General features: G+C 32.9%; 4 protein-coding genes and 1 long non-coding RNA gene across 5 annotated transcripts; 3 read left to right on the plus strand and 2 right to left on the minus strand.

The window, feature by feature from the left end:
- Positions 1 to 9,782: 9,782 nt before the first annotated feature.
- Positions 9,783 to 107,938, minus strand: LOC118204934 (uncharacterized). Its single transcript, XM_085817131.1, has 4 exons — positions 107,789 to 107,938; positions 93,487 to 93,674; positions 59,342 to 59,456; positions 9,783 to 13,962 (listed from the first exon to the last, which is right to left on the minus strand). The coding sequence occupies exon 4, from the start codon at positions 13,883 to 13,885 to the stop codon at positions 12,425 to 12,427; it is 1,461 nt and encodes a 486-aa protein (XP_085673257.1). The 5' UTR covers positions 13,886 to 13,962; positions 59,342 to 59,456; positions 93,487 to 93,674; positions 107,789 to 107,938; the 3' UTR covers positions 9,783 to 12,424.
- Positions 107,939 to 120,976: 13,038 nt separating this feature from the next.
- On the plus strand, positions 120,977 to 126,803 carry LOC146997249 (uncharacterized). Its single transcript, XR_015041254.1, has 3 exons — positions 120,977 to 121,044; positions 123,587 to 123,676; positions 126,662 to 126,803. It is a non-coding gene; the product is annotated as an uncharacterized LOC146997249 (long non-coding RNA).
- A 67,493-nt stretch (positions 126,804 to 194,296) lies between these two features.
- On the plus strand, positions 194,297 to 195,581 carry LOC146997250 (uncharacterized). Its single transcript, XM_085816356.1, has 3 exons — positions 194,297 to 194,362; positions 194,461 to 194,604; positions 194,703 to 195,581. The coding sequence occupies exons 1-3, from the start codon at positions 194,336 to 194,338 to the stop codon at positions 195,123 to 195,125; spliced, it is 594 nt and encodes a 197-aa protein (XP_085672482.1). The 5' UTR covers positions 194,297 to 194,335; the 3' UTR covers positions 195,126 to 195,581.
- Positions 195,582 to 214,069: 18,488 nt separating this feature from the next.
- LOC118180327 (uncharacterized) lies at positions 214,070 to 215,290 on the minus strand. Its single transcript, XM_035349433.2, has 3 exons — positions 215,225 to 215,290; positions 214,983 to 215,126; positions 214,070 to 214,884 (listed from the first exon to the last, which is right to left on the minus strand). Exons 1-3 carry the CDS (start codon positions 215,249 to 215,251, stop codon positions 214,462 to 214,464), a joined length of 594 nt encoding a protein of 197 aa, XP_035205324.2. The 5' UTR covers positions 215,252 to 215,290; the 3' UTR covers positions 214,070 to 214,461.
- Positions 215,291 to 216,559: 1,269 nt separating this feature from the next.
- Positions 216,560 to 217,282, plus strand: LOC146997251 (uncharacterized protein F54H12.2-like). The gene has a single exon (XM_085817839.1). It carries the CDS (start codon positions 216,560 to 216,562, stop codon positions 217,280 to 217,282), a length of 723 nt encoding a protein of 240 aa, XP_085673965.1.
- Positions 217,283 to 251,754: the final 34,472 nt, after the last annotated feature.

Raw genomic sequence — 251,754 nt, forward strand, 5'->3', positions numbered from 1 at the left:
AAACAGATAACTACGTATCATTACGCTTTCTCATGCCCTTTAACTGAGGAAAATCCCACAAAGTCCCCACAAACTCATCTCGTAGCATTCCAAAGGTTGCTAATTAATGATAAATATCAGTGTCTGAAGTTTCAAAAAATATGCAACGACTATGTTCCTACAACCTGGATCTTTTATCAAGTATAAGTTCTTCATGCTGCCTTAATTCAATAAACTTTACATTCTGTGAATGTGTTCAAAAGGATTCCACTGGTAAACTTTATAAACTGTAATAATTTGCTTCAGCATATACCATTTTAAGTGTCTCTTTTTTAATAAAACTGTGTTGGTTTTTTGTCAAAATTGTTTTTTGTTTTGCCAATTTTTGCATTCTCAAATTCCTGGACTCTCAGATTCTCACTCAGTGTTTCTTAATGCTATTCTCAAACGATTTGACTCCGTGGACACATGTTTAAGTATTATAACATTCTGCTTCTAGTACTTATTATATTTATCTCATTGTGTTGATCTTTTACTTATTATGTTTATCTGGTATTTTTGTTACATCGCAACGGGTGTTCTCAAAATAATTTGTGAATTTCAAATCGTATTGGAGCTAGACTGCAATATTTTTATGCTCTAAATCATTAATTATTAATATTAATCATTCCTTATTAGTATATATCTGCCCCCTCCTTTCCGCATGCCTTCGTGGTGAAATTGGAAGCGTACTCATGTTCAAGAGATCCAGGGTCCGAATCCCGGCCAGGGCACTGCACCTTTTTCACGTCTCCTGCTTCAAAAAGACCTAACGACTCTACATCCTTTGTCTGTAAACTTTTATGAAGCTTGTAATTTTTTAAGGTTTAGTCAGAGTCGTAGCTAGGGTTTTCAGCGCCCAGGGACAACTGAAGATTTCGCGCCCCCTACTGCTTGCCAAGGATGGAAAACATTTAATTATAAAATGTCGTAACATCAGTTTGGCGCCCCTTGGATTCTGCGCTCGGGGACAGATGCCCCCCTCTAGCTACGCCCCTGGGTTTAGTATGGGAAAGCATTACCAGTTGATCCATGGTACATCACTAATGCCCCCCACACTTTTACCTGTACCTGTGCATGTGGCTGTCTTAGAGAACATGATTATTAATAATATTCACCACCATGTTTTACTTCCTTGAAAGTGCTAGCCACTTTTGAACGTAGTTACTTTAAGGATAGGGTCGCCATGAGAAATTTCAATGCAGTTGGTAGGTAACATGGTAATTTGAGAAAACATGACTAATGAATAAAAATGCAGGAAAAGACAAAGGCGAAAATCAATGATTATGAATCATCCTTAATAAGATTTTTAAAAAATTAACATAAATTTAAAAAAAATGAAAATAAATTTTTATGCCTTAGACTTTTTTATTAAAATGAGATTTTAATAAAAGAATCAAAAGCACAAAAATTTTAACTGTTGAATTTTCATCATCAATTATACAATTTTAATAGTAATGTAAAGCGTAACACTACGTAAAGCTCTACACAAAGCTAATTAATATCCATTACTGCAAGCATTGCATAGTTTAGAAATCATACGAATAAAAATATTTTGTTTCTTTATGCGTTCCCGATAAGAATAATCCCTTCACAAAGGAAACTTTATTTTTCTTTTTATTAAGAACTTTATAAAAGAATTACTCAAATAACAACTAAATTTTCTTTAAATGGGTTAAACGAAGGCAAGTATTAGATTTTCTCCGCATTATTGGTGTATAATAATAAAACCTCTAAATCGTGAATACCTCACCTTACTTTCAAGGCGATCAGCAGTTCTGCGAATGTAATTAAATATAATGCTACTAGTAAATTTGACTATTCTGTTTAGTTATGTCATCACGAGCTGTGGCTGATATTGTTAGCACAAGATGTTCTAAATTCTGTTTAAATAAAAAAGTCGTTTAAACCTTTCCACAACTTTTTACATACTTTCAGACGTAGCGATAATTCACGCTTGTTAATGATTTTTGGACTTATCATTTTCAGAACAAGTAAAACCCCCATAAGCTAACAGAAGAAAGGCATTCCATTTTTCCGAATTATCTGATTATTCAATGAGTTGTCGTTCGTGTTAAAGCGATTCAGTTATACTGAAGAATAGCCCAACAGTTTAAGAACTTGTAGGTTCAACTTGCATAATACTTTGTCTCAGGAATATGAATAAATATTTTGTAACTCCCATCAAAATTTACATTTGCAAAGTAGTTAAAATGAAGAACCTTCTAATGAAGCCATTCTTATGTATGTTTTTCCTTCTTCCTTATAGCCCACCAGCGGCCGAGCGGTGACGTCGCTGAACACTGGTAGTTCGGTCCGAGGTTCGAATCCCGCGAACGGGCTGGCTGCATGGGTGTTTCCGTGGTTTTCCCCATGTGTAACGTGTATACGAATCAGTTTCCCTTAAAACGTCCTCCACGAAGGCATTCCTCCCTTAAGGCAGATAGCCCTCGAGTGCTTTGCCGTAATCTAATAAACCAAACCTTCTTCCTTATATTGTCAGGGAATGATTTAACAGGATACAACTAAAATCAAATTTAGCTTTTATAATTCTGGCTTTCATCATAAATTATTGCCAAGATTAGGAATTCTATGTCTGGGCCATAATTAAAATTATCGTGAAAAATATAATCACTTTCCGTTTAATATTCTTTTTTATTCTGATTATCATAACGAATACCTGCTTTGAGTCATTATATTGACTAAAATACATTACTCACTTTCTCAATAAAATTTATTTATTTCTAATTAGCTAACTTTTCTTTCCCCCCCTACAGTAGTAATATTCTTAAAATATATGAAATTAGTTTAAAAATATCACACCGTCTTCATAATATTACGTGAATTAATATTACTTCACAATATTATATGCATACATGAATTATTGTAAATCAAATTAAAAAAAAGTTAAAGCTTATTTCATAACTGCTTCTCCATTTCTGTACTGTAGTCATTTGACAGTTTATCAGTTTGCTGGAAAATGTATACCTGCCAAAAACTGGAAAATGTCAAGAGGGGCTTTTCCTGAAATATCCACTTAAAATTTTGATGAAAATTGTGCGGTCTATGTAACTTAGTTTCTATATGTTTTATTCTTCCTACTTTTGGTTTTTCACAATTATTACATATAAAAGAACGATTTTTAATCCGTTTTAATAAATATCAGATGAATACTTAAATTGTCATAAGAAGAAAATCCTTGATTTAGGCCCAATCCCAGATCCCCTATCATCTCCTTGTTCTTTCACTTATTAGTAATAGAATGCCCTTTTCTTGTCATTCACTCATCATTGACCAACTTTTTGTTTATTCATTGGTTTTTTAACCCGCGAGCACGCACTTGAGGTCTATTTGACCTCACCTCCATGAAATGGGATACTCCTCTTAAACTATTACATTTATTTTAGATCAAATTTCAAATTTCTAGGTACTTAATTTGCTAAATAATTACCACAAGTATTATTTTGGGGTCGTATTTACTCACGCGAGTTAAGTTCAAATTTCTTGAATTCGCATGCAGAATTTTTTACTGAATTTTCTTGGAGAACCAGACAAATAAATAAATAAAAATAAAACAAAGTAATAACCCCCTCTCCCTTTACAGATCTAGGAATGGAAAATGTAATAAGGAAGCAGACGTATGTACCTTAAATGCGAATTTTTCCTGACTAACTGAGATTCCTGCATGTTACTTTAAAACACTTGTTGGCTACAGATTCGCACCATGACGGTAACAATGTATTCATCGAAATTTTCATTAATGCTGGTGAGGATCACAGCTTCGGCTCTTGAGTGTTTTTTTTCTCCCCCCCCCCCGCTTTTGGTTGGTGGGGGTGAGGCAGGGCCAGCGATATGCAATTTGACGATCGGTGCAGTCTCTGAGGGTCCTAAATTCTGCTGCCAGGTACCTCCCTAAATTCTAAAAAATTTGGCGCCCTTAAATTCTGCTGATGCCTTGTGATTCTCTTAAAACTAAAAATTGTGCCATCCCTAACTTTTACCACTCAGTGTTCCTCTAAATTCTAAAATATTTTCCGCTCTTGAATTCTGACGCTCGCTGCTGCCAACAGCGGATTAAAACTTTATGGGCCCTAAGCGCTTAAAAGATTCTACTGCATTCACGTACATTTATTACTGCTTTTAATCAATTTTTCTGTCTTCGTTGAGGTGCATCATTCCTCAGTTAAACAAGTAAATGAAATTTTTTGTGGTTTCCCCTTTCCTTGAATTCATAATGACCTTTTTATGGTGTCCCCTTTCCTTGATGTCCTAAGAGATGACACCTGCTTTTCCGCCGTTCTTGTGGATGGTTGGGTGGTTAGTATTTTTTTATCTGACCTAAGCAATAAGGGATGATGTTGGCATGTCTGCATGTCGTCTTACTATTCTGAAATTTCCGAAATCGGGAATCGCTTAAGTCCCTACGATTTCGGATCTCGGACTTTGTACTTTTTTATTTGTATATTCACAGAATTTAACTTTTCAGGTTAATTTCAATAAATTGCGTGTTATTAAATTTTAGAGAAGATGCATTTTATGTGTAGAAAAAATAAAATATCTAATAATTATTAAAACATCCTGTAATTATATTTTAATACGGATTAACAATAAAATTATTATTTAATTATTTTTTATACGTTTTAATATAATAATATGTATATTTACGTTAAATATGGTAAATACAATATGAACAATTTTATATTTGTATTAATATTTGTTAGTAATTATGTGAGCATACGGATGTAAAAGAAAATGGATTTTATGTAGCTATACAAAATAAATTTCAAGCAGTAATAGTTTGAGAAAAGGCTATATTAATGGTGGAGTAAGATATACCCCCGCGTATCCTCATGTACGAGAAATAAGTGCGCGTCCTCCAGGGTTAAGATAGAAATGCACAGTTATGAGGAATTATATCCGTTATATCTTTTAACAGAAATCAATCTTTTAACGAAAATTCTTGAACGTAAAAGACATAAACGAAGTGTTAATTTTAACTATTTTTCAAGACATAAGCTTAAACTATTTTTTCAAGCTTAAAATAATGTAAGGGGGTGGAAAGAGCAAAATTTCCTCTACAGTAAGTTATAATTTTTTCCGTTTAAAAACTCAATTTTCCATCCAAAAAATTCCAAATAACATAATGTTCGTAAATCTACTGCCCTTCTTTTGATAGACTGCGTCTTCTCAGTACATCACGATCTCAGCTGTGGCTGTAAAAAAAATGCTCTTGTAAGTGCTCTTAGAAATGCCCTCTTTCCCGCAGAATTCCTGACACCCACCGGGAAAATGTTATTGCTTCAGGCGCAGTCTGCAGCAGATGACATCCGCCTTCTTGTAACTTATGTTAAGTGGCTCTTCAACCCCCCCCGGAACACCCCTGCTTCAGATTGGCCGCAACAAAAGAGGCGGCTCTTCCCTTGTTATCCGATAATGCACCCTTATTGGCTGGCTCCTTTGCTTTTTCGGACAGATGGTGGACACAGAGAAAACAACCACTCTGACGAGAACCGGTTTCCCAGTCTTTTGTTAGCTCCAAACGGTCATTACAGAGGAAGAATGGCAAACAGAAATAAAACTGTCAATTCAATCAGGGATTTTAACACTCTTTAACTTTGCAGATTTAAAATATGATTATGCATTTTTTTTCATAGCTTTAAAATGGACTGTTAGAGAACATTAGATATCTTGATTAAATTGACAATTTTACTTTTAACTTACCCATTCAACTAGGATTTTCAACGTTGTATGAAATCCCAGTGCCAATTCTATTTAAAGTGTTTTTTTGTAAAACAGCTATTGTAAATACAAAATTATACGCTGATCTTTCCCTTCGGAAGGCAGTTTCTAATAAGGTACAGAAATAATATATTTTACTAAAGACAGGGATATCTAAACAAAACTCGACGTTTATGTTTCAATTAAGTGAAAAGAACGGTGAATTCGTTGCGCAGGTTACAGTAATTTAGTTCATTTAACGTGTTTTTCCAACATACTAATATTAAAGAAATATTTTTATTTTATTAGCCCAAAGGACGTTAATCCAGCAGGGCTATTAATTTCCTTTTGGCATTTTGCGTTGCTTCACTATAAATGTCCGTTTCACGTTTCAAACTGTTGTCACCAAATGTTAGAATCCTGCATTATATTTAAAGAAACTAAATAATGAAAAATCTGAATAAATGTATGTATGTTTCTCGCATTGTGATAAAACAACGGTACACAGACCCATCAAATTTTGAATAATGTGATCTTCTACTGAATATGGGCATCTGGAAGCTTGAATTTGGAATTTGAACTTTGTTTTATTATCGATTTCATATTTTGTAACACTTTAACGAATTTTTGATTAGCAGTTTTACAGCGAGCAATGGCGTACTCTACGAAAGAAGGAGAAAAAAAAAAACAATTATCTCCAGCGCGCGAGACTCTGTATCGGAAATTTTAAAGATATGCTCATGCGATATTGCTGATGAATTGAATTTTACAGTTTAAGTGCAAACAACATGATATTTAATAAATAAAAATAGCGCACAAAACGCTAAAAAAAGCTCCTTTGGGCGTAATGTAAAATCTGAAGGCTTTTAGATTTGTTATTAGTCCAAAGGGGCTTTGTCCCTGAAGAACTATTGTTTTCGTTTTGCGATTTTGCTTTGGTTCACAATAAACGTCCGTTTCACTTTTGAAACTGTTGCCACCAAATGTTAGTCCTGCATTATATTTGAAGAAATTAAATAATAAAAAATCTGCATAAATGTATGTATATTTCTCGTAATGTGATAAAACAACGGTACATAAAGTCATCGAATTTTGAATGATGTAAACCTACTGCGAATATGGGCATCTGGAAGCCCAAATTTGAAATTTTGAAATTTTCTTATTATCGATTTCATATTTTGTAAAACTTTAAAGAATTTTTTATTAATTAACTCAAGGATTTAAAAGCGAGTAATGGCAACGTTGTAGAGAAAAAAAAAAAAAAAAAAAAAAAAAGAAAAAAGAAAAAATTATATCTCCAGTGCGTGAGACTGCGTATCGGAAATTCTAAAGATATGCTGTATTTAAAATTATTTTGCGATATTGCTCTTGAACTGAATTTTATGATTTAAGTGCGAAGAACGTGATATTTAATAAATAAAGGTAACAGACAAAATGTTTAAAAAAACGCCCCTTTGGACGTAATTTAAAATCTGAAACTTTTCAGATTTATTTATTCATTTATTTATTTGGTAGTCTTGCAATCAGACTATACGCGAATTGCATTAAATACAAAATTTTTATTCCCGTGTTTTTAGAAGATATTACCTGAAATATTCTGTAGTTTACCGTGTAACATGATAAACATATATTGAAAATTTAAACTTCTAGACTTTTGACCTGCAAAGAATTTAAAATTTTAATTAAATCAAAAGGTTTGATTTTATTTCCTGTGCAAAGACTGAATGCAGAATTAAAATATTTTTAGGAAAGGGAGAAATTATTATAATGATTTATAAAAACAGATTTGTCTGTTACATTATGCTTAAATTTAAATTTTAAAAATGTCTAAAAGATTTTTCAGCTTATTAAAAAAGTAACTGAAAATTTTGGCAAAAGTTTACGAAAATAAGTGTAAATTAAGTGCAAAAATATATCCAATAAATTTCAATACTTAAAACAATAATTTAAATAAAAAGAGAGAAAAAAAAACAAATAAAACAAGGCGTTTTGAAAAGCCTTGTTTTATTTGGCTCCTTTTACTTTTTTTTATTATTATTATTATTAAAAAAAAAAGTTATAGTGACCTTTTCTAGAATTGACTTTTAGTTTTAGATTCATTTTCTTTTGCTAACAGTTCTCTGCTTTTTTTCTCTTAGACTTCATCAGACAAATTTTTATTAGAATATTTTTTCTCTCGCTCTCTCCTTCAGTTACTTTTCCCATTACTTCTTTCTTTTAATTTATTTACATTTCTTTATTTTCATTAGAAATCAGTGTGGTGCATTTAATAGCTTGAACTGATTTTAATGTAAATAATATCAGTAATATCATCCCTTTTATAATAAAGTTTTTAACTTTGTATTTTAATAAAGTTAATGTTTCTTTTTACTGCTTAATACAGTTATTGACATAGCTCATTAAATATTTTGACAAATGTTTATAAGATATCAGTTCTTTTTTTCTTTTTTCCCTTAATCAGGGAATGTAACCTTTGAGTTCAGGTCGTTAGGGGGGGGGAAAAATAGCTTAGAAAAGCATTTTCTTTCATTAGGCATAAAGAAGCTTGCTAGGAACTTTCTCTGCACAATGTAATATATATATATATATATATATATATATATATATATATATTTTTTTTTTTTTGTATAAGTTTTTGGATTACTATGTTGCCTGTCAAAGCAAGGCACTGCAAAATGCTATATATTAAGCATTTTTAATACTAGTATGGCTGCACTTCAAAAAATCTGATGTGTACACTACATGGCTTCCTTCTACAGAATATTAAATTATATGCATTTTTCCTTGCATTTCATTTAAACTTTATTGAATTGAATTAAATCTACTTCGTTGATAGCGCATAAACTACAATAGAATAAATGCACTCTCTAAAATTCACTATATTTGTTTATCATAGCGACACTTTGGCGCTAGATTCACTTAACAGCGTTACATTTCGTTCATATAATGAATATAACTCAGAATGCATATAAATTTATATCATTTGAAGAATTATCTGATCGCTGCCACATGTTCTATTCAAATACTACAACAAATCTAGAACGATGTATAAAAGAAATTAAGCAAACAAAACAAAAAAGAAACAGTTTTTCACAGACGATTTAGTATTTCTCATTCAATAATAATTCTGTTCTCACTTCCCGACAAGGCAAAACTCCTAATATCTACATTGAAAATTACGATTTAAATCATAAACACTTATTTCCTTGAATAAATTCCAGAATGGATTAAGCATAATTTAATTCGCAATAATAAAAGACGGCGTTATCTTTGTTGTTGCGAAGCTTAGTTTCTCTATATTGGCAACAAATCCGTTATTCTGCCAAGTTTCAAATGTAAATAAACATGGCCGCCATCGCAAAAATAATTAGGTTTAGCCGCACTTAAACAACTTTTAACTTGTTGATAACTCCACAAATATTGCACGCAGATTTACTAAAGGCATAAAAACCTTGACTGGAAGGTAAGAACAACATAATTCAATCATTTTTAAAGCAAAAAATGCACAACTTACAAACATATAAGAGTTTAAGAAACTGAAATCGCCGAGCCGGGTAACAGAGTGGAATATATATATATATTTATATGTTTCGTGCGGCCGATTGCAACCAAAATACGAGGTGCACATCTACATGTTATAGCAGTCCTATATACAAAATTTCAACGTTCTGAGACTACTCGTTTTTGAGTTATGCGGGATACGTACAGACGCCACGAAAAATTCTCTTCAGAATTCATTTTAAATCAGTTTTATATTTTTTTTTTGGGGGGGGAGGAAAAGAATCTTTTATTCTGCCCTTACGTACAGATGTCATACAAAAATATCGTTAAATTGCATTTGAAAGCGGTCAAAATGGATATTTTTGTTGAAATATGCTGCCTGAAATGTTTCGCGATTACAATACTTCCTTTTTACTTCGTACAAGGAAGTAAAAAAGAATATATGACAAATGTTACGACATAAGAATATATGCGAAAATGAGATGTGAATATGTGAAAGTAATGTGCATGTATGCGAAAAAAAGTGTGACACACTAAAGAATTTATAAGATACATTTAATGAAATCTTTATATATTTTTACATATAACATAGGCTTCACTGGGTATATAATATTTACAAACTGACTCTCTTTGCTTCACTTCAAAGGACAGTCCATTATTGCTTATTTATTGTGTTGCGTCATAAGAAGCACGTATTTTGTCATTACATTAATAGTAAATATGCACTACTGGTGAGATGTTTTTGTGAGATTTTTAAATAGTGCAAATCATATATGTCAGTTAATATTTTTAGTAGTTGTCAGAAAAGTTCAACTAGTAATCCTTTCTTTCTTTCTTAGTGTACTATCTTTTACTCAGTTTACTTATACTTACCTCTAGATTATATTTTTTCAGATATCTAACTGCCCTTCTTCTTTTACAAAGTCGCGATAATAAAGTTAATTTTTATGTGAAAGATATAAATTAAATCTTAGCTTTAATAGAATAATTGTCATATTTAAACCATTCTTGTCATTTCTAAAGTAGCAACATCGTTTCGGAAATATTCAAAATTACAGCATTCTGAAACTCATGCAGAATAAGCATATGAGAATTTGATTTTTAGATCTTCTATGAAAAATTGAATTATCCGCATATTACAAATTTAACTTAATTTACCTAATAAGAATATTCATAACATTAAATAAAAGGAATCTGATTAATTTCCTTCGGTATGATAAATAGACAAAACGCTGAATATTTTACTTACATTTGAATGAATAGTTTGAACTTTAAATTTAAATACACTATTTTAATTGATATTAATTTAATATTGAATAAATAGCATGCTTTAATCCAGTGGTCTCAAACTAGTGGCCTACGAGCCATAAGCGGCCACTGAAGCAATTTTATGTGGCCCACAATACATTTCAGTCATCTATTTGTTTTAATACAGTGCTTATAGATTTCGATAAAGCATAAATTCATGAGGTAGTGAATTAAAATACAGTTTTTATTAAGTAAATGAAAAAGAGTTAGCAAACATTTCAGCAGTTGCAACACTCCAACTGCAAGATAGCAGACATTCCGACTGAATTCGAAGCTAGCGCTGGCGCACATCCGAAAGGTCGTATGTAACGCATATATAACAGCCCTGCAAAAAAAAGCTAAGGAAAAAAAAATCACATTAATCATTGATCTCAGGAAATGAAAATTTAAAATATAAACAACATTAGGAACATATGGATTGTGTTTATATGCGCAATCGTTAGTAATGAAATGGAAATAGAATGGATAGATTTACGATGCCAATTAACTGAAAAAATTGCAGACTTTGTTTGCTTGAATGCCAAATCGTGTGACTATGGGGGTCCGTTTCTTTGTCCCTAAGGTATTGGTACTTTTACTTTCCATGAATTAGTCATTAGGTAGTTGAAAATTAACAAGTGAAACGAAAAGGCTCGCTTGCCAGAGCATCTAGTACAAGCTGTCATGAAGGTAGTTAGTTTCCTGTAATTTTCCTTTAAGGATCCAAATGTTACTAAAGTCGAAACGCCATCAGGTATCGAGCTGTGGTAAAAAATAGACAAATGTATAATTGTTCACACACAGTATTAAGTATTTTTTCTGTGTGTGTTGATAAAAAATGTAATACATAAAAGAAAGAGGTAGGTGTTTATTCTCAGGTTTTATTGTTCTCGGAAAATTTTTTGTAAAAAATTTGGCCAAGTTTTTAATTTGTTTAGTTTAAGATTATGTTAACAGTAAGTTATTTAGTGGTTAAAGCAACATATTAGAACTACATGAAATAAATGCTAATCCAAAAATTTAATATTTAGCTATTATTTCATTTGAATTACGAAATGGCCCTAACAGAAATTTGTTACAGTAAGAAAATAAGCGCAATAAATTTGAATTTTCTCTTTGTGTTACTGTTATTATTATTATGTTTTGATAAATATTTCGTAAACGAAATTTGAAATTACATTAAAATTTAATTTGTTATTAGAAATTTAGTTTGAAATTTTATTAAAAAACAATCTGGCCCGCCAGCTGCTTGCAGCCCGCATGTAATTTGAGTTTGAGACCACTTCTTTACTCATCTTATAATTATTATTTGAATTATATCAAAATGGATAAGTAATAAGTTTTTGAGAGATGAACGGAAGAACACAATACATGGTTAAATACTAATACTTCTCAGTTTTGGAAATTGCTTGAAAATGAAGTGCTACATCAATCAAGAAATATTAAAATTATTTTTAGCGCTGCATATCAATTTTTTTATTTAAAAGAAAAAGACTCTTAAAGGTAAGTTACTAGAAGAATTGGTTTTAAGTATTTTTAAAGCAATAAAATAAATTAAAAATATTATAATTAAAGGGTATTTGTTGCTTTATATGTTAAATGATAGCTGAAAATATTATTTCATGAATTGAAAATTAAATGAAAAATAGTCCAAAAATTCATTTCAATATCTTATTTTAACAAAAATTAATGTCGTAGTTTTTAATAGTAATTAAGTAGTTTTTAAGTAATTTCATATTGGATTTTTTTCCTGCTAAAGTATTCTAATTTCTTAAAGTTAGGGATTTTCTGCATGACTGTGTCGTTTGAAATCTCTTCACAGATAGACATATATTTATATTACAAAATGAAAAATATTTTAAATAAAGCATATACATAATATTAATTATACTATGAACAATTATAAAATTATTCTAGCTGGAGGTTCTATATATCCACTCGTACTTGGGGATACAAAAAATGGATTAATCAAACTCACTGTAACTGCAGCCCCTGCGTTGTTTTCGTGAGAATGAGCTACACTAGAAGATGCAAGAGCATTGTCATGTAATTTTCTCATATGCTTCTTGAGATCAAAATTTCTACAAAACCCCTTGCCACACACTTTGCATGTGTAAGGCTTTTTATCATTATGCGTATGCATATGGAATGTTAAATTATACACTTGATGAAATGCTTTGTTACACACGGTACACTTATAAGCCTTTTCACCGCTGTGGGTCAGCTTGTGGTTTTTGTAGTTGCCTTTTTGATGAAAACCTTTGCCACAATATTCACAGACCCAAGGTTTATAACCGGCATGAATGCGTATGTGAGTGTTAAGTGTAGAACTTCTGTTAAAAGCTTTACCACATGTGTGACATTTATGAGGCTTCTCCTGGGTATGAATAATTTTATGACGGCATAATGTACTTGCTTGCCGAAAACCTTTGCCGCACACTTTACATACAAAGGGTCGTGCTCCAGTATGCACAGGCATGTGTCTAGTTAAATTGTAATGAGCATTGAAAACTTTCCCACATTCGGGACACGTGAATGTTTTCTGCTTGTTATGATTTCGCTTCTGTCTGACTGGACTCGTACTGTCTCCAGAAGATTCAGAAGCGACTTTTGTGTCTCCAACAAACCTAGTGTTGGAGGAATTTAAAATCTGTGAAGGAGCGAGAGTTTCTGTGTCAGCAATATCATCAACTTGCCTAGATCCTGGTCCTGGTGTAGTAGCGAAAACTGGTTGTGGTCGGATGATTTTATGAATGGCTGATGGATCCATAGGATGCAAATTAGCGGGTGCAGAAGCATCTTCCCAGAGTAATTCGCCATTATTTCGCATCAGCTGTTGAGGTGGCAAAGAAGCATACATAAAACCATAATGTCGAAGTAGGTTTTGTGACCTTTGATGTAAAAAACGGGAAGAAGGACAGCCGTTGTTAATGTGACACCTAAGGTCCTGCATTCCCGAGTTTTCAACAAGGCGCTTGAGAGCCAGTTCATAAACACCATCAACTGGTGGATACCTTTGCTGGCCTGGAGTTAAGCCCATACCTATTTGATCAATATCGTCTCTTCCTCTCACTGGCGGAAGCGTAAGAAGTGGATTTACCATGAGAGGATTTATGAGGGACATTCTCTTATTGAAGTCCTCCAACATTACGTTCAACAATGGTGTAATTCCTTTGTCCGATGCATTAGGCGGTTTCTTTGGACCCGGTTCCATAATCTTTGCAATAGAAAAGGCCAAAGATTGTTTTTCTTTTGAAGGTACCTGACTGGTTTCTCCAGGACTAGGAGAACTCTTGAGGGGATGGGTGTCCCCATTTGTCGGAGAAGCAGAGAGCATCAAGGATGCAGGAGACGCAGCCATATTTATTAAATATTGTCTTCTCTAGCTAATCATCTTCCACAGGATTTCCATGAGTACTTTGCACATCTGCATACGATCTGAAAGAATAATTATAATGGTTTCATTATTATCAACAAACTTCAAAAAATATCTGATTGAATAATAATTAGATTTCAATACATGGTATTAACAACGGGATCATACCTTGGACTCAATGATTGCGTCGAAATTCTAAATAATTTTAAAGGACCATAAAATAAACACATTTACAAACCCTTAACAAGCACCTCTCAAGTAAGCAAGAAAAATAAAGACTAAAGTTCTAAATAATATTCACATCATTTAAGCGCTTTTCCATTTGCTGTAATCGCAGATATTGTGAGTGATAATGTAAGATGCTGCAGACCAAAGTCACTAGACAAACACGTTAGACTCTTCCGAATGCTGATGTCACTTACTTACACAAGGGGGAGAAACGACGACACAAAGAAAGTTGTTGCATCTGAGGAAACCAGGAGTCCCACAAGAGTAAGCCTTGTAGCCTTCCTGCATATGATAAATTATCAGTCCAAATAAAACTACCTTTACGTTTTGTTTTATTTATTTGATTGCGATTATTACTTCTAGTAAAGTTACGTTATCTGGAATTAAATTTATTCATGGTGCATATTTTTAAAAGAATATCTCAAAAGATTATGTAATACCAAAATTGTGGAAGAAAGGTAATTTGTTCACATCACTTTTCTTTCCAAAATCTTATTTAAAATTGACTACTGATATTTGCTACAAGAACTTGCAAATTATAAAATACAGGCTTCAGGCGCATTGAAAAAAAATGACGGCTTAAAGGCAATCAAATTTTTTCTGATTTTTTTTTAATTTGAAGAGAAAGCACATTTTATTAACATCCGTAAAATTCTCTCTAACATATCTTTTTACCTTCAAGAACGTTCGAATGCATTACATTTTCCTCCAATGTATTTTTATGTTTCACACAAAGTAACTAACGAAATTTCGTTGTTAGTTAGTTATAGAGTTTTTAATGTCGCCTGTGTATTGCTTGCTAAAAATCAAGGAAGATAAAATAATTTATTGTAAATTATCATCGTACGATGCTCAAAAGACGTGCTCATAAAATAGAAGATTGAAATAAATACAGTTTAAAGGAACGTTGGTGCTGACAATGACGTGTCAGTGAAAACAAATTGTATCTCGAGGCGCATTTTGAGGCACAGAATGCTAGGTAGAAATTCCGTAACTAAAGAATTTTAAAAAAAAACTATTGCTTAGCAGAGCTGCTCAAATCACAGAAGCGAAAAAAAAAATCATAAAACTTCCTTCTCGAGTTATTCCTTAAAAATATTTTTCACAAATAAATTTTCTTTCAAAATAAAATAAATTAAGAACTGACAAGACAGCAGGAAGAGATTAAGCAGACAGAGAGAATCCAGATAGCTGCTGACAACTGAATTTGAACTATAGACGTCTAAGCCTCATCAACCACGCTACTGAAAACTACAGCAAAAGGAGTATACACCAGAATTTCTGCATCGATTTTCTTACTTATTTTTGTGTGGTGTAGAAATTTACAAACACATCCCATTTTAAGGTCTTTAATAATTATGCAAATTTGGGGAGAAGTAGAGGTCTAAGATCGTGCCCTACCCTAGTGAAAATATTTCTTTCACCAATTTGAAATTTAAGAATTTCAGTTAGCAACATAAATTGGCATATTTTCAGTAACTCTCATAGTCTAGCTATTCGCAGGAAAAAATAATAAATTTCTTCGTTGGATACAGTTAGATATACTTCGCATTTTTAATTAAATTTTATACTGACACATTTTATTACCTTCAATTTTTTCACGCTTTTCTGCTGTACTCCGTAACATTAGAGAAAACTTCTCTTCTGTTATCTACAAAAATCGGCTACTGTAAAAAAATTCTACCTTTTTCAACATTTCTCTGGGAAAAGCATTAATCTTATTTTCCACTAATGTTAACGAAAATTCAGAAAACAGTTCAAATAATAAAAAATACGATGCAATATTTCAGCCTAGTTTTCAACAATCTTTAGCATATTTTTCATTGTAATTTCAATAGCATTTTAGGGTTTCTAGAACATTTTGTATTACATTATTTTGATCTTTTAATTTTTTTTTCCAAATTCTAAATTTGCAATTGATTTGAGGGGAAAGAAAGAGCAATGAACAAATAAAAGTATTTAAACTTTATTCTTCATTTCAGAACGGACCATCAGTAGTAAGAGACAAAAGCCGTATAAGGTTCATGCTAATTTTAGTCAAAAGTTACTTTCCTATCTTCCTGAATTTCAGCTTATAACTTCCGGCCAGAGCGTATTTTCAGAATCACGTTTGAATTCAAATGAGGAGAAGTATTTAACTGTGAAGTTCTACTGATTTCGTCAGAGAGAGCCAATGGATTCTGACTAGCGCGCGTTCGCCTTTTTAAGCTACTCTCTCTCTTAAGCTAGTATTACGTTTGTTCGTACTTTAGGCCCTTGATAGCTTCGACGTTAGTTAGCATTAAGGTGCCAACTCTGTTAGAATCTTGATAGCTTCGGCTATATCTTTTTTAGCTAAGATTAGTTTAAGTTCTTAGTTACCTGAGTTCAAGCCCGAGTGGAGGCTTTATTGTAACTCCAAGAAAGGAATCATCTGTTAAACGTTATTTGGAACAATAAAGGGTAATTTAACCCTTCTTCCGTTTTGTTCTCTGTCTGACGAACTCAAGCGATTATTCGCTTATCAGTTCTTAAGGTTCCTCAATTTTAACTGTAACGAAAAAGGTACCCAGTTGGAATCTTACAGCCGTTAAGACACTGTTTCGCTTGCTTCGAATTGGTTACTACCAAGCTGAAATCAAGCGTTGAATATATCTAGCCCAAATTTCAGGGTTCCAAATTTTGGGAGCCCATGAAAATTCCTCTAATTACTCAGAATTCTGCTTTTTGCTTAGAAAAGTAAGGAAAGAGTGGGTTGGAAACTTTCTAGAGAACGTTGTGCCAGTGGTTGCAAATAATTTTAACAAAACCCCGGTTAAAAGCGGTGACTGTAAAGTGTTTTATTGCTCTTATTATTACACTACCCGACATTGAAAATGCAACACGAAATGATGAAGAAACTAGTGGCCAGAAGATGAAGGAACTCGGTAAACAGAGAGAGATAGCGACGAACAATAAGTGATCTTTATTTAGAAACGATATGCATAATACAGATAGAAAACAGCGTCAGCTCAGTAGGTTGTAGGACCACCTCGGCTACACGAAGCTACGCATCTAGGTACAGAGTTAATGATACTATGGATGGTGTCCTGAGAAATGGCTCTCCATTTCCTGTCAACCATTTGCTACAGTACGTCTTGTGAACGCAGCAATGGCAGGATCTGCAAATGGCGTCCAAATCACATCCCAAATTTGTTCGATTGGTGAGAGATCAGGATAGATAGGTGGCAAGGGAAGCATCTGTACACTTTGCAGAGCATGTTGGCTGATGCTAGCAGTGTGTGATCCGGCGTTATTCTGCTGATAAAGGGCATTGGACACTCCCTGAAAGTAGGAGTATCACCGGCCTCAGCATATCATCCATATATCCTTCGGACGTCATAGTGCCCTGAATACGAACTAGACATGTTCTGGAATCTTATGCAACTGCGCCCCATTGGCGTAGCTAGGATGGCACATCTGTACTCAGGAAAGTATCCAGTATCCAGGTGGCGCCAGATCGATGTTAAGAAATTTTAAAATGAAATGTTTTCCATTTTTGGCATACAGATGAGGGCGCAAAATCTTCAGTTGTCCTCGGGCGCTGAAAACTCTGGCTGCGCCTCTGTTGCGCCCCAAACACCATGACGCCGCGTTGTAGCGCGATGGGGCGTTCCATAGTTGCTGCCGGATTGGACCTGTCTCCACATCGACGCCACAGTCGTATGCGGTGACTATCATTGGAGAAACAGAAGTATGATTCATCTGCGAACACGACTTTATGCCATTCCGTCGTCCACATCGCTCGAACCCGGCACCATTGCAGACGTTGTCGCCTATGATGTGGGGCCAATGACAGTCTTCTTATCGAAAGCCACGAGGGCAGGCTATAATGTTTACTTTTATTTCGACTTGCGATGTGAATGTCAGAGTGTCTTCCACAAAATTTGTGAAATAAAGTGATAAAATATAATTAGTTACAGTCCACATTTTACTAATTAGCCGGACTATTCTGAATGGTCTAGTAGAACCGGAACGGCTAAGTAAACAAACAAGTTACAGAACGGGCGATTTTGCCGCCATTTTTTTGTTTCTGGACAATTTATGTTTGTAGATTATAGTCAGATGCTGATCGAAAGGGGTAAGTAACCCTTGAAATTCTGTTTGCTATCAAAACTGTTGCAGTGAGTAAATTCTGAATTAATTTTATGCGATAATTTGTTATTAGTAATAAGAGTAGCGAGAATGTCTACGAAATTGAAAGATGTTCTCTCTAAAAAGAAAACTCAGAATACTACTTATCGAAACTGCAAAAGGAACTTTCTGAGCAGATTTAAGTGTTAGTGAGTTAGAATTTTTAAAAACTGAATTTAACAATCTGCAGGATGAGTTTGATAGTATTTTTGATTACATTATTAATTTAAGTACCGAAGACGTCAAAAAGTTATTGAATGAGCAAGATGAAATCAATAGTAATCTTACTGACACGGAATTTGAATTACATAATAGATTGTCGAAAATTGTTAGAGAATAAATTGGAAAATACTGTAATTTCTGAGAATTCTGTTGGGCGTTTGCCTAAGATTTCGTTATCTCCATTTTCAGGAGAAATGTATACTTTGCTTTTCACTTAAAGATATTTTTAAACCAAGTATTGATCAGACCCCAATTTATCAGATGCTATAAAATTGCAATACTTAAAATCAGATTCATTATTCAATCTTACATTGAAAGGAGATGCTATACAATAATGCAACCTACTCTCTTTGCTTCACTAACTGATTATAATTATAATTTAGGGCCCACCAGCGGCCGAGCGGTAAAGACGCTGAACACTGGTAGTTCGGTCCGAGGTTCGAATCCCGCGAACGGGCTGGCTGCATGGGCGTTTTCGTGGTTTTCCCCATGTGTAACGTGTATACGAGCCAGTTTCCCTTAGAAAGTCCTCCACGAAAGGCATCCCTTCCCTTAGGCAGATAGCCCTAGTGTGCTTTGCCATAATTAAATACACACACCTATAATTATAATTTAGCATGGTTTCTTCTAGAGGAGAGATACTCAAACACTAGAGAACAAGTGTATGCACATTTAAAGAGATTTATGAACATTTCCATTGTTTAAAACGAGTCAGCTTCTGCGATTCTAAATTTAATTGATGTCACAAGTGAAGTCATGAGATTATGAGAATATCTAGAACAAAATTTCATTGGTTTTTTGTCCACTTTGTTTGCCTTGTTGTGTCCAGGTGGGTTAACTTCTATCTGGATACAGGAGTAACAGGAAACTACACAGAAGAAGGGTTCAAACCCTTTATTAACTCTTTAAAATTTACACCGAGTCAACTCGACGCTAACAAACTTCGCCTCTACTTGGGTGTTAACTGAAAAGCAGGTAATTGAAAATCAAAAGTTGAAATGTTTAACAAGTGCTAAACTAACCTACAGGGCTCAGCGTGATCCCGAATTTCAGCCCCCTTCTAAAACTAGTGGCAGCAGATAAATGCAATTAAGCCACTTGAACCAGCAATCAGCAAACGTACCTACGACAGAGACGGCAGCTAGAGCCCAACTCTCTAACTTCCTTTCTAAAACCTCGGTATTTAAACTTTCCTCCTCAAAGTAGTATTTGCATTCTTCCATGCGCGCTACCAAATTTAACTATTCTGGCACTGACAATTAGGGAAATGAAGGAATATAGGTCATTTAAATTTTAGCCTGAACTAAAATTTAAATGATTATTAAAATAAATATAAATGCCTACAGCCTTCACAGCCAGAAATGTGATCAGAATACTAAATTATGGTGGGAAAGAAATTTAAAGAAAGAAAAAATATCCCCCATCACAAATTTATTTGAATTTTTGAAAGACCATGCGAGAAGATTAAACGCTTCTACACCTAGAATTCTAGTAATGCCTAAACGAAATTATCCAAAAGTTTCTTCAGTGGTTTCATGAGTGACTGAGAAACATGTATCTATTTGTAAACTATGTAATGCGTAATATAAATAATTTAAATATCTTAAGTTTGAAAAATTCAGCTTTAAAGAAAGAGTCGAGTATGTCAAAAAAAATTATGTTTTTGCTGTTTGGGAAATGTAAGAGTGGAGTAAGAAACTGTCTTTCGAATTATTTTTGTCATCTGTGAAAAAAAATATCGGTACTTTGTTACGGGCGAGAAAAAATTTCGATTCTACAAAATAAAAATAGTTCAAGTTAGACGTCAGTCAGCTCGCTGAAACCCAGAAACTTAAGGTTCATGCTGAGCCATTCGGAAATAAGGATAGTGTGTGTCTTATGACAGCTGCTGAAATAAATGAAAATTGTAATAGAGAGAATAGGGTCTTATTCTCAACAGCGATTGTTTACATACAATGATTGTTTAAGGAAAATAGAGAAAATATTTCCAGCCAGAAATGTGGTTGACAATGGAAGCATGATCCATCGTTGTTCATTCGAATTAGCTAAAGCTTCATTTGCGAAGGGAACATGTAAACATATCAGTAAGATTTTTATCAGGGATTTCAACAACGGTGAATACGAAATTGAGTGCAGTTATTTTGGATTAAGAAAAAACATACAGTCTTAGACTAAATTTTTTCATAATTCCTCAAATTACTCATTTGGTGCTTTCTAGACAAACTGATGGCTATAATATTGCGATTACAGAAAGAGTTATACTAGTTGATCCAGATTTTCACAAACCGGGTAAAATTCAGTTACTTCTTGGATCGGAAATATTTTTCGATTTGGTAAGATCTGGGCAAATTTATGTACCCAATACAAATTTAGTATTGCGAACAACATTTGAGTATTTAGTGAGTGGAAACATTGAAGATTTGCCACATGAGAAACAATTAATGCATTGTGAATTGATTTACTAGTTTTTTGATTTGAAATCATTTGGTATTGGAGATTATCTCATTTCTTATGATGAAGATAAGGCACTGGAGATATTGAATGAAACTATGCTTCAACGATGGCAGTATGTTGCTAGTTTTCTCGGAGAAAACTTGAAACAGTTAAAGGACAATTTTGGTGCCGAAAAAAAAAAAAAAAAAAAAAAAAAAAAAAAGAGATTCTAGTGAGAAAAATACGACGTGATAATACATTATACTTAAAATAGAAAGAAACTTTAAATGCTTATCTAAGTCAAGGAATAGTATAAAGAGGGTTAGATACAACGAAACCAGTAAACAAGTCAGTTTTTCATGTGCCACATCAGGCAGTGTATAGAGAAGAAAGCATTACTACTAAAATTCTTTGTGTCGTATTTTAGACATAGCAGGACTGCAATCTTAGGAGATGCTGAAAAGGCATTTTGACAAATTATCTTCAGAGAAAAGACCAAGTTCCAGTTAGATTTTTATTTGTTAAGAATAGTAGTATACCACCTTCAAAGAATATTAATGATCAGTTAAAAGTGTATAGATTTAAGCACGTTCTCATTGGTGTCAATTTAAGTCCATTGTTGTTGGCGGCAACTATAAAGCTGCATATCCAAAAGTATACAGAGGCTGTTCACACATTTTTTAGACAATGTATATTGTATTCACAAAATTAAATTACATAATGTTCCTTGTGTTTTAAATGTTCTATTTGACATCTCTTATTTTGAACTACCTTTCGACACCACAATTTCCAGGATAATAATGCCTTTTGAAGTGGCAGAAGAAGTAGTCTATCCCATTCCTCCCGGACAGATTTCCAGAGTCCTGTTAGGGTTTTGGGACAACGTTTGGATAATGCAGTTTTTAAAAGTCCGAAAGCACAAAAATCCATAGGTGACACATCGAGAGATTTAGTAGGGATATCAGTGAAGGGTATGGCCTTGATACCAGTTTCTTGTTCCATTTCTTTTTATTGAATATTTTTTAGGAAATTTACAGTGGATTTTGATGTGCGGACTGCTAGCTTTGTCCTGATGGAATCTCACAGATTGATGGCACTGTGGGTAAAGCGATGGTATTTCATTCAGAAAAATTGGCAATAAAATATGTTCCTGACAGTATTTGGAGTTAATCTTGACATTTTTTTTGCACTCTCTTTATTTTCAACTTGCCATTATCAGAAAATCCAGCAGCAATAATGAATCCCTTAGAAAAACTTTCTTACGATTCTTTGAACCATATACTTAAATTTCTCCCCCCCCTTTATGATAATAAATGGCTCATTTTTTGTTACAATCATTTAAATACACTCATGCTTCATCTATTGCGACAGTTGTTTTTCATTTTGCTTTGGGTAAGTGTTTCTCATATAGAATTCTGCAGCGTGTCCTGCGTTGAGCGATATGCTTTGGAAGAAGACGATGCACATTGCGTATTTTCGCTTTCTTAAGATTTAAATCAACGTTTATCATTTTGTTTACAGTGGACACCGAGCATTTTAATGATTTTGCGACTGTCCTTTGACTACGGGGTTTTTTCTTTTAACATTAAACAACGTACCTTTGCAATAGTCGAAGATGTCCGTTTTTTCCTTGGATACTTGTTTGGAATTTTTGTCCCACTTGAGGCTCCAATTTGACGTTTTTTTTTCCTTTCTTGTTGATGATATTACCTATCGACGCTTTAGATATCACAAAACCATGACTCTCACATCGTTTTTGGATAACGGAGTATGCATCTTTCTCTTCGGAAAGAGCGTAAATGTAGCCTTCGAACCACTGCTTTGTTAAATTCGCCATTTTGAATAAAAACAAAACTTTCAAGCCACAGACGATAATTTTGACTTTTAAAAACATAGTACAATTGCAATTACTTCTTTTGCAGCAAACGAGTTTTTTTATTACCGCTTACCAAAATCGTCTAAAAAATGTGCGAACAGCCTCAGTAGACCCTGTGTATCTAAATACCTTTCAGTTTCTTGACATGTGTATGTACGTTGATGATCTTGTTAGAAGATCAAATGATGCATTAGAAGCCTTAAAAATTTCAAGTGAAGCAAAGGAAATTATGTGCAGGGCTGCGATGAATCTACGTGAATGGGTGACAAACGATAAGCGTTTAGTTAAGAAATGGGAAGCATTTTGATATTTATCTACTAAGCTTAAATGAGAATATACTCAAAGTGTTAGGAATTCAATGGTATGTTCAAGAGAAGAATTTGAGTGTAGAGACTTCTTGTTTGATTGAAATTTCGAGAAGAAAGAAAAATGCCAAAGGCTTCATTCTTCAAACAGCTGGAAAGATATATGGCCCCCTAGAACTGGTTCACCATTCAATGCTAGACTGAAATTTTTTTTGCAAAAGCTGTGGTTATGTAAACTACCGTGGGACGCTGAGCTTTCTTCTGACTTGAATGACGAATGATCTCAATGATGCAGCAAGCTTTCACAACTAAGTAACATCACAGTGTTCCAAGATTTCTTTTAGATTCATGTGATGAAAATGTAGAGATTCATGTTTTTCTGACACAAAGCAAAAATCATATGATGAAGCAATTTATAGAAACGTGAGGAATCGAGAATGAATTTCTGTAAATTTGCTAGCCTCCAAGAGCAGAGTTTCACCTCTGAAAACAGTTTCCTAGCCAACTGAATTGTATTAAAGGATCCAACAGAAGAGGGAAGCCTTTCTTTCAAAATCATGTCGATGAGATTTAAAGGTTGACTAATCTGGATTCATGGCTTTATTGTTCAACCAAAGACAATCCTGCCGATCTGCTAAAGCGTGGAGTTAGTGCCTCTTCTCTAGTGAACGGTTTCAAATGGTGGACTCGCGCAGAATTTTTGATACACATCTTTCCTACAAGTGCTTACAACCTGTAGTTCCAGAAGTTGAATACCTGATACCCAGTGAAAGATTTTCGTGCACCTATGTGCACGAAAGCAGTAGTTCTATTGATATTAAGGCTTAACAGCGGCCGAGCGGTAAAGTCGTTGAACACTGGTAGTTCGGTCCGAGGTTCGAATCCCGCGAACAGGCTGGCTGCATGGGCGTAGCCCTAGTGTGCTTTGCCATAATTAAATAAACCAACCAATCTATTGATATTAAAGACTTTTCTGAGAGAACTAGGCTTATTGTCATGAACTCTGATGTTTTAGATGAACTCTTGTATATATCATAAAATCATTAATGTTCTGTCTTATATTTTAGGTTTATTTATAACTGCAAGAACAGATCTGAGTTGGGAGGACCTCTTAAACTAGAAGAGATAAGAGCAGCTGAGGAAACGCTTACTCATAAGCAGAGGGTCATATCTCGTAAAAAGGGCATAACATATAACTTAAAAATTTATATCCCTTTGTTGATCATAAAGAAATTATTCATGCTGGTGGCCGTCTTGGGGAAACGCGTTCTTATCATTTTCTCAAGAATATCATGCGATCCTGCCAAGAAACTCTAACTTAAGTAGGATTTATTTTTGTACAGTATACAGACGATTGTTGCATATACGCCCTCAATGATTACTAAATGCAGTATGTTTAAAATTTTGGCCATTAGGCGGCAGAGATTTGGCGCGAAAAATAATACACCTTTGTGTAACATGCTTTAAATGTAAATCAATTTTATCTTCACAAATTATGGATAATTTACTGTATGAAAGAGTTAATAAATCCCTCCGATTTAGTTTTTTAGGTCTTTGCGGTCCGTTTTACGTAGCTTACGAGAATCACAGAAAGGGCATACTAAATAAAATTTACATTTGTGTGTACGTATATGCTACTTAAAAAGAGTTATCCCTCTTGAGATTTAACTTCTAATGCTTTAATTGCTACTCTTGACAATTTCGTGGACAGACACGGCAAATGTGCGAGAGTATTCACTGAAAATATTAATTTTGTGGGAGTTAATCTCTATTGAAGAAATTTTATAGTGTAATTAATTTTCCTGATAAAAATGTGGCCTCTACTTCTGAAGGAATAGACTCGAACTTTATTTCTCCCAGTTCTCTCATTTCGGAGTGCTATGGGAAGCCTGTGTAAAGTCCATAAAGCATCCCTTAAAGAGAACTGTAGGAAATTTAAGTTTTACTGTACATATGAAGAGTTTGAAACAGTTAATTGCGCAAATAGAGGGAATACTAAACTCGAGACCTCTTACACTCATTTCCAACGATTCCGACGAGTATGAAGTTCTGGCCCAAGGTAATTTTTTAATAGGAGTATGAATATTGATTAACACGATTCTGGAGCCAGAACAATATCCGAGAAAGAACAATAAAGGTTACTCAGATAATTTGGAAAAAATTGGTCGGCTGATTATTTAGGAACTCTATAGCAGAAAAGAAATTGGATGGTAGAGAAAAACAATATTTCTATTGGTACCATGGTACTTGTCAATGAGGACTACTTAGCAATTTGGAAATGAATTTGAAGGCATATTGTTGAAATCTGTTATGGATCTGATAACTGATCTAAAAGTGATCTGATTTAAAAGTAAGAACTTTTAAAATCAAAACAAAATCAGAATTAAAAAATGCGATCACAAAGATCGCAGTGCTTCCTATAGAAAACCGAACTTCCTTAATGTGTAAAAGAAAATATTGCATTTATTTTCAGTATTGTAATGCCATAGTACTTTATGTTTTGTGTTAGTGCATTGTAATCAGGTATATTAATTTTGCTTTAAGAATGAATGCTTTTGTATAGTTTCTTGAAAGTTTGTCAATCCAGAGGAGTGTTAAATATCTTTGAAGTGAGATGGCTGTGCCATTGCTACTGTTAGTGAAAGAACGTTTACTTTTGTTTTGGCTTGCGAAGCGGAGTGTGTGTGGACGACAGAGTGTCTCCCACAAAATGTGTGAAATAAAATGACAAAATATAATTAGGTAATTTAATGAGTTACAGTCCACATTTTAGTAATTAGCCGGAACAATTAGATGAATATGAATTTAGGGTGTATAAGATATCTAAACGTGGGAAATTTTATATAGCTTCTGTGTACTTAAAAAATGAAAATATGTAATGTAACTCTATAAAAATATTTAATGTTTTTAATTAGGTATACCGTGAATTAAATGCATTTTTATTTAAATCAATCAGATTAAAAATTTTAAAAATAATAATCTTAAGAACTGCATCTGTTTCTTTTAAATACCTCAGTTTGTTAATTACTAACAAACAGATTAAATATTCAAGAATAATATCTTAACGTTTTTTTTGAATGGTAACAGACACGAATGAATAGCGAAACAGCGGATTCATTTGAAATAAAGCCAAATCGTGTGTTGAGACTAATAACCTTTTGGTGCTAATAATTTTTAAGTACAGAGAAATTTAAATACAGATTATTTTAATACACAGAAAATAATTTTAAATTATTTTCTCTATATTACAATCTTTAAAAATATTTTCTCGGTATTTAATGATATAATGTGCTGTTAAGAAGGCTGGCTTATCCGATCACTGTTGATTAAGATTATAGGGTAACTCCAGAATCTTAAAGTAACTAAAATTAGCTACGAAAAATAAATAAATAAATAATTTGCCTGTGAATTAGTTGCCGAACTATATGTAAATATAATCTTTGGCAATGGGTTAATCAAATGACATGAAACGAATTTCAAATGTTAAGATGCTTATTCTTGCATAAGCTAATTTGCTTGTTCTGAAGTGCATCTGAAATTTCTGTTCGCCTTTTATGGTTATTTGGAGGAGCTCAAAATATTTTGTAGCCTAAAGCTGGTACAAGATTAAATATTTTTTATAACTCTTAAAGAACTGCTCTTTTTCCCAAAGTTTCCCTTTTCTTGCTGGCTACATATATTGAAATGTATGATTTAATTTAAATATTGCGTTTTAATTTTCTTGAATGTGAAGTGTAATTGACTATGTAATCAGTTTTAAAGAATTAGGATGATAACTTCAGGCATTATAAACAAGAGATTAAATTAGAAATATTAATATTCGTTAACAAATTTTATTCAAAGAAAAAACTGATAGAGAAACACAGAGTATAAATAATGCCTAGATAGTAGCTTATCGATGCCGATTCAAAATAACATCAAGTTTGAAGGAATTCGGCCTCGAAGAAGACCAGAAATTCAAAAATATATATGCTACAATTATAAATAAAATTTTCAACTTTTCTTCTACTGTTTCTCATTAAACAGAAATTCTTAAATCACTAATTTGAATAAAAATTATAGGTACTGCAGCCAGTTTTTCAACTGCAACCCCCCCCTCCTCAGCTGTCGAGCAGTAATATCTCTAAACAAAGGTAATTCGATAAGGATTTGAACTCTGACGAACAAGCCTAGCTGCCTGGGAATTTTCGTGGTTTGCTCCATGTATAACACAAACATGAGCCAATTTCCCTTAAAAAAGCTCCTACGAAGGCATCCTTTCTTCTAGGCTCTAGTGTACTTTACTATGTACTCAGTCTAAATCTTCATATGAACACAATTTCGTGTAGTATTAGCATTCTCATTGAATCACAGGAAAAAAAAAAAAAAAAAAAAAAAAAAGATGGAAACGAGTGAGTTTTGCTCTCTTGTAAAACTATAGTTATTTACAATTGGTTTATTTTAGAGCCTTGAATAAAATTTCATTACTCTATTCAAGAATACTTATGTGCTGAGAAGATATGCTGCTTACTTCCGATTAATTTATACCGAATTTTAACGAAAATTGTTCGCCACGGCAAATATCGTCTACGCAAACAGTTCACATTGACGTGTTTAATCATATTTTGTCAAACGATTTTCGGCATTTGAAAGAAAGATACTTGCTTTAGAACACTGCGTTGTGAAATTTGGAAAAAAATATCGTTAAGTGCAAGGTGTCTGAAATGGAACTATCACGCTACCAGATTAGAACCATCATTTACTTCCAGTTCTGTTGCAAAGAGTCAGCTACAGAATGTCACAAAATCGTGTGCATAGCTTTAGGTACTAATGTTGTATCATATGACACTGTGAAGGTTTGGTACCGAAAGTTCAAAAACAAGATCAATGACATCCAAGAAGCAGAACCCTTTGGCCAGCCTATTAATGTTGATGGGGCCCGCCTGAGAGAAATTGTGGAAGAAGATTAGTATGCAACCACCCGAAAGCTTGCTAAGGAGTTAGACATTAGTGCCGTGCCCATTAGTCGCACTACGGATCGCATAAACATGACGAGTTCAATTGCTGCGTGCCACATGAGCTGACTCAAGCAGATGAGGACACACGTGTTTGGGTCTGCACTAATCTGCTCGAATATTATCGCAAGGATAAAATTCTGGACCAGATCGTCACTTGTGATGAAAATTGGATTTACTTTAACAGTAATGATGATCTGCGCCCGGTGATCTGCGCCCGGTGGTCTGCGCCCGGTGATCCCGTCAGCAGTGTCGCAAAGCGCAATTTGACTAACAAAAGATCATGTTTTGTATCTGGTGGGATGCCCGTGGTATTATCCACAAAGGGTATCTGTGGAAAGGTAAAATCCTCGACAGTAATGTGTAAAGCAAGTCCGTGTTAACGCTGCTATCAAGGAAAAACATCGAACTGGGTTCCGGAGCAAAACGGTAATGTCCAATCAAGATAATGCATGGGATAGTTTGCCACACCCACTATATAGCCCCGACATCGCTCCTTCGGACTTCTACCTTTTTCCCCACCTGCAGCTACATCTTACTACTGCTATCTTCCATTCTGCAGAGGACGTCCGAAATGAGGTTGATCTGTTTTTGGACTCGCGGTCACCAAGTTTCTGGGCCGAAGGCTTTGAAAAACTACCAAAACTCCTTGCAGAAAATCATAGATTTGGGTGATTATTACTATCCGCACTAAAGATACTGCTTTCATGTTTTTTTCTAACTAATGTTTTTCGGCGGAAAACTTGCGTTACAACCAGATATTATGAAATCTCTTCATTTTATATCGAATTCGATTATGCTGATTTATCTAAATAAGAAGGGAATATTGATAATTTAAGATACTAGAAATATAACAATTAAAAAGTGTAAATGTATTAAAAAAAGCGAATAAATTTTTCCGCATTTTCAAAATAGCTTAGAATAACTGAATTATTTAAAATGTAAGCATACTTAATATAGGGAATACAAATAAGTCTCCGCTGTTTTTTTTATCGAAAATTGGGCATTTATTGTAAAAGAATGGTGAGTTATGTTTTATTCAAAGTATTGCCTATCGCTGGCCACTATGTTTTCCCATCTTTGTGGCAGCATACTGATATCGCTTCGGAATAACGCCTCATGTTTCGAAGGTATCCACAAACCAAACCAGGTATCTTCATATGACGTGAGGCGCTAGACAGACCATGCGTCATCAATCGAAACAACTAGGAGCAACGTCTGGTGAACACAGCGGAAGGAAAAACTTCCCATTTGGATGTTTCCGAGTAGATTTGGACTAGTACCGAAACATGTGGATGAACGTCATCATGCAAGTGAATAATTTTGCCATGTCTGGAGTAGTAGTGAGAGTAGTTTTCTTTGAGTACTTGGCTCAGTCTCATCAATTGTGTTCGACAGAGAGCCCCAGTAATGGTTTCGTTAGTTAAGCATAGTACACGACACCAACCGGATTCCTCATGTACACAAAATGATTTTTTTCCAGGAATAATCGGCTTGGCTGTTGATGTTGAAGCACGGCCAGGTGGTCACCATGATTTCGTCTCCTTTGGAATATCGTAGTGGATACATTTTTCATCACTAGTGACTATACGAAGCAAAAAATCCTTTCGTTTTGCCTGGCAAGCAGCATTTCACGTGTGAAAAGTCGGCGTTCGACGTTTCTGGCCTTCAGTTCATATGCAACCCAATTTCCTTGCTTATGAATCATTCCCAGTGATTCTAAACGATGTGAAATTGCTTGTTAAGTAACTCCTAATGCAAGTGCAAATTCTACTTGCATTTGGCACGAATCTTCATCCAATAATGCTTCCAATTCGTACACTTTTTATCCTTTCGTAACGTTCTTTGCCTTCGACGTCAAATTTAATTTCTTAAACTTTTGAATTAAATTCTTAAACTTTTGAAACCACTTACGATAACTTCCATCACTTGAGACAGCCTCGGCATATGCTTCTAGAAGCAATCGATGCGCCTCAGCTGCAGGTTTCTTCAAATTAAGTAACTAAAATGTTTCCGCATATGACGCTCATTCAGCTCAAAGCACGACATTTTCGCACGAACAAAATACATGATGCCGATACAAAAACGCTAATATTTCAAGCTTGTGTTACAGATGTCAACCTTACGATATGACGTTTTACACCAGACAATTTCAATCGTAACTTACTGATGGCATCATTTTTTTGTCAAACGGCAGACACTTATTTATACTCCCAATATTATACCAAGCATCGACATTTCATGTGCTGGATTCTGTTACAATTCAACTTTAATAATTTGTAAGCAAAGCCCAAACATTCGGCTCGTAATTCGCTCATGCGATTTTTTTAAATACCTCGAAAGAAACACCCTTGAAATTTACAGTTTTTAGTTTATGGATTTGGCATCTGATTGTTATTTGAGAAAAATATTTGTTGCAAGTCTACTGCGCAAGCGATCCAATGAAGTAGATGCATAGCTAGGTCCTGAATAAATAGACGTTTTCTTTGTTAAGAAAATGCACAAGTCTCTATGTGGCGTTAGTTTATAATAAAGTAAATCACGGTATATTTTTTTTCTATCATTTGACATTGCCATTTTCAACAACTTATTTTGATATTCTGTATTCAATATGTTTAATTCGGAAGATTAATTCTCAAGTTAGTAGGCTTATCTAACTGCTTTCCTTAGAATTGTTTCTGGTCTTCATAACAAAATCAAACTGTAATTTTGATTTTTAATCTTTAACGTTAATTTTTATACTTTTTAAACATTTTTTAACTTTTTGATATTTTAAAGATAAACATTTCGAGGTAGAGTATTATTTGATGTTTTCAGATTTCCATTTTTTAAACTGTTTCGTAAATTAAAAAAAAAAAAAAAATCTGTTAATTTCATTGCATTATGTACGTATAAAACAGGTCCTTTGTTTCTCGCATGCATTCACAAATAGTACAGGAAACGTTAGCAGATAGAAGTGTCATTTATTTAATTTTATATTTTTTGAATTAATAATATTTCACAAAGGATAAAAAAATTAATTAATTTTCCGAGCTCTTAAATAAAACGTAAGTTTACGAATAAAATCATTATACATTTTAACATTTATAGCGTATCCTAAACATTTCCCGGAAGCGTCAAACAATATGAACAACTAATTTTTTCCTCTTATAGCAGGAATCCGAAAATAAAATAGACATTAGCTGCAGCATTTTTCCGTACATTCCACATTTTCTGTATCATATTCCCAGAACCTAGAATTGTTTGATCTCTTCCCGGTATGCTGTTTATCCAACGGTGAGAGGCAGGAATAGAGACATCGAATACGCCGGGGGAATCAGCCGGATCCGATTCCTTTCGCACCCAGGGGAGCCGGAAGGAAGTGGAAGATCAACCGACTCTTCCGCGTATCAGCAGATAATCGGATCCGCAGATTGTTGGAGCAAGAACTTTAATTCCATTAGAGGGCTGAGATCCTGAGGAAAAGGTTATGAAACGTTTAAGAGCGGCGTTTACGAGGAAGTGGGTCGCTCTAAAAAGTATCATTTGCTTTAGAAGAGGGACTGAAGGTTGAGGGTTCGTCATGATGTCCCCCCGAGGATGGTTTTCCATAGAACTGAAGTGGATGTGTATTTCTATGTTAATGCGCTGTTAAATTCCTGTGCTCTTTTGCTTTATCATAAACCCTTTTTCCTTAATATGAAACGATAAAATTTGCCCCAATCATTAATTCGATTCATAATTACAATAAAAAATCAAATAATGAATAATTAAAATTAAATTAAATATGAAGAAAAAGACAATTATTGCTAAAATAAATTTAATGAATGATAAATAGGTAAATAATAAATTTAATCCGAATTAACATTGTTAAAATTAAATTTAATTATATAAATAAAATGTGAAGAAATTCATGATAACAAGAACAAAAGAAATGTAAATACTATTTGAACAGCGTTCATTTCGGTTAGCTGAAATTGCTTCATTATTTTTATATGAGTGTTTTTAACCACTTAAAGCCTTCTTGCTCTCATGGATACAGAACATAACTATTTCTCATCTTGAAAGAATCGCATTTCGACTTAGGCGAGTTTAGTCTCCTTTGTACTTTGTTTTGTTCCGGGGTAAGAGAGGTATGTATTTAATAGCTAGTATCAATATTTCGCTTACTAACTAGTAAAATGAATGTTGCATTATGAACAGTATTTTACCCTAGAACTGCCATTCAATTGCATAACAACGACCGAAACTCGTTCTCTTTGGGAATCTGGTGCTTTCTGGGTGGAATTACGACTTCGCTCAAAAACTGTGCAGGCCAAACTGAGTTGAGTTTAAACTCTACCTGTCTCATTTCTTTGAAACACTTTTACATTCTTCATCTTTAAAGGTAAGTGGGCAAAGAGATGATTTGTAATTTTTCATCAATGTTACCAAACTGTGCAGCTTAACTGCGCTCATCGTACATGATAATATTCATTGCAAATTGGCGATATGGAAACTTCATTTTATGTGGTTTTCAAAACGAGAATTTAGCTTATTTACTCGTATATCGTATATCAGAAGGTATTTTAGTTTGTCCGTCTATTGTAAAACGATGTAATACTGGAGGGGAGCTAAGAAGTGTTTTCAGTGTTTAAACCGAAATATATCTTTAAGATATTTACTTACCTTAAATATCTTTGTATTGGTATAATATTTGCAATCTATTGTTAATTGCAGGCCAACAGAATTCTTACTTTGTGCTACATTTTGGTAACATTTTTATGTACCATTTCTAGGTTCCATAAATTTTTTACAACTGGAAGGAAAACTTCTTTGCAACTGAAATCAAAATATCAGATTTCGTAGAAGAATATGTCTGTTATTTCTGTTATTACTAGTAAGTTTTTTTCCCTTGCCCTTTACTTTAACCCTTTTTGTTCCGTTATTAAGGAGCAATAACTAAATTGTAAACGAAAAGTTAAAAATTAATGATTCTCTGTTTAGGAAATAAATATTTAACTAGTCATGCATAAAATCATTTTATATTTTATTCTTAAAAACGCAGGGATTTCATAACTAAATATACATTTTTATATTAAACGCATTTTAATAAGTTTCTTTCCTCCAAATTTCAAATGTGAGCTATAGGAAAGTGTGTAGCTTTCAAATTCAAAACACCTTTTCTTCTGGTTTATTTTCTATTATTTCCTAAGCTCAATAAATGCCGATACTGTGGTTAATATTTCTAATATTATTCTATTAACAAATAAAGAAAGTTTACTTAATTATATTTCCTCCCAAATTTTTCCATCCTCAAAATTATTGGATCCGTCGAAAGAAATTTTAATTTCATCTGAATTTTGAAACTTTAAAAGAAACTATCTGTGATCTAATCATTTCTAATGTTAGCTTCAACATAGAGGCACTTATTTTTTGAAATATTTTATATCTGGGGAAAAAATAGCTTTAAAAGAAATTTATTAATTATACAGAAATTCCAAAATTTCATATAAGTGATCATATTTATCAACATAATAAATTTTGACAAATCGAATTTATGCTAGATGTGGTTCAGTTGCAGGACAAATTTCGTTATAACCGTTACTAAACTAGTTACAAAGAAAAACAAATTTGCTGAAACAAATATTCTTGTTATTAAAATACTGCGAATGATGTGATACACTAAGTTTTTGAAACATTTTCGATGAAAATATCAATATGCAATGCTTTTGCATAAAAGCGTTCGACTTTTGCAAAAGTATAAGATATCTTAACATTTAGCGGAAAGCTTAGTTTCATGTTCTTGTGTGTTTCCCATTATTATTAGAAGTTCCGTAGAACTAGAAAAGAATATATTAGAAGATCAGCTTTTGGAGGTAAAACTGTAAGGCAGTCCTTTATCGGCATGTAAACGATTGGCAAGCGAGAAACTTTATCCATTATTCTATTATTTAAAAAGAAGCATGGAGGTACTAATTTGATGATACTCAAAAATATAAACTGACACGAAAAAAAAAAAAAAATGTAACATTGCGTTTAAAAATATAATGTAATTGTTATTGTTAATAGATATTATTACAGAAATCCGCCAAAACGTTAAATAAGTTACTAATATTGCATAGCAGTCTGAAATAATTCCTGTTGTTCTAAATTAAAATTTGCATACAAATTACTCCTGTAGTAGAATTTTGCGCATGGTGCTAACTATCTTCACTTTCCTTCTTTTTATATTTTAACTTTGACATTATCATATTTATTATAACATGGTTGAAATGAAAATAAAGTTGAACTTAAAAACAACAGAAGTTTGAATTGCGCTGCCTTTTTATGTAGACTTTTAACAAATGAGTACATTTGAAAAATTTTAGAGGTTTGCGCTTAATAAATTTTCAAACAAGGCGTGCAGCATACCCCCCCCCCTTCCCCAAAACCTAAAAGCTTTTTTTTTTTTTAGATTTTTTATGGCGCCTTAACGGGCGGGTTTTTTCTTCCCCCCCCCCTTCCAATTTACACACACATGCAAGTTTCGAGAGCATTTCGGTTAACGCACCTTCGGACTAAAAATTACTTAAAAGCAGCACATCTTTAGCATTTCCGATAAATAGTCTCATGCGCTGGAAATAAAAATGTTTCATTCCGTACACTGTTACACTGTCCGCTTGCTTTGAAATCATTGAGTTTTTAATCAAGAATTCGTTCGTTAAATATGTAATAGGTAATAAAACATATACGGGCTTCCGGGTGCCCATATTCAGGTAGAGGACGTTATTCAATATTTGATGGCTCTAAGTATCGTTGTTTTACACAATGCGAGAAATTTACATACATTCATGCACATTCTTCACTACTTAATTTTTTTTAAACTATAATAAAAGGCAAAAGATTTCGTGGCAACAGTTTGGAAAGTCATTCAACGCTTTTAATGATTCGACGCAAAATGTAGTTCTTCTGTGTAGCTATATGGTAAGTAGTAGAAAATGTAGTAAATGTGTAGATATTCTAATTTATTTTTTACAGAAAGAAATATGATTCACCTTGCAAAAAGAAGGCATAAACTCAGAAGTTAATACTATAGATTATAGAACCTCGATTTTCCGGTCTAATTAAAACGACAGGTTGGATAATTCAGGTTTGCAAAATGCGACCAAAATGTATAAAATGCTGATTATAGTTAAATCGTTTTCCTTTTATTATATAAATAATTTATGAATTGTGTTAAGTATACAATCATATAAGCAAACATATTTTTTTATTTTACTAGTAAAAAAGTATGAAACTAATTTCAACAGAACGAGGTTTAAAACAGGAAACTTATACAGATTAATTTGATCGAGTTTTTGAAGTTCGGAAATTGTCAAACGTAATATTTGAAAGATTAGCAAATCTTTTTTACCACCTTCATCTTGTTATCCGTAACAGTTCGTAAGTTGAATTATATTTTAGGCTTCAAAATCTGATGGTCCAATTTCAGCTGTTTCTATTTCGCTATCATCTTAATTGTCTTTGTATTCTATAGCAGTGCTAATTATGATACTGTGAACATTCTGATCATTGGAAACTTGCAAAATATCTGTTTCGTTTTGAATAAATGAAATAGTGCCTTTACATATTGTGAGTAAAACTTTCGAAAATCAAATAATGAACTTTGTAAAATATATTCAAGCTGCGTAAGTTAGGCAAAAATTGCGCAACGTTTACTTTAACGTTGTTCACGGCAAACAGATTCCTAAATAAATAAATCCTACAGCTGGTACTTAGATTGCATGGGTCGCTTGAGATATTTTGAGCACGCATTAAAAAAAAATAACAGTTTTATATCTCCCGTTCTCCTGGGCTGATTGATGAAATTCAAATTGCATTTTACATGTCGCGAAACCCCGACATATGATTTATATTAGATTTCTATATAGCTTTATTCTAACATAGGTATTTTGACAAAAAAAGGACTTTTTCTGAAATAACGTAGCAATTTTTTTTGCAGATTTCGATTCTATGACTCAAATTATGCCTAGATATAAAATTTTGTAATTTTTGGTGAGAAATTTAAGGAGAAATTAAAATATTTATCTTGGCGAAATTTTTATCAGTTTGAGCCAAGAATAATTTACTTGGCGAACATCTTAAATTATAGCAACCCGTTTTCCTTTCATTTTTCTTCATTCTCCAAGAGCGGGAAAAAAGTCATCGTTTATACTTTCAAATAATTTTTAACAAAGTGCGTTTATTACATTTTCGTTATTATCGCTTATAATAAATACGCCAAATTTCAAAACGCACCAAAATGTAAACTCACGTATACCTTAGGAAATTTTGAATAAAAAATTGTAAAAATTAAATTTAATTACATAAATATTTTGCAAGTGTTTTAAGGCAAGTACTAATTTTTTACAAGTATGCTTAGAAATACATGTAATTTAAGATGACGGCAAAACTTTTATAGGATATAATACAAAATGTTTTTCGAAAAATTTATAAAAATTATTTAAAAATACAAATTAAAAAAATAAATCATAAAAAATAGGAGAATTTTATTTGGAATGAACCTAAATTTCGAAAGGAAGAAACAAATAAGTTCAATAAAAAAGAGATATTAATAAATATATATCAAATTCAATTAACACCGAAGAACTAAAATTTTAAAAGCTAATTTTTTAAAAACTACTTGCGTGAATTTTACAAAAATTGGCAGTTTGGCGTTATTTGTCTCGTAGAATAAAAATATGAAAAAAAAAAATTTGGCATGCCGATTCAGAAAAAGTCCAATTTTGTGTTAAAATACCTATATAAGAACAACAATGCTATATATAAATCTAATACTACATATCCTAAGTCGCGCTTTCACCCCCCCCCCGAGACATGAAAAACGCAAGTTGAATTTCGTCAATCGGCGAAGTAGAGAGAAAGATATAGAACTGCCCTCCCTTTTTTTCTGCAGTGTGCAATTGCATGTATGAGAGTATATATTATACGCAGATATCCTACTTAGCAAGATATCTGCGTCCCTAACCTGTACGATATTTAAGTGTCTGTTCGATATTTCACATTAAAAAGTGGTTTTCTATTCAATGAATTATTCAATTAATGCTTGATATTATTTTCATTCCCCTACTTCAACTATATGGCAATCTATTACTATTTTATTTTTTACAATATTAAAGTTCGGCGACAAAATTTCGTACGCTGTCACTGAATTTTTCATTTAAACAATCATTTTCTATGTCGCGAATCCACAAATCTCATTTCAACTCGCTGAGCTTGTAGAATTATCTTTACAAATTCCCTAGCATCGGGTATTAAACAGATCGTGCGTGTTTATCAGGAGATGAGTCCCCTTCCAGTTTTCCATTCCGAAGAGACAATCGCGTGCGATCAGCAAACAGGAAAGTCCATTTGGACGGTCAACAAAAGGATATCCGCTCGTCTCATTCTAGACACAGGCTTTTAATGTGGAAAGGGATCGATGGCCACCGACGCTGGGCGGCTAAAAGTGAAATCTGGTGCCGTTCGCTGCTGCAGCATCCATGTTTCTGCTGTGAGCCGAGAGCCTTGTATAAATAAAAGAAACTAATTACGGCAGAAGCGCACAACAGTCACGAATGGGATTTGCTGATTATGGGAAGTCACGGGATGTTGAGTTAACGCATTTTAAGTAGGTGACAATTTTTATGACAAGTTTATGGTTCTATTTCTTTAATTTTTTTCTCTTGAAAGATTTTCTAATTAACTGCAAGGTTATCAGTGTCCTTGATAGTACATTAGTACTTAGGTTTCTTTACTTTTATCTAACATTTAGTTCTATTATTCCTCTCTTAATTTGAAATGTCGAAACATGATTTGAAGTTATTAAAAAATGGAAAGGAAAAATCAGTGAATTTATGTGTTTAATTTAAATTAATTTTGTCTAAATGGTGTGTATTTATATATTTATATTCTTAGTTCAAATTATAAATATACAGAACTGTTCTCCATAAGTTCCGTTGAAGTTGATTTGATTGCATAAGTTGAGAATATACAGAAATTCAGAAGTGAATCTGATTTACCTAATTTAACAAACATTACAGCTTATCTTATCTTTGAATAAACCCTGAAATTGTTAAACAACGGAACCACCAGAAAGTGTATAGGGCTAAAAAATATCGGGCAAAAGACATGAGAGCATATTTTTTTTTTTTTTTTTTTTCTATCTTGACAAAAGACAAGTTTTAATGACGTTAGATAGAGAACTGGTAAGGAAGGGTCTTCAGAGGAGATGCTTGCAAGTTTCCTGTCTTTGATAAGACCTTTGGAACATAGTTGCTAACTTCGTTTTTTCAGTCTTTGAAAACAAAAAAGAAGTTTTTTCAGTCTTTGAAAACAAAGAAGAAGTAAGGCTTTTAGCACACGCAGACGACTTTTACTCATTGTAGTAGGCCGAAGTGACCTTGAAACACGAACTCAGAATTGCCTTAATTTATTTGCTGACTGGGTGAGAGAGCATAAACTTAAACTCTCGGAGCATAAAACGCAAACACCCATAATTAGTCGAGGCTCTCCATTACATAGAAACTCCTGTCTTAAACTCTTGGGGTTCTCCATTAAATGGTTTAAACAACTTGAGTCCCTAGGAGTAGTAATAGATAATAGACTTTCCTGGCAACCCCACATATCTTCTTTTTAAAGTTAAGAATCAACAGACTGACTACTTCCATGCGATCAACAACCTCGTTAAGATGGGTATCCCATGTCACTTGCTTAGAATGTGGTACAAGACAGTGAACAGAACAAGTTCAAAGAATTATTCTGTGTGCCACTGCTATTTGGGGAACTAACATCTCTTCCCAAATGAGACGTTCACTACTCTCTATACAGCGGCAGCAGCTTCTTCTCATTTGCAAGGCTTATCGTACTACATCCACGGCAGCCCTACAAATTATCGCAGGAACGCCGCCTCTGGACTTGTTAGTTGAAAGAGAAGCTGCAGTGGTTAACGTAAGCAGGCTACGACGCACCATGAGTCTCAGGGGACAAACCTATATCCATACAGATTATGAGCATCATATACAGCAAGCTCCCTGTCACCCTGCTAAAAATAACCTTGTGGACACTATCTACTTTAATAGAACACAGGACGCGGAATTTGCAAATGGTGTTTTCACTGATGGCTCTAAAACTCCAGGGGGCACGGGAAGCGGATTCTGTATAGTACTTTCTGGTGGAGCTTTAACGTATGAGTAGAAAAGAAAGCTCGCTTCTGAAAACTCTGTCTTTCAGGCTAAGCTCATAGCTATCAGAGCAGCTCTTCTCCACATGAAGAATAATCCCACAGTGCCCAATATCATCTACACAGACTCAGCCTCAAGCCTCGCTGCGATAACTAGAATGCGTTCTCGCAGCCCTATCGTCAGCAGCATTAGAGACATTCTAACCCACACGCCTGCTTCGCAAAGACCCTCACTCATCTGGGTGCCCGCTCATACGGGAATAGAAGGAAATGAGAGAGCAGATGTTGTCGCAAAGGAAGCAGCGGATTCATTCACTTTGCAAGAAGTCCCGACCCTTAGGCCAGTCTCGGACCTAAAGAGTCGGACATTCCATTAGCTCTTAGGAATATGGCAAGAACGTTGGTATCAAGCCTCCACAGGGAGGCGTGTATACAATCTCATTCCCAAGGTCAAGACAAAAATCCAAACTAATAGCAATTACATGACGTATTTCCTCACTGATCATGGAGCCTTCTCTTCATACCTCTGCCGCTTTGGCTTGAGTGAGAATGGTAACTGTGAATGTGGGGAGGAGGGTCATCCAGATCATTTTGTGTTCTCCTGCCCACACACAGCACTTAACAGCCTCAAGCAACCAGGAGCCAGATCCTGGCCAAATTGGTTCCAGAATCTACAAAGTAACAGAGTTGCCCAGCGGAAACTGAAAACAATAATTGACTGCTGTACTAGCAATTACTCTTCTGACGCTGGAAAATAGTAGCCATAAAGTACAAACTTGAGTCATGTCTAACACACATTAAGTTCTAACAATGCCATTTCTAAGCACAGTTCTCTTATAAATATGCATCGCACTTTCAGTATGGCATTAACTCTTCTTGAACTGGCACATTTATTAACCTGAAGACAGATCTTGCTCTGTAAAGTAAGCAGTATGCACGTTAGAACTATTTAAGTTATTTCAATCTGTCAGCAACAGAGTATGTGATATGTATGTTCAATATGTAATTTTGTATTTATACTGTGCCAAGTTTTCATATACAAAATTTGTACTGTAACTGAATGCTGTACTATATCTGTACATGTTTATATCTTTTATTAATGGTACCTAATTTATACTAAGGATCAAGCGTACCTCAATGGCATGCTTCATGTAAACTTTAACTATCATGATAATGTATATGTATAAATGCATATATGAATATGAGTGGGAGTATGTATACTTTTATTTGTTTCGGAATGTATATGTATTTAAGTGTGTATATATCTGTATCTGAGTTGGTATTTATATGTATATACATATGTTTTGTTTGTTCTCTTCTTCAAGTGCCTTGTATGCACATGTATCTTTCTTTTTGCATTTTATAAATGCCGTCTGCTCAGCCGGGGCTGCCCAGTGATGCGGCCTGGCAGCTAGTGGTTAACTCCCGCTGAGTTGGTAACCAATTCTGCATGGATATATCTATACCTGGGTCGGAAGCCAACTCAGCGGTTTACTCCCCTAACTAATGTACCGTCTGCGGAACGCTTAACGTGATTTATAGACCATTAATGAATAAATTGACTAACAGCGTTAATATTTTTCTATACCTGATTTTTTTCCCCTTGTTCCACGCTTTTGAGGTCGCCTTTTTCATCCTTTTTTCTCTTGCCAACTGAACTACCGAAGAGATTATTTTTTACTTAGTTTACATTATACATATCATTGCCTAATAACCAGTTATGATTTTTCACCGTAAATGTGCTCTTGTCTTTTTTTCCGTTAAAAATTAAATCATACAAACTATTTCATCAAACTTATACGATATTTCTTTTCCTTTTGTCCGTGTGGCTCTGGTGAAAGTAGCTATCACGAATCTTAGTAAACTTATTACTAACTAATAACTAACTGGTTGTAAAATTAAAGGCATACATGGAGACTAGGTTAAATAAGCTAGTCTAATCTCTTCGAGAATGTTGGTATTGTGGAAAAAGGTCTATTGCGTATACTTCTAAATCCTTCGCTCTTTTGGTTTGAACACCAGAATGAATTAAAAACAGTTTGCAATTCTTTTTCCAGTTCATCAATATCTTCTTCCACAATGATAGGTTCTACCTTATTTCCTTCACTCATCTAATATATTATGGTTTCATCACTTGCATTATCTCTTTGTCGCTCTAACTGTCATTTAATCTAATTTTATATTAAAATGTACTTTACTACAGAATTAGATTATATGTGTGTTTATGAGATTACACATGTTTATGAGGAAAATCAAATCGAATGTTATCGCTATTAATTAGAAAATAAATTATAGGGAGGTGATCATGGGTATTTTTTTTTTCTTCTTAATGTTTTCGCCTATCAAATATGAAGAGGTATTACTGCAAGGAAAAAAGGACTTAATTTCTAAATTATCCTACACTGATCGAATAAATCCATCATTAATTTGAAAAAAAAAAAAAACCTTTTGATTAAAACGTGATTTCTTAAAATTAGCGAAAGAAATTCTGTGATTATTTTACGCTCTTTAACTTCGAATTCACCGATCAATTGCAAACCTATTTCCATATTTTTGCATAATGATGTGTTGGTGATTATTTTTAGGGATGGAATTCATTTTCCTTTAATAATAAGTTTTTTTTTTTTTTTTTTTTTTTTTTTTTTTTTTTTTCTGTTTACACAATTAAGAATATTCCACTAGTGCTGTTATGAAATTCTTCTGAAGTAGACATTCGTTCATTTCAGAATGCTAATCAAGAAGGGAGGCTTATTAAACCTCACTAACGAGTGGTTTCTCCCCATATCCTTCATTAATGGTATTTTCAAGTGATACTTCAAATGATTACTCGAAAAACCAGCCCTTGTTTCTTTAATCAGTTTAATTATAAATTCCTTATTCTATTATTTATTTTCACTAGCTTATAGACGGTTTTTTAAGATCAATGTCTTTATATATTTCTTCAGACCTTTCTTCTGTATATTAAAGTAATTTGAATTGAATAATATTGCGGTTTCAATTTATCTTTGGTTTTGGTTTTACAGCATGCTTATTAACGGAGTCCAAAACAACCTAAATACAAAAGATAATTTCACAGCAGCAGAAATACTGCTATGCAAAGACTTGAGGAAAAAATAATATTCTGTAAATTGGCAACTGCTTCTTAATAAATTGAATCGTATTCGCTATAGAGATACAGGAAAGCTGAACAAAGTTCAAGTATTCAAATTTTTCATAGGACATTCTTACAAATGATAATGGTATAAACTGAAAGTTCAAAACATCTTTATGTTGAAAATGTCTTCTTTTTCTTCTTACTAATCCCTCTGATCTGAATCAGATCAGATCCATAAGTTCATTAGCCTTCATAACTTCCATCACGAAATTAGGTCTTTTCAGCAGATCTTCATGCACCAAGGCAACACAACTAAGTACATGTAGCGCAGGAGCTATTCTGAAGTCAACAGATATCAGTATTTCTACTCTTGAAAGATATTTCTTCCACTTCAAATTTAACAAAAGCTCCGCTGGCAGCGTGTCCCCGATCATTCTTACTAACGTCTGCAGAACTGCCTCAACAGGTATTCTATAAATCACTTCCAAAGTAACCTGTCTTAAATATTCAAGATGTTGAAAAGACTATTGGTCAATAACTTTGTATGATAAAACACACCAGACAATGAGTCCATAGGGGATGCGATAGGTTTTAAACAACTGAATTCAACAGAAGACTGTAATACATCCAGTTTCTTAACTTGACTGAAGGGACTATTCCTTTTTAATCTTTGATTATTTTGTCAACCGTTCAAAAAGATTACAGAACGATGTTGATCACAAAAACTTAAGAGTTTGCTTAAGTATTTAATAGAATTAAGGATACTTAATTCAGTGGAAAAAGTTGCAAATAAGCCTCATAGAGAACGATTTCAGCTGGAGTACTGTTGCGAAGTCCTGTAATAGTGCTGCTCAATTGCTGCTCAGTTGTACCTTTTCCAGTTTTTGGAGAATGCATTTAATATGTAAATGTATTTAATATATAAAACTTAGTGAGCCTCATATAACTGAAACTAGTCTGCCAGTAATTCGCTCAGAGAACTTACGTTAGCCTACAAACGAACAGAATCATTAAAATATAAAGCGTGTATCCTTATAAAGTTTTGATTATCTGATGTAATTTAAGCTTGAAAAGAAAAAAAAAGTATATCTGATGAATTTGCATCATTAACATGCACTTTTGAAAGCACACTGAGTGTAGAGAATATTCAAAGCATTGAATTCCTAGGTAGAGGGAATGTTGCGGTAACAATCTGATCAGTTCGGATTAGTCTGGAGAGTAGCGTTCTGACGACAGTGGAGAATAGCTAACAAAAATCATTTAAACTTAAGATTTAATGAGGTTTTGACAAACCTATAACTTATTCAAGATGTCATTAAATTTTGACTGTGCAAATTAATTTCTTCGGTTCCTTAAATATCTCTGTATAGGGAGCAGACTGCTATGACTTTTATCGCTCTTTCTAACATGCCTAGCTACAGAAATACAAAATTCAGTAGATTCTAAGCATGTTTCTATTCTGCATACAATAATATTTGCTCACTCGCAGAGCTGAAAAATCGGAAATTGAACTATTGCAATTCAAAAACCACCTGTACCGATTTGAAAATTTCGATAAGTTATGTGTGAAACTTATTCTACCTATCAGAATGACAAAAACAACAATATAATATCAAATATTACTAGTACTCTGTGATTGTTAAAAGACAATATTTTAAGAGGTCTTTTGTGCTTCCTTGTACGAAGTAAAGGAAGTATTGTAATTGCGAAAAATTTCGGGTATCGTATTTAGACGAAAATATCAATTTCGACCCTCTCGAATCAATTTGAACGATGTTTATGCGTAACATCTGTACGTACGGACAGAATAAAGGACTCGTTTTTCCAAAACAGTTTATAAAATGGATTTAAAATGTATTCAGAAGAGATTTTTTTTTCTTGACGTCTGTACGTGCGTACGTATGTATCTTTCCTAATTCAAAAACGAACAGCCTTACAACGTTAAAATTTTGCTAAAAATGATGGAATTAAGTTGTTTCGGTTAAGGTTTTTATGCCTTTAGTTAATCAGCATGCAATAATTGTAGAATTATCAACAATTTAAAAGTTTGGGTGGCGAGTAAAGCCTAACGAGCCCGCTATTGGTTTACATTTGAAATTCTTAGTAGAATAGTAAATTAAGTCCAGCTGATTACCAATTTCAGTGTCTTTTTGACCAATGAGATCAAAAGTTAACTTTCAGTTGTGTACGGCGAAAATTGTCTTCCTGCCCGCTGGCGGAATTGCTTGTTTTCGCGTAGTAACGCTAATTTAATTGAAAAAATTGATTTTCAGCTGATTTTAACTGTATTTGGTGTTTTAGGTTTTGCTACATTTCACAAATTTTAATGAAGCTGCTCTGAGTTTTTAGGTATTTTTGCCTTGCCGAGAAGTGTGAATTGAATAAGAAATATATCTGTAATGAAATTTGAGGAAATATATTTAAATGAAGTGCGGGAAAAAAATGTGTGTGATTTAGACCGTACAAGCCCGTACAAGGAAGTCATGTGGTGTCCACATCAAATATTTTCGAGTACTCAATAAGTTTTCACAAGCTTCTGCAATGCGAATGTGATATTTTGATGTGCCATATTTTCTCTACTCCTCTTTCAATACACATAGACAGAAAAGTTCTCTTTCTTGTAAATTTTCTTCTCCATTGCGCAATAATTCTTTTTACTGAAAAGGCGTAGTGTTGTATGTGTTCTGAAATCACCTGAGTATTTATTGCAATATCCGATACATTGTCCTTTAAAGATCTTGTAAGTAATTGCAATAGTTCCTTTTTAACCTTCATTTGTAGCGGAAGAAAAATTTTGTTTAATTATTTTAAAAAAATTACTATTTTTTACACTGTAGCACAAGAAAATTAAGAGTTTATTTGAATATTTGAGCATCTCTGCATAATACATACTTTGGACAAATTTGAGACTTTAATATGATACTAGATTTTTTTTTTTTTTAAATAGATTTCATTTCGGGAAATGAAAACAATAAATGTTAAGAAACCTTTATACTGCGTCTGCACGTCTACATATACAGATTTTTGCTTCTATTTTTGTAACAAAAGTACGAGTAAGTCAACATCATATGCCTGAGTTAGGAAAAACACTTGCAATATCTGCACGCAAAGAATTTCATCTGCGCACGTTAACAGTATTCAGACGAATAAGTAAATGGGAAGCTTACTTATGATCGTTGATTTATTAATACTTTTCATTTTTCGCATGCTTAAAAAATTTGAAAAAGTTTGCAAGGTTAAGTACATATTAAATTAATTTAGCTGAAAGGGTACACGTACATTGGTTTACAGTGTAAAATCTGCTTTTTTATACATAATCTGCTGTATTTTTTATACAGCTATTAAAGTAATTTAGCTGAATGGGTATGGTGTATGATATATAAATATTTTTTACATTGTAAAAAAGCTAAATTTTTTACAAACTGTGAAATGGAAAATTTAATGGCATTGTACTAAAAGTTTTATCATTTTATGTAAAAAAAAAAAAAAAAAAAAAATTAGTTTAATATTATTCCAAAGAATTAGATTTTGCATTTCCTTTCCCGCAAATAAAAGATAAATATTTTTGATTAATTAATGCGATAAAATTTAAAATATCTTTAATTTTGTTCCCACGTTATTAGTAATTAGTAGTTTGTGCCACATAATTAATTTCATTTTTTTTTTCGCTCACCAGTAACCAAATTTTAGACTTCTAAAAATAAAAATGCATTTAATTTTATGCTTACGTAATTGAAAATTACAGTCATTACCCCCCCTAAGCAGCAGACAAGTAAGACTGCAGAACACTGGATTTTTGACTCGGGTTCAAACGCCAGCGAACGCGTTGGCTGCGTAGGAGGTTTCGTGGTTTTTCCCCATGAATAACATAATTTAAACCAATTTCCTTTAGATGTTTTATGAAGCTCGTCCTTTTCCTTATGCAGAGAGCCCTCACTAACTTTGTACTAATGCAATTTAATCTATTTCTTTACTTTATTTGAAGTTGAAACGGATTGTGTATTTAGAAAAATAAAAACAACTATGTTCAGTTGTCTCCAAAACATAATATTATTTTACTTTTTATTTTAATTATATAACTTTTCTTAAAACAAAATAAATTAAGGAAGAAAATAAAATTATATAACTTACATTGTAGTAAGTATACATTTGTTTTACATTAAAAGAACAAACCGATTTTAATTCTAATACATGAAAGTCTACAGTCTCATTTGTTCAGACATTTTGCGCTGTGTTTTGGCTGAAACTAGCATACAGGCTGTAAGCTTATCGCAGATATAAAATAAAACCAAGAATTTCGATAAAAAAAATAACTGAAAACTGAGGAGGTTAAAAAAAAATAGCATAGTTTTCAGGTGAAGATTTGAGAAAAGCGTCAAAAACTAACAGCAGAAAGGGAGTCACTTCAGAGGTCATAAGGAAAAAAAAAAAAAAAAATTATATATATATATATATTTCAAAGTTCTTGAGGTTTCCCTTTTCTATGCTTTTAAATTATTTGATGAGAAATCAAATACTTAAATAAGGGAAATATTTTAGCGGCGAAACATAAATTAATGCTGAAAATAACTTTACAGTAAAATAAGTTAATACTAAGTTGGATAAAACAAATAAATTAAAGCAAAAAGAATATTGTTATCCTCATGAAACAATGCGAATATAATTCTTAACAGTTTCAAAAAATTAAGCGCCATTATTCAGCAAGTCTTTAGACGTTTTAGGTATCCTTTATTCGACTGTGAAAAAAGATAATTTCCTCGAATTTATTAAAATTAGATTTAGGGTCAAGAACTTTTAATTGTTTTTTATCATCCGAAATGATTATCTGCAATTTCACAGCTATAGGCAGCAGATCCTTCAAATTTAAAATAAAACTTAATAAAATTTTGTTGCTTGTGCGAAGCGTATTCCTTTCCTGGCTCTCGAACTTCCAAGGGGCGTTGAGCTTGGAAATTAAAGTGAGTTCGATAACTGGCTGTTCGGTATTCGTCATAAAATAACTTATTATTTTGTGAAGTAAAAACAATGAATTCGCTTGCTTCTCGTCGACCATGGAGCTCCTAAATTTAGCATCGAAATACTGACAGGTCAATTTGATCTTGTTCAAGATACTGAAAATGTTTTGCCTATACAGTATTAATTGAGTTGTTTTAAAGTACTACAAGGTGATTCTCCTAAACAGTGCTTAATTTATAAATTTTAATGCATTTTCTTTATTAAAGTTACTATTCAATAGTGCTTTCAGTGGTTTCAATTAAGATAATTCGTATTAATTACATAAAGTATTAATTACATAATTCAGATTAATTATGTAACCTCAATTTGAGGACGCTATTTAAAATTTCAGTATATTTTAAAATCTTCATTTAATGAGTTATTTTGCGATTACGTGAATTCTGAATTTGTAAAATAGGTAATTAGATTTGCAACTTAGTAGTTATTAATTAATTCAAATATGATTTAAATAATTTTTCATGCTAGATTCCTTTATTTTTCAGTTAAGTATTCAATATTTAGAAAAATTCTAAAGCTGGATTTCTTCGCTTCGTTTGAGATCCTAAGACTCAGTTGCCATAGATGATAATTAAGTTTCCGGGGTTGAGAACTGACGGGCCACCTCGTCATGCACCTTTGGTAATGCGAAATCAAATACAGTGGCAAAATGTATTTTAATGCCTTTTGTTCCTCTTACTGTGGTTTTAAATGTTTATTTCAAATTTTGCGTGCTTATAAGTTTTATTCTGCCTGCTTAATTCCTTTCATGCTTGTACTGCATGTTTCTACATATTGTTGAATAATCTTGCATTAATAACTCTTACTAGGGTCGGGGTTAGAATTTAGGGAGGAAAAATGGCAAAAATCTCTGCTTAAACATTGAAGTACTCAGATCGTGAGATCAAATTTTGCATTTTAAATTTAAGAAATTATATTTCGACTTCAAAATGAACTTAAGGGACAATAATGAATGTTTTGGATTGTATTGAAAGTACTTGAAATTTCAAGTTTTAAATAAATCTTATGAAGAAATGTGCAGTCTTCTTTAACTATTTTTATCTTTTAGAAATTTCTCTCTTCTAATTTAAATTTTATACAATTCATACTTACTGCTTATTTACTAACTAATGCGTGATCATTGTTATTACTTTGAAAGTTCCTAATTATTTATCTGATTTTAGCCAATACTTTCCATTCAGGAAAGAAAGCTAAATTTAAAGAGAACTCAGTAATTTTTATCCTTTCCTTTTGCATTATTTTCGCCTCCTGTGAACTACATTATTGATAAAATTTGTTAAATAGCTTCTTATATGCAAAAATATAAAAATTGTGTTAAGGAAATATATAGAAAATAAAATCTCCCTTATTAGTAAAATATTGTGGCCTTTGGTTTACTTCTTACTCTTGTTGAAAATAATATTATATAGATGTTATGAACTATAAATATAAACAACATTCCTATCGCCAGAATATTTGTGAGCAGCATAGAGCTAGAATATACTGTTAGAAATTTACTTCTACCTATAATAGTTAGTGTAACCTACCGTAAACAATGGCATGTTTTTAGAAGGTACAAATGTTACTTAGAAACCTCCGTCTTTAACAACCCGAATCCTTGAAAACTCTAAAAAGCTTCTTTTAAAGAATTTAAGAACTAAAATGGAGTTGAAATTTGGGGAAAATTCCTTTTATTCCTTAAGCATAATGTAAAAGGATAACTTTTGCAAGAATTTCAGGAAAGCTAATGATTATTAATCGTTTAGCCGTCGAATTCAAGTACAATTGTAATTTTAATAATTTTCTTATATTTTCCGTTTATTTCTTGGAGTAAAAATAGAACTATTATGAGGTAAAAAAAGATCCTTTATAGTTTTCTAGACATTTTTCCATTTGAGAATATCCACGTCTAATTTACAGTAATGGTTAGAAGTCATAAATACAACCGCTCTTTTAGGTCATATTAAAATATTATGAATAATTCTATTATTTTTCGAAAAATAAAAAAATAAGCAGCGAAGAATAAAATTAATGCTTCTAATTTAAAATATTACTGAACCTGTGTAGAGAACTACAATTATAAATAGTGTAATTCTAAAATTAAAAAGTATGGCAGCATTTAGTAGATATTTTCTGTTTTCTTGTTAGAGTTGCTCACTGTTTTTAAGAAATTAGTTTTATATTATCAGCATTGTGGGTAATTGTGAGTATTATAAGGTTATCAACATTGTCAGCATGTGCAATAAGAAATTATACTTATAACTGAGCATGTAACAAAGATAACGTATCATTCATTTTGGCTGAAAAAAAATATTAAGGAAATCAGTTCAGCCACATTAATAATTCAAGTGAGTTATTTCAAAAACTTCCAAAAATAATTCATTTAACTTTTTTTTTCTTTTTTTACAAATGCTTTAGAAAATGGGCAGACATACTAGAGATATCAAGTATTCTGAAGATGGAATTGAAGTGTTTAAAGAAACCGTATAAGTTTACACTAATTTAAAGAATTTGCATTGCAAATGTAAATACTGGAATACTTACATTTAATTTTATACTGAAATTGCTAAAACTTTATTGCGAGGATAAAGAATTGCATACTCAATCTACTTTTAAACCGATCATAACCTCAACTTAAACAAAGCATTTAAAAACATACGCCAAAAATAACATTTGAAAAGACGTGTTTCTTTAAGAACAGAAAAGCGTCATCCTGTGAAATAGACGCATTCACTATTTTGAAGATACTGAAAGCAAAACTTCTCCCACCGTTCATCTCATATAGCATGCAAAGGATTACTTTCTTCCGACGAAAATCGATTCGCCTCGATTGTTCTCGGGGAGTAAGGCCGGCATGCCTCCTCAAACACAACCCGGTCTCCGTGGGCCCGCGTAAAGCAGAGATGCTCCAGAGAAAATCCTCCCGTGCGATTAGCTACAGCGGAAGAGGAAGAAACGTCCGCCGTGATAGGTGACACTCGAGTGCGGCGATGGATTCAGAGAAGCTCCCACCTCCCTGAATAATGAGGCATTTGCATAGATAGAACAATAGCTACGTTCATTTAAAAATCCAAACTTTTTTTAGCACAGCTTTATGGAAGATGGCATCAGGCATCAAAAGGAAGCAGAGTCATGGCAGATATTATCTTCAGACCTAAGATAATTATTTTCCAAGACCATTTTTTTTGTGTGCTATTATACCATTCGTCTGAATAATTTAGAAGTTCCTAAATTATTTGCTTCATTCGCTTATAAGTTCTTCACAGATTTTTTTAATTCACTGATCGTTAGGTTGAATCGCTGGGAAGAATAAGTCTTTGTACAAAAACTGGGGATCGAAGCCGTTTCAATGACTTTCAGAGTATGAAGTGCATGGGTTAAATTAGCTACACATTGACATTTTGTCCTCTTAGGCACTGATATTAAAGTCTTTCCATAAATAATGGAAAGAATTTAATTTGTAGAAACTATTGATTATCGCACCACTGCTCAGGGACAGGACTGATTTTAGCATGCTCTTCAATACTTTCTTAAGCAGTTTCTTTTAAGCTACGTCCTACAAGCAACAACATCTTATGAACTATTTCTTAAAAGCCACATCTTCTAAACTGAGTCCTCGCTGTCTGCAGACCGTGGTGTACAAACGGGTCTAATTTACATAACTTATTCTCATTTATCCTTAGGATTTATGCTAAAATTATAACTCAAGGAGTTTTTTAGAAAAAAAAATTCCTAATAATTTTCAAATAATTTATTATGATTGAAGCGAATAAATATCTTATTTTATCATGCGTATTTCGTTTGGTGTAAATTAACAAACCAAAATCTACTAAGGCGGTGATAATTACGAAGGTTTAAAAAATCCCATGTCAATGCAAACGTTCTTGAATATTCTGCATACAAAATCAAGATGTATCTTTTCATTGAATACATATGCTATTATAAATTCGGTTGAGTTTATCACGAAGTAAAACTCGATCAAAGGATTAAAATTCGTTAGTTAGTTTATAATGAAGCTTATTAGAAATTGAGGTTTATATTCACAATGACTTTTTAACTTTTTTAACAGTAATATGTTCGAAGTAAAAATTTCAAAACTAAAATGTTTCTCAAGACTGGAAATTTGTTGCTTTTTCACTTTATTTCAACACTTTTTTTTTTTTTTTTTTTTTAATCGTATATTTAAACAGAAGTTTGGCAGCCAGAAAGATATTTTTGGAAGATTTAAAAACTAATTCAAATCATAACGCGTTTTCATATTTTTCCCCATCAAAGGAACAGTTATCATATTAATGTTTGACTATTTAAATTTGAGAAATAGGAAAAGAAACTGGTATTGATCTTTCCATTTCGGTGTAGAAAAACATGTTGCGGAGGTTGATCAGAATTTCACTTTGAAAGCAAAAGAAGAAAAAGATTTTAACAACTAAACTACTGCCCTGTATTTGGTGTTCTTAAGAAGAAAGTTACTATTTTTTTTTTTTTTTTTTTTTTTTTTTTTTATTCCATGGGATAATTCTGATACGCTTTTTTCTGTTCTAAATTGATTTTTCTTAATACACCATCCATACAGTATCTAAAAATCATTTATGGAATTCCTTAAGAAAAGCCTTAAATAACCTTTAAGAGTTCGAGCAGTGACGAAAATCTTCGTCTTCTGTATCTAACTTCCCCCTTTTTTTATTCCAAACTAAATTAAAAAATAGGTCCTTCAAAAAGTTTGAAGAAGAAAAGTAATTTTGGAAAAATGAAACTTAATTCAAAGTTTCTTTTATCCACGGAGAAAAACCTTTTTTCGATAAGTGACAAGCTACTAAGTAGCAAGAAATTTTAATAATTCCATTTGAACAGCCTGTCTCTATGTGGTATTTATGTGGTGCATATGTGGTACATATTTTTGTTTTTTATACTTTATGTGGCACATTATTATTGTTTTATTTATTTGAGTATATTTATTATGCTCATATTTTTATATCTTCACATATTTAGATTTATATATATTTCTCTATAATATTTCATGCATTATTATTTTATATATTTGCGTATATTTCACCATTTGCAACCATAAAAAAGCAAAATGACTGGATATTTATCATGATATAAAATATTTTTTAGAGATGTGAGGTTCAGATTTCGTGTTTTTATATCAGAGATCTCTTATTCAACGTATTTATACATTTTATATCAACAACAAAGTTAATTAAATTTTTAATACATTTTTTGAGTATATGTCTTGTTCAAAATTATCATTATGCACTTTCAAAACTCAGCATTCTTTATTTACCTTTAAAAAGCTTTATTTCCAGGCTTAATAATCAACTTATTATATTCTTAATACGCAAATATAATGATTTTGAAAGGAATTGAGAAAGGATTAATTTAATGAAGTATTCAATTTCATCGCTGCAGTTATTATTCCAATTACTTTATATGGATCGATATATTGGGAGGACTGATCGTAGATGCACAAATTTTCAAAATAATTGATCTCAGAATATTCTTCGCAAATCAAGAAGTTTGATGTACTTATTTTATTAAATTATGTAAATAGGTATTGATATAGCCTGGGTGAAAGTAAGATAAAATTTTTAAAAGTTAAGAGGACTAAATAAGCCTAAACAATTCTCCTCCGAGCCCCTACCCCCAATTATTAAGTTCAAAGGAAAGCTTTGAATTTATTCTTTACTTGCAAATAATGTTTAGCTGCCTGAATATCTGCTAAAATTTGATATTTCAATACGAAAACATTGGTGGAAAGAATTAAAATATACCTAGTAATTACTGTTAACATTATATATATATATATATATATTTTTAAAATTGTGTTGAACTTTTTCTTGGAGCCACAGCTCCTGGTAACTTTTTGGCGAGCTAACTACAATTTCTCTTCTCATTTCCTTAATTTTGCAGCATATTGCGCAAAAGATTTTGACCAAAATTGGTCTTTTTAGTATTGTACTTACAACCTAGCTTATTATATATATATATATAATATATATAAATAATACAACAGATCTTAATACAATAACTAAAACCTCTCGTTTTGTGGGAGGAGAGTCAAAATTATTTTATTTTTATCAAAGAAATTATGTTTCTTATTATTAATCATTTTTAAATATTTTTATCCCCCTTAAAAAATTGCACTCTCCAACTGAACATTGCTTTCTAACACACCAGGGAAGAATTTACCTATAAAATTATTTATTTTTTTAAAATACATAAAAAATTAAAAACTGAGGAAAATCATACAAACGGTGGCTTCTCTTCTTAAATAAAAATGGCATTTGTTATTGCGAATTCATAAAAATTCATCTTTATTATTCAATAAAATTAAATCTCAACTAAAAATAATTTGAATTTATAGAAATTTTACAAACTGTTCGCAAATAAAATACTGGAAACCTGTTTTATTTACGACACTCGCAGTATAAAATAACTTCTTTTTTTACATGTCGTTAAATTTTAATAATTTTATAATAATTTTAAATAACTAATAATAATAATTTTAAATAACTTTTAACATGTCGTTACAGATCAATAATATGCCACTGCAAATCAATTGATAAGTATGTATAAACAGTTGCAGACTGTGAAAACATATTGTTTGTTATTCCATGAATCATTTCTCAGTCGTATCAGATACTTTTTTTTGTAAAAACAGACTAAATATCGTGGTGACTTTTTGCTATTCCCTAGTTGCGCAACAAATTTTTATTTCATACTATTCGGTGTAACTGCCCTCAGCTACTTTTTATTAGCCTTTCGTTTTTAAGCTACGATTTTTCCCAATCCAGCTTCTGCGTCTGTGATGCTTTCGTTTTCAGGAAAATGTTAGCTTCTCTAAGATATAAAGTGTAATATTTATATTTAGTTAATAATACAGGGAAAAGGAAGGGATTTATTATTAGCATGTCACTATTGTTAACTGATTAAAAAAAGGTGAAAGTTGCGTTTTCACTTTTAATCGTACCTTTTCAGTTCTCCCATTTTAAGTATGTTCAAGATTCCATTTTAAATATGCTAAGATACTTCATTTCATATATATATATAATTGAAAATGTAAATAATGTCCGTCTGTTTTATTTCTTTTAATCGCATAATCTTTATTTAAGCAAAACAAGAAATAGAGAGAAAAATAAAATCCTTTCACCCTGGATTATCTATTATAACATGTATTTGGCCTACAGAGAGAACAAAAGGAATATGTTATTTGGGATTTACCAGTAATACGGGAGTTTGTGCTCGCAGTTCGAACAACTGAAGCTCTGCTGTATTTTTAAAGAACTGCTTGCTTTATAAAAACTAATTTAAGAAAAACACCTCCAGATTCTTCCAAAATTAAATTTTCTTACTATACATACATTTCTTTCATAGTCAGATTTTGTAAAATTATAGTTTACATTTACAAAGTAAAGTTATACTCTGAGACAACACAGATCTAAAAAAGAAATCCTATAGAAGTAGAATATATTATGAAATTTCATTAAATTAACACAGGTAAAATAAATATGAAAAGCTCTAATTAAAGAATTATTTTGCAATCCCACAGTTGCTTGCAGAAAATTCAAGAATTTTACATCTTTGTTTTTATTAACTCTTATTTAATATCAAACTGCAAAACAAAAGATTCTCAAAACACTTTAAGCAGATAAATGGGAACTTTTACTAATTAAGATGCATCTAAATCAATAATTTTTCTCCTAGTTATTAGTTACGGAATATTATTTAAATCAATAATATAGGGAAAATATTATCCAGTTTATTTTACACTTTTTGAATATTACTTAATCAAGTACACTTGTATATATATATTTTTAATTCCGAGCCTCTGTTACCAAGTATATGTTTAAATGAAGTAATATGCCTCCACCAAAAAAAAAAAAAAAAAAAAAAAAAAAAATCGCATTTCGATGCTAATGTCTCTAGGCCAATGATTAGAAGTTTTTTACTTTTGGCACTTATAAAACTATAAGCAACAAAGCTTCAAATACATTAGCTAGCAAATGGACAGTAATTAAATTCCGAACTTTTATTAATAATATTCTTTATGCTTCAGTAGACAAATATGTCAAGCGCGTGCAAAATATATAGACGAATTAAAAGTAATTAATATTAGAATTTCACTAGGAAGACGCAATATTTATTTATTACACGACGATGTGCAACATTTCCTGTTCTTGCAAAAAGATCTTCATTACAAATAAATTAATTTAAGGCTGTTATAAAGAATTTTTGAAAAATTAATTTTGAAATTTTTACATTTCACTGCATTTCATTTATGTGAAATGTAAAAAACATGTGTCACCTTGTTTTGTGTAAATTGTGTGATTTTGGTTTGATTGTATTTCGTATGAAATGCTTAAACGTATCTGCATATTTAACAAGAACAATCTTTTCATTACATATGGCTTTTGGTTTGGTTTATGAAATTACGGCAAAGCCTCGCGGACTGTCTGCCTACGGAAAGGGATGCCTTCGTAGAGGACTTTCTAAGGGAAACTTATTCATATACATACATACATACATAGGGAAACATACATAGGGAAACCACAAAAACGCCCATGCAGCCAATCCGTTCGAGGGATTCGAATCTCGGATCGAACTAACAGTGTTCTGCGACTTTTACCGCTCGGCGGCTGGTGGGCTCATTACACATGGAAAATGATATTCATACATACATACATATACATATGAATCATCTTCAAAATCGAATTCAAATGAAGAAAATTACTCCGCCAGGCAACTAATCAACAACAGATTCTTATGACCTAAATTCAATTTTTAAATGTCATCCTAAAACTTAATTTAAAGTTTTCACAGTTCGAAGATTGAAAAAGGCTTGTTCTCTGTTCACCTTTCTTAAAATGTTTAAAATTTGAGATAATTTACGGTATTCATTCAGTATTAGTTACAAGAAACCATTTAAAATAGATTCTACATTTCAAGCCTGAAGACTTTTACTTTTCATACACAAAAACTCTACATTAAAAATGGTAAAAACATTTAATAAACTAAAGTAAAGATTTAAGAATATAATGTGTACTTCCTTTATACGTTGATTCCATTAACTTAAATTTGAATTTTAAGATAGTTACAAAATTTTTTAGCACTTCGAAGAGGTCTTTATTGTTTTCAGAAAGCGGAATTCCTGCCGTTGCGAAACAAAAAACATTACTACTTCGAGGAAAATATTTATTGCGAGTTTCGTCCTTGAGCTTATCCAGTGAAATAAACGCAAGTTCTTCGTCTTGAATAATTAAATTATTTTTTATTAAGCAAGTGCAAAAGTCTCCACTCGACGTTAATTCGCAATGAAATAATATCAAGGTAATTTTTTAACCATTCTCTTCTGTACTTCTGAATAGTTCACTTTAAATTTAGTTTTTTTGCTCCTTTCATTCTTGAGTGACTAATTCTTAAAAGTGCGCCTATCGTAATGCTTAGTTTAAAGTTGTTTCTAGTCTTAAACTAAGAGCTGCACATTAAGAAAAGATTACAATTTCTTTTTAATTTTATAATTTTTGTATTTTTAATTTTTAAAAAATGTACCCTTAAACTTTAATGTAAATTTTTCGAGGCGTTACGCTTTAATCTGAAATTTATATATTGAATTATCATATATTTATTTATTGAAAAGAATACACTAAAACTCCTCTTTCCAATATTTTTTGAGCAAAATATTTTGTTTGGACAGATTTGATTTGGTTTTGTTGGATCTTTTAATATCGATGTTTTATAAATTATTGCCATTATTTAAAATTCAATAAGATTTGTTTTAATTTAAATTAAAGGGTGAGCAAGAAAAGAAAAAGTAAATATGCTTGAATTTTAATGAAGTACGACTGATGTATACATTATACTAGCAGCTCGTGTATCCAGTTCCCTAAAACAGTTATGCAAAAGAAAAATTTTACGTTGATTTTTATAAGTCCAGGTAGTTAACTTAATCCTTTTTTTAGTCTCAAATTTTTAACGAACCACGTCCTTGACAATAAATAAAATAACATCATTAGTTTAGGCTTTTTTTTTTTTTTTTTTTTTTTTTTTTTAAAGTTTCAAGTGCACTTTTTGAATTAATTACTTTAACAAAAGCTGCTTAACAAGCACTTGCATATGTTCGCACTCGCAAAACCAATTGTCCTACAGTATTAAAAGATTAATTATAAACTTTTGATACCACATATATTGTGCATTTATTCAATTGTGTTTTTGTTTTGTTTAAAGCCCTTTAATTCATCATTACAAAATATCACCCCCACCCCTCAAAAAAGGCAGAAAAGAGCGAAAATATGTTAAAACGCTTATCTTCCAAACTCCATCAAATTTCTTAAAGTTATACAAAGAATTGCTTTTTTTAAATTATAGATAACTATATTTATTTATGATATGTTTGCTGTTCAACATAAATACTGTTTTCCATACTTTGTTATATACGATGAGTGTGTGTGTGTGTGATTATGGCAAAGCCTCGAGGGCTATCTGCCTAAGGGGAGGGATGCCTTCGTGGAGGACTTTCTAAGGGAAACTGGCTCGTATACACGTTACACATGGGGAAAACCACGAAAACGCCCATGCAGCCAGCCCGTTCGCGGGATTCGAACCTCGGACCGAACTACCAGTGTTCAGCGACTTTACCGCTCGGCCGCTGGTGGGCCTGTTATATACGATGCGGATCTAACACACTTTCTCTGGATTTTTAACATTAAAACTACCACAGAATGCAAAATAGAAGTTAACTAAAGGTTTCAAAAGCTAAATTCAATTAAACCATATTTTTTTTTTTTAGGTATTTTTCTAAAACTGTGGAAAAGAGGGGTAAATGCATTTACAAATAAAGCAGAATTTCTTTAAAGGTCTGAAACTGTAATTCTACTATCACTAAAAAATGTTCAATTGATCAAAAATTTAAATGATATTAAAAGGAACGTAATAGGAAATTCCAACTACTTTTTCTAGAAGCTGTTTAAATTACTTTACGAAAAACAATAAATTTTTCTTTGCCTAAAAATTTAAGAATTTTAAAAAGAATTGCTTTGTCAAATTCCAGTAATATCAATAAAATAATAAATATCAAAAATAAAAGCTGAAACTTCGATTAAATATCTATTAGACTAAAACTTAAGTTCGTTATTTTAATGCAATGATATTGCAATATTAGTTACCGAATTTTCCTTACAAGCCAGTTTCATAACTTTTCCCCTAATCTTTTTTGCATACTTTATCTTAACGCACATTGCATCTAAATATAAGAAATAAATTTTGCTTTTGCAAAAAAAGTAAGAAACTTTTTCAGACTGTTAGAATTAACTAAATTACGTTAAGTTGATTAGTATTATAACAAAGCATTCAGTGGCCGACAGTTTCATCAGACTCAGAGCTCTTGTCGATTACATAATGTAGTAATACCTTAAAAAGCAGAACAATTAATATTGATCGAATTTGCAATGGGTTTAGAAGGAAAAGGTTGGCATCAAATAAGTACAAATTGTTCAAGGTAAAATTGCTTTTGGGTTTTATGAGACATTAAAAACATATTTATAAACGATATGCTACTTTTAGTCAATTTCTCTTTAACGAATAACAGAGCAACGCTCATTGTCTAAGAGTATTTCGAATCAAAATATCAATACGCAAGTAAAATTACCAATATACAAGTAAACTTTTCAGTTCAAAATGGGTTTTGAGGAGGAAAAATATCCAGATGTATTTGGATGTATCTGTGTTTTCATACGGGGGGGGGGACAGATACTTAAACGTAAACTCAGTTTTTCAAACGCTTCTTTCTTTTAACATATTTTAGAATGTGAAAAAAATAATATGAAAAATTAAAACAAAAATGCTGACACAAAAATGCGCTTACGAGCTTTAGCCTGGAGTATGAATGGATCTCAAACTACATAAACCAAAAAAAAAAAAAAAAAAAAAAATATATATATATATAAAAGCATAATTAAAATATAAGCGGGTAACAAAAATTAACTCACCATTAATTCCATATAACAGCGAAGTTCAAAGAAGCTGCTTCATTCGCGATCATGAGAAGAATTTCAAACAATTCGTTTTCATAGTGGAACACTCTCACCGGAACTCGAAATTGGTCTATGAAAGAAGAACAGACAACTTTGATCAACATGGAATTAGTCTTTCTTATTTCATCAGACAAGAATACTGATTTTGCATTCACATGCTTACATTTCGCCTGAAGATTATGTTCATTCCATATATCTTGCATTTCGTAAATAATAAACAAGCTAGTCTCTTCAGTTAGTTAAATTACGAAGTAAATCAAACTGAATTTATTTAGAGTACCTTGCCAGTTGCTTACCACAGCTTGAATTTTATATGATAAATAAGGTTTGCCTAAATTCTTAACAAATTGATCGCAAATAAGAATAATAAGTACTAGACTAACTGGTGTACAAATGTTTGTGCGAATAGGTAGGAAGTTCTTTCTTTTATCATAGCACTGGCATAGGTTTTTGTCAGTGAAATGTAGATAACTCTGTTTCAAAAGGAAACTTAAAAGCTTTAATTTTTACCGGGATGTTCACGTGAATCGATGCTTTTACTTTTTCAGTCACCGATATAGTTTACACTCTATTTTTCGAAAAACAATTTTTTTTTTTTTTAAAGTCATCTAACTCCAGACTTTTCTCATACTGAACATTTTCCTTCTACCTTTGATTCCATGATGATATGACGGAAAGGGAAATTTTTTCCTGTTACAACACTTTTAACTTTCTCATAACTTTATATTCAGGCAAAATCTTTTCTGGTGCATGAATATTTTTTTAAAGATCATTCGAAAATAAATATTTACTTGCTAATAAAAGTGTTTCTTCATTTTGTACTTAAATGAACTTCAACAAAACTTTTAGGAAGTTGATCTGTTAAGGATTAGCCAGACAGAGTTCAGTTCTGCAACAGGTTTAGTTCTTCAGTCTTTATATTAAAACCTTTATATTGATATAGGATTCTTGTAAATCCCCAAATTAGATCTCTCAGGTTAAAGATTCTCTTGGAGCTATTTTTCTTGAATAATGAACTGTTCAGTTGCGGACAGCTAAGTTACTTTCCGGACATCTTATTTTAAATGCTCTCGTCGCGTATACGCGAAACACAAAACCCCGAGGAAAAATTTCTGACCAGCAGATGCTACTTCCAGAAGTGCCGCTCGAAGGGGATGTTAAAGTCTCCCTCACTAGAATAGCCCCATTCATTCGGCGTGGTCTGGTTTTTCCACTACAAAGATTATTCACCAGCAAAAATGCGTAAGCTACAAGAGGAAAGCGTGTAAGTCTGGGAGGCTCTCAGAATTCAACTGAGTTTCAGAAGGGGACACGAAAAAAGGGAACTCTTCTGCAAATTAGCCCCCACGGGGTGGGAGGAAAAGAGGAGCTAGAAAAGACGCAGGTGTGTGTCGCCCATTTGCGGCCATGGCAAAAGGGCGCTTCGCGGTGGTTCGCTCCCGTCGCACGCCCCGCTAGTTCGGAGCATCCAATAGGCGAGGAGCTGGCATCTGCAGGTTTCCGCCAATCGAAGTGGCTGCTTTTTCCATGCCACTTCAGCGGCGTCGGAACTGCCATAACAATACCTTCCGTTGCCGGCCAAACTTTTTCCTGTTCCGTGCATTTTCTCTTTTTAGCATTTTCGTTGTTCATTATGTGGTACCCGAGTTTTCGCGTCTGAGGTGCATTGTGCGCGAGTTCCATTTGCGATGCACGCTGCTTTTTGTGCACCGTCTTTTGCTCTCTCTTTTTTCGACGGTGGGAGTTGAAGTTATTTTTTTTAAAGCCTTCTCTCCTCTCTCACTGGCAGCATAATGTGAAAAAGATGTGGTAGAAGAAGGCTTTTGGCGGAAACTCGAATAAATAAAAGGTCGGGAAGGGGCCATAAAGGAATTAAAATAAAAAAAGAAAATTTATGAATGCTCGATCCACCCTTCCATTCAACTGATAACAGAAAAGGGCCCTTTTAAAGCGAGAGATTTCCCATGCCCACACAAACCTCTTAACATAACGTTCTAAAATGTACCGCAAAACTGTCAATGTTAACTCTTGATGCATCTTTAAGTGAGAAATGCACAAAACGGTGATATTCAAATTCCGAACCCGACTTTTTTTTAACTCCCTGAGTAAGGATAATAATTTTGGTTATGCCTAGAGAATTTCGTAAAAAATTGCTCTAACGACTTTCCTTTGCACATGATACTCTTTCTCGCGTTCTTTTCTTTAAAAAAATACCTCACAGATATCATCTATAATGATTTTTACAAGCAAGTGTAAAAATCATTATAGATGATATATAATCATTTTATATAATCATCTCTTTTTTTTAATATAACAAATACAGTTATTAATGAAGCTTACATGATTTTAAGAATAAAAAAATTATAAAAATATTTATTAGATTAAGAATTTCAGTTTAAAGGCCAGATAATCTAAACAAACAAGAAGTTAAGAAACCATTAGTAAACAAGAGTTTGCCATATGTCACCAATTTAAACCTCCCACTTATTGTCATGGTTGCTAAACAAAAAACAGATTTTTGATCAAACACATAAATATATATATATAAAAAAATTGTAATAAATAAATTAGAAAAAATATCAGAAATGTATTCTAAACATTAAATAAATTAATGTTTAGAATAAATTTCTGATACCGAAATCTGATGACCAAAATGTGCTTTCATTTCATACACTTTACTTAATTTTTAAATCAACTTTGCAAAGCTTTAATATTTCTTCATCAGTTTAATATTTTAATTCCTACAGAAATTTCAGTCTCTTGACCAAAAATAACATAAACGAAAGTTATATGACTGTGAAATCTCTTCTCAACTTTCAAATAGTCTTTCTCACTGTTTCTCTGATAACGATTAATGGCTTTTGACTGCATATCTTAATAAAAACTCCTGATTTTCAAAGGAATTACTAGTTGAGCATTTGATGATTTCATTGATTTACTGAGTGTTTTGATGACCCTTAAGTAAATTGCTTACAGAATTCGCCAGTTGAAAATGCGAAACTTAAAGGGCTAAAGGGATTAAATACATAGAGTTTTAGATTTTGTTTCCATACAGTTCGATATTCATATGTCTAATAGTTTTCTGGATTTTAAACAATCTATTTTTTCTTACAGTTTATTCGAAAAGTTTGATGAAAAAAGAACAACTGTCCAGTGTTTAAAGCGAAGCTAATTCTAACTTTCTCGTGAACAGAGCTCATACACGTAAAGAATACTATTATTCGAAAATTGGCAAATTCTTTCAAATTTATATTTTAACAGCTGAAATGAGAGAAATTTTCAATTCTTTTTACAGTTTATTAAAACGAGTTAAAGTATTCCCTAAACAAATATTTTTAGCTTTATTTTTATGAGAAAAATGGCAGTAACTCGTTTAATGGGGAAAATAGTTAAATCCACATTCATTAAATCAGTTTTTTTTTATCTCATTTTAAATATTAAATATTTTTAAATCGTTAATTAAATAAGTTTCGATTTGGTTTGCTTAATTGATTAAGAAAAAGCAGGCGAAGGCAATCTGTCATAGATGTGTGCCTTCGGAGAAGATTTTCTAAGAGAAATTGACTTATTTTCACGTTATATATGAAGAAAAAATTATAAAGCACTCATACAATCCGCCCCGTCTGACGGAATTTGGACCTGAGCCGAAATACCGGTGTTCAGTGGGCTTATCCAGTCGGCCACTGAAAAGTAAATGAAACTTCGAATAAAATTTTCTAAGAATCTTAGTTACTATTGATTACAGCCACCCTTTTTTTTTAATTTAATCTCTACCTTAATAAGAAATGTTAATTAATAAAATAAAAAATAAACTTTGATTTTATTTTTAATACAGTTTCTTTAATAAAGCAATATTTATCTATTACCTTTATTACCGATATCAGGAATATTTTTTTAATACCACTAGTAACGGCGAATATCGAAGTTTTTGTAATCTTAATACCAATTACCTTAAAATTGGCAGGGACTATTAGTCATAATTCTTTCATAGAAAATTCAAAACATCAAAACTTCTTTTTTATTTCTTTATTATAAACAATTAATTTATCATTTTATTAAAAACAACCGAATAAATCAGAAAAGTAGAAGACTTGTCTCATCTTATCTTTTTACATTCCAGTCTCAACTGAAAACGCAACTGATGTGCCAAGCCATTCAATGCGTCTAACAACAACTGTAGCTATGCCAGGAATTAAGGGTAAATGAAACCAACTCACAGTTCTGAGGGGGACGGAATGTGGATACAATAGGACAGAAACTCAAATTAGACATTTGCTCAACGGTAAACTTCATATGAAAAATGAATAAATAATGTATACTTCTTCCTTTTTATATTATCTTATTTTAATCTTCTTATTCCAGTGGACTTGTACACCCACATTGTTAAAACTTTCAGTGTCATCCTCATTCATTTAGAGAACTTTGGAAAGCTTGTTATAAGGAAATAAGAATGGTAAGAGCTATAGTTCAGATTAAAGGCAGACACAAGAGAATTACTGATGTCGGCAAAAGGGTAATTTTTAAGCAAGTTTTAGTATATGCAATTCATTACTACAAACGCATATCGACTTCAATAGGTTAGTTTCAACAATAAATTGTAATCCTAGAAAAGCAATACATACAACACTCTGAAACCGCAGCACTTTTAACACAAAAATCTTCCTGAATATTTCGACAAATAGTTTTAAAAAATTGTTGCTACTTGTGGAAATTTTATTAAGGCTTTTGGTCTTAGTAATATTAAAACCTGGTTATTGAATGATCGATGGAAGGTAAGAAACCTCAACAAACCGCGAATGGACAATGTGCTGAGACCTTATCTTCTAGATAAATGGTATCTTCTGTATGAAATAATATTTGCTCTTAGCCACTCATAATCCTTAGGAATGAAATGATCTAAAACAAGTAATATAAAAAAAAATTATTCCTACTTAGGTCAACAAAGAAAAATTTTATTTTAGTTTCTTTTTATTAACATAATTAACATTTTTTAGTTTCTAATTTATGAAGCTGATGGTGGTCTAGAATTTCTCAATCTATCCATCTCTTGTAATGCTTCATTATTGCAAGGAACCCTTCCAGTGAATTTCGAGCAGTCCAGTTCTTCAATTAATATTCAAGTAATATAAAAATTCAAGTAATATAAAAAATTATTCATATATTATTATTTATTCATATATTATTATTATTAAAATTCATATATTATTATTATTAAAATTCATATATTATTATATACAATTTATTCATATATTATTCAACGTTAACATAGAAATATAGAGAGAATTTTCGGTACACAATGGGACATTACATCCGCTTCATCCCTACTCTATAAAACTACAATTCTTTAATTCCATACGCTTTGAAAATCTTTAGAACTCTGTCTTACTGTTGCCACTTATTTTTGTTAAATATTACAGTCCCATTTATTACAGTCATGTTATTATTTATAAGTTGTTATAAAATTAATTTTTACAGCAAATGAGAATTGCTAATATAGGTCCTTATTTGTAAGTCTTATATATTTAAAATATATTTAATAAAAGCAGCATATCTTTAGTTCCGATAAACAGGAATAAATAAGTAGGAATTGGCTTTAATATGTGAAGAAACTGTATTAACATCAAGTGTCATCCACTACAAGTTTAAAATAAATGTATTTGAACTTGAGTGGATGAATAAAAAGTATTTTATTAAAAATTGAAAATTTGGACAAGATATAGGGAGAGTGTGAGCTAATAGTAGGAACTTAATAATTAATAACGGGGCTGGATGCGTACCATCACAGTTAGCGAAAGTCAGTCCTTAACAAAAACTTGGGCTCCATACTTAAACATTGAAAACAATATGGAGTTTATGACCAGATATCAGTCTTCCGTTTATCGACAGTCCAAGTCCTATCAACTTTTACATCCGATAGTTCCTTATTAAAACCTCCAACAGAAGTATTTTGTTGAAATTTGACGACTTTTAAATTAATTTCGGGAAAACTAGAAAAACACTATAACCTTCAAAAAATCAAAAACGACAAAGTAAGGAGGGGGATAACATTTATTTATCTTTATGGAGGCCATATTCGGCAACTGCTGCTCTTATGGATTCAAATATTAACACTTTGTGATTTTCATTCATATTCAACTCTCCGTTGCATCATCTGATGGAACTTAGTTCTTCAGCCCAAGAGTGTATATATGAAGCTCAAAGTAATAAGAAAAGGAATCCTGGAACATGAAACAAATTACCTCCGCGAAGTCTGTTTTTCTCTGCAGTTTTTTAGTTGTATCTTCAAATATTTTATCTTCCAATAAATAAATTCCCATTTTTGCACTTTCTTCAGTATGCAAAATTCCGTGCTTTTGCAGAAAAATAAAACACTGCTCTTTTTTGCAGTTGGTGAAAAGTTAAATACGAATAACATTTTAAAGGAATAAAATAATGAAGGATACGGAAAAAAGAGCAATACAGAAAAAAAAAAAAAAAAAAAACTATTACTTATTTATTGAAACAAAGTTAAAAATGGTCAATATTTTAGAGGAAGGGGGAAAAAAATCTGAAAGCTTTCAGATTTTACATTCAACAGATTTTTTTTAACGTTCTGTGTGTTACCTTTATTTATTAAATATCATGGTCTTCGCACTTAAATATCATGGTCTTCGCACTTAAATATCATGGTCTTCGCACTTACTATAAAATCCAATTCAACGTAGAGTTTGTTAATCAAAAATTAGCTATAAAGTGTTACAAAATATGAAATCTATAATAAAACAAATTTGAAATTCCAAATTAGGGCTACCAGATGCCCATATTCGGTGGAAGATTACGTTATTCAAAATTCGATGGCTCCAGATATCGTTGTTTTTTATGCCAGTGCGAGAAACATATATACATTCATGCAAATTCTTTATTATTTAATTTCTTTAAATATAACACAATGTGATAATATTTGGTGGCAACAGTTTGAAAAGTGAATCAACGTTTATAGTGAAACGACGCAAAATGCCAAAACGAATTAATAGTCCTACTGGGCAAATTACCCCTTTGGACTAAAAAGAAGAAATGGCATTATGCGGTCTAAAGTAAGCGGAAAAATTAACTATACAACTTTCGTGCTATCCTGTGAGCCGTGAAACTATCGCTAAGCACACCGATTTATCTCCAGTTACGGATAAGCGTAATATAATAACATACTCACAGTATCTGCACTTTTGACACATATAAACCCGACTGATTTCCGATAGGCAACAATTTTCTTTTATGAACAAAGATTTAAATCAACTTTTATTGTTATATTTTTTCTTGGATTTTGAAAAAAAAAAAATAAATATATTAAAAGTTTGGACCTGTCTGCTACAGAATAGATAAAATGGATTATTTTCAAAGTTACAGGAAACTACCAATTAAAAAATGTGTGTATTAATGAACACGATATGAGCAGCTGAATAAGTCTGACAAAACAGTAAGAGATTGGAACAAGGGAAGGAACAAAAAGTTTGTACTCGTAGCGTTCTAAAGACAGCTTCCGGTAAATTGGAGAGACTAATAAAATGGTAAAAATCGGGGAAATTCTTTTTAGGAAGCGCAAGAAAAAAAGCGGTCGAATATTGATTGTTTATAAAGCATCAGTTCCTCCAGAATTCCTCGAGAACGATTAAAGTAACTTCGGCAAGATCTCCGCCAACTATCATAGTTCGATAATTGCCAACTTTCCTGGTCAACCAAATAATACATAAGTAACAATGAAATATATTACACGTTACAATTATATATACTATATATGTGTGTCGTCTAGACGGGAAAGTGGTTAGTGACTCTGACTGCCGTACCGAAGGGTCTGGATTCGAATCCCGGAGAAGACATGGATGTAACTTGTCCGTCTCCTCATAGGAGGATCGATGATATCACTTGGACAACTTTATAATCAAAACGAGCCTCAAAATTAAACACGTTGCACGTTAAAATGTTAAAAAAAATCCTTCCATTAAATTGATCAATTCTGGCTACTAATCTTCCAATTTTTAGCACTCAACGAGATGGTCTCTTTAACAATTAACAAGAAATAAGTACCTTATCTCTTGTCTCTTCTGTATGGTATTTACTTCGTTAATCAGTAATCTGACGATTGCAGTTCGTTTGTAAATTCCTTGTTCGTGGAATTTCCTTTTCACTGTTTTTATTTTGCTAGAGTATGAAAGCACGTTTTTCAGCTATGCAGTTACTGCCTTCATTTTTCAGCCATAACGCTCTGCAACTTGCTTCTCTTTCTGTTATTCAACTGTTATCTTCTACTGATGGTCTGAAAAGCTTTTACTGCACAATAAGTAAAAATAATGATGATGCCAACTACATTTATGAAGAAGAGAGCGTTGTCATTTTACTCATTCATTGTGCCAGGTGTTCCCTATTTTTTATCTATAAAAATATATTTGCTTTAAATCAGAGGTTCCCAACGAGGTCGGTAACGAGCCTGAAGACTAATAAAATTTTAAAGAGGTCTATGATGATCAAGGGGTTGAATGAGGGTAGATAGCTGAATATGCATCGGCAATTGATCGGCATAATCAAGATCCCATTGATTACAAAAATGTATTAACAAAATTGATAATTAATTTTTTATTGATATAAAGCATTATCGTACAAATAAGTCAAGTCTTATTCAAAATACACGGGTACACTAAGTTTCGGAATTTAAAAATCATTAGACAGAAATATCCGACAATAGAAGTTTTTACCAGTTCTGTATTATTGACTTTTCCCTCTTCTTACCTAGCCTAAGCAGACTTTAATCTGCTCAATAACTTACTACGAAAAAGAAAAAGATTCAGTTTCGGTTCTACGCAAAAAACAAGCTAATAACTTAAATGATAATTCCAGAATGAATTAAGCATAATTTAATTCGCAGTAGTAAAAGAAGACGGTACTTTTTTGTTGCGAAATTTAGTTTCTCTAGATTGACAACAAAACCAGTATTCTGCTAAGTTTCAAATGTAAACAAATATGGCTGCTACCGTAACCAAAAATTAAGTTTAGCCGCACTTAAAAAACTTTTAAATTGTTAATAATTCCACAATTATTGCGTGCAGGTTAACTAAAGGCATTAAAATCTCAACCTGAAGATAAGAACAACATAATTTAATCACTTTTAAAGCAAAATGTGCACAATTTACAAACATATAAGAATAAAGAAACTGAGATTACTGAGCCGAGTAACAGAGTGATATATCTCCACGGTGCGGCCGATTGCAACCAAAATACGAGGTGCACATCTGCATGTTATAGCAGTCCTATATACAGAATTTCAATGTTAGGAAGCTACTCGTTTTTGAGTTATGCGAGATACGTACGTACGTACGCACAGACGCCACGAAAAATTTAAATCAGTTTTATATTTCTTGGGAAAGGGGAAGAGTTCTTTATTCTGTCCTTACGTACAGATGTTACAAACACATCGTTAAATTCCATTCGATAGCGGGTCAAAATGGATATTTTCGTTGAAATATGATGCCTGATATTTTTCGTGATTACAATGCTTCCTTTTTACTTCGCGCAAGGAAGTAAAATTAATAATAATACAAAAATAATAAAACGTTAAGTATAACAAAATATTTTCCCCAAAATTTGTGTTCATATTCTTAGCTTAATTGCAAACTTTATGCTTGCTCAATCGCTTGTATTATGGTTATGTTGCACATTGTATATTATAGAGAAAAATGTAAGGAGGCCGAAGCAGAAAAGTATTCTTTTAAAAGAGGTCGATGGAAAAAAAAGGAGTGTTGGGAATCCCAGCAGTAGATAAAGCTGTGAATTCTTTGTCAAGCTGTGAGAAGGGGTAAGCTTTAAAAAGGCTTGAAAGAAACCTCTTCGAGGTACTTGTTCACTGTTTAAAATTCGCGGATTTCGCTCCCAGAAAAAATAGTAAGTAGTACTATTTAAGGGAGATAGTTGGTAAGCATCGCCTGCAAACGATCCAGTTAAATAAATGCATAGTACGTAGTCTGTGTACGTCTATAAGTACGTAGTCTTTTATTTTTTAAATAAACGTATAAATCTCTACGTAGTGAATTTATGCTGAAATAATATCGCACTTTTTTTTCTGTTATTTGGCATTGTCAATCTTAAAAACTAGTTTCAATTATAAGATTTTATGTTCTATACCTTGAATTTCCTACATTTTGAATTATTCTTAAAACTACAGACAAATCCTAGCTGCTCAGCTTAAAATTGTTTTAAACTTTTAAATGTACTCATCATACGAAGATAAGATTGCAATTTTGTTTTAATTTTATGATTTAATCGCCTTCTTTTTTTAAGCCTTCTGGTATTTTAAAGGTAAACTCTTCAAATGTGTTTCACTAGCGGTTTACCCAAGGCCCATGGACCACATCCGGCCCTTGAGTAACTTTTACCCAGCCCTCCAACACCTGGGCAATAATGATCTAAAAACTGGGTAATTAGCTACTAATTAAATTCTATTTAAGACATTTTAGAATCAGGAAAATTACTTCGTATATTCTCTCCTCATAGTTTCTCATTTAACACATTGCTTATAATTGGAACTGCGAGTATTATTTCTCCTTAAACGTTCTGCCTTTCCTTTATTGCGGCAGTGCTGCTTGAGATATTGCAAAGAGAGGAGATGAGAAGCTCGGTCCATAACTTAAGTGCTTTGTCCGGTGGAAAAACAAATTCACAGCTTGTATCTGCATTCAGTATAATGCTTATTTCATTATTTGTGATAAATTGTGTTAAACATCATTAGAATAGACCTAAATTGGAATAAAAATTCATTACAAGCCTGAGAGAGAGAGGTATAAAATTTTTTGTTCTCTTTCCTTTCCAGAATCCTTTTGTCCGAGCAGAAACAAGCCCATGGAAACTAGAAAAGGAAAGTGGTTTTGGACGGCCGAATTTTTAACTATGTCTGAATACGTAATTATTTTTTTTTCATTGAATACAATCGAAATATGCTTGCTTAATTTGACAAAATACCATTCCTATGAAGAAAGTTTCATATATTAAACGGTACTATGAATCTCGTCATAATCAGTACAATAATTTTACAGGGAAAGTGCGAGAAAATGAAATTTTATGGCTCAGAAATAGTTTTAAATGCAGTCCATATACATTTCATATACATACACCATATACATTTCAACAACAAAATTACAAAAAGTTTAAAAGCAGCAGAGCAGCATGTGCTTAAGGTTCCCCATGCAGCGTCAAGTGTTGGCATATATATACATGTAATGATTCTGAGTGCACAGTTGAAGCCTGGAGCTCTTAACAGCTTTCGATAACATTAATGGCTGGTGGTTAAGGTACACAGATGAATGCAACAAAACTGAATTTCGACAAATCACCAGCTCTTATTTTCAGACATATTCAATTACTTTGGCAGACACTTATTCAATCATATTTAAATATGATAAATTTCTATGAATATTGGCTTTTCAAAAGGAAAATAACATAGTCAGCGAAGCGATGGGGATGTATTAGCATTGGCGAAGGTAGTAAAGGAATGACGTAGTTTTTTGTGCCAAGAGTATACCAAGTTCTGAGGTATAAGTAGAGATAATCTGTGATTGATTAATTTGAGGTTGTTATATAACATTGAAGATTCTCGAATTTGGGAGAACAGATGAATTTAGGGGAAGATCACCAAATCTAGAATGTTAATTTTGAGGTCGCCAATTATTTTTATAGAAGCTATCCTATTTTGTTATATCTTATATATATTTTTTGTTATATCTTATATATAAGATGACGAAACTGATTTTTTATAAATCAACAATCTTTATTTTCATACATATCAAATTAGTTTGGTAGACACTTACTTAATCACATTTAAATATGATAAATTTCTATGTGCACTACGCAAAAAAAGGGGGGAGGACAGTTCTATATCTCCCGTTCTACTTGGGACGGTTGTCGAAATTCAAATTGGGTTTTCATGTCTCGAAAGCGCGACTTAGGATATATATTAGATTTATATATAGCAATGTGGTAATGTAAGTATTCTGACACAAAATTCGACTTTTTCTGAAATAACATGCCAATTTTTCTTATATATTTCACGTCTACGACTCAAATTATGCCTAAATATTAAATTTTGTAAAATTTAGTCCGAAATTTACGGAGAAATTTAAAAGCGCTTCTTGGAGCTTTTTTTTTTTTTTTTTTTTTTTTTTTTTTTTTTTTTTCAGTTTGTGCTAAGAATAATTCATTTGGCGAACTTCTTAATTTATAGCAACCTATTTTCCTTTCCCTTTTTTTCATTGCGCATGAGCGGGAAAAAAAAATGAAAAAAAAGTCATCGTTCATACTTTCAAATAATTTTAACAAACCACATTTGGCGTTATTATTGCTTATGACTTATACGCCAAATTTCAAAACGCGCCAATACGTAAATTCATGTATATCTTCGAAAATTTTGAATTTTAAACCTATAAAAACTTTAATTTTTTATAGGTGTGTCTTACATCTACTTTAAAATGCTGTTAAACATTTTATAGGTTATAATACAAAAATCTTTTCGAAAAATTTATGAAAAATATTTAAAAGTACAAATTTAAAAAAATAAATCAAAAATGTGAGAATTATATTTGGATTTATCCTAAATTTCGAATTCTGTAAGAAGTAATCAATTAAGTTTAATAAAAAAAGGAGAGATTAATAAATATAACAGAAATTCAATTGACACTGAGGAGCTAATTTTTTAAAAACTACTCGTGCGATTTTTACCAAACTTGGCACTTTGGCATAATTTGAGTAGTAGAATCGAAATATGGAAAAAAAATTCATATCATTTCAAAAAAAGTTTGATTTTGTGTCAAAATACCTATGTTAGAACAATGCTATATATAAATCTAATATATACCATAACGGTAGAACGGGAGATATAGAACTGTCCCTCTTTTTTTTAGTCTAAAGGGGCTTTGTTCCTGAAGGACTATTGTTTTCATTTTGCCGTTTCATTTGCGGTTGTGTCGAATCACTCTAGATGTCCGATTCACTTTTCAAACAGTTGTCACGGAATGTTATCGCCCTGTATTACATTTGAAGAAATTAAATGATGAAGAGTCTGCATAAATGTATGTATGTTTCTCGCATTGGGATAAAACAACGGTACCTAGAGCCATCCAATTTTGAATGACGTAATCCTACTGCAAAAATGGTCATCTGGAAGCCCAAATTTGAAATTTGGAATTTGTTTCATACTCGATTTCATATTTTGTAAAACTTTAACGAATTTTTGATTAACAAACTCAATGATTTCGAAGCGAGAAAAGGCAACGTTGCACAGAAAAAACATTTTTATCTCCAACGCGCGAGACTTAGTAGCGGAAATTCTAAAGATATGCTCAATTTAAAACTATTCTGCGATATTGCTCTTGAACTGAATTTTATGGTTTAAGTGCGAAGAACAGGATATTTAATAAATAAAAGTAACACACAAAACGTAAAAAAAAAAAAAAAAAAAAAAAAAAAAACCCGCTTCTTTGGACGTAATTTAAAATCTGAAACCTTTCTGATTCCCCACCCCCGCAGTGTACATTGCTTTTTTAAAAGAAATGACGTAGGTATTTGAGAAGCGAAGCAGCGTGGTGTTGGCAGAGTACCAGTTAAGGAAGGGAAGAATAACGTAATTAATTCGCCAGTGTTATTTATATCGAAGTAGATGCAATTGTAGAAACAAACAATGATTGGTTAATATTAATTAGTTTTAGTTAGTACAGTTATATAACATAGAAAAACCTCGAATTTGAGAGAACAGATGAATTCAGGAGGAGAGCACCAATCTAGAATGTTAATTTTGAGGTGACCAATTATTATTAAACTGCGTTATTATTGAAATAAGATGACTTCGCAGAAGTAAGTTACAACGGATTGGCGGTGGTTCTCTGCATCATAACTTGAAGACAACTTGATTGCGTAGTTAGAACGATGGATGCACAAATAAAAAAACTTGCAGACATGGCCTAAATTCCACAAATATTTTTATTTCTAGATAATGCACATTATCATTGTGGGTGCGCTATGCACCCCGCAATTTTGTACAGATTACATCTTCTTAAAGGACGAAAATTAGAACAATAAACTCTGCATGGATAGCGGCAAGGCGGCACAAGCGTCTGGAAGCAGAAGGGAAGACAGAAGAGAAACAGTTGAGGCAATTAAGCTTTTATACCGCATTCCATTTCAGATCACATGACAGTTTAATGTACAGGTTTCGTTGGTCTTTTATTCTTAGAATGAAGACAGAAATTAAAGGGCTATTAATTTATTATTTGAAAGCCAGATTTTATGATGTTAAATATATATATTTTCTATATATAATACCTATATGTAATAATACCTTTTATAGTTTTTTTTTTTTTTTGAGTTTATCATATCCATGTTCAATTTTCTTAGTAAGATGGCTTACAAAATTGTTTTTTTTCCGTCTTTTTTAACCTTTTGTGTGTTAAATTTATTACTTAAATATCATGTTTTTCACACTTACTCCACATAAAATGCAATTTAACAGCAAAATTACAAAATATTAAAAACAACACATCTTTACATCTAAACAATCTTGTGCGCTGAAGATAAAAATGTTTTATTCCGTAAAGTGTTTCGACTGCTCCCTTTCAAACTGTTGCATTCATTAATCCCCCCCCCAAAAAACTCATTAGAGGTTTATTAAATATGAAATATAAAATTCGAAGTTCAAAATTCGGGCTCCATGTTTGGATGCGGAACTAGATTATTCAAAACTTTATGGCTCTAGACACTGTCGTTTTTCCACAGTGCCAGGAATATACATACATGCATACATGTGCATTCTTCATTATTTACTTTGTTTAAAAAAAAAGCGGGGCGTTATCATTTGGTGGCAACAATTTATAAAAAGTGATACAGTCAGTTTATAGTGTACGACGCAAAATCTCGTTTGGCCTAATTATAGCGTTGGCTAACGTTGCATATCTTTAGAATTTTCAATAGGCAGTCACGCGCTCTGGATATAAAGATGTTTTTCCCTACAATGCTGCCGTTAGGTTGGTACTGATATAAACTCACCAAACTTTATTGCAGTATTCATCAAGAATCATTATGTGCAAAATCTGCGAATTTTAAAGAAATCATTGCAGTAGTTGTGAAAAAACTTTCTGGATATAAAGCGGATTGTCAAGTTAGCTTGTTTAATATTCATCAAGACTCCAGAAATTTTCAGATAGCACGTTTTCCTTTTTTTTTTTTTTTTTTTTTTTTTTTCTGAAAGAGATTTTAGAAATAGAGTCAATAAATTTGAGATGTTATAACATCAGATTTTGCATGCAACCTTAAAATTAGAGAACTTGATCCAAATACGAAAATATTTCTGCTTATTATCAAAACAAAATCTTAGGATAAATTTAGCCATGAGATCGAAGCGATCGATGATTACGAGGACGAAAAAGTAAAAGGCACGATTTTTAGAAAAAAAATGGTAGGTTTTTCAAGAAAAAAAAAATAAGTTAACACATTAAAAGGCCTAATTTTTAGAAAATCTTGAAAAGAAATCAAAATAAATGTTATATTTTTAAGTACGTGACTGTTAAATTCAAAGATATCTTCTCCTATTCCTATTGAATTTACATGTTTCCGGCTCATTAAAAACAGCTTGTATCTAAAGCATTATATAGCTCTTTTTTACAGAGGGGAAAAAAAAAATTGTAAAAGTAGTCTAAACTTGATTATTATAAATGAAGAAAAGGCCTTCGAACTACAAATTTCTATGTAGAACTGTTATTCAGAATTAGGAATTCAAAATAGAATATATTAAAAATCGATAAATATAAATTTTGATTCAAAAAATCATTGCAAAATAGTTATAAGTGTCAACAATCTTCTGCATAGCATTTAAATTACTAATGATGCATTTAAACTTTTGTCTAAGAAGCTTACGTAAGCATTTCTTTAGGTCTTTTTTTTTAATATCACATAAGGAATTATAGTTAATATTTTTTTCACTTTCTTTAGTCATTTTATTTTCCATTCAAATCACGAGATCGTGCGTCACGTCTCCACGAAAGCAGAATACTCTTTGCCCTTTTTGGAAAAATGAACAAGGAGGCAGAAATCTGAGCAATTTTTACAGCGCATTTCTTTTTCTCAAATTCTATGGATGCTTTCACAAAGACTGAAGACGAAACTCTTTCCATTTCCTGCAACTCGGCTTCACTTGAGTAAGAAGATTCCAGATCTTCTGTTTTTTTTTCCCCTTTCATATATATCTACTCAGCTAAGAAAGTAATTATACAACGAAAAAGATCTTTGAAAAGAACACCCTTTTTTCCCCTTCGTTTATTTCTTTTCCCGTCTACTCTTCTAGCGCTTCCATTTTAGAAAATTCGAGATCAACTTTCGCCGATAGGTAGCGCGGGGAGAGCGGGAAAGGGAAGAGTACATCTACAAGAAAATCAATCTAAACATATAAAAACAGAAATAGTTTTAATCAAGTACTTTCAACGGGAATTTTGTACCTTTACCTTTTTTTTTTTTAATGGAGAGGAAAAGTAATAATCTAAATAAGAAATTCGTTTCGGGAAACGCGTGCTAAAATGCGCTGCTAGAGATATGCACTTACCTGAATTTATAATTTTCAGATACATTCAAAGAGCTTTGGGCTTTATAAGTACCTAAGTATAAGTATATTATTACATTTCTTGAGTAATGCTTGGTCATCGTCATGCTGGTTGCTCCCGATGACCTTAAACATTCTGTATTTTATGTAAGCATTTCCAAATAATTCAGGAATTTGCTTGCAGCTTTTGCAGTATTTTTCAATGCTTGTCTTATAAGAGATTTTCTATAATTTGAAATTATAATATTACATTTCCAATCAACTTACAGGAGTAAAAAGGCCTAGTTTTTAATTCTAACTTCCTTTAAATACACTAAAAATTTTAGAAGACGTATGGTATTTTCTCTTTTCAAAAACAATTTTTCAACATTGTTGAAGTTTTTCATGACTTTTACCGAGAATAGGAAAAATCAATGTCATTACGCTGAATTTCAGCTTTCAAAAACTATTACATTTTCATTTAAATAGTTTTATTTTGTGAGAATTATTTGAGAAGCACGGGAAATTTTACAGTTGACAGCAATAAAATATTGCTGAGCAATGAACTTTTTAAGTAAATTTCTTAGTTGCATAGTACAATTTTTTAACATAAGATTTTTTAAATAGTGTATAGTTTTCAGGAATACTATTTCTTCTAATCTGCTTGGCAAACATAACTGGAGTCCTGAGTAGGAACAGGAAATTTACTTAAAACTATGTTCGTGCAAGTGGTAGAGAGGATACAACACAAATGGGAAGGGTTTAATTACCCTTTCATTTTTCACAGTTTACAGTCGTTCATGCACTTCGGGATACAAAGACCAGTACTTATGGTCTGAAACGTAAAAATAAGAACTAAAACTAACTTAATTAAATAAGAACTAAACTCAGATACTTTACGAAGACTAGTAACGCAGATACTAGCCTTTTAAACTCTACGTATGGTAGTGAGCAGAATACGGGAAACTATAATACGTCTTCAAGTATCAAAGAGAACTAAGCTCTGGCCTCAAAGGCAGACATGAACTGACTGAAAAGTGCACGGGGCGCAAGGTAAGGTAGCGAGAAGTCTCTCTCTCACTCTTGGCTAAAAGCCACAACTTAAAATACTTAACAGTTTAATTAAGATACAATAACACGCCGAACAAAATATTATTTAGAAGACAGCTTGCAAGCTCAATTTGCGTAACCAAATCTGTTCACGTTTATTCTGGCCGAAAATGGAAAATAAGACAGGATAGCAAAGTTTTAAAATAAAATAAACGTTAGTAAAACTTAAAATCCAAACAGAGTGACATATGCTAAAAAATTACTAAAAGACCGAATTCTCCGCATCCCAAAAGTAACCGTAACTACAAAGCTGAAATAAGTGATAGCGATGGAAAACTTTACTTTCCCTCCTAAAATTTAAGCTTAGTATTTAAAAATCTGAAAGCTTTAAAAGACAGGCTATTAGTCTCGAAACGACATTTTGCGTTGAAAAACTTAAATGCGACACCACAAGACGACAATATGCCATCGCAAAATGAGGAAATGCACACCCAAGACTATAATGTGCCACAGGCCTGTGATGTCTCGCGGTCCTCTTCTGTCATCCTTCATCTCTTCCCTCTTCTAGAACCATGGTTCAGAAATCACTACTGTCACGCGCCCTCGCGGCACTATCCCACATGAGCCGGAACAAGTCGTACCATCTGTACGATATTCACGGCTAACCAGCGTAACTTGGAAACTTAAATGCGATATATCACTTTTCAAATTGCTGCCACCAAGCATTGTCGCCCTGCATTATTTTTAAAGGAACTAACTAATGAGTAATCTGCATGAATGTATGCATGCTTCTCTCATTATCAAAAAACAACGGTACCTTAGAGTCATCAAATTTTGAATAACGTAGTCCTTCACCCAAACATGGGCACCTGGAAGCCCGAATTCTGAATTTCGAATTTTATATTTCATATTTGATAAAACTTTAACGAGTTTTTTTATTTAAAAACTCAACGATTTCAAAGCGAGCAGTGGCAACACTGTAGGCAATAAAACATTTTTATCTTCAGCGCGCGGGATGGTCTATTGGAAATTCTAAAGATACTAGCAGGATACAACGGTGAAAGCAATATTTATAAGTTATATGTACTGAAAAACTGAAAATAAAATGAACTATTAATTTAATGTACTGTATACAAGTTACTAGCTGTGACCAAAGCAAAATTTATGAGTTCTATATACGCATGAAAGAAATGCATAAAAACATTTCAGTATGTTTTATGCATTTTCTTGGAAAGTTAGTTCATTCTTTTAGAAATAAAGCAGACTTTTATCTCCAGCATGCGAGACCGTCGCCACTTGGAAAATGAGGGCGAAAATTAGCGGTTTCACAGTTTTAATTAGTATCTCGCTGATCAAAGTCGTACGAAGATAAGAATAGATAAGAATGGTCGAAATGGCATCCCACGAAATTTTGGAATTCAGGGGGGGGAGGAGTAACTCTCTCAAAACTCCCCGCTGTTCCGGAGGATATAATGCCTCAAACAAACAAACAGACAGACGCGTACAGATTTTAATAGTGCAGAATGCTCTTTTGAAATATTTTTAGCCCAAAGTTTCGTTAACCCAATGCTGTCGAAACGTATATGTGTCTGTAAATAAAAAAAACGTCCGTTTGGGAGTAATATAAAATTTGGCTTAAAATAATATTAAAGAACCTGAAATAATATAAAAGCTTTATAAATATATAAAGCTTTCAGATTTTATTTTTTTATAAATCTAATTATTAAAAATTATTTTTTTAAATAAATGGATTTCATTTTTTTTTTCTCTCTAAAATTATATCTTTGAATGATAATGAATATAATGAAAAATCTGCATAAATGTATGTATATTTCTCGTAATGTGATAGAACAACGGTACATAGAGCCATCGAATTTTGAATGACGTAATCCTACTCCAAATATGGTCATGCGGAAGCCCAAGTTTGAAATTTGGAATTTGTTTTATTATCGATTTCATATTTTGTAAAACTTTAACGAATTTTTGATTAACAAACTCAAGGATTTCAAAGCGAGCAATGGCAACTTTGTAGAGTTAGAGTTACACTGCAAAAAGAGAACTGCTGGCCCTGTAGCTATAATTAATTAGCCTTGCAGCATTATCATCCTCTCTGCAGTTGCCATCTATTACTGTTGCGCCACAGAACAAACAGAACTGAAGCTATGAAAAAGAAAAAAAAAAAAAAAAAAGAGCTAGGACATAAAAGTAACGTCATAACTTAAAGGAATCGCCGTCTTGTGCAGACTACAGATTCTAAATGTGAAATCGAAGTTAAAAAGGTAATTAAAAGCATAATTGCTGGGAAAAGAAATGTACAAATTGCTTAAAAATAAAAAAGAGAGAGAAGGGTGCTGCTGAGAGTCTCTGGAAACTAAGTGAATTTTTCACAATGTGATCTGGGTATCACTAGATGTTCGATAGTGTAATGAATCATGCAGCTATTATTCCATGAGACTAAGTGCTCTAATATACATTGGTGTTACCTACAGATACATACATATCAATTTCATACACATATCCTACCCTACATGCAAATAACTGCTGTTACTTACATTGTTAACATTGTTAATAGGTAGCACTTACTATGTTTGCAGATTTAGTTACATTAATATATACAAAATATCATCACATATTTTAAACATGCAACTTTGTTGCAATTCACAAGCACAATTCCAGATTATGTAAAGAGACAATTACATGCACTTTACTGTAACCTAAATATAAGCCGCAGGACCTATGCTCAAAATAACCATGCAGAAACTATTCGACGAAACTGTAAGGTCTAGTTCACAATTGTGCTACTTACAGTTAACAACCATAACGATATACATTAACAAAAAGAATTACATATAATTATTCTACCTAAAAAATATAACTACTCTGACTTACAATGTAAAAAGAATTAGCACCTACTAATTTGCAGACTTCGTTACAGAAGGACACACTAAGACTATACTACTTATTTTAAATACAAGGGGCAGTTGCATGAAACCTACTAACGTTAGCACCTAACGTTATGCAATAGTAAATACAGAAGAATGCAAACTAATAGATAGTAAAAATACTGTGCAAGTGTAGCACCCGTCTCCCAAATATACACTTGCATAAAGTTTCATGCAAAATTTTACAATCATATCACCGAAAACATGCATTAAAGCTTATATTGACAATTACATTAGAAGCCTATCCATTCCCTAGGAAATGTGATAGCGGATACATTCAGACGGTGGGCATTATAGAGTGCCTATGTTACACCTAAATGCAATTATGGCACATACACCATTATAATCTTGTTGACTTTGCTGAGCACGATGTAAAGCAGGGATGTCAAACTCATAGGTATACTTGGGCCAAACAGGTTTAACTTAAGCGGGCCAAAAAAAAAAAAAAAAAAAAATCAATATTCATAGAAACGTAGATTTATTTCGAATAATACAATAATAAACATATATATATATTTATATAGAAAAGAACAAGAAAAATTTAATGTTTACGTCCTGATACTTGACATCTCTTCTCTGCTATTATCTTTCCTATTTCGGGAGAAGTTTTGTTTGCAGTGATAACTTTCAACGTTGACACAAGGTGAGCATCATTAATACGGTTTCTAATAGCAGACCTATTACCTTTCATGACTGAAAATAACTGCTCGCACCGATAAATGCTACCAAACATGGAAATAATTTCATATGCAAATTTTCGAGTATTTTCAAACCTGGCTGGTAAATATTTGTAAAATTCAGGCACGCCCACTTCAATGAATTTTGCTTTCAAATTTGAGTTGCATTGAATCTCGATCACCTCCATTTGCATATGGCTGGGTACTGAGTCAATACTTATTGAGAAAATCGTAGGAAAAAAAAAAAAAATTGTCTTCGAGGGAACTAAAATCATTAAACCTCGTTTCAAATTCAGTTGTTAAATTTGCAGTTTTTTCTGCGTATTTTTGATACGAACAAGTATCATCTAAACTTGATTTGTTCATGCTGCACGTCGGGAAGTGCGTCAAATCTTCATTTTTAAGTTGTTTTTCCCAAAGAACTAGTTGACATTTGAATGCTTTAATTATGTCAAACATGTTGGTAATGATATGATCTTTTCCTTGTAACGATAAATTTAAATCGGTTAAGTGTTTGGTTATATCAACCAAGAAAGATAAATCTTGTATCCATATTGGATCGTAAAACAAACTTACGTCTTGATTTTTCGTTTTTAAAAACTGACATATTTCTTCTTTCAAATCCCAGAATTGTTTGAGAATCTTGGAGCAAGATAACCAACGTACCTCGGTATAGTAGGACAAACCCGAATATTCACTATCTAACTCACTTAAGAAAGCAGTGAATTGACGCTGATTTAAACCTCGAGATCTTATAAAATTTATAAATTTTTTATATACGACAAAACATTCTCCATATTTATTACTTTCGTGCATAGAACTTCTTGATGTATAATACAATGCATATGATGAATGTTTGAACCGTGAATTTCACAAGTTTTTTTTTTTTTTAGGTAATGCTACGAAGCCCTTGTTTTTCCCGGTCATTGAACGGAGCGCCATCTGTAGCTACAGAATTTAATTTTGCCAAAGGTAGATTGTATTTCTGCAGAAGTCCAAAAACACAAGTAAATATATCTTCTCCTGTGGTAGTACCAGGCATCGATATTAGTTCCAGTAATTCCTCAAAAATATTAAAATTCTTGTCACAAGAACGAAGAAACACTGCTAATTGAGCTTTGCCACTAATGTCCGTGCTCTCGTCACAGGCAATGGAGAAACTTTCGAAACTAGATGATTTTGCTTTGATCTGATCACTTAAATTCGCGGCTAAATCAGTAACTCTTTCCGCAACTGTATTTCGAGACAATGAAATTGATTGAAAAGCCTTCACATTTCCAGGACAAACAATTTCTCCAGCTTTCATTAGGCATTCCTTGATGAAATCACCGTCAGAAAAAGGCTTCGAATGTTTAGCTATCAACTCGGACAAGACGTAGCTTGCATGTACCGCCGCTTCACTTTCTTGCAATACTTTACTAAACATGGACTGTTGCTTTTTCACTCCTAACTTAAGCTCTTTCAACTTTTCTTCTCTCATTAATCCTTCGTAATTGTTATAGTTCGATTTGTGTTGTTCGTAATGACGTTTAATATTATATAACTTTGGTACATTAATAGTATTATTACATATCAAGCAGATTATTTTATCTTTTATTTCACAGCAAAAATATTCTAATTCCCATTTTACTAGGAATATTCTATGTTCGTCAGCGGTTTTTCGTTTAATTTTACTACCACTTGGTTTTGATATAGACATACTGAATACAAAGGGATGGAATAAACACGGTTAACGTTAAAAAGTTAACAAAAATTTATTCTTTCCACAAGAGATAAATCGAAATGCTGAAATATTTCTTCAAAAATATTCTAACAATATCACAAAATGTCAAATGTTTAGCAAAAATCAATTCAAAACAGAGAAACTAATTCTATCTCACAGCGAAATCGCTACAAATCAATCACAGCATTAAGTAAACAAACAGTTCGCTAGAACTACAGCTACTACTGAGATGAGTTGTTTGTTCGCGGCTTTTATAAGCTTTATAATTAATTTCTCGAATATACTGGAAACATCTATAAATATCTGGATTTTTGTGGATGGCAACAGTAATTACGAGATATTTATTTATTAGGTATTAAAGGCACGCGTTGTTCTATTTTTAACCTTCCAAAGCAGCTGTCTTTTCAAAAATCGTCTGCGTTGCTAAGGCAACATGAAGCAAATCTAATTACAATTCTAAATAAAAATAAATAAATAAATAAATAACTATGAAATTTGTAACAATATGAATTAAGTAATGATTAATAATAAAGCAAAGTGCATGCACATGCATGCACCAATATATCGTACAAAACTATGATTGGAAAACTGAGACCATGAGTTCGGCCACATTCGGCCATGAGTTCGGCCACATACGGGGGATGCGTACAAGTTCTGAGTGCACGTGTCCCCCAAAAGTCTAAGGTAGCTGAACGCAAGCTACTCACACGCTTTTTTAATTTAAGTGTGTGTGTGTCAGCTCGCTGTGAGTAATATAACAACACTGAATAAATTATCGTTAATTACTTAGCAGTAAACATTTCATTTTTTTCTTCGTCGATATGTTATTTTATTATTATATATTATTATTTGCCGATATATTGGCCGGGCCGCAAAAATATTTGTTGTGGGCCACATGCGGCTCGCGGGCCGCGAGTTTGACATCCTTGATGTAAAGTTTAAAATGTACAGTGGCCAACTTAAAAATCACTGGCTAGGAATTTAAATAGAACGACTACATATTTTGCTAAGACGTAGCACATGTGGTGTTGCATTCTGGGAAAAAATTGATGTAATCCAGAAATAATTATTACAGTACATTTGTATATTACATTGACTATTTACAAGACACATACCCAAGAACGTATACACCTGAGTACTTTCTGGATAGCTAAATTATACTGAGAATATACATACACAAATACACACATAAATACATACATAAAAAATACATATAATACCTACATAAATACATATATGAATACACACTGAGAATATACATTATGAAATACCGAATTTAATTATATACAGACAACATAATTCCAGACTACAAAAAACGACAGAAACATTCAATTACTGCATAGTACTAACTCAATTATGCATTGCTATAAATAAATTGGCACTTACACCCTTTTCTCATACAGTCATGAACAGGTGCATTTAATATTTTTACAGAAGCACTTAACATACCACAACAAAAAGTATATATAAGAATACAGTGCCTAGTTAATACCAGTATATACAGAACTGCAATTAAAGTGATTTCTTAATACATATTAAGATACTAGTGAATATAATGCCAATCTGACAGAAGAAAACAAGACAGCACATTAAACAAAATCCTAGTGATACTATTACGGAGTTCAGTACAATAATAATTAAAATTCTAAAAAAAGAATCTCTAATTGCTGTTGCAGGTGTTCCTTTGCTTTAAGTATAGTGCATGGAAAAGTCTCTAATGCCATTCCTGCAATCTCGCAATGCGAGCTATAAGAGTGCCATTACTATGTCTTATTATATGGCAAACTTTTTGCAGCTGTTCTAGAGCTCACAGCTGGTTAATTAACCATAAGCTGTACAAGGCCAGCTGTACTGCTAATTGCATTTTACTTGTTAACAAACTGTAAATTACTAAAACCTAACAAACATGCAGTTGCATAGTACTGTTGTAGAGTCATTATGATTTATTGGAAGCCAGAGAGATGAAAAATTAGCAACCGCCTTCGCCGGGAATCGAACCACGGACCTCTGGAACACCGACCCAGCGTGCAGAACCACTACACCACGAAGGCACGCTAGTGAAGTGGGAGAAATACCTTATATACTTCCCTTTTTAAAGGGCGACTAGGGTTTTAGGGGACCTAGTCGCCAAATCCTGGGTGCGGAGAATCATCGTCCACAACCCTTTTAGTTCGGGCGTCACTTGTAGAGACATTAGGATTTATTGAAAGACAGAGAAATGAAAAATTAGCAATCGCCTTCGCCGGGAATCGAACCACGGACCTCTGGAATACGTGCCAGCGTGCAGAACCACTACACCATGAAGGCACGCTAGTGAAGGGGGAGCAATACCTTATACTATGAGGAATTTTAATTGTAAAGCACTATGTCATTACTAGTAGAGCTGTACACAGATACCCTAATTGTCCCTTCATTAAACTCTCAATTATTGATTCCTGCCGGATGTTTGTAATCTTACACTTCCGTTTCTGACAGCGGAGTTCACAGCTGCACAATGTTTAACTAATTCCCTCAGCTTTGCTTTAGCTATTTTATTTTTCAATATATTGTCTGCCCACTGTAACAAATACTCTGTGTTTGACTGCCTATGATGTAGAGAACTTGTATCAGTGCAGTTTAAAATATAATGGTCAGGATCCCCCACCTCTCCACATCTACAGTTATCTATGCCGCTTAGACCAAATCTATGTAGGTATGTCATGAACGGGCCATGTCCTGTGAAGAAGTGGCTGAGCTCTCTATTTGTTGGTAGCAGGTTTTCCCCAACTTTCGGAAAGGAAAGGAATGTCCTTCTGCCGGTTCGAGCCGACCTCCATCTACTTTGCCATTGTTCCAGTAGGTGAATAAGTATCACTTTTTTTCACTTGAGACTTTGAGTTTGAGGGGATGTTCTATTAGAGCCACGTCGTTTGCTGCAGATTTTGCCAGTCTATCCGCTTCTTCATTACCTTGTATCCCGACATGAGCTCGGACTCAGTGAAGAGTGGAACGAGCTGACTGCGTAGTTGCAGAAGGAGTCGTTTAATATCATTCAAATATGGGCTTCTACTTTTGCTTCCAAGCTGGAGGCAGAATCACTATAAATTGCTATTTTTTCCCCACTCATCTGATGCCCCTACTGCTGCTTTTAACGTTGCCAATTCAGCCCGGAAGACTGAGTTTTTCTCATTGAGTCTCCTTTTCCAGTCGTGCTTAATGACACCCTCCTTAATGGCACAGAAGGCACTAACCGTACCTGTTTCGGTCTTAGAACCATCTGTAAACAAGCTTATCTTCTCATGATTTGGTGTCGTATGCGATAGACTGACGGTGTCCAGTAAGTCAATCTATGCATGACCCAATTGCATTGGCCTATGCTTCTCGTAGTCTCGAAAGTAGTAATGGTGGCAACGTCGTACAGCAAAAAACATTTTTATCTCCAGCGCGCGATACTCTGTATCGGAAATTCTAAAGATATGCTTAATTTAAAACTATTTTGCGATATTGCATTTGAACTGAATTTTATGGTTTAAATGCGAAGAACGTGATATTTAATAAATAAAGGTAACATACAAAATGTTAAAAAAACGCCCCTTTGGGCGTAATTTAAAATCTGAAAACTTTCAGATTTTTTTTATTGCATTCTTTTTAAAGTAGTCTAGTTAAAATCACGTAAACAGTGTTTTCAAAACCAGTTCAAACTTATAATATTAAGCATTCAACAGCCCAGTTCTCCTGAAAAAAAAAAAAAAAATCATATTTACGTGATGTACATGAGATGGATATTAAGAAGAAAGAAAAGGTAATTGTATCGAAACCAAATGCATAAAAACTTAGATACTTTACCTGAATTTTTGTGATTGTTACGATGTAATTGGCAACACAGTTAAATACTCAGTATGTTCATGGCATCCCAAGCAATGTAAGATTTACTTTTAATTAACCCAGTAATCTTATTGTTTCTATTTTACTATAATTTACAACTACGTCAGCTCTCAATGAAATGAAAATTAGTCAATGTACAAATAGCTACTATATTTAAGGATTTAGAGAGAGTTCTTGGTAGCATAGTTTCCCTGCTGTTGAGACTTCACTTGCTAGCTTAATTTTCTCCTAATCCACGACGGTTTCGCGAGTACTTAGTTAAGGGTAAGAGAAGGTTTTGTTACTCATGTTAATTTTGCACTTTATATTATGCTTAATTTCAACGTATGTTTTGGTTCCCCGTTAGCTAGGGGAGTTATGTTACTACTAAACTTTGAATTATTATGACCATCAGGTCGACGTGTTAATAAGTAGCTTCATTTAAGGGTACTCGGTACTCCAAAATCAATGAAATTACCGATTTTTCAATTTTTTGCTGGAAAAGTACCTTATACCCTTACTACACTGAAGAGAAATTTTGAAATGATCTGACGATAATAAATGCTATAAAAAGGTTTTTAAAAATTTTGTCACCCCTTTTAAATGCCACACCCCCTCAGTGTTTATTTATTTATTTTTTTTTTCTTTTTACTTCTTCAGTTTTTCAGTAGTTTATTAAAAAGGAAAAGGAGTGTAATTAAATATGACTCCAACTATAAAAAAACTATGTTTATGTGTATATGTTACGGTGAAACACCGAAATCTGAAGAATGTCGACTTTCACCGGTGATTGTCAACATTCACATAGTCTCTTGGTGTATGTCCGAAATATTTTCCAAATACTCTTATTTCTGACTTACACCGGTCAGTGTCGACATTCACCATGTACTAATGGTGAATGTTGAACATATAACAATATTATATTTTCTTCTCCGTAATTCAGTCGCGAATAAACACACTTGAGACTTGAAATAAGAACTTAAGAACATAAGAACCTAAAACACACAATACATTCAAAATGAGAAAGGAAAATAATAGAAGTTAAAAACCTACTTAATTATACAGTACGTTCTAAATGAGAAAATAAAATAACAGTAATAAAAAAACTTACTAAATTATGTGATTTGAATCTTATTTATTGCAACAACTTAAACTATTATGGCACTTTATAACCTCTCTTTTCGACTTTCACCAGAACATATCTGTGATTGTTGACACACACCGGTGAGGGCCCGAATATACAAAAATGTAGTGTAATATTCGATCTTTCCCCGACGCATTTGGTGAAGTTGATATTCTCCGGTGAAAGTCGACATTCTCCAATTTCGGTCTTTCACGGTAACATATGTTCTGATTTATTTAAATACGAATTAAAGTTGGAAAAAAAATTTTTTTCACATTTCAACTAGCAAGTTATATTTATACTGAGCTCAGCAAATAATTTTATGTGTATTATCAGTCAACTTTGCTATGCTTATGCAAAAATTGAGATTATCTGTGATTAGACACGAACAGAAAAAGGTGGTGTAATGAAAGTGATCAAGTTTCTGACTGTAGCATTATTGAAATTGTGCTGGAACAAACATTAAACTCTTTAATTAATTAAAATTCACATAAATTAATTTAAAATGCAATTTATATACGAGAAGATACAGCTAAAATAAGAGAAGAAATCACATAAGCTGCTGAGTGGTTTTAAATAAAATGCTTTATGTCTGTTAAAATTTCAAATTTTGCTTTTTGAAAAATGAAAAAAAGGGCAAATTAATATTATTAATAATAATTATAAGCGCTTTCGAAAATATATTATAATTAATTCATGCATTAAAAAATTATTTTGAGCGTGTTTTAAAAAATAAAAACAGGTAAAGAAAAATTCTACTTGCATTTTATGATTATTTTGCAAATTTTCTAGCCAGATAAGGTTTTAAACAAAAGCTTGTAATTTATGTTCATATTAATCAATTGAAGAGTACTAAGTTCTATTATATATATATATATGTATGTACTTAAATTCAGTAATAAAATTTTAATGTAATTTGATATGATTTAATGATCATTCAGACAGTTTACATTCTTTAAACTAAGTTTTCTCAGTTTGCAATTTTTCAATATATCCTTTTACTTAAAAGTCCTAAAACTTCTTCAGATATGGACTAAATTATTTAATAATTTTACTGCTTATTTAAAATTATATACTAAATAGAATCAAGAATGTGTTTTGAAAAATAGTGAAAAGAAAAATTATTTGAAGTGAAAATGGCAAGGAAATTGTATTTTTTTAAAGTTTTTATATAAAAATGTGCTTTTTATTTTTTTTTCTTAGAAACTAATTCATTAATTGCAAAATCGATCCGTAAAGTTATTAAAAACACTATTATAAATACAATAAAGAAACTTGAAGCAAAATATTGAAAATTGTGGAAGAAGAAAGAATTTTTAATTGTTGAATTTTGTTATAAAAATTAAAATTAAACAAAAATTAATTGCAAAAAAAATTTTTTTCAGCTTAAAACCATTTTTTTCTCATAAAACCACTTAATCTTATTCATAAAAGTAGATGAAAGTTCTTAAATAAAAAACCGAGTCCCGTTTAAACTTTTTTTTTCAGTTGTGATCCTTTTAAAAGTTAGGCAAACAGGATGCTAAGACGTCTGATAGTCTTTTGCGATTGCGCAGAAGTGATTTGGCATATAAAAATATTTAGTAACCGTGCAGTATAAGTAATATAATTACAATTCAGAAAAGTAATAAAAATTATATTTATTTTAATAAAATTCAGCAATTTGAAGATTAAAATAATATCGGATTAAGCAGCAATAGTTAAGTAAAAAGGGTTTTCAAGAAAAAGTTACTTGCGGAGAAATAAATAAATTTATGTATGATATAGATTGAAAGATATTTAAAAATATTTAAAATTATAGATATTTAAAAATATAAAGTCTTAAGATTAAATGCTGGTAATATTAATTAAGCTACTTAGCAAGTGCTCCATAAAAAAACATCCTACAAAATACTACCAGTTAGACTCTCAATACTGAGAGAAATAATTAAAGTAATGAAATAAAAAAGATTTTTAAAATTCGATTATTTCAAAAGGAAAACTATCAAAGTGACGAAAAAGAAAACAAGTTAACATACAATGCCGTTTTATGTAAATAACAAGTACAAGAAATCTACTTCTTCAATTAATTCAAGATACTAAGTGCTATTTAAAACTCATGGCGATTTCACACACTTTTTACCCCAAATAGCAGCGTGAAACTGTTGAAGATATCAGCAAGTAATTTGCATGTATTCATGTATTATTAATTTTTAATTTTATTTTTCTGTTATTTTTAGATAATTCAGTAATTCCCTGTTGCACTTTTTGGGACGTATTTTGTTCAATGCAATGTAGAATTTAAAAAAATTAAGTTGAATACAGGACTCTGAAAACCTACTTAAGCAAAACATTATCATTATCACTGTCATTAAAATCGCCCAGATAGCAATCAAATAAAGGCGATCATTTGAAGTGAAACCAAAGAAAGCTGATTGTGTTTTTGTCTTGTGACTTATCTCACTTGTCTGACAGTACCATCAGAACAAGCCCACGAAATTCATCGTGGCAAGGAGTGCAAGATTGTGCCTGTCGTTGGCAAGAGCTTTGAGGACCATATAGGTGACAGTACGATTTCGCATAGTTCCGCCACAGTTTTGATGGAGAGCACCCCAGGTGGACGAGTCCGAGGATCTCCCACCCCTCTTCCCCTACCATCAACCTTTCGAGAAGACTTTCGGTTCGTCATATATTTAAAGTGCTCCCATGCCGCAAAGACACTATGCATTTACAAACGTCCATGCCTTCGCCGGGATTCGAACCCGGGTCCTTCGTTATCGCAGAAGTCTCCCTAACCACTGTACCGTCTGGGCGGCAAACTGGTTGTTAATCACATTTGTAGGTGATTGGATTATACCAATAAGAATTATTCTAAGTATTAAATATATGTGTATGTATTTCGAATTCTATTGTTAAAACAGTTGAAATAACAGTTTTAAAATTGAATTAAAACTGCTTCACGATAGAAATCTTAGTTAATGGACTAGATCTTGAACCGAATAGATGTACTATTTCAATTTATCTAACAAACGCTTTAGAAATTAAAATACGCTGAACTTGACAAATCCTACCGAAATTTAATTTCGTTCCAAAGGATTTAATAACACATTGATACAGTTAATAACATTTTTACTATTCAAAAATTCAAGCCTACAGAGTAAAATTGTGTGTCTCGAAGAAAATTAAATAAATTTCGAACTAAAATATTCAATCTTCAAGTCATAAAAGTTGGAAAAGGAAGAAATGAAATTTGTATCTGTAACTGCTGAATTCGGACGTAATTAAAGCTATCAATGACGAATTACACTGCATGCATATCAATTACCTCTTTCTTATTAGCAAATAATGAGTGACTACGACTGTGCACGATAAAAAGCCTCTTTGGAACAACAACTTCAGATCTTCTCTCTCCTCTTCCTTTGTTCCTTTAATAAAACTATTGCCCTTAATAATTTTTTTTCATATTACATAACCATAACCTGAAGCAGACTGCCATCAGTATTCATACTTTCCTTTCTATTGATCGGAATATATTCACTAAAAATACTGTAGTATTTTTATATTATATATAGTGTGTGAATACATTTTATATACACTGTGCGAAAATAACCGGGACACAGGTGTTGTTTTGATAATTTATGAACATACGGGCATAATAATCATTAGAAGTACACTTCATACACAGTGATAGCAATAAAATAAAAGGGAAATATAGCCTCCTTTTGCATAAATGACCTCTAGAATGCGCTTAGGTATTGATCTGCTGGTCTTCTGCACACGTTTTTTAATTCATCATGGAATCGCAATTTTATAGCATTCACAAACATGCGCTCATTTGACGTACAATACATTTTGCTAAGATGTTCCTTGGGAATGTGCCTCAAATTCTGGATCCGATCAAGTCTGAATTTCCAAGTTAGTCTAACACAATAATTTTATTTTCCAACATGAGCTTTCCGACAGATATCGAACTGTTGTACGGAGCCAAGTCATATTGAAATTTTCTTGGAAAGATTTTCAAGAATGGCACAATCTACCTCTTAAAGTTTTTCGATGAAGTCATCATTTCGTCAATAGGAACTAGAGTTCCAATGCCATCTGTTCTGAAAAACACCGAAAAGTTTGTTTTTAAGGGTATTTTACGGCTTGTTGGATGTGTTGAAGTCCTATTTATTTACCCTTGATTTCCTTAACAACCTTAGATGCGTAACCGTGAATAAATAAATGAGTCTCGCCACGTGTCAAAGTTGCTTCTTAACAAGGATTCTTTCCTTCCGAATAGGGGTAAGAAGTCTGCGCCGCACATTTGAAGGATGCATATTAATACCAGCAGGCAAAGTATATCTTTCCAAGTTTTCGTTGGATTAATAATGCTATTTCTGAATAGAAGTCGATATGATTTTGGGGTTCCTTTTCTTTCTCTTTCACATTTGCCATTCCTTTCTGGAGAAAAATGATCCAGTTTCATTGTGTGTCCTCAGAATTAGAAACGCTCGATTTTCCAACTCAACTGCAGAAGCAATATTTTTACAGTCATGGATGTGTGACTTTAAAAGTCAACTTGTTAAATGCAATATATCTGCTTTCTCTTTCTAGGTATCATATATATTTTTAGAACACTAAAATAAATAAATACAAAACTTATTTAAAATGTATTCGAAAGCAACTTCCTCTTCTCACAGAAACAAGCTTGAAAGCGGTACACTAATCATAAAATTTATTGTCTAAACCAATTCTAAGCAGTCGAAAGTAAACAACTAAACAATATTAAGGCAGATAAAACTGCTTTGAGAGACCTTGCTGGCACCAGCTGGCAACCAACATAAAATTCCGTTCTTTGTTCCAATCAAGTTGCGCACTATAGTATTTAGTACTTATTTATTTAGTTTATTTAGTTTGATTTAAGAACTGCGTGGTCGTATTCTAACCACACTAACTGAAGTCAATTATAGCCTGCACATAATATTCTTCGAATAATATGCACCTTGATATATTCGAAACAATAAACTACATGAAGAATTGAATACCGTGCAGTTAGAACTACACACTATAAAGTATCCAAGAAATTCCTTAAAATATCGGTCTTAATTAATAATGAGTGTATTGGCAATTATGATTAAGATGTATATCATGCTCATAATGTAAAACTCGCCAGGGCGATCCTTAACATAAATATGACTAATATAGTAAGTATAGACAGCAATTATCTCGCTTTTACTACTTTTGTCTATAATCAAAATGTAAGCCCTGATGTAAACTGAAACTTCTAAGCTAAAACTTCTAAAATGTAAACCTGAAACTTCTAATTTTCTGGTCTCAAGGAGCTACTATAGTGGACATTCTTTGAAATGACACGATTCAGAAACGAATTATTCGGCAGGGATAGTGCTTCGTGTACAGGCACCCTCGTGACTACACCATTCCAATCCAAAGAATTTAAGAAAAAATCTAGCATGGCACTTCAGGAATAAATAGAATTTCATTTCCGAAATATTACAATAATTTCAATGAGTGGGATAAAAAATTTGTTGATTCCCCCCCCTTCTTTTTTTAATTATGTGGGGAGGGTGGAGGCTATATTATACTTTTTAAGCATATATGTCTGAAAGCAAGACATATTGCAAAGAAAGTAGCAGATAAACTAGAATCAGAACATGTTACTTACTAAGAAGTGCAATTCATTTAGACTCATAAATTAATTATTGCATTAAAAAATTAATCTCTTTTTGAGTGTAATTAATTATCAAAATTTTTCCTCAAAAAGGAATGTCATGTAAATGGAATTCAATTAAATTCTGTGGATGACAGATAAGAATTTCATTTAATTTCTGTAACCATTTGATTTCATTTTTGTAGTCTGAATATTAATTTCATTTCATTCTGTTCACAGTTGAACTCAATTTTCACTATCTGAATAAATTCCCACTTTCAGAAAAATTCTAAGCAAATTTAATTTCTCACATTACAGCAAAAAGTAAAAATATAACTCAAATAATTTGAAATCATTCGAACGTAACAATTAAAAACAAAACTAGACGTTAAATTAAAATTTACAACCGACCTTTCAGAATGGTAGAACATAAGTTAAGCTCACAAAGAAACACTGTTCTACTAATAAAACACTTTTTGTACACATCTTTAAAATAAATAAACAAATAAATAAAATAATGTAAACGAAACTTACCATTAACTTTTAACTCTACATCTAGCCAAAAACTTTCTAGTTCACAATCAAAATGCGTCCAGTAATCAGATACCGTTAACAGGTTCTTAGCATAAAGTTGTGGTGGCAACAAGCAACAGTAATAATTAGTCAATGATTGCATTCACATGCTTTTTCTTTTCCCTTTATTTTAAACTCGTTTGTATTTTCTGGAAAGAAGGGGGATTCTTAGGCACGTAGAGAAGTACATAAGATAAAGTGACTAAAACATTAATTGCAAGTTGAAACAAAATGGCTCGGTTCACCTTTTCTCTGTCTTCAATAGTTTCTACAAGTAATTACACTGACTTATCACAACAGTGCAGCCTATATTTCGCTAGTTTGCAATAGCGAAAATATGATTTTGTTTTCGAAGGTATGTAAAGTAACATGCATAACAGGCGTTACTAGTACACTAAATAACGTTATTCGAATAGATAAGAAGTCACTTACTAAATATTTGAACCTAACACTGAAGAATAAATCTTACATTTAGTAGTCAAAGTATTATATCAAATCGTAATAATGTTAACTGCAACTTGAATACTTTATTATGGTGGGAAAAAAGACCATTTCGCATTCAAAGACGTTATTGCCTACTTCGAAAAGCATCTGAACTTAACATGCTGCGTCTAAGAATATTCAGAAGTATAAAATAGATTTCTGTGACCGTTAATCTCCTCCATTTACAGTCAATTACATCCACAAACAACTCCTTATGACCCGCATCTTGGTCAACTGAGGGATGGCCGCAACCCTTTGATGTCCGCTTGACCACGGGGCAGTCGGGGCCCTTTTCTCTGGACCCTGGGCACTCGAAAATGTGCCTGCAGGGGTTTCGCTTTAATTCAGGACCTCCTCTCGGTTCATTACAAGGGATAATGCACCCCCCATGAAAAGGCTTCAGTAAACGATGCTCTGAAGCGTTGTTGGGCCTCTTTCCACTCGGAAAACGTACTACAGAGTAGTGTGCATAGAATGCGCTCGGAACAGCTTTGTGCATTCCTCCAGCGATTCTTAAAACCTGTTGCACCCGCTGGGGATTTTGTAATTGCACAAACATTTCGGATGTCTCAGAAAGGAGGCCATAATAAAATATAAGCGCCTTTGAGAGTCTTATTCCTTCCTGAAGTTGTTGCTTTACAGAAAAGAAGAGAAAGAAGAAGAAGGAAAAGCAAAGCATCTTAACTTTTAAAAACTGCTAAATATTAGAGAAAAACCCTGAAAGGAAATAACCTTTTCTTCTTTTTTTAAAATATCAAAAAAAAAATTAAATTTTAAAATTAAATATGCAATTATTTTTAATTTAAAAAACATTAAATTACTTCAGGTATCAGATTGCTTTTAAAAGTAATTTTGCATTCAAGAAGCCAGCGGCCAAGATGTAGGTATTCAGATCTCAAATGTTACCGGGCGCAAAATTTGGGGGGAGCAAATTTTTTTTAATTTAGATGCGCACTGGGCGGCAAAATTTAAAAGCTACAGAAATTGTTTCGGGTGCCAAAATGTCTAGCGCCGGCCCTATGAATCATGTACAACTTGAAATTTTCTCCACATACCAAAATGAAAACGGGAAATTTGAACGCAAATGGGCATAAAATGCTATTAGAATGGAATTGCAAATTTCTCAATTGTAATAAAAATATTTTCAAAAGTTCGGAGAATTTTATAAATAAAATAAGGTAAATTCTAGTTAAAAAGAGGGTATAGGGTTTTTATGAAAGGGATCTGTGAAAACGCAGACTGAGTGGGGATATTTTTAGATCTGGATTAGGTGGGAGTGAAATAACTCATCATTTCCTATAAGGCTCGGCTGAGAATAAAACTAGCACCTTATAGTTAGGGGCCTACCAGCGGCCGAGCGGTAAAGTCGTTGAACACTGGCAGTTCGATCCGAGGTTCGAATCCCTCGAACGAGCTGGCTGCATGGGTGTTTTTGTGGTTTTCCCCATGTTTACTCAGCTAATGTTAAAATTCCACAGCTAATGCTAATTTACAGTGTCATATTAAAATTCCTACAAAAAAAGAAATATCTTTTAGAAAGTTGCACTGAATCGCTATATAAAACAATGTGCATGAAATTGAATTTCATCTTTAAGGCAAGAAATATTTCATTATATTAAATAAAGCATAACTGTCTATATTGCGAGTTATTGATAAAAAGAGGGAATGATGATAAGCATTCATACTACAAGAATAAATGACAGCTAAGTTTATTGTGTCGACTTCCTAATATCTGTTCTTTTTCAAGAGATCACCGAGAACATTTTAATTTAGCTATTCCTAACTGGTCAGTATGTAACGATTGACGTCTATATCGTAAAATACACTCATGTCCATAAATTAAGTATAATTCGGAGTCATGCGGAAATCGAACTCTAAAATAAATATATCACCTGTAAAATCACTACACACATCTTCAAGAATCATATGCAAATTTCAGGAAGTAACCAGATGACACCGATGGTACGTCACAATGACGAGAGTGTAAGAGAGTGATATATAAGGAATACAGGAAAATAAGTAAAATTGTTCGCAGGCGCTTTATAAGCATTTCAGTGCAATAACCGAATAGTTATGACACAAAGGACGCATTTGGACGATTTTTTACGTGGTAGAATTATCGGTCGTCTGGAATGTGGGCGTACCCAACTGGAAGTATCATACGAACTTGGAATTGCCCAGAGTGTCATCTCCAGGCTTTGGCAACGATTCCAAGATGATGGTAATGTGAGTAGACGTTACAGCACAGGTCGCCCCAGAGTTACAACGCCGAATGAGGACCGGTATTTGGCAGTTACTGCCAAAAGAAACAGGCGGAGCACAGCCTCAGACTTGTCTCGTAAGCTCTCTTCAGCCACTGGTACGACAATTTCAAGGCAGACCGTATACAGACGCTTAGGGCAGATTGGTCTATATGCTCGTAGACCTGTCAGATGCGTTCCACTTACTGCAACTCACTGTCGCCTGCCGTTGGCCTGGAGTAGAGAGCATGCATTGTGGACACCGCAACAGTGGTTTTGTGTGATGTTTTCCGACGAGTCCAGGTTTAGCTTACAGTCTCATTCGCCGGACTTTCATATGGAGAGCTCCATGTACCCGTTACCACCAAGAAAACATCATTGAACGACACCGTTACGGTGGTGCAGGAGTGCTCGTTTGGGGTGGAATTATTCTGGGTTCCAGAACTGATCTGCATGTTCAAATTCGAACCATGACAAGCCAAATCTATCGGAACGTCATTCTGGAACAACATATACGTTTGTTTTGGGGCGCCATAGGCGCACAATTTGTGTTTATGGATGACAACGCCCGTCCTCACCGTGCAAACATCGTAAGCGAATGCCTTCAATCTGAGGATATCACCCGTATGGACTGGCCAGCATTCTCACCGGACTTGAATCCAGTAGAGCACGCGTGGGACATGCTTGGCCGACGAGTTGCAGCCTGTCAACCTCCTCCTACATGTCTACCGGAACTTCGGAAAGCATTGCTTTTTGAGTGGTGTAATATCCCCCAAGATCAGATCGATAATTTGATACTCAGCATGCCTAGGCGTTGTACGGACTGCATTGCATCGTCTGGGAGACATACAATGTATTAACAATCACACAAACCATGTAATATTGGTTTTTTGTAAATAGGGTTTTTGTAATTTGCTCCAGGGAGAAAAAATCGCTAATTTTTTCAATAATATCAAACATATAGCATCTTTTTTTGCTCTTTACCTTTTTTGTTTAATAAATAAGCTTTACAAATAAGTCACATTTGTTTTGCTTCTAACTCTTCCTTTGCCTGATTTTGCATTATACTTAATTTATGGACATGAGTGTATATTTATGCTTAATGAAAGTTAATTTAAAAATGACGCATTTTGATGCCTAAAAATTTAAATTTTACAATCAATATTCTGAAAACTGCTTTCATTTCTGAATACTTTTTACTGATTTTCTGCAATACTTAATTACGCATTTAAAAATGTTGCGAATTATTTATTTTATCAGATTAACAGATAGTCAAAACAAATTTTAGTCAAAATCTCAGAGTAGCAAACCTCATTAGTATGAAATAGTTATTCAAAATCTATCAATAATGTAAATTAAATAATGCACGATTTCTAAGTTTGAAGGAAGCTTTCTAAATTTGAATGAAACTATCTCATATTCATAGTGTTATTAGATCTTTTCATTTAAACAAACACGTCAGTCTGCATAATTCTGCATACTTGGAGGATATTCGAAAATGGTGGTTGTAGACTTTATTTCGTTTTAAATTTTACTATAGACACAATTTCGAACGACAGAGTTCCTCAACAAGATACAAAGATTTTATTTAAGTGCTTTAATTTTGAGAAACTAGTTGTTGATCACTGAAGGTTAGGCCAAGGTGGGCAAAATTTGCAATTAGTAAAATATTCACTGTGCTTTTATAAATTAAACGTAAAAGTTCTGTATCTTTACTTTCAAATCTCACATCGATATTACTCTTAAATACTAGCTTCCTAACGCTAACTACAATTTAGTAACCAGTGTTTTTTTATTTCGCATAGAAACATTAACCGCTAAACTGAATGACCTTTAATCTGCATTAGGTTGAAGAATGTGAAACTTGAACCGCTGTTAAGTACTGAAAAGTTTTTTGGTAAATATCTACATGATACTTTTTGTGTAAAGGTCTGGAATTTTATTTATTTGATACATTAAAACATCATAAATGCTTTACCAGCCAAGAGCTTTTACTCTACGGCAAGCGTGTCAAACTCGCGACCTTTGACAAATTTTTATACAGTCGTGCGTTCATCAAGAGAAAATAACATACATTTTATTAATACAGACTAGAATTCCATCGAATATCGAGGCATATATACAATGTTAAATGCTAAAAAAAACTCTTGGGACGGTCTCTTTACAAAAGTACTTTCTCGGCCAATAATGAGAAAGAGATAGCAGATGGTGTTATTAACAGAAATTAAGTGAGACTCTAAAGACAAAAATGCAGTAAAAGGGCATACCCGAATTTCACAAATGCTTGCATGCGTGATTCAGCAAACTTTACACGGTAGTGATTTCTCTGAATGGTAGCATATACCAGAGGGATCAACTTTTCTCACTTATAAAAAGGAGCAAGATATCAGCGGGATCCCGTTAACAAAACAGTCATGGGATTTCTATTCTGAAAACTGCTAATTCGGGCAACTTCTCCAAACATCCGAAAGCTGTTTGTAGATAAAAGAAAGCAGACATCAGGAAAGAAGCAATGCATATCTTTCTGTTATCCTGATTTCCTTATGTTCCTTTTTTTTTTTTTTTTTTTTTTTTACTTTTACACTTACTACATTAACTATGAAAATGACTTTCTGCTTCTCGCGGCCTGCACTATTGTATGCTGATAACTGTTTAGCCACTTGAGATACTGACAGTCTTGCTCTACAAGTATCGTCTTTAAAGTTGTATTTTATGGAACTTTCCTATATCCGATATTAAAACTGCTTTCATGAAATTGTTTATCTTGTTTTGAGGAGGTTTTGTATTCGAAAGTACATACCTAAGTTCAGTATTTAAAGGGAAAAAAACCTATAGCATCTTTCTCGACACCCTATCAATATGTACGTACATGTACCATTATATCCATTATATGCATAATTAATTCACAATTATATTGTTTCTCATATGCAAATGTTGATTTACAAATATCTACACCGACGATGAGGAAGCTGGTTGACTTAAATACGGTCACATATCTGATTGTTCCATTGATTAAAGTTAATTAATTCAAGTTATGGAACAGCATTAGTATAAAAGGTAAATTAAAGTAGGTTTTTTTGTCAGAGTAAAAGAAGACACGAGACCACCCGTGCAAGTTGGAACGATCATAGACAATTTTTAATTCATCCAAAATGCCCTGCAATCTACAGAGGGTGTTTATATATTTTCAGAACGATTCCAATGAAGAATTTAGAAAAAAGCAAAAGTTTTGAAATGAAAATTTCTGGTAACAGCTTATTATCTAAAATGAAAAACATAGCCTGCTACTTTTAAATTTATTCTTTTTTCAAAATGTCGCATGTAAACATGCTGTGGATTAAAGGATATGTTTTTGCTCTTTATGAAAAGCATGGTATTAAAATTTCTAAGCGCAAAATAAACAACATTTTTATTAAGTGGAAATTAAGAATCGTCAGTCGTTACTTCGACACGGAAAGAAGACTCCAAACGAATACCTGAAAAAAAGGTACGTACTGTTTCCATTTTTCTGAAGTTAAATCTTTCCTGAATCAATTGCAAAGTTCTTTTAGACATCTGTAGCAACAATAAATGAAATTTAAAAAAAAAAATCGAGATTTATAAGCTGAAAAAGCTAAAATACATGATGTTTGCCAGGTTTTGCCGAGACACCAAGCTCAACGCATAGCAACTTCATAAATCTTGTATGAAAACTATTTAGCAGAAAATAAATGGAAACACATTATGAGCCTTGGTGAAGCATAGATTTACTTAAATGACAGAAAAAAAAAATTGTAATCAAAAAAGAAAGAGAAAAAAACCTACATATCTAGTTCCATCAGTGCAAAGAAAGTGTCAACAAGGGTTTTATGATTGTCGCAGGGTTCTCTTATAGTGAGAAATTAAAAATAAAAAGAGTGGGAAAAAGTGTTAAAATCAACTCAATGTACTTTTAAGAGAAATTTTTATGTTCAATAAGTACAGAAAAAAGTTTCATTTCTTTATCCCAATGATTTTCAAAGGGTGAAATTTCATTAAGACAAAGCAACTAGTCATAATTCGAAGCGTACCTCTGCATTCTTTAAAAAATGAAGATTGATACAGTTATTGCATATATACCGTTTTAACGCATTCATGCGAATTCCCGTGACGTTTCATCTACGAACTATTCTACCGATGGTCTCTTGAAAAGAGCTAGCTAGCTCATTCTAAGCACAAACGTACCATGATTGGCTGACGTAGGGTAAAAAGAATGGAAATCAGTATCCCTGGAAATTTTACGAAAAGCTTTTCTAGACATTGAAGGTAAGAATTTCCTACTTCCGTGCTTCTATCATGGAACTCACGATGCAGACTTATAGTCTAGAAAAAGGCTATCGAAATTTTAAAAAATGCTCTTTACATTTTAAATATGAATTAAACCCGAAATCGTTCTAAAAGTATGTAAACACTCTCTCTGTATATCTGTTCGTAGAATCCTCACTTTGCATTTATTATTTCGCATTTACTTTTTATTTACTTTAAAAATCTTGAAAAGGTTTTTATAATCCGCAATGTAAAAATAGGCAGTACAAGAAAAAATAAGCAAACAGAATAATTAAACGCTTGTAGGAGCTGTGTTTCAAGAGGAACTAAAATGGGTTGTATAATAATATAAAAGCGTGGAATACTTTTGATTTCGTTGAGCTGTTAGCTCCTCTTTGAAAATACTGACTAATTAAAACCCTTGCATTATTACTCTATTCATCTAAGAAATAGGTTCAACAGGTAACTTACATAGCTTGCGAAGTTTCTTCTGTCATCTTTCAAAACGAAAGGCCGTAAAATCATAGTGCTGTACTCTCTCACACATACCCATACATACATATATTTAAAAAAAAAAAAAAAAAAGACTAAAAAGCATGAAAAAAAGGAGCGAGTCCTCTGTGTCCAAACTGGGCACTTGCCTCGTACCACATTTCCTTGCAGCGTTGAAAGAGAGAGACAACAATATTACGTTGTGTCGTCGCCCAGGTGCGGGGTCAGAGGGTTGCATTCCGAGTCCGAGCATGACAGGGGTAACCTGAGACTCGAACGTTTTGATCGCCTTGTAAGATAGAAGCACCGATAAGGGGCCCTGCCGCACGCCCTGCAGGTGGGAGGCCCGTTCCCACACTCCGGCGATGATTATTAGGCTGGGAGGAGGTGGGGGATGTGCACGTGCACTCGGCTCGGTTCCGATTCCGTTCGAGTGGTTATGTAAACGTAGGGGTGTGAGGGGTGGCAAGGAATGAATTTTTTATCGCCTTGTCTAGGCCTTTTCTATGCAACATCGTCATGACATGTTAGCCATAAGGAGAGTTATGGTTCTAACACCAACGCAGTTCTGCACGGGTATGGACTTCGGCTCGAGCGCCTGCTCTTCGTGACACGTTCACTTCAGTCAGCTGTCCACGACATTGTTTGAGAGAAGACAAGCTCGCTCACCAGGCGGAAGAGAAAATGAACGCGTTTCAGGCTGAAGTTTCCAAAGCTCGTCCCTAAATGTAGACTCTCGCTTATTATTAAATAATAAATGAATGAGTTTAGAACTCACTTCACTTACATTTTCTAGTAGAATAGACGAAATACTACAACTGCAGAAAAGATTCAACGTAAGAAATAACATGCTACACAAAATAAACCTTAAAAATGTGTAAGCCTTTTTATAATGTTTATAAATTTCATTAACATTAAAAGCTGACATAATTTTGATAGCGAACTATTAGAGATAGAAGCAAATGAGGATGCCCAAATGTATGCTTTTGAAAAGATCTGTCGTTTGGCTCGCGCACTTTAACGACAGTTTGTTTACCCTAGAAACGGAACTAGCGAACATAGGAGCAAATGGAAGATATCCAAACAAGTTAAAATAGAAAGATACTAGTAAGATAGAGTACTCCGCACTAATGGAAACGGAGTTTAAATTTGTCACGTTTTAGCGCTCAGCAGATTTTTATTTTAAACATTCATAATCTTAGAATTTGGAAGTTTTAGAACTTTAAAATATAAAAGATAGATTCGGTTATGAAAGTCTTTTTTTTTTTTTTTTTTTTTTTTTTTTTACAAATGGTGGGGACTTGCCTATAACGGCATTGTCTACTACTAAGTTCAGAAGCAATAGCCATTTTATTGTGGAGGCACGTTACCTCCTATGAAGGGACAGACAATTTTACATCCATGCCTTCTCCGGGATTCGAACCCGAGCCCCTTGGTATCGCAGTCAGGCTCCCCTAACAACTATACCGTCTGGGCGGCGTAGACCATACTATACTATAGTAAAATACGATCATTTGGTTTACGGAATTATGAAAAATACATTAAATATAATTTCATTTAATATAATACCATACTGTCAATTTAAGCAACGCAGACACAGGCACATATACACCCCCCCCCAAAATAGTCGAAAATTACAGTACAACTTTATAAATTACTCAATATCATATTCTTCGTAAAAAATTTGTATGAAACTTCTTGCTCCAGAGCCCGAAACTATTTTTCATTGTATATATAAAATTTAATTAAAGCGATAGATTAAATGATATATAAAATTTAATTAAAGCTGTAGAAGTGAATTTGAAAATATTTGTCATTTATCATGTTACCTTGCTCTGGATTTATTTTGCATATTATATTTTTGTTGAACAATAAGACGAAAACGAAATCGGTACTCCCTCTTTTATTGCCTTAGCGGACTACAAAATTTAATAGCTAATCAAACCAGATGTAACACACAGCAAGGTATGAGAACGTGTGGCGAGATTTCGACAAGATATCTCAGTCGATATAGAGATTCAATCTTAGAGGCCGCTCTAATAAGGAAGTACCATTTGAAATGTCGCCGAAAAGGTTTTGTTAAGGTAACCAGTCTGCTGTTGCATTCACTCGTGCTAACTTTTTTTTTTTTTTTTTTTTCAGTTTTATTATTAAGTATAATTTTCTTCGCACTTGCATATTATACTATTCAACAACGAAATTACAAAAATTTTAAAAGCAGCATATCTTTAGAATTCGCCATGCAGTATTAAATGTTGGCATATGTTTTTCTATTTTTTCAGTCTCTTCTCCTCTTATGCAGTTTATCGTATCAGTTCAGTTTTCGTAGTAAGATGGTTTGCAAAACTTTTTATTATTATTATTATTAACGTTTTGTGTGTTAAATTTATTAATTAAATATCATGTTCTCACTTACTCCACGTAAAATTCAATTCAACAGGAAAATCACAAAATATTTAAAAACCTTTATATGCTATACACCTTTAGACTTCCGATAGACAGTCTCGCCGTACCGGGGATAAAAGTGTTTTATGAATGTCTTGGGATAATCAACTGTAATCCTGTCCAAGAGACTTACCCAAGCGAAATACCCTCATATGCGGTCAGGTCGTAAATTTAGAACTTCTTTTTTCACAGGGGGCTGAAAAGTAGGGTATAATCTTGCTCATGGTCTTCAGAAAATGTGGGGGTCGTTTAAACATCTAACTTCTCAACATTCAGCTTTATACAGAGGAAAATACAAATTGAATTCTTTGAATGAATGCAATTTTGTACAATGAAAATGTATTACTTAACGATAAACTGTAAGATAAATAACATCTTTTTTAAAGCCATAGGTGTAGAAAGACAGATATTTGTTACACGAATGAATTTGTAGTAAATATTGAGTTTTTCATTTCGAATGCTATGTTCCACGTATGCGAAGTAGCTGAGTGTGTGAGATAATAGTCATAACCGAATGGCTTTCAACCTTTTCACGGCTAAGGACTGTTTCTCAATTACATTGTGGTCGCTGCTTTTTGGTTAATTTTCTAATGACATATAAACAATAGTTGTTTTTATTTGAGATTTATGAATAAAATAACGCAAACTAGACTGGAGAAAATTCTTAAGAATGAAGTTAAATAATACTGAAAAATACATTATTGATGAACTTTTGTGTTTTATATGTAGTAGTATTAACTACTACTATAATCCTTAAATGGAATCCTTAAATTATATATATCTATGTATAGGTATATATAAATGGAACCAAATATAGAACAAGGTATAAAATATATTTATTATACAATGTTCATTACCATACGTATATTTACGTAATATCAATATAAATAGTTAGTTAGGTTTCGTACATATATCATTTATTTTTATATTTTGTATTTTTTGTATTAGATTCAGGTATTGTATACGTATCTGAAGTTTAATTTGTTCTCTTTTTGGGTTACGACTTTAAGTGAAAAAGAATTGTTAGGGCCTTCATAGGGATTACATTATATACAATCAGTTAGGATCCGACTTTTCCTTTCTTTTAATCATTATATATATTGAAATACTACTTGATAAGTATACATAAAATATAGCGATTTTTAAGCTACTTATTTATTTATCTATTGTTTGGTCTGGTTTGTTTGATTATAGCAAAGTATTCGACGGTTATTTGCCTAAGGGTAAGGGTGCCTCGTGGAGAACTTTCTAAGCAAAACTGACTCTTATGCAGATTACACGTGGGGAAAACCTCGGAAACGCCAATACAGCCATCCCCGTCGATCCGGATTCGAACCCCGGATCGACCTGCCAGAGTTCAACGACTTTACAGCTCAGCCGCTAGTGAGCCACACACACACACATCCACACATATACATTAAATAGTATTTACATTTCGTTTATAAAGTATAATTGAGTGCAATTTAATCATAAAGAGCTAGAAAATATTCTACTAAATTACTTCACGTCGTAGACTTTTTGTTAAGTTTCACCATATTTCTTAAAGAGAATCTCAATGCTAGTTCCATTTCCAAGCTGTTTGTGTACCTTATTTTTCCTGCTTTGAATTATATTTAGAAAATTATTTCACTTGGTTATAGCTGAAAATGCAGTTTTTTTTTATTGAAGAATTTAAGGGTAAGAAGAGAATTATGCCCTTTTCTGATTATTCTTGAAGCATTTAAGTTTTTTTTTTTTTTAAAGCGCACATTAATACGGATCACTGAACTAAAGTGCTCGATACAGGACAGATTAATTAGCTACTAAATTTTGATTTTCGTTGAGTAAAAATGAATTCATCTGCATTCTATAAGAAAGTACGTAAATATTCAAGAAATGTTTTTTTTCCTATTCTCGCAGTCATAATATTTTTCTTAAATATTCAGCTAATTCATATTCAAATAATCCAATCCATTACAATAAGTAATAAATCGATACAGTAAATAAATAATAAAAATCAATTAAATGGAATTTTAATTGATTTTAATTGCCATTTTCCCTCTGATAAACCCCTCTTTAGAGTTTAATAGCAGTCGATCAGCTTTTGTTGGGGGTTCATTTTTCTTTATGGTATGCTTACGTTATATATGTATGTATTATGCATTGCTCATACTCGTCAATTGCAGCTTTTAATATTTTTTGGAAAAAAATCAATATGAGAATCCAGAAAATGATTCTTAGCGACGCTAAAGCTATTATTACTAGGCACTCTCATGCCACAGTGTTTAAAAATAAATCCCATTGTTTAAAGGTAGATTCTATGCTCATATTTTAGTCTAAAATTAAAAGCTGCGAGTCAAAATTAAGGGGGTTGCTCTTAGAAAGCCTCAATTAGAAGTAGTTATAGGAAATGTTAATCAATACTTATAATCTTACGGATTAAACACTTATTCCCTATTTGATCGCGTGTATGGCAAACAGATATTCGTCATTCGTAAAGAAAAGAAAGGTGAATCAAAATGAGTTATATTCTTGTTCTTCCAACTGCAAAAACATCTTAAGATACTATCGGATTTAATCTTTAAATTATTCCAGTAATAATCAGAACAATGGGGGCCATTATTCATAACTATAATTTACTAATGCAAATCCTATTTTGGTTTCAAATGGCTTTCATTAATTACGTTAATGATATACTGATATACTAATACTGAATGAGACCTAAAAACACTTTTGGTACTTTTCCGTTTTGCCGGCGCAAGCGATAAAGTCGCCAATAATGGTACAATCGATGCCAAACGGAATATTCTCGCTGGTAACCTTTTAGGCCTCATTTTCAAAACAAGTCGCAGCTTTTTCTTATCAGATTGATTGTTTCTTTCAATACTGGCATATAATTACATAGAATTTTTATCAGATAGTTCAGTTTTATGCCTAAGGCCATTTTCGGTAATTATGTCAATCAGGATGCAATCACAGCGCTTACCCGAAGCCGAAAATATAGAAAAGGTAAAGTCAAAGATTAAATTCATCAATTCTAATGAGAATGCATTAGCGAAGTAAAGCACTGCAGTTTTACATAATTTCTGAGTAAACTATTCGTACGCATTGAAATATTTCTTGCTTTTAAACTTGTGTTCCAAATTAAGATTTAACTTGAAATTAATGTAGATAATTACTGAGAGCATTAGATTTTTGTAGAATAGTTTGTGTGAGATGAGATCGCTTGGGGTCACGTGATATGAACCAACGAATCAGGATGTTGAACCATGAAAGCATAGTAAATTCTTAAATTAATGTCTTTTTACAAATTTATTGTCTTTATTTATTGGCTTTTTATAAAATTTTAAGCGATATTAAAATGCTTATGCCTTCAAAATAAAAAATTCTTAGAACTAAAATTTTTTAAATATTTTTTATGTGTATACTGTATGTTGTCGCCAATAAAGTCTGCTTGGCGAGATTTGCGCCGGCGAAACGGAAAAGTACCACACTTTTTTTTAAATATATCTTCCCTTATGATCCCTGACACAGCCGTTTACTTTCCCCTTCCGTAATTAACGCAGTCTCCTGCTCTTGACCGCATTTGCCAAGCCACCACCCAAGCATTCACATACTTTTAGCGCCCTAGAGCATACTAAGACAAGATAACCGGCAAAAGCTTGCTCCATATGCAAGTACTGATTGCTCCATATGCATATTGGTATATAGAGGAAACTGGAACTGGTCTTGCGACGATCTATCTGAATTTCATTCATTCATTCGGTTCTCCAGTAAGGAAAAAAAAAAAAAAAAAAAAAAAAAAAAAAAAAGGACTAACTAATCAAAATAAAGCAGGTAATCCGCCTAAACAATCAAAATAAAGCTCTGAGTAAAACTTCAGCGGAACAGGTACTAGGGAGAACCTATTATTTCACTTCGTTAAATGCTCCCATAATTACCAAAATTTTCAATTTGTACGCGCTATACCTTACATGCAGACATTTCCAAAAATAGTTCTTTAAGCTAAAAAATATTCAACTAAATTCATTTGCAGTCTTGAATAAATTTTAATTTTTCGCGATAAAAATACATGCATGTATCTTATATATGCATGTATCTTAAATAACTGTGTTTTACAAAATTCAACGCAAATAATTCAGTTGTCGTAGGCAAAACGCTCAAAATATTCTTATCGCTAGATAATATTTCTTAACACGCCTGACTACAGCAGGCTCCAACTTAGAATGTTGCGATAAATTAAAATGTAATTCTGGATTTTTTAACATTTAATACAATTATATTCACAGTTATATTTATAAATTAGGCACACCTACCTGTGACGTAAAATTTCTACTTACTTGCAGGTCGAGAATAAACCAGGTGTGACTTTCCTAAACTTGAAAACTTTTGGAAATCAAGCATCGCAAACTTAAACAAGAGGAGACCTCATTTTCTTAACGCAGCAAATGAAAAGAATTCCCTAATATACGCAGCACTTTTCATCTCGTATATCAAGCAACAAAGCCAGAACTCAATTCTATCGTTATGTTAAAAATTACAATTAACTTTAGAACGAGATATTCTCAAACCTATTAACTTTTTAATGCTCGTTCAAAATTAACCATGGTTACCATTGCCGTAGTTGCCAAGTTTATTCTCGTATATGCGTGAAAAACGGTTAATGAAGTTATATCACAGCATTAGAATGTTTTAAATCACTAGAAAGTTTTAACATCAACTAACATTACGAAAAAAAGAAATTCTAAGCGCGAAATACATGCAAAATTAGTCATACTCAGTAACAAATCAATACTCGATAGCTTTGCCAAAAATCCTAATCAAAATTGTTCACTATAATTAAAATCAACATCCTAACTTTAAATGAAAGCCACTTTACAACGAAATAGTAGTTGACATTGTAAATAATTGCCTTCATGTGTTTTTTTCTTGTCTTTTGAATTAGCTGCAAAAAGCAAGCCAATATTTCATTTCCCCATCAAAAAGTTCGATCTTCGGTAATTTTAACTTTCGTTTTCTAACGTTGGCACGTTTCGTTCGAACGTTTCGAATGTTGCCACTGCTGGCTTTGAAATTTTTGAGTTTGTTATTCAAAAATTCTTTGGAACATTACTACATGAAAAATACTAATTGAATCCATGTCAAAGAGCAGGAAAATAGTAATTTTAGCTATAGAGGATATCCTATGAAGTATTGAATGACTCATTATTAGCCAAAGGGTCGATGTGCCCAGAAGAGCTATGAATTTCGTTTTGGCATTTTGCGCTGTTTCACTATAAACGGCGAATCACTTTTTAAATTGTTGCCATCAAATCTTAGAGCCCTGTATTATATTTAAAGAAATTAAATAATGAAGAACCTGCATAAATGTATATATGTTTTTCGCTTTGTGATAAAACAACAGTGCCTACAGCCATCCAGTTTTGAAAAACGTACTTCTCTCCCCCCCCCCAAATATGGACATCTAGAAGCCGGAATTTGGTTTATTATCTATTTCATATTTTGTAAAGCATTTATGCGTTTTTGATTAACAAACTTATGTAATTCAAAGCGAGCAATGGCAACACTGTACGAAAAAAAAATTTTATCTTCAGCGCGCGAGACTGTGTATCGGAAATTCTAAAGATATGCTCTTTGAAATATTTCGTCATATTGCTGTTGAATTGAGTTTATGGTTTAAGTGCGAAAAACATGATATTTAATAAATAAAGGTAAAACACAAAACGTTAAAAAAAAAACGCCCCTTTTAGGCGCAATATAAAATCTCAAAGCTTTCAGGTTTTTCTTTTTTTTTTTTTTTTTTTTTAATGTTTTTTCAAAATACTGTTTGTTTAAAGTATCCATACACTTGTGTGAGCTCATTTTAATAACTTTCTAAATAAAGTATTGTTACTACTTATCAAATAGGTTTCTGATAACTTTTCTCAAAACAAGCAAATTTTAAAAGACATTGATCAATAGTATATGTGTGAAGGGTTTAAATTTATTTTAACTAACATTTATTTTAAGTTTAAACTATCTTTCCTGTCAAGCCTTACTTTCCCCTGGAACTGCCAATGCCAGAATATGTAAATTTTAGTAGAACGCGCAAGGATTCAAATTATCAGCGGAAGTATTATGATTTAAATAGGAAGGAAACGAGTTCGGTGTGTGATATTCTGACTTCACGAGCGCGGCGGTAGTTAGAGAGAAATTGAAGAACCCCGCGTTTCGGCCTATGTGCTTGGCGGGAAGTAGTGTTAATCGTTCAAGTGAGCTTCAAGTCTGCTGAATTAGCAGCGGTATTGAAAAACGCGGTGAGTTAGTTATTTTAGAGAGCCTCGTAGTTAGAGTCTTGTCTTTAGTTTCTTTTCAGGTTATTATTTTTATTTGACCGCCGAGTTGGCGCAGTCTGTGAGCGTCAAGAGCACGCAATTGTAATTTATTACGTTGAATAAAAAGGGACTTAAACCCTTCACAAGACTCTATCTTTTATACAGTTTTCACAGTCACCCCTTGGTTGCGTGCAAGTTGGAGGCGCGCAACGTTACATTGGCGCCCGAACACTTATCGAACTGAAATGGCCGAAAATTGGATGGAAACCGCTGGACAACACCAAGAAATGACAAGCCAGTTAGAAGGATTTGGATACCTGGTCCAGACTTTGAGAACGTCAATCAAGCCAAACATCCATTTCGACGGAAAAAATTCGGTGGCGGTATTTCTAGAAGCTCTAGAAAACCACTTTCAGCTCTACCCTGTTCCTGAGAGACAAAATTTGCCATCGCCACATCAGCACTAAGAGGACAGGCCGCGCTATGGTGGAAAAATGTACGCAAATTTTTATTAGGGGAATTTGGAAGCCAGACATATACATTTGAAAATTTCAAAAAATCGTTAGTAAAGGCCTTCCCCATAGTGAAAGATCGCGCACGACTGGAAGCCGAACTATATAGTTTCTATCAACGGGATAAAGCAGAATTGACGGACTTTATTCTACGAAAAATCAAGCTAACGGATATGCTGTATGGGAAGAAACCCGATGCGGAGATTATTGAAATAATATTACCAAGATTGTTACCCGCTGTTCAAGACTACTTTGAAATTAGAAACCCAAGCACATTGCAGGAACTCTTCGAATTGGCGGTGAAGTTTCAAAATCGCAGAATAGCGGAAAAAGCGAGAGGGGCAACGTATTCTCAAAGTACCCGAAGGAAATCTTCAAATGAGGAAACCAGAAATGGAAATCGCTCTTATGGGGGAAAGGGCTATCAAGCTAACTCATCGAAACTCGAAGGTCAAGGCCCAAAAAGAAAATTTGAAAATAAACATCCGCGTACCCAGAAGACACAGATTGAAAGGAAAGCTTTAAACGAGTAGAGGGGCCTGTGAAAGGGAGGGTCCAGACCCCGGAAGTTTTAAAAAAACCCTCAAATAGACATTTAAATACAGTCATCGTAAAAAACTCACAGCTACCAATTATACAAGTCCTGGTTGGCGATGTACCAGTAGAAGCCCTCATCGATACAGGAGCAGAAGGAAATTTTATGAGTGAAAATTTCTTCAAAAAGAATTTTTATAGGTTACGATTATTTAAAACCAAAAATACGGAAATTATAGCGGCGCAAGGAAAAACATGTCACTGCATCGGGAAATTATCATTAAACTTACAGGTAAAAGAGGAAAATCTCAAAGTATTAATTTTTGTGGTGAAACACCTCCAACACTCTCTTATTTTAGGTATGGACTTTTTAAGGGCCGCGAGGGCCAAATTAAATTTTCAAGATAGTTCCGTGGTGCTGGAGATGGACCAGAGGGTGGTGGAACCGGTGGAGACACCTGAATTGGACCTTAGCCATTTGAATGACCAGGAAAGTAAAGCAATACAGCAAGTGGTGAGTAATTTTTCTCATTTGTTTTCAGAAAAACCGGGAAACTGTCAGATCGTGACTCACAAGATTCAATTAAATGCCGAAAAACCTTGTAGGACTAAACCGTATCGCTATGATAAACAAAAAGACTTAATCATCGAAGAACATATTCAGGAGATGTTAAAGAATAAAATAATAACGCCCATAAATAGTGAATACGCGAGTCCAGTCGTACTATGTAGGAAAAAGAACGAGTTTCCTCCTTCGGATAAAAGGGCTTGGAGGTTTGCTATCGATTATAGAAAACTAAATAGCATAACTAAATTTCCAGTTTACCCTTTGCCGGTTATAGACGAGATCATTAGACAGATCAAATCGACGAGATATATGTCTACTTTGGACTTTTTATACTCGTATTCTTAGGCCGAAAATTAATTACGCCTTTAGATAAATTATTCTTTGTGCAACAAAGAGAGCAGGAGTTTAAACAAAAAGATGTGCAAAAGCTCATTGATCAGGCGCTTAAAAGCTCGGATACGGCAAGAAATAGGCAGAAAATATATTATGATAGAAAACGCCGTGAAGCAGATTTTAAAGTTGGGGATAAAGTATTGAAGCGGAAATTTTCTTTATCAAGTGCCCCAGACAATTTTACGGCAAAGCTAGCTCCAAAGTTTGAAGGCCCCTATGTAATTCAGGAAATCAAAGGAGTAGTATTATATCTTAAGAACGAGAGAGGGGAAATCTGTAAAGCAAGTCCCGACCAGGTGAAAAAATACTATAATCCAAATGATTTTGAATTCCTTAAAAGTTTCTTGCAGGACTCAAGTCTAAACGAAGTAGAAGGTCCAGAGGCAACAACAACTATTCCACCACCCAAGAAACAGAGAACTGAAGAGAGACCTAGCCCTTCTACAACCCGGACGTCGGTATCAAAAAGAAAAAATAATTTTCACAAACTCCAGCGTTTAAGAAAAACAAAAATACAGATGCACCGGGTAAAGAAACCGTGGTAAAGAGAAAAACACCACCTACAAAGGATCGCAGCAGAAATTATACATCAAGGAGAACGCGCACACGGCCACAGAGTCAGGTGCCAGCAAGGCCGCCGTTCCGGAAACTGAAACGGCAACAGGAGGCACAAAAATACGACGAACAAAAGAAATTCAAGAAGGACTCCAGACCGGAGGACGTCAAGACCAGCCGTCCCAGGGAAAAACGGTAATGCCAACAACCAGACGATTACTCCGCCAAGAGGCCAGCATGTAGAGGACGCAAAAGAAAAAGTAATATGGACGATACTCGGAGGGCAATAAGGAGAAGATTGACATCCATGAAACCTCTAACTTGGGAACAATATTGCCAAAAACGAATGACGGAGTTTCAAGCATCGAAAACTCAAAGATAAGTTAAAACTTTCTATAAATTTTTTTTTCTCTTTTGTTCCGAAATGTTATGCATAAGTACGAAGTTCTATGTTTTGACGAAAGTCAATATGTCTCGGTTGAGACTTAGTTTTGTTTTACTTTATTTAGCTAAGGCAAAAGTATTATTTTCTTTAAGTGTAAAAGCTAAAAACAAGCATTTTCTGTTGGTCGAAAGACTAATTCTGTTATGTTAAAGCCAAAATTTGGCCGAAGATAAAAATAACTTCGTATTCTTGTATTAATAAGAATTTTAGTTTCAGTGCCGCCAGTTTGGCGAAGAATGAGTAACGTAAAAATTTATTTTCTCTTATTCATTGTATGGTAAATTGTAAAAATCGTATGTATTAAAATTTTGTAAATGTACGTAAATACTTGAATGTTATGTAAAAGTAGAATTTAGTCTAGAAGCATAAAATTGTAGATGCTAAAAGTGAATGCTTAAAAGCAATGAAGTCAAAATTTAAGTATTAAATTGTAGATAAAGTCATGCTTTAGAGCGAAAGCCTGCATGTTTAAAGATGAATGAGGGGGAAGTTAGAATGAATGTGTTTTGTAGGGTTCTCCACCTACATTTGAATTTTTAAGACTATTAAAGTAGCTCATGGAGTTGTAGAATGTCGAGTAAGGTGTGTCTATTTGGTCGTTGAATTCTAACAAATCATGGTGGTTAGGGGAAGTGTTGTAAGACTAAAACACGAATATTCCCGTTTGACACCACACACGGTGGAGAGCCAGGGTAAAGTTAAATTAATGCTTGAAAAATTGAATGAATGTGAAGTAAGCAATAACTAAGAAAAACGAATCGTTTAAAAACAAAAATTTATTGTGTCAAGAAAGTGTAAATTACAATGTATTTAGAAAGATACTGATACTTATTCCTTGCAGATGCTGGAAGGAAAGACCAAGATTGATTGATGAAGTCCAGGAAAAGTTGCTGTAAGAAGAGAGAGTTATAACGAGCAACAGAATTTTAGTATACAATTTGTTACATAAGATTTTTTTGTGTAAACGAGGTTCTCGCCAGTTAGTTCAGAATTAGAGAAACTTACAACAGGTCGTTTTTAGGACCTGCTTCCAAGTTTTCCAAATTCTGACAGCGGCAAATGTAGGGTTGGAGGCAAGTTGGAGGCGCGCAACGTTACATGTGAAAGAAAAATAATGTCACTTTGCCAACATTAAGAAATTGATATCTGCAAATAAAACTGAAAAACACAAGTGTTTCAAAACAAATATGAGCCACAGTACTTGTAAAAAAATATCAGTATGCTTTCAGTAGGACTGAAAAGTAGATTTAAAGAAATCAGGTTAGCTATCACCAGATGATCGAATATTTTTTCAATTTTGAAATTTTGATGAGTGATAATTATTAATATAGCCTAATATTTATATATTATTTAAGATGATGAAAAATATGTAATAAAACCCAACAAGGAACATGTGCATATTCTCACAGCCGCCTGCGAAAGACAACCGTCTGCAAAAATGACTAAGTTTTCTTAGAAAATAAAGATAAATTAACTCGCAATCAGAAAATTTCAGTTTAAAAACTCCGAAAATATTTTTATTTATAAATTTTAAAATATAATTAAAACGTAAAAATACTTCGATTATCTGCTTAAATAAAAGTAATATCTAATGTTATCAACTCATAAAACCAAATTTCTGCTATTGTAGAATAAAATTAAACTCCTAAATTTCTGTTTTAAAAGTTCCCGGGTCTGTTTCTGCATTTCTATTCTGAGCAAGGAATAGTGTGATAAGATGCTCACAAAATATGCTGGCAACAAAATTTTATCATTACCTTTAGATTTAATTTCGAGTACAGGCGCTTATATACAAAAAGAATTAGAATTAGCACTTTTGCGATCGATAAATAAAGATTTTTTGCTTATTTTGTAATTGATAAATAGGGATTTTTGCTTATTGAATTTCTTATTAAAACGTATTTGATTTCTTACATGTGTTCTATAAAAATAGAGCAGCAAAAGTTTGCTGAGAAATATATCTAAATTAATTTTCTAAGTGAATAACTTTTTTATACTGATGAGCAACGCAATTTTTAATACCGAACATCAGAGTGACTAGGATTTTCAACTTCTGCTTAAGAGTTTAAAAAAAAAAAAAAAAAAAAAAAAAAAAAAAAAAGAGCTTTTTTAGTAGTTTTAAATTTTAAATTTTAATTTTATATTACAAGAGGTTTTGTAGAAATATTCAAATAATAAATTACATTTAACGACAAATTTAATGCTTAAATTTTTTTGGAATCATTTATTTTTTAATCGTCTAATAAATCAAATATAGAATTTTTCTTTATTAATAATGCAAGATTTATAAGCTAATTTATGATAATCATACATATAAATTTACTTGTGATTATGGATTTTGATTTCCAAATTTATTTTTTGTGTGTTCTATCATCAGTACATAAAATTAAAAATGACATAAACAGAACAAATGAATAATAAAATATTAAATTATTAGTTAATGATAATCAGAAAATGTCATAAATTTTAGGTTTTGTTAACTGGGAGAAAATTAAGTAGTTTATACTCCCACTGTTTTACCCTTTAATTAACCTTTGCTGTACCTAACTCATTCATTAATCACATATCTCGTCGTAAACTTTAACGCACATTTATTTCTTCTATTAGCGTTATTCAATGAATTTTTGAAAAGTCAAAAAATGTTTTCTAAATCTTTATTACTTATTCTTAACATATGCAAGAAACAAAAATTTTAACTGTCTAATTTAAACTGCTAACTTTTAGTTATTCAAAGTGTCCACATAACAAAATGCATACATTATTCAAAAACGAGTGGAATATATTAATTCTAAGTTTATTTGTGGTGACTCATCATTATGTTAATATTTAAATTATCGAGTTACTTGCCTTTGTGGAATTTCAACGGCAGAAATTAAACTTTATTCCTTCATCTAACGTCTTCATTACTAATATGTTTTCCTTCAGTTTCAAACACATTCTTGTAATTTCAATGTATTCTACATTTTCTAAAGTGTTTTTAACGTTCTAATGGTGGATCATAAACAAGTTTAATATTCATACTTTAGTATAAATTATCAAAAGAAACTCATTTTTAATTTTTGATTTTAATTAAAGACTAGTTCTTCACGTTGTGCTTTTTAATTAAAGTTATCATAATTAATAATTTCTCGCAATGAGCCATGAATTTTTCCTAATTGCTCTCATAATTAAATTGGCTTCTGTTTTATTTTCCTCTGGAATAATTAATGACTTCTGCCGTGTTAAATCGTGTGTAGTCTTCAAAAGAATCGCCAAAAACTTTGATGAAACATAAGAATGATTGTCTTTTCCTGACTTTTATTAGCATCATTTTTTTACTAAATTTAGAGTATAAAAAGCACATAGAATAAAAATGTTATAGTTGTAAGGATTATGTTAATTTTCCTAACAGTTAAATTTTGAGTTGAAGTTCCTTTCCTGTCTTCCTAAATTTCAACTTATAACTTCCGGCCAGAAGTTAGTTTTAGAATCGCGTTTGAATGCAAATGGAGGAGAAGTATTTAACCGCGAAGTTCTACTGTCTTCATCAGAGAGAACCAGTGATTCTGCCTAGCCCACGTCCGCCTTTTTAGGCTATAAGGATTATGTTAATTTTATTAACAGTTAAATTTTTGAGTTAAACTTCTTTCCTGTCAAATTCTTAACTTCATCTTACTACTTCCAACCAGAACGTAGTTTTGGAATCACGTCTGAATACATAATGAGGAGGAGCGGTATTTAACTGCGAAGTGCTACTTGCTGAGCTAAAGAGAATCAGAGTCTGTGATTAGCGCGCGTGCGCCTTGTTGGTTATTCTCTCTCTCAAAGCTGTTATTACGCTCGGCCGTACTCAGGCCCTTGATAGCTTCGCAGTCAATTAGTGTTAAGGGGCCAACTCGGTTATAATCTGGATAGCTTCGGCTATATCTCTTTAGTTTAAATTACTTTTAGTTTACTTCTTAGCCTCTTAAGTTAAAGCCCAAGTGTCGGCTTTTATTGTACCCTTCAAGACGGAGTTCTGTTAAATCTTATTTGAATAATAAAGGGTTATTTACCCTTCCATTTTGTTGTTTCTTGTCACACGAACTTAAGCGATTATTCGCTTAGCAGTTCTTAAGATTCTTCACGTTCAAATGTAATTTAGTATTTACAAAAAGAGGAACTCTACAAGGCTACTCTCTCTGAACCTATTATTACTCTCGGCTGTACTCCAGGCCCTTCATAGCTTCGCCATTATTCAGCTTAAAAGGCCCGTCCACACGAGTACGCTCGAAACGTATTTTATCATGCACATATCATGCACTGACGAACGCGCTTTTACGTTACCAGCGTAAAAGCGTCCAAACGAGTACGCTTGCGAAGAGTGCGTTTAACCAATAGAATTATGTTGCGCAAAAATCACGTGACGCTGTAATATAGCGTCAACAGCGCTGTATCTTATTACTTCGCTGTTCTTCTGTATGTTTGCGGCAAGTTGTCCGAATCAGATGATTTTTTTTTTTTAAATTTTTTTTTTTTTTTAAATTTTTTAATATAGCTGAAACTTTACTATTAAGTGCAATTATTATTAAGCAGAGGCAAAACCGCAAAAAAAATGGCAAGAATGTGTCCGAAAGATTTATTTAGAGCGACCTGTTCAAAGAGATTTTTTTTTTTTACTGTTTGTTTGCGAAAGGAATATCCGGAATTATTAAATTCCTACTATTAGCTCACACTCTCCCTATATATTGTTCAAATGTTCAGTGCATAAAATGCTTTTTATTCATCCACTCAAGTTCAAATACAATTTTTTAAACGTGTAGTGAATGACACTTGATATTAATACAGTGTTTTCACATATTAAAATTTTTTAAATTTTTAATTTAAAAAAATTCTGTTTGTATTTTTATTTATTTATTTTTGTATTTTTAAAATTTTTCTTTGTAGACCTAAGTAGGAACTGACTTAATTTTTTTGGGGGGTATATTACTTGTTTTTTAATTCCTTCAGGATGAGTATCGACCAGTTTGACAGACTTGCAGATTCTATATCGTAGGAAAATTAGGATTGATAAAATTGGTTTGGAATACAGTATATAAAGAGAATTAAATTACTTAATTAATTACTAAATTATGTGCATGATAAAATATGCAATAAAGTAAAAATAAAGAGAGAATTTATAGCTGATATATGATAAAGAGATGCAGATATATTATTACATAAGGATTTCTATTTGCACTGCACATTTTTAAACTAAATTAAAAACAATAATAATAATGAATAAAATAAGAAATGAAAACAATAATAATAGGTAAAATAAGAATACAATGATTCATGATTAAATATAAGAAACACGTTTCAAGATGAGAAAAGCTAACTGAATTATATACCGTCTACGGGTGAGGTTCGAACTCGCCACCTTTCCATTACTCCGCTACCAAAGCAGCGCGCTGACCACTCAGCTATCTGTGATAGCAGGGTTTGTGAAAAATAATGTAAAAAGTAGAAGTCGCTGCAAAGGTAATTTAATTAAACTTCAATAAATGATTGCTGTATGACACAAGTTGTAACTTTCCTCCAAAATTTCGTAATTGCATTTTATTGAATATTCTTTCACAGTCAACTGCTTTATTTTAAAAGTTGTTACATTGAAGTTAGTTTTTGGTGTATTTAATATTGGGATATTTATAGAGCTTTTTATTAAACATTATATAGTAAATATTTGTAATAATTAAGGAGAATTTTGTAAGGCAGAAACTTTGATTTCGTAGAAACTGTAATTTATTTAGGTTCCTATTACTTAAGGTGTTATAAATAGGTGAAGCATATAGATATACTGGTCGGATCATTGCTTTATAAATATACAGTTTTCCCCTTTAATGAGAATTTTAAATGTATACCAATATGTACGGTTTGAGAAATCTGAAGATGGCGTGAACAATGCTGATTATTTTATTGCTGTATACAGTTATATTTCTAAGCAAAAACTGATCTCTGTGTGGTTCTAACGCCATATTGAAACGGGTAAGCAAGAAGGTTTTCTGATTATGACACGTGATAAGAACTCGGTCGGCTATTGGCTAAACGCGCGCGTCGCGGGCGAAAAAGCTGAACAGGAGCGTACTCAGTTTTACGTCTTCTGCGTCACGCGAATTTACGCCGGCGTCAAAAAAGTTACGTCAACTACGTCGGGAGCGTCCTCGTGTGGACGGGCCTTTATAGGGAGTATGGTCCCCTCTAACAATCCTATAGATTTCACAACGTGACTTCATACTTGAAATGGAGCAGTTTATCAGTTCCTGTGATTATCTTTGCCACTCATGAAGCAACGCTGTTTTCAAGTTCTTCTCCCGATAGCACAAAACATCCTCAGGATGTCCTATTTAAGTCGCAATATCCCGGGACATACTTAGGATGTCCTAAGGATGTTGATTCTCAGATGTCCTGAGGAGATCGTAATTTAACATCCTGAGGATGTCTTATTTAAGTCGCTATGTCCCGGGATATGACAGGATGTCCTGAAGATGTTGATTCTCAGATGTCCTGAGGAGTTCACCAATTTCACATCCTGAGGACATTCATTCTGCATTGTCCGGAGGACTTTCGTTGTCAAACATTTTGAGGATATTTGTTCTCAAATTTACGAGTTTTAATTTTTTGACATTGCACATCTGAAACTTGCACATTATTTTATTTTTCATATGTATTTTACTAAGTTGTTTCTAAATGCTGTACATTAAAAATATTGATATGATTGATGATTTCTTGTTATTTTGTTATTAATTTTAACTGCTATTTTTTCTGACGTTTTTAAAAATTTATTTAGTCATGGAAAAGATTTTTTTCAATGGATTAGCCTTTTCTAGAATATTTGCAAAATTCTAAATAACATATATTTTTTTTATAAAAAATGTATAAATTACATGTATAATTACTTACAGATTACAAACCCTACTACAAATATAGGTAAAATTAGATATATATATATATTTAATTACGGAAACGAATTTTTTTTTAAATTTGGGTATAGAGACATTAGGTATTTTTTTGGAAGCAGGAAACATGAAAAATTAGCAACTGCCTTCGCCGGGAATCGAAGGACGGACCTCTGGAATACCGGCCCAGTGTGCAGAACCACTACACCACGAAGACACGCTAGGTGTGGTGGTGGTGTATTTAATTATGACAAAGCACACTAGGGCTATCTGCCTAAGGGGAGGGGTGTCTTCGTGGAGGACTTTCTAAGGGAAACTGGCTCGTATACACGTTACACGTGGGGAAAAACACGAAAACACCCATGCAGCCAGCCCGTTCGCGGGATTTGAACCTCGGATCGCACTACCAGGGTTCAGCGACTTTACCGCTCGGCCGCTGGTGGGCCGAAGACACGCTAGGAAAGCGGGAGAAATACCTTATATTACTTCTCTTTTTAAAGGCCGACTTTTTTTTTAAGGGGATCCAATCACTAAATCCTGGGTGTGGATATACCTCATCCAACACCTTTTTAATTCGGGCGCCACTGTAGAGACATTAGGATTTTTTTGGGAAGCCGTAGAGATGAAAAATTAGTAACCGCCTTCGCCGTGAATCGAACCACGGACATCTGAAATACCGGCCCAGCGTGCAGAACTATTACACCACGAAGGCACGCTAGGAAAGCGGGAGAAATACCTCATAAGGAAAATGTTTTTCCTCTAATTACAGGACAGAAAATGTTTTTCAATCGCGCTATCTGTTATTGATATTGAATTACAGTCGTGCGATAATTTCGCAGTAAAGATACATCTCCGATGACTATCCAAGATTCTAGAAACTTTGGTCTTATATAGAGATGGTCGTCTTATAGAAATAATGCTTAATATCAATATTTATTTATATTGGTCACTTTCAGAAGTGGTCGTTTGAGAGGCGATATTCTATATATTTATTTACTGATACTCTCAGGTTCCAAAATTTGTTTATATTCTCAGAAATATTGGACGGAAGGTGGTCGTCCCATACATGCAAAATTTTACATTTCATTAAAAATGAATTCGGCATTATTTAACTATTACCCTATTAATTAATTAATAGGGTAATAAATATTAATTAATTAATTAGATAAAGAAAAAATTAGGAAATAGTACTATTTATTACGGAATAATGTAGGAAGTTCTACAGAACTATATTCTTTCGCGTCATTGCACATTGTATCCGGCGAACTACTAGTTCCTCGTATTCTTCCGCAAATCCGTAAACATCTGTCTGATTTGAAACGAAATCCAAAATGGCTGCGCCACGAGGTTAACTCGTATGGATATTTTTTGTTGCATGAAAGGTAAGTTCAGTTGCAATACTTGTATGTTTACTTTTTTTGCTTTTCGAATTTATGTCATTTTGACAGTTAAATGTTTCACAGCTTTATGAATTGTTACCATTCTGTCGTGAATTACGTGTATTTCAATGGCTGGCTGTCTTTTCAAATATCTAATTTGCCCTGCTATCCAAATGTTTATGACTGAATTTTTTTTAGTCTAGTTTATGCATTCAGTTTCAAAATAATATGTGTAATCAGATTGCTTATTATTTTATTGCAGCAATAAATTTATGTTAAATAGTTTGAACAATTGTATAAAAATAAGAGTTTGCATTGTTTTGTCCAAAATATGTATGGTTGAAACATTATCTTAATCTAGTTTGTAATTCAAGTTTTTTTGGGGGTACTGTTCTGTTATTGGGACCAGAATCGGAAATGTATGAACCTGTGTTCGTAAGTATGTGCATAGATGTGTATATGTAGACACACAAACATACAAATATACAAGCATACATAAATACAATTCTGAACCCGATCCTGATAACAGAACAGTACCTTTTTTAAATCTTTTTTGAATATTTTATAAAAGGATTAAGCATTTTTCAAACTGCATATCATTTTAAGATTCGACTTGCAGGAAGACAAATATGGTCATTCAATCAAATGCTTATGATTGCTTTTAACATTTTCTCATAAATATTGTTTGCATTTTTATTGTATTTTAGATACTTTAGTTATGTAAAGTAAACATGAGAATATTAGGAAAGCTGAAGAATATGAATAGCTACCATAATACATGTAGTTTTTCATCGAGCCCATTGTTTTAGAAACCAATGCACCATTATTATATGCTGGCTTATTTTATAGTTATATGCAGTTTAATTTTATGTTCATGTTACTGTAGTATTGTCATTATAATAAAAGTATTGATAATTTTTGTTGAATCTTGCAAGTTGCCTAACATTCAGAATTATTACTACCGAATTTTACTGATAGGTTTTTTCGAGTTGACATAATCTGTCTGATAAATAAAATAAACTGGTGTTTAAATTATATGCATTTCTCTTGATGTTTCATTGAAAGTGAGATGGAAATATAAATGCTATCCAGAAAAATGAATTCTTTTTGCCTGAAATAACAAACTGTACTAAATGATTAATGTTTATATCATTTTAGAAATGTCAATATTAAAGTTTCTCCCCCTTCTCTCCTTTGATTTTGAAATAATTTATAATAAAATAATATATGCATAAGTGTAATTAATGTAAAGTGTCATTCAATAATATAATTTATTTTTACTGATATTTTTATATTTCTTATCTGGGTTTTCTTTTGGTGTTAGAAGGAGGAAAAGACTGTAATGTTTTAATTAAGGAAATAATTAAGACATTACAGTCTTTTAAATAACACAGTTACAGTAATGCTTATTGAAGCAATCAGTACTGTGTGATTGCCAGTGATTGAGTAATGTTAAAATGCATTGTTCATAAGGAAATTTGCTTATCTTTGTGTTATAGATTTTATTTTGACACAAGCTGAAATTTGAATTATTGGAAGCACTTTGAAAACCCGAATTATTTCCTGAATCATTAATCAGGCCAATATATAACATACAAATTTTCATACAAAATTATTTCTTTGAGCATATTATAAAGAGCTCATTTAATTTTATTATTTGTACAAATTTTAGACAAAAGTAGCATGTAACAGTTAAAGATTTATTGAAGCCTACTTGTTACTTGTGGTAACAAAGAAGTGTGAAAGATATTGCCACATTAGCGAGCATGACGATCATTGATGCTTAGTTTAGTAATTTAATAATATATTGAGAAATGCTGGGAACTTTCAGAAGTAGACATTTCGGAAATGATGGGCTTGATAAGAAATTTACATGGTTTTATTATTTATTCTTTAGTTAAGAATGGATTTTAGATGTTCATGTGAAAGAATTCTGTTTAATTATATGTGAAAGAATTGTTAAAGTTTGGCATTTAAAAAAATGAATTAATAATATGCAATTATCTTTTTATTATACATATATTACTATATATTTCTAATGCGCTATGTAAATGTCAGTGCTAAACAATTGAGATACTATTGTCAGGGCAATCTTTTCTTATACATGAAAAATTCTGATACTTTCTTATCATCTGCCCTCACAGCTTCAACTTATGCTAAAACAGCAAGAGTATGCACACGATAATAGAAAACTATGAATATGCATACCACACACATGTATTTACATGCTTTATATTTAATCTTTATTTCTGAATAGTATTCCATTGGATGAAAAATATGTGAATATTGACCCAATGTATATATTTTTGTGTGTGTGCATCCTAAAATTTCTTGTTTCTTATAAAGTGCTTATTTGAATTACTACTTGTGAACAGAGCAGTAGATATGAACCATAAACTAACCATTTTGCCAATTTTCACAGCTTTGCAGATAGTCAGAAAGCACCAAAATTTGTAATAATGTTAAGTTTAAATGATGTTCTACACTTTTGTGTTAATTTTTCTATTCTATTAATTCTATTACTGTGTTATCAAACTTTCTGCAGGAATTTCAACTGGTTAAGATGTTATTACCATGTGAAGAAGAATTTGGTTTTCAAACTAGAAAAAATTGCAGCTGAAGGATTTTGTAGAAGGTCAGTCAAACTGGTTTTAGTTAATTATGATTTAATTTTGGGTGAAGAATTCTCAGATTTATTTATCATAAGTGTCTAAAGGTCTTCTAAATGAAATTCTGCTTGTTTTTGAAATTTTTCATGACATTAATTCTTTGATTATTATTATTTTTTAATTTACTAACTTATATCCAGGCACATAATGTTGCATTTAGTGCCATGCCTTAAATATTGTAAAATGTTAAAATAATACATTTCACATAAAAATGTGGTTGTGACAGTAAATTTTCTGTTACATTTAATCATATCTATAAACATTGGTATACATCATTTTTCAATAATCTGTATATTATTTTGTGCATTTCTTTTACATACAAGATCTGGCATATGACTTGCTTTTCAAACTGATAACATGGTGTAATAATGTAATCTAATGGTTAAAGTTTACTATGGAACGGGCCAAATTTAATAAATTATTCTTTGATAGAAATTTATTCATGTGTTCAGTGTGTCTCATCTTTTTAAATTGCTAAAGTAAATTTTATGTACTTGCATTTAGGAATTTTGACTGTATCAGAGTAATTTTAATTCAGTTATTATAACATGCAAGGGAAAAAATTAATTCATAGCTCCGTATTTAAAATTAGTTAATTAAAGTCCTTAATAAAGAGGGACGTTTTGTTGTTTTTAATGTCGATAGAGTTTAATTCAAAAATATGCCACATTAAGGGTTACTTTTTAACCTAATTTAAAATTTTCATTACTTTAACATGTCCAATAATTGTTATTTTAACTCCTATATTGTAATAATATCAAAATTTCTTACTTTTTGATAGGTAATCCAAATGTAAAACAAGAAAAGAAAAAATTAAAATCTAGAAGTATATTTATTTCATACCTCTAACAAATAAAAACAACACAAGCACTTTTTACTGTCTATCTGCATAGTGTGGCATGTCCCGTAAGACTGAGATTTGTTTGGTCAAATCCATGTTTCAGTTAAAGGAAAATGCATGCACAGTCTTCTGATTTTCCCTTCAATTAAGGATTCTGTATATACTAGCATAAGAAATATATTAGTTAATGCAGTGTTATACATCAATATTTATAGACAATTATTGTGGCTATGTTTATTATAATTTTGTTCACTGTAATGGCTGGGTGCCTAAACCATCATACTGTGTAAACAAAACTCAAATCTTCATCTCTGCATACTGCTCCACTAGTGTTTAAACCACTGAAATGGTGATTATGGTAGAACATCTTTGGTAAAAATTTACTCTACTGTAACCCTTGGCGAATCGTTTCTTTTTTTTTATATCAGGATCGTCACCTGAGAGGATCGGCACCAATTTCAAGGTGGCCGCTACACAAAACCAAAATAAGAAGTCAAAGACAAACACAAACTCTGTGTCCATGTACACATCGACCTATTAAAACAGAGAACTGCACAAACTGGGAATTGTGCACTGCCTTAACTTTGTCCATGTACACATTGATCTATTTTCACTTTAAGAAAATCAGAAAGTTAAAAATATCATAGTTACCAGAAAAAATTCGCCACTGTCTTAACACACAGACAACCAAATATACACAAACAGAGAGGAATAAGTTACCAAAAATACATATTTCCTAACATAAAAACATTAAACAACAAATCTTCTAACAAAAATTAACACACAGAGACAAAAAATAAATGAAACGTCATTTTTTTAACATACCTTTTTTTTCACATGCATATGTTTAGGCTTCCCACCACCATCCTCCAGGTAAGCAATTCAATTAAATTTTTTGTCTCTTAGTCACCTCAGACATACTCAAACGATGGTATTCACACCAAAATAATAAATAGCATGTTAAAAATACAAGACCATACCACTTCCGTGCAACCAAACACAGCAATTGAAAAGAATGGTAAGAACCAAAAACCTGGGACTGTACAAAAGGTTTACTATTAAAAAAAGTAGCCCAAAACTAAATTTATCACAGCATGTTGGCAATATTTGCAGAAATAACTCCTTTTTATTGACAAAAAAAAAGTTTTTTTTTTTCCCCCAAAGGCTACTTTCGCCAACATTATCAACATTTGGGTTACCGAAAAACTTATTTGACGCAATGGGCTTCCACATTTCACAAACAACCAATACCACTTTGCAATTTTTTTTCAGACAGAAACTAAGGTGTACCATACAGTAAAGATTAGTCACATCTTCATTTACTACTGTTACAAGTACTTCTTTGGTAAATTTCTGCAGTTAAATTCAAAAGTTTAAAATTGCATTAACATGATCAGATTCAGAGTCATAGCTAGGGTTTTCAGCGCTCAGGGACAACTGAAGATTTCACGCCCTCTACTGCTTGCCAAGGATGGAAAACATTTAATTCTAAAATGTTCTAACATCAGTTTGGCGCCCCTTGGATTCTGCACCCCGGGACAGATGCCCCCCTCTAGCTACGCCCGTGATCAGATTTTATTTTCTGCACGTAGCTAACAATTACTTATGTGTTGTCAGATAAATGTTACCAGATGCAGTTAATTATTTTTTACTTGCCAATCTCATGAGACAAGTTTTTTTTGCTCCTGCAAGACTTTGTGTTGCAAAATAAATTCATTCTCACTCTTTTTGGACTTGCCTACACATTAAATTTAAAATAGTTTTATGAATATGTAAGATGTGATTATCATAATTTTGTTTCTCTCTTTATCTTGGCAACTTTATATGTTGATTCAGTATCTAGGTTACCTACCAGTGGCTGATTGATAAAACTGCTCATATGTTCAGCTGGTGGTTTGAGTTTATTTTCTGACATAAAAAATTTTAAAAGGCATCCCCCATGTTTATTTTACTATAATCGAAAAATCAAATAATTGCTACTCTGTTTATAGGTACTAAATGTTAAAATATTTTAAATGCTTCCTTTAATTTGCATTCTAATAGTCATTTGTTTAAATTTAATTATGAATTATATTCACATATAGTAATTGTGAGTGTTTTTTTATTTTAGGTGCTGTGAAAGGCAATGACAGAGATCCAATTTATCAAGAGTTCTTATATACATAAGAATACATGGATATAAGATTGTTTTTCATGAATTCAAATAAAATGTGATAAATTGGATTAATAAAAACTATTTTGAATTTTGAAAAGTGTTTTTCCTCTGTTAATCATAATATAGTGCCATAAATTTCTGAATGTGTTTATTTTTCATCCAAATAAATTTGTCATATTAATAGATATTGCATAATTTAGCATTATTATAAATATTTATTATAGCAGATTTAGCTGAACTACTTTTTTAGTCTCTTTGCAGATGAAGTCACAAAGGTAAGTGGTTAGATATTTTTCTGTATTCCCCATTAAGTAATTTTATCTGGTAAATTACCATTACTTATATACTAAAGGTGAAAGAATAAGCTTTCCTTGAAGATACAAAAATTTGCAGATATTTCAAAAAATTGGTATACGTAAAAAAGTTTTTAAATTGCCACATATGCGAAACTGAAAATGTTATATATGAAATAGTTCAGAAATATAAATATTTTCATTATTTTTTAACTATAATTCACTGCATTTGTTATATATAATCACAGTTTAAGGTAGCAGTGCTTTTCTCACTGTGATTTCTCATGTATTTTGATTCATAAATCCACGTATTTTGATTTCTCTTTTGAGACCGAATAAAAAATGAACTAAACATTCTCGTTGACATTGAGAGTTGAATAAAAGCTCACCTCAAAATAAAATGAATTAATAAATTTACAGAAAATTTTACATTGCATATATTGAGCAGAAAGAGTAAACTGAATATACTTAAAGGAATTAATAATTGATAGAGTTGATAGCAGAATAAAATGCCTTAATTGCATGGTAAACAGTAGATCTTTTGAAGTTTTTCTATGTTGCGTAAAATGCAGATTTAAATTTTTGATATTGATTGTCATATAAATGGCAATTACTGTTTTCTTTTGCTCTGAAATGAATGGTTAGTAATAAAATTCTGGATGAGACAACCTTTAACATGCGCTAGAATTTACAAAGTTTAATTTGGTTCTGATTTCAACGGGTAAATTTCATTTTACTGACTTTTGCGTAAAATAATACCAATGAACCATTGCAAATTATTTTCACAACTTTTTTTTTTTTTAATCTAAAAGGGCTATTAGTTTTGAAATGTGACTTCATATCGTCAGTCGTAAACTTGTTTCGCTTTTTATTGAAGTCTTGCCATTTGGCAAAATTTAACATATTTACCTTTAAAATCTAATATATTATTGACTAACAAGCCAAGCTATTTAAAAGCATTACACACAGTTCTTAACAATGCTTTTTTTAATTTTTAATCTGATTGATTTAAAATGCATTTAATTCATGATATATCTAATTGAAAACATTTTAATATTTCTACATAATTACATGATATATTTCTTCATTTTTCAAATATATAGAAGATATATAACTTTCTGGTGTCAGTATCTTATAAAATGTTTTGCTATTTCCACTGCCCCATCTGTATTGATAATCTATGCATTCATAAACTTTTAGCCTCTTTGAGTGACTGATAAAATCTGAGGCCTTTCAGATTTTTTTTTTAATTGTGTGAGCAGAAAGATAGAATTTTAGAAGAGCTTCTTGAGTTACCTTTTGAATGATAATGTCAAATTTTTACAACTAAATATTAAATATATAAAAAAGCCTGCAGCATTCTCATTTTACGAAAACGTATTTATTTATTCTGAGGCTAGGAATTGATTTAGTTTTAAAAATACAATTTATTCCTTTTAACAATTTCCCAACAGTGTCATCAAAAACACTATAAATTCCTTACATGTTTTAAAGAAAGATGATTCATTTATGTAAAGATTATTAAATGGGTAATTTTATTATTCAATTTTTAATACAAATTAACTGAAATTAGAAACTGATTTTGTAAAATAATTTAATTATGAATAATTCAATTTGGGGGCTATTGGATGTTTAAAAATGATCAAAAAAGATTTTTAATATCTTAAAAATAAAAGCAAAATTTTCAGTTTTAATATTTTGTATTAATAATTCATTTTAATTTCCTTGCTCAGTTTTAATATATTCACAAATTCAGATTTAAAAACAAAATAAGTTGTATAAATATTTTCAACATTTCTGATTTTTCACTAGTAACCATAAGAGAACGATTTGGGACTATCTGTGTAAAAAAAAGTAGGTTTTAGATCATCACACCTTCACATATTTTCACTGTCCTCTGTATATATACTGGGATGTGACACTAAGCAGTTGAGAGTATGTATTTTAGAGGTTAAAGGGATATTGTAACTAGTGTTTCAAATCCTGATAACATCCCATACGCTGTCGGTGGTACGTAGATAGGATGTCCTAAGGATATACTGGGATGTGACATTAAGCGCTCAGGAGGATGAGTTTAGGAGGAAATTGGGATATTACGGGATGTTCTGAGGATGTAGTAAGTAGGACTTTAAATCCTAATAACATCCCATATGCTGTCGATGGGACATAGATAGGATGTTTTTAGGATATAATGGGATGTGCTTAGGAGGTTTGTGGGATGTCCTGAGGATGTAGTAAGTAGGAGTTGATATCCTAACAACATCCCGCACGCTGTCGATGGGACTTGGTTAGGATGTCCTGAGGATATCCCGGGATGTGACATTAAACACTCGGGAGGAGGTGTTTAGGAGGTTCGCGGGATATTCCGGGATGTCCTGAGGATGTGCGCATATCCCGCGAGAAACATCCTTGGGATATCCCAAGGATGTTTTTGTGCTATGTGGGGCTGAGTTCTGGAAGGGGAAGGCTTAGTTGCAATCGCCCTCCCAAATGCGTTTTGGAGCATAAGACTTAGGTCTGGAAACATGGCTAACATCATCTTCCTGAGGCCCACGGTGCCGAGGTGCTACTGTTATTTAGTAACCGACACAGCGAGCCTTTGCCACCACTTGCAATGTCATCAGTTGTCCCTTCTTATGTTAGGACTTGGGCAAGGTGAGGCATTTACACCGCTGCTTGAATTATACATTAAACATTGTTTACAAGCAATGGCATTAACAGGAATACATCACATTTTTTCCATCCGGTTAATAGCCTCACTTCGCTGAAAAACATCCATCAAATTATCTCTATATGAACGAGCATTGTCGTACATAAAAATGGATTGAGGACCAAATATACTGCTAAAAGAGGAATACATAACTTAAAGATTCTTTTCCTAAAGCCAGGAAGATCTACGCTCCCCTCCAGCATAGTAATTCCTTTCTCGGAAATGGATGACAGGCAACGGGTTTTTATTCCTCTCCAGGTGAAGGTACCCTGAGAATCAGAGGTTAAGCCGAATCGGGACTGATCTGTGAAGAGAAAGTCCTCGACTGATGCTTGCTCAAAAGACGATGTTCTGTCCACCATGCCTTATTCAGGGATTGCTTTGCTTCCACTGTCTTAAACAGTATATATTTTAAATGACGTTGAATTCCTGAAGTTTCCAACCTTTTATCTCTCACGTGTACCTCCATAAGTATTAATATCTAGTATCCCTAATCACTTTTAGAATTATGACTCCATCCTTCATCTCCTTACAGAATTCCCGTAATATGCAATGAGAATGAATTCAGAAAAATGCAATTAAAGAAATACTGATTATATTACATCATTTATTTCAAATAAATTCTGTAAAAGCATGTATTTATACCAAAATATAAGATTATTTCATGTAATGTAATTTTTTTTCATAAAATATAAGATTATTTAATGTAATAATACTTTTTTCGAAACGGAAATAACTAAATTCAATGAATTGATAAGTTTATTGACTATTGATAAGACCTAGCTTTATATTTAAACCTTAAGCATTCTCGAAATAGTGTTGTACCACAAAAAATATCAAATCTATAGTTAAAATAACTATGGGTTTTAATAACTATAGGTGAATAACACTCTAAGTGATTTAGCATATCATTCCGTACATACTGAATTTAAAAGTTAAGACTCGATCTCGAAAGTTTCTGTATTTTGGAGCTCTTATCAACATGTGCAGAAGCAAAAAAATTAGCTATTTTTTATTCTCAGTAAGTCATCAGACATGTCCTTGTTTCTCTAAGAAATTGCATGGCTTAGGAGAAGAATGGTGTTCATTTTTTGAATATGTATTTCTTCATGCATCAATCGAAGAACATCAACGTTTGAGAAATCATATGGTTTTTACCACTTTTAGCGATATGATACCGTATTCTATTTTACTTTTATTCTCTAAGCTAAATTATACGTAAGACCTGCAAGGACGTTAGTAAAAAATTTATTCATTTTGTTTGTAATTGAGGTATTTGGTTTCTAAAACGAAACGATGCTATAGAAACTAAGATTCCGTACTTCCATTTGAGAAAACGTCTCCACGTATTACACTAAGAGGACTGGAGATGTTCCTCGCTTTTTTAAATGAAAATACATATTACACATTTATCAGAACATTTTCCTTTCTTTTAAGAAAGACCGTTGTTCAGATTTTCTTACTACTCAGCCTATCTCTTATCAGAATGAAAGCTTCATTCCTTAGAGTAGACGCTAGGAGTAAAGACAATCTGGTTGGCGCAGGCGCTACATCAGAACTATTAGCAATGGTAGTTTTGGTTCTGAGGAATTTAATAATATTTTTTTTTAAATAAACCTTACATCGAATAACACTAAAAGAGCAAAAACTAATGTGAAAAAAACATCGTCGGCAAACAAATTTGGCTGTAGTATATTTGTAAAGAAAGATAAATACATATAACTCACTCATAAGAGATATATGGTTCACTTAGTATTCAAAATATTATTGGCTGCCAACCGTTTTATACGACTCACTATGATGAAAAGTGAAAGAGAGTGGTTATGTATGAGGAGTAAGGAATAGAGCAATATAAATGGTGTGGGAGGGATAGTCACGACTAATTTCATTGCTTTCGTTCACATTTCGGTCAATGATGGTCACACTGGAATTCTCCACAATTACTTTCCCTTTTATTCAATAACAATATAAACTTCATGAATGTCTTTAGAGTACTTTATTGTTTCCATTAATTATTAAGTGTTATTCAACATTTCTTTCATTACTATAAATATTCATTATAGTACTTTATTATTTTCTGCCATTTCCGTTACTTTTTTCGCATTCCCTGACTGCGCTTTCACCTATCGCAGGACTACCAGTACCATAAGTTGGGAACCGCTCTTCTAATTGATTACGGGAAGTCACTATTAGACAGATTGCCAAAGTTAGGCTTCAGTTGCCAATCCCCGCTTAGGACGAATATTTGTTTGCCATATAATTGGATGGCGTAACGTTTTAACTTGCATACGTCAATAAGAGCTTAAATAATTTTGATTCAATATTCAAAATATTAATTTCTCAGTCCCCCGTCCTCACTCGCAGCCAGTTTGATAATACTTGAGAAAAAAATCTTGATTTTAGTAGCACAGGTTTGGTGTTAAGAGTAAAACCGGTTATTTGCATTTAGCATTTCCCCCCCCTAGCTTTACCTACATATGAAAGTGTGTAATGAATGCTAAATTCAGATTCAAAATATTTTTGCCAACAATTTTACATATTTTGCAGTAAAATTAAAAATTCTTTTGTGTGAAATGCAGGACGTTCTTTAGGCTTATAATTTCACATCATGAGATGTGTATATTATAAAAATAAAAGTCTATTCTTTAGAATATCTCTATAGATACCGTGAATGTTTAATTCCACTAACTGTTTAAATCAGCATAAACTTAATTTGACAATTATTCCACTGTGTTTTGTATCAGCATGTTTCTCTATATTATGTCTGCTTTGAAAAATTTAAGATGGCGGTAAACAATTCTGCTGTGAATTACAATTTAGGTTTCCACTTTCCAATGAAAAGTAGTCTCCTGAAATTATTTCTAACAATATGCAGTGAATACTGATACTTAAACACTTTATATCCGAAATCCCCGAGAAAATTCGCCCGACTCTTCCATTCATGCAAATCTCAAACAAAAGTTATCACTCCTGTGTGCAAAATTGCTCCACGTGTAGCACTTTCATCGTGCTAAATTAAACGAATAGACATTCAGCGCCTCAATTAACTGCAACCGGATTGTAAAGCGTAATATAATTCACCGAGAGGCGAATATTCAAATCCCATCGCGTCGAATCGATAATGTCGAATTAGAACTTTTTTTGCACCTTATCCTTTGGCAGCTATTTTCGCCGATGGCACACAAAAGCCTGCCACCTCCAAAACCACGCAAACGGCGACTTAAATGCGTTTTAAAATTTTAATTGTGCACCTTTTGTCGCGCTTAATTAGAGCATTGTCGATCAATGGAATTCTCCGGGCGCAGGAAAAATTAACTAATTATGCAGATTTCGGGTGAATTGCTATCGCCGGCACGAGCTCCCGAAGGAACGCGCATAAATTTCGCAACCAATGAAAGGAAAAGGTTCTGAGCCATCGAAGCAGAATGGGATTTTCGATCTCGCTTTTCAATAGGAGCCGGATGAATTGCCATCCGGGCATGCGCACCTCACTCTTTCTGACATTCCCGAGAGAAATCTACTATAGAAAGCGAAGGATGGAATTCTTCGCTGCCTTTTGTGACGACGCTCGAAATGAACTACGTTTCAATGAAAGAATCGCGCTCTTCTTTTCTTTCCGAATATATTTTTTTCTCTCGTTCTTTCTTATCCTCTACGCCCCCTCTCACTTTTATTTGAAATACCACGTTTTCATCCTCTCCAAGAATATTTCGCCTTGCCTTTTGGTTAACGTTTTAACACCTCTTTCGAGTAAAGAGAACGTCTCGGCTTCAGAGCTCCACCACGTGCAAATGCCTGAAAGAAGCCGCCGTATCCTTTGAGGGTATAGCCCCCAACCTCTCCATACAAAGCGAGAGTGTATGAAAAAGTTCTCCCGCCCTTGCTTTCATTGTGCCCTGTCCAGACTCGTGTTTGGGTCCATACGCTGCGCCGGGTCGCTATAGAAGATGAATCATTAGGAAACGTTTTCATCCACCCCGTTGGGCACGGTACATAGATTTGCGAAAAGCAGTTCATTGAAGAATATAATTTCGATTGACCCATCATAAAGCAGTTTTAATTCAAGATCTTCGGTTTTACTTTTATCTACAAATTATCGAAGCGAATTTCCCAGATTACAAATTAACTTTTATTTGATAAAACTTTGACATAGCTGATACAAAGAGATATCCACTTTCATGTTTGAGTAATTTATAGCTATTGATATTTTTATCTTCATTAGGAACGAATAATTGCATTTTTATTATATTTTCAAAGATTTCTTTTCGGCAGGCAGTCAGAATTTTATTTTTGAACGAAATTTATGTACTTATTCATATGCAAAGTACACCGCTGAAATCAAGTGTTGAAAACATAAATATGTTATAAAATAACTGCAAGAATAACGGAGAGTAACTGGTCTAAATAAAGCTATTACAAACTTTTTCGACTTTTTCAATGCAGAAAGCGAATTTTTAATAATTCCAGATGTAATTATTTCTTAGACTCTATTCGAAAATAAAATTTGTAACTCAAAGATTGCCGTTCCAGAGAAATTAAGTGGAAAGTGTTTACAAAAGAAGTCTTTGAAAAGTTCTGTCGAGATAATTATTGTTTGAACTTCCTCTATTTATGCGACTTGATGGTTGTTCGAAAAAATAAAATTACTGTGAACAACAGAATAATCCTAATTAAAAAGAATATACTTCACGCGACACACGATCGATGAGGTATTTGCTGTATTTTTGAGACATTTACAAATATCATTCAAATAAAAAACATTAAATTAAAAAAAAAAATATTTCATTGTCTGATTCTTCTGATGAATAGAATTTAGATTTACTACGAATAAATCTTAATTTCAAACTGACTAGCTTAAGTAAAATTCTTTCTTAATAAAATAAAGTGCATGGAATATCGCCGATCATTTCTCTGTTGTATCAGTTTTTATGCTATATGTTTCTTTTGTTAATTATCAATAATAATAATAATAAGAAAGACTTGATTCAACCGTCATTTTCAGAAGACTTTTAGCTAGCCTTTTTAAAATAAAAAAACTGGTGTGTACACCTCGTGACTTCCTTGTACGGAATATTAAATTATACTCATTTTGTCCTGCATTTCATTTAAACTTATTGAATTAAATTAGAATTACTTCGCCGATACCGCAAAAACCACAACAGAAAAAATGCACTCTTTAAAATTCACTATATTTATTTACCATAGCTACACTTTGGCACTAGTTTCACTTAACAGCGTTACATTTCATTCATTTTACAAGTCAGAATGCACAAAAATTATATCATCTGAAGAATTATCTAATTGTTGCCACATGTTCTATTCAAATACTATAATAAATCTAAAACGATGTATAAAAGAAATTAAACAAATAAAAAAGAAACAATTTTTCGCAGGCAATTAAGCGTCGCTAACCTAATGCGCATGCGCTATTCGTAAACCTTCTCCTCTGTCCGAGACAGACTGGCGACAATATTTGCTGTTAATACAAAACACGTATTTCCTTATTCAATTTATTCAGTACTCACTTCACAAGGCAAAAATGCATAAAAAATCAAAATATTTTCATAAAAAATGGAAAGATATAGAAAAACATAAAACACCAAGTACAGTTAAAACAATAAAAAAACAATTTTTCCAATTAAAATTAGTATTTCTACTCAAAAACAAGCCATTCGACCAGCAGGCAAGAAGGCAGATTTTTCGGTGCACAAAGCTAAAAGTTTCCTTTTGGTCCCACTCGGCATAAAGACGCTGAAAGAGCAGAAAGAATTAATTCACTATTCTGTAACACTTCAAAAGTAAACAAATATGGCTGCTATGGTTAAAAAAAATTAGCCTTAGCCACACTTAAGGAACTTCTTAATTGTTGATAATTCTACAAATATTGCCCGCAGATTAACTAAAGTCATGAACTGAGCTCACTGAGCTGAGTAAACAGCTGGTATATATATATATTTATATACATTTGATACTGCCGATTGCAACCAAAAAAGGAGGTGCACATCTACATGTTATAGCAGTCCTATATACAAAATTTCAACGTTCTTAGACTACTCGTTTTTGAGTTATGCGAGATACATGTACAGACGTCACGAAAAACTCTCTTCTGAATCCATTTTAAATCAGTTTTATAATTCGTTTGGGGAAAAAGAAGCCTTTATTACGTGCAGATGTTACGTAAAAACATCGTTAAATTGCATTCGATAGCGGTCAAAAATGGATATTTTCCTTGAAATATGGTACCCTGATTTTTTCGGAATTTTCCGTTACTTCTGACAAGTACTGTAAAGGCCCTTATTTTCGCGAAACTTTAATTTTCGAGATTTTCGCGAGCCCGTCGTAATCGCTAAAATTTAAGCGAAAATTTAAGTAAATTTAAATACTTTTTTTTTCCGCTTCGAATAATAATAAAAAATCAGAAATTTTTCACTTACCCGAAATTTAATAATTTATTGCACAGTTACTAGCTTTTTCTTGACAACTTTCTTTCTTATAACTATTTTTTGAATAATATACAACTATATTTCTCGAATATAAAACCATAACATTAATAGAAGGCAGCTCATTAACTTAGAATACTATTTATACCAGCTTCTTTAAAGCCATTCAAAATTATCTGGTGTTTAGCTTCAATACCGTTAAATACGCCCACAAGCCAAGAAGCGTGAATCGGTTTTAGTCGTAATATTCGCAAGTCCACAGGTTCTTTTTCCTCTAGAAATTGAAGCTCATTAGAATACCACTCAATAAACTCATTCTTGAGCAAACGCTTGAACTCGCCATTTAGATGGGAACGGGGGAAGGACGAACTTTTCGGATAAAAGGAAGTTTCTTAAAATGCTTTATGCAAAAGATGTACTTTTGGAATTTTTGAACTTTCTCAACTTTACTTAGGTACTACTTTTGAAATTTTTCAACTTCCGGCTCTGTTCACATAAAATTCGCGCAGCTCGCGAAATCACCTATATATTCATTTTCGCGAAAATTACAGCCCGCGAAAATAAGGGCCTTTACAGTAAGTAAAAATTATACTAGTTTCATATTTTGTAAAAGAATTTTGGAATGAAATACTATGTTTTACTACCATGAGTATGATTTACTAATTTCAGCTGAAATTCTGTAACGTTAGGTATTACATTATTCTTAAAAGAAACAAAGTATTTGTTATAAGTACACTGCCATTCGTGAAACAACTCACAATTCAACCTTCGCGTTAATAGCTTTTTAATATTTGGCCTTCCTGAGAGACTGAATTTGAGATAAATTCAGATGTTCAAATCTACATATCACACCCCAACTTTCAGAAAAGGGAAATTTAGTAAGTAGATTTGAAGAGAGCTAATACTGCAATCTCATCACACAATTTAGTAGTAGCTCAGGAAGCTGAAATTGCAACAGCATCACACAAATTAGTGCGTCTTTTAAGAAACATTTAAAGAGAACTGAAACTATGACTAAGTCATATCCAATATTTTATGAGATCCTCCTAGAATACATCTGAAGGAAACTACAGTCATTATTCTACTTAAATATTGTTTGAGTTTGATGTAAGTAAAAATTTTCCCGTATTTGCATAAGGATAATTTATTTCTGTCAGTCATTATCTAGGTTGTCATGATCAGCAAAACATATAATTTGTATCAGCTTAAAATACAAATATTAAAATACTTATACAAATAATTTTATCACGTTACAACTGACGAAATGTGTTAGACAGCTCCTACCTAATCTATATACCTAATAAACGTAGACACATTAAGTTTTTATCTTCAAAGACATTGTCTTATTTGCATCGTCTGCTTACAGTGCTATTCATACTAAATATACTTGAACAACAGCCTGTTTTCATTTGAAAACCATAATATTCAGTCAATATTCTGAAAGTTTTATTATTAATGTTATCGATTTTTTGTAAGACATACAAAGCAAAAAAAAAAAAAAAAAAAAAAAAAAAAAAAAGGGAGGGGGGTTACAAATGATTAGGAGACTACCAACAATTTTTAAAAAAAGACAGAGCAGATAACAAAGTCATATAGTATTTGATAACATTCTTAAAAACATCTCGAAGTTGTTTTTTGTGTGCACCTTGTATATATAACCAGAAAAACATTCATGCGTGCTCAGTCCACTTCGTACGTAACATACACAATATCATGTGCATCTTTTTAAACATTTCAAAGAAGTGATTATTCCATTCAGTTACCGGATTTCACATCCTGACAAAATAAAAAATATTGCCACTTGAGAGAAATATTAGTTTCAAGCTTTGTGCACAAGCGATCAAGTGAAATACTGTGTTTACTCGCTTAATAGTTGCCCTTTGTGGTGCCAATATTTCATTGTAAATGTCTAGGTGCGACTATTAGGCGGGATCTTGGATCTTGGATCATATCTTTACTGCTGGCTTTAGCTACTAGGAGCTCTTACCAGTATATTATCATTTTACCATAGGCCATAAAGTTAAAAATTTAAGAGGTGTATTTAAAAATACACCGCGCCCGAAGGCGAGATCAATAAATGAGAGAACACATAAAATAAGTTTTGCTAAATTGCATATCATGGCATAGCATGGGCGATTATATAAATAGTGGCGAGAAGCGAAATGAAAGTCTAAGCTTCTGGGTGAATCAAGAAGAGCAGAAACACGTGATCAGCGTCCGGCATTTAGATTGGTCGAGGAGTCAGAGTTCGAAAAATGAAGTTTTTCTAGTTTTTGGAAATAAATAAAGTTCGAACATAGTAAAAGCAACATCTATTTGTGAATTTAAGAGTCCTATGTCTTTTGAAACACTTGAAAATCTTCTAAACTTGCGATATAATCATTAAATGAATAGGAAATTGTAAAAAGCGAAAATGAGGTCATGTAGCTCACTAGGGCTAATGAGTGAGAGTAAGCACTTGGTGTTACCACGAACTTTGATTTTAAAACACACGATACGAAATAGTAAAAATAAAAAGTAAAAGTAAAAATATTGGTTAAATAAATAGTAAAACGAAGAATTCATCGATGAAAAATAAAGTCCTAACTTTGCAAAGTTCATCTTTCTTGAATAGTAACTGCAGAGGAATAGTAATTTTTTTTTTTTTTTTTTTACTTTATATACATTTACCACCACTTAGAATTGTGGTGGATCGTTCGAGGTCTTTTCACTACGTGCTCAGTAGTAGGGTCATAGTCTGTAAGCGATTTAATAGCTTTACAGGGAGAATTTCTCATATCTTCAAAGAAGTTGTGTGCAGAAATTAGGATTTGGTCGTGAACTGGGTTGATATCCAGGTCTTTGTGAATTTGAGAATTTCGCACGAACCAGGGTGCGTTCACTATGCTACGTAAGATTTTGTTTTGAAGAACATTTAATTTTTGTCTGTCTATTTTTCGGGCAGTAGCCCAGGCTGGAACTGCATAGAGGACTATTGGGCGAATAAGTGAGATGCAGATATTTTTCTTGGTACGGAGATTTAACTTAGAGTTTCTTCCAATTAATGAGTAGAGAGCAATGAAAGCAGCGTTAGCCTTATTTGTAACATATTGAATATGATCTTTAAAATTTAGGGTTTTGTCAATATAGACACCTAAATATTTATAGGAGTTGGCAACAGGAATATCTTGGTTATTGAGTCGGATATTTATATTCACTGGGATATTTTTTCTGTATCTGCGGAAGAGAACTACGCAGCATTTATCAGTATTTAGTTTGATTTTCCAGTCTTGACAAAATTTGTTAATAATGTTGACTTGGAGCTGAAGTTTCTTTAAAGCGTTATTTGGACTTCGTGAACTGGTGAGGATGACTGTGTCGTCGGCATATTTGAGTATATATTTGAGAATGAAAAGGTAGAGGCATATCATTTATGAATATTGTAAAAAGCTTCGGTCCTAAAACGCTGCCTTGAGCTACTCCACTGTAAATCACTTTTTTTGAAGAGATTGCTTCACCACAGCGCACTAGAAAAGTACGATGTTTAAAATAAGAATGCATAAGCTTAATAAAGCTGTTTGGTAAAAGGAAGTTAGATAGCTTATGAAGTAAGCCAGCATGCCACACTCGATCGAAAGCTTTTTCGAAATCGAGGAAGCATGCCGCTACTCCGTTCTTTTTTGTAAATTCTTGGGCAATAAATTCAACTAAATTTAATATTTGATGTGTCGTAGCGTGGCCTTTGCGGAATCCAAATTGATGCTTGTCTATTAGATTAAGGAGTTCTAGATGATTGGTGAGCCGAGCACTAAGTACTCGTTCGAAAACTTTTCCAAGCGCTGGCAGAAGACTGATGGGTCTGTAATTTTTTGCTAGCTTTGGATCTTTTCCTGGTTTCGGGATGGTAACATTGATCGAGTGTTTCCACTGCGATGGAAAGTAGCTGAGTCTAATACAAGCATTAAAAATATTTGTAATTAAGACTATGCATCTTCTAGGTAAAGCTTGCAACGCTTCATTAGAAATCATGTCATATCCTTTAGCTTTGCGCTTCTTTAATTTTTTAATAATTTGCTGAACTTCGTTTGGAGATGCAGGCGTAAAAATTAATGCTGGGACTGTTGAGGATGCTATTGACAGAATAATTAATATCTTTTTCGTGATCAGAATTATTATTTTCATGTTGTTTAAAAATGTTTTCTAATTCTTTTGCATGAATTTCAGCAATGGAGTCTTCGGAGTGGTGAAATTTGCCCATGTGATACAGGGGGTGAATTTGATTGGGTAAAAGATTTCTGAGTGATTTAGCTACTTTCCAAACAGAGTTTGGGTAAAGATCCATGTTCTCTAGGAAATTATCCCACGAATTTGATCGATGGGTGGCGATGTCTTCTTTTATTTTTCTGTTTAAATAATTCATATGACATTTTTCAGTAGGATTGTGAGTAATATGCCATCTTTTTCTAAGCCTATTTCTTTCTTGTATAAGAGATTTAATTTCTTCTAGGATGCCATAAGGATTTTTATTCTTGACTGTATAGGTAGCATTATCGATAGCGTTTTGAATTTTGGAGTTTAATCTGGTGATTTCCAGCTCAATATCGCAGTCATAACGAAGTATGGCTCTGCTGTTTACAGAATTTAGCTGTTCGGTAACCATATACCAATTAACTTTTGTATGAGCTTTAGGGAGAGGGGGATAAAATCCATAGAAGTTGAAGACTATAGGGAGATGGTCAGACGAAAGTTCTGGGAGAACATCAAGATTAGGAATATTGGGAAGGTTTTTCATCATAACTATATCTAAAATATCTCCGAGTCCGTTGTGCGTATAGTGCGTTGGGTGATTGGGAGCAATGAAATTGATGTTACTATTGTGGATGAAGTTGTTTAAATTTTCTCCATTTCTATTTGTGACTCTACAGTTCCAAGAGGAATGTTTAGCATTTAAATCACCTGCTATTAAGGTGGGGGTAGTTATTTTCAGTAAGTAGTTTCAGATTATTGAGATCAAGAGTGCTTGAGGGGGGATTGTAGACGGAGATAAAAAGAAAAGGTTCTCTAAAACCACTATAGATAAGTACTGCAGCATTTTCTATAGTACGAGCAGGGTTTAAATCATATTTGGCTGTTTTGATATGGTTTTTAATGAGAATTGCGTTTCCTCCTCCTCTATTATGTCTTCTGTCTTTTCTGTAGATGCGGTAGCCTTGTATTTTAAATTTGTCGCAAGAGCGGAGGTGGGTTTCTTTTACTAGCATAACATCAATGTTATATCTAGTAAGAAAATTTGAAATTTCTACTTGTTGGTATCTGATGCCGTTTGCATTATAGTAACAAATCTTTAAGAAGGTATTTGTAGCTGAGATAAAATTTATTTGACTATGAGTTTGATTAAAATTCATAGTTTAGATTTGAGAAATATTCGAAGGCCGCCATACCGACCTCTAGTTTATCAAATATTGTGTTTGTTGTTTTAAATTTCTGGAAGAATTCTTTAACTTGAGTGAATTGGATTTTTATCCAGTTAAAAAAGCCAAGTGGGTTTGAGTTTGTGTCTTCTGTTTTATTATTGTTTTCATTTTCCTTGGAAATATTTCATGCATTTTTTGGTTTGTTCTCAGGGAGTGAAGGAAAATCCTTTTTGTTAAATTTAAATTGTTCTTTTTTCTTTTCTTCTTTGAAAGCTTTAGATTCTTCGATTTGCTTCTGAACATTATAAGGATGTTTACTGCAACCTTTGAAGGAAGAAACGTGATTTTGCCCACAGAGGGTACAGACAGGGGGTTTGTTGTCATTTTTTGTTTGTTTACAAGTGAATGTTTCATGAGTCTCTGCACATTTTAAACAGCGAGGTTTATAGTGACATTTGTCCCGTGTGTGCCCGTACCTTTGGCACTTATGGCACTGCACGGGTCCAGGGCGAGCTTTAAAAGGCTCGATAAAGACATCCAGACCTTTGAGTTTCTTTAGATCATATATTCTTTTACCTTCTTTATGTCTAGTACATTCTGCTATAAAAATAGGAAGATGAACTTTATTTCCTTCAATAGTGTGAATTACTTGTCGAATTTTTTGAATTGGGATACTTCTTGGGCAATTTCGTTTTTGATTAATTCCATATTAGCTGTTTTAGGAAGTTTTTTAATTATTGCCTTGATAGGCTTTTCGCTGTTGAGTTTAAAAGTATGAAAAGGAATAAGTAGTTTAGTTAGGTATTCAGTAACTGTGCGGTAGTGGTCTGAGTCATAAACTCTTATGGTCAGTGTACCTCCACTTAGGTTTCCACGATATTTTTTGATATTTAATTGCTCTTCAAAATCTTCTTTCATCTTATCCCAATCCCCCGTGAAGTCTGCTAAGACTATAGGGGGAATGTGTCCTGCTTTTTTGTCGGGTGTAATAAATTCACCTTCCTCTGCTTCCATATTGTCTTCAGGGTTTAGTTCCTCGAATTTATTTTTTTGAGCTGGTTCTTCAATTTCGGAATTTGATAGAGTTCTTTTATGAGTTTTTCTAGGGGTTATGTATCCTTCTTTATCTATTGTGGTTTTCTTTTTGATTCTAGATTTTTGACTAGCAGTGTTATCAGATTGATTTGTTTCCTCTGTTGGATTATTTAGGGTTTCTTTTTGTTTCATTTCATTAATGTATAATTCTAAGATTCGTATATCCTTTTCCATAGCATTGACGTGGGCTAAGTGAACTTCAGTCGCATTTTTTGGATTAAATGAATTTTGATAAGCATGAAAATCAGAAAGCATAAGTTGCTTAAGTTTTTCTAAGTTATCGCAGGTAACTTCCAGATTTCTGTGATCACACACAGATCTGATACGGCTTTCGATCGCCTCCTTGTCCATGATATGCATGAATCCTAACTTTTAACTTAATGGCGAAAAGAATAAAGAAAACATACTTATCGTGAACATCAAGAAGAGACGACAGCAACTCAGGATCAGCTTCAGTAGTGAGAGCAATGTCGTTTCCCTTGCTTCACAAAATCGCAGGAATAAAGCAACGCCGTATACAGAAAGAACAATTTCTCTAATCAACAGCAACACCCATTATTCTAGGAATAATGACTCATTCTCGAAGCGCTATTATTGCGGAGAAATCTACTACACAATATTATACACTTCTGACGATTTTTTCTGCTTCGAAACGGGTGGTGCGACTATTACTCGACGGCTACAATTATACCAGTAAATACGGTAGATGCAATCTCCATGTGGCATTAATTTAGGACGGTTAGCATTTAGCTTTATAATTTTTTTTAACAGCCCCTTTTTGATATGTAAGTTTATGTATTTCTTTTCTCATTCAAACACTAGGCATATGACTCTATTATTAGTCTATTCTTTGTATAATAAATTGCTGAATGTATGATCTACATGCATACTCTATTTTAAATTTAAATAAATGGCTCTTTCGTGCAGAATTGCTAATTTAAAATTAATTAAAACATAGTCTTTTAGAATAACTTATAATTATTAAGTTACAAGATGTAGATTAAATAGCCTTGTAATTTAATAATAAATTAGAAACAGCCTCACTGACTTCGAAATTAATTGAGCTAATACTGAATGAAATTTGAACTATGTAATTTTTTCCCTTTTCATTTATTTTATTTTATTTTATTTATTTATTTGTTGTTGTTGTTGTTAAAAAACAAATACAAAACTTGTCGTGTTCCACGAGGCTTACAGATGTAAGTAAATAACGCATAATACAAGGAGATGCAATTCAACGTAAAAACATAATACCTAGCCAAAGAAAAAAATATAAATACTACAACAATAAAAATACTCAAATATAACCAAGCCACATGCTGAGATATGGATTATAGAAAGATTTTATTTAACAGTACACTATACTAAAATTAATATAATTACAATCTTTCTATTCTTTAGGAATTATATTTCCCCCCTTTCTTTAGGCTGTCAACTTCTCCCTCCCTAAATTTGAATAAAGTATAATATTTGAAGAATATCACATTTTTCTTTTCCAATAAAATAAAAACACATTCGATCAAAAAGGACCGATCTCTATCAGATTCGTGCTTCCCAGACGATTCTTGCTCCCCACTCTTTCCCTAGCCCCTTCTTTACTCCCGTTTTTAACCCGCGTCGAATCCGCAAAATCTCTCACTTTAGCTACAAGAGATTTAGCACAATGGCGAATTGTGGTCGCTATTGCTAATTCCCTTCTACGATGAAGTTCCCTGACATCGATTAAGTCCTCCCCTTAGCCACACGGGGGGAGGCTATTCACGATCCCCGCCCTCTTTTCAGTGGTTACCAATCCCCCATAAATCGCCCCTCCGAGTACCGGAGGGTCAGCAATGGAAAGGGGGCCGAGAGTAACCCGGTTGCTCTACAAGACCGATAAACATCTCTAAGCTATTGAGAAAGAGGAATAATTGTGAGGTTTCAGTTGACGGCAAAGTAAACAAGGGCTGATCCCTTCTTCTTTAAGTTCTGCACCAAGTTCGATGAATGTAATCCTATGTAGATTGATGGTCGTAAGCAGCACAGATTGTGATGGATAAGGGTAAAGACCATTTTAAAGCGGATTGGTATAAAAATACACGTAAAATGTCTATTCGCGACTAAGCAGGGAACAGCATTTTGTATTCCGCTTCAGAAAAAGTGGCCAGACAATGTTTCTGAAAGAATAAGGGTTTTTAGCTTCAAATTTATTTCTTCCAGAAATATATTTGTTTTCTTCCTGCTTCTCAGCTACCATATGATGTTTCTTCTTTGGATGCTTCTTTAGAATAGTTTTCTTAAAAAAGAAAGCAAAAAACTTATGGTTGCAAAATTTTTCTTGCAATTTGCAGTGTATATTAAACTAGCTTTATCGAGAATGAATGAAGCTAAACAAAAATAATGTTTTGGCAAATTACAGTAAAAAAATTAATCGATGGCTGTTCTATGTGAGTGAATGTGATTTAAATAGCTATAGACAATTTTGAAGACTTTAGAAACAAACGAAGAAACTTAGAGAAAATTAAGACAAAAGGAAAATAAACGTGCTTTTGGAATGGCAAAGACGTGCAGATACTTTCCCGCTTAGGACGTATAAAATTCAACAACTAGAAACACTATAAGTTTATTGTTAATAAAGGCAAAGCAAAATCTTAAAACTCAACTGTACATGAACTCGGAAATACACGTTTGGTTTTGGTCAATCATCCACTTATATTCTCTTTATTGAATGATTAAGTATGTTAAAACACACTCTCTCTGTATTAGAAAATCGGAGAATTTTATTATTTTTGCGTTCCAACGATACCAGATACTGTTTATGATATGATCCAAAACCTTAAGACAGTTAGATGACATAGTGCAGAGGTATAATATAGCATTAAATGAAGTTGAATTTATAGAAAATAAGGTATTTGTGGGAGTTTTCATAGAACCTGCTGAACGGTTAATTTGATATTAAAATTTCAATATTGTGTGATATTATAAACTCACCAAAGAAGCATTATAAGAAGATCGTGTTTTGAAGAATTGTTGTTATTCATTAGATGTCTTTCAAAAGTCTGGACAGCTACAATTTAACAAAGTTAAAATTACTTGTATCTGGGACAGTACCCTTTTCGATGTTGAGACAAAATGCTGAATTTTAGCTCGGGACGTCTGCTATTTCTTGTCATTGTCACAAAGGTACGTCAATATATCATATTTTCAAAATAAGACATCAATCAATAAGAAATAACAATGCCTAGTTTTCTGCAAATCGTCATATGCTGAAGAAAAATAGGAAGCGAGTATAAGACCGATCAAGCATCTTCTCATGTGATTAAAAAACGTATAACCCTGTTTTCGTTTCTTCCCCCCCCAAAAAAAAATAGGGTCATTACTCTAGAAATGAGATTTTGTTTTAATTTATTATAAGTGACGTATTCCTTTTCCAATTGTTGCCACCAAATGTTATCTCCGTGTATTGTTTTTAAAGAAATTAAATAATGAAAAATCTGCATGTATAGAAGTTCCTCGCTCTGCGAAAAACGGCGCTACCAAGAGCCGTCAAGTTTTGAATAAAGTAGTTTTCCATTCTAACACTGCACCTGGAAGCCGGAATTTTGAGTTTCGACTTAGTTTCATTATTTATTTCGTATTTTGTAAAACTTTAATGAATTTTTAATTAACAGAATAATCTGAAAGCGAGTTGTGGCAACATCTTTTGAAATAAAACATTATCTCCAGTCCACAAGACTGTTGACGTTCAGAAGAATGTGAGATATTCATCGTTGAATTTTATCTAATAAACTCGGTCCTATGAAGGTAATGGGTTGTCGCAGCCGGAAATAAAATGCTTTTATCTCCCACGCTCCTAGCGTGTTGCCATTCAGTAAAGCCTAAGATACTTTCAAATTTAATCTCGAAGGTTACTGAATAAAAAACTTAGCGATTTAAAAGCAATAAACCCAGTTCTTAAGAATGTAATTTTCCCTACTTTGTAATGTGATTGATTTAATTAAACATGTATTAAATTCATGAGATGTCTTTTTTTTTTTTTTTTTTTTTTTTTTTTTTTTTTACCATTTCGAGATCATTTGGGCTAAAAATATTTTAAAACAGCATATCTTTAGAATTTACAATAAATAGCCTCGCGTGCTGGAAATAAAAATGGTTTATTTTTACGTGTTACCACTGCACGTTTTGAATTCGTTGAGATTTTTAATCAGAAATCCGTCAAAGTTTTACAAAATATGAAATAGATAATAAAACAAATTCAAAATTCATGCTTCCAGGTCCCCACATTCAAGTGGAGAACTATGTTATTCAAAATATGATGGCTCTGGCTCTAGGTACTATTGTTTTTTCACTTTGCGAGAAACATAGACACATTCATGCAGATTCTTCATTATTTAATTTCTTTAATACAAGACGATAATATTTGGTGGCAAAAGTTCGAAAAGCGATTGAAAGCTTTTAGTGATTCGACACAAAATTCTAGTCAAGTCTACGAGCTCTTCTGCGCTAACGCCCCTTTAGGCTAAAAAATGGAAATGTGTTTCCTAACACTTAACACTGCATTGGGAATTCTAAATATATGTTGATATGCCGCTTTTAGAAATTTTGTGAATTTGTGAATTTGTTGTTGTATTGTAATGGCTATGTGCGAAGAAAATGGTATTTAATAATATATCTAAAAAGACACACACGCAAGGGGGGAAAGAAAGAGAGAGGGGGAAAAAAGAAAGAAAGAGAGAGAGCGGGGGAAAAAAGTCTTGAAAGATTTCAGATTTCATATTACGCACAAAGGGGCGTTTTCTTAACGTTTTGTGTGTTACCTTTATTTATTAAATATCATGTTCTTCGCACTTTAACCATAAAATCAATTCAACAGCAATATCACTAAACATTACATAAACTATAGAATTTCCGATACACAGTCTCGTGCGCTGGAGATATTTTTAGTCAAAAGTGGCTTCGTTCCTGAAGGACCATTGTTTTCGTTTTGCGATTTTGCGTTGGTTCTCTATGAATGTCCGTTTCACTTTTCAAACAGTTACCACCTAATGTTAGAATCCTGCACTATATTTAAAGAAATTAAATAATGAAAAATCTGCACAAATGTATGCATATTTCTCGCATTGTGATAAAACAACGGCATATAGAGCTACCGAATTTTGAATGACATAATCCTATTTCGAATATGAGCATGTGGAAGCCCAAATTTGAAATTTGGAATTTATTTTATTATCGATTTCATATTTTGTAAAACTCTAACGAATTTTTGATTAACAAACTCAAGGATTTCAAAGCGAGCAATGGCAACGTTGTGCAGAAAAACATTTTTATCTCCAACGCGCGAGACTGTAGCGGAAATTCTAAAGATATGCTCATTTTAAAACTATTTTGCGATATTGCTCTTGAACTGAATTTTATGGTTTAAGTGCGAAGAACATGATATTTAATAAATAAAAGTAACAGACAAAATGTTAAAAAAAGCTCCTTTGGACGTAACTTAAAATCTGAAGGTTTTCAAATCTGAAATTTTTCTGATTTTCTTAATTAATTAATTTATTTATTTTTCGTTCAGTGTTGCCGTTGCTCGCTTTGAAATCGTTGAGTTCATTAATCAAAAACTCGTAAATGCTTTACAAAATATGAAATAGATAATAAAACAAATCCCAAATTTCAAATTTGGGCTTCCAGATGCCTATGTTCGGGTGGAGACGTGCGTTATTCAAAATTTGATGGCACTAAATACCGTTGCTTTATCACAATGCGAGAAATATAGATACAGTTATGCAGATTCTTCATTATTTAATTTCTTTAAATGTAATACAGGGCTCTAATATTTTGTGATAATTTAAAAAGTGATTGGCCGTTTGTAGTGAATCAACGCAAAATACAAAAACGAAATTAATAGCTCTTCTGGGAAAATTATCCCTTTGGACTGAAAAGTGTTAGCAGCAGTGAGTGTAAGAGCAGACTGGTATAAACTACGAGTTCAGCGAAAGCATAGAAAACCTTAACATACCCTTAAAATCGCAAGCCCTTCAGACTTTCTTTCTTTCTCTATTTATTTTTAAACTATCATGCTTGATATATTACCTATTGTAGTAACAGTGCGGTTTATTTTTAATACAAGCATGATAAGAATGTCCTTTGAAGTAAAACCAAATCGATTGCAATTGTTTGCCAAAATGAAGATAGTGAAGCTATCGATATTGTAGGCAAAAAGAGAAGCGGAAGCATTGTTTTTAAAAACTCGAATCTTTTAAATTTTTACATAGCTTAAAACATTTCGAGTCATTGAACACCTAAATTTGATAAACATATGTAACTGAGCAAGAGACATTTTACTTTCTTTTGGAAAGTTGATACTAAAATCATTAATCAAATTATAGTCAATTTTGAAAAGCATGAAAGGTTTCAAAAAAGCGAAATTCATCACCTAAAGCGTCTTGGACAAGTTTAAGAAAGGAAACTTTTAACATGCCTAAGATATCTGTAATGATTAGCAAGGATTACAAAGATTCTTTGTATGAATGAAATTAGCTACATAAATCAAGTTATTAACCTAATTTTATAAACTTTTTCGAAAATATTATTTCATCATCTCCCGACATCTTTCCCTGTATATATTGACGATCTATTTGTATATATTGACGATCCTATATGCTTTTTTTTTTTTTTTTTTTTTTTTTTTTTTTTTTTAATTATTTAAAAGAACGCAAAAGCAGGAACCGAGCTTCTTAAAGTAGACAGATCCATATGAGATCTTCTATTGGAATTCATCAAGTTTCTTTAAAATCGATGAAGGTGAAAATTTTTGATTTTAACATTTAGATTAACAGGGTTTTATTACATGGATTACCAAATCTACAGAAATAAACGAGAGGAAGGTTTTGATGATTCATTAATATGAATAAAGATTGAGAGATTACCTGTAAAATCAGAATTACCTGTAAAAAAAAATACCTGTAAAATCAGAATGTGCCACCAGCGTTTTTTTTTGCAAAATGGGTTATTACATTTTCGGATTTTAAAACAACTGCAAATTACTTTAAGCAAGACTCAAACCTGAGATCTCATTTCCAGGAGATATATATGTATGCTATATATTGGTAGTTAATTTCGTGGTCTTTTCTTTTTAACACTCTCGCTAAAGGAAGAATTTGTTGATGAATTCTGATTAAAAGCGAACTCTAATATCAGCCTTATCTGTTAAAAAATCGGCATAAACTGTTTTCGAGGAGCATAAAAATATTAAATTTAAATTTATCTTTCTAATCGAAAATACGAGGTCTAAAAGATAATATTTGCAAAGTGTCTTCAGGCACATTTTAAATCTGAAAGGCATAATGGAAATCTAATCATAGACGCACTTCTGAATTAACTGACCGAATATCCGTCCCCTTCCAAATGCGTCAGGAAGACACGGAATCTCCCACTCACCAGGGAAATCTGGGCAACCCTTATTTTCCGAATTATACGAGTCATCGGTTCTCATTAACTTTGTGGATGAATTTGATTTGTTTGCCTACGGCTGTGGTACTTTTTTTAGCGCTCTTCAAAACACGTGAACAATGCTTTTAGGCACCGATGTTATATTTATTCGAAGTCACGCAATGCACCAGAATCCGACAAAAGTCAATTTGCGTTCAGTTTTGAGGTAACAGTGTAAAAGCATCGATTTTGTGTTGCCGTTGTCTTTGGAAGTTATGTTCTAGCGGTGGTATATAAATTTATTCTGGTTTGAATTATAGAACCATGCTTTTAAATGTAATCGTATTCAGTTTTGAATTTGAATTTTGATACATTGGAGGCAAAGTGTACTCTAACGACATTTCAGTGAACTGCATGCAAATATACATGAACTCATTCATGACAATTTCTCATTATTAAGCGTATTTCCCACCCTCCTTAAAAAAAAAAAAATAATAATGAATTCTAGCAATTACCTGATGCAAGTATGAAACCACTGAAAGTTTAACTCATATTCAATTTCTACTTGTAAATTCTCAATACATAAATTCTTATATGCTTAAAGTAAATAAAAAATTCAAGCTTAGATTGATGCTGGTTTAACATAAAAGTAACATAACATTTTGAGAAAGACAGACTCGCATTCCCTTGAAATTCATTCATTTTTTTCAATAAAATTAATCTCAGTCTGAGACTGGTTTTAGCCTGACTTAAATTTAAAGCTTGTATGTTTCTCTTCCGTCTATTATCTGTTTCTAGATTTCACTACCCTAGCTATTCTGGCTAACAAAAAGAAAGCGGGAATTAAAATTATTCAAATAATACAGAACATTTGCATTATATCAATCTCTTCTGATCTGAGCAAGTTCACTGCAGAGTGATTATTTGACATGCCATTCTGCCATTCATCAGAAGTAACCATGCTGCTGTTCACCAGAAACTAAATCATTTACTCCATCGCAGGTTTTCATGGATGTAAAGACCTTTTATTTTTATATTTCTTCAATTATTACAATTTTCTTTACATTCTGTTAAACCACTGAGGTATGCTACAGATGCTTAATGAAAATTTATCTCATACTAATTCCGATTAGCTTCTCTTTTATTTTAAGATTTTTAGCAGAATTGGGTGAAGTGAATGTCTCATGTGTCTGTAGTTCTCTGTAACGAGTTGAGTAGTTAATTTTCAATGAAAATCCATTGAAACGTCAACTCGGAACATAGTCTAAAAGTGCTTCATTTTCGAGCGATTGAATTTTGAATGAATTTGAATAAATGAAAGATTCTGTAAATGAAGCATTTTTAGACTATGCTCTGAGACGATATTATGGATAAATTTTTAGGGTGATTTGAAAGATTTGAATTTTGAATCCTAAATAAATCCAATTTCGAATTAAAAATGTAAGACATCAATTTCATAAAACAGGTACACTTTTCAAATTTTAATCTTAATTCTTTGATTATTATATATCGCATGAGTATCTTAAAATTCCAATATCAAACGTAAAACATAAAATATTTAAGCAATTATTTTACAACAAATTCTTAGGATTTTCAGAACTTAATATAGGATATGAGTCATTCAATCTAAATATTTATCAATGTGAACTGAGAAAAGATTGTAAAAAATAGAAACGTGTATAACAACACTTAGGCCTTCACCTTGAATTCTAAAGACATGCCGCTTTTAAAAATTTTGTAATTTTGCTGAATTGCATGTGGAGTATGCGCGAAGGAAATGATGCTTAATAATAAAGCTAAAAAGACGAAAAGAAATGGGCAAACAGGAGTAAGCGCAACAGCAGACTGGTAGACTACGAGCTAAGCGAAAGCATAGAAAAAATTAACAAACCCTTTTGGACGACCGATTAAAAATCGGAGTGCTTTCAGAATTTCTTTTTTTTTTTTTTTTTTTTTTTTTTTTTTTCCTTTTTCTGTTTTAACTCTTATATATATATTGCTCTTGTTTAAGCTTGTTCTTCGGAATCTCCGCTTTTTTTCATAAACTCAGTTATTTCAAATCGGTTGCCACTGCACGGTTTTCTTTCTTTTTTCTTTTTTTTTTTTCCAGTGTTATTGATATAGCACTTATACACTGACTACCAATAAGTATTGGTTGGTTGGTTGGTTGGTAACGGAGGACGGGGACGCCTGATGTCTAACAGAGGTAAACAGGCATGTGTCCCGCGCCCTCCACTAACCAGGAACAACTCCCTGGGGCCTCAAGAGGCCGCCTCGGGAGCTTTTTAGGATGTTAACAAGATCATTTACATGGCCATACAAGGGCAGATTGCATTCGTTTTACCGTTTTGACATTTGTTGTTGCAATTTGCTATGGTAATTTTGCACATTCACAATAAAATTCTAATAAAAATACAAATTAAATATACAGATACAAAAATACAGTTACAAAATAATAGGATCAAATTACAGGCTCATAGGGGAAAAAAATAATAAATAAAAAATAAAAATAAAAATAAAATAAAATAAATAAATAAATAAAAAAAATTAAGTATTATGCATATACAGAAGAGGAAATGTTAAATACATTTGATTGTACATTATTTGAAAGGTGTCTGTAATAGGGACTTATGTAAATTTTAGGAGTAGACTTATGTGTCTGAGAATGTGGAACTGCATGCTGACTTAGTTAGTGTATCATGTCTTGAGAGTTTTGGTTAATGAGGAGAGCACAAATCTTGGCCCATTCTCTTGAGCTTGTTAACAACTTTGCAAATTGTATTTACTGCCGGTTTGTGCTTTATAAGGAAGCGGTGATAAGCTTCACTATTGTTGATAGGAAGAGGGAGGTGATTTCCTGCTGTCAGATGGCATTCAAAAACATAGTGGTCTGGCGAGCCTTCCGCTCCGCAGGCGCATATGTTCGTGGTTGTTATGCCATGTCTATTGAAGTAGGTCGGGAATGGGCCGTGTCCCGTAATATAAGCCGTAAGAGGAGCTATTGCAATGTTGCGTTCAGTGCGGACTTTCGGGAGGTAGCTGTATGTACGTCTTTCAGTTGTGCAGTGCGTCCAGTCTTCCTGCCAAAGATTTAGGCCTTGACCCCGTAATAGCCCTTTGAGGTAGGAAGGAGGGGCTGGGATTGTGATTTTTTCAGCTTCTGGATCAGTGGCTGCTTGCTTGGCCAGGCTATCAGCTGCTTCATTCCCCTCATTTTCTGCATGTGCCTTGATCCATGTTAAGGAGAGATGTTTCTGCGGGTTGCGCTGTAAAAGTTGTTGTAATTTGATACCAATAAGTATTTGGACACCTATGCAAATGACGATATCTGCGGTCCTAAGGTATGTAACGGACTCCGCCGGTATATATCGTGTAGGAAACAGCATCGGCTTTAGTCGCATGCAAGATGCCTTGCAGTTCGGAGTTCTCTGATTTCGAGAAAGGTATAATTATCGGGTATCACAAATGTGGCCGATCCTTAAGGGACATATCTAGCGATCTGAAGTACCCAAAATCGACAGTAGCCTATGTGATTAAGAAGTGGAAGGTGAGCGGTGATTGTCGAAATGTGCCCCGAGTCGGCAGACCAACGAAACTGGGAGATAGAGACCGACGAGTGCTGTCCAGAGAAATTCGGAAGAACCGCACCCAACCGATGGCCCTCATCCGCGAGGAGTTTCAACAGGCATCCAGGAGTATTGTTTCAATGAATACCATCCGTAAGGAAGCACATCTGCTTGGTTTTCATGGTCGTGCTGTTGCCCATAAGCCTTTGATCACAAAGTCCAACCGCGCTGCTCGGTTAATGTGGTGCAAAGAGCATCGAAATTGGACCGTGGATCAGTGGAAACGGGTTCTTTGGAGTGACGAATCAAGGTTCACCCTTTACCGTTCGGATGGCAGGGTCTGGGTCTGGCGTCTACCTGGAGAACGTCTCCTGCCAGAATGCATTGTGCCAACAGTCAAGCTCGGCGGAGGTGGAATTATGGTCTGGGGGTGTTTCTCCTGGTATGGGCTGGGACCCTTGGTCCCCATTCTTGGTAAGCTCAACTCCGATGCCTACTGCCCTATTATGGATGACAATGCGCTTCCTACGTTGTGGCAGTTTTACGGGTTGGACCCCTATTACTTTCAAGACGACAATGCCAGTTGTCATGTTTCGACGTTAACCAAGATTTGGTATGGTGCCAATGGAGTTCATCGAATGGACTGGCCTGCCCAGACCTGAACCCTATCGAGAACCTCTGGGACGAGTTGCATTGCCGAATTCAGGGGTGCACTACCCGTGCAAAATCGGTGAAGGAACTTCTATGTCTTCTCCAAGCCGAGTGGAAGAAAATACCACTAGCTGTCATACAAAGACTTGTGGAAAGTATGCCCCGGAGAGTCCACGCTGTAATTACCTCTCGTGGAGGCTCTACCAACTATTGATTTTGAATAAAGTTAGTTTTTCTTTTCTATCATAGGTGTCCAAATACTTATTGGTAGTCAGTGTATGTCTTGCCACTAACAGAAGCAGAGGAATTAGAAATAATTCCTCTAATATACATACTTGTAATGATCTCACTACATTTTATGAAAAAACAATTTCAAAATTGCTTTGTTTCGATTTCTATAATGTTTGAAAGGTTATAAGGTATTTCTCCCACCTTCTTAACATGTCTTCGTGGTGTAGTGGTCAGCACACTCAGCGTGTATTCGAGAGGTCCGTGGTTCGAGCCCGGTGAGGGCATTGCACATTTTTCACATCTCCGGCTTATAAATAACCTAATGTCTCTACAGTGGCGCCCAAACAAAAAAGGTGGTGGTGATGATTAAAATTTTGAGAAAGATTTTGGTGATTGGGTCCCGTAATCCCCAGTCGCTCTTTAAAACGGGGAGTATATAAGTTATTTCTCTCGCCTTTTTAGCCTGCCTTCGTGGTGTAGTGGTCAGCACACTCGGCGCGCATTCGGGAGATCCGTGGTTTGAGTCCCGGTGAAGGTATTGCTTATTTTTCATCTCTCCTGTTTTCAAAAAATACCTAATGTCTCTGCAAGGTATTGTTAAAAATAAAATATTATTGCCTTGTTCGTTATCTATAAGTATGCATCTGCATGTAGATAATGAACAAGGCAATGCATTCTTTTTTTTTTTTTTTTTTTTTTTTTTTTTTTTTTTTTTTTTTCGTCCTTATATTTTTCCTATTTTTTTTAAATATCATATGTTTTAATATATGAAGTTCATGTTTAATTTTTTGAATTTTCTTTCTTTTTTATTTTAACGAATCAAACTCTAAGTTGTTCCTAAAAGGTTGAATTTTTTTTTTTTTTTTCATTATTCTGCTAATTTTTTTGCGCTTTTAACACGTTGTTTACTTCATAAATTAGTTTGAACTTATTTCTTACCTTAATTACTTTAGCATATACATGCATACACATATACTTTGATGGTTAAGTAAACAAATGAAATACAGTCGATTACGGTTTGCAGAGGTAATACTGGAAACGAAGTTAACTCAAAATCATGATTGATCGGACGGCACTTAAGAAAAGAATAAAGAGAATGGCAATAACTCATATTATAATTAACAGAAAAATACTATTGACAATTTACCTGCATTTTCATGCAGTTTAATTCGAAGAATAAGTTATTTTAGGTGTGCAAATTAAATTAGGATTCAGAACAAAAACAGCACATTTCAGAATAAAAAGTGCAATGTTTTTGTTTACCTTACTCTTTATTTCGATAAGAGTAAATGCGAAGAACTTCGCTACAACTTTTCTGTTGTTGTGAAAAATAAGACATTTTATTAGAAATTTATATTTAGTTTTTATTGCATAAAGTGTGAATCTTCAGTTAAAATTTTCATAACTCATCACTTGTTATATGCATAAGCTGCATACAGAGACCATTAATTATAAGACCATAGACGAGAAATACAAACATGAAGCAAGTTTAGAATAATATGAAAAAGAAAAACGCCAAATTGGAAGAAAAAGTTTAGGGTATATTCGAACTTAAAATTTTAGCTTACATTTATATAGATATATAATTCAGAAAACGCACATAAGAAATAAAATAAACAAAATCCTGTACATGAGCGCTCACCCTTTATTGCTATAAATAACGTCTTTTAATAGTATGGTATAAAATTGACTTGCATAACTTTAGTATAAATATTTCTTCATATTTATATATAAGGTCTAGATGGAAAAAAAAAAAAAAAAAGTTGTTTAGGCTGCATAGGTGATTGTTTATTAAACTAAGTACTAGAAATACTCTTTGAGAATGAAATGCCCATGTCAAATTATTCATTTTGTACAGAATAACAGTCCCCCCCTGCACCCAAAGAAGCCAAAATTTGGTCCCTTTTTTAAGGCTTGGATTCCCTAATCTTATAATGCGGAAAGCAGAACAGATTTTACCCCATAATCTCATCATTGTGTCTATAAGTCGTCAGCAGGTGGCGTTATTCACGCGATGTTAAACGGATTTGTGTAGCCAACCTAATTAAAGCCAGTATATTGGCTTGCTTTTCAATAAAACGGTTTAACAAAAATTTTACCAATTAAAATTTGAACAGCATGAATTTATCTGTTGCTTTATTATTAAATAAATTTTGCCAGCTTTCAAGTTTCTTGAGAGTCTAAACGGAAGAAGGTGCGAATTGAGGCGTTTGAGGTAGCTTGCTGAACCATTTGATGAACTCCTGTAATGTATTTAATGTTGGGCGTAATACTGAGCAGGAAAATATGCTAGAGGTAAAAATTCTTCGACCGCCAGGGCTAGGATGCCGGAAAATCATTTTTGTACAATAGTCTGATACTTTAAAATAGGAAATTCAAGGCCTTTACGTCTTTTCTTGATTTGCTTGCGATCCTAACACATGTAGTACACCACACAGCACTTAATTTCTCCACCTGATTTGAAGTTGTAGTTGAAGTTAGCCTTCATTCGTGCGCTTTTCAAGGGGCTAATCAAGCTTAAGGGAAATGAAGCGAAAAAAAAAAAAAAAGAAAATAGGGAGCTGTACGATCTGCTGTCATTACTATGATTACGGGCCAAGTCTGGGGGAGGGGGAATGACACTGAAATACTGTTCTTAGCAACACATTATACCAGCCACATCTGCTAGCCTAAAGAAAATTTAAATGAACATTAAATTCATGAAATTTGAGGTAAAATAAAACCCATTTTTTAAGTGAAATCTGGAAAAAGAATTTTTTGAAGATAACAAAACCAGATCATTTCAAAGCTATTGAGGAATAAAAAATTTCTTAGAAGATGTTCTGAAAAGTGCAAAATATTTCGGCAAGTAAAAATTAAAATACATATAATTAGTTATCAATGTTATTGGTGTTATTTAATAATATGAATAGGTGAAAAATCGAAGATAAAGCCTGGTAGGATGCTGAAATATGCAAAATTAACACTCGGTGTCTGTTTTTACTTCCATGATGCAGATAGGTATGGCTAAATAAGTTCTGTATTTCAAAGAAACATTTAAAAAGTGTGTATCGCAGGGATATAATCTCCTGAAATCACAAAAAGAGCAACAAGAACTGAATTTTATTTATAAGTAGCCACAATTAATAAGTAATATGAAAAACCTGGTTATTTCTTTCTACGCAAAATCTTTCTTACTACTTTTAAGACGCTACAAACATCCATTTGTGTCTCTGAGGGAATCTAATTGGGAATCTCGAATATTTATGAATTTTAATACACGACTCAGATTAACATGAAAATTGTTCCCCCATCCTGGCGTACGAAAACTGTTAAACACTGTATAGCTCAGATGATGTTAAAACTTTATATAGTATTCTTTACATAGTATTCAACAAGGCTTGCAAATAAAGATATGTAGTAGAAATTTCGCAGGGAAGGGGCACCTGAAAATCTAAGTTCTATTATTATTCCAGTCAATTCAGGTTTGAAATATTATAAATATTATATTGTAGGGCGTTCCTTTAGTTTCTCATAAGCTCAATTTTCGAGCATTCGTATTACCCAGTTATCGTTTGAGATCTGTGCATTAGTTAGAATTCGTAGTTATAAGTGTCTTGGTAAATTAATGTTTAAATAAATATAATCGCTTTGATATATGCATTTATGAACAAAAATTGGAAGCTAAGAGTTTCATTTAAACCTACATATTATTAAAATGCATAATTTAAAATTCTAAAATAGTGATTTCGTTTTAAACTTACAACTTTGAAATTGTCAATTTTGGAACTGTGATTTTGTATATAGTAAATAGGTTCTTGTAGTAATAGAGGAAATTCTGGCAAAAACAAGTTACGAAAGTAATTATTCCAAATGGAAGTAAAGTGTTTTTTTTTTCCAGATATATATATATATATATAATGCTATGTGGTGTCTTCGAAACAGTAGTATTTAATTTTGTAAAACCCTGGGAACACTGTGTATACTCGTACTATTACTCTGTAGAGCTGAAAACCAATTTAATAGCAATCGTAGCAAGTCTCAGATTACAAAAACTGCATTATACAGAGGAAAAGCAACTCATTTCGCTCTATTTTGGAACTGTGTCAAGTAAATTTACTGTTTCGCTCATTATCCGGCACCAGAATATTATTTTCTTTATTATATGGTAGTAATGGAAAGATTGTCCTTGAAAAAAATATCGAAATATGCAACAAGCTTTAAATGTGCATCCCTCAATTTTGGAAGCTATATTTCTTATTAAGATATCAACACATTTATCTTTTGTTTTACTAATCCGGTTTTGATGAAATTGGTAAAACTGAAAGGTAAGATAGTGTTTGTTGCGAAAGATACCTCATCACATGTACAAAATCCTTTAGCACTGTTAATTTAATTATTTTGGCTACTTTCGAGCGTCACAAAGCTGTCTTAAATCCTGTTAGATCCATCATAGCGTTGGGAATCGGACTGCCAGACCCATTCTGACCTCCGACTGCATGATCACCATCCACTGTTATGTACCAGACTTGTCTATTTTGTACCATCTGTTCGCAGTCGGTGGGATGGAGAGGGTCCTTTCTAATTAACCATCAGAGTAGGAAGGGAGGAGAAAGAGGAAGGGCCTTTTGTTCCTAGAGGCCATGGGCCGGCGTCACTTGTCAACCGCATTCGCCACGCCCCCCTCCGCGACCAACCCCCCAGCGGCGATTGATTTCTCACTGCAGAATCTCTGTGGAGGACCCACGGAATCGTTGAGCCAGGGGGAGTAAATATCGTAATTAATCTGCCAAAGGATTTCAAAATGGGTATCCGCATTCAATTATCCGCGGAACGCTGTGGATCGAAGAGGTGATTCCCGACTTACCGGTTTTCATTCCCGAGAAGATGATCCCTAACTCTCTCCTCTTTCCCATTTCGAACCCACTCTCCCTCACTCCTAGCGTATTCTCCCTCAAGTCTGAGTTACCGTTTCGGATATTTTGTTAGTTCTCTTTGCCCTATTTCTTAAAAGGTTATTATATATTTTTTAATTAAAATTTTTTTATAACTTACTTTCAGTTTTCCATTTCTGTCAACAATCTTCTTAAAAAATGAATGACACATGCCAAATACGAAAATTTTGCCATAGAGTTAGTTCTAATACAGCAGTTCTTAGAATCTTTATTAATTAAAAGTATACTAATTACAAACTATAGGACAAGAGAGTCCGTTAGAAATTATTTAAGAATTAAAATTTTAAGGTTTATCCTAAGTTTCTAATGGTTAATTTTAGTTAGAGCTACTTTCTTGACCTTCCTAATTTCGGCTTACAATTTCCTGCCAGAATGTGTTTTTGGAATAGCGTTTAATGCAAATAAGTAAGAGTGGTTTTAAGTCGAAGTTCCACTGTATTTTGTACTTGTATTTTAGAAAGAGCCTCAGAGTTTCTGATTAGCGCGCGTTCGTTTTTTAGCTACGTCTCTCTCTAAGCTGTTACTACGCCTGGCCGTATTTCAAGTCCTTCATAGCTTTGCTAGCTTATTCCATATCTAGGGGCCAAGTACTTAGAATTTTGATAGCTTCGGCTATTTCTTTTTAGTTAAGCATTAGTTAAGTCTTATTACGTTGAGCTCAAGCCCAAGTGGAGGCTTTGCCGTACGCCCTGATAAAGGGGTCGTCTGTTTACTTCTTATTTTGAGAAATAAAGGGCAAGTAACCCTTCTTGAGTTTATGTCTCTGTTTCTGAAAAAAAAAAAAAAAAAAAAAAAAATTATTTGTTTAACTGTTTACGAAGTTCCTACACAATTAGTTGTTAGATAGAAAGGTAGAATAGTTAGATAAAGTAATCGGAACCTTTCTTTCCTAAAATTAAGCTGGAATTTTTAAGGAAGATTTGCATCTCTTACGATTTTATTGTATTTCTTATTTAAAGTATTATAATAAATAATTAGGAACCATATTATTCATCAGTGCATGGAGGTAACCCTGACGTTTCGTACTACCTTGCGTACTAGATAAGTCATCAGAGACATGTTATTAATAGCACAAAATGAAATAAGTTGATATTTAGCAATTAGAATGACAAGGTTATAAAGAGGGCAGCTGAAATTTATAACTGACCATTATTTTTGTTAATATTAATAAACATAATACCATACAATAATATTAAACTTATTTTAATGGAAATTGCTGACACACGTTGAGTATAGAGATAAAAATTCAAGTGCAAATGAATTGCTACAGTGCAGTTATAAAAATTTAGTTATAAAAATTTATTAATCTCATTTACGACTTTTAATAGTATACCCTTTAGTTTGTGTTTAGTTTGTGTACATGTGATGAGGTACCTTCGTAAAATTTCTGCTCAAAATTTTCTGACTACAAATACTTTTTAGCTTCCCTGCCCCCTCCCGCAGCAATTTGCAGTGTCATTTTTACGTTTTTATATATTGTCATTTAGAGTTTCCTCATCTTGGTGGTTCTTTAGACAGATAAGAATCACATTTGTAAATAAAAACTGTATTATTATTATTACATTAAAATTAAATCCTTCGTTCTATTTTCAAATATTTCTCTAACATTATTGGTGGGTTTTGAATAATATTTTAGGAGATTATAAGAATTCTCTTGTCATTCCTTTTTTCCCGCCAGTTAGCTATAAAACTGCACGTATTTTACAGAAATTTAACTTTCCTTTACCGTTCGTTTTTCATTCTCCTATCAATAAAATTTCGAGTTCCATACTCAAGGACCCCCATTCCGAATATGGATTCCTGGGGTATTTACAATATTCCTTGCCAGTGTGGTTTAATTTACAATGGTCAAACTAAGAGAACCTTAAAATTTCCTTCAAAGAGCATGAGGCATATGTTAGAAAAAAGGAAACACAGAAGTCCTCTGTTGCCCAGCATTGTTGGTCCGAAGACCAACCTTTCAATTTTTGAGCAACCTAAATTATTCAAAAAACATCTTCCATTGGTGAATTAGATTTTCTAGAGGCGTTTCACATACAAAAAAATCTTTCTATTCTAGTTAACGACCCTAATTCCAATCCATCTTTGCCTTTTAAGGAAATTATGTTTTAGTTCTTGTTTCATCAATAGATGGCGCCGCTGTTCAACCATTCGTATCTTATCTTAACTGATCACTATATCTTATCTCGTTCATTTGCGCTTTGCCAGCCGAGGATGCCGGTTCGGTTAAACCATCGAAACTAGTCCAGTGAAAATTTGCGAATGTAACCCTGATTTTTGCTGTTTGACTTCTAAATTAACACTTGTTCGGCGTGTTATTTTATCTTAATTTTAAGTAACTTTTACCTTTTCATCTATAAAAAATCGCCATATTGCTCCAAGGTGTGTTAAAATGTAAATATCCTAACATTTTTTAAAGTTTATCACGATATTGTAACTATTAGTAAGCTCAAAGACATTTTTCTCCGTCCCAGTCGGTCCAGTAGTTAGCGCTTCTGCCTACTGTATCGTTCGTTGGGTTCGGCTTCGAATCCCAGAGAAGGCATAGATGTTTTTGTGATCCTTGAGGCATAGGGGTACTCAAAATACTCGAGAAGCCCAAATTAACGTAACGTCAATAACAACACGTAATCGTCTACTCCTTGCCACGATAAAATTCGTGAACTAGTTCTGATTAATTCAGTTAAGTGAGATAAGCCACAACAAGACATTTTCCAGTTTCCTAACTCTATCAGTTTCATTTACTGGTAAAATTATCACATTAGTCATGTATAGCTAATACCCATGCCATATTACACCTTCTTTTATCAGAGGATGAAAAGCAGTATTTATAAAACACTGAAAAACGGATGTGGGGTTCTATAAACCAAACGGAACTTTCAAAATTTGAAACCGGAAGTTGCACGTTACAAAAGACGTATATTTTTTACTATCCTTATGAAAACCAACACAGGAAAATCCGTTTTTAAGATAAATTATACTGATCATGGATGTTTCTTGATGCGATCTGTCCGGCATATCAAAGTCAAATTATAGCTTTCTTGAACAATAACTTTTTCAACTTTTTATAATGTATTTAAATCGTATGTGTATTATCCTTCTTTTTAATAACCACAGTTCAACTAGAATAATCTCAGTAAGTTTTATTTTTAAATTTTGAAACATATCAAGAATCACAGTTATAAAACATCAAATTTAAAGTCATAAAACTTTTTGACACTGTTAACATAATTTTAAAATATTGCATTCTAGATACCTCTTTTATTCTCTGTGTTGTAAGCCAGATTTTCATTTCCATTAATCAACTTTTGATAGCCATCTTCTTAAACAAGATGGCACTTTTCAGTTTATATTTTGACACAGCATAAGGGCTTACAGCCGCTTCGTATTTTCTCGTTTCATTCCCAGCTCGAAATAGTGCCGTCTCGTCGCCTGCCTTCTCCCGCCGATTCTCTCTTTCCCGTTTCACTTGCTGCTCGAAAAGTCGCTTTACGATATATCGAATACCTGTTTTCGTCAATTAAAACGGTTTAGATGAAATGACTCTTTCGACTGCTATGACCTAACTTAGATTTTATTTCTAATACTTATTAAATATTCACTTTAGACAAATTATTCTGAGCAGAATAATGAATTTCAGGCATATTTAATTAATATTGGGATATACATGTTTTAATAAAAATATAGTAAGCCCTCTTTAAATACAACGCTTCACGGTTTTAGAGGATTTTAGAGCTCTGTAGATGTGGTGGTCTTAAAGAGGTGAGGTTCACTACCAACGCTTATGTTCTAAAAAAATACCGTTTTTTTTTTTTTTTTTTTTTTTTTTTTTTTTTTTTTTTTCCCCTTAAGAAACGACCTCTTAGAGATATCGGCAATAGAGAATTAACTATAGTTATTTTATAATGAATAATAGAATTCATTTAATCTAATGTCAATTAAAAAATACGTTTTTATACTTAGAGAGTTTTTAAATGCAATATAGTAATAATTTTTCCTTCACATTCACCTGTTATATAAGCTTAATTGTTTTTCATATATTGTTCATGGTATGTAGCTTATATACGTCCATGCGCATTCAAGAAACATACAACAAATGCGAGACAAATTATTAAGAAATTTAAGTTTGAGGTTATTGAGCAACTTGTTACTCGCGTCTTTCGTTTGGGAAGCGCTAAGACTCGAAATACTTCATTTGCCGTTTCCTATAGGTCTTGAGAAAATAAATGGGGTCTCTTGTTTCATATCGGATGAATTAAAGTCATAAATTCCCCTTTGTTAGTTATTGTCACATAATTTTCTGCTTTTGAAACGTTCTAGAACGTATGCTTAGCAAAAGTAGAATAAATTCTCTTCAAATCCAAATCTCATTCTTAAATGTTACACCAAATATATTAAAATTAGTCTGATAATTGCATATTATCCCGCCGACAGTAAAACAGTCACAAAATAGCGCCATTTAGTTCCAATTATGAATAAGCGTAACGTAGCAGCACGCACTCAAAACATCTAAGCCTTCGTCTTAAGTAACCGCGAAAGATTCCTGGTAAGCCCCTTTTTGTTTTTATGAACAAGGCTATGAATTAACTGTTATTGTCGTGTTTTTTCTTGCGTTTCGAAAGAAATGATCAAAATTTGCGACCGGTCTTCTACGAAACTGACGAGCAGACTGTGGGTTATTCCTAGACACTTACTTCAACTTTAAATCTTTTAAACATAACTCACAGATACAGTTTAGTTCAATCGCATTGAAATTTGGAAGGTGAATTAAAAGTATTTGTGTTGCCAGTTAATGTTGCTAGCGGTAAGAGCAGCTTCAACAAACTTAAAATAATTATTTGTATCTTTTTTAATACATAAAGTTGCTATTAAAAGTACTGTATGAGTTAAGGTGTAATTATTTGGAATAATTACCTTTGATACATCTAAAAGTGTACAGGTATGGTTAATATGACTGCAGTCATACACATGAATTAAATGCTTTGCCTAAAGTGAAAAAATGTCTAGTCACAACGCTGTTTCTTTCACATTGTAATTTATTAAACTGTATAGTATTTATAGCCCAAAAGGGAAGCATTTTAGCATTCTGTAACGCTGTTCATATCAGAAGCAATCTTAAACGTTTAGATTATATAAATAGCTGAGTTCATGAATTTAGTGCAAAAACCAAAGCGCTGCGATCTCGGTCCAGTTATAAAAGCATTGTGTGCCAGTAAGGCATTGTCATTATTGCAGTTTTGTTGCATTCTGCTCTTTTCACATTGGAGAAAATATTTCCTCTGCAAATGTTACATTATTTCCGTGTTAACGTCCATGTCATTTCTAAAATTCTATTGCCTTAGATGAAAGAAAAAAGCGCATTGAGTATTATCTCTGAATTTGATATATGTGTATAAGAAAAGAAACTTCCTTATCTGATAAACACTAATTTTATGCAAAGGTACAAAAGATGTTTGTTACACATTAAAAAATGTGTAATATTCATAAAGTAATATTTTTAAGTTTTAAATACGTATCTCTATTTCTCTGTTCCAAATCTATATTAGTGTAACTTCAAAATTAAATTTTTACTTTTTCAGACTGATTATAAAAAATATTGTGAATTTACTATGTTAACTCCCAAAGACGTTTTTACTTTTAAATTAAGAATACATTTATTAACAATCTCTGTACTTAATACACATTTACGGAGTTAGCACAAGAAGAAATAAAAAATTTCTCTCTAGGAAAAAAAAAAAAAATCACTACATTTTTTTATATTAAATTCTTCAAACTAAGGCATTGTAAGAAGTGTAATCTCATAGCATAAAATATAAAGCACGTAGTAATCTTTTTGGTTCTGCTACTAAAATTTAAACAAACTTTATGGAGGTATACCTTGAGTCTAAGCAAAGTCAAGGCACTCCTAAGCGTAGAGAAAATGATGTCATTGGGAGCCATATCCAATCACGATGAGGGATTTTTCCCTATGTGCGTGGCGCGGTACAGAATGCTTATATCCAAAAGGGACGTTATTCCAGAATGGGATATTAGTCTCGTAACAGCCTTTTACATTCACTATAAAGGGCGTATCAGTTTTCAGATTGTTGCCACGAAATATTATCGCTCTGTATTATATTTAAAGAACTTAAATAATGAAGAATATGCATGGATGTAGGCATGTTTCTTTAAAAAACAGCTTTACAGAACCATAAAATTTTGAATAACGAGTCTTCCACCCGAACATTATATGGAAACCGGAGCTCTGAATTCCGAATATGTTTTGTTACCTATTTCATATTTCATAAAACTTTATCGAATTTTTGATTAACAAACTCAATGATTTCATTTGTTGAATTGTATATGACATAAGCGACAACACTGTAAGAAAAAAAAAAAAAAAAAAAAGAAAGGAAAGGAAAAACATTTTTATCTCTAGAGAGTGAATTGTCTAAGCGAGAGCGTAAAAAAAATTAACAAACTCTTTTAAGAAACCGTTAAAATCAGAAAATTTTCAGATTTTTATTTTATTATTTATTTAAATTTTTGTTTGATTAGTAAGCTTCTTATCAATAATCCTGTCGAAACTCATAGCATCATTAACGACATAAAGTATTTCTCCCGCCTTCCTAGCGTGCCTTCGGGGTGTATTGGTCTGCACGCTGGGCCGGTATTTCAGAGGTCCATAGTTCGATTCCCGGCGAAGGCGATTGCTTATTTTTCATCTTTCCTGCTTCCAGTTAACCTAATGACTCACCAACTGCTATGTTAATATTTACAATTAATTTTAACTCTTTGTGCTGTTGTTGTTGTGACTTATCTCACTTGTCTGACAGTAACATCAGAATAAGCCCACGAAATTCATCGTGACAAGAACTGCAAGACTGAGCTTGTCATTGGCAAGAGCCTTAAGCACCATACAGGTGACCGCACGTCTTTGTTCAGTTCCGCCCTAGTTTTGATGGAGAGCACCGAGGGGAAAGAGATCAGAGGATCTCCATTGTTTTTTCCCCCTACCATCAAGCTCTCGAGAGGACTTTCGGCTCACCGCATTTTTAGAGTACTCCCATGCTACACAGACACATGCAAACATCCATACCATTTACAAACATCCAGAGACCAAATTCCAGAGGAATCTATTACTACTGCTAACCTACCCGTTAACCCTTTGAAGGGCACCGGTATATAATATATACCGGTTGTTTGTCAATTTTTTAACCTCCGAAAAAATGCTAACTTTTCTACACCAAAAGCTATAATCGTAAGTGTCTAGTATTTTCTTTCGATTCTAAATGGCAACATCACTCTATGAATGCTCAATATTTTACAGTTATGAAATTAATTTACGTCGTTCCAAGGTATCATGTTGGAAGATTGATAAATTCTATTGGAGGGAAAGAAAAAATTCAAAATCTGCAAATATATGACGTACACATGCTGAATCTTACATATTTACTTCATTTCAGTCAGAAGTGATAATTAACAGCAAATTATTTATACGATTTTAAAACCGGTATATAATATATACCGGCGCCCACACTGAGGGTACCGCGCCAATAGATGGCAGCACCAGTCTTCTCCTTTTCTATTCTGTGACGTGACAGAATTTCTTTATTATTATAACAGTTTATGATGTAATAATATTTCATGATTAACTTATAAGTCGTTTAGGATTAAATATTATGTTCATGGAGGAATGGGGAGTTTTCTGACTCTGCGCTAGGACTGAATACAAGTATATTAGTTTCATTTATTCTTTGTGTACTCAGCTCAAGTTTCATTCGTCTGTGTTTAGCTAAAATTTTTATTTCAGCACTTATCTCTTTCCAAAGAGAAAGACTCATCGATTTCAAAATTCCCGTCTGGGGTCAAAACTTCACACAATTGTGGGGTTTAAACGTGGCATGCTAGACCCCAAAAGACACCTGTTGCTTCCTGTTTTCCAAAATCCTAGAATGTAAGAAAATGAAAAGAGATGATTGACAACCAATTTGTCTTTCGGGAGCCAGGCCTTCTTCCCTTTGTGAAGTGTGATAAGATCACACAAAGGGAAAGCTCACTTAAAATGGAAATGTACTTAAGGTCCATCTCATAGTGTAATCACAAAAACTGCTGATTTGAAAGCATGCTTTTATTCTTTAGGGAAATTCTTTTTAATTCTTTGTTAATTTCAGATGAAAGACTAGAGAACACAAGAGAAATTTGCGTTCTGGTTGATACAAATAGGTTGTTTCACAAATAAATTTTCACAGTTGGTGAAAGGAGGAAAAATATTTCTAAGCCCCGTTTTAGATGCAAACTAAAATTTATCCAAAAGTTGAAAAGGATCCCCTATGAAGCCAAAGGGGTTGAAAATCAGAATAAGAGCTTTGAGGTGTATCAAATAATAAATTTGTTTAACGGTGTTTCTTCCTGAACAAAAAGATATATTACAACCTATATTTACAAAAAATAAAAAAGGGACACTTACGGTCCTCCGTGATCTAAAGTGTGTGTGCGTGAAGGGGGGCAATTCTTCGTATCATAGTATGAAGCATGGTTTTTTTCACATATTATCTAAAGCATAAAATACAACTTCAAAAATGCAACATAATTTCTCAGCTGAGTCGGTCGTAGTGCTTCATTTTTCAATTTTTTTAAATTTTTGGCTGAGTTACATCTGCTTGTAATATTATACTAGTTCAGTTACAGCATGATACGATTTACACAAGCAGTGTTATATTTGCTAATTTTTTTTATAAAATAATATTGAATTTAAATCAAGTTGAAGAGCTTTTTACCCATAAGTATGTTCAGCTGGGTTGCATCATCAAAGTGCATAAAAACATAAATTTTATTTTTAAAATTTTAAATTTCTGCCGAAATTTAAGAAAATTTTGTCTTTAGACTTACATAACTATATTCAAGCACTCATCACTACAGACGCACATCAAAAGTACCCAAAATTAATTTAAAAAACAAAGATTAACAGTTGGCAACTACCTGGAAAAAAATGTCCTAGAGGGGCGCCGGTATAAAATATATACCGGCTCTCAAAACTCCGGATTTCGCTCTAGAATTTTTTTAAGTCTCAATTTTGTGTCCTTAGGGTCCATAAGTTATAGTTCATGCAAAATTTTACCACAATTTAAATTATTTTATATACCGCCCCTCAAAGGGTTAATGAATGTATTTTCAAATAGTAGCAACAAATTCGGGTCTTATTGCTGATAAGTTGGATCTAATAATACTTTTAAACTTAAATAATTTTTAATTGTTATACTGCGGATAAAAAACTATATTTTTCAGAAAATCATTTTCCGCGAAAAACCGTCTTATATTTGGCTCACTACAGTTGTGGAGACAATGTATTGAACAGAGTAACCATTGAATTTCTTTCTTTCTCATTCATAAAATGTTGCAACTTTTTAACCAATAATCAGTCAGCATCCAGACTCTTATTTTCATCTTCCAGAATATGCAAGACCAGTATTACATGATATTACTACAGCAGTAATTGATTCTTTTATACCACGGCAAAAGTGGAAAAGTCTTACTGAAGAACTGATTGTTCCAAAATATCTCACTGTGTAATGAGCAGTTTTAACTTCAAATCCACAGTCATCCAAAAAATTTAAAAAAAGAATTTAAAAACATGAATGCATTAATTTTAAAAAAATGATCGTGCTTCCCCGAAAAATAGTTCCAAGAGCCTTTTTTCATTAAAAGATCGTTAATATTAGACTTGATTTCTGTGGATTGAGCTCTGAAGGTCTCGAAAGCTAAAAGGCCTCGTGGACTGGTACTTTGCTGATCCCAACCCTATAAAAGAAAGACCTTCCAAAATGAATCTCGCATTTTCCATTTAAGAGTGGGGATGCATTTCACTCGTGGTGACACCCACCCTCCTGGCACGTGACACGAAAACACGCGACTTCACAGGCGTCTTCAAGTCGATTTTGATGAGCTCCTCGAGACGAGGACTGAAGGATGTTCGAACGCAGAACGTGCTCTCCGTATCCCCAGATTCCGGCTAATGAGGACCGATATACCCCCAAAAGATGGCCAGTTGAGGGGACTTTCCACCCACCACCCTTTCACTCAGGCTGCTGAAGTGCTTTTCTGGAAGCATTGATACACGCACTTGTTCTTCCACCTGAACTCTTGTTAGGCACGCATCGTCACGTTGATGGTTGGCTGTGGAGGCGAACGCCGATAAACCAGGATATTTCTTGTTTTACTTCCTCCTATTTGTTTTCTGTAACCGAGAAAGTGAACTTTCAGATGAATATTCGATTGCCCTTTTAGATGGTCGGTAATTCTTTGACTTGACATTCTTCCATTAGCTGGTGGAATAAAAGATCGATAGGAGCCTGAAAAAGAAGAAATTTGCAATACCGGTTTTATGAGAAGAATAAATATATGTCAGATTTAAAGAACACAACATATATTTTATTCAAAACACTTTTATCGCCTTTTCAAAAAAGATTTCCAAGCTTTGCATTTCAAAAATTTCATAATAAAACAGTAGTGTTTTCCGATTTTGCCCAGGCAGTGAAAGGAAAACAGCAAACAGGTACTGTCTGATAACAGATTGCTCGAACCTAATTCGTACCCTCCAAACATTTACATCGTTAGAACATTCATTTAAAGTGTAACATAAAACAGCAAAAGATGCTACAATAAACTTTACAAAACTTTTTTTTTTAAAGTGCTTGGGAAAACTCATCGCCATATTAAATGCCGCATTGTAACAATATCTGCCATGATAATTCAAAAGCATCTGAAATAGTCTAGAAATTTCTAGAATATCCATGAAACATCACAGGTATTCCATTTATAATCTTCCTATAATAAAACTATAGGCAAATTCCTGAAAAGGATATTGCATTGGGTTTAAAATTTCGAACTCAAAATTTAATGCTAATTTCTGATACATCTGAGTAGCAAAATTATCAGACCGTACTGTACTCCGACAATCATGAAAGATAAGGAAATAGTATATTTTTTAATGTATAGTTATGTATGTGAAAATATCCTAGTATTCATCAATACATACATAAGCCATATGTATGTATCATAAATTATTATTGTTATCATTACGTGCTCTCGGTTTCGTAAAACAGAACTGATGAAAGCTTGATAAAACTTACTTTTCCGATAAAAGTTTCAAAACTGTCTTTACAGTTTTTCACACAGAAGTACTTTCGCAGCACTCAGCATGACAGAGTTTGGTTTGGTTTATATGATTATGGCAAAGCTTGGAGACTATCTGTCCTTTGTGAGAGGGACGGATGCCCTTTGTGAGAGGGAGGGATGCCCTTTGTGGAGGACTTTCTAAAGGAAATTGGCCCGCATAGCACGTTATACATGGGGAAACTACGAAAACGTCCATACAGCCAGCCCGTCCGCGGGATTCGAGCCTCGGACCGAACTACCAGTGCTCAAAGACTTCACCGCACGGCCGCTGGTGGGCTATGACAGAGTACAATCAAGCGGTTACCACTTCAGTCTACCAAAAACGTCGAATGCCAGTGTAAAGAATCTCAAAACCGAAAGCTCGCACAGTGATATCTCAATACTCTGAATTTCCGAGCTAAAACTGAAACATGATGCTCTCTCCAGATTTATAACTATATAGTTTTTCTGTCAGAGAAATTTCCAGTAGCTTCGATTTTTCGTAATTGCTGGAAGCCATATAATTTGCAGTTACATAGGGGCGGATACAATCACAGTTACAGAGGGATTGGGACCAAACTGTCGCAAAATGGCCGCCAACTTGGCGACTTTTGCTGATAAAAATTAGTTACCAAAACTATTGCCAGTTTATCCTACTAATTTGGCGAGATATTTATTTAACTCAATGTTAAGTGGACTTAACCATGTGCCCTATTTTTCCGGCGATAATTCGATTTCTGAGGCTCCTCATGCTAAAATATCGTACAAGATATACTACAATTGGCATATAATATTAATAAAGTTATTTACATGTATACAAAATTCGTAACAATATTATTATCATTATTACATGAGAATGTCAGCTATAAAAGTAAATCTATTGCAGTTTTACTTTTTATGGAAACTTTAACAGACTTAAAATGTCTTCCTTAACAAAACTGCGTAAGGTTCTGACATCGTTAAAATTTTGATATTTAAGTCTAAGTTTCTCCAATTAAGATTGAATCCAAGATTCTGCAAATTAACTTGTTTAAATTAAGAAAATAATTTAAATTCGGGATAAAAGGACGATTATTAAATATATTAATTACTAACAGTACTGTGCGCAAAAATATTTCATAGATTACGACCCTTGATCAATATTAATACTTAATTTAAATGCATAATTAAATCTCAAATGCATAATTAAACAAATCTCAAATGCATAATTAAAATCTTAGAAGTGCGAAGAAATGGCCTCTACCTAAAGCAGCTATTAAATATTGTATCTAAATGTCCACACTAAAGAAATCGCATCGATGAGTTTTCACCTATAGTGACTAATTATAGTATAACACGACTTAAATAAATAGAAGCTGAAATAAAACTTTGTAGAGCCTATTTTAGGCATTTGATGTACAGAACCTACTTCGGGCAAGTCAAAAGCACTCCTCAAAGTTCTCCTTCAACAGATTATTGATGTTGGATAAGAGTACCTAAAACTACAGATAACTACCCAAAATTCGGAAATTAAAATTTATCACTTGTCATCTTCACTCAGAATTCCAATTATCACTGCTTTCCAGCGCAGAGCGTTGAAATTGTTGAACACTGGTAGCTTCACCTGGGTTCAAATCCCAGCAGATGGGCTGGCTATATGGAAGTTTTCATGGTTTTCCCCAAATGTGACGTGAATAAGAGCCAGTTCCCCTTAATCATCCCCGAAAGCATCCCATCCCACGAAGCATACATAGCCCTCATGTGCTTTTCCGTAGCTAAAATTATCTAATTCGGTTCAATCAGGTTACCAGGTAATAAACGTTAATTGGCAGCAAGGGCGACACTCACAGCAACAATTAATTTCGATGCATATCAACCAAATCGTTTGCAGGATACAGTAAACTGATAGTGTTTACATTCTTCTCTAATCTCTCTTTGCATAGTTAATTTATTTTATTTACCTTGAGTTACGGTTTCGAAGCGAGGGGAATAAAATAAAGTAAGAATGGATGAAAAAGATGAATGGATACGGAATTAATGAAAGTTACAAATAATAGTTATTCAATTTATAAATCATGACTGACTATCATGATATCATGACTTTATAAAACATGTTGACTAACAAGGTTCATCAATAATCAACTTTCCAATGCGTTAAAAATGCCAAGTATTACTGCGATAAAATCATACAGTTAAAAATCCCAGCAAGTAATTAAATCACTATTTAACTGTTTTACTATTCCTTTTAAATTAAGAACATAGCCCGTCTTGAAACTATATTATTAAAAAAAAAAGTAACGGATATCACGAGTCTCCCCATAAGAGGGGGCAGTAGAATAAAGTTAAGGATAATCCACAACAAAAGTATTATCACTAATTAAATTTAAAAGAAAGTCTTGTCCTTACAAAATGTTATTTGTCTGGTTGAATGCATAAGCTAAGGGGAGGAAATGCCTTCACATATTTTTTTTTTAATTGCTTTGAGCATTTTAAGAAATTTAGCTTAAAATCAGTTAATGATATGCATAACTATAGGGTTTAAAGTTAGCACCCATTAGATCTTGCATACTTCTGATTTCTTATGCTGCCAGCTCTTAATGCTTGAAAAATAATATTTAAATTGCTTAAAACTGATATGAAATGACAAATAAGCATACCGTGCCTACACTCTTTTCTTTTTATATATGGATTTTTTTTAATGAGTTAAACGCGTTTATTTAAGAAGTTCCATAGTTCCAACATCAGTTACTTCCTTTAAATAGAAACGCTGAAAATTAATTATTTTTTAAAGATAATAAGAGTGAGCATATGGCTAACTGTCATCATCTCTGCACTGCTGGTCTTACGAATCAACTCGTTTGTAGGCAATGAATTGCGAATGCAAACATGTATCCTACCTTCACACTCTTATGATAATTAATGTGCGAAAAGAATCTACTTGATATGTTATGAAAATGAAATTATTCTGTATCTTAAGATTTGGATGCTGAACTGAAATTCCAAAGAAAATTAAATAAGCATTTAACTATAACCAAAGAAGAAAGTGAAAAAATAATCTGTGAATATCCTTTTATTTACTAATAACTTTCAACCTGTTTATGGATGCATTGCATGAAAAACCGCCACTTTTGTCCCCAGGTAGGCCAGTTTCGTATACTTCCATTTCTGATACGATTCTGCGTGAAAATATAACCCAGAATAATAACAAGCCGCGATAATATGATAGAGATACGAATAGTATTGTGAGTTGCGTCATATCAATGTACGAATGAGGAGAGAGAGGAGGTGAAGGCTTTGTCACCCCAATGTCGTTACTCGGGTGTCCACAGGAGAAAACAAACCAAATAGAATATATTTCATATACGCAGAAAATTTCTTTCGATATCGCCAGGAACGGAAATTGAATGGGTCGCTACAGTGCTGTTGGTAACGAATCGAATAACAGCTGCCTAGCGCATTCTTTCCAATGGTCGAAACGTATCCCAATGGGAAAAGAAAAACTTAGTCTTCGATTATAATATAGGGCCCAGTTGGATTCGCCGAATTGTTTATTTTTGGGGATACCGAACTGTTCCAGCGCTATAAGAATGTCTATGCATACGTTATTTATGTTAAGTATCTAGGCATATGTGAGAGTTACCCATTAATTTTCTAAGGAAAAAAAGATTTGAGTATACTGCAGAATATACTTTGTTTGTTTTCCCAGATTTTGCTCTAAGTTTACTTTCAGTAAGTTCTCAAATAAAAAAATCATATTTTTTTAACACCTAAGGACACTCTGTCTTGTAATGCCTATATGACGCTGAATCTCGTTCTTAACTCTTTTCATATACAACTCATATCCTTTAAGTGTTACTTGGAAGCTAACATTGTGAGTTTTCACTACTAGCTTAACTACTTCTGAAGCAAGCATACTCAAGTATTCCATTTAAATAAAGTTTGATTGACCTCACCACTCGTGTGTGTTAAACTAAAAATATTTCAACCCAAAGTTACCGGCTTCCTGAACTAGCGGTCAACAACAAAATTACCCTTTAAATGTCTTTTATTTTCTAAGAAAGACTGCAAATTCACGGACAGAGCACTAACAGCTTGTAGGGTTTATATTTATTTTTAACTAACATTTATTTTAAGTTTAAACTATCTTTCCTGTCAAGCCTTTCGCCTGGAACTGCCAATGCCAGAGTATGTAAATTTTAGTAGAACGCGCAAGGATTCAAATTATCAGCGGAAGTATTCTGAGTTAAATAGAAAGGAAACGAGTTCAAGGTGTGCTGTTCTTACTTCACGATCGCGGAGGTAGTTAGCCAGAAATTGAAGAACCCCGCGTTTCGGCCTGTGTGCTTGCCTGGAAGTATTGTTAATCGTTCAACGTGATCTTCAAGTTTGCTGAATTAGCAGCGGTATTGTAAAACGTGGTGAGGTTAGTTACTTTTAGAGAGCCTCGTAGTTAGAGTCTTGTCTTTAGTTTCTTTTCAGGTTATTATTTTTATTTGACCGCCGAGTTGGCGCAGTTTGTGAGCGTCAAGAGCACGCACTTGTAATTTATTACGTTGAATAAAAAGGGACTTAAACCCTTAACAAGAGTCTGTCTTTTCTCCAGTTTTCACAGTCACCTCTTGGTTGCGTGCAAGTTGGAGGCACGCAAGGCTACATTGGCGCCCGAACACTTATCGAACTGAAATGGCCGAAAATTCGATGGAAGCCGCTGGACAATACCAAGAAATGACAAGCCAATTGGAAGGATTTGGATACCTGGTCCAGACTTTAAGAGCATCAATCAAGCCAAACATCCATTTCGACGGAAAAAATTCGGTGGCGGTATTTCTAGAAGGTCTAGAAAACCACTTTCAGATCTACCCTGTTCCTGAAAGACAAAAAGTTGCCATCGCCACATCCGCACTAAGAGGACAGGCCGCGCTATGGTGGAAAAATATAGGCAAATTTTTATTAGGGGAATTTGGAAGCCAGACATATACATTTGAAAATTTCAAAAAATCGTTAGTAAAGGCCTTCCCCATAGTGAAAGATCGAGCAAGGCTGGAAGCCGAACTATATAGTTTCTATCAACGGGATATAGAAGATTTGACGGACTTTATTCTACGAAAAATTAAGCTGACGGATATGCTGTATGGGAAGAAACCCGATGCGGAAATTATTGAAATAATCTTACCAAGATTGTTACCCGCTGTTTAAGACTACTTCGAAATTAGAAACCCAAGCACATTGCAGGAGCTCTTCGAATTGGCGGTGAAGTTTCAAAATCGCAGAATAGCGGAAAAAGCTAGAGGGGCAACGTATTCTCAAAGTACCCGAAGGAAATCTTCAAATGAGGAAACCAGAAATGGAAATCGCTCTTATGGGGGAAAGAGCTATCAAGCTAACTCATCGAAACTCGAAGGTCAAGGCCCAAAAAGAAAATTCGAAGATAAACATCCGCGTACCCAGAAGGCACAACTTGAAAGGAAAGCTTTAAACGAGTAGAGGGGCCTGTGAAAGGGAGGGTCCAGACCCCGGAAGTTTTAAAAAAACCCTCAAAAAGACATTTAAATACGGTCATCGTAAAAAACTCACATCTACCAATTATACAAGTCGTGGTTGGCGATGTACCAGTAGAAGCCCTCATCGATACAGGAGCAGAAGGAAATTTTATGAGCGAAAATTTCTTCTAAAAGAATTTTTATAGGGTACGATTATTTAAAACCAAAAATACGGAAATTATAGCGGCGCAAGGAAAAACATGTCACTGCATCGAGAAATTATCATTAAACATACAGGTAAAAGAGGAAAGCCTCAAAGTATTAATTTTTGTAGTGAAAAATCTGCAAAATTCTCTTATTTTAGGTATGGAGTTTTTAAGAGCCGCGAGGGCCAAATTGAATTTCCAAGACAGTTCCGTGGTACTGGAGATGGACCAGAGGGTGGTGGAACCTGTGGAGACACCGCAAGTGGACCTTAGCCATCTGAATGACCATGAAAGGCAAGCCATCCAGCAAGTGGTGAGTAATTTTGCTAACTTGTTTTCAGAAAAACAGGGAAATTGTCAAATAGTTACGCATAAGATACAAGTAACTGCCGAAAAACCTTGTAGGACTAAACCTTATCGTTACGACAAACAAAAAGACGTAATCATCGAAGAACATATTCAGGAGATGTTAAAGAATAAAATAATAACGCCCATAAATAGTGAGTACGCGAGTCCAGTCGTAGTATGTAGGAAAAAGAACGAGTTTCTTCCTTCGGATAAAAGGGCTTGGAGGTTTGCTATCGATTACAGAAAACTAAATAGTATTACTAAATTTCCAGTTTACCCTTTGCCGGTTATAGAGGAAATCATTAGACAGATCAAATCGACAAGATACATATCTACTTTGGACTTAACGTCTGGCTACTATTAAATAGCTATGAGACCCGAAGACATACATAAAACCGCGTTTATAACAAAATCGGGCACTTATGCATTTTTACGCATGCCCTTTGGATTGTGTGGGGCCCCATCAACATTCCAGAGAGCTATGGACATTGTTCTAAAGCCTGTCCTAGAAAAATCAACTTTAATTTATCTAGATGATATAATTATAACGAGTAGTACGTTGGAACAACACATTAATGATCTAGAACAAGTTTTTAAATTATTAAAAGAGGCCGGTCTTACAATTAACGCCTCAAAATGCAAGTTCGCAATTAAAGAACTTAAATATCTCGGTTATAAAATTTCGCAAAAGGGTATAGAAACGCAAGATTCAAAAATAAAAGCCATCAAGAATTTTTCACCGCCCAACACCGCCAAGAAACTTTCTTCTTTCCTTGGGTTATGTTCTTACTATCGGTCTTTCATAAAAGATTTCGCTAATATTGTTGAACCACTCTTACTAATCAAAAGAAAGCGAGGTAAATTTACGTGGACAGCGGAAGCAAATACAGCATTCGAAAGATTAAAAGAAGCGCTCATCAATGTCCCTGTTTTAAAATTCCCGGAGGGGGACGAAAACCTGGAAATTGCAGCAGATGCGTCAGACTATGCGGTGGGGCGGTTCTTATGCAAAATAACCATCCTCTGGCATTTTTTAGTAAAACGTTGAATCAGACACAAAGGAATTATACAGCTACAGAAAGAGAAACATTAGCCGTATTAACGGCTGTACACAAATTTCGAGTTTATTTCGGCAAATCGCCAGTAACAGTCTTTTCGGATCATGCGGCTGTTGGTAGACTTTACTCGGGGAAAAACCTAACGCCCAGGTTAATAAGATGGGCTTTAAAACTCCAAGAATATAATATCAGAATAAAATATAAACCGGGTAAGGAAAACAATGTAGCTGACGCACTTTCTCGTATAAAACTGGACGATGAAGGCAATGAACTTAAATGCGCTGTGTTGACTTCAAAAATTTTAGATTCTAGAGATACGGTTATTACTGAACTGAAAGCTGATCCTGAATTTGGAAATATCTATGCTTATTTGAAAGACCCCGAAAGCTTCGAGCACACAGATATCGATGCGATAAGAAATAGAGCAAAAAACTATGAAATAATAGATAATTTATTATTTTATACGAAAACAACAAACAAAAATCTTGAGTATAAACCAGTCATCCCAGCCTCGCTTCGATTAAGCATTTTGAAGGAGTTGCACGAAGCAAAAACAGCGGGCCATCTAGGGGTCAGAAAGACTTTAAAAAGGGTACGCGAGGCGGTATATTTCCCGCAATTATACAAAATAGTAACGGCGTATGTCAGGTCCTGCAATCAATGTCAGTTAATAAATGATATTAATTACAGCCCGGCCGGGTACTTAAATAGCATTCGCGCTACATTTCCGAATGAAATTTTAGGCATAGATCTTCTTGGTCCCTTCCCCCAGAGCGAGTTAAATAAAAATCGTTTTCTTTTAGCAATAGTAGATTATTTTTCAAAATGGACAGAAATTTTTCCACTTAAACGCGCATCAGCCAAAACAATCGCAGATGCATTCTTACACAGATACATTTTAAAATACGGTGCACCGATAAAAGTCATTAGCGATAACGGAAAACAATTCATTAGTCAAATATTTGAAAAGATATGCAATGGACTTGGCATACGCCATATCAAAATGGTTCCGTATAGACCACAGGCAAACATAGCAGAAAGAGTGAATAAAAACATAGTAAAAATAATTCGCAGTTACGTGAGCACACATCACAAGCGCTGGGATGGCTACATAAATGAATTAGCTTATGCTTTAAGAACGGCAAATCACGATACTACGGGAAAAACCCCAGCAGAATTATTTTTAGGCAGAAAGTTAATTACGCCTTTAGATAAATTATTCTTTGTGCAACAAAGAGAGCAGGAGTTTAAACAGAAAGATGTGCAAAAACTGATTGATCAGGCGCTTAAAAGCTCGGATACGGCAAGAAATAAGCAAAAAAGATATTATGATAGAAAACGCCGTGAAGCAGATTTTAAAGTTGGGGATAAAGTATTGAAGCGGAAATTCTCTTTATCAAGTGCCCCAGACTATTTTACGGCAAAGCTAGCTCCAAAATTTGAAGGCCCCTATGTAATTCAGGAAATCAAAGGTGTCGTATTATATCTTAAGAACGAAAGAGGGGAGATCTGTAAAGCCAGTCCCGACCAGGTGAAAAAATACTATAATCCAAATGATTTTGAAATCCTTAAAAGTTTCTTGCAGGACTCAAGTCTAAACGAAGTAGAAGGTCCAGAGATAACAACAACTGTTCCACCACCCAAGAAGCAGAGAACTGAAGAGAGACCTAGCCCTTCTACAACCCGGACGACGGTACCAAAAAGAAAAAAGAAAAACTTTCAAACTCCAGAATTTCAGAAAAACAAGAATACAGATGCACCGCGTAAAGAAACCGTGGTAAAGAGCAAAACACCACCTACAACGGATCGCAGGAGAAATTATACATGAAGGAGAACGCGCCCAGGGCCAGAGAGTCAGGTGCCAGCAAGGCCGCCGTTCCGGAAACTGAAACGGCAACAGGAGGAACAAAAATACCAGGAACAGAAGAAATTCAAGAAGGACTCCAGGCCGGAGGACGTCAAGACCAGCCGTCCCATGGAAAAACGGAATCGACAATAGCCCGACGATTACTCCGCCAAGAGGCCAGCATGCAGATGACGCAAAAGAAAAACTAATGTGGACGACACTCGGAGGTCAGTAAGGAGAAGATTGACGTCCATGAAACCTATAACTTGGGAACAATATTGCCACAAAAGAATGACGGAGTTTCAAGCATCGAAAACTCAAAGATAAGTTAAAATCCTCTATAAAATTTTTTTCTCTTTTGTTCCGAAATGTTATGCATAAGTACGAAGTTCTATGTTTCGAAAGTCAATATGTCTCGGTTGAGACTTAGTTTTGTTTTACTTTATTTAGCTAAGGCGAAAGTATTATTTTCTTTAAGTATAAAAGCTAAGAACAAGCAATTTCTGTTGGTCGAAAGACTAATTCTGTTATGTTAAAGCCAAAATTTGGCCGAAGATAAAAATAACTTCGTATTCTTGTATTAATAAGAATTTTAGTTTCAGTGCCGTCAGCTTGGCGAAGAATGAGTAAAGTAAAAATTTATTTCTCTTATTCATTTTATGGTAAATTGTAAAAATCATATGTATTAAAATTTTGTAGATGTACGTAAATACTTGAATGCTATGTAAAAGTAGAATTTAGTCTAGAAGCATAAAATTTTAGATGCTAAAAGTAAAATGCTCAAAAGGAATGAATTCAAAATTTAAGTATTAAACTGTAGATAGAGTCATGCTTTAGAGCGAAAGCCTGCATGTTTAAAGATGAATGAGGGGGAAGTTAGAATGAATGTGTTTTGTAGGGTTCTCCACCTACACTTGAATTTTTAAGAATGTTAAAGTAGCTCATTGAGTTGTAGAATGTCGAGTAAGGTGTGTCTATTTGGTCGTTGAATTCTAACAAATCATGGTGGTTAGGGGAAGTGTTGTAAGACTAAAACACGAATATTCCCGTTTGACACCACACATGGGGGAGAGCCAGAGTAAAGTTAAATTAATGCTTGAAAAATTGAATGAATGTGAATTAAGCAATAACTTAGGAAAACGAATCGTTTAAAAACAAAAATTTATTGTGTCAAGAAAGTGTAAATTATAATGTATTTAGAAAGATACTGATACTTATTCCTTCCAGATGCTGGAAGGAAAAGACCAAGATTCATTGATGAAGTCCAGGAAAAGTTGCTGTAAGAAGAGAGAGTTATAAGTATACACAGAAATTTAGTATACAATTTGTTACACAAGATTTTTTTTGTGTAAACGAGGTTCTCGAGACTTAGTTCAGAATTATAGAAACTTACAACAGGTCGTTTGTAGGACCTCCTTCCAAGTTTTCCAAATTCTGGCAGCGGCAAATGTAGGGTTTATATTTATTTTTAACTAACATTTATTTTAAGTTTAAACTATCTTTCCTGTCAAGCCTTACTTTTCCCTGGAACTGCCAATGCCAGAATATGTAAATTTTAGTAGAACGCGCAAGGATTAAAATTATCAGCGGAAGTATTTTGAGTTAAATAGAAAGGAAACAAGTTCGGTGTGTGTTATTCTTACTTCACGAGCGCGGAGGTAGTTAGCCAGAAATTGAAGAACCCCGCGTTTCGGCCTGTGTGCTTGCCTGGAAGTATTGTTAATCGTTCAACGTGATCTTCAAGTTTGCTGAATTAGCAGCGGTATTGTAAAACGCGGTGAGGTTAGTTACTTTTAGAGAGCCTCGTAGTTAGAGTCTTGTCTTTAGTTTCTTTTCAGGTTATTATTTTTATTTGACCGCCGAGTTGGCGCAGTTTGTGAGCGTCAAGAGCACGCACTTGTAATTTATTACGTTGAATAAAAAGGGACTTAAACCCTTAACAAGACTCTGTCTTTTATCCAGTTTTCACAGTCACCTCTTGGTTGCGTGCAAGTTGGAGGCACGCAACGCTACAAGCTACTAAGAATTCTAAATTACTAATAAGCTGGAAGGCAAAGCAGCTATTTTTAATGGAAACTCTCTTATGATTATAAACTGTTCCTCTAAATTTATCCTAAACTGCTTGCCAATCAAATCTGCATAAACTCTGGAATGAGGAACTCTGGAAACTCTGCATAAACCCATGACGAAATGAAGCAATGAGAAAGATGGTAAATTTAATTCAACTTAGTTAATGAAACACGAATATAATGTCACTGTGTTACAAAAGATACTTTTTTCGAAGTTGTCTTAATTGAAAGTTTAATTTTGTTACTAAAATAAAAATTAACTTTCCCGGCAATCTTACTATAAATTATATTCCATCAAAATGATGGAAGAACACAGATTTGCAGTCATATGCTATAAAAAATGAATTTTAATACGAAATATGAAACCTCTGTTAGAAAAAGAGAATGTTCGATATAGAAATTTCTGCTTATAATTTTAGTATTCATCAAACTTCGATGATTATTTCGAATTACAATAGAAACGTGTGTTTAGTCCATTCTTCATTTCATGTTTGACATCTTTATCTCTATTATTTAAATAATGAAAAATTTGTATGTACATGTGCATGTTCCTTGCACATCAGTAGGAAAAAGGCTGCACCTACAGCCACCAAAATTCGAATACACATAATCCTTCATTCAAGCATGTACACCTTGAAGCCCAAATCTTGGATTTTAGATTTGTTTTTAGTTTATTTTAAGCTTTGTGCGATTTCAACGAAATTTTAATTAACGAACTCAGCGATTTAAACGCGATATGTTACAATTCGACAGTAAGTAAGTTGTTTTAAATACATTTCATAAAACTTAGCGATTAAAAAGAAATGAGTTATCACTCGACAAAACGTAAGATAATTTGAAGCCGAAACTTGTTCGACTTTTGTACACTGCATTCTATATGAGCCTCTTTTCTCTTCTTGGTAGTTCGGTCCGAGGTTCGAATCCCGCGAACGGGCTGGCTGCATGGGCGTTTTCGTGGTTTTCCCCATGTGTAACGTGTATACGAGCCAGTTTCCCTTAGAAAGTCCTCCACGAAGGCATCCCTCCCCTTAGGCAGATAGCCCTAGTGTGCTTTGCCATAATTAAATACACCACCAAAAACACACCTCTTTTCTCTTCGCTTTGCATCTGCTAACTTGCTGCTTGCTGTCTTCAAAAAATGTATTTTAGAAATATATTGCTACCGATGTGAAAAGCCTTTAAGAAAAAGGAGCTGTAACACTCATTTAAGTGTCGGCTTAATGAAAAATGCGCATCAACCATAAATAAAAGGTTAATAATTGAATTCGACCCCATCTGCAAGTCTCTTCTTCTTCATGCATTCTATCCACAACTCTTCCAGGTTATTATTTAAATACAGGGAGAATAAGAGATTGTGCAATTTGAACTGTCTTCAGAGAACCTAACTTTTTGAACTTCTGATCAAATTCCTATTTCTATTACCCATCAGTACTGTTCACGTTTCAAAGAATAATTACTCTCTCCTTTAAATACAGAAAATAATTTCAGAAGCTTTATTATTTTATCCAGACGTTAGTCTATTATTTTCTTCAATTTTGTTTCTGGTTGCTTACCAACTAGAGGATTTCCTTAAAAACTGTATTACGTTTTCCACCATTTTTAATTACTAAAGTATTAATTATTAATGTTTTATCTGCATGCAGTTTCTATTTTACTACTGTCACCTTAATCACATATCCATATTTAAACAGCACAGAAGAACTAATTGTTTTGAAATTACATTCCCATACCTATCATTGTTATTTAAAAGCATTTATTAATATCTTATTTTACGTTTATAACAAACTATTAAAGCCTTTAAAATTTAAGTGCGATAAGTTTTAAGAATTATTTTAATAAAATAACAAAAATGTTCAGTTTAAGTACAAAGCGGTGTTTTTTTTTAGCAAGTAAAACGCATAAAGTTACATGAAATTAGAAGTATGACTGAGTCGACAAAAACGAACGAAGCAGGAAAGCTTATCACAGAAATGGCTTCTATATTTCGTACAAAAGCAAGATTGCTGATAGCGTTCGTTTCATTACTTCTGATTCCATGACCTGAAAAAATGACTTTTAGGAAAAGGATGAAATGGAAGAGGTTGTTTTAGTAGGTATATCTGATGAGGAGGTAGACGGATAAGAGCAATATAAATCGGCACGATTTTAATCATAGCACGAAAGGGGAAAGAATAAATCGAAAAACCACCCCAAAACGAGATCTACCCTATCATTTTATGTTCACATAAAAAATGAAATATTGCGCTCATTATTCCAAAATAGTATAATATATAAGTTCAAAATGAAAAATATGAAAACTTCAAAAAAAAAAAAAAAAAATCAGTTTCGTTGGCTGTACTTTTTAGTGGGAGGGACTGGAAAGGATTTTTAGGAATTTTTTAATTTCAGGATTACTTACCAATTTTTTCTAAAGATTTGTTTATTTACTATGACATTACTTATTAATTGACGTCATCTTCTAATTTTTACTTCATTTTTATGAATTATTACACATTTTGATCTTTGCATTCAAAAAATAAATTTTTTTTCATGGGTTCTCCTTCAATAAAAATCACCGCAAGAAGCTATGGCAGAGTTTAAGTCAAATATATATTGATGTTTTACTTATCACCGTCGCTAAATGATCAGCAAACAACTCTGCTTTGCTATCACTTAAGTCATGAGAATTCACAGCCTATTATCATCACAGCTTTTATTTCAGGTCTCAAATTTCGTTAATAAGCCTACCAGCAATATGACCACTTTATCTAGTGTCTTATGTACTAGAAAATAATAAATCTAAACTACAATAAGTAAAATGCAATTGAAGTACAAATTTCTATGACACAATATCACAGATATCAATGCGTTCTTTTACAAGACTTGTGTTAAATACTTCATAATTAATAAACCTAGTTATTTTGTGTAGTATAAATTTGAAAAAAGGAAATAGTAATATTTAATTTTGTTTGAATTCTACTTAATTGAAACGCACTTGAATCTATCAGTCTGTAATTTATATTCTTTATGAAAAACATGAAATTATTCATATCAAGGTACAACTTGCATTGCTTTTTACTTTTATTTTAAAATTTGGAATATTACATATACTAAAGTAAATCTTTTACTACAGTAAGGTCCTAGGTTTCAAACATTTTATTACGTTGCATTTACTTAGTCTTTCAAATTCTACTATATAATCCGTCAGAATGTTAGTGAAATAGCTCAGGTAGAAAACAAAACACTTTTTTTCTCCTTCCCAACTTTTAAAGATTGCTTTAGACGGCATATTTAATCGTGTGCCTGGAAGGTGATGTCGCAATTACCGACATTTGAGAGAATGTCACACCATTAGTCTTTAAGCAACGCATCAAAACACGCCCACTACCATAATAGCAACAGCAACAACAACATAGCAGCTTCCTCATCTCCAATGGTATCTATCTACCAAACTGCACCTTTTACGAGATGCTCTCCGAGTTGGAAAATCTCGAGTTAATGATGGCAGAGACAGCGTAAAGTGCCGTAACAACCTCATTAGTAGGGCACACCGAAAAGCATTCGAAAGCCCTCTCATTATTGCCCAGACACCGGGAGGCGCTGTCAGCGACAGAGATACCCCCTCCAAGAGGAACCACAATGGCTGCCAATTACTGGATCGCACGTTTGGTAGTAACGATGTTAGCGGGGAAGGTGTCAAGTGGGCATGTTCCAACCTGCTGAGCATAGATCGCGGAGGATAAAAATGAAAAAGGAAGAGAGAGAGAGATGTTGAGTTTGTTGCAGAGGACGACGAGAAAAGAAGGAGAAGAAGAGGAGATAAAGTTTGTTGTTGCATCTTTTTCCCGCGGATTTTCTACTAATGAGCAAGTATTGGATCTTTTGACAAGGTGACGCTTTATTATGAGCCACTGCATGGAATCGAGAAACTGTGATTAATTAAATTGAGAATGGTGAGGAAATTTTACCGGTTCTCTTTGAAAAAACAACATGAGTAATTGATGTAGAACACAGGATTTAAAAATCTATCTTGTTAAGAGTGAAAAGCTCGTAAGTTCTATTAGAATACTGGTTATGAAGAAAAATTGTTTGAGATGTTCCGCAGGATGCGTACAGATTTAGCCAAAATCACGAAACTAACTTAACATCCTCTAGTTGCTTTAAAACACGGATATTTTATTCAATAAAACATAAAATTACTTATAAATATTATTAAAGCAAAAAAAGTGTAGTTAATTTAAGCCTAAATTAATCGAATGATTTTGTAAAGGCAGCCAGCCTAACGTTATCTTTCGTATTACAGGAAGTTTATCAAGTTTGAACCTTTAAATTGAATCTGAGAGATATGAATTCTCGATTCCCATTCTTAACCGACTCACCCGCCCAGTTAAAAGTAGTTCTTTGCTCAAGTTAAGTATTTTTTGTTATTTGCTTATCCAATCCAGAGTTTTGGAAATATAAAATTAAACCAATTTTGTTTCTCTTACACATAAAATAACAGAGCTAATATTCACGACAGACTCACGAAATAAAAATTTGAACGGATATTCATAATAAAATCTTGATATCCGAAACACTGCTATCTTGGATTGCCTGAAAACCCAGTCTCATTAATTTCGAATAAAAAGTTAGACATAAAACTTTTATTCAGTGTAATATCAGTTTGAAATTTCAGGAAATAGAAAATGTTGCGTTCAAAAGAGAGAGAGAGAGAAGGGAGAGAAAGAAGAAAGAAGAGGGAAGTAGAAATAGTGTAGTCACCAACTTTCAAAGAACATGGACCAGTTTCTAGTTTGATTACACTACTGTTCCTTTTGCGAAGAAAGGGGAAGGGTACGCAGGGGCTTTTATACAATTAATTTTTTGTTTTTTGTTTTTTGAATTGAGTTCTAATTTCATTCAATGATAAAGCTTTATTTTTATAAATTGTTAATGCTGATTTTTAATTAAATAATGAAGCAAAAATTTCCCATTTAAAATATATCATATATCGTGGTAAGCAACTTTGAAAAAATGGTAACACCTCTCTAAAATTATCACCTATGATTCCATATAATTTTGATCTTCTATGCAGAGAGTCGTCTTACAGGGAATACTGAATATGGATGTTTATAATGCGAAGAAATACTTGTCACCGATAGAAGTAGTCGTCTAGGGAGGTGATCGCAAAGGAAGGTCTTTAATGTACATGTTCACTGTTGTTTTTATGATACATTATTTATTATATACTTAATATGTGTACCAGTTTTAGAATGTACGCGGAATTTTATTTTGATACGAATAGTTTGTATCACACTGAAATTAAAAGATGATATGCATACAAAAACACATTATTTCGTAAAGCATTTTATCAATAAAAATTTTTTTTTAATCCTTCATTAGACTTTTATTTAACACGGTTTCTCAAATGTAACAGGTGTTTTAATTAGCTATTATGGGAGACCTACAGCTCCAAATGACTGTTATTTAGCACTGTTGCTGTCGTTCGACGTCACGTTATAAAGCAGGCAACAGACATAAAAATATTATATATATCTTACTCACTTAGTATGTGCATGCAAAAAAATTTTTACTACAACTTTTCACTATTTGCCAATTAAAAGGTTAAGAGGGGCAAAGAGGTATAAAAGTTTCTTTCTCTCTTCTTTTTAGCAATTTCTCAGTTCTCACCCTTAACATTCAACTGTTCCTTCAACATCAAAATGTTGATGTTCCTCCCGATTGATAACCTGACATACTTTCCAATTACACCACGAAGTACGCGATAAGGAGGGAGAAAAATCTTAACATTCTCCTTATTTAAAAGGCGACTGGGGAGGCCGAGATACAATCACCAGCCCTGGTGATGACGAACTACCATCTAACACATTTTAATTAGGGCGGCATTTAATGAGTCACTATGTTTTTTGAAGCAGGAAACATTAAAATTGAATTACACCCTCGCCAGAATTCAAACTCCCTATTTTCCGATTGCTATCAGGACGTGCTTTCCGATTACACAATGATGACACTCAGTATCGAGGGAGAAAATCCCTACAACACTTGTGAAACCTGCGTCGTAGATTTCAGATAACTAGCTCAGTAACGAGTAAACCTTCGTTCTGGATTGCAGCTCAGTTTCAATTGTAGAGACATTAGAATTTTTCGGAAGCCGGAGAGATGAAAAATTAGCAATCGCCTTCGTCGGGAATCGAACCACAGACCTCTGGAATATCGGCCCAGGGTGCAGACCACTACACCACAAAGGCTTGCCAAGAAGGTGGGAGAAATACCTTATACAATCACGTAAGTGTTACTTAGGTTCTCTGAACCGAGTTTATCAGCACCAGAATTTCTAAAACGGATTGGAGATTTAAAACATTTTTAATTCATTTTACCTAACCACTTACGAGGGGTTAAATTAAAACATATGAATGTAAATTTACTATCCAACTGGACCTGGCTCAGAAACAAGCTGCTTTACAATGGCTATAAATTCAATAAATTAATCTGACCTTAGTGGAACTTAAAACCTTTGCCTAGATCTCAATGGAATTCAAATGTACCACTTACCTAATCTAAATCTGCCCTTACGCCACAATATTCAACTCCAGGCCAGCACTGGAGTCGCCAGTAGAGCAACACACACACAGACTGTAGTCACTACTCAATAAGATAGTAGTGACTGCAGTCTGTTACTTTAAAAGAGGTACTTCAAGGTTGTAGCGACCTTCCTTTCATTTACAGTCATAACGTATGTCGTCATCATCACAGAGTGATTAGGGAATTTGAACAAATTAGAAAATTCGACCTTTTTTCTTTATTGACATGGTTATGAATCATGGTTTGGGGAGAAGAAATTACCTAAAGTGCGTAATCTAATGTAAGCAGACTATAGCGGCTAAAAATCTTACACATATTTATCTATTATTCCTCCAACTTTATAGTGAAACTGCATACAACAGAAATCTACCATGCGTGGAAGTTTTGTGCTTCCAGTACAATATTCGAGGCAAAGACTTTTGTGAAGTCTTTCATGGTGACTTTTTCCCGTACAACTAGTTCTGTAAATGACTATTATTTCTTTGAACATAAATAAACAACTCTTGAGTGTCGCCACTCTAAAATCATAATTTCTTGGTACCTAATGGAGCCGTTTTAGAAAAGTGTCCTAATATCAAAAAAATACCTATAATCAAAAATCTTTTTAAATAAAATTAGCAGCAACAAAACAATATTTTAACATTATATAAGAAATTTGTTCCTCCAAAAATATTATTCGGAATTTTAATAATAAGCGTCTCTCGAAGACATTCTTATCTTTAATTGCAGTGTTTTTAAAATTCAGCTTAAATGCACAGAACGTTCTCACGCTGTTCATCTGTTTAACAGATTTAAGTGCAGCCATCATTTTTGAGAACATAATTAAATAACGGTTTTGGACATCAGTGACAACGACGTTATCTAAAGCACTCCCTCAATATATGACCAAATGGTCGTGAATGGTCATCTGACGAAAGTTTCGCTATGCATTTACAAACTACAGGAGTACTAATGAATAATAATCGGGTGACGGCAGTGATGTCACAAAAAGCAACATGGCTTAGGGAGCTGCCATCTTGGAACCACGTGACACCTGAAAGTTACGTAGACATGTTGAAAGACGTCTTTTTTTTTTTTTTTTTTCATCCCCCCCCCCAAAATTTTTGTTTTTATTTTGTCCTAAAGACAACTTTTTTTCAAAATTTCGGTTTTGTGGCAGTGACGATTTTATCTTGAACCACGTGTTTCGAATGACATCATTTACATTTTATTTTAATTCATTTTCTTTCGTTACTTTTGATTATATAATTATTAAATCTTTAATTATTTATTAATTCAATACCTAATTATTTAATATTAACTTAGTTTTAATTGATTCCATTATATTAATGCAATAAGTTTCAATGAATGGAATTGCGCGAAAAACCCTCCGTCTCAGAGCTGGTAATCTCTCACTTTACCACCAGGCCACCGGAACTTTTTTAAGCTCCCTTTTGACCGAACAGCTTCTTTTGTCTTTTGAACAGCGAAAACAATCATGAAATCACTATCCTGGACGAATATGCAAGCGCGAACAAGAAATAGTTTACTCATCGCTTTAAATCTTTCGTGCACATCCGCTATAGATAAAAAATATATTCTTAAAAATCTATATCAGCATCTCGCTAACAACATCCATTCTACTTCAACCAGTCAGAGTATTTGTTTCGTGACGTGTTATGGACACATAGACTTCTTAGCGCTAGTAGAATGGATATCTAAGTCATTACTTAAAATTTATTTTTCGCATTTTTCGCTGTTTTAACTTTAATTTCTATTTTCTCATTTTTTTTATGCTGCAAACATAATTTTTTTATATTTTTTTCCTTCTCGCTTTTTAATAAATTAAAAAGTTTTGTTTGTTTTACAGGAGTAATATTTATTTTCACAAGTTTAACTTTTTCTTATAACTTCTTTTTGTTTTCGCAAAAGCAAATTTTGTTTTCTAACATTTTCTTCTTACTGTTTTTAATTTTTTTTCCTTTTTGTTTTTACAAATATAAATTTTAATTTTTCTTGACATATTTTAAATTTGCATATAACTTTCTCTCTTTGTTTTATTATTAATGTTACACTTCCATTTCCCCAGAAGTGAACTTATACATATTTCTTTCTCTACGAAATTTAACTTCGAATTTACATGGATATCAGTTCACTCTATAGGCCTTCGCGGATAGTATTTTTTCTAAAAATCATACAAATACATACAAAGTTCGCTTTATAAAATTTAGTTGGAATACATATCTCTACATATAATAAAAGAAAGAGTCTGTCTGTGTGTGCCTTTCGTTTGTGCTGCGCGTAAGCTAATAGATCCAGGGCTACGAAATTTGGTACATAGGTACATCTAGACAAGACCCAGTGCATCTCGCAGCGATTTTTTCAAAATTAGAATCAGATTTTTTTTTTTACCATTTTTGATGAAATCGCATCATTTTGAATAGTTTCATTCTTTTAGAAATTTGGTTTTGGCAACAGTTTTTCATTCAATGCTTCGTATACTGGACTGCTGACTGTTGAAAATCAGCACTGTTGCCACTCGGAAAAATGAGGGCGAAAACTGTGCAGTTTTTAAATTTAATATTTCTCTTGGATACTGGGCGTTTGTTGAGAGAAGGCAACGGGAAGTTGGTTAATTTATTTATTAGGATAATTAATATTTGTAAGCCAGACGAATATTTAAAAGTCAGCGAAGGCTGGCCGCGTAGCAGCTAGTACAAAATATTGTAAATATGAATTATGCTACCTTTTCGAAATACTATGCAAATCATTACAGATTTTCTTTTACACATCTTACTTTTATTCAGAAGAGTTACCAAGCTTTGTCCGGCAAATGTGCTTAGAAACAAAAAAAAATATAAGTTGAAATCTGCATGAATATCAACAAGCATAAATTTATTTTGCTGGCATTCACTTATAATATTTTCTGCGATATCAAATTGGTTTAAACCCAATACAAGTTCATTTTATAAAGTGTATATACCAGTGATGGCGAACCTATGGCACGCGTGCCACAGTCGGCACGCAGAGCCTCATCAGCTAGCACGCGACTAAAATATTACTTCCTTAATCAATACACATAATAAAATTATGCTATGTAATTTAAATAAGTGTTTTAGACTGTTCTTGAACGTTTCACTTACTTACTTATCGCATAATGCCACAGGCATATGGCCTAAGTCTAGATATAAGATTTTCATATATCGTCATAGAAATGATATACATATTTATTGACCCAATTTATGACGTTTCAGTTGTTTGGGCAAATCATATTACTTGTTACATGGCAAAGAATACGCCAAAGTGGAAGCAGCCAATGTTTGCTAAACGAATTCAAATTTATTGCAAACTGCCAGTAAGTTTTAATTCTTTCATTGTTAAAAAGATTTTCTATACTCCAGGTCTTGAACTCTCACAAATGACTCTAGCAAAAAAGGCAAAATGAAACATTGATAGTGCACAATCATTTCAAGAGACCTGGACAGAATCATTTGGAGTTTTGAACACAATAGGAAAACATTATGCATTCTGTGCGGGGAACGTATTGTGTGTCGCACATCCAGTGTCACACGGCACTTTAACACCAACCACAAGGTTGTTGCCGAATTTGGTGAAGCTGAGCGGAAGGTGTTTTTTGAAGAGAAATTGAGGAATTATAATTACCAGAATATTTGTTTTTGCAATTTTCTTTCTAAAACAAACCAACTAACAACGGCCAGCTTTCAAATTTTACTATGCTTGTCAAAACATGGTAAACCGCACTCCGATGGGTATTTAATCAAAGAGGTTTTCAACACGCCCCCCCCCAAAAAAAAAAGGTTTTGAGCACGCTGCTCCATAAAATGTCGCTACCATTGGTATATACATTCTACAGAAATTGATTGGAATATTACATTTCTTACATTTTTAAGCTACTACTGCTAAATCGTAGGTATATAAAGCTCTGTTTTAACATAATAGATTCTACTAACTTTCTCTGAAACACTATGTAAAATACGACTGATCCTCTTTTATTCAAATCAGCAAATGCAATTTATACATTTTTTATTTTCCAGTTACAGATTTTTGCTTATATTTAACTTTTATTTTGCTTTTAAAACACATTAACATTGCATTTCTAATTCCTTTTTCCAAAAGTAAATACAAACTTACCTATGTTTCTTTATGGTATGATCTACTGACTCTGAATAAAGTATAATAATTCAGAAATGGTAGATTTTCATGGATAGTTGACGTAAACCAATGCATGTGCATTTCTACCCAGTTTCGTAGACACTCTTTTAAAAAAATATTGCACTTTTTTAATGCTACAGACATTTGTGCAAATATACTCAAAATACCTCTTTTAAATAAGCAGAAGGATTGATTTATATTGTAATATCTACTTGTTTATCTTTTGGTGTGGCAGCTGAAGTACGTGTAGGAACCACACAGGAGAAGGGTTAAAAGAATCAAATCTACCAAATTTAAATATTCCGGCATTGACAGTTAGGGGAATGAAGGCTTATAGGAAAGCGTAAACTTAAATTTAACTGGTTATTCAAAGTAAATATAAATCCCTATGATATTACTAGCACATATTCTGTTAACTCTTCGAAGATCTTTAGAAAAATATCTTGGAATTTCTTTCTCATATCCTAACTTAAATCACCAAAACACAATTTTCGCCAGGAGAAAATTTCGTTTATATTCTTAACATGCTGCCATGATCTACCACAGAGCTTCACAACAACTGCATTCGAGTTTATCACAGCCTTGACTTTTTTAACAAGACATATCGAGATCGAATTATTTTTAATTATGGAGAAGAAATATCCATGTTGTAACGCATAATTTATATTTGAATTGAATTTATTATACATTCGAATCATCTTTTTATCTGTTACGCAAAACTCAAAAAGAAAATAGATACACATGCAATAACTCAAAAAGAAATCTAAAATACACATGGAATGTTTCAGCTATGAAAATGAAATTTTATCGCCTTAAAAATTTCTCATCTCGGAATATTTTTCAGTCAGCATCATCGTTATTTTTTTTATGATTCTCAAAGCTTTTAACACACTTATCCAGACTTATGCTAAAAGATATGCTTTTCAAATTGACATTATTTTATATAACCCTGAACTCTTGCAGTTCTTTGAGAATATCTGATACTTAATCTTTCGTGAAAATCGCACATCTCACAAATAAAATCATATATAGCAGGTAATATTAACACGAATTCCATAGCATGATCAAACATAATTTTTAGATTAAGTGCAACTTAATCTAAGAAAGATCATGATTTCGAAGAAGCATTATTTTAATTAAACACTAGTGTCATACAATTCTTAGAACATATATGGCATTTAATTTATCATGAGTGTCATGCCTAATAAGTAAATGAGATGCATTTCACGCACACACACTCACACAGGGAAAAAAAAAAAAAAAAAAAAAAAAAAAAAAAACCTTTTCTCTTTTAGGAAGCTTTATTTTTACTTCTTAAAAAAGAACTAAGAAGAAATACGGTATAGGTGCTTGGAACCACTCAGTGCTGATGATCCTCATTCCTTATACTAGTATATTGATCAACATGCACATATACTTCCGAGTGACCGAAATAAATTCAAATACAAGTATTCAAGGAATACTTAATAAATTCCAGAAAAAGTCGGTAAGCAATAAATTAATTGATAATCACGGCAAATTATGTAAAGTACCAAGAAAAGATAGTAGTAACCGGGGGTACTCGGGTGACGGAAGTGACGTCACAGAAAATGGGCGTGGCCTCCGCTATCTTGTATCACGTGACAACCGGAAGTGACGTAGATGGATGGGATGACGTAGACGGAATGACATCATCAAAGTTTCGTTTTGATTCTGTGGCAAAGATTTTATGTTTCAGAGTTTTTGCTTTTTGTGGCATCGAATATATATTTTTAGGTTTCGTGGCAACAAACTCTTGAACAACGTGTTTGGAATGACATCATCCATTTCTTGTTGGGGCATGTTGTCTTGCAAAATGGCGTCTGCCGTATCACACCTTTGTATGCCTCCGCTGAGGTGTATGGATACTTTTCTGTGGACCAATCAGATTCTTTGAAACATGACCTCACCGTCTCTTAACCAATCACCGTTTAGATGAAATAAAGAGTTCCTACCTGATATAAGGTTATCCCGAGCAACGTTCCGCATTTCTTTCCTGCCTATCGCCCTGAGTGTACGTACCTGCTTTTGCTTAGACAATCATTCTTCACTGCTTCGAATGGATCAAGCACGAAACCACAGAGAGGTAAGTAACTTTTTTAAATATACTGTTTTTAGATTTTTTAATCTTTAAAAATAGTTGAATTTGCAATATGGGCTTAAATTGTCTTTACTTTTTTTCAGATGGAAAAACTATTTAAGAAAGAACCTATGCCTTTGAACGATAAAGTGTTGAGCCATGAAGACCGCACCGAAGTTATTCCAAGAGAATCGGCTAGCTCTTGCAACAAAAGAAAAGCAGAAGAAACATCCCATTTCGAGAAAAAAGTACGTATTTGCGAAAAGCTTATATATTAAAGTTGATATTGTATGTGACCCCATTTTTATGTATTATATACTAACCGATTTATTTATTTTTTTTCCAGCGCAAAGGACTCTTCACTGAAGAGGCTATTCCAGAGGAGCTCACTCACATGGGAAACAATGTCTTTGTGGGACCCAGCATTTACAAGGGAAAAGTGACTGTGCACATCCGAGAGTATGCCAAATATGGTAAAGCTTACTATCCGACAAGACGAGGAGTGAACTTTGACCCGTGGTGTTTGAATGTTCTCGCAACCAACATGACAGTGGAGGAACAAGACCTGCTGACACTAAATCTGGAGTTGCCCAAGAACTTTGTGGTCACGTATAAGGATTCCAACTTCACTCTGAAACAACTTTCTGCTCAAGGAGATGAAAAAAGTAGCCTCAGCATTACAACTACGCAGTGGGAAGAACTGATGACCAACTTTAGCCGTATCAGCGACATTGTCACCAACCTCGTTTATCAAAACATGAACTTTTGAGAAGCCAACGAAAGCATATCCGACGAACCTGTTAAGGAGGAAAATCTGCCCCAGTCCTTCGACATTTCTATGGGAAGAGCACGTCTCCAAATTATTCTAAAGACGTCGCTTGAAGAGCTTCTTAATCAACAAGAAGAACTAAATTATCCCAAGCGCATAGACTGTGAAGAACTCGTTTATAAAACAGAAACTGTGAATGCCATTGCTCTGAGATTCAATGCTGTTGACATCGCCAGACAATTTTACGGAAATATTTGGGGTGAAGAATCCTATTTAATGTTACTGAAACCTGCTCACTACATTACCAAGGACTTTTTAAAAATCTGTGTGTTTAAACAATGTACTCGATGAAGTAAGAAACACATTTTGTACTACCACTGGTGTCTTAGGTATTAAATACTATGAATATTTGTAAAATAATTAGGATGTTCAATAAAATGTTATTTTATTTTACAATGATCTCATGACTGTCTCCAGGTTCAGACCCTATTTAAAAGAATTAATCTGTAATGAACACTTACATAATTTTTAAATATACCTATTGAATACAAACCTATTGATTTTTATAGAGTATAAATATGGTTGTTCTTAAACATATATATCATTTCTTGTTCAAACTTTGAGATGTAGCATTCATTTTCTATCTTGTACATGTGTTAGACCTATTTTCTGAAATCTTTATATTGAGAAGTTATTAGAAACTCTGGCATTATTTCCCTGTTTTAGTTAAACATATATAAATGAATATCAGTGTACGCTTAGATCATAACAACTGTTGCAATGAACGCAGCTCTGTCTCAGACTTATCGGGATCAACAGGTCCCCGCAAGTTTCGGGGGTGTTGCTGCTTTGCATCGTGTTTTAAAAGGTCGCGTAAAAACAAAAGATATCCAGAAATGGTTGCAAACCAAGGATTCTTATACTTTGCACAAGCCTTTGAGGCACAAGTTTCCCAGGAACAGAGTCATCGTAGGAGGCTTAAACGAGCAATTTCAATCTGATTTAGTGGGTATGCAATCCCTGGCGTCTTTTAATGATGGATATAAATATTTGCTGACCTGTATAGACATCCTTTCGAAATACGCTTGGGCTATCCCTCTCAAAGATAAAACATCTGTGTCCCTTCAATCCGCTTTCGAAAAGATATTTTCGGAACGTACACCCGAATCATTACAAACAGATGCAGGGAAAGAGTTTACCAATAAACAATTTCAAAATTTTTTGAAAAAGAGAAACGTTCAGTTTTTCACGACACATAATACAACCAAAGCTTCTGTCGTAGAACGATTTAATCGAACTCTAAAAACAAAAATGTGGAAATACTTTACCGAAATGAATACACGAAAGTACATTGATGTTATAGATAAATTGATATCCAGTTATAACCATACAAGGCATCGTAGTATTAAGACAGAACCTGTATCCGTTACATTACAAAATCAAGAAAAGATCTGGAAAACGTTGTACGGTCAGCAACCAGTACAAAACCCTATTTCTTTAGATTTAAAGATTGGAGATACGGTACGCATCAGCTGAGAAAAAATGCTCTTTGAGAAAGGATACGAACAAAACTGGACAAGAGAAATTTTTACAATCTATAAAATTTTTGTCTATAAACTGAAGTTGTCTATAAACTGAAAGATCTAGCAGGAGAAATTATACAAGGAACTTTTTACAAACAAGAACTTCAAAAGGTTTCGGACTCTGGTTATTATCCTGTTGAAAAAGTTTTAAAAAGGAGGAAACGTCGTGGGAAAATAGAATATTTTGTGAAACTTCAGGGGTACCCTGAAAGCTTCAATGCTTGGGTGGATGATGTGAGAAGGGTATAAAAGGCCCGTACATTCTGCTTATCTGTCATTTGAGCGAAACTTGTCTTTCTTTATCACACTGATCAGCGACAGCTCCGTGCGCTTTTTTCCAGACAACAAAATATCACAATTTACCACTCAGCTTCTTACTCCGATGGATTTAAATAGTCAGTGGGAGTTATCTCTTGTGAACTTTATTTACCCTCACACATGGTATAACGTCCGAAAAGACAATAATTTATTTGGATTTGATTTGGGTGATGGGAAATTGGAAGGTCAAAGAGTGCCTCCAGGATGCTATGAAACAATACCAGATTTATTAAAAGCCATGAAAATACCTTCCCATAAAAATAAGATTGAATTCAGTTATCATCCTGTCACGAAAAAAGTCACCATTAAGACCGACGAAAACTGCAAAGTCATTCTTCATGAAGGATTAGCTGAGCTTCTAGGGTTCGAACCGGGTGTTTACAAAGGATTGGAACAAAGTCCTTTTGTAGCCGATGCAAAAGTATCTTTTCCTGTCATGTATGTGTATTGCGATCTCGTAGAGCCTCAAATTGTGGGAGATGTACAAGCCCCGTTGTTAAAAATTGTCACCGTAGAAGGAAATGACGGAGACATCATAAACGCTCATGACCCCCAGCCCATTTACTTGCCAGTTATCCGTCAACATTTTCAGACTATACATATTGACATAAGACTTCACTCTGGAGATTTAGTACCATTCGAAAGAGGCAAAGTATTTCTTGTGTTGCATTTTCGTCTGAGACAAATTCTATAAAAGAAGCCTTCATTTGCAAATTGATTTCATTTGGATTGTGTATACAAGATTAGAAGCATCAAACATGCGGGTGCCTTATACGTGTTGCACGAAAAAATTTGAAGATTATTATTTAGCTCAAACTGGAAATGGATTACCTTACTATCAAGGAACCATTTTACAGAAAGGTTATGGTATTGGTGGATTTTTTGCAAAGCTGTTTCGCAGTGCTATGCCTTTTTTGATGAGTGGAGCCAAAACAGTTAGAAAAGAAGCTTTGCGGACTGGAACACAAATTGCAAACGACGTAAGTAGTATTGGCCCCACTGCGGCGGCAGAAGTGACGTCATGGGAAAGGGGCGTGGCCAATATCCAGACGGGCCTGGAACCGGAAGTGACGACACCAGCGCCATCATGTACCACGTGATGGAATGACATCATCAAACTTTCGTTTTTATTCTGTGGCAACGATTTTATGTTTTCAAAGTTTTTATTTTTTGTGGCAACGAGCTCTGGAGCCACGTGTTTGGCATGATATCATTTTTAATTTATTATTTTTAATTATTTAACACGTGATTAATTATTTAATACGTCATTAATTTTTAATTATTTACTCTTTTTAATAAGCATTTTAATTATTTAGTATGTCATTATTTTAATTATTACCTTTAATTAATTTTTATGGAATTTAATATTATTTTCCCTGAATTTTAAAAATAACTCTACGGCTAAGATTCGAACCCGCCATTTCTGAGGTGAAGGACTTGAACGCTACCACACGTCTACTCCGTCGTCTTATCAGGCTTGTTATTTGAAGCCCTCTTTGTTCCTTATTTGCACCATTAATGTCATGAGGCTGAAAGTTTGCGCATGCGCTTTGACATGAAAACCGCGTCATACATTTGTTTTTACACGACGACTAGGATTTCTTTTGGCTTCTTAATCATTACTTTATTCACTGCTGTTTTAAATGTAAGATTTTCCCACAGTTTAATTTTTTTATTATTAAGATATTTTTAATTGTTTTCTTTTTTCTTCTCATTCTAACTAAATTTGTAAATTTTTCATTCCATTTTTTTCCCCTTTCCCAAACATAAATTTTATTTTTAACTTTCTCAAATTGACGTTTACTTCCACAAAAGTGACTTTACATTTTCTTTTTACTTTTTATTTTGCAAAAGGTTTTTTTTTTTTTTTTTTTCCAAATTTATTCCTTTTCGTATTTTTACTTTACTTTATTTTAATTTTTTGTTTAAAGTTTTTTTGGTTTTACAAAAGTAATATTTATTTTTACAAATTTAATTTTTCCATTCCGCTTTTTATTTTAAAAAAAGGTGTTTCTACATTTTTAACTTTATTTTTTTACAAAAGTAATATTTAGTTTCATAATTTTTTTTTTTGAATTTTTTGTTTACACAAATGCAGTTTTTTGTTTTTTCCCTTATGCATATTACTTCCAAAAGTAAATTTTATTTTTTCCCCTTTCCTTTAAATTTTTTTGTTACATTTTTATTTTACCCTTAACTTTTCCCCCTTGTTTTAAATACAACATCATGTTACACTTCCATTTCTCCAAAAGTAAACTTACCTACATTTCGCCGTCTTTGAAATTTTAAGCTGGAATTTACAAGCATATAACTTCACTAGATAATATTTTCTGTAACTTTAAACCAATATACACAATGCTCATTCTATATAGTTTAACTGGAATACTACATTTCTTACTTTTTTACTACTAAGTTGGAGATACTCAGAACTTTTCCTTCTAATGTATTGTACTAACTGTTAATGATTGTATTAACATTTTGGTCAACTATACAAAACTTTGTTGATTCCCTTTTACACGTCTTACTTTTATTCAAAGGATTCACCAAACTATGTCTGAAAAATGTAATTTTTACACTTTCCATTTACACATTTACCCTTATATTTAACTTCTAAAACAAATTCATACTGTATTTCTGATTCCTTTTCCCCAAAAAATTCAATATAGACTTATACAAATTTCTTTATTGTAAGACCTACTGATTTTAAACAAATCTTAAAAGGAGCAATAAATTTTCATGGTATGAAGTCCACTCAGACCAATGCATGGAGCATTTCTACCCAGTTAAGTTTAGATACGTACCAATAGTACTTCATTTCTGCTTATTTTACTCTACAGACATTTATACGTATATATTCAGAACACTCCCTTTTATTCAGTAAGATTCATTTATACTACTGACACAAATTTTGCTAACTCTTTGAAATATTTTACAAATATATCTTGTATTTTCTTGCACACATCCTACTTAAATCACCAAACATACACTGAACCTTGATTTTTCCTTCATGTGAAAACGTCACTCGGATTCTTAATTTGATTCCACCATTTAACGCAAAACTTTATAAACACTACTATATTTGAACTTATCACAGCCTTACTCTCTTAACAAGGTACAGAAGATTGAATTATATTTTAACTACGGAGAAGAATATCCACATTGTAACGTGTTATTTTAAATTTGAATTATAGTCCCATTTTATGAAGGAGAACTTAAAGTCTATAATACACATGGAATTAATATTCAGCCATGGAAATGAACCTTATCGCCTTTTTCCCAACTTGGAATATAAAAATTTGTTAACTTGGAATATTTTTAACGTATTCATTGTAACTTAACTGAAAGGTACCCATATTTTACATTGTCAATAATTTATTTAGCACTGAACTCTTACAGCCTTTTGAGAACGAAATTTAATTTATCATACCTGACAAATGACTCCTACATAGTTATGATACATTACACGAAATATTGAGTAGAGTTCCAAATACTGATCTAACATAGTAATTAACATAAAAGACCTAACACAAAGAACTTTAAGATAGAAATTTCAAACTGACATTGCTTAATAATAAACTTTTACAGCTTTTTTGACATTTAACTTCTCATAGATAGTAAATAAAATTACACACACATAATTATACAAAATAGGTAATAATGACAGAAAGTCCATATAATGATCTACTATAGTCACCAACTTTAAAAATTTTAACGCATTTTTAATATGTCATAAGAAAGACCACACTTTTTTAAAAAGCATTATTTTAATTAAACATTGGAACCACAGTCCTGCGCACATGTATAACATTTTTATTTATCATGAGCATGACACATAATAAGTAAATAAAATTTTCACAAAGTACGAAACACATTCCTCTTTTAACTGACTGTACTCTTAAGAAAAATGCAGCATGGAATGCTTAGAACACTCAGTGTCACAGTTCCTCATTTTCCCACGCATTGATCAAAAATATACATGCACTTTAAAATCAGTTAAACAAATTCAAATGTTAGTATTCAACCAGGAATACTTCACAAATTAGATAAAAGAGAGGTACACAATTAACTTGAGTGATAAGTACAGAAAAGCATGTAAGGACCGAGAAAAAGATGTATTCGTGGAGGACTTTTTAAGATAAACTTGCTCTATTTTTGCACATGGGTTACATTTTGCATTTCAGATTAAGGAAACATTCAAGATAATTCCTGTATAACTAGGGATTTTATTCACACTTGTTAGTAATGTAATTTATTAGAACAGTCGCCGACATATAGGAGAAGTATGCCATTACCAAGGAAAACAATTTTCCCAAGCCAGACTTTGACAGTGAAATATAAAATGGAATAAGAAAATCCCATATTTCCAACAAAATTAGTATCTGAGTATGCAAAAACATGAACAAGAAACGAATATTTTTTCTGAAAATGTTCCGAATGGGATAAGTCAGGACTAGTTTCATGAACAGAGCATGAAAAATAATGACGAAATTTTAATTTTATTTTGTCTGTAGTACATTTACTTATGCTAAAATATTTCATTTGATTGACTGTACATTTAGGCACAAATTGATAAATCAGAGTGATTTTGTGTTTTAAAGCTTCAGATTTAGAAATACTACAACTCAAAAGCAAAAAGGTTAAAACGACAAGAGAATGTACTGTAAGCAAGCAAACTTGATAAATGACTTTTTTTCGCTGATTTCCATGAATTCATAGATCGGTAGCAAAGTTTTAATGCACTGTATATGAACTATTTTTTCAAATATATTACGATCACTGTTTTCCATTTACATAGACGTTAAGGAAACATTTCATGTTAATTTACCTTTATTCATGAGATTTGTCTACGTATATATTTAATTTTTGCATTTTGTTTACAATTATAATACCGAAAGAACATAAGAAAATATTTTTCTTGCAAATTTCCATATTTTTTTTCCCAAACGTTATTTCTTTCATAGCTTTGAAGTAACCTATTATACACATAGTTATCTTGTACTACCCAGACAATCGTTGGTCTTGCCAATGTCTGAGTCACAAAGCTAGAGAATTTAAGTGATATTTTATCATTGCGGAGAACTTCTTACTGCGTTTTTGATGAAAATTGGCCGAAATTTAGTAGTTCATTACCAATCTAGGAGCCTTTAACTATTTCTATTAAAAAACAAACACACTCAGAAATTATCATCAAGATTTTCCATACAGATAGATTTGTCTAATTTTCATGCCATTGCATTTCCAATAAAATATGATTCATTGCCAGATAATTAAATGTTAGTTATTTTTCCTGCATCTGAATGCTCATTACATATTATAACAAAATTGCAAACAAGTTAAATGAATATTTCCTGAAATACTGAGCATTTCATTTCGGAAAGTTTGTATGAGTATTTTCATTTTGAATCGTTTAATATTTTTTTCTTGCATCTCAAGCAAATTTTGAACATAAAATTTTCAGTTTTGACGAGAAAGTTAATTGCGGATGGCTGTGATGTTATCGTGTTTTCATAAACAGTTTCTGTGAAGTACCTTTTCGATAACCTTTTGAACACTTTGAAGATTACCACTTTTACATTACTGCCACTGCAAATCATTGAGTTTTCAAATATTTTCCTATTTGTCGTTTACAACGCTTCGTAAAGACTTGGGAACCAAATTTTACTAAATAGTTATATTATTTGATTTAATAATTGTGTTACACATTTAGAAGATTTAACAACACTACTACGCTGAACCAGAAATTAAGAAAAGAAATGGAATTTTTATCTTAGTATACTACAGGAATAGATTAAGTTTCTCTGACTTAGATGTATTCGAATGTAGATAACGGAGACTTTTAACTCAGCTCATACAGACGTCGAATATTTTCTCTAAGTCACCACGATCACTGACTTGCAGTGTCATAGATTTTTCACGTAAAGACTATTTCTTAAAAGAAGTTTATATACTAATTTCATTAGAAACATGTCTAAAAAATATCTCATCTTCATAAGAAACATCAACGCTTTGATTTGAATTACTAGGAAAACAAGAACCATTGTTTTGTAAACATGGTTTCTCTCTGATTCAAAAGGTTCTGCTCTGTCATATTCGAAATAAATAATTAACCGTACATACCTAATATATTGCATTGATGAGTTATATTTTAACCTACTGCATTACATTTCAAGTGAATGTGTTTATTGCATCTTTTAATAAAATCTTAAAGGCTGAAAGAAGTGTTTCATTACCAAATTTGTACTTTCTAACTTCATCCTACTGAAACGAAAACATTCATAACTTATTGCGAAGAAACATGTTTACGTGTTATACTTTTTGATTAATTTTCATACCACAGTATCATCTTTGAAAATTTGTTTCCTAGTCCACTGCTAATATATTACTAATTATCGCTCTTTCAATACATTTCGTACGTGACAAAAAAACTCAGTTTAGAAAATTTTTTTATTTAACAACTTGTATTGCATTGCTGAACCGGAGCCATGCTTTCATTTTTATTACATATCATGCGAATATTTTAAAAAAGGCATTTTCCCCCTTCTGTTAGCACAATTTTAACCAGCATTTTACTATTACAGAGACTTCTTTAGTAAAATCTCAAGGATTAAATTTAACGTTTCATTACTAATTTTTGAAGATTCTGGATATATCCTTCTTAAAAGTTCGTAACCGATTAGCAAAATAATTTATATATGTACTTCGTTGTGCTCTTGGTTAATTTTTAAATCGTTGTTCATTTATAACACTTGATTTCTAGCGAAGTATCGAAATGATTATTTACTTTCCGCTTTTTACAAAGAATTTCGTAGACACATATGTTCAGTATAGAATATTTTCCTAACTTAAAAGTATTATTACCAAAATAGAAAAATATACAAAATTTTCCTAAAAATTTATATATTTGTTTTTTACAAACATGTACACGAATACCCACATTTAATTACTTAATGTGCATTTTCCTATATCAGAACTAAAATTTCGAGCAAAAATTTTTAAATAATGTCATATTTCATAAAATTTGTCCTTGCGGTGTCATTGTCTTTTACGCAGTCGCAGTTTTTTGAGAGTAGTCGTATAGACATTTCGAAAATGTTTTCTCTTTGCTATTGGAAACTATTTTATCTTTGCTGTTGGTATATGCCAATGATTCTCGATACTTTTTTCTATTGGTTTATCTTTAGCTTATGAGTTATTTAAATACTTAAAAATATATTTGTAGATCTTTTATGTTGGCACTTGTGATAGATTTTTTGGACGTTTTAGGAAAATGTATTTATTTTATTCACATGAATGAAGCTGATGTTTTCTTAAAATTTTATTATTCAGAGTATTAGTCAATTATGACAGAATGCCGGATTTGTTCTCTATATTCATCATGCATATGAACTTCAGTATTCCAAATCTCTCGTAAATTTAATTTTTTTCTGTCAGTAATAGGAAGACGAATGAAATATATGCAGGTTATGCAGACATAAGGTAAAAATCTGAAAGTAAAAATTCTTCGGATCTGGGCAATTCAGTAGAATGTGCAAATATTCATCCTATTCGAAGCATATTTTTGGAATAATATAGCATATAAAATGTAAATTTAATAAAAAGAGATATAATGAAGATCATGTACTTTGCAAAATCTGGACGGTAAGTATACAAAATTAGTAATAAGTCGGTTTTTCATAAAAAGTGATTTCAGCGGAGAAAACATGCCAGCAGTCGCTTAAAACTCTGAGTGTGCATTTGATCTTTGCTCTTACAAAAGCTAAGTAGAATTTTAAATTCTACGTAAGAGCGAAGATCAAATGCCCACTGAGTGTTTCAGACGATTGCTGGCATGTTTCCTTCGTTGGAACCGCTTTTTATGAAAAATCTGCTTTAACACTAATTTTGTATAATTACCGTCCAGGTTTTGCAAAGTACTTGATCTTCATTATATCTCTTTTTATTAAATTTACATTTTATATGCTATATTATTCCAAAAATATGCTTCGAATAGGATGAATATTTGCACATTCTACTGAATTGCCCAGATCCGAAGAATTTTTACTTTCAGATTTTTACCTTATGTCTGCATAACCTGCATATATTTCATTCGTCTTCCTATTACTGACAGAAAAAAATTAAATTTACGAGAGATTTGGAATACTGAAGTTCATATGCATGATGAATATAGAGAACAAATCCGGCATTCTGTCATAATTGACTAATACTCTGAATAATAAAATTTTAAGAAAACATCAGCTTCATTCATGTGAATAAAATAAATACATTTTCCTAAAACGTCCAAAAAATCTATCACAAGTGCCAACATAAAAGATCTACAAATATATTTTTAAGTATTTAAATAACTCATAAGCTAAAGATAAACCAATAGAAAAAAGTATCGAGAATCATTGGCATATACCAACAGCAAAGATAAAATAGTTTCCAATAGCAAAGAGAAAACATTTTCGAAATGTCTATACGACTACTCTCAAAAAACTGCGACTGCGTAAAAGACAATGACACCGCAAGGACAAATTTTATGAAATATGACATTATTTAAAAATTTTTGCTCGAAATTTTAGTTCTGATATAGGAAAATGCACATTAAGTAATTAAATGTGGGTATTCGTGTACATGTTTGTAAAAAACAAATATATAAATTTTTAGGAAAATTTTGTATATTTTTCTATTTTGGTAATAATACTTTTAAGTTAGGAAAATATTCTATACTGAACATATGTGTCTACGAAATTCTTTGTAAAAAGCGGAAAGTAAATAATCATTTCGATACTTCGCTAGAAATCAAGTGTTATAAATGAACAACGATTTAAAAATTAACCAAGAGCACAACGAAGTACATATATAAATTATTTTGCTAATCGGTTACAAACTTTTAAGAAGGATATATCCAAAATCTTCAAAAATTAGTAATGAAACGTTAAATTTAATCCTTGAGATTTTACTAAAGAAGTCTCTGTAATAGTAAAATGCTGGTTAAAATTGTGCTAACAGAAGGGGGAAAATGCCTTTTTTAAAATATTCGCATGATATGTAATAAAAATGAAAGCATGGCTCCGGTTCAGCAATGCAATACAAGTTGTTAAATAAAAAAATTTTCTAAACTGAGTTTTTTTGTCACGTACGAAATGTATTGAAAGAGCGATAATTAGTAATATATTAGCAGTGGACTAGGAAACAAATTTTCAAAGATGATACTGTGGTATGAAAATTAATCAAAAAGTATAACACGTAAACATGTTTCTTCGCAATAAGTTATGAATGTTTTCGTTTCAGTAGGATGAAGTTAGAAAGTACAAATTTGGTAATGAAACACTTCTTTCAGCCTTTAAGATTTTATTAAAAGATGCAATAAACACATTCACTTGAAATGTAATGCAGTAGGTTAAAATATAACTCATCAATGCAATATATTAGGTATGTACGGTTAATTATTTATTTCGAATATGACAGAGCAGAACCTTTTGAATCAGAGAGAAACCATGTTTACAAAACAATGGTTCTTGTTTTCCTAGTAATTCAAATCAAAGCGTTGATGTTTCTTATGAAGATGAGATATTTTTTAGACATGTTTCTAATGAAATTAGTATATAAACTTCTTTTAAGAAATAGTCTTTACGTGAAAAATCTATGACACTGCAAGTCAGTGATCGTGGTGACTTAGAGAAAATATTCGAAGTCTGTATGAGCTGAGTTAAAAGTCTCCGTTATCTACATTCGAATACATCTAAGTCAGAGAAACTTAATCTATTCCTGTAGTATACTAAGATAAAAATTCCATTTCTTTTCTTAATTTCTGGTTCAGCGTAGTAGTGTTGTTAAATCTTCTAAATGTGTAACACAATTATTAAATCAAATAATATAACTATTTAGTAAAATTTGGTTCCCAAGTCTTTACGAAGCGTTGTAAACGACAAATAGGAAAATATTTGAAAACTCAATGATTTGCAGTGGCAGTAATGTAAAAGTGGTAATCTTCAAAGTGTTCAAAAGGTTATCGAAAAGGTACTTCACAGAAACTGTTTATGAAAACACGATAACATCACAGCCATCCGCAATTAACTTTCTCGTCAAAACTGAAAATTTTATGTTCAAAATTTGCTTGAGATGCAAGAAAAAAATATTAAACGATTCAAAATGAAAATACTCATACAAACTTTCCGAAATGAAATGCTCAGTATTTCAGGAAATATTCATTTAACTTGTTTGCAATTTTGTTATAATATGTAATGAGCATTCAGATGCAGGAAAAATAACTAACATTTAATTATCTGGCAATGAATCATATTTTATTGGAAATGCAATGGCATGAAAATTAGACAAATCTATCTGTATGGAAAATCTTGATGATAATTTCTGAGTGTGTTTGTTTTTTAATAGAAATAGTTAAAGGCTCCTAGATTGGTAATGAACTACTAAATTTCGGCCAATTTTCATCAAAAACGCAGTAAGAAGTTCTCCGCAATGATAAAATATCACTTAAATTCTCTAGCTTTGTGACTCAGACATTGGCAAGACCAACGATTGTCTGGGTAGTACAAGATAACTATGTGTATAATAGGTTACTTCAAAGCTATGAAAGAAATAACGTTTGGGAAAAAAAATATGGAAATTTGCAAGAAAAATATTTTCTTATGTTCTTTCGGTATTATAATTGTAAACAAAATGCAAAAATTAAATATATACGTAGACAAATCTCATGAATAAAGGTAAATTAACATGAAATGTTTCCTTAACGTCTATGTAAATGGAAAACAGTGATCGTAATATATTTGAAAAAATAGTTCATATACAGTGCATTAAAACTTTGCTACCGATCTATGAATTCATGGAAATCAGCGAAAAAAAGTCATTTATCAAGTTTGCTTGCTTACAGTACATTCTCTTGTCGTTTTAACCTTTTTGCTTTTGAGTTGTAGTATTTCTAAATCTGAAGCTTTAAAACACAAAATCACTCTGATTTATCAATTTGTGCCTAAATGTACAGTCAATCAAATGAAATATTTTAGCATAAGTAAATGTACTACAGACAAAATAAAATTAAAATTTCGTCATTATTTTTCATGCTCTGTTCATGAAACTAGTCCTGACTTATCCCATTCGGAACATTTTCAGAAAAAATATTCGTTTCTTGTTCATGTTTTTGCATACTCAGATACTAATTTTGTTGGAAATATGGGATTTTCTTATTCCATTTTATATTTCACTGTCAAAGTCTGGCTTGGGAAAATTGTTTTCCTTGGTAATGGCATACTTCTCCTATATGTCGGCGACTGTTCTAATAAATTACATTACTAACAAGTGTGAATAAAATCCCTAGTTATACAGGAATTATCTTGAATGTTTCCTTAATCTGAAATGCAAAATGTAACCCATGTGCAAAAATAGAGCAAGTTTATCTTAAAAAGTCCTCCACGAATACATCTTTTTCTCGGTCCTTACATGCTTTTCTGTATTTATCACTCAAGTTAATTGTGTACCTCTCTTTTATCTAATTTGTGAAGTATTCCTGGTTGAATACTAACATTTGAATTTGTTTAACTGATTTTAAAGTGCATGTATATTTTTGATCAATGCGTGGGGAAATGAGGAACTGTGACACTGAGTGTTTTAAGCATTCCATGCTGCATTTTTCTTAAGAGTACAGTCAGTTAAAAGAGGAATGTGTTTCGTACTTTGTGAAAATTTTATTTACTTATTATGTGTCATGCTCATGATAAATAAAAATGTTATACATGTGCGCAGGACTGCGTGGTTCCAATGTTTAATTAAAATAATGCTTTTTAAAAAAGTGTGGTCTTTCTTATGACATATTAAAAATGCGTTAAAATTTTTAAAGTTGGTGACTATAGTAGATCATTATATGGACTTTCTGTCATTATTACCTATTTTGTATAATTATGTGTGTGTAATTTTATTTACTATCTATGAGAAGTTAAATGTCAAAAAAGCTGTAAAAGTTTATTATTAAGCAATGTCAGTTTGAAATTTCTATCTTAAAGTTCTTTGTGTTAGGTCTTTTATGTTAATTACTATGTTAGATCAGTATTTGGAACTCTACTCAATATTTCGTGTAATGTATCATAACTATGTAGGAGTCATTTGTCAGGTATGATAAATTAAATTTCGTTCTCAAAAGGCTGTAAGAGTTCAGTGCTAAATAAATTATTGACAATGTAAAATATGGGTACCTTTCAGTTAAGTTACAATGAATACGTTAAAAATATTCCAAGTTAACAAATTTTTATATTCCAAGTTGGGAAAAAGGCGATAAGGTTCATTTCCATGGCTGAATATTAATTCCATGTGTATTATAGACTTTAAGTTCTCCTTCATAAAATGGGACTATAATTCAAATTTAAAATAACACGTTACAATGTGGATATTCTTCTCCGTAGTTAAAATATAATTCAATCTTCTGTACCTTGTTAAGAGAGTAAGGCTGTGATAAGTTCAAATATAGTAGTGTTTATAAAGTTTTGCGTTAAATGGTGGAATCAAATTAAGAATCCGAGTGACGTTTTCACATGAAGGAAAAATCAAGGTTCAGTGTATGTTTGGTGATTTAAGTAGGATGTGTGCAAGAAAATACAAGATATATTTGTAAAATATTTCAAAGAGTTAGCAAAATTTGTGTCAGTAGTATAAATGAATCTTACTGAATAAAAGGGAGTGTTCTGAATATATACGTATAAATGTCTGTAGAGTAAAATAAGCAGAAATGAAGTACTATTGGTACGTATCTAAACTTAACTGGGTAGAAATGCTCCATGCATTGGTCTGAGTGGACTTCATACCATGAAAATTTATTGCTCCTTTTAAGATTTGTTTAAAATCAGTAGGTCTTACAATAAAGAAATTTGTATAAGTCTATATTGAATTTTTTGGGGAAAAGGAATCAGAAATACAGTATGAATTTGTTTTAGAAGTTAAATATAAGGGTAAATGTGTAAATGGAAAGTGTAAAAATTACATTTTTCAGACATAGTTTGGTGAATCCTTTGAATAAAAGTAAGACGTGTAAAAGGGAATCAATAAAGTTTTGTATAGTTGACCAAAATGTTAATACAATCATTAACAGTTAGTACAATACATTAGAAGGAAAAGTTCTGAGTATCTCCAACTTAGTAGTAAAAAAGTAAGAAATGTAGTATTCCAGTTAAACTATATAGAATGAGCATTGTGTATATTGGTTTAAAGTTACAGAAAATATTATCTAGTGAAGTTATATGCTTGTAAATTCCAGCTTAAAATTTCAAAGACGGCGAAATGTAGGTAAGTTTACTTTTGGAGAAATGGAAGTGTAACATGATGTTGTATTTAAAACAAGGGGGAAAAGTTAAGGGTAAAATAAAAATGTAACAAAAAAATTTAAAGGAAAGGGGAAAAAATAAAATTTACTTTTGGAAGTAATATGCATAAGGGAAAAAACAAAAAACTGCATTTGTGTAAACAAAAAATTCAAAAAAAAAAATTATGAAACTAAATATTACTTTTGTAAAAAAATAAAGTTAAAAATGTAGAAACACCTTTTTTTAAAATAAAAAGCGGAATGGAAAAATTAAATTTGTAAAAATAAATATTACTTTTGTAAAACCAAAAAAACTTTAAACAAAAAATTAAAATAAAGTAAAGTAAAAATACGAAAAGGAATAAATTTGGAAAAAAAAAAAAAAAAAAAACCTTTTGCAAAATAAAAAGTAAAAAGAAAATGTAAAGTCACTTTTGTGGAAGTAAACGTCAATTTGAGAAAGTTAAAAATAAAATTTATGTTTGGGAAAGGGGAAAAAAATGGAATGAAAAATTTACAAATTTAGTTAGAATGAGAAGAAAAAAGAAAACAATTAAAAATATCTTAATAATAAAAAAATTAAACTGTGGGAAAATCTTACATTTAAAACAGCAGTGAATAAAGTAATGATTAAGAAGCCAAAAGAAATCCTAGTCGTCGTGTAAAAACAAATGTATGACGCGGTTTTCATGTCAAAGCGCATGCGCAAACTTTCAGCCTCATGACATTAATGGTGCAAATAAGGAACAAAGAGGGCTTCAAATAACAAGCCTGATAAGACGACGGAGTAGACGTGTGGTAGCGTTCAAGTCCTTCACCTCAGAAATGGCGGGTTCGAATCTTAGCCGTAGAGTTATTTTTAAAATTCAGGGAAAATAATATTAAATTCCATAAAAATTAATTAAAGGTAATAATTAAAATAATGACATACTAAATAATTAAAATGCTTATTAAAAAGAGTAAATAATTAAAAATTAATGACGTATTAAATAATTAATCACGTGTTAAATAATTAAAAATAATAAATTAAAAATGATATCATGCCAAACACGTGGCTCCAGAGCTCGTTGCCACAAAAAATAAAAACTTTGAAAACATAAAATCGTTGCCACAGAATAAAAACGAAAGTTTGATGATGTCATTCCATCACGTGGTACATGATGGCGCTGGTGTCGTCACTTCCGGTTCCAGGCCCGTCTGGATATTGGCCACGCCCCTTTCCCATGACGTCTCTTCTGCCGCCGCAGTGGGGCCAATACTACTTACGTCGTTTGCAATTTGTGTTCCAGTCCGCAAAGCTTCTTTTCTAACTGTTTTGGCTCCACTCATCAAAAAAGGCATAGCACTGCGAAACAGCTTTGCAAAAAATCCACCAATACCATAACCTTTCTGTAAAATGGTTCCTTGATAGTAAGGTAATCCATTTCCAGTTTGAGCTAAATAATAATCTTCAAATTTTTTCGTGCAACACGTATAAGGCACCCGCATGTTTGATGCTTCTAATCTTGTATACACAATCCAAATGAAATCAATTTGCAAATGAAGGCTTCTTTTATAGAATTTGTCTCAGACGAAAATGCAACACAAGAAATACTTTGCCTCTTTCGAATGGTACTAAATCTCCAGAGTGAAGTCTTATGTCAATATGTATAGTCTGAAAATGTTGACGGATAACTGGCAAGTAAATGGGCTGGGGGTCATGAGCGTTTATGATGTCTCCGTCATTTCCTTCTACGGTGACAATTTTTAACAACGGGGCTTGTACATCTCCCACAATTTGAGGCTCTACGAGATCGCAATACACATACATGACAGGAAAAGATACTTTTGCATCGGCTACAAAAGGACTTTGTTCCAATCCTTTGTAAACACCCGGTTCGAACCCTAGAAGCTCAGCTAATCCTTCATGAAGAATGACTTTGCAGTTTTCGTCGGTCTTAATGGTGACTTTTTTCGTGACAGGATGATAACTGAATTCAATCTTATTTTTATGGGAAGGTATTTTCATGGCTTTTAATAAATCTGGTATTGTTTCATAGCATCCTGGAGGCACTCTTTGACCTTCCAATTTCCCATCACCCAAATCAAATCCAAATAAATTATTGTCTTTTCGGACGTTATACCATGTGTGAGGGTAAATAAAGTTCACAAGAGATAACTCCCACTGACTATTTAAATCCATCGGAGTAAGAAGCTGAGTGGTAAATTGTGATATTTTGTTGTCTGGAAAAAAGCGCACGGAGCTGTCGCTGATCAGTGTGATAAAGAAAGACAAGTTTCGCTCAAATGACAGATAAGCAGAATGTACGGGCCTTTTATACCCTTCTCACATCATCCACCCAAGCATTGAAGCTTTCAGGGTACCCCTGAAGTTTCACAAAATATTCTATTTTCCCACGACGTTTCCTCCTTTTTAAAACTTTTTCAACAGGATAATAACCAGAGTCCGAAACCTTTTGAAGTTCTTGTTTGTAAAAAGTTCCTTGTATAATTTCTCCTGCTAGATCTTTCAGTTTATAGACAACTTCAGTTTATAGACAAAAATTTTATAGATTGTAAAAATTTCTCTTGTCCAGTTTTGTTCGTATCCTTTCTCAAAGAGCATTTTTTCTCAGCTGATGCGTACCGTATCTCCAATCTTTAAATCTAAAGAAATAGGGTTTTGTACTGGTTGCTGACCGTACAACGTTTTCCAGATCTTTTCTTGATTTTGTAATGTAACGGATACAGGTTCTGTCTTAATACTACGATGCCTTGTATGGTTATAACTGGATATCAATTTATCTATAACATCAATGTACTTTCGTGTATTCATTTCGGTAAAGTATTTCCACATTTTTGTTTTTAGAGTTCGATTAAATCGTTCTACGACAGAAGCTTTGGTTGTATTATGTGTCGTGAAAAACTGAACGTTTCTCTTTTTCAAAAAATTTTGAAATTGTTTATTGGTAAACTCTTTCCCTGCATCTGTTTGTAATGATTCGGGTGTACGTTCCGAAAATATCTTTTCGAAAGCGGATTGAAGGGACACAGATGTTTTATCTTTGAGAGGGATAGCCCAAGCGTATTTCGAAAGGATGTCTATACAGGTCAGCAAATATTTATATCCATCATTAAAAGACGCCAGGGATTGCATACCCACTAAATCAGATTGAAATTGCTCGTTTAAGCCTCCTACGATGACTCTGTTCCTGGGAAACTTGTGCCTCAAAGGCTTGTGCAAAGTATAAGAATCCTTGGTTTGCAACCATTTCTGGATATCTTTTGTTTTTACGCGACCTTTTAAAACACGATGCAAAGCAGCAACACCCCCGAAACTTGCGGGGACCTGTTGATCCCGATAAGTCTGAGACAGAGCTGCGTTCATTGCAACAGTTGTTATGATCTAAGCGTACACTGATATTCATTTATATATGTTTAACTAAAACAGGGAAATAATGCCAGAGTTTCTAATAACTTCTCAATATAAAGATTTCAGAAAATAGGTCTAACACATGTACAAGATAGAAAATGAATGCTACATCTCAAAGTTTGAACAAGAAATGATATATATGTTTAAGAACAACCATATTTATACTCTATAAAAATCAATAGGTTTGTATTCAATAGGTATATTTAAAAATTATGTAAGTGTTCATTACAGATTAATTCTTTTAAATAGGGTCTGAACCTGGAGACAGTCATGAGATCATTGTAAAATAAAATAACATTTTATCGAACATCCTAATTATTTTACAAATATTCATAGTATTTAATACCTAAGACACCAGTGGTAGTACAAAATGTGTTTCTTACTTCATCGAGTACATTGTTTAAACACACAGATTTTTAAAAAGTCCTTGGTAATGTAGTGAGCAGGTTTCAGTAACATTAAATAGGATTCTTCACCCCAAATATTTCCGTAAAATTGTCTGGCGATGTCAACAGCATTGAATCTCAGAGCAATGGCATTCACAGTTTCTGTTTTATAAACGAGTTCTTCACAGTCTATGCGCTTGGGATAATTTAGTTCTTCTTGTTGATTAAGAAGCTCTTCAAGCGACGTCTTTAGAATAATTTGGAGACGTGCTCTTCCCATAGAAATGTCGAAGGACTGGGGCAGATTTTCCTCCTTAACAGGTTCGTCGGATATGCTTTCGTTGGCTTCTCAAAAGTTCATGTTTTGATAAACGAGGTTGGTGACAATGTCGCTGATACGGCTAAAGTTGGTCATCAGTTCTTCCCACTGCGTAGTTGTAATGCTGAGGCTACTTTTTTCATCTCCTTGAGCAGAAAGTTGTTTCAGAGTGAAGTTGGAATCCTTATACGTGACCACAAAGTTCTTGGGCAACTCCAGATTTAGTGTCAGCAGGTCTTGTTCCTCCACTGTCATGTTGGTTGCGAGAACATTCAAACACCACGGGTCAAAGTTCACTCCTCGTCTTGTCGGATAGTAAGCTTTACCATATTTGGCATACTCTCGGATGTGCACAGTCACTTTTCCCTTGTAAATGCTGGGTCCCACAAAGACATTGTTTCCCATGTGAGTGAGCTCCTCTGGAATAGCCTCTTCAGTGAAGAGTCCTTTGCGCTGGAAAAAAAATAAATAAATCGGTTAGTATATAATACATAAAAATGGGGTCACATACAATATCAACTTTAATATATAAGCTTTTCGCAAATACGTACTTTTTTCTCGAAATGGGATGTTTCTTCTGCTTTTCTTTTGTTGCAAGAGCTAGCCGATTCTCTTGGAATAACTTCGGTGCGGTCTTCATGGCTCAACACTTTATCGTTCAAAGGCATAGGTTCTTTCTTAAATAGTTTTTCCATCTGAAAAAAAGTAAAGACAATTTAAGCCCATATTGCAAATTCAACTATTTTTAAAGATTAAAAAATCTAAAAACAGTATATTTAAAAAAGTTACTTACCTCTCTGTGGTTTCGTGCTTGATCCATTCGAAGCAGTGAAGAATGATTGTCTAAGCAAAAGCAGGTACGTACACTCAGGGCGATAGGCAGGAAAGAAATGCGGAACGTTGCTCGGGATAACCTTATATCAGGTAGGAACTCTTTATTTCATCTAAACGGTGATTGGTTAAGAGACGGTGAGGTCATGTTTCAAAGAATCTGATTGGTCCACAGAAAAGTATCCATACACCTCAGCGGAGGCATACAAAGGTGTGATACGGCAGACGCCATTTTGCAAGACAACATGCCCCAACAAGAAATGGATGATGTCATTCCAAACACGTTGTTCAAGAGTTTGTTGCCACGAAACCTAAAAATATATATTCGATGCCACAAAAAGCAAAAACTCTGAAACATAAAATCTTTGCCACAGAATCAAAACGAAACTTTGATGATGTCATTCCGTCTACGTCATCCCATCCATCTACGTCACTTCCGGTTGTCACGTGATACAAGATAGCGGAGGCCACGCCCATTTTCTGTGACGTCACTTCCGTCACCCGAGTACCCCCGGTTACTACTATCTTTTCTTGGTACTTTACATAATTTGCCGTGATTATCAATTAATTTATTGCTTACCGACTTTTTCTGGAATTTATTAAGTATTCCTTGAATACTTGTATTTGAATTTATTTCGGTCACTCGGAAGTATATGTGCATGTTGATCAATATACTAGTATAAGGAATGAGGATCATCAGCACTGAGTGGTTCCAAGCACCTATACCGTATTTCTTCTTAGTTCTTTTTTAAGAAGTAAAAATAAAGCTTCCTAAAAGAGAAAAGGTTTTTTTTTTTTTTTTTTTTTTTTTTTTTTTTCCTGTGTGAGTGTGTGTGCGTGAAATGCATCTCATTTACTTATTAGGCATGACACTCATGATAAATTAAATGCCATATATGTTCTAAGAATTGTATGACACTAGTGTTTAATTAAAATAATGCTTCTTCGAAATCATGATCTTTCTTAGATTAAGTTGCACTTAATCTAAAAATTATGTTTGATCATGCTATGGAATTCGTGTTAATATTACCTGCTATATATGATTTTATTTGTGAGATGTGCGATTTTCACGAAAGATTAAGTATCAGATATTCTCAAAGAACTGCAAGAGTTCAGGGTTATATAAAATAATGTCAATTTGAAAAGCATATCTTTTAGCATAAGACTAATAACTACACCACTAATAACACGTATCGTTACAGAGCCATGATAGAAAAATTACTGAATCATGGTTTTGATACGAAAACGTCTCAACTGTCATCAGAATTGTTTTTCAAAGATATAGCAGGACGTATGAATGTTTTTGATACTCAAGACACTCAGCCGAATGAAGGATTCAACCAACGTGCAGGAGTTTTGTTTATTCGGTGAAGGTGAATTTAAAGTTTTACTCGAACAAGCTTCATTGTTTGTAAGAAAAGTGAGAGTCAGTCCGGGTGTAGTGCTAAGACATGCCAAAAGCCTAGAAAAATCGACAGCCAAATATCCCATTAACAGAGTGCTCTGCAAAGCCTATTCCATTCCAACGGGAAATATGAGTTTTATTCAAGACAATATTTTCATAGGTCAAATGCCTAATCGTATTGTGGTGGCATGCGTCGATAATGATGCCTTTAACGGAAACTATAAAAAATCTCCTTTTGAATTCAAGCATTATAATATGAACTTTATCGGCGTTTATGTGGACGGTCAACCGGTACCTCATAATCCTCTTCATCCTAATTTTGATAAAAATCATTTTATACGAGCTTACCAGAATTTGTTTATGAATGCAGACGACAGAGGACTTTACCTTTCAAGATCAGAATTTTCAAAAGGATATTCCTTATTTCACTTCGACATGTCACCTGACCTTTGTGATGGCTCTCATTTAAATCTGGTTCGACACAGCAACTTAAGATTAGAAATAAAATTTAGGACTCCCTTACAACAAACTGTTTCAATATTAGTGTACGCTGAATTTGAAAATTTGATAGAAATCAATAAAGCTCGAAATATTCTATACGACTATGGAAACTGATGAATTCATCACAGATTCATCAAATCTTATCTCGAAATACTATTTCTTTGAGATATTATGCGGGTGTTTTTCCTTGTGACAAAATACCTGTGATTCAAAGTTTTCCCTGTGCACTGGTGCTCAATACTGATAAATATGATAAAAAAGGAACTCATTGGCTAGCTGTCTACATTGCAGACATACAGACTTTGAATTTTTTTTACTCTTATGGACTCCCGTTTGAAGCACATGAAAAAGATATCACATCCTTTGTCAAGAAATATCGTCATGTTTGCTGGAACAAGATTTCGCTTCAGAGTTTAACTTCTAATGTATGTGAACATTATTGTATTTATTTTATTATTAAACGATGTTAAGGACTCTGTATGGAACTCATTGTATCACCCTTAGCTGTAAAGAATCATGATTTCCAAATATTTCAATTTGTCAAAAAAAGATATGGTGTAAACATGATTTTTAAAAAATAAATTTGTTTTAATTTGTAAAAATGTCTCTTGTATTTCTTGTTTCTACACTTATTTAAACAAAATTCATAATGTCTTCTGGTTGCCAGTATCCTTAAAGGTTGCTTAGAGATTTTCTGTAAAGTATAAAAGTCAGTGTTTTCTTAACATGCTGTCTTTTCCAAACATGGAACTACCCACGTTCGTACATCCTTCTACTTGTCTTCTGAGCGTACCTACTGGTTCGGGAAAAACGGTTTTTGTGAAGAAATTGATAGATCATAAAATGTTCCATCCCATGCCGACCAATATTATTTATTGCTACGGATGTTATCAACCTCTTTTTAATTCCATGAAAAATGTAAATTTAGAAGAAGAATTACCATCTAACCTGCAGACTCTCCAAAATGCTTTAATTATCATAGACGATTTAATGTCTGAATTAGCAAGTGATACTCGCTTAAGCAAACTTTTTACAAAAGGAAGTCATCACCGAAACCTTTCAGTCATTTTCATAACGCAAAATCGTTTTCACCAAGGCAAGGAGATGAGAAATATTCATTTAAATTCCCATTATCTTGTCTTATACAAAATCCTAGAGATAAAAGCCAAATCATGCATTTAGCTAGGCAAATGTTCCCCGGAAAAGTAAAGGCCTTTCAAGAAATTTTTCAAGATGCTACTTCAGCCCCTTTCAGTTACTTGATGATTGATTTACGACCTGAAACAAGCGAAACGCTCCGCCTTCGTACGGGTATCTTTCCTGGGGATAAATACTATGTCTACCAGCCCCGATAGTTCATTTCAGTTTGAGATATAGAATGGCTAACATGTCTTCTCCCATCGTGATCGATTTCGAAGGTTTTCAGTGGATGCCTCATTGTTACATTGTTAAAGAATTAGCTTTTTACTCCGTGCATGAAGGATATCACAGTTGCTGGTCAATTTACCCCTCAGCCTTGGAAAACATTATCACGATCTCAGCAAAAGTGTTTTGCTTGGGTCACAAGAAATCGTCATCATGTGAATTGGAATGAGGGTGTTTTACCTTATACTCATCTTCGTGTTATTTTGTAATATTTGTCATCTAGTCACTCTGTCATATACGTGAAAGGATTAGAAAAGAAATTATTTTTAGAAAATTTATTATGTAGAGACATCATAAATCTAGACTGTCCTAAGATAGAGAATTTAGAAAAGAAACATTCTTTAACATGTTCGATTCATGCAAAAGGATTTAATTGCTGTGCTTTAACCAAAGCGGCTGCATTTGCTACCTATATAAAAGAAAGTGTGCAAGAAAAAGAGCTCATTTGTCATCAGCATGTCTCATCTGAAGGATGTGGATTATCTAAAACTGTTAGGAAAAAGTCGAATAAAAGCAGCTGTACTGAAAAAGTGTCCGAATCATCTCATTAAATCTGTTTGTGAATGTGTTTTAAATCTTCTAAAAGGAAACGTACCCATCACCAAACGCATCAAAAATCGACTCGTCCCTTTTAAAAGAACTTTGAGGAAATTAGCGGACAAAAAAGTACCTCTTTTTAAGAAAAGACGTCTTTTGGTTCAAAAGGTGACGGTTTTCTATCTTTCCTGATTCCTGCAGCAGTCAGTGTCTTATCCTCTCTTCTCCATGGAACACAGTAAGAAATTTGTCCTGCTGCCCCTGGATCGTATGCACCAGTTGGAAGATGAACATTTGAGTGATTTAGATACCCAAATTCAAAACATCTTAAAAAAGAAAATGAAAGATGAAGAAAAATCCAAATTGTGCATACAAGTTCTGCAAAAGTATGTCACGTTTCCTCATGTGAATGCGTCTGAAAAACAACCGCCTGAACAATTTTCTGAGACAGATGTAGAAAAGGAAATTGTGCAGAATGTTCCTGTGAAACAGAAAAGAACGGGACTGAAAATAATAGATTTCTTAAAAGAACATCAGATTTCCTGGACACACAATAAAGTACTGATTCTGGACGATCATGTGTTTTCTGGGTCCAACATTGTTCAACTGATAAACTTTCTGTTGAGAAATAGAACTGAAAGACCTACTGCCTTTGAACAGTTTAAAAATGTACTCAATGTGAATAATTTTCCTCAAGACTTAAAAACAAACATTTAATGAATGTAAAAACTATGTATGCTAGACCTAAAAGAAAGTCCTCTTCGAAACTATGGCTGAAATTGTAATGAAATGTTCATAATAAAAGTTCATTTCTGATTATTTGTGTTATGTTTTTCTTTGATAAAGTTAATATATAAAATCATTTTTCCTGATTAAACTAATATATACATAATCATAACCATTATTTTCTAAAAAAATATTAAAAAAACTTACCTTTTATGAAATCCTTTTCAAAAAAAGAACAACACCATAATTTTCAAACTTCTATTTATTTGTTTTTTTTCTAAATAAGTTTTTTATACACACACAAATGTATGATTCTGCACATATATATATACATATTTTTTTCACATACAAAATTTCATTTTCAGATAAGGTTCTAACATAAAAAGTTCTTCAATATGCTAATAACCATACGGCAATGTGCTCAAGTCTTTTTTAATCACCCATTTATATAATACAATTCTGTACATTTTTGTCTCGGGTTTATTCATCACCGTTCTTCTTTTCCTTTCTCGAGTGATTTTGGAGGGCTTATGGATAAAGATGTTTTCTTTTTCGTCCAGACTGCAGACCAAGCGTTTCATACTTTCAAAATTCAGCAACTGGGAATTGCGAAAGTTCAAGGAAAATCCTCTAACTTTGCAGCAGGTTTTCCCAGTTGCCGTCTGATAAGCATAGTTCTTGGGACCTCCTGAAAAAAAAATCATGAGAAAAAGAGATAATAGAAAAAAAAAACTTGAATTAAACATTTTTGGTACACATTAAATAAAGAACTTTTTAAAGGTCCTTACCAGAGACGAAGGTTTTGATGACATCTCCATCCAGTTCATCCGTAAACTCTCCAAGAAAATTTCCTAACGAATGATCATTTCTTCCATTCGAGGCATATATTATGGAGTCTGTGTCGTGATACAGGACGTCCCTACCCAATTTTTCCATTTCACTATACAGCTTGAGACGAGCCCAAGCTGTTGTGAACGTAGCTAGGAAAATGTTGGTAGAGGCATCCTGCGGCACAAACTCTTTCGCAGACTCCCAGACTCCCAGCAAATGGCAGCCACATCAGGTGTGGGAAGAAAGACATCTTTGATCTGAAAATAGAAGAGTCATGAGTTAACAGCTCAAAATACATTGAGTTTACAGATTAATAATATCGGTAAGGAAACTTACTTTTTTGGTAGGATCAGCCATCATCTTATTAAATTCTGGCACCGTATGCACATAGCTAAGCTGTCCTTTGTTGACGTTCATACTCCATCTGAAAAAAAAAATCCAACATAAATCACAAAGAATTAAAAATAAAAATGTTTACAAAAAATTAGGTATAAAAGAAAATCATCTTACCTGCCCCAAAAGCTATTCAGGGCCAACTTGGCGACGCCCAGGGTTCTTGGAAATCTTTCCTGCGTCTAACTTGACACCCTCTCTTTCTTCATACTGGCGAATATACTCTAATTTATCATCCGATGTCACACAATTTGTTGGCCATCCACTACTTTCCTGCTTGATCTTAAGAAAAGATCAATGTATGATCTGAACAGGGAAGTAGAGGATGTCGGGAAATGGTACACTTCATAAATCTAGAAAAAAGTAATAAATTTCAGTTATGACAAAAGATTTTAAATAATAATAAATTTGAGTTATGACAAAAGATTTAAAAAATTTTTGAATACTTACATGTGTGACGAGGTATCCTTTCTTTTTCGCCAGCTTGACTTCCTCCGATACCCACGTTCCGACAGGAGCTCGCTCGTCGTCTGTGTGGGTACACGGAGCTTGCATTTGATGAAGGGCGCAGGTTCGACACAGGGGGAACATGAGTTTCTTCCGGCATCGGTATGGAAGTACCGGAAGATAAAGGTTCCGTGGAGGAATCACACGACATTGAACGAGTCCAAAGTAGTTTTCTAGATCCCCGAAGCTTTCCGTGAGGATTTCCGGATGTCCCACAGGGTAGACGCAGTACTTATTCACCTGTGAAATAAAACAAAATGTCAGAAAATCTAGCATAAAAACATACATAAAAGTCAGAAAACACATCATCATCCATGAAAAGATTTTAAAATGATAAAAAAGTACGAACCCATGGATAGAGAGATGTGAAATCCACATATTTAGCGTCTCCCTCGTGGAACAATTTGAGGGCATTGGTCCGTCCTCCGAAAAATGACTCGCGAGGATTGAGCCGGTCCCTCAGATGGTGTTGATCAAGGAAAGCTTGGAGATCTGGATTTTCCTCTTTTTCTCTCTGAAACTCATGCTCCCACATTTCTATGACGTGGAAACACTGGGCTCGAAGTTTTCGTGTGGTGTCCTCTGTTTTCTCCCTCAAGGTTGCCATGGAAACCCCTTTTAGCGGATGAATGACATCCCCGTCATAGCATGAACTACACCCATGGAAGAAATAGCCCTAAAATAATACAAATATATTAATAGGGTTCCACATGTGAATTAACATTAAAAGTGTAAAATCATTAAAAAAGAATCACACAGAAAAAGAATGGTTATATTTTCTTACTTGAAACTGATAGACGGTTTGAGTTGCTTGGCAGAAACCGTCTACCGAGATTCCGGCGATTCTGTGCTCTCCGGAACCGTTCAACGCATGTTCAATGGCAATGCCTTCCGAAGCAGCAATAAAGTCCAACCACCGGATCGAATCAGGGCTGTAATTCGTGGAGTTCACATATCCGTGTGTGGGTACCATGGCAATCGTGTTGGGCTGAATGTTTCCACTCCGATACGTTGCCATACACGCTGACGCAATGGTCACGTATCTAAAAAGAAAAGAGAACAACTTCATGAGCATGATTATTCCATAAGAACATAACTGTAAACTTTATGATTATTGTATAAAAGAATTAAAAAAATAACTTACTGGAATGGATCCACACCCGCCACATCCAAAAACTGGGCTCGAAATTTCAGGCAGCAACGAGGAAGAATATCCACGTCCGATCTATTAAAAGAAAAAATGTTAAAAAATACGAAACATAAAATATAAGAATAAAACAAAATATTAAATAAATAAGAATAATGGAGGGGAAAATGTATCTGCAATAGGCCAGCATCTCTACTTGGAAGTTAAACACGTCCCCCTTGTGTTCTTCGTGCCAGGATAGAAATGCCTTTCGGGCTGGAGTACTCATGGTGTCCGGGCTGTAGTACCGGGCCTCAGGCAGCGGTCCGACATAATTTTGGTTATCTCAGGAGTTGAAAAGATGGAAAAGTATCCCTTTTTCAATTCCCTGAGACCGAAGCAGCCCGGCAGCTTGGACAACACCATCGGTAGAAAATTTAACGAGTCTATGACCCGAATGTTCAGACTAGGGTGTCTTAAACACATGATCATAGACCCGTTAGGGATCACCTCCGGGGCTGTGCCTTGCTCCAGGAGCCAGGCCATTACGAACTGACCGTCGAACCTGTAAGTAAAAAAAATATATATATTATCAGTATTGAAAAAGTAGTCGTGTAAACTAAACCATGCAAACTAAAGTATTTTTAACTTACCCTTTCATGTTGTGTGCCACGGCGGTGTAGCTTTTATGCTGTGGCGTGAACAGCCAGGCACAGAAATCTCGGCTCGCCTCATAGCCCGGAAACACTTTCTCAGTGCCGTCGGCATACTGAGCCACCGCGAAATTTACGAGATGTTCCCCCGAAGACTGGTCCGTTTCAAAGTCAAAAGAATTAACTTGTCATCAGACTTCTTCGGAGCAACACGTCGCAAATAACAACGGTGCTCAGCAGCCACGACAAATTGGCTGCAAGAAGGACACTTGGTGGTTCCACATCTGTGAAGCTCTTTAGGACACTTACGGCGTTCAATCACTTGGCAGCATTCCCTGCACTGGTGTACCTGTAACGACAATTATTTTTTTAAACACAACCATTTCCAAAAATTCTACATATTAATTTATATTTACACAAATTTTCAAAACACTTACCCTATCGCAAAGTGAAAACTCTTGGTTTTCAGTGAGGGCTTTGTGTGCTGCGTAACAGGCATCAGAGCGGCAGAGACGGTCGCAATTCTGGCATCGTTGGGGCTGGCCCGGAAAGCAGTCGGTTCTCAAGCATATGGGACAGGCATTGGCACATCTATGAAATTTGGTAGGCCTTTTCACAGGTCGTGCAGTAATGATCACTGCCGAAAAACCCTTTGAGGGACTTGATCACTTCATAATGTCCATGGTGAAGCCATAAATTGATCCGTTGAGGCCTCTCTCTTCCTTTATAGACCACCTAAAACACAGACAAAAATTTTCTCTTAAATTCCAAAAAATTAAAGTAAAATAAGTTTTTAACATCTAATTACATACATAAACCGATCTAAAAATTGCCCCCGCGCATTTAACATAAAAAAAAAAACCGAATAGCATGCATGTATAACATAAAGTTAATCTAAAATTTCACCACGCACTATTCAAAGTTATATTTTTTAACATCTAAACGAATTACATGCACCAAGCATAAAGTTAACCAAAAGTAAAAATTTTCACAAGTTATATTTTTAACATCTAAGAAACTTTTCCTGAAATCGAATAATCTAAAAATTTCTAATTTTTACACCCTAAATTTTGACATGCATGCATTTTATGCGTGAATATGCATAAATATAATCTTAAAAGTTAAAGTAGTTTAAAAGTTCGCTAGGCATTTTTTTTATAAAGCATATTTTTAACATCTAAAGAAATAGCGTGTATGCATAAAATATAAATTTTATTTTAAAAGTAAAATTAATCTAAAAATTTTTTAAATTATGTTTTTTAACATCTAAATAAATTTCACACATAAAAATAATCTAAAAATAAAAATCCTCACGCGTTTTTACAAGTTGTATTTTTAACATTACAGCTAATTGCATACATGCATAAAATATAAAGTTAATATAAAAATCTAAAAATAAAGATTCACGTTAGATTTTAAACGAAAACTTTTCTCTAAAAATAAATTCCAAAATCGAACAATTTACAAAAAGAATACATTCAGTTTCGCCCATTATATTTTTAACGTAGAAACCAATTAAAAGTATTCTAAACAGTTAAAGTGCTCTAAAAATAAAAATTCACCATGCGTTCAGTTTTCATCCATTATATTTTTTAACATTGAAACGAATTGCATAAAGTGAATTTAAAGATTCACCCTGTATTCAGTTTGTTAACATGGAAACATAACGAAATGACCATAACGCTAGTCATCTCAATTTTTCAGTCCGTTGAAAACTATTTCTAAAAAATTATTCACTTACAAAATAAATTTTACCATAAACATAAATTTTTACCACAAAATAGAAAAGAACGATATGGAGTTAGGATATTGAAACAGGCAGAAAAAAATTTAGCTAATTTCAAGGGTAGTACTTTAAAACATAAATATCTGGCGACAAAACTGACTTACCTTGTTCAAATTATCCGAAGAAAAGACGGCAATTTGAACATCCGGGTGGTCTTCAAATATGGCGATTTCTGAACACGTGCAAGGGCCTAAAGACACATTCGCGGCCGTATGGCACGATTTACAAGAGCTGGTCGGTGACGATTTTTCATGGCATTGATGGCAGTCGTATCCTTATGTAAATGGGCCAACGCATAAACAATTGCTTTGGCACAACAGTGTCCTTCGTCATCGTATGGAATAGCCAAAATGGATTTTTAATCCAGTCTGTCCATGGAGATATTCACTACTTTCCTGTTCCGTCCAGCACCGAGAGGTCGTTTGATAGTAATTACGTCCACCGAGAACTCTGTATCCAGTTCAATTTTATCCTTGGACCGCAGCACTTTCATAACGGCAGCCAGAATCTTTTCGACTGTTAAGGTCGAAACTGGCTTTAAAGATGTGCTGATGGGCTTATCTAAGCCTTCTGCCTGGATGCAGAACCGGATGAGGTCTGATGGGCCCAGATTTGCTGTTGTCCGGCGAATAAGTTGCTCACACAATTCCCGGACGGTATCTGGAATTCGTAACATTGGGATTCCTTGTACGTCCTGAGGCAGTCGTTCCATATTTATACTGGCCCGGAAAGTAATTTCCTCGGCTTGGTACTTGTGATTTCTACGACGAGACTTTTCTGTGAGAACAATCGCCTCATTAATCTGGAAAAAAAAAATAAATAATTTTCAGTAATAATCAAACATTTTCAAAATACATTATTTTAATAAATCATGCAAAAAAGAAAAATATATACCGATCGTTTATCGGAACCAGCCATATACATAGGGCCATGAGCTGATGACAGAGAAGTCTAAAAATAAATAAATAAAAATAAACACATTCATTTTTATTAATAATAAGTTTAGTAATTTTTAGTAATAAGAAAAAAATATTCTAACAGAATCTAAAAATGCTAAAATACTTACCTCGAATCCGGAACCCACTTGATAATATAAAGGCAGAACCAAGGGATTTTCCATGAATATTCATCTAATAACTATCAAAATAAAAGTGGATTCATTCAAAATAAAATAAGCTGAAATGGTAAAATACGATCAAATAGAAATAAAATACGCTACGGAAATACGAGTAAAAAAACTTACATCGTCATCAGAATCACGGAAAAGACAATCGGGATCCTCAAACAGCACCTGGCAATTAAAAAATTAGAATAAATAACGTATTAAAAAAAATCGTTTTCAAAAATGGTAATCTAAAAATAAGGTATCAAATACAAAATATACTTACATTAGATGCAAAAAAAAAAAAAAAAAAAAAAAAAAACTCGCTTGGTAGACATTGTGTAGAAAAACGAAATGGCACAAAAGAAAATAACAAAAAGGCAAGATAACGTTCACTCAGCAACAACCAGAGTAGAAATGACTGTAATCTATGTCTATGTCTTATCACTTAGTAAGAAGCAATCGACCATTAACAGCCTTTACCAATATATGATACTTGACTTTTAAATGCTTGAAGAATCGAGTAAGTTGTATCCAATAATATGGAAGTACTTGTACACATGCTGTGTTAGAACTCAGAGATTACTGGCGACGGAGTCTCCTGTGCCGCCGTCCGTAGAATGCCATCTATTAGTAATGAACAAAAGCATTTTAGTTGACTGGAGCTCTGGTTGCGCCATCTCTTGAAGGATGTATTGTAAGGCATTTTTAAAATTTCATAGAAATTATTCTTTTGATAAGCAACAATTGGCAAGTAAAATGATGAAAAACACAATTTGCAATACATTGAAACGTTTCACAAGAGTAAAAACTATTTACACACAAAGTCTAATGCTTTGGCAGGAACAAAGTCCATAGCGCTTTATAATTTGATAAGTAAATCTATAAGTAAAGAAAATGAAGTAAAGTCTTGGCTAACTAAGAAGAAAACGAAAATATATACATTACCACCGACTATTATCGTGAATAATTTCACAACTGAACAACGCCTCTTGTGGCGTTGTTCAGTTGTGAAATCATAATTTCCTAGTTTTTTGATGATATTCTTAGGATGACTGTCACATTTCATAAAAAAGTTATGAGAAGCTTTTAGAATTTCAGAATCCGTGGGTTTAATTTTTAAATCATTGTGAAGAGTGCTGTTTCGTACGAACCAAGGCGCATTTGTAATTATTCGGATGACCTTGTTTTGAATTCTTTGTATTTTTTCGCAACGAGTTCTTGCAGTTGCAACCCACGCTAGTAGATAGAAAATGCGGGTTCACCTGCACGCCGTGTGGGGTGTGGGCGTGGCCAATGACGTCACACAGAGAGTGGGACCAAAGGCAACGTCATCACGCTAGGAGGCGTGGTCACGAGTGGAGTTGAGGTGTTGGCAAACTGCTGATTGAGTTGTAGACCTCCTGCTTTTCATTTAAAGTTAGTTTTTTTTAAATTGGCAACGGGAAATATTTTCTGCATCTTAATTTTGATGATATAGCGATGCTGCCCTCTATTAATGAAAAAGTGAATTATATGTTTTAGAAATATATTTTTTAAGTCTGTTGTTAAAATTATTCAATGCGCGACTCTGAAAACAATGTAAAAGAAACAAATATAAAAAAGACTTTCCTTTAATGTAACTACAAGATAATTTGTTTTTATTACTCAATTTTATTCTGATACTTTTATCCTTTCTAGTTTTAAATTAAACTTTAACTTATTTCATAGGTTTTCTGTTCATAATAACATATTCATTTACTGTCATATTTTTTTAATACTTAACGTTTCTAATTTGTAATATTTTATTTAATTTCCACATACTATTTTTTTTTTTCATACCTTTCATAAATTTCAGCATACCCTGATTTTTAACTTATATGTTATATTTCACAAATGTTCCCGCACATGCTGTTTATTTGCTACATTACTTAATTTTAGATGCAATTTCACACTTTTTTTAACGTTATAATGTTCAATATATTCTGAATTTTAACTTCATTTACTTTTTTTAAACCACTCTAGTATTCTATACACACTTTAACTTAGTGGTTTGAAATTCTATTTAAAAAGAAACGTTTATTTTTCGTGATCTTAGTTCTTTTACTAAATTTTCTACAAAATTTCTAATTTCTTTCACATGTTCAACAATATCTTCCTTACATTACCGAATATTTTTTTTTTAAACTTAAGTCTATAACTGTTAATTACTTCTCTTACGTTCATGATTTCCCTTCTGTGTTTATATTTCTTAATTCTAGTTTAACTTATTTATTATAATGTTTTTATTTCTATCTCATCACTCGTAATTCCAACATTTTATCCCTTTTTATTTATTTTAACGATATGGATTGTTTTCATTTATTCCATATTCAAACATTTCCTTACAATTTTTAAAATACTTGTTTTATTTTCCGATCATAATAGATCATCTACAGGTTTTACTCAGAAATTTCCATTCACAACTTTACAGTTTAAAACCATTTATATCTAACTGTATTTCTTTCTCATATAGTTCTACGATCTTCAAAGTTTCTAACATCATGTTTAGTTTTAAATCCCTATTACCTTTAAGTGTGTTGATAATTTTCATTTCTAATTTTACATCCACATTCAGTGTTTCATCCACACATACCAAAATATTTCTTACATCTTCTGGGATTTAGTCTATGTCATATTTCAGTACTTCAAATGAATTTACACTGTTCACATTATTATTTTTTCATGTTTTAGAGACACTGACTATACTAATTTTACTATTTTTCCTACACTAATTGCATCTATGTCAGCACTCATGATAAACTAGCAATTGTTTTCCATCACATGCATAAAGAAATTCTTAAAACCAACTTTTTCAATATCGTACTCAAATTACTGTTTTCCAGATGGGAAATACCAGTATTCTTTGGTTTTACTCTGTTACATCTTTTTAAATTTTAACATCTTACTTTTAATTCTAACATAGATCTTTTGAACAGTTTTTTCTTTTAATGATAGCCTTACCTTATTTGTTCAAATTAATTCTTTCATTCACCTTCTTTACTACCTTTCAGTACCTTCATAATTCACTATGCAAACGCAATGTCTTTCACTGACATTCTGTTTAATAATACTACAAGTTTCGTTAATTGACAAAAAGCGAATTATTTCTCATTTCAAAATAGAACTACTATATTTTTGCACAAACATTACCTTTATCCATTCAAGACACCCCTTAACCAGTAACTGACGTAGCGATAGGAAAGGAGACTCTTATCATATGCTCTTTCGACATTTGAGGTTTTTAGAACTTCTTTGGCAAGTATATCAGTACCATCAGAAAATATACTTCACATTTTTACTCAGTTTAAAGGCAACATACTGTTATTAGAATGGGTTTAGTTAAATTTATAACACAAATAAACACATTTTATGCTAAATAGGCATAAACATTTAGATTCAGAATATTTCTTTTTAATCCGATGTAAGACTTGAATTTCATTCAGGATACGGATTGTCTCTTGATTTTCTTTTTGTTTACCTTACACTAATAGAAAATTTTTATTTTACAGGTTCAGCTTTTAACGAAATAAAAACTACGATACACCTGCTGTTTTTAAGAAAAGGAATTTTGATATATTTCTGGAAATGTAAATGCTTTTAGAGTTTTCTTTCAATAACGTTGATTTTCATTACTTTACTAACTTCAATAATTCTCTTATTAGCTAATATGAATGAAAGAAGATTGTCAAAAATGTGACACAGTATAATTCTTACGAACATACGTACCTTTACCAGCATACAGATATTACCGATTGAAATGAAGAAAGATACAGATATTTTACTCCAATCTACATTAAATTAAAAAAATATTTAAACTTTCATACGTTCGAAAGAATAAACGAAAACTCAATAGATATTGTCATGTTTGTATATATGAGATAAAAGTTTTATGAATGGTATTTAAAGTAATGCTCAGAACTTCATAAAAGCGAACATTCACTATGTTAATACACATATCATCAGTTATTTACATAATTCAATGTAATATTAATCATTACATGTACTATATACATATATATTTAAAGTTTAATTGTCTTACAATTGAATAATTAACTATTGAGAGAGAGAGAGGTTCCTTTCTTGCACTATTTAATTCACATGGAACAAATTTTCCCATCAACCACATTGAACCGCGTTTATTAAATTCGCCAAAGCTCTTTTATTTCTGAATTTTCACACTCACGACACATTTTAAATGTAACTATTGATTACCGTTTCAAATACCGATATCATAACTCAGTGTAACACTACACCATAACTCATTTTTTCCCTACTAACTACAATTTTATATGTTCAAGAAGTACATCTAAGACATGATCATCTTCTATGTTCTAGAAAATCAATTCAATTGCGAACATATTATTAAGACTTGCGATTTTAGAAGACTTGCATGTATTAACGATGTCAACGTTTTTTCGTTTTTGTAAGATTCGCATCAAATCATGTCGCATTCGAATGTGGTGTAAGAGATCACTTTTTCTTTTAAACACTTGTAAACAATGGATGCAATTTATAAGAAGAGAAGTATCATGCTGTTTCAAAACATCATCATCAGCATATTTCTGTTTCTTTTGACACCGGCAACATTTAAAAAAAAAGTTTCGTGAGATTTTCTTCAAATTCTGTTTTACTTGAAAAAATGTCCGAACATTCAATACGATGGAAAGATTCATATTGTTTTAATTTCTTATGCTCACTAAATATTTTTTATCACGCTGCACGTTATCATGATAACTTTAAGTCTACAGCGCTTATCAAGGATCTTCCTTCACTTCTGTATGTACTGTCAAACTTGGAATAGCAACAACAACCTTAAGATAATATATTCTTTCGCGTATGATTATCAGAGTTTTAGAAATTTTCCATTACTCTATCATGATAAGTGGATGATGCTTTTAAGATTCTCCTTATGCATATATGTAATATCGAGGTTCAGAATAACAACATTAGGACACTATAACCCTTTCCCACTATCCTATCATGATTATTTTTACACATATGACGCCGGAAAGACTGGCTTCACAAACAAGACATGACAAGAATGTATTACGATAAGTGTTGATGAAATCATTTCGTTAATGTATTTTTTAGATAATTTTTGCTATTTAAGAATGCTACGTATTTCTATATCATTCAGAATTGTCGTTAGATTCAAAAGCGAATATGAGGAATATATGTGATACAGAGTTAAATGTGGAATTATACGAAGAATTTTATTCACGAAATGAAGCTGATATTTTGCTAGATGAACTATCAAATTATGATTTTAAAAATATTAGTTTTGAAATTAATGGGGCTCAGTATGTTCCACGAAGAAAAGTACTCGGTTTTGGTGATGAAGGACTTAGTTACGAATTCTCTGGAACGAGCATTTGTGCAGAACCATGGACTCAAACTCTTCTAAATGTAAAAGATTATGTTGAAACGATAACTGGCAAAAAAATATAATTTTGCTTTATTGAACTATTATCCTGACGGAGTGGCGAAAATTTCAACGCATAGACAATGAAACTTGTCTCGAACCTGAAAGTAATATACCTATCATCAGTTTAGGTGCAAAACGTCAAATGGTATTTACCAGGCGAAATTTCACATCTCGAAGCGTGGACTTAACTCATGGAACTCTCCTTGTAATGAAACCCCCAACGAATCAATTTTGGATGCATGGAATACCCTCTCAACCTGACGTTAAAGATCCTAGAATTAGTATCACATTCCGAAACATAAAAATTTCGAAAATTAAAAAACGACGCTTGGAAGATAATGAGGATGAACTTCCAGAGGATGATTGGTTTGCCCACTATATGAAATCTGTTCCTGAAAATATCTTCATGCCGAATAATCGAGAACAGAAAAAAGAAAGTTCGAAGTTGATTGCACAGTGGACTCTTGGTTGGGGATATTTTGTGTCCATAAATAAGTTTGAAAACAGAATGAACATTCATCTACGTGAATGTGTGGAACAAAATAAAATATTATACCCTACTACACGCGGTGTTGTTATAACTCCTGCAACATGGCAAGAATTTTCCTCAAAAATATATGAATTTAATCTTCTCTATACGAGTGCCAGCATCATTTGCAATAATGAGTTGGTAGTTTTCAATAAAGAAGGTGAGTGCATTTTTCAACAAGTTTTTAAACAAGATGAAAATTCTTTTAAACTAAAACCTACATACCTAAAAGTAACCTGTGATATTTTAAAAAAATTGAAAGAAATTATTCCTGATGTATCTAATACTTTATATAAAAGTATTTTTGAAATTATTTTACCGTTGCAAATCAAATGTAAAAACAATTGTTCGGATATGGTAAGTGATGATGATGAACTTTTTAAAGAACTCATAAACTCTATCAAAACTGAATTAAATTCAGTGATTAAAAAACTATTTAAATGCGAAGGTTGCATTGTAAATCATCCTTCACAAACAAGACATGATTGCATTCTAATAAGTGTTGATAATAGAATTAAATATATTGGTGGAGATATATTTTTATGTATTAATTTTAAAAATATAAGAGATTCTTTAAGGCAGAAAAAAAATTTTTCATTTATTTTGTGATAGGTTTTTTGAATTGAAATGTTATGAAGATTATAAAAATGCATTAATATAAGTACAGCTATTCTATTTAAATTTCTGTGTTTGTTTGATGTTATGACTATGTTTTTTTCCTTATGTTTTTTTAATAGAGATATATTGAAATTTTAGTTTTAATTTTAAAGCAAACATGTATATCAAATGTCAGTAAATGGATATTGCTGTTAATTTGATGTTAATTAATGTAAGAAAATTCTAAGTATATTTTATGTGTAATACAGAAACTTGTTCTCTGGAAATAAATAAATGTATTTAAATAGAAAAGCTTCTTGGTGAAATGAATGTATTTTTATTTTTTATAACAATTTTTTTAAGTATTGTATGTTTACAGTGCAGTATATGCTTCAAGTGATTCACTTGTGTTGAAAATTTAAGAGTTTATGAAGCGATTATTCGCTGAACTTATGTGATATATTTGTAAGGTTTCTTGAATACGAGTAATCTGAAGAGATATTTGAAATCTCATGAAAGAAACATCAGATGTAGTGTATGTCATAAGAAATTTAAGTTTATAGTTTGAAAGTCGCGAAGCTTCTCGTCTTACAATTTTGTAGTGAATAATCACAAGTTCTTTTCATGTAAAAAGGATATGAAAACTTATAAAGTTACTTTTAAGAGTCAATCATGATAAAAAATATTTAGTGAGCATAAGAATTTAAAACAATATGAATCTTTACATCGTATTGAACGTTCGGACATTTTTTTAAGTAAAACAGAATTTGAAGAAAATCTCACGAACCTTTTTTTTTTTTTTTTTAATTTTGCTGGTGTCAAAAGAAACAGAAATATGCTGATGATGATGTTTTGAAACAGCATGATACTTCTCTTCTTATAAATAGCATCCATTGTTTACAAATGTTTAAAAGAAAAAGTGATCTCTTACACCACATTCGAATGCGACATGGTTGGATGCGAATGTTACAAAAACGAAAAAACGTTGACATCGTTAATACATGCAAGTCTTCTAAAATCGCAAGTCTTAATAGTATGTTCGCAATTGAATTGATTTTCTGGAACATAGAAGATGATCATGTCTTAGATGTACTTCTTGAACATATAAAATTGTAGTTAGTAGGGAAAAAATGAGTTATGGTGTAGTGTTACACTGAGTTATGATATCGGTATTTGAAACGGTAATCAATAGTTACATTTAAAATGTGTCGTGAGTGTGAAAATGCAGAAATAAAAGAGCTTTGGCGAATTTAATAAACGCGGTTCAATGTGGTTGATGGGAAAATTTGTTCCATGTGAATTAAATAGTGCAAGAAAGGAACCTCTTTCTCTCAATAGTTAATTATTCAATTGTAAGACAATTAAACTTTAAATATATATGCATATAGTACATGTAATGATTAATATTACATTGATTAATGTAAATAACTGATTATATGTGTATTAACATAGTGAATGCTCGCTTTTATGAAATTCTAAGCATTACTTTAAATACCATTCATAAAACTTTTATCTCATATATACAAACATGACAATATCTATTGAGTTTTCGTTTATTCTTTCGAATGTATGAAAGTTTAAATATTTTTTTTTAATTTAATGTAGATTGGAGTAAAATATCTGTATCTTTCTTCATTTCAATCGGTAATATCTGTATGCTGGTAAAGGTACGTATGTTCGTAAGAGTTATACTGTGTCACATTTTTGACAATCTTCTTTCATTCATATTAGCTAATAAGAGAATTATTGAAGTTAGTAAAGTAATGAAAATCAACGTTATTGAAAGAAAACTCTAAAAGCATTTACATTTCCAGAAATATATCAAAGTTCCTTTTGTTAAAAACAGCAGGTGTATCGTAGTTTTTATTTCATTAAAAGCTGAACCTGTAAAATAAAAATTTTCTATTAGTGTAAGGTAAACAAAAAGAAAATCAAGAGACAATCCGTATCCTGAATGAAATTCAAGTCTTACATCGGATTAAAAAGAAATATTCTGAATCTAAATGTTTATGCCTATTTAGCATAAAATGTGTTTATTTGTGTTATAAATTTAACTAAACCCATTCTAATAACAGTATGTTGCCTTTAAACTGAGTAAAAATGTGAAGTATATTTTCTGATGGTACTGATATACTTGCCAAAGAAGTTCTAAAAACCTCAAATGTCGAAAGAGCATATGATAAGAGTCTCCATTCCTATCGCTACGTCAGTTACTGGTTAAGGGGTGTCTTGAATGGATAAAGGTAATGTTTGTGCAAAAATATAGTAGTTCTATTTTGAAATGAGAAATAATTCGCTTTTTGTCAATTAACGAAACTTGTAGTATTATTAAACAGAATGTCAGTGAAAGACATTGCGTTTGCATAGTGAATTATGAAGGTACTGAAAGGTAGTAAAGAAGGTGAATGAAAGAATTAATTTGAACAAATAAGGTAAGGCTATCATTAAAAGAAAAAACTGTTCAAAAGATCTATGTTAGAATTAAAAGTAAGATGTTAAAATTTAAAAAGATGTAACAGAGTAAAACCAAAGAATACTGGTATTTCCCATCTGGAAAACAGTAATTTGAGTACGATATTGAAAAAGTTGGTTTTAAGAATTTCTTTATGCATGTGATGGAAAACAATTGCTAGTTTATCATGAGTGCTGACATAGATGCAATTAGTGTAGGAAAAATAGTAAAATTAGTATAGTCAGTGTCTCTAAAACATGAAAAAATAATAATGTGAACAGTGTAAATTCATTTGAAGTACTGAAATATGACATAGACTAAATCCCAGAAGATGTAAGAAATATTTTGGTATGTGTGGATGAAACACTGAATGTGGATGTAAAATTAGAAATGAAAATTATCAACACACTTAAAGGTAATAGGGATTTAAAACTAAACATGATGTTAGAAACTTTGAAGATCGTAGAACTATATGAGAAAGAAATACAGTTAGATATAAATGGTTTTAAACTGTAAAGTTGTGAATGGAAATTTCTGAGTAAAACCTGTAGATGATCTATTATGATCGGAAAATAAAACAAGTATTTTAAAAATTGTAAGGAAATGTTTGAATATGGAATAAATGAAAACAATCCATATCGTTAAAATAAATAAAAAGGGATAAAATGTTGGAATTACGAGTGATGAGATAGAAATAAAAACATTATAATAAATAAGTTAAACTAGAATTAAGAAATATAAACACAGAAGGGAAATCATGAACGTAAGAGAAGTAATTAACAGTTATAGACTTAAGTTTTAAAAAAAAATATTCGGTAATGTAAGGAAGATATTGTTGAACATGTGAAAGAAATTAGAAATTTTGTAGAAAATTTAGTAAAAGAACTAAGATCACGAAAAATAAACGTTTCTTTTTAAATAGAATTTCAAACCACTAAGTTAAAGTGTGTATAGAATACTAGAGTGGTTTAAAAAAAGTAAATGAAGTTAAAATTCAGAATATATTGAACATTATAACGTTAAAAAAAGTGTGAAATTGCATCTAAAATTAAGTAATGTAGCAAATAAACAGCATGTGCGGGAACATTTGTGAAATATAACATATAAGTTAAAAATCAGGGTATGCTGAAATTTATGAAAGGTATGAAAAAAAAAATAGTATGTGGAAATTAAATAAAATATTACAAATTAGAAACGTTAAGTATTAAAAAAATATGACAGTAAATGAATATGTTATTATGAACAGAAAACCTATGAAATAAGTTAAAGTTTAATTTAAAACTAGAAAGGATAAAAGTATCAGAATAAAATTGAGTAATAAAAACAAATTATCTTGTAGTTACATTAAAGGAAAGTCTTTTTCATATTTGTTTCTTTTACATTGTTTTCAGAGTCGCGCATTGAATAATTTTAACAACAGACTTAAAAAATATATTTCTAAAACATATAATTCACTTTTTCATTAATAGAGGGCAGCATCGCTATATCATCAAAATTAAGATGCAGAAAATATTTCCCGTTGCCAATATAAAAAAACTAACTTTAAATGAAAAGCAGGAGGTCTACAACTCAACCAGCAATCTAAAAACAACTCAACTCCACTCGAAACCACGCCCTCCTAGTGTGATGTCATTGACCACGCCCACACCCCACACCGCGTGCAGGTGAACCCCCATTTTTTATCTACTCACGCTGGGGATGCATACAGTAAAATCGGGCGGATAGCTTGTGGATAGATAACTCTTCTTGTAGCGAGACTAAGTTTAGAATTTCTCCCCTATGAGTGCATAGATACTGCCTACTGCTTGGTTGGCTTTTTTACAGATATTTTCGATATGGTTTTTGAAGGTTAGTTTTTGATCGAGATAAACGCCTAAATATTTAACACATTTTTCATTTGGGATGGAGATATTATTAATTGTGATATTGTTGAGATGTCTTCTGGAAGGGTTCTTTTGAAAATAAATTGTAGTGGATTTGCTTTCATTGATTTTAATTTTTCAAACGTTAAACCATGGGAAGATATAGTCTATTGCATTTTGGAGGTTTTGGATGGCTCTTTGCGGATTGATGGATTTGCTGAGAATTGCAGTATCGTCTGCATAGCAGGCGATAATGGCATCTTTGTGGCTGGGAAGATCATTTATGTAGATGTTAAAAAGAAAAGGTGAAAAATTCGAGCCCTGAGGGACACCTGCTTTCATTACACTGATATTAGATAGCTCGTTCTTAATACGAACTTGAAAAGTTCTGTTTTCCAAAAAACTTGAAATTAGGAGGATTAGTCCAGGTGGAAATTTGTTTCCGATAAGTTTGATAAGGAGGCCTGGGTGTCAAACCTTATCAAACGCTTTTTCAATATCAATGAAGATGGCAGCAACCATTTCTTTTTTGTTATAGGCTTCTCCAATGATTTCAGTAATTCTTGTAACTTGTTGAGTGGTGCTAAATCCATGCCTAAATCCAAATTGATGTTCCTTAATAATATTATTGTCTTCAGCGAATTTAGTGAGCCTATTCACGACTAATCTTTCAAACAGTTTGAGAAATGACTGTAATTCGAAATCGAGTGAATGGTTAGGCGGCATTTAGTAGCCTCTGTTACTTTAACCGTCTCTGTTGGAGATTTGCCCTAAGGCTTTGGAAAGCATTAAAAATTAAGGTGATTTACACCGCACCGACAAAGGTGAAGCGGGAACATGTGCTAATGCACGTGAGTTGGTCAAGTAGACTTTGGAGAAGGAGGGTTCAAGCATCTGGCCGCCGTACAATCTGTGATCTATCTTCACTAGTTGAAGAAAGATGATACGTCGAGGCCAGTCACGTGGGTGGTCACCCATCCAAGTACTGACCCCGAGCTCTGCTGCTGTAAACAGGGGAACCTGTGTGTTGAAAAAGTGAAAAGAAATCGTAAACATAGTGAAATTCCCTCAAATGCTTCTAAGCTGGTGATTACTCTTCAGTTTCAGCAAATCTCATCAGTGTCATGGCTGCTTTGAACTCGGCAGTAAACTTCTCAGCCGTGGTTTTTGCAGCGCGGATCTTCTCAACGTGCTCAACCATACTGTTTAGAAATTTTTTGATTTTAGGATCTTGGATCCAGTTAATGATATCCTTGTACTCTGTGGGTGGGTTTTCCAATTTTTTCTTTACTCTATCACTGTAGAGAGGTTTCATCTGGGTTTTACTGCTGTCTTCCTCTGTTTCGATGAATTTCGGAAAATCTGCCGGCGTAGGGATCTTAGCTGCTGGCTTCGCCTGCTGCTTCTTTGCTTCATATAGCTTCTTGTACACGGGGCAACCCCTGTATGAACTTACATGCGGTAGTGAGCAGAAGATGCACTTAGGTTTTTCTTCTGGCTTTAGAGGGCATTCTTTACTTCTATGGTTCTGTCCACACTTGCAGCATCGCTCAGGATTTGAGCAAAGATGTTGAGAATGTCCATATTCTTGACATCTATAGCATTGAATTACTCGTTTTTTCGGGGCAAACTTCTCGATCTTGACATTAACACTTAACATATTGTTGAGTCCATGAATTGCACGTCCTTCCTTCGTTTTCTTCAGCCCCAACAGAAAAATCGGAAGTTTCTCGATAGCGTCTCCTCTTCGTCTGGAAAACTGCTTGACTTTACTTTTTCTCTCTCCAGATCTTTTCCTTCTCTCCAGATCTGCCTGGATTATTTCTTCCTTCATTGTCGATGGGAGGCCCTTAAGAACAACCTTAATAGGTTTTTCGCTGAGTAACTGGAAAGTATGGAATGGTATATTTCTTTTCTGCAAAACCAGAGTTGCTTTTCTGTAATCGTCTACTGACTTTAAATTAACATACAGTAGTGTCATTTTCATATCGGCTTCGAATTCTTCACTGCAGGTATTGATAAGGATTTCATGAATTTTAGGCCAATCCACTTCGCTTTGCTGGAAAACTATTGCGGGTGGAGTTTCCTCTTTTTCGGCTCCTCCTTCTTCTTCCATACTTTCTATCAGGTCAGGTCAGGTCATAACATTTACATTCAAGTTCCGTACTAATGAAAGTGCATTACTCGATCTATTTTAACTACCCATTTAAGGCTTTAAGAGTGGTGGAGTGTATATCCAGTTAAGGCGTATATGAGTAAAGGTAAAAAATACTTGATGTAAAGAAATGACGGAAAGTACCAGAGGTGGCACCATCTAGGTGCAAGAGAGTGAACTAGATGATTGGTGAGTCAAGAAGAACTGTAGTATGCATAATTTGCGCATTTTTTAAATAATAAAAGTCTATATACAAGTGCAGTAACATTTTTGTTGAATAATATGGAGTAAAATACTTGAGATAATTAAAAGTTTTAAAAACTGATGCATAGTAGATAAGTAGAGATAAAAAATCTTGAATATATAGGTGTGTCCTCCTGGACCAATAGGAAATCTTGAATAAATGTACAAATTCTTGATTAAATAGATGAAAAAACTAATGCTTTTAAGTTCAAGAGTCCAAGTATTATTAAAGCAAAAGTCAATAAAATATATTTACAATTTATACAAATCTACCAATGAACATTATGATGAATGGTGCGTGGTCTATTGTAAAATTATAGTTTCCAATATTTTGTATAATAGCAGAATGATGGGTAGCAAGGTTTTCATAGAATTTATGAACACTTTTGAGTATCTCTTCATCTATTGTATTAATTTTGAGGTCGTTGTGAAGTACTGTATTACGGACAAACCAAGGAGCTCCAGTAATGATTCTTATAATTTTATTCTGTAAAACTTGTAGTGGTTTTCTATTACTCTTGGCTGCAGCCGCCCAAACTGGGGAGCCGTACATCATGACAGGTCTAATGAGTTGAAGATAGATAATACGCTTGGTTTGTAGGCTAAGTTTAGAATGATTATTAATAATGGAGTAAACACTTAAATAAGCTTTTCTAGTATTTTCACATATGCAAGAGATATGGTCTTTGAAATTAAGTTTCACATCAAGAGTGATACCCAGATACTTGACAGTATTGGCTCTTAATACAGGACTATTGTTGAATTGCAGAGGTTCACAGACAGGATTTTTATTACTTCGTTTAAAGATAATGTTGATACTTTTACTTGGATTAATTTTTATTTTCCAGTTTTGAAGCCAGTTTTGCATATTATTTACAGCTTGTTGAAGCTTATGCTGAGCATGTTTGGAGTTGATAGGAATAGAAAATATGGCTGTATCATCAGCATATTGTACAATTTCTGTGCCAGGATGATTAGGGAAGTCATTAACATATATTAAGTAGAGGAAGGGAGCCAAATTACCTCCTTGAGGTACCCCCGCCATAATTTTTCTGCGAGTAGAGTATTCAGTGTTGATTTTAACTTGAAAAAACCTATTAGTCAGATAGCTATGTATAAGAATGATGATTTCAGGAGGAAAATTGCAGTGAATGAGTTTATATATTAACCCAGTATGCCAAACTTTATCAAAAGCCTTTTCCACATCAAGGAAAAGAGCAGCAACAGTTTCTTTTTTATTGAAGGCTTCTCCAATCTTTTCCACAATGCGGGAGACCTGATGAATGGTATGAGTATTTCTTTCGAAAACCGAATTGATAAGGTGAGATGATACTGCTATCTTGTGCATACTGATATAACCTTTTTTGAATAATTTTCTCGAAAATTTTTGAAATGGAGGGAAGAAGAGAAATACCTTCCATTGTCAAAGCGAGCGAATATATAGGCGATATACAATGAAAGAGAAACGCTGATTGGCTGAAATAAGATAGATATTGTTAGCGAGAATCTGAGTGGTCGTTTAAGATTGTATACGTTCGCCATGGCGGATGTAGAAAGCGTGAAGCGGTTTCGACAGGCTGCAACGTGAAAGAGATGACGTTTGCGTGTTTCCCCCATGGACCTTATAAGAGATAGACTAAACCAGTAGGCGGGGCGCGCGTCACCGACATATCGGCAAGAAAGAGTAGGGACGATCTGGTATACTTTAACACTGAAACCTATGGCGTTTGTATCACATAACACTTTTTAATTATTAAATGTGATACTTTGTATAGTGATGAGATTATGAAAGCCACAGTTTTTTCCGAATAGGATTTAATATATGTCATAAAAGCACTTTTTACTGCATTTCGCGTATTTTTTTCACGCGTAATTCTTGTACAAACATCTTTACTCTGGTAAAACGGTAAAAACTCTAAGCACAAAATTTACGAACTTAATTTTGCGTTCAAATAACGTAGAATTAAATAAGATTGATAGTACGTGATGCTTTGAAATAAATAAGGTAAAATTAAACAAGATCTGATAACATTTTTTAAAAAATTTAATGACCATTTTCAGGCAGTGATTTTCATAACTATAATAAAATTACAAAACAATCATTTATTTGATTATATCATCATTAACTTATTAATATTAAAGTGGAATATTTATTTTAGTAATTCATAAAATTCGGAGCATAAAATTTTCTGAGTGTAATGAAGGAAAAAAAAAGATAAAATAAAATCTAGAAGCACTCAGATTTTATATTACGCCCAAAAGGAACCTTTTTTCTAATGTTTTGTGTGTTACCTATATTTATTGAATATCATGTTCTTCGCCCGTAAACTCCATACATTTGTAAACATCATATCTTTAGAATTTCCACACTGGAGATAAAACTGTTATTTTCCGTACAGTGCTCGCTCTGAACTCGTTGAGGTTTTAAATCAAAAATTCGTTAAAGTTTCACAAAATATAAAATAGACTAAAACAAATTCGAAATTCGGCCGTCCAGATGCCCATGTTCGGGTGGAGGATTACATTATTCAGAATTTGATGGCTCTAGATACTGTCATTTTTGTCACTGCGAGAAACATACATGTATTCATGCAGAATCTTCATTATTTAATTTCTTTAAATATAATACAGGGCGATAATATTTAGTAACAACAATTTGCAAGGAGACACGGACATTTATAGTTAAGCAGCGCAAAATGCTGCTTCGAAACTAAACTGCCTTTGTAGGCTACCGCCTCTTTGGGCTAATAAATTAAATTAACAATAAATAAAAAAATCTTATGCAGAACTAAAATTAAAAAAAATAATTACTATAAATACAAACAAAATTAATTATTACGGTTAAATACAATTTTAATATTAGAATTAAATGTATAAAAATTATTAAGGAGTCAAAAGTGTTTATCACTATGATGTATTATGAAATATAATTGAAATAAAATTCCTTTATAGAAATTGTGCTATAATACTCATGTATAATTTTAAAAAAGCAGCACAATTTAGAATTTTAAACAAAACTTTTAACTGTTCGTTTTTAAATATTTTAGTATTTTTTACTTATTTACGCCAATAAAAAGCATAAAAATTGCAAGAGAAAATTGCTTGTTTGAAATTTTTAGTTCACATTTAAAATATTATTTTCTAAGTAGTTACAAATTTCCTTACAGCATAGGAAAAGCTAAAAAAATATCCAGCCCTGAAAACAAGCAATAGCTTTATTATTATTTGGAACGTTAATTATGCTTGATAAATATCCTAAATTTTTAAAAATCAATCTCAATTTCAAAAATAAAAATATAGAGAAATTCTAATTTGCGAAATGAGGCGCTACAACCAGCTTCTTCTTGACAATTATACATGCTGCAATAGGCAACCACTGTTAAATTTCTGCAAGTCGTCCCTATTTCTCCGGATGTGATCAAGGTGACAGCCGGGAACGCCTCAGACGAGGGAGAAAACTCATTTGGGTCAGTCTATTTCTTATAAGGTCCATGGTTTCCCCAGCCTCGTGACGTCATGGTTTTTTTCTACTCAACGCGATAATCTGACTTAGTTTGAAAGGTCTCGCTGGCATAGTAGTTTGGGCAATCGCCTTTCATACTAAAGGTGGCCGGTTCGAATTTCGCTCGTGGAGTTATTTTTAAAATTTAATTAAAGGTAATAAATAAATAATAATGTACTAAATAATTCAAAAGGGATGATTCATAATTAAATAATGAAACAATTAAAAATAATGGATAAAAAAGAGTAAATGAGTAAAATTAATATGACATACAAAATAGTATTAATATTAATCAAATATGAAACTAATATTAATCATCTGTCAAATAATTAAAAATAATAAATTAAAAGAGATGTCATTCCAAACACGTGGTTCAAGAGTTCGTTGCCACAAAAAATAAAAACTTTGAAACATAAAGTCGTTGCCACAGAATCAAAACGAAGCTTTGATGATGTCATTCCGTCTACGTCATTCCTTCCAGCTGCGTCACTTCCGATTGTCACGTGATCCAAGATGGCGGCGACCACGCCCCTTTTCTGTGACGTCACTTCCGTCACCCGAGTACCCCCGGTTACTACTAAAGATCCACTCGTGGAGAATTTTCGAAGGCAAATTGCTGTATTCTCGTCAAATATCATTTCAGTTTAAATAAAAAATTTAGTAATTTCTATATAGGTAAGATTTTACTCATAACTAGTTTGTAATGTAAATTATTAAAACAGTTTCAGACGCATAGGAGAAGTATACAATATCCACGGAAAAACTTCTTCCCAAACCAAAAAACAACAGTGAAATATGAAATGGAATAAGAAAATGTATTTCCAACAAAATGTAAGCATCTAAATCTACAAAACATGAACAAGAATTTTTTTTTTTTTTTTTTTTTTTTTTTCTGCGTATATTCCGAATGAGATAAGTAAGGCATTCTTAAGCAGTTTTAAAAACTGTGCATAAAAATTAATGAAGCATTTTTAATGTTACTTTTACAACACATTATTTATACTGAAATTTTGCCTTCTCAGTTTTGACAATTTTGTTCTATACATTTAAACGCAGGTTGATGAAGTGTAGTGTTTCTATTTTCTGAAGGTTCACGTTCAGAAATATTACAGATCAAAAGCAAAAATGGTTGAACGACTGTGGAATATCCGTAAGCAAGCGAATGGGATAAATTATTCGTAGATAAATAGCAAAATTGTAATGCACAAAAAATTATGACTTTTGAAAATTTATTATGATCACTTTTTTCTATTGCATAGACTTTTGAAAAAACAGTTAGCCTTATGTCATAATAAATAATCATTTATTTACTTAATTTTCTCACATTTTTCATTCACCTGCTGAAAGAAGATAAGAGAACGAGTGAATTTATTTAATTAGTTTAGTTTATTTAACTAGTTTATTTTATTATATTAATAACTAGTGAGTTTATTTAACTAGCACCTAAATTTTAATTAAAGCAGCTATCTTTTCAGTTTCGTTTTCGCCCACGCTTTCTTGCCAGAATAGTAATAAGCTAGCAAGCGTGTATTCAGATGAGGTAGAAAGAAGTGCCACTTAAAGAAATGTTTTGTAAGGTGATTTTTAGAGCGTGTTATGCCTGCTTGAAGGCCGCGTTGCTATTTTGAATTCCTAGCGGTTAGATTGCTGTAGCGAAGAGTGCTTCTCGCCATTAAGCTTGTTTTCCGCCGATTTCCACGAGTCACAGCCTTCCTGCGCGTTAAATTATCCTGTGAGCCGTTAAGCTAGATTTAATATATTTTAAGTTCATCGTTACCTGTTTGAGTTAAGCCAGAAGTGTTGGCTTTGTGTAAGCCCAAGTGGGGCTATCTTTTAAATTATATGAAGTGAATAAAGGGTTCTTTACATCTTTCTTCTGACTTTCTATTGTACTTAAAGACCTGAGGATAATTTCTCATACAGTCTTTAAGAGATCGTTAGTTTATGTTCCCAAAAGGAGCGAGACACTATAAACGTTTTTGAAAAATATCTCTATTTTGACTCAATTATTATTTTTGAGTAGTTTTAAAATAACCAATTGAAAATATAATCACCTAATAGTCGCTGGTTTTGTTCTTAATTTTTATTATATATCATGCGAATGTTTGAAGGAAGTCCCGTTTCACTCTAGCTAAAGAATTTAAGTAATATTTTACCAATAAAGAAAACTTTTTATCACATTTTCAATGAAATTTGTCCGAATTCAGTGTTTTATGACTAATCTCAGTTTTTTTTAAAACAAACACAATCATACATTACAGTAAAGGTATTCCATATGGACGTTTTTCGACTTTTCGATCATTTTTAAACCATTTTATTTCCAGTGAAAATTTGATTCCAGTGAAAGTTTCCAGTGAAAATTTGAAATAATGAAATGTTTGCTAAATTTTACTTCCGAATACCTCTCGTGTCTTACATATACTCTTTACGATGACTTAACAAAATTGGAAACAAATTAGAAAGTCAGCGATTTCATGAAATATTTTCATTTTTGAAAGTTTACCATGAGTATCCTCATTTTTAATCCTTTAATTTTTTCTTTTCCCGCATCACAACTAAATTTTCGAGCATGAACCATAGCTGAATGTTTAGTTAGAACATGAATATTCAGTTTCTACGAAATTTATATGCGAATAACTGTAATATCATCGTGTTTCGAAAACAATTTTTAAGAAAGTCTCTTAGAATATATTACTTCTTTTTACATAGTTACCACTGAAAATCATCGAATTTTCAGATATTTTCTATTTCATTTTTCATTTCTTACAGTGTCGTCTTAGGATTCGGGAATGGACTTTATACAGAAGATGTTTGCACATTTGTTTGACGATTTTCTTTGCTATTAAAAAAATCAAGGGCTTGGAAATATATTTTTAACTGCAACTATATTTTTGAAAGTATAAATTATTGTCTGCTACTTGATAGTTTTATTTTCATGCAAAATATCGCTTTTAATAAAGCAATGAATGGAAGGCTATGTTTGTGCTTTTCCGAAGAAAATTATTTGTATTTAGTTATTAAAAAATGCTGTGAAATACATGGTTTTTCGTTATATAAAGCTACGATAGATAACACTGTCAACAAGAAAAGAAAAAAAAAAAAAAAAGTCAAAGTTTGGCTTCTAGGAGAAAAATTGTTGCGAACACATAGCCAAGGAAAAAAAAAAACTGAATGTTTCGAATATTGCGAAAGTAAGACCCTTAATGTTAAAAGAAAATCCGCCGAGTCAAAGAACAATTTTAAAATAGCTAAAATCCTCAATGTCAACTGTACACAAGTAATTAATGCCTATTTGTATCTCAAAAAGGCGAAAAAATGTAATCTGCATCATCTTTCTCCACGACATATCACCGAACGCAAAACATGCTGCAGAATTCTTTATGAGAAACATTTATCCGGACCAAAATGGAAAAATGTTGCCACAACAGATGAATCTTGGATGTATTTAAATGACTGCAATAAAAAGATATCCATTTATAATCATCAAAGAAGAGAAAAAAAATCTTTAAAATGGTTCAAAGAATCTAAAGAAAGTTTTTCAAAGGAATTTATGATTGTTGCTAGTTTTCCATATAACGGCAAACTAAAATTAAAAAGAGTGGACAGAAATGCTAAGATCGATTGCAAATGTTATCAGGAATATATTTTATACCTAGTTTCCAAATATGAAATACCTCCTGTTTACTCACAGCGCCATCAATTAGTAGAACTGAATCAAACCAAAGCAAGCAGCCACACGTCAAAATCCACAGTTAATTTATTTCCTGGGGAAAATGGAACAAAAATACAAGTATCAAGGTCATACTTTTCATTTACTGAAAATCGTCTAAAAAGTGTGCGAACAGCCTCTGTACCTCTCACTGGTTGATTTGATAATTTTGTTATCTGTTTGGATGACTGATTTTCCTAACTACATACATTAAGAAAATTAATAAACTAACTAATTTCATGAGAAACAAATCGAAAAAAATATCAGTATCTAATCTTCATAAAAACATCAAATTTTAGAATGCTTTGATTTAAATAGTAGGAGAATGAGAATCGTTATACAAATTGTTTCTCTTTGACTGAAATATTATTCCTTTATAACATTCGAAACGACACAAATATCCACACGTAGCCATTGTATTGCGTTGATGGGCCAAGATTTATGTTTTAACTTATTTTATTGTACACCAAGAAAATATTTGAAATAGTCATGATTTTCTTTGTCTGTGCAAATTCAAGTAGAATTATAATAGGACACAAGAGTCTTTACTGAATTTTTAGTAAAATCTTTAAGATTGAAGGGAGTGTTTCATTTTAATTTGGTAAGTTCTACTTTCTACTAAAAAGAAAACATTCATAACTTATTTCGAAGAATGACTTATACATTGTTGTAATTATGATAAATTTTCAAGCAATATGCTTATGCATGAAGTTTGATTCCTAGTCCAATGCCAAAATATTGTTAATTTTAGCTTTTCCAATCTATTTCGTAAATGACAAATACTCAGAAGAGAAAATGTTACTCACTTACACACTTTCTGGTTGCTTTGTAAGATCGGGGGTCACATTTATTTATTTTATTATTATTATTATATATCACGCAAGTATTTGGAAGGAAATGTAATGTTTATCGGCCATCGCATTTTTGTTCGAAGTGAAGTGGTTTAGAATTTGTTTGAAGCTGAGGAACCTGAGGACTTGATGATGTCTTCACAGGGATTCCAACAGCAGACATTCGATGCTAGCCGGACGAGCTTAAAATTACACCCCAAATTCCCGCCGTAAGGAAGGAAAAAAAATCCTTTACAGACTAGTGAAGCCAATCTCAAAAATTAAACAATAGTATTAAATTTCTACATACCTTTTTTTCAGAAATAAGATAAAGTAAACCAAACTTAAATATTGTTGTTGATATTTGAAATATCAAAATTTCGAGACGGATCAGTTTAAAAGCTCAAATACAGGCTGCGTGAGTACGGGCACCACTAAAAATTTTCAGATGTGATCAAAAGCGCGCAACATTTTTATTAATTGTTTTAATTATAATTTATTATATATATAAAAATAAAAATTGTGTATTCAACAAACTGCACTTATCACAGTTATTTATTTTCCGTACATGGAAAGACTTTTATTATTGAATCTTTATTTAAACGCAGTTTGATTTCCATGATTTCGCTTAAATGAACTATTAGACTATTTCGATTCTTCGCATTGAGTGAATTCATAATGTTAATTCTACAGCCGGAAGCTTGAAAATCCTTCCATCGTATCAAAGACAATGAATATATTAAAAAATTCTAAATGAAATTAAACTGCTGAAAACCTTAAAAGTTAAAGGTTACTTTGATTGCCAATTATTTCAGAAATGATATTGCAAATTTGGAATAAATGCGAGTATTCCTTTTGCAGAGCGTATAAGTATTAGATTTTCAAAAGTACTGTGTTCATTTGTGAATAGCATTAATATATTTTCCAATTCCCCACCACTTACAAAATGGTTAAGACCGCTAAACATTACTATCACAATGTTTCGTATTTTTATTCAAAAAAATATTCTTTCTGCATTAATTTCATAATTTATCCTAACTTGAAAATATTGATGCGCATTAAGAATATTTTAATAACATATTTATAGTATAGTAAATTCTTGAATTGCAAATGTTTCCCAAAATGATAAAAAAAAATGTTTAACAAATTTCAACATTATAAATAATGTGCGAAGTCTTGTTACATGAGTAGAAATCGTCTACAATATCATACAATCGCAACTGAATCAATAATTCCTCTTTCTGTTGCTGTGGAATTGTAGATAATCGTGTTCAATGTTTAATCTCGGGGTGCTTCTTTCGTATAGCGAACATCCATACAAGCTTACACTAGTCGTAAAAAAAGCTGAAGATTGTAAGCAGATGGAGATTAGGGTGGAAGTTAAGAAGCAAATTATCGAGTAGTGCGAAAGGAGTATTTGAGTTGCTTACATCGCAATATTTTCTAACAAATCTACGTAGACGATTTACAGAATATCAAAGAAGAAAAAAAGCAAAGGGGACAGACACAACAAAGGGAATCAGCAGAGTATCAATATGATGGCCGCGCAATTTAGTTGATGTAGAGACGTTGCTTTTTACGTAGAAACGAAAAGGAACAAATATTGTGACTGAGAATTTATCTAAGAAAAGATTAAGGTCTTACACACTGGCCTCATTAGTAAATTGCCAGTTACCTCGAGAGAAAACAAAGAAGGCGTAATACCAACAGGGATGGTTTGATTACTTTAAAAGAAGAAGAGGTATCTATAGTTTTGGGGCATGGAGATACTGTAAGTTGAGATGCTTGCAAACAAGTTTCTAAAATTTGTGATTTCTGAGTTTTTTAGCTACAATGAGGTAGACCAATTTTTGGAAATAGATGCCAAAAAAGATCTACATTACGGCAGAAAATAATACAAAGCGTGCTCACAAATTTATTAAAGACTATATTATCGTCTTGTAGCTTAATTTTGCTTGCGGTATTTCAAAATCAAGCCTCAGCTAATAAATCTTGAGAATCCACAACCATTCAGGGTATCTAAGGTGCATAAGAGGCAGTTAAATATTCTGTGGAAATGTAATAGAAACGCTTGGATCTCTCATTTCTTTATTCATTGAGGGGATTTAATCATGCAAAGAAAGAATGCCTTTTCGAAAAGAATCTGCCACTTAATGTTGCCTTTTGGACGACTTTCAATTCATTAAAGTCAAGTCCCTTCCACCAACACCAAAGGAGCACCCAGCTCATAATCGGCAAGATATTTCGAACTCTAAAAAGTTATACTGCAAAACACTATTTCAGCAATGTTTCAAAGCGACCGAAGAAATAAACTTTACTTTCTGAGTATTTTGGAAAAATTAGTTTCATATCGTCAACAGTCTCAAGATCATCCATAATATCTGAGATGAGATCACAAGTAGAAACTTCAATTCTGCTTAAAATTTTAGTCTGTGTATTCTTGGATATGACTTTTAGCTTTTGAGAGGTTTGTTAATGAACAAGAGCCACTAGTTGCCGATGAAGGAAGACTATTGGATTGAAGGTAAATTAGGGCAGCATTCAAGAACAGGTAGATGAACAAGGGCGGAAGATCCCTTGCTGTGATTTCAAGAGGTCTAACTTCCATTCTTCAGCCACTTGATGTTTGTATAATCAAGCTAGTTAAAATGACATTCAAACGGAGCTACCGTAATTGGATGACTTCCGGTGGAGGGAGGACCACGGCAACGGGACGTCTGACCGTCTGAGAAGGGCATCCATCTCAGAAATGTGTGCGTAGATTATTGCTGCGTGGAAAAGCATATTCGACAATGTGATTGTGAAAAGTTTTAACGTAACTGGTATATCAAATGCTTCGGATGGAACCGAAGATGATCTCCTTTGGAAGGATAATGTATGGAGGTTGGAAGTAAGACCTTTCTTACCTCCAAGGGATAACGTGAATGAGGAAAACGAGAAAGATGTGAGTGAAGAAAGGGATGACGATGATAGCTAATACGTGAAAGGAACAAAAGTACTGGTACTACGTGTGTGTTCAAATTTGCTCGTGATAAGTTTTTAAAACCTGCTTAGAATTTGAATTTTAATATTTAATGTGTGCACATTGTGTGTGTGTTAACAATTAACGTGTGCTGATGCAATTGGAAATAATTTGCAGGAAAGAAATAAAGAGAAGATAAAAAAATGTTTACTGATTAATTTATTTGCACTCATATACTGAGTATTGTTCACAATACTTTTTTTCTTCTTCCTTGCAGTAGCTTGAAATTAAAAATAATACCGCTCACTGATTTGCCACTATAGTGCCTGCACTGCCATCTTGTGTATTTTTATGTTACTGTTTGCAGTAGAAAGATTTTACATTCGCACACGCAGACTAAAACCAAAATTTTCATACAGTGCGTCAGAACAGATTTTTTAAAAAAAAAAATAATGTGTGCATGATATTAAAAGAACCAATGTTTATTTAATTTGTGTAAAAGTAAATATTAAAATTGCAACTGTTGGTTAATTTGTGCTTCTGTGCGAACTAATACGCTCCGAGTGTTGATAACGTAAACGGGGTAATTTATATTGTAAAGTGAGTTTTTAAATTTTAGGTAGCTTTTAGACAACTTTAAATTTGATACTTTTATTTCTTATGCCATTTTCTTTCACTTAGAACTTAACTTGGCTGTTTGAAATGAAATTTACACCCAAAATTACTCACGAGAAAAAGCGAGATATTTGAACGACCCATGTAAAGTCCGTATCCTCATTTTAGTGATGTAATTTTAGTAAAAAATGAGCGGACATTACGTAAGCGTATACTGTAAATGTATTACTACATTTGTTGTTAACATAAATGCATGAATGGGGCTCATATGACATACATGACCAACTTGCATAATGGTGTCGATTCACATTTCCAGGCAGAGTAAGCAAACAATAAATATTTGGAAACCATTCAGGTCTAACAAAACGAAAGGATAAAGTTTTGTCCATTAGGAATTTTCCCCCCCATTGGTGGGCACTAAGCCAACTTAGGCTTGGCCACTGCTAGGACCGGAAGTGATGGCCATTTATTATGGCAACCATCACGTGCTATCACAAGACGTATAACTGCCTTGCCTTCTCCGGGATTCGAGCCCGGGTCCTCGGTATCGCAGTAGGATCCCCTATCCACTATATACCAGTCTGGGTGGTGTCCATTT

Source organism: Stegodyphus dumicola, chromosome 5, assembly GCF_044657685.1.
Source record: "Stegodyphus dumicola isolate Sdum_Otavi_A_Nest chromosome 5, ASM4465768v1".
In the NCBI taxonomy this organism is placed as follows: Eukaryota; Metazoa; Arthropoda; class Arachnida; order Araneae; family Eresidae; genus Stegodyphus; species Stegodyphus dumicola.

Excerpts from the sequence above, each read along its gene's own strand:
- LOC118204934 (XM_085817131.1), bottom strand. The coding sequence starts at position 13,885 with ATGGCTGCGTCTCCTGCATCCTTGATGCTCTCTGCTTCTCCGACAAAT.
- LOC146997251 (XM_085817839.1), top strand. The coding sequence starts at position 216,560 with ATGTTTTTGATACTCAAGACACTCAGCCGAATGAAGGATTCAACCAAC.
- LOC118180327 (XM_035349433.2), bottom strand. The coding sequence starts at position 215,251 with ATGGATCAAGCACGAAACCACAGAGAG. Across the intron at positions 215,127-215,224 it reads AAGCACGAAACCACAGAGAG|ATGGAAAAACTATTTAAGAA; the intron begins GTAAGTAACTTT and ends ACTTTTTTTCAG. Across the intron at positions 214,885-214,982 it reads CATCCCATTTCGAGAAAAAA|CGCAAAGGACTCTTCACTGA; the intron begins GTACGTATTTGC and ends TTTTTTTTCCAG.
- LOC146997250 (XM_085816356.1), top strand. The coding sequence starts at position 194,336 with ATGGATCAAGCACGAAACCACAGAGAG. Across the intron at positions 194,363-194,460 it reads AAGCACGAAACCACAGAGAG|ATGGAAAAACTATTTAAGAA; the intron begins GTAAGTAACTTT and ends ACTTTTTTTCAG. Across the intron at positions 194,605-194,702 it reads CATCCCATTTCGAGAAAAAA|CGCAAAGGACTCTTCACTGA; the intron begins GTACGTATTTGC and ends TTTTTTTTCCAG.